Here is a 252,698-nt window from a genome sequence, read left to right as displayed (position 1 = left end):
TTAAAATTAAGTTTTTTATTTGATTGGCCTTGGTTCATATATAGATTGAAATAAGAAAGAAGTATTGTATGGGCTCACCATGAAAACAAACAGATTATGATAAAAGAAAATCTTGGTACTGGGGTTATAAATAGCCCAAGTTAATTTACATATTTTTAATATATTTGACTTCTATAATTACAGAACATGTATATTTCTAAAGTTGCTAAATTTTCTCTTTTAAACTAATTGTGACTACATCACGCTTGCAAGGACATACAATGCCTTATCTTGAGAATTATGGAAAATATATCTTTCTTTTTTGTAACATAATAAAACAACGACAGCATGTATGAAACAAAAAATTAAAAAGACGTATTAAAAATTTAAGACGCATGAATAAACCTGTTGAGATCATAATATTATAAATGTTGAGCAATTTAATTAACAGTATATTTAACCTATATTCTGCATTTAGTCCAAGTTATAAATTTCACAACACATTTTGTTTATACTAATAAATATGCATTCCCAGAATCTGAACATATGACTGTCTCCACAGTGGCCATATTGTACAATGCTCTGCCTCTCTTCACTGACCTCCCCGTACACTGCGGCGCTTTGGGTCGGCTGGTGTAGTTATGCTCAGTGGTAATAAAATTGTAGTGGATGGTAAAAACGCCTCCAATCACAAAGTCCCCAGGTTCTGAGAATGAAGCAGGCCTGTGGGTCCCAAGCAGTGTGCACCCTGACCCTGACCCTCCCTTTGCCAGAGTGAGAGGTCCAACCATTAATGCCAGAACCAGCGTGGTCCATATCATCTCCATGCTTTCATGACAGGATGTGGTGCTCTCTCATGTTTAAATACCCTCCTGGAGTCCTGCCCCCTGAGCTCATGGAGAGATTCCCCTTTTGGTTTAAACACATGCAGAGGAGTGGCTATTTATTATTTACAAAATGACCAGCTGATCCCATTTTTAGGGATTATTCTTATTTATTTTTCTCCCCTAAAAGTGTTTGTGCAGCAAAAACTGTAAGACCTATGAACATGAAACTTCACAAAATGGTCCCAAATGTCCCCCACTACTCAGGCCCCAAAACCTGAGGTACTGTGCCCATAGGTGGCGCTGTAATAATCAAGTTTGCATTTTGGCTCATATCTCAAGAACAGTGTGGCCTAAAGTCAAAATTCTTTCTTCATGTCTATCTCTCAAGTCATGTGCATCTTTGCTCCACTGGTCTTCTGCTCTAAAAATGTCAGATTTTGCGACTCTCAATTTTCTCAAAAACCTATTTTCAACATCTCGTCAGAAACCGTTGGCCCAATCATCCCAAAACACAGTCAGGATCATCTACAGCCTTCTCTGATCTTAAGTTGTTAAATAAATTTTGATACGTCAATCCATTTGCTATATACTTGACTTGACTTGAAACCTTTATTGCAGGGAAGTCCCACTGAGACCAATGTCTCTTTTACAGAGGTGCCCTGATTACAATATAAACATTTACAGTGACAGTTTTCAAAACATAAATTACAGTTTAGTTACAAGGAATTCACATACACCAAGCGCAAACCATACGAACCAATCAATTTTTATCAAAATGCCTAAGTACAGTAGATGTCTTAGATGTAGATGTATCTCGTGAACGCATTGTCTAGTTTTCACGAAACTTCACACGTACGATCTTTATGACAATCTGTGGACGATCCCCAAATTTCGTAAAAACAAACCACTAGGAGGTGTATTAACTAAAAATTGCTTTTTTTGTTCAGTGACAAATTTTCTGAAAAAGTTCAAATTTGGCACAGTGGCTCATGGTAACATTTTCTAACTTTTGTCAAAATATTGCTTTGATAACAATGTGGCTGCGAGCAGCCAATCAAAATTCAGCAGCTTCGAATTTCCATTGTGAACATCCAATCAACATGAAAATTGGTACAGACGTTTATGACATCATGAAGAAGGGGTGTACAAAACCTTGGAGCCAACGGCGAAAAGGTGGCGCTACAGCAAGGACGTTTACCTTTTAGCCTGTATCTCAGGAATTACTTGACCTAAATTCAAAATTCTTTCTTCTGTTTCCTACAATGGACTTTTATCAATTTGCATCATAAATTAGACTTTTTACAAGTTAGTCTTCCTGCCTGTTCACACTGTCTGAAATACCTACTTTTATCATCTCATCCGAGACCGTTTGTCAGATTCTTCTGAAATTCAGTGTGAAACATCTACAGACCATGCTTACCAAAAGTTATCAAAGAAAGTTGGATACGTCAAACCGTTTGATTTATTTTCTCAGATTAAATTTTGTCATGAGGCAATGAATTTTAAGTAGGCTAAATAAACCACTCTAAATGTGTAATCAACATGTTATTTAATATACAGGTGTATGACATCATAATTGTTAGATGTTTGTTAATAGTTATCATCCATTACCTTTATTATTCATATTTTTCTTAAGAAATGTTTACGTTACTTGGAGCCTCGACAATTCAACAGTTTGAGTGCGTGAATTCGGTAGGTCTGATCAAGGATGCTCCGTGGTGCTGGGGGTTAACCCCACATCATGACATGCCGGAGGTCCCCAGTTCGAATCCCGACAGTGGCTTGGCCTTCTGAACGACTGGTGAAAAGTAAACCATGCTGCTGCATCAGTGAGCTCACCGTAGCCAATTCTATTTATTTTATTTTTTTTAAAGCATGTGATTTTTTCAAATCTCGTCAATTACCAATGTGGTTGCTCCTTTTCCCATTTGACTCCAAGGACTGGAATGACCAGGGACTTTCAAATCTAAATCATCAATTTCCAGTGCCAAATCTCCAATCTCTAATTTGCATCAAATCGCACAAGAAGTACACCATGTAACCCAAATAACAAACAAGCATCCAAATGCTCCCAATCTGCTTGGACCCCGATCATTGCCGCTTGCAGCTATATTTTAAAATTGTTTCTCTCTTATCCTGATTGGAAGCCTCTTCTCACCACACAGGCACAGTAAAGCATCCACAGTAGTAAAACTGAGCTGAGGAATGTGCTGTAATCTCACTGACGCATGAACTAAAAACCTCTATGATACCCTGATCCAGCGATAACTAGAAGGTGGACTTTAGTGTCGTAGCTTCAGCAGTTGTTAGAGAGCAAGTTAGAAAGCTATAGCATCAGTGAGTTAGAGAGCAGTAACATCTTAAAACCTTTCCAGTCTAATCTTATGACCATTATTGTAAGGGTTAATTTAGTTGGCAAGCTTTAGCATGGGTAAGTTAAACTAAACTGCACTAAACGCCTGGCACTCTGTTTGGACTCTGCAGAAAGATTTTAATTTTATGCTCAGAAATCAAAATAAGCCCAGAACACCCCTCATGATGGAGAATGGCTGGTGGATAAGCAATAAAGTGCATGTGATCATGCTGTGTTTCTTTGAATCTCAGGGAGAGATCTGCTGGACATCTTTGGGAGCCCCTTTCTAAAGTCATATTCATATGGCTTTTCAATTAAATGACTGCTGAAAGAAAGAACCAAAAACAGTTATCAATCAATCAAATGTTATTTGTATAGCGTATTTTACAGGAGGACGGAGTGTGGCACAGTAGGTAAGGAACTGCGCTTGTAACCGAAAGGTCGCAGGTTCGAATCCCGGGTAAGGACACTGCTGTTGTACCCTTGAGCAAGGTACTTAACCTGCATTGCTTCGGTATATATCCAGCTGTATAAATGGATACAATGTAAAGTGCTAAGTAAAAAAGTTGTGTAAGTCGCTCTGGATAAGAGCGTCTGCTAAATGCCTGTAATGTAATGTAATGTAATGTACAGCAGTTGTCACAATACGCTTTACAGACAACCCTGGCCTAAACCCCCACAGGAACAAGCCTAAGGCAACAGTGGCAAGTGCCTGTGGCAGATGGGAAAAAACCTTGGAAGGAACCAGGCTCAAGGGGGAAACCCATCCTCCTCTGGTCGGCTCAGGGTGCCGACTAGTGACCAACATGTCAGTCAGTTTTATAAGATTTATGATGTGGCTCAGATGATGGGTGGGGCCGGGTGGCGGTGATGGGGAACAGCAGGTGGCGACAGATGTGGGCAGGGTGGAGGCAATGACAAAAGAGGGGCTGGACCACAAAGGTGGGGGAGACCAGACTCTCAAAGCACTCTCGAGGGTTGGGGCAAGAGCACCGCCAGCAGCGTGGGGAAGAGGGTAGAAACGGCAATTAGGGAATTTGCAATATAGCAGACAGTGGGTAAAGTGGCAGTAGTATGTATTGGGGGGACCCCGCCAGGAGCAGTATATGGCTGCATAGCTACTAGGACAGGGATGGAGAGCCCATGCAGTCATGAGGGGTAGACAACCATACCCGCCTATCAAGAGGCAACCCATGTAATGTTGGGTCACAGCTGATTGACAAGTGACAGTAAGGAAAGGATTGCCACCTACAATGCTCTATGACTACAGGCTTCTCGCACCCTGTCTCCAGACTACAAGTGATTATAAGCCTGAGCCTGAGCGTTTTTAATCTAGATTGACCTTGTGGGCTTATAAGGTAGGAGCAGGTTAGATATGTACACAGGTGCACATCCATGCAGAGCTTTAAAAGTCAGGAGCAAAACCTTGAAATCTATCCTATGCTTAATGGGTAGCCAGTGAAGCGACGCTAGTACTGGTGTAATGTGCTCATATTTCTTAGTTCTGGTCAAGATACGAGCAGCTGCATTCTGCACAAGCTGGAGACTCTTTAACAAGTTATTAGGGCAGCCAGAAAGCAGGGCGTTACAGTAATCTAACCTAGACATAACAAACGCATGGATCAATTTTTCAGCATCCCCAACTGACAGAAAATGTCTAATTTTAGCTATGTTGCATAGCTGAAAGAAGGCAATTCTGAATATGTTTTTTATATAGGTGTCAAAAGATAGATCAGGATCAATGGTGACACCAAAGTCTTCAACCCTCTGGGGTCTAAGGGTAAAATGAGGCACACTGGTGATTGTGCCATGCTCTGACATTTGTGTAAATTTCATCAACTTTATATGCAGTGATTCCAAAGTGTTTCATATCTCTGTTTTCAGCACAAACTCAGCTACAATAATATGGCAGCAGTAAGTAGGTCATAATCATATGTGGATTGCAAATTGCTCTAAAAACACACAAACTGTAAACAGTAGTTTTGAACATGCACAGGAATGTTGTACTAAAACACACTAAACAATTGTGACTAAGATTTTTGGTCACTGAAATGTGTTCATCAAGGTCTTGGGTATCAAAAGATGACAAAATATTTTAGCAAATCCAATGAGAAATATAAAATAAATTGCTAAAGGTTAGTGTTGTGTCTCCTATTTTTTAACACCAGGTGAGAATGGGACGACCTGCCAGCTAAGTAGGCTATTCACACCTGGCCGCATGCCTCCCCACCACTAAGACAAAGACTCAGTGAGCCATTTAGAAGACAGAAACAAAGACATCTTTTGATTTTCAGAACATTTATTGAAGCAAACTATACGCATGGAAGATGAGATGAGACTGGTGTACTCTTGCAACGCTTGCGTGGCCTCTTAGCTAGTGGTGAACTAGGCCATGTTTCCTGATCAGCATCTCTGTAAATATGATTTTTAAAAAATTGTTAGGAAATGTGACATCAAATCAAACTTTATTTATATAGCACATTTCCTTCAACAGGTGAAAATGAAATGTGCTTTACAAAAAAGGGACAAACCACTAACTAATGAAAACAAAACTTAGGAAATGTGACATGGTTACATCATATACAAACAAAGAACCAAACAAACACAACCAGACGCAGTGAGGTAGCCTATAATTTTGAAAAGCAATGGTTAGAACCGTTCGTAGTGTGGGAATTTACAAGCCTGCATATTAGTGAATATTCCTACAAACACACAGAGAATGTAATACAGCACACATTTACAAATAATGCAAGCTATCAACGAAACAACATTAGCTAAACTAAATAAACATTGATATTCCAGCTCAACTACACGCAACTCATCAATAACAATGCCTCAATCTGAAGTAGGCTAGGTCTGTTTAGCTAAGTGGTTATTATATTGCTATTTCCCGAATTTACTTACAGTATGCTAATATTGATTGTGCGAAGACATCAGTTTTAGAATCCTAGCCACGCCACGGGCTATTTATTACCAATATGATCTAAAAAAATACAGTCTACCTGCTACTTCTAACACACAACCAGACGCAGAGAGCCTAGCCTATAATTCTGAGATGCAATAGTTTGAATCGTTCGTAGTGTGGGAATTTACAAACGCGCATATTGCTGGATATTCGTACAAACACAGAGATTGCAATCCAGTACACATATTTACCAATATGATCATAAGAAATATACTTACTCGTGAAGTTGATCCTCAGCTGGATCAGTTCGCTGTTCGAAATGACACCGCTCTTCATCAATGCCATTTTCCAAAATTAAACGAAATGTTTACCTCAAAAGAAGTGAATTAGACTACACTTTGACATTCTATCCTGCTTTCGCAGGCTTGGCATTTCTCACATGGATCTCGCATCACCCCTCCACCTACTCTCCTTCTATGGAGAGTAGTTATAATGTCGTTAACATGTGAATGCGATTTGGGCGGACTTCCTGATGAGCGAAATTCACATAGTAATGAGTAAGGATTAACGAAGCATACATGGTTTAATTAATCAAATTTAGAACTTTTAAAACTATTCATATCATTTGTCAATGAGCGCATTGGAAAGTCGCGATTCTAAGGCTTCTGTCAATGTTTTTGTTGCGTCTGTATGATAACAACTCGTGAAGTTAATCATCCAAATAGAAACGAAAGTTCATTTAATCTTGCCGAGCTCCGCCGGCGGAGCTCTCGACCCCAGAGGGTTAACGGCCATATCAGAATCAGAATCAGAATCAGAATCAGAATCGTATTTTTCAGAATCAGAATCGTATTTTATTGCCAAGTACATTTACACATACGAGGAATTTGTTTTGGTCAACACACCGAGGCAGCCATCTGCGGCGCCAACTTATTAGATGAGAAATGAGAGAACAGGAGGAAGGAGGAGGAAAAAAAACAGTCCTTTCAATGAAACGAGAGGGCACTCGTTTCATTGAAACGAAGAAAAACCTCAGCACATAGCAACATCATAAAAACATTACAAACATTACAACAAAACTCGAAGACTTGCACATGTGGTAGGGGGTAGGGTGTCGGGGAGGGGAAGTGTCGCAGCACAGACACTGGGGGGAGCGCGCAGCCGCTCAGGCGCATCGCATCAACCCTCAGCAGACTGCACTGTAACGGGGGAGGGAGGGGGGGTGGGAGCCAAGAAGGCGTTGAGTAGGAGGTGGTGTGCGTGTTATCTTCATGTGCGTGTGTGTGTAAGTCCATGGACTTCATCTCCACCACAGTCTCAACATTGTCTCTGCCGTCTGATACTGATGACGAGGACACGGCCGTTGCCGTGGAGACGACCTCGAAGAGTCCTGATCCAGAGACAAAGTTCCATAGGAGCAGGGAGGTGGGGGTAGGGCCGAGCATCTGTCTGCATAACAATCCAGGAGAGTGGAGAGATATCAGCCTTCCAAGGTCGATGTGGGGGAGCCAATGAGGATAAGGATTGTTTTGGGTTCAGGCAGACTTCTGCATTTTTCGTCTACCTTTAGTCCTGTGGTTCTCTCAGCGTTGTTCCAATCATCCGAATTAGTGGCCCATTTCAGTGAGCCGAACCGACAACTTCTCCAAGTTGGTATCCGTCATGCGAATTTGCGATCCAATCGCATCCAGTTTGCGACTGAGCTCACAAATCGCTTGAGTCTGAGTGTTGACAGCCCTGCCCGTTCCCTCAATGGCGGGCAGCTTCCCAATTAGTGCTGCCAACGCCTTTGGCATTTTGCGATAAATCAGGATGCTGCCAGCTCCAAACAGCAGAAAGCCTGTTATCATAATTCCAATCAAGTAAACGTCTTCAACATCCTCAACGGAAAGGATCGACAGGCGCACGACCTTCCACTCGTTCCAGGAGTCCATCGTGTATCCGGCTGCAAACGTTCCGTCAGGGCAAGAGGGCTCTACCTGACCCGTTCTTCTCGTCGAGAAAATACTATCAATTGCGTTAAGAGACCAGTTGATCAGATCCATGCTTTTAGCTTTCGGAGAGAAATGCAGAGAGAGGCTCCGGATAGTTCAGACAGACACAGCACAAGACAAGAGAGCAGCAAGCAGGGGCAGATAAGGGCAGGGAGGGAGCAGAGGAAAAAGCGTCCGCCTTCGTTGAGAGCAGGAAGAGGATATTAGGTTCAGCCAAACAACCATCACAGTTTAAGGTGAGAGTAGACAATTTTTCCCTTAATATTTTGGGACCTAAAACCAACATTTCAGTCTTATCTGAATTTAGGAGCAGAAAATTTGAAAGCATCCAAACCTTGATATCTACAATAGAGGCCTCTAACTATGAAAGCGGCAGTGCTTCGCCAGGTTTCATTGAAATATAAATCTGAGTATCGTCCGCATAACAGTGGAACTCTACGCCATGTGCCCGGATAATATTGCCAAATGGTAGCATATATAGCGAGAAGAGTACTGGTCCTAGTACTGATCCTTGTGGAATACCGTATTTCATTATTGAGGAGCTGGACTCTTCTTTTTTAAATTTGACAAACTGTTTCCTGTCACATAGGTATGATCCAAACCATGCGAGTGCCTGTCCATGAAGTCCAACACAGGCCTGGAGTCTGTCCAGTAGAATTCCATGATCAATTCTGTCAAAAGCTGCACTCAGGTCGAGGAGTACAAGAACCGACACAGAGTTATGGTCGGCTGACAGTAGTAAATCATTTGTAACCTTGATAAGTGCGGTTTCTGTGCTGTGGTGGGGTCTAAACCCTGATTGGAATACTTAAAGGATACCATTAGAGCTAAGGTATGCACTTAGTTGCTTAGCAACAGTTTTCTCCAATAATTTTGATAGAAATGGAAGGTTTGTAATAGGTGTATAATTTTCCAATTTATCAGGTTCTAGGTTTGGTTTCTTCAATAATGGCTTAATAACTGCCACTTTTAGTGATTCAGGTACGTACCCTGTGACTAGGGATATGTTAATGATTTTTAGTATATACTGGCCTAGTACCGGAAATAGTTCTTTAATCCAATTTGAAGGAATAGGATCGAGTAGACAGGTCATCGGTTTTGAGGACATAACTAATTCGGACAACTCAACCATGCTAATGGGCGTAAAACAGTTTAGTACCGCTGTCTGTAAATCTTCCTGTTGTAACCAGGTGCGGGGCTGTTTATTAACATGAACAGGAATAGTGCATGATGGAGACAGTTTGGAAATCTGGTCTCTAATAGCCTCATTTTTCTGTTCGAAAAAGTTCATGAAGTCAATGCTGTTAAGATTGGAGGGATAAGTTGAAAACTCTGATGATTGTTTTTTAGTTAATTTATCCACAGTACTAAATAGACATTTTGGGTTATGTCTGTTTTGTTCAATTAGAGAAAAAGGCAGATCTAGCAGAAGCAAGAGCTTGCTTACACTGAAGAAAGTTGTTTTTCCATGCAAGATGAAATACTTCTAGCTTTGTTGACCGCCATTTTCACTCTAATTTTCTAGTAGACTGCTTCAGGGCCCGGGTTGTATCATTGTACCATGGAGTGTGGTTTTTCCGACTAGGGTTTCTTCTTTTAAGGGGGGCAACAACACCAAGAGTGTTCCTGAGGGTAAGGGTTAGCTGGTTAGTCAATTGGTCCAGTGCAGCTTCATCAGCATTTTCATCAGCCTTTTCTTCTGTGGAGAGGAATGACTCCGGAAGCATATTTATAAACTTTGGAATAACCTCAGGGTTTACTGATCGGCTGTAGTAATGTCTAGGCTCTGATACAGGAGGATTGGATGCCTTAATATTCAACGTAATGAGGAAATGATCTGATAGTATAGGGTTATGAGGTGCAACGGTAAGATTTACCACACTAATACCATGGGACAGAACTAAGTCTAAGGTATGGCTACGGTAGTGAGTAGGCTCACAAACATTCTGTACAAAACCAATGGAATCAATAATAGAGGCAAAAGCTGTTCCTAGGGGGTGACCATTTTTATCCACATGTATGTTGAAATCACCAACAATTATGACCTTATCTGCTGAAATTGCAAGGTGTGATAAAAACTCTTTTATTAGCTAGATCGGGCTGTACACAGTTAGTAATAAGAACTTCAAAAGAGGAGAACATATATCCATGCTTAGGTGCTAGACTCAATAAGGACTGATAAATAGCTGCAACGCCTCCCCCTCTGCCTGATGGACGTGACACCTGAGTACCTATGAAACCCATAGGAGACGCTTTATTAATCGCAACATATTCATCAGGTCTTAGCCAAGTTTCAGTCAGACATAATACATTGAGATTATGGTCTATGATCAATTCGTTGACAAGATCTGCTTTTGGAGCGAGTGATCTAACATTTAATAGTCCAATTTTTAAGGATGGCTCACTATGATTAGTAGCAACGTGCCGTGTTTTTATGACAATTATGTTATCCACATCAATACCAGGGGAGACATAGCTCAGGAGGTAAGACCGATTGTCTGGCAGTCGGAGGGTTGCCGATTCAAACCCCGCCCTGGGCATGTCGAAGTGTCCTTGAGCAAGACACCTAACCCCTAACCCCCAACTGCTCTGGCGAATGAGAGGCATCAATTGTAAAGCGCTTTGGATAAAAGCGCTATATAAATGCAGTCCATTTACCATTTACCATGGTTAGCTTTACGTTTGGCATAGATGCGTGGAACAGACACAGTCTCAATATAACAGATATTAGATTCTAGTTTAAAAGTATTAGTTAAAGGGGCTTTTGAAATACTATTTCTGTTAGCTAGCTCTGAAACGCACCTTGCAGACAGAGGCGTAGGGCCATGTGTCTGGGACACAGGTATAAAGAAACGAGCAGGCAAACACGTAGGGTTAGAAGCCTGCGGCCTGGCCGGCGCCCGGATGGAGTGTCAGGATCTGGCCTTACTAAGACTAGCAGCTATGTTGTTCGATAGGACACGAGAACCTCTCCAGCTCGGGTGGAGTCCATCTCTCTTCAGTAGGCCAGGCCTTCCCCAGAAATCAGGCCAATTATTAATAAAGCCTATGTCACTAGATGAGCACCACTCCGACAGCCAGAGATTTAGCGAAGATAGCCTACTGTAGACCTCATCGCTCCTACGAGCTGGAAGCGGGCCAGAGCAAATTACTTCCTGACACATCTTTTTAGTCACTGCACACACAGATATGAAATTATTTTTGGTGACCTCCGATTGCCTCAATCAGATGTCGTTTGTGCCAACGTGGATAACAATCCTAGAGTATTTACGTTTACTTTAAGCCAGCACTTTTAAATTTGTCTCAATGTCGGTGGCTCTGGCACCAGGAATACACTGTACTATGGTCCCTGGTGTCTCTAATCTCACATTTCTCAAAATACTATCCTCTATGATCAGGGCTTTCTCAGTAGGTGTGTTACTGAGTGGGGAATATCGGTTGGAAACGCGAGTTGGGTGGTGCTCGGCGGCCCTGGGCCGGCAACTATGTTTCTTTGGTACCGTGAGAAAATCGTCCTGCAGCGAGGACACTGGCGGCGGAGAAACACTCGCATCTAAACTAGCATCCGGCTCGGGTAAAAGGGAGTCTAAGAAAGTCTTACTCTCCTGAATCTGATATAATGTCCGGATGCGCGTCTCTAACTCTAGCTATTTTCTGTGCCAATTCTAAATTAAGCTGACACTTAGCACAAGTACCATTAATCGTAAAATTGGCAGCAGAGTGTTACGACCCCATGGGTTTAGGGGTGCATGGGGTATGTAACTTGATGTTAATGGCCGGGAGATGTTAATGCTGTAGATATGGTAACAACAAAAAAAAACACAGACAAAGCAGCAACTCAGTGCACGGGTGTTTACTGTGATAACAAACAAAAACGGTGCAACAAACTACCAGACATACAACATCCCAGACACACACTACCAGGGTCAACGGATGCTGGGTGTTGCCAAAAGAACAAAAACAAGCTAGCTAAACCAGAGAGTAAACTAATCTAGTGTATCAAGTACACAAACAAAAGGCCTATCTACTCTAACTAGCAGACTGAAAACACAATTGGTTGGCAATCACCCCTAAGGACTAGTGAATCTATACATAACATAGCCTACGGGCATATGTACAGGAGCCCCCAGTCTTACCTGTCCCAAGCCTTGGAAGTGTACATAAAACAAGACAAGTTCAAATGAGTGGTTAACATAGTCACATAAACAACACAGAGCAAACAGTCAGACATCCATTGTTACAAACAGGTGGGGTTTTTATAGTAGATGTGGCGAGTTCTGATTGGCTGTCCAGAATTGACACGGAGGGTGGGGCTTGGTGAAGGTGGGACTTGGTGAATGGTGACTCACGGGTGAAGGCAGGGAAGTCCACACAAAAGAAAAACATGGCACGTAACACAGAGCTAAGACTAAACATGCGACTAACTGTGCAGGGAATGGAAGCCATGATACCCTCTTACCGTATTTTCTTTTGTTGTTCGCTTCATTCGATTTACAATTAAGTTATGCCCTCCCAGGCCTGAAAATCAAGCATGATGATGATGTATATTGTTAGGCTGGCAGAGAATTTCAGCCATACCTCCCGCTCCAATCCGCAGCACCCAAAGGAGTAAGACTGAGTCTGCCTGCCTCCAGCACATGCCCTCTGCAGGCAGACTGAACAATTGAGCAATTTACAAAAAACACAGAAAACGCAAGCACTCTGATTCATCAATATTTTATTGGTGGTGTGAAATCCCCTGTGCTTCAGCTAAGCTAATATTAGGGGAAAAATTATGGTCCTCAGAGATATTTACATGTATACATGTTTTTCACTTTAAGAAATATACAGTAGCAGAATAACATGACAAATATTCCAAATACAATCATCCATCAATACTACTGAATCTTTGTGTGCTTCAGAGAGATTTTTATGGCATTTTCCCCATCATGTGCTTTTTGGTATTTTGCTCCGGCCGAAACAATATAATGAAACATTTAGGGACAAAAATGCAAACGATCAAGCTAAAGCTGGAAGCTAAAATTGCAAAGATCTCCACAGCTACAGTGAACTTTCCAGGTGAGCTGACATAAGCTGGTATAAAGGTGATCCAGACTGCACAGAATATGAGCATGCTGAATGTGATGAATTTGGCTTCATTGAAGTTGTCAGGGAGCTTACGTGCCAGAAAAGCAAGACCAAAGCACAATATAGAGAGGAGTCCAATATAACCCAGCACAGCCCAGAACCCCACAGCTGATCCTACATCACATTCTAGAATGATCTTTTCTTTGTAGTGCTTCATGTTCTTGTAGGGGAATGGAGGGGATATTGTTAGCCAAAGCACACAAATAAGGACCTGTATGAGAGTGAAAGCAAGAACACTCAGTCTCTGCTGCAGAGGTCCAAACCACTTCATCACATTACTGCCTGGAAGTGTAGCCCTGAAGGCCATTAACACCACTATTGTTTTTCCCAGAACACAGGAGATGCAGAGGACAAAGGTGATCCCAAACGCAGTGTGGCGCAGCATACAGGACCACTCAGAGGGCCGGCAGATGAAGGTAAGAGAGCAAAGGAAACACAGTTTCAATGAAAAGAGCAGCAGGAAACTCAGCTCTGAGTTGTTGGCTTTCACAATGGGAGTGTCCCTGTGTCTGTAAAACACAGCAGCCACCATGATGGCCAAACAGGCCCCAGTCACAGAACAAGCTGCAAGGATGATCCCCAGAACCTCGTGGAAGGACAAGAATTCAACAGGTTTGGGTACACATTCATCCTTCTCAGCATTCGACCAGGACTCAGCTGGACAAGTGATGCAGTTCAGGGAATCTGCACAAAAGAGAGAGAAAACCCTGCTCAGAAGTGAGCAGAAGAAAAACTGAGCCTGGGGGCTGTGGGATGAAACATGGGTTTGACTCAAGTTTTCTGCTTCAAGTCTTTACACCTAAATTAAACTCATCAGCATTGTCTGGCATGAACACATAGTGTTTCCCCCAATTTGTGAGAGCTTGCAACATCATTGATTAACATAAACATATTCAGAATTTACTTCAGCTAAATGCAGTATAATTAATGTGCTACACAGAGATAATAATCCCCGCTTCTCTGTACCTGTAGCATTGCTGATTTCTCCCTCAGCACAAGGCACACAGTCGTAGCAGCAGACAGGCCTTCCTCTCTGCACAGCCTTCCGAGTGCCTGGGGGACAGCTCTCACTGCACACTGACACAGGCACCTTCACACAAATATGACAGCAATAGAAATGGAGCCAGCTCTGACATGCCACCATATCTGTCTAATGAAATTACATTTGAATGTGAAATTACCTGTGGTTGGCTGCCTGCCCAGGTAATGTTCTTCTTAATGATGAAAACCTGTCCATCTGGGGCAGATGCATCATAGTGGCCCACAGTCACAAACTCCATGCTCCCATCCCTCATCACCTGCCAATTCACCAACTCATAGGCGGCCACTGGATCCCCATTGGCATCAAAGGAGACTTTGTACCCGTTCCTGGTGAAGTTTACATTTCTCAGGTGCTCCGTGACCTGATGGGAGGAAACCAGCGGACTGATAGTACACCTGCTGGTGACCAGCTCAACTTTCACTCAACCTTCACGTTATCCATCTACTCAGTATTCCCCAATAACTGCATCCTCACAGTCTAGGCAGTGTATATTTCTTTCCCATATTTTTATGGCCAGCATGAAAACGAGCAGGTCTTTCACATTCCAGTCAGGATTTAAGTCACTGAATGCTATATTTTGGTGTGGCCTTTTAGGTAGTAGGTTGTGTGTTCTGTCTTAAACTGTGCTAACTCAGTTATTATTTGTAATTTGCACTGTAAAATTGAATGCTCTCTAAATGACATAGGATTAGTTAGGGCATCAGCTTAATAATAATAATAATAATAATAATAATAATAGTAATAATAATAATGTGTAATGGACCGTTTACCTGCCATGGCTCAACTTGGATACTTGTGTTGCAGTGTGGTGGAGCGTTAGGTTTGTCTGTGCAGATGATGCTGTGTATGGCATGGGCTATTGCATACACAGCCTTGTATACCATGTTGGAGATGCGCAGCTGGGATGTATCTGTGTAGGGGTTCTGCAGATCTTGCAGATTCTGGTTTCCATCGCATGTTTTCTGGGCCGCTGAGGTCTGACTTCCCCCCAGGCTGCAGCCGAAAGCGCTCTCCCAGAACTCTGTGAGGAGTGGTGAGTGGGAAACCTGTGCCGGCCCCAGGTCCAACAGGAAGTCCCGCAGCCCTGGAATGACTGAGCGAGGGATGCCAAAACCGATGGCACCGGCAAACAGACGGAACTGCAACATCTTACGGTCAGTGACCCAGTCCTCACTCCCAATCCACTGGAGTGGGGCCAGCACCTTGCCTTCCAGCTCTGAAAGCAAGACCAGCATGTCACCCGAGGTAATGAACCCCACAACGACACGGGCCGTGGACCTGCTGATGACCTCTGCTACGTGTTGCACTTTTGCACGGGGGTTGGTCTTGTGGAGCGCCTCAGAGTACTCCACACAGATGCCCTCTGCCTGTGCAGCCTGCAGGAAGGCAGCCATCCCACTGTTCCCATAGTCTGAGTCACTCCTCACCGCCCCGATCCACGTCCAGCCAAAATGCTTGACTAGTCTAGCCAGGGCAGCTGCCTGGAAATAGTCACTTGGGATGGTCCTAGAGAAGGTGGGGAACTGCAGCTTGTCACTAAGACAGGCACAGGTGGAATAGTGGCTCACCTATAGCTCCGTGAAAGGAAAGATGCACATTTTAAACAGTGAATGTGACTTAATTCTAACCAAGAATATTAGTGAATCCATATATCCGTCTACATGCCTAGCTACTTATGTCTGTATATTCAGCACTAATACACTAGCACTGTGCAAGAATTCATGTTGCCATTCAGCAAATTCAAAGTCTCTTGTAATATAAATTTAGAGAGCAAGAAATATATTGGCTATAGGTGTCTATTCACAGAAACAAAAATCAGCAGATATATTATTTAAAAATAACACTATATTCTTTATATTAATGGCTCATCTCTATATTTATTTCAAATACATTTTTGAATGCAAGGATGATTATATCATAAGAATTTCAAGTAATTTATCGGAACATGCAATGGGGGACTGGGGATGTGGAGCTCACCTGGGGAATGCCGAAGGGTCCAAAAATTCTGGACATGACGATGGAACGAGTGGAGCTAGACTCACCCACAACAGCATGCACAGTGGCAGACTTTGAGCAGGTCTGGTTGGGAAAGAAGGCTGGCTCAATGCCATTGGCCAGCTGGAATGCCACCTTCACTACCATTGGCACAGAGGCACAGGAGTCATGGATCTGGTATCCCAGAATTACACCTGGCAGGAGCTCGGAACTGTTGTTGATTTCCTTGATGGCAAAAACCATGGTTCTAGCAAAGCGCATTTGTCGGAAATCCAACCTGTTGTGAACAATAATATGGAGAGTCACAAATATTGACATAAACATAAGAGAACATGCAACAAAGGAGTGAATTGAAAGAATTTAAAATGTGCTTTTTTTTTATTGGCCTTGGTTCATATATAAATTGAAATAAGAAAGAAATATTATATGGCCTCACCATGAAAACAAACAGATTATGGTAAAAGGAAATCTGGGGTTAAAGTAAAAGGTGCTGGGGTTATAAATAGTCCAAGCTCATTTATATATATATATTTTTTTATTTGACTTATAAAATTACAGAACATGTATATTTCTAAAGTTGCTAAATTTTCTCTTTTAACCTAATTGTGACTACATCACTCTGGCAAGGACATACAATGCCTTATCTTGAGAATTATGGAAAAGATATCTTTCTTTGTTGTAACAACAAAACAACGACAGCATGTATGAAACAAAAAATTTAACAGGCTTGTTTTTAAGACGTAGGAGTAAACATGTTGAGATCATAATATTATAAATGTTGAGCAATTTAAATAACAGTATATTTAACCTACATTCTGCAATTGGTTTAAGTAATAAATTTCACAACATATATATTTTTTATACTAATAAATATGCATTTCCAGAATCTGACTGTCTCCACAGTGGTCACATTGTACAGTGCTCTTCCTCCCTTCACTGACCTCCCCGTACATTGCAGCGCTTTGGGTTGGCTAGTATAGTTGTGCTCAGTGCTGATAAAATTGTAGTAGATGGTAAAAACGCCTCCGATCACAAAGTCCCCAGGTTGCAATAAGGAAGCAGGCCTGGGAGTCCCAAGCAGTGTGCACCCTGACCTTGACCCTCCATTTGCCAGAGTGAGAGGTCTAGCCATCAATGCCAAAACCAGCGTGGTCCATATCATTTCCATGCTTTCATGACAGGATGTGGTGCTCTCTCATGTATAAATACCCTCCTGGAGTCCTGCCCCCTGAGCTCATGGAGAGATTCCCTTTTTGGTTTAAACACATGCAGAGGAGTGGCTAGTGTGCTGTAATCTCACTGACACATGAACCAAAAACCGCCCTGACACCCTGATGTAGCAATAACTAGAACGTAAACTTTAGTTTTGTTGCTTCAGCAGTTGTTAGAGAGCAAGTTAAAAAGTTATAGCATCAGCAAGTTAGAGAGCTGTAGCATCTTAAAATCGTTCCAGTGTAACCTTATGACCATTATTGTAAGGGTTAATTTAGTTTGCAAGCATGGATAAGTACGACAAATCAGGCAACGGTTTATTATTATTAGGGGTCCAAGCAGCGAAGCTGCTGGAACCCTATTGTATCTGTTAGGATTATTCTTATTCTTATTTTTCTCCCCTAAAAGTGTCTGAGGCTCAGCAACCATTTTTGGTAGGTGGGTTCCTATGGTCCCCCACTACTCAGGCACTACAATTCACCTATGTCGGCCAGATGGTGGCGCTATAACAAAGGGTCATGCTTAAAAGGCCATAACTCCCACACCATAAGTCAGATCAACACAAAGTGTCATCGACCAATGCTACAATGTGCTACAACTTTGCTATTGGGACCACCTATGTCCGCCATATTGTTTGCCTGCCATTTTGACTTTTTAGTTGCGGCGCAGAAGTGCTGCAGCTCTACATATGCGCCGGGCCATCTAAGTGTTACGACATGCCATCTAAGTGTTACGACATAGTAAAGGCCTTTACGGCAAGCGGCTAGTAGACTTCCATGGTGACACAACTAAGTAATCCGACACCGTCGGGTCTAGTTTGCAAAAGACTTGTTTCTACAGGGCTTTTTCAATTTTGGCCCAATCAGCACTGAATGGGTTACAGAGCCTCAGGAGAACACCCTACATAAACGCAATATAAATTGGCCCAATCGGATAAACGGTATGGCCGCTGTCAACCGACAAACTTCTTGAACTTCGCCAAAGCGCATCTCTTAGCACAAAATTGGCCATAAGTCATCAATATTTTATACAATCATCATGACATTCAGTAGATATGTTGGGCGAAGGTATTTGATCATGAGGACAAAACCATTTTAAAATAGCTCCATAGGTGGTGCAATAGTCCCAATGCTTGGACCCCTCCCAATTCCGCTTGCGGCTTTAATTATTATTATTACTATTATTATTACTATTATTATTATTCGTAGGAATAGTAGTATTTATTATATTATTGGTTTGCTGTTATTATTACATCATTACTGATACATTATTGTTCATCATACTTTTCTGTAATAATAATAATAAGCACTCACTTTGTGGTATATACGTTGGCTATAAAATGTAGCCAAGACAGCGCATTCCCAAATGATAGACTGCTATGGATTGAAAGGTATTGTAGTGAGGTATGGGGTGGCGGGATTGGACTAAACTGCACCCACAGCGTCACTGCCAACACGAAAAAGGATTTTCCAAAAAGAAGCTATCAGTTTTGCGTGGCGCTCTGTTTGGACTCTGCAGAAAGATGTTAATTTTATGATCAGAAATCAAAATAAGCCCAGAACACCCCTCCTGTTGGATGGGAATGGCTGGTGGATAAGCAATTAACAGCACATGATCATGCTGTGTTTCTTTGAATCTCAGGGAAAGATCTGCTGGACATCATTGGGAGTCCCTTGCTAAAGTCATATTCACACGGCTTTTCAATTAAATGTTTGCTGAAAGAAAAAACCAAAAACAGCTATGCCCTCCCAGCCCTGAAAAACAAGCATGATGATGATGTATATTGTTAGGCTGGCAGAGATCTTCAGCCATACCTCTCGCTCCACTCTGCAGCACCCAAAGGAGTAGGACTGACTCTGCCTGCCTCCAGCACATGCCCTCTGCAGGCAGACTGAACAATTGAGTAATTTACAAAAAACACAGAAAACACATGCACTCTGATTCATCAATCTTTTATTAGTGGTATGAAATCCCCAATGGTCTGTGGCTCCAGCTAAGTTAATATTAGAGGTAAAAATCTGTTATATATATGCTATATGTTATTCACTACAAGAAATACAGCATAAAGTAGCAGAATAACATAACAAATATTCTAAATACAATCATCCATCAATATTACTGAATTGTTGTGTGCTTCAGAGAGATTTTGATGGCATTTTCCCCATCATGTGCTTTTTGGTATTTTGCTCCGGCCGAAACAATATAATGAAACATTTAGGGACAAAAATGCAAACGATCAAGCTAAAGCTGGAAGCTAAAATTGCAAAGATCTCCACAGCTACAGTGAACTTTCCTGGTGAGCTGACATAAGCTGGTATAAAGGTGATCCAGACTGCACAGAATATGAGCATGCTGAATGTGATGAATTTAGCTTCATTGAAGTTGTCAGGCAGCTTACGTGCCAGAAAAGCAAAACCAAAGCACAGTATAGAGAGGAGCCCAATATAACCCAGTACAGCCCAGAACCCCACAGCTGATCCTACATCACATTCTAGAATGATCTTCTCTTTGTAGTGCATCATGTTCTTGTTGGGGAATGGAGGGGATATTGTTAACCAAAGTACACAAATAAGGACCTGTATGAGAGTGAAAGCAAGAACACTCAGTCTCTGCTGCAGAGGTCCAAACCACTTCATCACATTACTGCCTGGAAGTGTAGCCCTAAAGGCCATTAACACCACTATTGTTTTTCCCAGAACACAGGAGATGCAGAGGACAAAGGTGATCCCAAAAGCAGTGTGGCGCAGCATACAGGACCACACAGAGGGCCGGCCGATGAAGGTAAGAGAGCAAAGGAAACACAGTTTCAATGAAAATAGCAGCAGGAAACTCAACTCAGAGTTGTTGGCTTTCACAATGGGAGTGTCCCTGTGTCTGTAAAACACGGCAGCCACCATGATGGCCAAGCAGGCCCCAGTCACCGAACAAGCTGCAAGGATGATCCCCAGAACCTCGTGGAAGGACAAGAATTCAACAGGTTTGGGTGAACATTTATCCTTCTCGGCATTCGACCAGTAATCAGCTGGACAGGTGATGCAGTTTAAGGAATCTGCACAAAAGAGAGAAAACCCTGTTCAGGAGTGAGCAGAATCAAAACAGCCTGGGGGCTGTGGGATGAAACATGGGTTCCACACAAGTTTTCTGCTTCAAGTCTTTATACCTAAATTAAACTCATTTAGCATTGTCTGGCACAAAGACATGGTGTTACCCCGATTTGTGACAGCCTTCAAAGTCCATTGATTTTCATAAACATATTCAGAATTTACTTCAGCTAAATGCAGTATAGTTAATGTGCTACATAGAGATAGAGTCTTGCCTAAGCTCATTAAGTTGCAGGTGTGTCCCCCAACATGTTGTCATGAACATGCCTTCAAAGTACAATATACATATACAGAATTTTTTTAAGCTAAATGTAATATAGTTAATGTGCTACATAGAGTTAATTATTCCTGCTTCTCTGTACCTGTAGCATTGCTGATTTCACCCTCAGCACAGGGCACACAGTTGTAGCAGCAGACAGGCCTTCCTCTCTGCACAGCCTTCCGAGTGCCTGGGGGACAGCTCTCACTGCACACTGATACAGGCACCTTCAAACAGATATCACAGCAATAGACATGGCATATTAAAATCCAACTCTGACATGCCACCATATATGTCTAATGACATTACATTTTAATGTGAAATTACCTGTGGTTGGCTGCCTGCCCAGGTAATGTTCTTCTTAATGATGAAAACCTGTCCATCTGGGGCAGATGCATCATAGTGGCCCACAGTCAGAAACTCCATGTGCCCATCCCTCGTCACTTGCCAGTTCACCAACTCATAAGTGGCCACTGGATCCCCATTAGCATCAAAGGAGACTTTGTACCCGTTCCTGGAGAAGTTCACTTTTCTCAGGTGCTCCATAACCTGATAGGAGGGAGTCAGAGGGCTGATAGTACACCTGCTAGTAACCATTTCAACTTTCACTCAACCTCCATTTTAAGCATCTACTCAGTTTTCCATAATAAGCAGATCCTCATTGTCTCAGCAGTGGTATGTTCCTTACCCAGATTCTCATGACCAGTAGAGAAATGGGTAGGTCTTTCAGATTCTACCTCATTGTATTCACCAAGAAAATGCTATATTTTGTTGTGGCCTTTTAAGTGATAGGTTGTATGTTGTAGGTTTCACTATGCTTGATTTATTTATAATCTGCACTATATTACCAAATGCTCTGTAAATCACACCAAATTAGGGCATCAGCCAAACAACAACAACATCAACAATAAAAATAAAATAATAATAATAATAATAATAATATTGTCGATACCCTTATTAATTATAGTTGATAGACTGCATAATGGACTGTTTACCTTCCAGGGCTCAACTTGGATGCTTGTGTTGCAGTGCGGTGGAGCGTTAGGTTTTTCTGTGCAGATTATGCTGTGTATGGCATGGGCTATTGCATACACAGCCTTGTATACCATGTTGGAGATGCGCAGCTGGGATGTGTCTGTGTAGGGGTTCTGCAGATCTCGCAGATTCTGGTTTCCATCGCATGTTTTCTGGCCCACTGCAGTCTGACTTCCCCCCAGGCTGCAGCCGAAAGCACTCTCCCAGAACTCTGTGAGGAGCGGTGAGTGGGAAACCTGTGCCGGCCCCAGGTCCAACAGGAAGTCCCGCAGCCCTGGAATGACTGAGCGGCGGATTCCAAAGCCGATGGCACCGGCGAACAGATGGAACTGCAACATCTTGCGGTCAGTGACCCAGGCCTCACTCCCAATCCACTGTAGCGGGGCCATCAGCCTGCCTTCCAGCTCTGAAAGCAAGACCAGCATGTCGCCCGAGGAAATGAACGCCACAACGACGCGGGCCGTGGACCTGCTGATGACCTCTGCCACACGTCGCACTTTTGTACGGGGGTTGGTTTTGTAGAGCGCCTCTGAGTACTCCACGCAGATGCCCTCTGCCTGTGCTGCCTGCAGGAAGGCGGCCATCCCGTTGTTCCCATAGTCTGAGTCGCTCCTCACCGCCCCAATCCATGTCCAGCCGAAATGCTTGACTAGTCTAGCCAGGGCAGCTGCCTGGTAGTAGTCACTTGGGATGGTCCTGGAGAAGGTGGGGAACTGCAGCTTGTTGCTAAGACAGGCACAGGTAGCAAAATGGCTCACCTATAGCTCCGTGAAAGGAAAGATGCACATTTTAAAACAATTAATGTAACTTTATTTTAATCAGGAATATAAGTGAATCACAATATATCTGTCTACATACCTACCAACTTATGTCTGTCTATTCAGCACTAATACACTAGGACTGTGCACAAATTTTTGAAACCATTCAGTAAATTCAAAGTCTCTGTCTATTCACTGAAACAAAAGCCAGACCAAATTGCTGTGAAAGCATCAGGCTTATGATTGTGTTCTATGGATATGGATGTCTGTTGGATTCATAAAGACAGAATATGAACACAATATCCTATATATTAATGGCTCATCTCTATATTTATTTCAAATACATTTTTGAACGCAAGGATGATTATATCATAATTATTTCAGGTCATTTATCGGAACATGCAATGGGGACTGGGCCAGGTGGAGCTCACCAGGGGGATGCCGAAGGGGCCAAAAATTCTGGACATGGCGATGGAAGGAGTGGAGCTAGAGTCGCCCACAACAGCATGCACAGTGGCAGACTTTGAGCAAGACTGGTTGGGAAAAAAGGCTGGTTCAATGCCATTGGCCAGCTGGAACGCCACCTTCACAGCAACCGGCACGGAGGAGCAGGAGTCATGATCCGGTAGCCCAGAGTTACACCTGGCAGGAGCTCTGAACTGTTGTTGATCTCCTTGATGGCAAACACCATGGTTCTAGCAAAGCGCACTTCTCGGAAATCCAAACTATTGAGAACAACAATATGGAGAGTCACAAATATTTACATAAACATAAGAGAACATGCAACAAATGAGTGAAATGAAAGAATTTAAAAATATGCTTTTTTATTTGATTGGCCATGATTCATATTTAGATTGAAATAAGAGAGACGCATTATATGGGCTCACTATGAAAACAAACAGATTATGGTAAAAGGAAATCTTGGTACTGGGGTTATAAATAGCCCAAGCTCATTTATATATTTTATATTTATTTGACTTCTAAAATTACAGAACATGTATATTTCTAAAGTTGCTAAATCTTCTCTTTTAACCCAATTGTGACTACATCACTGCTGCCAGGACATACAATTCCTTATCTTGAGAATTATGGAACAGATATCTTTTTTTATAAAATAATAGAACGACAACAGCATGTATTACAAAAAACTTATCTGGCTTGTTTTTTAAGACGTAGGAGTAAACCTGTGGAGATCATCATAAATGTTCTGCAACTTAAATAACAGTATATTTTACCTACATGCTGCAATTGGTCTAAGTAATACATTTCACAACATATTTTGTTTATACTAATAAATATGCATTCCAAAAATCTGAACATATGACTGTCTCCACAGTGGCCATATTGTACAATGCTCTGCCTCTCTTCACTGACCTCCCCGTACACTGCGGCGCTTTGGGTCGGCTGGTGTAGTTGTGCTCAGTGCTGATCAAATTGTAGTGGATGGTAAATACGCCTCCGATCACAAAGTCCCCAGGTTCGGAGAATGAAGCAGGCCTGGGGGTCCCCTGCAGTATGCACCCCGACCCTGACCCTCCCTTTGCCAGGGTGAGATCTTCAGCTACCAGTGCCAGAACCAGTGTGCTCCACATCACCTCCATGCCCTCAGGACAGTATGTGGTGCTCTCTCATGTTTAAATACCCCCCTGAAGCACAGCCCCCTGAGTGCATTTCCTTTCTTGGGGAAAATCATGCAGAGGAGTGGCTATGTATTATTTACAAGATGACCAACTGTCATGATTCCTTTTTTTCTTATCTTGTTTCTGATCCTCAGATGAATTCTCTTCTCACCACGCACGCACAGTAAACCACACACAACAGCAAAACTGAGGAGTGTGCTGTAAACTCGATTTAAAAAGCTCCCTGAACCAGATGCAGAAATAATTACTGTCAGTGCCAATGCTGTCCTGTTTTAGAATGGCCATATTACATAATTAGACCCCAAATATAATGTCAAATATTATATTAAACATATTTGCAGTCCTACAACTAGTGTTTGTGCAGGGCCTACAGTAACCAAGCGAACTAGTTAAATATAAGAAGTAGGGCTGCAGGTCCTTACGGGTGGCCATGTTGTCCATAAGTTACAGCTTTTGACATCAGCCTCTTTCCATATCTAATGGGATATTACAAATATAAGATGCTGTGGTGTCACCTTGGTTCGAGGTTTGCTGGCGTCATTCATTGATGAAAGAGATAGCCGTTACAGCAATCTTCCCAAAAAAGCAGTTGTCTTGATGCTACACAACACAATCCTGAATCCTGTATACATGCTGTCATTGGTTGGAGTAATGTGAGCATAAGAAAAAGATTGTCTTAAAATCTGATTGGCTGGACTAGACAAAAAAAACTATTAGTGGACATTTTTCCTGATTGTAAGGATTGCAAGGATTGTCCAAAAAATCTACAAATAAATGCAAGTGACAGGCGATGCAGAAATGCAAACCAGCTACAATTATTTGTGTATCAGTAACATTTATTTGTGGATCAGCTACATTTATTTCTTGAATCAGCTACCTTTATTTGTGGATCAGTTAAATTTACTTGTGGATCAGCTGCATTTAGCTGTGCATCAGCTACATTTATTTTTGGATCAACTGCATTTATTTGTGGATCTGTGTGTGTTACATGTATTTATTCATTTTTGAGATTATAATACTATTATTTATGCCATCAGTTAAACCAAACACTGTAACAAGCCTAGCTAAAGAAGCTGTGGAAAGGGCTGTATAGATTATTTCAGTGAATCAAGGTGGCGGTTGGGTAACCAACAGTGGATTTCAGGGTCTGCAGTACTCACTTTATTACTGGTAAAAATTTAAATTATGCAGTTAATCAATGCTCACAAATTAACTAGGTATAAAAATATAAAGGACATGGAGGCTGCAGCCGTGTGTGTTCTTTAAATGATATGAACGTATGTTAGCTAACTAGCTAGCTTACGTTGATGTTTAGTTATTGACAGTTTGCTATCAAACAGCTAACATTACTCATAGTCGTGTAAGTAAAGCACATTAGAAAGTACCCTCTTTATTAACCTAGTCATAAGTAGCTAAATAACTGTATTGGGGAAGCTAATATAGCCAAATAAGCTACTAGTTACTCTTCATAAAAGCAACTTTACACTAAAAGCTACATAAGCCAGTAGTACAAAGCTTTAGCTGCGATGAAGCTACTTCGGAACTGTTTTAATTATAAAAGGTCCCGTTTAATCACTAACTTGTCAAATTTAAAGAACCCCTTTATAAACCCACAAAAAGGAGCCATATCGATAGTGAACAGCTGATAACTAAACATCCACAGAAGCCAGCTATTTAGATAAAGTAATAATGTGGAATGTGTACAACGTTAATTGGACTGTTGTACTGAAGAGTGTTTCATGCTGACACAAGTGGTGAATGCTGTGTTTCTAATAAGGGTCAGACGTGGAGATATTTATTTGAACTGCATAGCTCAACCAGTCTCGTGAACCTTTGCTGGCTGAGGACATGAGAGTAGAAATGGTTTGATTTGATTTACACTGTTTCACATAATTCCAAAATCAATCATATGTGGCAGGGGTTACTTTTATGCTCAGAAATAAATAATAAGCCCTGTACACCCCTTCTGTTATATGAGGAATGGCTGGTGGTTAAACAATAAACAGCATCTGATCATGCTGTGTTTTTTAGAATCCCAGGGAGAAATGTGCTGGATATTTTAGGGAGTCGCTTTATAAAGTCATATTCACACAGGCCATTTCAATCAAATGATTACCAGACAAAATCAAGGCTCCCCTCCTGATAGAATGAGCCAAAAACAGCTATGCCCTCCCAGCATGATGATGATGTATATCGTTAGGCAGGCAGCACATTTCAACCATAACTCCAGAGCAGGGTTCGAATTACGGGGGGATTGGGGGGGTCTGACCCCCCTAATTAAGACTTGGGCCACCCCAAAAAGAAGTAAAAACAACAGTACGGGGGTGTCAAAATATTTATATATCCTTCTTACCCGTAATCATAAATATTACAATATATTTCCCATCAGTGGCATCACTAGGGTTGGTGTCTAGTGACGCCACTGATGGGAAATATATTGTAATATATTATTCGAACCCCGCTCCAGAGCCCCTCTGCAGCTCCCAAAGAAGTAAGACTGACTCTGCCTGCCCTCCAGTAACAGCATGCAGGCTTTGCTTCTTCTAAATCAAGTTCTAATCTTGTTACATTGGTGAATTTTCAGTGAGGACTGAACAATTGCACAATGTACACGAAATGCAGAAAACCCAAACATTCTGATTCCTTTATTGGTGGTGTGAAATTCCAATAACATTTAACATACATTCTACATAAAATAATCCATCAATATTACTGATATTTCTTCATGTGCTTCAGAGAGATTTTGATGGCATTTTCCCCATCATGTGCTTTTTTGTATTTTGCTCAGGCCGAAACAATATTATGAAGCATTTAGGGACAAAAATGCAAACGATCAAACCAAAGCTGGAAGCCAAAATTGCAAAGATCTCCACAGCTACAGTGAACTTTCCTGGTGAGCTGACATATGCTGGTATAAAGGTGATCCAGACTGCACAGAATATGAGCATGCTGAATGTGATGAAATTGGCTTCATTGAAATTATCAGGCAGCTTGCGAGCCAAAAAAGCTAAACCAAAACACAATATAGAGAGGAGCCCAATATAGCCCAATACAGCCCAGAACCCCACTGCTGATCCTACATCACATTCTAGAATGATCTTTTCTTTGTAGTGTTTCATGTTCTTGTTGGGAAAAGGAGGGGATATTGTTAACCAAAGCAGACAAATAAGGACCTGTATGAGAGTGAAAGCAAGAACACTCAGTCTCTGCTGGGGAGGCCCAAACCACTTCATAATATTCCTACCTGGAAGTGTAGCCCTGAAGGCCATTAACACTACTACTGTTTTTCCCAAAACACAGGAGATGCAGAGGACAAAGGTGATCCCAAATGCAGTGTGGCGCAGCATACAGGACCACTCAGAGGGTCGGCCGATGAAGGTAAGAGAGCAAAGGAAACACAGTTTCAATGAAAAGAGCAGCAGGAAACTCAACTCAGAGTTGTTGGCTTTCACAATGGGAGTGTCCCTGTGTCGGTAAAACACAGCAGCCACTGTGATGGCCATGCAGGCCCCAGTCACAGAACAAGCTGCCAGGATGATCCCCAGAACCTCATGGAAGGACAAGAACTCAACAGGCTTGGGTACACATTTATCCTTCTCAGCATTCGTCCAGTAGTCGGTTGGACAGGTGATACAATCCAAGGAATCTGCACAATAGAGAAAACCTCATTGTTCAGGAGTGTGCAGAAGAGATCAGGGCATGAAAAATAGGTCCTGAAGGCTGTGGGAATTAAACATGTGACTGTAGTTTTTTTGCATTGTCTTGCCTAAGCTCATTAAGTTGCAGGTGTGTCCCCCAACATGTTGTCATGAACATGCCTTCAAAGTACAATATACATATTCAGAATTTTTTAAGCTAAATGTAATATAGTTAATGTGCTACATAGAGTTAATTATTCCTGCTTCTCTGTACCTGTAGTATTGCTGATTTCTCCCTCAGCACAAGGCACACAGTCGTAGCAGCAGACAGGCCTTCCTCTCTGCACAGCCTTCCGAGTGCCTGGGGGACAGCTCTCACTGCACACTGACACAGGCACCTTCACACAAATATGAGAGCAATAGACATGGAGCCAACACTGACATACCACCATATCTGTCTAAAATCTGTCTAATGAAATCACATTTGAATGTGAAATTACCTGTAGCTGGTCACCTGCCCAGGTAATGTTCTTGTTCATGATCAACACCTGTCCATCTGGAGCAGATGCATCATAGTGACCCACAGTAACAAACTCCATGTGCCCATCCCTCATCACCTGCCAGTTCACCAACTCATAAGTGGCCACTGGATCCCCATTGGCATCGAAGGAGACTTTGTACCCATTCCTGGAGAAGTTCACTTTTCTCAGGTGCTCCATGACCTGATGAGAGGTAGTCACAGGGTTGATAGTACACCTGTCAGTAACCAGCTCAACTTCCACTCAACCTCCATGTTAACCATCCACAAAGTTCTCCCCAATAACCACATCCTCACAGTCTCAGCAGTGATATGTCCCTTCTTTAGGTTCTAATGGCTTGCATAAAAATGAGCAGGTCTTTCAGAGTCCACCTCAGTGTATTCACCATGTAAATATAACCAATTCTGCTGATTGATAGCGATTTAAGAAGTGACTGAAAGCTATATTATTATTGAAAGATTGTGTAATGGACTGTTTACCTGGTGTGGCCCAACTCTGAGATTTGTGTTGCAATACAGTGGAGTGTTAGGTTCGTCTGTGCAGATGATTCTGTGTATGGCATGGGCTATTGCATAAACAGCCTTGTATACCATGTTGGAGATGCGTAGCTCAGATGTGTCTGTGTAGGTATTCTCCAGATCTCGCAGATTCTGGTTTCCATCGCATGTTTTCTTGGCCGCTGAGGTCTGACTTCCCCCCAGGCTGCAGCCGAAAACGCTCTCCCAGAACTCTGTGAGGAGTGGTGAGTGGGAAACCTGTGCTGGCCCCAGGTCCAACAGGAAGTCTCGCAGCCCTGGAATGACTGAGCGAGGGATGCCGAAGCCAATAGCACCGGCAAACAGACGGAACTGCAGCATCTTGCGGTCAGTGACCCAGGCCTCACTCCCAATCCACTGTAGCGGGACCATCAGCCTGCCTTCCAGCTCCGAAAGTAAGACCAGCATATCGCCCGAGGTAATGAACGCCACAATGATGCGGGCCGTGGACCTGCTGATGACCTCTGCCACACGTCGCACTTTTTCACGGGAGTTGGTCTTGTAGAGCGCCTCTGAGTACTCCACACAGATGCCCTCTGCCTGTGCGGCCTGCAGGAAGGCGGCCATCCCGTTGTTCCCATAGTCTGTGTTGCTTCGCACCGCCCCGATCCAAGTCCAGCCAAAATGCTTGACTAGTCTAGCCAGGGCAGCTGCCTGGAAATAGTCACTGGGGATGGTCCTGGAGAAGGTGGGGTACTGCAGCTTGTCACTAAGACAGGCACAGGTAGCAAAATGGCTCACCTACAGCTCCGTGAAAGGAAAGATGCACATTTTAAACAGTAAATGCAACTTTATTCTAACTAAGAATATTAGTCAATCAATATATCTGTCTACATACCTACTTACATATCTGTCTTGTCCGCACTAATACACTAGCACTGTGCACAAATTCATGTAGCCATTCAGCAAATTCAAAGTCTCTTGTAGGAGAAATCTTGAATGCAAGAAATATTATGACTAAATTCTGTAAAGATGTCTATTTACAGAAACAGAAGTAAGACTGAATTGCCATGAAAGCAGCCAACTTATTATCCAGAAATATTTTCCATGTCTCTGTTGGATACTTAAAGATGTAATATAAACACAATAACCTCTATATTAATAGTTTATCTATATATTTATTCAAAATACATTTTTGAATGCAGGATTATTATATCATAATAATATCATGTAATTTGTCTGCAAAAAAATACAATGGGGGACTGGACAGGAGGAGCTTACCAGTGGGATGCCAAAGATTCCGAGAATTCTGGACATAGCGATGGAAACAGTGGAGCTAGAGTCGCCCACAACAGCTTGCACAGTGGCAGACTTTGAGCAGGACTGGTTGGGAAAGAAGATGGGTTCAATGCCATTAGCCAGCTGTAACGCTACCTTCACAGCCACTGGCACAGAAGCACAGGAGTCATGGATCTGGTAGCCCAGAGTTACACCTGGCAGGAGCTCTGAACTGTTGTTGATTTCCGTAATGGCAAAAATCATGGTTCTAGCAAAGCGCAGTTCCCGGAAATCCAAACTGTTGTGAACAACAATATGAAGAGTCACAAAGATTGACATAAACATAACAGAATATGCAACATGGTGTGAAATGAATGACATGAATTTAAATGATAGATTGTTGTTTTATTTAATGAGACGTTTCAATTTTTGATTAAAATAATAGAGGAGAATTATGTGAGCTCATCATGAAGATCAACAGATAATTGTAGAAATTAATCTTGGTATTGGGGTTATGATAAATATTCCAAGCTCATTTATATATTTTATTATTTATTTCACCTCTAGAATTTGTAGAATGTATTTCTAAAGTAGCATAATTATCTCTTTGTCAGTATATGGCAGCTATAAGACCATACAATACCTTAACTTGATGGTGAAAATGATGGAAAATATATATTTTGATAAAAATGAAACAACCAAAATTAAATGAAATGTGAAGTGTATCTTGTAAATTATTTTTCACATTATAAAACAATGAACATGCATTAAACAAAAAAAAAACAGGCCTGCCTTTTAGGATGTAAGAGTAATCATGATATAATAAATATTTAGCCATTTAAATTACATTACATTACTCTATATTTAAAAATTGATCTAAATAATAAACTTCACAACATATTTAGCTTATATTCATTTTTATGCATCTCCAGAATCTGAACATGACTATTGTGGCCTCCACATTGTACAATGCTCTTCCTCTCTTCACTGACCTCCCCGTACACTGCGGCGCTTTGGGTCGGCTGGTGTAGTTGTTCTCATTGGTGATGAATTTGTAGTGGATGATAAAAACGCCTCCGATCACAAAGTCCCCAGGTTCGGAGAATGAAGCAGGCCTGGGGGTCCCCTGCAATATGCACCCTGACTTTCCCTTTGCCAGGATGAGATCTCCAGCCATCAGTGCCAGAACCAGCATGGTCCACGTCACCTCCATGCTTTCATGACAGGATGTTGTGCACTCTCTCATGTTTAAATACCCTCATGAAGCACAACCCCCTGAGCTCATGGAGAGGAAGAGGCATTCCCTTCTTGGGGAAAAACATGTAGAGGTGTGGCTATGTATTATTTACAAGATGACCAACTGTCATGATTTAATTTTTAAAATCTTGTCTCCGATCCTCTGATGAATTCTCTTCTCACCACATAGGCACAGTATACCATGTACTATAGCAAAACTGTGTGTTGTAAACTCACAGACACATTTAAAAAGCTCCCTGAAATGCAGCAATAATTACAGTCAGAGTCAACTTTGTCTTGTTTCACAAGCATTAAGGTGCCAGGTTCCGCCTCAGATGGTGGTTGCCTCAGCAGGAGTTCATTTGTAAATAAATGATAAAAATCAAACTATTGTAGTGACCTTTTATTTTTGGGGGTTTCAATTATGCAATGTTTAGTTTATACTCCAAAACCAAATGTTTAAATTTAGAATACAAACTAAGCACTTAGGTAACACTTTTTAAACACATGGACACATGGTTGAAGAAGAGAACTAGGGAGGTGCAGAGCGGGTGACACCAACAGAGGGGGGTGACACCAAAATGACTGGTAATAATTTTTTTGTACAGTGTTTTGTGCAGCGCCGGGTTGATACAGCTATGCAGTTTGCAGTTTACTGCCAGTTGAGTTAATTAGCGGTATTAATGTGATGAGAAGCAATTTGTCATTTGAATGTATAACACGCAATTCCTTGTGCCCACTCTCACCAGCATTTTTTTTTTTTTTTGCTTCAGATTTGACATCTACCCATTTTTTTTACTTCATCAGTTGTGCAACCTTCTCCGGATACAGCGTTCACTGAACGAGCATCCCATGCATCTTTTTTGTGTTATTTTATATCCACTACTGACACTACTAAATATGACGGGTCGTTTGCTGTTCACATCCTGCAGCAGTACCTCCACTTCAGAACTACTGAAGTTATTCTTATGTTTGGAGTCTGGTGCTCCACTGTCTTTAGATTTTCGTTTGGGCAATATTGGCTTCTCTCTCAACTTTTCTTTTCAATTTCTGTGTGATTTCTGTGTGCGCACATGGCCCTGCAGTCTCATGTCCTTTTATGGGGATTGGTGAGGCGTTTACCTATGCTAATTAGGAGCAACTGGCACGCGCTTTCAGATTTTTATAAGAACACGGTTGTGAACAATTCTGCGGCTTAGAACACGTCATGAATCTGACGTAGACTTTTCTCAGGACCTTTCTCAAAAACAAATTTAAGAAAAAACTTAGGAAGATATTGGTGAATGAGGCCCAATGTTCTTGTTAGCTAAGGGACGATATAACCTAAATGCTGGGTTACAGAGAACAATGGGCATTCCATTAACCCAGATATTACCCACTAAATCTGATCTGAATGGGGCTTTAATTACATATATTAATAAACATTTAATGACACTGCATTGTCTCCTGTAGGCTACTCACAATTTGTGTCTCTATATCGTCCTTTAGCTAACAAGAACATTGTCGTTAGAAGGCATAGGAAGTGTATGGGTTTTGTATTCAAAGTGACCGATCATACCAGTGAAAACATTAGCATAAATCTCCACCTCATCCCCGCCCCCACACTGACAAAAATCAACGCTACTCTGCGTGAGGAGAAAGTGGCTCTTCGTGAGCGAGGATAAATACTTTGCGAGCGTGTAGAACCAGCTTACGCGCGGCTCATTGTTTTACTCTCGGTGTTGAAATTTGCGTGCGTGAAAATGGTTTTGTGCTCGCGCAGTGAATATCTGCGCACGCGCGGCTGCTTGTTTTACTCTCGGTGTGGGAATTTTCACGCGTGAAAGGGGTTCTGATTATTGGCATTAAATTGACGCCATACCTCTGGGTATCCTAACCTGCAGCGAGCTGCTGAACGCATGTGGATATTGTGAGGGGGTGGCACCTCACACGCATTGGCTCTTTGAGTTAATTGTCCCTGATGAGGGTCAGGTGTGGGAGTCCTATATCTAGCCCCTCAGCTAGATATAGGACTCCAGGGTTCAGCGCAGACTCATTGTTTGTCATGCTCTAGGTGTGTAGGGGTGTAAGAATCCACAGAAGTTACCGCATCAGTCCTATCTGTGAGATTTGACCACCATTTAGTTTCTTCTATGAGCTGATTCACTTTTAGTGCTTTGGAGGACATTTTGCCCTCGTCTCTTTCATTTACCTTTTCCGACCTGCCGGGCTGCGAGTGTCATTTTCATTAGTAGGTTACTCCACTCTGTTTTCCTAGTAGGTTTTTCCTATTTGCCGTGAATAATCTCCCCACGGCAGCACCTTCCTATCAGTGGAATTATCATGGAGTAATAGCAAATACAACCTCCCTGCGTTTTTAGATTCAGGTGCGGCTGATTGTTTTACCCTGCGTTTTTAGATTCAGGTGCGGCTGATTGCTTTATTGATTCGACCCTGGCCCGAAATCTGAACATGCCTATATCTCCCCTCCAATATCCACTTGACATCACGGCATTGGATGGTTGACCTTTGGGTTCAGGGAGGTTGAAAAAATCACTGGCCACATTAAAACTCGCACTGACAACCACTTTGAGAAGATGCAGTTTTTCCTTATTGATTCACCTGAGTTACCACTGGGACACCCATGGCTTTCGAAGCACAATCCTCGTATGAATTGGAGTTTGGGGTCGGTGTTGAATTGGGGTCCTAAGTGTGCTTCTCATTGTGTTGACCCCGACTCGGTTCAACTCAGTCCTTTGTCCCTCAAGTTCCCTGTCGCTATGAGCTCTTCATCTCTCGAGTTCCCCAGTCCCATTATGGATACCCCTCTTGTCTCTCCTGCTCCTGGAGTCTCCTTCCCTTCCGAACCCCGCAGGCTCTCGACTCCTGTGTCTCTTGAGTCCCCTGCCCCTTCTGATACTACCTCTCTCGAGTCTATGGGTTCTCCCGCTCTCATCAGGGTCCCTGTTGAGTACGCTGAACTTAGCAAAGTATTTAGTACACAGAAAGCCTCCGTCCTACCTCCCCATAGACCCTACGATTGTGCTATCGACCTCCTCCCGGGCACTACACCATATAGGGGCCGTTTGTTTTCTTTGTCGGGACCTGAAACTACCGCTATGAAAGTTATATTGACGAGGCTCTAGCCGCTGGTTTCATTCGGCCCTCTACATCTCTGGCGGGGGCTGGATTTTTATTTGCGGGGAAGAAAGACGGGGGACTTAGACGCAGCATCGGGCCTCAATAAAATCACGGTGCAGAACCGCTACCCCCTCCCCCTCATGTCCACAGCTTTTGAGTGCCTGCGGGGGGCGTCCATCTTCACCAAGCTGGATCTCAGAAACGCCTACAACTTGGTGAGCATACGTGAGGGGGATGCGTGGAAGACTGCATTCAACACCCCTAGGGGGCACTATGAATATCTTGTCATGCCCTTCGGTCTTTCGAACTCTCCTTCAGTCTTCCAGGCGCTAGTAAACGGCATGCTCAGGGACATGCTCAAACTATTTGTTTATGTGTACCTGGATGACATCCTGATTTTTTCCAAAACCTATCAGGAGCATGTGTCTCACGTCAAACTAGTACTGCAGAGGTTGTTAGAACACAATCTCTATGTCAAGGCAGAGAAATGCGCGTTCCATGCCTCCACGGTCAGCTTTTTGGGGTACATTGTGTCACAGGGCAGTGTGCAGATGGACCCCAGCAAGGTCAAGGCAGTACTGGAGTGGCCTCCGCCTGACTCCGTCAAACAGGTTCAGCGGTTTCTGGGCTTCGCAAATTTTTACCAGCGCTTCATTAGGGGGTTCAGCTCTGTTGGTGCCTCCCCTCGGTTCAGTTGGTCCCCGCAGGCTGAAAAGGCCTTCACAGAGCTGAAAGGGAGGTTTACCACCACGCCCATCCTCATTCACCCGGACCCTTCTCTGCCCTTCATCGTCGAGGTCGATGCCTCTGACGTAGGGGTTGGGTTGAGGTCACCGTTTTGCAGTTTTGTCAATCACATGGATTCCCACAGATTGCGTCAAATCTGCAAAAGGGAAACCAGAACATGAAAAGAGACAAATCCAAATAATTTTTTTATGGTTATAAGACTTGTAATGGTTGTAACATCTGCGTATAGAATGTAAATATGATTATATGACATACATATAGAAGGGTATAGAAGATGTGAAACCTGGTTTCCACCTCACATATGATTAGTAACGGGCCAACAAATTAAGTTAAGCCTACAGAAAATCAAGATTGGCTGAAAAAGGTTTCTTTACTCTTCTCAATTGACATAACTAATAAACAAAATGACTTAATATTTAAAACATGATGAAACCACGACTCATCCAATCTAACTAATGCAAATTATTTCTACTTTTTTTTTTTGAAAAGGCTTTAATCATGCATGCATTGCATGGGAAAGCCCCAAAATTAGCAATATGCTAGGCTACGATTTACACCGTAAACCTGGTCAGAGCAGGCGGGTGGCCAGGGTGCAAATTTCACACCAGACAGACCATAAAATAGCTATGAGCTGCACCAAAATTGCAGTCTGCTTCTCGATCTTGACTTGCACACCCCCAGCAGCAACTCTTCCCACTTCAGCTCACAGAGAGTCAGGAAATCACCAAACGGTTCAGTTGCCTCAAAATCCATGACGAAAATACTATTTCGCCAGTGCAACATCAACATGCTACACGCACAAAAATAGAGCCCTGAATGCAAACTTGCAGCTTGTATCTTAGCTATGTTTTAATACCTTGTGTGTCTTTGTGTTATTTCCATTCTGTGGGTTTTACTGCCCTTACTACTCGAAAGCAAATTGATGGTTGCATACAAATTGATTACGACACTCACCTGCATTACAATAACCAGTTGTATGCTATCAAACATAACACAAAGCCACATCAATAATAACCACAAGCTGAAAGAAGACACAGCTAAGCACAAAGTGATATATAAAAGGCAAGAAGGCATTTATTATACATCAAAGCAAAGAGTAAGATCCATTTGTCCTAAAAATGTTCTAAGCATATATACAGGTTCAGCGCCGGTTGAAGGATCTCACTGGGCAGGTAGATGTAAACCATGTCAGAGTTGAAGATGGTCCTCTCTCTTACAATGTGTGCTCTTCTCTAAAATAACTTTCTAAAACTAAAAAGTAACACAAAGTCTACTATTAGTGGCTACTATTAACTCATCATAGAAAAGTTTGTTAGCCAAGATTGTGCTGTCAAGTTGTGCAGATTGCAGACAACAGACAACGTGTACTGTAGAAAGTAAGCACATCTGAGCTGTAGACCAAGACCAACAAAAAAAAATGCACATAATCAATATATAGTCTGGCACCTTTCTAATAACACTGAAGTAATTGAGGGATACAAAGTATATTGAAAGCAGGTGTTTTTGCACTCGTGTGATTTCTCAGCTAAGATCCCATTATGCTCATAATTGTATACAAAAATGCTAGACAGGACAAGTTTCCTGATATTCTGGCTACCATCACTTAAAGAAGAGCTTTGAATTAAGGGCAGCTGTTAGGGTATGTTTAGTGGGATCTTTTAAGCAATTTAGATTGCTGAACTTGCAGGTGTTTCACGAGGAACAGTGGCTTACGTGATGTTGGCTTTAAAAGTTTTAGAGACAGACATCATCGTATAGGTGCAACTGTGTTTAAAAGTGCATACTGCTTGACACTGATGTCTGTTCATTAGTTCAAGATGAGCAAATAAATTGAATACAGATATCAATTTGTCATGAGCAGGCAATTTAATTTTGAACAGTATTTTTGGCAGTGCCTCTCACTTCTATTATGGCTGCTGAATACATACCACAGCCCACCAAAAAAGGGAATATGTACCTAACAACCAATTGAAGAACCACATCCTCTACTTGTTACCACTTACATTCCACGTGATCACTTTAACTGGACTGTTGTACTGAGGAGTGTTTCATGCTGACATAAGTGATTAATGCTGTGTTTCTAGTAAGTGTCAAATTTGTGTGTCAACTGCATAGCACAGCAGAGAATCTGACTACCTTCAAATGCAGACTAAAGACTCATCTCTTCAGGCTGCACCTCTTCCCACCCCTCCCTAGCCTATAGTTTAGCTCAATGTACCTAGTTAGGCTTATACGATCACGTTAGTTTTTATCTGGCAGGATTGTTTTTGTCTGATTCTGATTAGGCAAATGTGATTTCAGTGCTAGTTTGTACTTGGCAGGATTGTTTGTTTGTTTGTTTGCTGAACAGGTTACTCTACAGGGTTGGAGTCCTGATCTATGTGGTCACTTCTGGCACTACGATCTTTACTTAACTCTAGTATGTTTCTTCTGCACCTCTGCACCTTGAACTAATGCACTTGTTGTACGTCGCTCTGGATAAGAGCGTCTGCTAAATGCCTGTAATGTAATGTAATGCATAGGTCAATCAGCCTCATGGATCTCAATGAGTTTCTGCCTGGTGTAAAGGTGACTATAGAAACCGGTTTTATTTAACTTGCACTGTTTCACATAATTCATAAATAAATCATGTGGCAAGTGCTAATTTTATGCTCAGAAAATAAGCCTTGTACACCCCTTCTGTTAGATGGAGAAGGGCTGGTGGATAAACAATAAACAGCATCTGATCATGCTGTGTTTCTTTGAATCCCAGGGAGAAATCTGCTAGCTATCTGTGGGAGTCCCTTTCTGAAGTCAAATTCACACAGGGCTTTTCAATCAAATGAATACAAAACAAAAACAAGTCTCCCCTCCCAACAGAACAAGCCAAAAACAGCTATTCCCTCCCAGCCCTGAAAAACAAACACCCCCAGCATGATGATGATGTGTATCATTAGGCAGGCAGTAAACTTCAGCCATACCTCCTGCGCCCCTCTGCAGCTCCCAAAGGAGTAAGACTGACTCTGCCGCCCCTAGAGCAACAGCACTCTGCAGACAGGCTTTGCATCTTCTAAGTGTTCTAAAACTTCTAAATTAAGTTCCAGTTACTTTGGTGCATTTTCAGTGAGGACTGAACAACTGCATTATTTACACAAAAGCCAGAAAACACAAGCTCTCTGATTCATCAATACGTTGGTGGTATTTCATCAATTGGTAGTATTTCAAATATTGGTGGTATGAAATCACCCAATGGTCTGTGGCTTCAGTTAAGTTAATATTAGAGGTAAAAATGTGGACCTCAGAGATATTTACAGACTTATGCTTTTTACTTTAAGAAATAAACAGCGGCAGAATAACATAACAGACATTCTAAATACAATCATCCATCAATATTACTGAAATTTCTTTCTGTTCTTCAGAGATTTTTATGCCATTTTCCCCATCTCATGCTTTTTGGTATTTTTCTCAGGCTGAAGCAATATTATGAAACATTTAGGAACAAATAATCAGACCAAAGCTGGAAGCTAAAATGACAAAGATCTTCACAGCTACAGTGAAGGCCATTAACACCACTATTGTTTTTCCCAGAACACTAGATATTGAGAGGACAAAGTTGATGTCAAATCCAGTGTGATGCAGCATACAGTCACCACTCAGAGGGCTGGTCAAGGAAGATAGGAGAGCTAAGGAAACAGTTTCAGTAAAAAGAGCAGCAGGAAACTCAGCTCTGAGTTGTTGGCTTTCACAATGGGTGTGTCCCTGTGACTGGATGGCCATGAAGGCCTGTGAACAAGCTGCCAGGATAATCCCCAGAACCTTGTGAAAGGACAAGAACTCAACAGGCTTGCATACACATTCGTCCTTCTCAGCATTCATCCAGTAGTCGGCTGGGCAGGTGACACAGACCAAGTAATCACAAAATTAGATGCACAAAAGAGAGAGAACCTCATTGTTTAGGAGTGTGCAGAAGAGGTCAGGGCATGGAAAAGAGAGCCTGAGGGCGGTTGGATGAAACATGGGTCTGATGCAAGTTTTCTGCTTCAAGTCTTTACACCTAAATTAAACTCATCAGCATTGTCTGGAATTAACACATGGAGTGTCCCCCAATTTGTGAGAGCCTGCAAAGTCCATTGAAATATATTCAGAATTTACTTATGCTAAATGCAATATAGTTAGTAGAGTAAATTATTCCTGCTTCTCTGTACCTGTGACATTGCTGATTTCTCCCTCACCACAAGGCACACAGTCATAGCAGCAGACAGGCCTTCCCCTCTGCACGGCCCTCAGAGTGAATGGGGGACAGCTCTCACTGCACTCTGACACTGGCACCAAATATCACAGTGATTGACAATGGAAATAACATATTGTGCTGACTGAAAGGGATTTAAGTGACTGACTGCTTTGAATATTTTGTTGTTGCATTTTAGATTGCAGGTTAAACTGTTTGAATTATTATTTGAAATTTACACTGCAGTATTCAATGCTCTGTAAATTAGGGCATTAGCCAAATATTATTATTATTATTATGCAGCTTGAATGCTTCAGTGTAGGGATTCTGCAGATCTTGCAGATTCAGGTGTCCATCGTATGTTTTCTGGCTCACTGTGGTCCTAATGGCTCACAATTTTGAATGAAAGAATTTATTGTTTAATTATTTTTGATAATTTATCGGAACATGCACTGCAGGACTGGGCAGGAGGAGCTCACCTGGGTGGATGCTGAACAGTCCAAAAATTCAGGACATGACAATGGAGAGTGTGTAACCAGTTTTTGTCACTTAATTCCCAAATGAATTATGTGCGGCAGGTGTTAATTTTATGCTCATAAATCAAAGGCCCTGTACACCCACCTGTTAGATGGAGAAGGGCTGGTGGATAAACAATAAACAGCATCTGATCATGCTGTGTTTCTTTGAATCCCAGGGAGAAATCTGCTGGATATTTGTGAGGGTTCCTTTCTAAACTTACATTCACACAGGGCTTTTCTCCTCCGCAGCTCCCAAAGGAGTAAGACTGCCACTGTCTGCCCTCCAGCAACAGCAGTCTGCAGGCAGGCTTTGATCTCCACGGCATCTGTCTGTAACCAATTACCATGTGCCAGTCAGTGTGCCCAGCTTTGCCATGAGGAATAATCACAGTGTCAGTCCCATCATTATAGTACACTGTTCAAAAACTGTTTTTATTTCATCACCCTTGTGTTCCCCAGGAGCATGTTCATACATGTATTTAATTAGAAACCTGGATGAAAACCAAAACCAATTATCTCACGTGTAAACAAGTGCACTCACAGTTTTAACAATCAAGATACTGTGGGTCTTTTTCAATTTTTTTACATTAAGGCTAAATAAATGTAAAATGTAGGACTAAAGAACTCTCATACATGAACTTCGGTGATTTGTTTCTATACATCTTGCATTTTTATTAGACCGGAAATGATCACTTGTATATCTCATAGGAATCCAACAGTTGGATGAAGGGTGGAAGTTTTAAGTACAGCTGATTTTTTAAGTACAACTGCTTTTATTTCAAATTAAGCAAGATTGGGGCTGCTTATTACACTGTGTATTACTGGTTAGAATACAATAAAAAAATCTCATAATTGGAAGGACCATAAGATTTGTGTTTGTGTTGTTTATTGTTTGAACACCATGCAATACTAAAATAAAAATGAAAAATGTGTACATTCTTGTATATTCCACGTTATATTATTTAATCTCAAGCATACCTTGCAGACATGGTTTTTATTGACAATAAAAAACTACATTTTTAATTATTTTAAATTGGTGACTATCTATCCTTTCCCATCAGATGCTGTTTGGTATTTTTTTGTGGTTTCAGTAAAATTATGTAACATTTTGGAGTAAATAAGCACAGCAGTAGGCCAAAACTAGATGCTAGAATTGCAAATATCTCCACAGCTACAGTGAACTTTCCTGGTGAGCTGACATAAGCTGGTACAAAGGCGAGCCACACTGCACAGAAGATCAGCATGCTGAAGGTGATGTATTTGGCCTCATTAAAATTGCCTGGCAGTTTTCTGGCCAGAAAGGCCAGAATAAAACACAGAGCAGCCAGGAGACCAATGTATCCCAGAACACACCAGAAGGCCTGTTCAGAACCCACACTACACTCCAGGATTATTCTGGACCGGTGGTACTGACTGTTTTTGTTTGGGAAAGGGGGAGCAGTGATTAGCCACACTGCACAGATTATCACTTGTATAAAGGTGCAGGCAGAGATGATGAGTCTCTGTTGTTTGGGTCCCAGCCATTTCATGAGGTTGTTTCCAGGCCTGGTGGCTGTAAAGGCAGCCAGCACCACCAGAGTCTTCCCCAGGATACAGGAGATGCAGAGTGAGAAAGTGATGCTGAAGGCAGTATGGCGCAGCATGCAGGACCATGATGTAGGCTCTCCAATGAACACCAGCGCACACAGGAAACACAGAGTCAGAGAGAGCAGGATGAAGAAGCTCAGCTCTGAGTTGTTGACTTTCACAATCGGAGTGTTCCTGTGGTAGAGGAATACTGCCAAAACAGCAACGGTGAGGCAGGCTCCCACTACAGCTATTACAGTCAGGGTCAGTCCCATTGCATCATGGGAGAGGTACTCCATCGCTTTGGGTATGCATTCAGTTCTAGCTGCATTGGACCAGTAATCTTCAGGACAAGATGTGCAATCTATTGAATCTGAAGACAAAAAGGCAGAGTAACATTTATTATTTAAAAAAGGAGAAAGATTTAGTGTGAAGAGTGGCCTTCTCACCTGTCGTATTACTAATCTTCCCGCTGTCACATGGTACACAGTCAAAGCAGCACAGAGGCTCCCCACGACGGACAGCCTTCCTGCTTCCTGGAGCACAGCTCTCACTGCACACAGACACCAACACCTGCATGAGGGATAACACAACCAGATGTAGCTGGAGGTACATACATTTTTTTTTAGAATAATTAGAATAAAAGCAGATGCTTCATGGTTAGAAGGAAACTACTGGACACTGTCAAAGCAATTTCATTATTTTACCTATAAACATATTTCTGATGTACATTGCTTCAATTTTTTATATATAAGACACAGAATATAAGCTATTTAATTAGTAACATTGTAGCTTTCAAAGATATTGATTACCTGTTGATCAATGTAGAGTTGATGCTTTCACTTCAGATTTACACTTACCTCCACTTTACCCTACAGAACTTCAACAGATGGCATCGCATGAACTGAAATACACACTGTGTGCAGCTTGCCTCTCTCTGGTGGCCTGTCCACACAATCGCCTCCTCCTGGATGAATAGCTCCTTCCCAGGCTCCATTGCACCATCAAACCTTCCCACATTGACAAACTCAATATTTCCAGCTGAACCTCTTTGCCAGTTGATCACATCATATGATGGAATTGCATCCCCATTTGCATCAAAATTCACCTCCTCTCCAGAAATAGTAAAGGAGACCTCCTGAAGATAGTGCTGGAGCTTTGAAATGAGAATGGGAAAACTCATTTTAAAAGTGTGTAAATGTGGATTGGTGCACAAATAAAAGTTTGTCCTATGAGCTTTTGTGTGGCTCATTCAGTTAAAGCACCACACTAGACTGTCTCTGCCAACTTTGGAAGCTCCTTAGGGTGATGCACAATTTCAGATTGCGTTACACATGTTATAGCAGGGCTCAGTTTAATAGGGATCCAGGATTCATCACTTTTTAGTGACCCCCGCTGGTCAAACGGGTGCCTGTGGACTGCATGTCAAAGGTGCATAAGAAAGGTCTTCCTCCAATTCCACTCTATGCAAGTTTAGTCGCAGTCTCCAAAGTTAAAAGAAGCAGCTGGCAATACCACATGTACCGGAGATCTCAACAGTCTTGTTAGTGCATGACATTCTAAATTAGGGTGGGAATTGGACATGGTCAGCACCGCACTGAGCACCAAAAAATTCACATTAAAAGTTAATTTCCTATTGCATAAACACTGCCAATTATATTTTAATGTCATAATTGTTTGTCTCAAGGATATTTTTGCTCGCATTGTAAAATTCATAAATGTATCATGTTACCTATAATATCAATCATGGCTATATTTGTCCAATAAACACAGTGAAATAAGCAGAGATACTGCCTTAAAGTGAACAATCTAATAACATGCTTGTGGTCATTTATATATAGTTACCTGCCATGGGTGAATGTTTGTAGCATCAGCACATGAGGAGTTGTGGAAGGGCCCTTTCCCAGGCTTACAGCTGATGAGGTTGTGCAAGGAGTGAGCGATGGCGTACACGGCTTTGTACACATTGTAGGAAATACGAGGGCTGGAGGTGTTCAGGTAGGCAGAGTGCTGCTCCTGCAGGGGCTCCAGCCCTGAACAGGGGGGCAGCTGGGAGGAGGCCTGGGTCCTGCTACTGGAGGGGTAGAGAGAGCAACCGTACAAAGCACCCCACAGCTCGTGCACCAAGGGGTTACTGGGGTACTTCCATGGGTTTACATTCATCAGGTAGTCTCTGAGACCTGGAATCTGCCCCTGCCGGATGGCAAACCCAATGGTACCTCCTAAAAATGGGTAGAACTCATTGCCTGTGAAAACTGATGCAGTTACCCAGGCTTCACTGGCAATCCACTGGATCCCTGTGATGTTTTGTTCCATGTAGTCTTTCAAAAAGGGGGTCATTTCTCCCTCAGCGGAAAAAACAACAACTACCCTTGCCGTGGAGTACTTCATTACATTGATGATTTCAAGTGCTTTGTTCCTATTGTAGAGTAAGGGGATCATTTGGTGGTAGGCTAAGCATACACTCGTATTTTTGATCTCCCTCAGGAGACCCTGCAGAGCAAATCTACCATATTCATGGTCACCGTTGATCACGCCAATCCATGTCCAGCCAAAACGCTGCAGAAGTTGAGCAATGGCTTTCACTTGGTAGTCATCATTAGGGATCACTCGGAAGAAAGTTGGGTACTCTCTCCTATTGCTCAGACAGGCACAGGATGAAAAATAGCTGATCTGGAAAAACAAAACCATTAGCTGAACATGATCATGATCATGATCATATTTTTCATTATTAATGGCAACAGACAAATATGATGAAGTGTGAAGGTGATAGCAAAACAGCTGTATTTACTCAGTTTGTACAGATATAGAAATATATGTGTATCTGCTTGTATTTTTCATCTTTTTATTTAAAAAAAATGTATTTCTCATGTCAACTGTACTATCATCAAGAGTAAGAAAAGCAGAATAAATAAAATGGTTATATGTAATTGTGTAATGTGGGGTTCTATCATGATTTTAAATTTACTACACCTAGAACTCAAAACATCAAGCTTCCTTTTAATATGAAATAATTTGTATATATTGTGAAACATGTTCATTTTAAGTCAAAGCTGCTTAACTAATAGAGTGAACAGCTATACAACCACTATATACCAATACACACACATCACAGTGAAGTGAAACAAACAAAGGCTCACAGATGACACACACCATTGGAATTCTGAAAGGCTGCAGAGTTCTGGAGACAACAATAGACTGTGCAGAACCAGATTCCCCAACCAGAGCCAACAGAGGAGATGCGCTGGAACAAACAGCAGCATGAACTTCACCTGGTCCATTGAGAACAGCTAGAGCTGCCCTTTGTCCTGTTAAAGGGTAGGCACAAGAGTCGTAGATCTTGTATCCCAGAGTGAAGTTAGGCAACAGGTCCTGACTCTGGTTGATCTCCTCAACAGCCAACCTCATGGTCTGTGCCCAACGGAAAGATCTAGGGTCAAATCTAGACAAACAACAATAGTCCTTTAAAATAAAAGTACAGTACAATGTCTATATATTTGTATTTGAAATTACTATTGAGCATGCATATATAGTGAGGGAAAATACAAGATAAGGGACAAATTATAAACTTACCCATTACATTGTACTGCACCAGGTTTGTAAGTCAAGTTCCTATCTGGCATCTCCATGTTGTATTGTAGGGGGAAAATCCCTCCAATTATGAAGTCTCCATCAGCCTGAAATCCTGGCTCATAGTAGCCCAACAGGGAACAGACTGGAGCAGCGACCAGGCTGGCAGGAATGACAGCAGAAAGGCAGACTAAGAGGGCCAATATCACGAGAGGAGTCATCTTCTGACAGACTGGCTCTTCACTCACAATGAGGAATGGCTTTTTATTTACATATTTATTTATGTTCTGCATCACATCAGCATCATCAGGAGAGCATGTGACATCAGTTTTCACTCCCAGTTGACAAAGGGCAGAGCACACAAAATACAGCAATGAAGTGAGTTTTCCATAATTTGTGAGTGTTTTGCTTGATTTATTTTAAAACCACATAAGGTAACCTTGGGGTTCCATTCGTAATTTTTTTTTAAACCCAAATCTCCTAGATTTGCATATTATCAAAATAAATATACTGTCTTTCTTTCATTCAATTTTTTATGCCTTAGCTGATTTATGAAGTGTTATATAAATCTTAATTCCTAAATAATGATTTCATAAGAAATGTAATATTTGAATTAAATATAAATGTTTTTAACAAAATAATATATTGTGTCAAAAATAAAATTGATCAAATATGTAATTTCTGATGTAATAATTTAGAGCAAATGAACACTAGAAAGGCCACAGCCAATGCCACTGGGCGTTTGAACTTTAAAATGACAATTACTCCTACACCGCAAATGCAATACCCTCCTTCTTCCACGACTTTTCCTAAATAGCTGGGCTTAAAATAACTGTGTTGTTCGAATAAAAAAGAATTGACTCAAAGAAATGCAGGCATTTTCAGAAAATACCCCTTCCAGACAATAGGTAATGTGCTGATATCCAGGTGTGAATGGGTTGCTCTATCCTCCCACAAACAATTCAGCAACAGAATGACTGATGCTTTGATAAAAATTGCAGGGTCAAGCACTACCAACACTAATTTCGCACATATAATCATATATGTGCAAAAGCAATTATTCTCAATCATCATTGCCATAAATTGCTTTCCCCAGGTTAGTTTAAATGTCCAGGACAGAGAAATCTGAATTATTTGCTGTTGTGTTGTTTTAATACTTATTCTCATTCGCAAACTGCTAAGAAATATTAGAAAATGATTCTTGGGGGGGAAAACCCTGCATAAAAGCTTCTGCCAAAATTGGCTTGCTTTCCACCTTGACTAAATGGGAGGTTTTCAGTGGGCAGGCTTAACTGCATGTTAGTTATGTAACAAAAATGCTAAGCCCAGTGAAATCCTTCCTACATGTAATATGTAAATGATGCTCTTGCCATTGGTTTGTGCAAGCAAGGCAGCTAAGCTGAAAATGCCTAAGCACTGCCCGTTCTCTGGATGCAGAGAAAGCTTTTCTTAAAAATGAAGAGACAAGAAATGAGTGTAATTTCTGGAGGCCACAGGCACTACAATATTGCAACAACCCATGCTGTTAGTATTTGCATTTCCCATTTTCGCCTGGAACAGAACAGACTCGCAGTGGATCGGTAAGTAGCTAGAGATAATTACATTGCTTTCAAGCTTAGACATGGAATCAAAGGCTTTCTTTATACACAGGCCTGGCAGGGATGTGAAGGCTTGTAGTTTCTGTGATATGGTTTTGGTGCTTTGGCCTCTTGCAAAACCTTCTTACCTTACTTATAATATGGGTTTTAAAAACTCAAACTAATAGCAAATACATACTTGAAGGCAAAATACAATCCTGTGGCAAACTCCACCAGACTCCCCCCCCCTCTATCTCCACCACAAACAGGAAGTGTGCTTCAGACACAAGCAATTGAGCAAGAGCAGAAGAGCCACCAGAACATCTCAGACAAAGGCCAAAACAACTGGATAGACTTCCAGTAATTAATTTAATTGTAATTAATGCCAAAGGAGGCTATTCATAGGAAATTCATGTCTGGGATTATTTTTAAGTAAAACTAATTATTTTGTGTTATTTTAGGATAACATTGAAAAAAAAATGTTTGTACTTTGGTTTACTATTCAACAAATGTGAATATATTAACGGGATTCATCTCACTCGACCTAAAGTTTTAAAAAAATTAAAATAAAATACAAACAGCCTAATACTTTTAGCCTGTACTGTAGCTAACAACTATAACCTATGAATATTGTTTATATTGCTAATAATGCACGTTTTAAACGTGTGTAAGAAATTAATTGGTACACAAATAAAAGTTTGCCCTTTGGGCTGCTGCGTGGGTCATTCAGTTAAGGCCCACATTTTTAGCATGAATGCAGATTGCGCTGGTGCCGACTGCAGTTGGTAGCTCCATAGGGCGATGAGCAATTGCTGATTGCATCACGCAGCATATGGGGGGGGGGCTCAGTTGGTTAGGAGACTGCATTTCATCGCTTTCTAGCGACCCCCACTGGTCAATTGGGTGCCCATGGACTTCATGCTGCATATGAAAGGTCTTCCTCCGACTCTACTCTATGCAAGCTTAGCTGCAGTCAGCAGTGTGAAAAGAAGCAGGCTGGTGATGCCATGTGTTTTGGAGGAGAACCACGATTGCCTAACCTATCCCAAATAGGTAATGAGGTTTGTGCATGGGGGTGCGATGGCTGCAGTTGCAGGTAACTGGACATTTCAAATTAGGGTGGGATTTAGACATGGTCAGGCCAGTGTTGATATGGAACCCCAAGAGTGCAATAATCATTTGATAAATTAATGAATGAATGCATACATAAATAAATAAACAAATAAATAAATAATTTAAAAACAAATACATAATCTGGAATTTAATGTAAAAATTAATAAATAAAATGCAATATATATAAATCAATAAATGAAACTGGAAATTCATATAGAAATTCATATTTATTTCTATTGTATATATCTATATATTTATTTTCATAAATTTTCCTTCATATTTATTTATTTACAGTACATGCCACCTGTACCAGGCCACCTGTAGATCTAAAAAAAAATAACTTTAGGTGAAAAAGAATATAGCAAGAATATAGTAAGTTGCAAGGAAAAGTTTGCAAACTCTTTGAAATTATCAATGTTAGAAGTGAATTTCTGCATTAATTACTCACTACTGAAACTGTAATCTAATCTTCATATAAGTCACAATAATAGACTAATAGACTAATAATTGTACTTGTTCCTGTCATGTAATCTTTCATGAAGGGGGTCATTTTTCCCTCAGCAGAAAAGAGAACTACCACCCTTGCAGTGGAGTACTTCATTACATTGAGGATTTCAAATACTTTCTTACGATTGTAAAGTGCGGGTATCATTTGGCAGTAGGCTAAGCATACACTGGTGTTTTTAATCTCCCTCAGGAGACCCTGCACAGCAGATCTCCCATAATCATTGTCACCGGTGACCACGCCGATCCATGTCCACCGAAAATACTGCAGAAGTTGAGCAATAGCTTTCACTTGGTAGTTATCACTAGGCATCACTCGGGAAAAAGTTGGGTACTCTCTTCTATTGCTGTTATATTAAAACGTCATTCATAAGCCTTTACAAGTGAGACAATTGATTCGCTTGGCATCGATTGATAAACCTTTCAGCACCACAGTGAAGGCCAGCTCCAACTTACGACGTACTTTTGGAAGTATCCCTTAAGGGAACTGTTAAGGTATAGTCTGGGAAACACTCGTAAAAAAGCAGTTTCCCTTTTAAAGGTATACATTAGAAACCTTTGTAAAACGTTAAGGTACATCGAAACTCGGAAACGCAGCCCAAATCTTTATCCTTGGCAATGTAACTATAATATAAAAACAGATTTATAAAAACAGATTTTCAGTTGCAAATCGTCATGCCATTGTATAAAAAAAACTGCATTTTGCGACCGCTGTACTCTGTCCTATATAAATGCTACATCAATACTTCCAAACTTAATTAATACCGCACCCTAACCACAAAAATGTTTTGCTATAAGTAACGTGTTCCAACTAAAATATTCACATATATAAAAAATATAATATATAAAAAAGCTTTTTAGCAACATATTTAAATTTTTAAAGCTATTTCATTGTGCAGGCCTCTAGTGCATGTTCTCTTGGCTCCCTCTTGGGGTAGTATATTTTTAAATTACAGTTAATGTGAGGCAAAATGCCTTCTAAAAAATAATTCAGCTATTTAATACTCATAATTTTCAGCAAATTACCTTATTACAGTTACATGCATGGTGAAACACAACTGGACTACCTAGACATGTAGCAGCCATTAAACAAATACATCTTCCAGTCTATATCTATATGTTTGTGAATGTGCTGTCTAGGCTAGTTATATCTAGTCTATATATCACAAAGTGAGTTATTATTATTATTATTATTATTATTACTACAGAAGAGTATGATGAAAAAGAATACTTAAATAATGATGTAATTATAACAACACATCCATAATACAATGAATACTACTACTACTACTACTACAACTAAATAATAATAATATTAAACCTTTGCCTGATTTGTTCTACTTTCCCGTGCTGGCTCATAGTAGCTCTGCAGGGAACAGAACGGAGCAGTGGCCAGGCTGGCAGGAATGGCAGCAGAAAGGCAGGCCCGATATCATGAGAGGATGTAAATATGTTATTTACATATTTATTCATGTTCTACATCCCATCAGCATCATCAGGAGAGCATGTGACATCCGATTACACTCCCAGTTGATAAGACTAAGGCACAGGGAACACATATGTACAGCATGAAATTTACCATAATTTGAGTTATGTTTGCTTTACTTTTAAAGAGGAGTCAAAAATATAATATGGAGGTTCCATTTGTAAAGTTTAAAAGGATTAAGGCTAAGGAGTGAAAAAGCAACATTAAAATGATCAGAATTTGGGGACCATTACCCAATACAGTAGGTATCTCCCCCAAGTGTCTTCTCAAGATGTTTGGGAATAATTATTCTCAATACTAATGTTCCAGCATTTTTTACAAAGATAAGAAAAGACAAAATTAAGGGAAAAAAATACACTTCTTTCTATAAATGCAGATATTAATTTAACATTTGTGTTGTTTGTTGATCATAATATTTACACAGCCATTGGTAGCATTACAAAGAGAAAGTGCTTAATTTGAATGAAAAGTGGAAAACGACATGTGCACGCTCTCTAGCTAGCTTTTTTTAAAAAAATAATGCATTTGATTTGTTTTCTGTGCGTTTCGTCATTGTCCTGTGGCAAATTAAACTATGGAACATAAAAAAAGTTACTGTGCGTGGTAAAAAAAATAATATTACATTTTATTTATATAGCATTTTTCCCAAACCAAAGACACATACACAAAATTAAAACCAGATAACACAACAGAACAGAAAGTACAAATACAGAAATTAGATATACAACAGTAGAATATGATGAAGTAAAAGACAGAAATGCAAGATGGCAGGAAGAGAAAAATGTGTGGGTGTGTGAGAGTGTGAGGAGGGGGTGGCCAGGGAGATATGGGGGATTTTAATGATATACCGTTTTTTAATAGATGGGGTTTGAAATGAGAGGTGAAAAGGGGGAGGGAGTTTTGGACAGATGGGGAAGTAAGTTCCACAGTCTGGGACGCAATATGAAAGAATGCTCTATCACCACAGCTACGATTAGATGATGGGGCAGTGAGGAGATTTGCAGTAGATGGGCTTTGGAAGCAGAGAGGTAGGTAGGAATGGAGAAGTTCAGAAAGGTAGGATGGAGCGAGATTATGTAGAGCTGCGAAGGTTAGCAAGGGGATTTTATAGTTGATACGTTGTTTAATTTTGAGCAAGTGGAGGTCACAGAGAACGGGGGGTGATGTGATTCCAGGACTAGGTGTTGGTGAGGAGATGGGCAGCAGAGTTTTGGACCATTTGCAGTTTGTGGAGGGATTTGGAGCTGATGCCAGACAGGAGTGCATTGAAGTAGTCGAGGCTGTGGATAAATGAATGAATGGATGAAGGTTACGTTGGCGAAGAAATGATGTCTTGAAAATATTACTGATGATAAGGTCAAATGAGAGGGTAGGATCCAAAGTGACTCCAAGGTTTTGGATGAGAGGTGAGAGGGAGACCACTGTATCACTGACCACTTATGATAGGTCCCTTTGCAAGATTTTTTTTTTCATCTTGCCCTCATATACACGCAAACGTGTGCACATACTGCACCATTAGGCCAGGATATTATATAGTAGACAACGTGTTAGATTGTACAACATTGGCTATTGGGAAAATAGATATGTTATGTTCATGCTAGCAAAGAAACGTATGAGAAAGTGTAAGTTTGCTTTGATAATAGTGTATTTGTTAAATAACTGTCAGTTAGTGATTCTCAGCGCCCATTAAATCAATTTTATTTGGCTAACAAAGCTAACGGCAAACAAAGATATGAGAGCTTGAGCCCCCAATTTCTCACATAATTTTTGGTGAGTAGCTCAGTGAACCTGGGTCTAAAAATGTGAACTATCCCTTTAAGAAACGCATGTGGATTACGGTTATCCGTATCAAAAATTGTATGATCCAGGTTTACTTTTTAGCACTGCCACTTTATTATATAAAAAAGCAGTTCCTCAGACATACGGCGGCGACCCAATTCAAGCTACAGCTAACAGGCTTGCAACATCAGGACTAAAGCATACACAGACATATTTCCCAGCAATCTTTGCATTTCAGAAAATAACACTTAAGACACTAGTACCAAAGACATGACCACAAATTATTCAATTGAATATGTTAAAGAATACATTTTCTGTAGAATGGGAATATAGGCTTTTCATGTTCACATACTATTGTAAAAAGAAAGTGTATTTACCATGATCAAGATGAGTCTGCATATTGAACATTATGTAAAATGGAAATAATCATGTTTTCTCCGATGTATAACAAATATCTCAAATGCAAAGGACAATGCATGAACATAGTTTTTTCATGTAGGGCTAACTAGTTATCTGCGGAAGTTTGGGGGGGAGAGGAAAAATTTGAGGGAGCAATGCCCCCTCCCCCCCAGATTCAGCCCTGGGTCCTCCACTGCTGAGGATAATCTGGACGTCTTCTTTCTAAAATTTTCTGCCCCTCTGATTTCTGAGTACATTGCACAAATTATTTACCCATCAGTTGTTTCTGGCATTGTCCCTTAAATATGGAAACATGCTTGTGTGTTGGCCTTGTATAATGGTGTGCATGAATCATTTAAATAATTATCAGCCAATTTCCAAATTTCCATGCTTGGCTAAAATTGTGGAGTCCATGGTTAATGTCCAGCTCACATAGTTTCTTTGGGGCCATTCTTTGCTTAGCCCCTATCAGTCTGTGTTCAGAGCTCAAGTATAGCATCACCACTGTCACATCCTTAGTTTTAAATGGTATTGTGTCCGTTTTAGACAGGAAGATTCATTGGGCTGCCCTTTTTGTTGACCTTTCTAAGGCCTTCAATACAGTGGACAGATAGTCACTTACTGGTTTAGACGCTGCTGCTTGCAATTAGTTCCATAAATACCACTTGTACAGATCTCAGTGTGGGAAAGAAGATGATGTACAGCCAGATTTTTTACAGTTGTCAAAGGGTGTTCTTCAACAGTCCATACTAGTTCCAGTGCTGTTCACCTTTTACATCAATGTCACCCCACTCACACCTCCTTCGTCCTCAACCCCACCCACAAATCCATTGAGGACACACCTTGAGCGCTACAAGCAAAATGTCAAGCTTGTATCACTCAGGGTGTATCCACCCGTCCAGGCAGGTTAGAATAACAAATACAGGTAAAAGAAGCATGAATTTGGCTAAAGTGCGTAAGCCAGTGTATCATAGATATGCCTAAACAGTTATTTAATAATATTTTCAAAGAAAAAATCCTGCATAGTATGCCTTTAAGCAGAGTACAAGCTCTAGTGGAGCTACACTGAGGGGTTGCACCTGATTTGACTACAAGGGTTCACTCTGTGCTGCCCTGTTCAAAGAGTCATGTTATACAATGTAAGACAAAATGATGCTAGCTAATGTCTTTTTTTGCATACAGTACATGCTTCTTCAGAACACAAAGATATTAAAAAAAATATTGACTGAGTAATTAGCCCTGTTGTGTAAACAAAGCCTTAGTCTGCCTGCTCCCACAACTTTTGCCTAATCCCATTGCTAATCTATTGCTAATTAGTGAACAGAACAGGAGGGTTAAAGATAATGGGCCCTATTTTACTAGTCAGTGTGCAGTTGTCAAAGGCTAGTAGTAACTCAGAGTGCTGGCAAATTATAGTGTGTCCAATCACAGCCTTTGTCAGCCTGCTCCCAGAACTTCTGCTGATCCCACAGCCTTCTCAGTTGTGTTTCTACCAGAATAAGTCCACAAGCTATTCTAAATTCATACAATAATTGAAAACATGCATTGTTCTATTTTGTAACAACTCTTCCCATTAGATGCTGCTTAGTATTTTTCTCAGGTTTCAGTAAAATTATGTAACATTTTGGAGCAAATAAGCACAGCAGCAGCCCAAAACTTGAGGCTAGAATAGCAAAGATCTCTACAGCTACAGTGAACTTTCCAGGTGAGCTGACATAAGCTGGTATAAAAGCAAGCCACACTGCACAGAAGATCAGCATGCTGAAGGTGATGTATTTGGCTTCATTAAAATTGCCTGGCAGCTTCCTGGCCAGAAAGGCAAGAATAAAACACAGAGCAGCCAGGAGACCAATGTATCCCAGAACACACCAGAAGGCCTGTTCAGAACCCACACTACACTCCAGGATTATTCTGGACCGGTGGTACTGACTGTTTTTATTTGGGAAAGGAGGAGCAGTGATTAGCCATACTGCACAGATTATCACTTGTATAAAGGTGCAGGCAGAGATGATGAATCTCTGCTGTTTGGGTCCCAGCCATTTCATGAGGTTGTTTCCAGGCCTGGTGGCTGTAAAGGCAGCCAGCACCACCAGAGTCTTCCCCAGGATACAGGAGATGCAGAGTGAGAAAGTGATGCTGAAGGCAGTATGGCGCAGCATGCAGGACCATGATGTAGGCTCTCCAATGAACACCAGCGCACACAGGAAACACAGAGTCAGAGAGAGCAAGATGAAGAAGCTCAGCTCTGAGTTGTTGACTTTGACAATCGGAGTGTTCCTGTAGTAGAGGAATACTGCCAGAACAGCAACGGTGAGGCAGGCTCCGACTACAGCTATCACAGTCAGGGTCAGTCCCATTGCATCATGGGAGAGGTACTCAATCGCTTTGGGTATGCATTCAGTTCTGGCTGCATTAGACCAGTAATCTTCAGTACAAGATGTGCAGTCTATTGAATCTAAAGAGAAAAGGGCACAATAACATACATACACATGGACTCAAATAAACAAAAAAACTTTAAAGAAAGATTTAGGCTTCCTTTACTTAATCCTTCTGAACACGTCACAGGGAAACATGAAAGTGAAGAAAAGGATATGAGGAAATGAGAACAGAGGGAATGTGAACGTCCTCCTTCACTCCAGTGTGTGTTTGTGGCAGCATCATTCAAGAGTAATGCTGAAACCCCCATGCACACATTACATGTAATCCTGTTACATTTTTGCCTGACCTAAATCATGAATAGCAATTAAATTATGTGTATATTTTTAAACGTGACATTCCAAATAAGATCTTAATGACATTTATCTTTTATGTCGCTACTTACTGCTTTTGGTAATATCTTTCTGTCACTACAAGCTATTTGTTCATACTATTACACATCTCTTTGTGACCTTACAGTGTGCTTTACATGTATTAAAAAATGTATCCTTCCCATATCTTCTCTACTTAGTTTTACTTTTGTATCAGGTTTTCCTTGCTTGTTTGAAGAAAGTTTTGAAACATGCTGTCACAAATAACCTAAATTGCTTCCATGAAGGAGGCAAACAAGGATGGATCATATTTCCTTCCTTAGTTTTTGAGCAATTTGTTCCCTATCATGGTGGCCAGTTGGCCGCTTCTAGGTCGCAAAGAAATACAAGGACAAGGCAAAAAGGAAGGATGCATTTTTAAGGTAGATGAACATAGCTTCAGTGCGAAGAATGGAGTTTTTACCTGTCTTATTACTAATCTTGCCGTTGTCACATGGTACACAGTCAAAGCAGCACAGAGGCTCCCCACGACGGAAAGCCTTCCTGCTTCCTGGAGCACAGCTCTCACTGCACACAGACACCAACACCTGCATGGGAAAGAACACAGCCAGGTGTAGTTGCTAGCTAATTTAGCCTTCCTGTATAAAGTAAACCTGTACTTTTCCTTGATACTGAAACTGCACCTCTATCTGTCCATTTCCATGAAGCCAGGTGTCACTGCAAACACCTTTGCCTGCCAATGAGAACAATTCTGTACTTTTACCTGCTTGGGGATGATACAGTAAATTGTCACTACACACCTGTCCAATACAGTAAATGAAAGCAGGTTTATGGTATTAAGACTTTATCCCTCCTCAATTTGCCCATGCATGTTGTAACACATCACATGCAAAATAACCTTTTAAAAAATTCTACAAAGTACAATAAACTTGGCTTATGCCATTATATATTTTTACTACATTGTAATATTAGTGTTCAAGTTGAGGTTATATATCCAGTACTCATAGAGGAGGCCTGTTTACGGCCTGCTGATCAATGTAGTTGATGCCTTCCTTTCAGAGTTGCACTTACCTCCAATTTACCCTATAGAACTTCAACAGATGACATCGCATGAACTGAAATACACACTGTGTGCAGCTTGCCTCTCTCTGGTGGCCTGTCCACACGATTGCCTCCTCCTGGATGAATAGCTCCTTCCCAGCCTCCTTTGCACCATCAAACCTTCCCACATTGACAAACTCAATATTTCCAGCTGCACCTCTTTGCCAGTTGATCACATCATATGATGGAATTGCATCACCTTGTGCATTAAAATTGACCTCCTCTCCTGATATGGTGAACCTGACTTCCTGAAGATAGTGCTGAAGCTTTGAAATGAAAAATATAATGTTGTGCAGAAAGAAGAAATCTTAACCAAATGTGTTTATTAAAATAATGAAATAAGGAACAAAACACTATTTATGAAAGGAGAAAATATTAAAGATGCTGGATCCCTGTTATTTTGTATTCTTTTCTTTTTATTTTTTCAACCACTTTTAATAAATATGTGTGCACCATAATGGTTGGGACAAAGACATTTTTTCTTCAATCGGCTCTGTACTCCAATTTTAGATTTCTAATCAAACAATTCCCAGGTGGGTAAAGTGCACATTATCAGCTTTTATTAAAGGATATTTCAATATATATTGGTTTCACTATGTAGAAATTTCAGCACTTTTTATACATAGCCTGCCTCCCATTTCAAGGCACCATAATGTTTGTGACAAATGACTTCACAGGCGTTTCTGATCAGTCAGGTGTGTTCAGTTGCTCCCTTAGTGCACGCATATGAGTGCTTTCAGTATCTAATCTTGATTCTCGGATTTTGGTTGCCTTTGAAGATTGTTATTGCCATTTTCAACATGAAGACCAGAGTTGTGCCAATGAAAGTCATTTGAGACTGAGAAATAAAAATAAAAAAACAGCCTGAAACATAGGCTAAAGCTTAGGCTTACCAAAATCAACTGCTTGGAACATCATTAAGAAGACAGTGCTAGTGATCTTAGTAGGCCAAGGAAGTCCTCTACAGTTGATGACCAAAGAATTCTTCCCATAATGAAGAAAACCAAACATCTGTCTGACAGATGAGAAACCATCCGGAGGCACATGTGGATGTGTCAGTGACTGCTCCCCGCAAAACACTTCACAAACAGAACTGCAGAGGCTACACTACAAACCATTGTTAGCCGCAAAAACTGAATGGTCAGGTTACAGTTTGCTAAGAAGTACCGAAAAGACCTTTCTGAAAAAAAAGGACAGATGAGAACAAGATTCACTTGTATCAGAGTGATGGCAAGAGCAAAGTTTGGAGGCAAAAAGGAACTGCCCAAGATCCAAAGCACTCTGTGAAACATGGTGGTGGGGGTGTTGTGGTTTGGACATGTGTGAATGCCACAGGTACTGGCTCGTTTGTCTTCACATATAATGTAACTGCTGATTGCAGCAGCAGAATTTATTCTGAAGTGTACAGAAGCAACTTATCTGCCCAAGTTCAAGCAAATGCCTTTCTGGACAGAACTTCATCCTACAGCATGACAATGACTAAGACATCCCCAGGTGCAGCGTATTGTCTCTGGTGATGCTCTGCCAGGCCTGTACTGCAGCCATCTTCAGCTCCTGCTTTTTTGGGGGTTAATTGCCTTGAGTTTTCTCTTCAGCATATGAAATGCATGTTCGGTTGGATTCAGATCGGGTGAATTATTCAGCCAGTCAAGAACTCATTTTTGGTTTTAGTAGTATGTTTGGGGTTATTGTCTTGCTGTAGGATGAGGTGCCGTCCAATGAGTTTGGAGACATTTGAACTTGAGCAATCAGCAGTTATGTCATCAATGAAGACAAGCAATGCCCGAATCATAACACCCCACCACTATGTTTTACAGATGCAGGGGAGTGCTTTGGATCTTGGGCAGTTCCTTTCGGACTTCACGTTATGCTCTTGCCGTCACTCTGTTAAAAGTGGATCTTAGTCTCAATAGCCCACAAGACATTTGAACTCTCAGGCTCTTTTAGATATTTCTCAGCAGGCTGTAACATGGCCATCCTGTTTTTGTGTTTAACTTGTGGTTTGCATCTTGCAGTGTAGCCTCAATAGTTCTGTTCGAGAAGTCTTCTGCTGACAGTAGTCACTGACACATCCCCGCCTGCCACCTGAAGAGCGTTTCTGATCTGTTTTTGGGGGTTTTTCATTTTCATTATAGTGAGAAATCTTTAGTCATCAACTGTAGAGGTCTTCCTTAGCCTAGCTGACCCTTTGTGATTTATGAGCTCACCAGTGCTCTCTTTTTTCTAAATGATGTCCCAAGCATTTGGTTTGGATAAACGTATGGTTTGGCCTACAAATGAGGCCAAAAGTTTACATACACCTAGGCTAAAGATATTCAAACTCAGTTTTTCACAACTCAACACATGTTACCATAAATTTATTTTGGCAAGTCAATTAGGGCATCTGCCATTGCAGGTCATTTTAAAATGATAGAGACGGATTTATTTCAACTATAATTCACTATATCAAAATTCCAGTGGGTCGAAAGTTTACATACACCAAGTTGACTTTCTCTTTAAACTGTCTGGAAGATTCCAGAAATTTATGTAATGACTTTTTAGAAGCTTCTGATTAGCTAATTGTCATAATTAGGAGTTAATTGGGAATTAATTGGCACCTGTGGCTGTATTTAAGGGCCTACCTTTAGAGCCACTGTCTTGATACCATGGGAAAATCCAAGCAACTCCGCCAAGACCTTAGGAAAAAAATTATGAACCTCCATAAGTCCGGTTCCTCCTTAGGAGCAATTTACAAACAACTGAACTTACCACAAGCATCTGTACAAACAATTGTATGCAATTATAAAAATCTTGGGATCACACAGACACTTCATTGTTCAGGAAGGAGGCACAAATTAACTCCCAGGGCTGAATGAATTTTGGCCGAGAAGTTCAACTGAACCCCAAGACAACAACAAAGGAACTGGTGAAGGAGTTGGAGGCATCAGGTACCAAAGTATCTACATCCACCATTAAGAGAATCCTACATCGCCATAGCCTGAAAGGCTGTCACGCAAGGAAGAATCCCCTACTCCAAGACCGCCATAAAAAAGCCAGAATGAAATATGCAGGTGATCACCAGGACGACGACCTAGCCTTTTGGAGGAGTGTTCTCTGGTCAGATGAAATTGAATGGTTTGGCCATAATTAACGCTATGTATGGAGGATAAAGGGTTAGGCTTTTAATCCAAAGAACACCATCCAAACTGTGAAGCATGGGGCTGGCAGTATCATGTTGTGGGGGTGTTTTGCTGGAAAATGGATTGGTGCACTTCAGAAAATATGCATCATAAGGAAGGAAGATTATCTCAAAATACTGAAGTAAAACCTCAAGACATCAGCTAGAAAGTTAAAACTTTCGCAACTGGGTCTTCCAGCAGGACAATGATCCTAAGTATTCCTCCAAAGTTGTTACAAAATGGCTTAAAGACAACAAAGTGAAAGTATTGGAGTGGCCATCACAAAGCCCTGACCTGAATCCCATGGAAAATGTGTGGACTGAACTGAAAAAGTGTGTCTGAGCAAGGAGGCCCACAAACCTGACTGAGTTACACCAGTTCTGTCAGGAGGAAAATTCCGGCAAAGTATTGTAAGAAGCTTGTGTAAGGCTACCCCAAGCATTTGAATCAAGTTAAGCAATTTAAAGGCAATGCCACCAAATACTAACAAAGCGTATGTAAACTTTTGACCTAATGAAAATCTGATACAGTACATAAAAGCTGAAATAAGTTGTCTCTTAGCTATGATTTTGAAATTACTTTGACATAACACATGAAATGCATGGTTACATGAAATGTGTGGAGTTGTGAAAAATTGAGTTTGAATGCCTTTAGCCTAGGTGTATGTAAAGATTTGGCCTCAACTGTATGTCTCTGACTGTTTGCTTCTCATTTCTCAACCTCATAACGGGTTCCTTGACTTTCATTGGCACAACTCTGGTCTTCATGATGACAAACCAAATAACAGACTCCAAAGGCAAACAGAAGCCTAAAATCAAGACGAGACACTGAAAGCGCTCTAATACCTGCAATTGAACACACCTGACTAATCAGAACAACGTGTGAAGCCATTTGTCCCAAACATTGTGATGACCTGAAATGGGGGAACTATGTATAAAAAGTGCAGAAATTCCTACATTGTGAATCAAAAGTGTATAAAAATATCCTTTCATAAAAGCTGAGAATCTGCACTTTAACCACCATATATATATACACACACACACACACATAAATATATATATATATACACAAAATTTTTTTACTAAATATATTTATACATTTTTACAAAAAATAAAAACCTACCTGCCAAGGTTGAATGTTTGTGGCATCAGCACATGAGGAGTTGTGGAAGGGCCCTTTCCCAGGCTCACAGCTGATGAGGTTGTGCAGGGAGTGAGCAATAGCGTACACGGCTTTGTACACATTGTAGGAAATACGAGGGCTGGAAGTGTTCAGGTAGGCAGAGTGCTGCTTCAGCAGGGGCTCCAGCCCTGAACAGGGGGGCAGCTGGGAAGAGGCCTGGGTCCTACTACTGGAGGGGTAGAGAGAGCAACCATACAAGGCACCCCACAGCTCGTGTACCAGGGGGTTAGTGGGGTACCTCAATGGGTTTACACTCAGTAGATAGTCTCTAAGACCTGCAACCTTTCCCTGCCGAATGGCAAACCCAATGGTGCCACCTAGAAATGGGTAGAACTCACTGCCTGTGAATACTGATGCTGTTACCCAGGCTTCACTGGCAATCCACTGGATGCCAGTGATGTTCTGATCCATGTACTCTTTAAGGAAGGGGTTCAGCTCCCCTTCACCTGAGAAGGCCACCACAACCCTTGCAGAGGAGTGTTTCATTATGTTAAGGATCTCTTGTACTCTCTGTCGATTGTACACTTTTGGGATCATTTCATGGTATGCTAAACACATGCCAGTATTTTTTATTTCCCTCATCAATCCCTGCAGAGCAAATCGACCGTAGTCATGGTCCTCAAGGATGACACCAACCCACATCCAGCCAAATCTCTGCAGGAGACGAGCAATGGCTTTCACCTGGTAGTCATCATTTGGAACCACTCTGAAAAATGTTGGGAATTCTTTCCTATTGCTTAAGCAGGAACATGTTGAAAAATAACTGATCTGAAACAGAAAATCCAGAAATGTTTTTGTGAAGTACATAAACACAGCAATCCAAATACACTAGGTAACAGCCATTGTTTGGCACCATCTGATCCTGTTATGAACGTTCAGTGAACATCATTTAAAGGTTGTAAAGGTTGTGGTGTTGACTTAAGTTGAAAATGCAGAGCGAAAACTTAACAACAGCTTGTCAGGATGCCATAAATGTGTAATTAAATGGTAATTTGTATTCACAAATGGTATTTAAATATATGAGTAGCTTCTTCAACTGATTTTCCTTGTAGCTTAGTAGTGTACTTATAGAAAATAAAAAGTGTCTTTCAAGATTTAGGCTACATTTGTCTACAAGACTTCAAAGATATATAGATTTTATCATTTCAAGAAGTATAAAATATTACATAGTAATTTGTATGCAATGATCAATGTTATCACTGTCAATCTAAAATACAACATACAGTAATTATTTGAAACACACAAACAAGTCCACTTTTATAATACAGAGCCATAATATTTGCAGATAAACAACTTTTCCATGTAGAAGTGATACATTCTGAAAATCAAAAATGACTGAAATTACTGAAAACATGCAATAGTGTATACAAGTGTTATATTGGGAAATGCATAGTATTTATAGTTTAATAGTTCATAAAATAGAAAGAAGTAAATTACTTTTAATGAAAGGCATTCTAATGAAACAAAACAGAAAAATACATCAGATGAATTTGCTAACAGGAACATGGGAAGTCTGAATCATATTGAAAGATGGATTCATTTAAACATGTAATTCAATAATCCAGTACGTATATTAATGCAAATTATAATAGCTATTACAGGACATACATACCATTGGAATTTGGAATGGCTGCAGAGTTCTGGAGACAACAATAGACTGTGCAGATCCAGATTCTCCAACCACAGCCAGAAGTTTAGATGCTCCAGAACACACTTCACTTTGGGTTTCATCTGGTCCATTCAGAACTGCCAGAGCTGCCTGCTGTGCTGTTATGGGGGTAGCGCAAGAATCATAGATCTTGCATCCCAGAGTGAAGTTAGGCAACAGCTGTTGGCTATGGTTGATCTCCTCAACAGCCAGCCTCATAGTCTGGGCCCAGCGGAAAGATCTGGGGTCAAATCTGTGCAAAGACCATTAGCAGAATGTGACATGATTCTTTGTTGGAAAACAGAACAGTTATCCACCATCACAAAAATTCCCAGAACCCACCCCTGACATTCTGCAGGAGCTGGTTTGAGATTGCTGTTCTCACTTGCTGGCTCAACCCTGTAATGCATGGGGAAAATCCCTCCGATGATAAAGTCTCCATCAGCCTGGAAATGTGGATCAAATTTGCCCTGTAGGGAACAGACTGTAGCAGGGTTCAGGCTGGTAGGAGAAATAGCTGAGAAGGGGTAAAATAGAGACCACATCACCACCAACAGAGGAGTCATCTTCAACCAGACTGATTCGACACACTGGAGTACAGAATGAGGAGCGCCGTTTTATTCACTAACCTCCCCGCTGTGCCACATGATGTGACCACATGACATCACTATTTTTTGTTCCCCATAGACAAGATTGAGGCACACAGCTCTGGTGAAATCACACATGCAAATACATTTCCCATAATGCCCAATTATTATTGTAAGTGCAATCATGTGATAGAGCCCTGTGAGTTTTTTTGCTGGTAAGATGTAGATCACACAAGTGGACACACCTACCATAGAGAAAGCAGTTCCTTTCTACCCTGATTATCTGTGAATGTTATAATACCACACTGGGGACCCTATTTATGGAGTCAAGGTGCAAGCTACATCTACGCTACTACTGACTGTACTGGACGCGAACACGTCAGACCGGTCTTTCGTTCATTTTGTTCAATTTGTTAATCTACAGACAGTTCAAAAGGAACAACGTGTACAAAATGTACTCATTGTACTGAAAAACTCAGTTAATAAAATGTACTGATTGTTCTGAATTTAGTGAAAGACTCAATGAAAGAAATGTACTGAAAGATTCAATTGGTACAAAAAGTGCTAAAAAAGGAACGGCTCGCTGAGTGTAAGTAATGCCTGCTGCAAACAGCAGCGATACAAACAGAAACAGGAAATGGTGTGTTCACTAAAAGAAGTGTTTAAGGTTTTTGAAAAATAATGTCACAGGGATATTTAGAATGATGTTAATTATCTTCAGTGTTGTTATTTGAACTTATTAAAGTGATATGAGGGTATATTCCCCTCTTTTGATAAGAAATAAATCATCATTGGACTATATCTGTATACAAATCACAAACGAGGCAGCATAGCAGGCTATTATTTTGCTTGTCCATAGAAACGGCATTATCCTTAATTATATTATACGAACAGAATATAGCAATTACATTTTGACTTATTTGCAAAATGAATGAACTTGATATCAAATAGGTTTCATTCTCGCTTGTTTTTTTATTTATTTTGGAGGGACATCACTGCATAAATAAAAGTAAGAGTATTGGTTTTTATTAGTCACTGCCATGAATTGTTTGAGGAAGCTTGATTGCAGCAGCAGTGTAGCAAAGTGTCATTGTTCATATTGATCAGAACAGGCCAGTCAGCGCTATTGCCATTTTCCTTTCTGTTAACCGTGCAACTCGGGGTGATTGCTGCAGCAGCACAGTTAAAATGTTGCTGTTTGCATTGATCTGAACAGGCTAGCCAGCCTTTTTTCTGTTAAACATGACATTAATAACTAGTCTGTCACTTGCACCTCTGCAACAAACAGTACATGAACACAAACTTATTTGCAAATACCATAGCCTATATATTATGGTTATTACTAGCCTATACACACTGTTGTTGCCATGTCCTCCATCGCAGAACTATTGAATGGGGAACAAAAATTCTAAAATAGATACAATTTACATATCGAAGATCTAATCTGATTGGTTATCACAATGCAAAGTTGTGCTGCCTCGAGCTTTAAGATAAAGCTCTGGCTAGTGCTGTGCTACCTGCAATCATGGAAAAACCAACATGCCTTTGTGGATGCAACCCACCGCCTCTCATTGGAAATTAATTGAGGCGGTGTCACTGACTGATGACGTTGCTCTCAGTGTCTCCACCGAAAATGAACATGGGTAATGTTGGCGCCTCAGGAAAGCAAGGTTATTTTAATATCGGTGCTGTCAGAGTGCAGTGAACTAAAGAGGGCAAAAAAAAGGTGTGCGAACAAAAGAAAGGATGTAAATCTGTAAGGAGCAGATAATCATCTTTACATGCCTACAACAATTTCTATACAGAAAACAAACCTGTTGGGAGATAAAAATGGACAACAGGCCTATACACACAGCCAGCTACACATACACTTTGCTCACACCTGCTAATGATGCTACCAATCTACTGTTGGGCTGCAGTGCATTTGGCTCCTTGAAACAATGGTTGTGAAATTTTAAAGGTGAGACAAACGGTGTTGTAGCATGATGCAATTTGGAAATGTGGAGATGTTATATTAGGATATATGAAAATCAATGTTATCACTTGAACTATGATACCAAGAATCCCGAAAGTTTTCAGGCAAACACAGGGGCTTGGCAGTGACCCACTGCAAGAGTACGACCACCATTTGGCCATATGAGGTGCTATATGAAGCTAATGGTTATAACTCTGGAACCATTGCACATATAGCAATCTCATTAAAAGGGGAAACAATGAATACCAAATACGAGTGACAAAATGCATGTATATGAAATTACATAACGTTGACAGTCAAAATTGAAAGCCAATCATATTGTTAAACATGTAGCATGCAGATGCACATAAATTCAACACTGTTGGCCTGGCTGATTTGTACCCATATTTAACATAGTCAAATATTATTAATTCATATTGAAGTGATATTACTTAGTATGCTATTACTCGATCATACAATATCTAAATCAACACATTTTCTAAAAACATCAAAGAACAACCCCCAAATATAAAAAATAATAATAATTCTTAAGTTTCATGAAGGTAAGCTTGCCTCACATTGAACACTATTGGCTTCTGGTTTAAATACAAATACCCCAACATTCTCATTCTCTGAATTAATCAATTTATTATTTCACTTTCCAAGACGGGACTTTCCACGTCCGTTGGATGTGTATCCATGTCCAACTGATCTGACTAGAGTCACACTATTGAATCATATAGATGAGACATTCAAAATGTGTTATGGGAGTGTTTGTCCAACTCAGAATGTTGCATGGGATCAGGGCTATGCAGACTTTCAGATGGGAAGAGCCTCAAGCTGAAAAAGGGCACCCCACTGCACATTGAAGTCTCTTCAAATAGCATTTCACCATAGACCGCCTGCACGTGCACACTTTAATTCACAAAGACGCCTTAGTCTTCAATATATTTTACCATTATTCATGGAATGTATATTAAATATACATCAAACATGTAAAATATAGCATAAGTAAAAGTGATAATATCTCTGACGTCAACTTCCTCTTAAACTGATTATTGGTCTTGTCCTGTTTTCAGTCATTTTCCTCAACTGTCAATACAGCGATTAATTCACAAAATACGAAGTACTACCAGATACAGCCAGTTCTCCACAATTAGGCTATTAGGCATGTCTGTTTACCTGCCAATTAATTATTCAGATTGTTGGCACACGTGCTTATCAAGATAAATTAATCAAGTTAAGCCCAATGATCAGTTCAGAGGGAAGATTTCTGCTTTTTCAGTTTTCTCGGTTTTAGATGACGAAATGATGCAAAAGTGAGTTTAATAAATCAAAACAGTTGATTTGTAGTGAGATATATGCTTATGGTGTGATTTACAGCAATTCACAATTTAGATATTTTGGATAGATATGGAGACACTAAGGGACACCAGGATACACTGCTTACTTTTTGCTACATAGATCTTTAGTAGTTCCGCATTATCACCCTGATTCATTTAATAATTGTTTTTTCAGTTTGAACACTGAACATTGGGAAATATTAACTCAGATATTATGAAGCAATAGATTCCTTCTGCTAATCTATGGAAACGTTTCTGATGCAATGAAATAATAGAATGTAGGCTCACTAGGCTGCCACAGTATAACTACAGTATATGAGGTAAATTAGTGCTCTATATGTTCAGACATCGGGAAAATCTAAATTCTGGAATTTCATGAAATTGTTATACTTGATAACTTTGATCTAGTGTTGCTGATTGCATGTTAACTAGAGTCTCGACATGAACCACAATGCCAGGTTCATGTTTGTACAGGCTACTGTTCATGCAACTACTTGTACTTGAAACTTACAAGCTATTTTGCATCTTTAAACCCTTCACACAGATGCCAAATCGGGACAATCCTCATCCATTTAGGGGGTGTTAGGGTTAGGGTTATTGAAGGCTTTTTAACTCCAGATGTGAGCATCACAGAGACTTAGAAAAGGGTTTAAATGAAGCAAGATACCTGAACAATTTTGATATTAAGATTAGATTATACTCATGATTTCACAGGCTAGAGCAAAGCACTGCCTGGACAGTCAACTCTTCTAGCATTATTTCAGGCTGATTATGACCAGTTCAACCAGCTGCTTGCAGAGTGGGACCCCTCATTGCAAGGGTGGACACAACATACCAGGAAGCCATCCCACAAGCCGAATGGTTTGCCATTTGTCTCTGGCGAGTATACATGTTTTTCTTTCAATAAGGCTAAATGGAACCTTGAGTTAACTTGTATGTGCAACCAGTAATGTTTAACACCAGATAAACACATGTACAAGTAAAATTGAGGACTGATAGGATAGTTTATTGGGATCCCCATCAGCTATTGCAAGCACTCTTCTTTCTGGGGTTCACAAAAAGTATCTGTGTGCCTTTATTGCCTTGAGCTGAAATAAAGCCAGGTGGAAAAATTATTCACCAAGTGGCATCATATCAGTAAGAAAACAAGGAAGCACTGAACTAGTTGTTGGCAGACAATACCCATGAAAAGTTCAGCCACCAACTTTTCCCTGGCAACGGAATAGTTCACCATGGCAGCATCAGCCCAGTTCCTAGGGTCACTCAGCTTCATAGAAAATGAATGGACTTTCGGCAACTGGTCCGAGTTGCTCATTGTGTGAACCCTCTATATATTCTCTGCCTTCATTGTATGGTTCCTCAGAGCATTGTGAAGGTTTATCGTTCAATCAAAGTTATTTTACTTCACTGTCATTTTCTAAAATGACTTAAAATGTAAACACACATGCAACAACCAGGGATCAAAGTGCTGTAATTCCCTAGAGGGGGTGAGTATAAGTCCCAGAGGGACAGCATGTGCAAGAACTCCATACTGTACAGACAGTTTGTGGGCTATCCTACTGAAGATTAAGCTGTTATATGAGGTACATATAAACTACACATTTGCATGTTAATATCACAGAAACCCACTTCCTATTTATGTCACTGTTATTAAAATGTTTTGACTCTTCTCGCATGAGTTTGAATTTAGGTAATATATTTGAGGTTTTATTTCCTACTTTTGCAATATTTGCTTTGATAAAATGAAAAATTCATACAAGAAATCGAAAACATGCATTGTTTTATTTGGTAACAACTCTTCCCATCAAATGTTGTTTTGTGTTTTTCTCAGGGTTCAGTAAAATTATGTAACATTTTGGAGCAAATAAGCAAAGTAGTAGGCCAAAACTAGATGCTAGAATTGCAAATATCTCCACAGCTACAGTGAACTTTCCAGGTGAGCTGACATAAGCTGGCACAAAGGCGAGCCACACTGCACAGAAGATCAGCATGCTGAAGGTGATGTATTTGGCCTCATTAAAATTGCCTGGCAACTTCCTGGCCAGAAAGGCCAGAATAAAACACAGAGCAGCCAGGAGACCAATGTATCCCAGAACACACCAGAAGGCCTGTTCAGAACCCACACTGCACTCCAGGATTATTCTGGACCGGTGGTACTGGGTGTTTTTATTTGGGAAAGGAGGAGCAGTGATCAGCCACACTGCACAGATTATCACTTGTATAAAGGTGCAGGCAGAGATGATGAATCTCTGCTGTTTGGGTCCCAGCCATTTCATGATGTTGTTTCCAGGCCTGGTGGCTGTAAAAGCAGCCAGCACCACCAGAGTCTTCCCCAGGATACAGGAGATGCAGAGTGAGAAAGTGATGCTGAAGGCAGTATGGCGCAGCATACAGGACCATGATGTAGGCTCTCCAATGAAGACCAGCGCACACAGGAAACACAGAGTCAGAGAGAGGAGGATGAAGAAGCTCAGCTCTGAGTTGTTGACTTTGACAATCGGGGTGTTCCTGTGATAGAGGAATACTGCCAGAACAGCAATGGTGAGGCAGGCTCCGACTACAGCTATGACAGTCAGGGTCAGTCCCATTGCATCATGGGAGAGGTACTCAATCACTTTGGGTATGCATTCAGTTCTGGCTGTATTAGACCAGTAATCCTCAGGACAAGATATGCAATCTATTGAATCTAAAGAGGAAGACAGTAATACACATTGCAGTTGTTATAAAAAGACTGCAGAGATATTTTGGGGTACATTACAGCTACGTTCACACCACTTGAAAAAAGTGAAACAATTCCCATTTTTTTCTCACATGTGGCAGGGATCAGATATGTATTATGAATGTGTAAACAGGAAAAAAGCACATGGAATTGGTTATTTTCAGATCAGTTTTGGGCCACATTCATATGTGAAAATAAATCCGATAGGAATCGGACATATGCTAATGGACCTGTTACTTAAATGCACAGATGTCATCCCGATTCACTTGTCATTTAAGACCCGATATTCTCATACTATTTTGAATTTTAATGATGTGTAACATAAATATTAAAAGGAATAGATGGGAGACAAAGACTACGAACAGAGTATGAATACCAAGGTTAAGTGCCTTTTAAACCTGTGGGGCAAAGACCCGGTATAGTCCAAAATAGAAGGTATGTTCGTTGTGGACCTAAGATGCATCAAAAAGCAATAGCTTGAACTATTATTTGTGTCAAGATTTGTATCCATTCCAGATGGTGATATGGCTGTGGCGGCACGATTGTTTACTTTCATATCGGTAATCAAACCTTTGTGTGCGCATGTGGGTTGTATTAGATATAGAGACTTTTAAAAGTAAACATAAACAGGCAGTCAAAAAACAAGGATATAGGCAAAAAATCGGAACTGCACATCAAGACAGCCAAAGTCTCACTCTAATGGGCTAAATGTCATATCAAAACTGATTTCTTTGGAGAGATTTTTCTTGGTTTATACATTGACTGATTTTGGTCAGACTTCAAAAGTTCTTGTTGTAATGACACACTAAAACACAATCAGTTCAGTGTTTAAAAATATATACAGCAGTGCAGCAGGTTAAATATTTGTAGTGAGAAAGCTCACGTATTTTCAGTTAAATGTCTCCGAGCAAGATAAAGCCAACTTCCAATGCGCTTGTTAAATATTATTACTGTAGCCACTAGCAGTCTGTTTGTTCAGTTATGTGAAGAGCACTCACCTGTCTTATTACTAATCTTCCCGCTGTCACATGGTACACAGTCAAAGCAGCACAGAGGCTCCCCACGACGGACAGCCTTCCTGCTTCCTGGAGCACAGCTCTCACTGCACACAGACACCAACACCTGCATGAGAATGAACACAGCCAGGTGTAGATACATGAATATGTACCTGAAAATGAGAATTGTAGAACACTGTATCTCATGGCACCACACTTCTGTCTGTCTATTTCTATGGTGCAAGAGGCCAGGTGTTGCTGCAAAGACATTTACCTGTCAAAAAAGTAATTAACTTACAGGATAAAATACAGACATAATCTGTGTACATAAAATGAGCATGCATAGAAAATGCTTTCTATATTTCATACAATAAATGGCAATGCATAATAACATATATTTTTATTTCATTGTATATTTGAATACATTTCAATGACACACTGCAGGTTTGAGGTCCAGCTTTCAAAGATCATTGTTGACTACCCGCTGATCAATGTTGAGTTGATGCTTTCACTTCAGATTTACACTTACCTCCACTTTACCCTACAGAACTTCAACAGATGGCATCGCATGAACTGAAATACACACTGTGTGCAGCTTGCCTCTCTCTGGTGGCCTGTCCACACGATCGCCTCCTCCTGGATGACGAGATCCAGCCCAGCTTCCTTTGCACCATCAAACCTTCCCACATTGACAAACTCAATATTTCTGGCTGCACCTCTTTGCCAGTTGATCACATCATATGATGGAACTATATCCCCATTTGCATCAAAATTCACCTCCTCTCCAGAAATAGTGAAGGAGACCTCCTTAAGATAATGCTGGAGCTTCAAAATGAGAATGAGAGAGAATATTTGTTTTACATTTCTTTCTTTCATTGATAAATAAAAATAGAATGAATGCAAGATCATGCTGAAATAATGTAAATGTAAGTATGATTATTGATTTTAGTTTGTGTAACTGACTTTAAATATAACAAATAAAAATGTATTGGAAAAGGATAAATAGGGATTTTTATGTATATGCATACTACATATTAAGGAAAAAAGTCAATTAAACAGTAAGAAATTAAAATATTTGTGCATATTTGAAAATTATTTTTAAATGATTCCACAGCATTAAGGGCTTACACTGTAATGGTATATTTACCTAATTTCATAAATAATGTAATATAGTGCATTTCTGTGTGGGTGGATTGCCATGTTTTTGATAAATTAGTATGTTTTTGAATTCTGAATAACACTTGCAAATAATATTTGCAAAGAATTTGATGTTTTTTTTGAAGTTCTGACATGGCAAATTCAAGCTGTAATTTGCAATTACATTTCTGTTCATACAAACTGAAGGTTTTTTCTAAACTGTCTTTAATGTCAACAACTCTTCCTAATCCTGTGCTGTTATAATACAGCAATCCAATTTACACATTCGGTTTCACTGGTTCTAATTACATGTACATTGAAAAAAAAGAAAATCCAAGGTGTAGCCTTTATGACAATAAAATCTATCTTTAACTGCAGTTTTAGCTAAACAAAGTGATGTTACCCATAGCTTTTATGAATCGATTATGCAGACATGTTATGCAAATAGAGAATGTAACCTTTTTCAAGTAATTCAAATTAATTTGACATAAACCAAGACATAGGAGGCACACTGCAAAATTTTGTCAGTCTTGCATACAGCTTTATTTTTTATTATTTATTTATACTTTTGATGTAATCACCTGCCATGGTTGAATGTTTGTGGCATCAGCACATGAGGAGTTGTGGAAGGGCCCTTTCCCAGGCTTACAGCTGATGAGGTTGTGCAGGGAGTGAGCGATGGCATACACGGCTTTGTACACATTGTAGGAAACACGAGGGCTGGAGGTATTCAGGTAGGCAGAGTGCTGCTCCTGCAAGGGCTCCAGCCCTGAACAGGGGGGCAGCTGGGAGGATGCCTGGGTCCTGCTACTGGAGGGGTAGAGAGAGCAACTGTACAAGGCACCCCACAGCTCGTGCACCAGGGGGTTACTGGGGTACTTCAATGGGTTTACACTCATCAAGTAGTCTCTGAGACCTGGAATCTGCCCCTGCCGGATGGCAAACCCAATGGTACCTCCTAGAAATGGGTAGAACTCACTGCCTGTGAATACTGATGCTGTTACCCAGGCTTCACTGGCAATCCACTGGATCCCTGTGATGTTCTGATCCATGTACTCTTTCAATAAGGGGTAGAGCTCCCCCTCAACAGCAAAGACCACAACAACCCTTGCTGTGGAGTGTTTAATAATGTTAAGGACTTCCTGTATTCTTTCCCGATTGTACACTTTGGGGATCATTTCATGGTATGCCAAACACACACCAGTGTTTTTTATTTCTCTCATCAATCCCTGTAGAGCAAATCTTCCATAGTCATGGTCCTCAAGGACAACGCCAACCCACGTCCAACTAAATCTCTGCAGGAGGCGAGCAATGGCTTTCACCTGGTAGTCATCATTTGGAACAACTCTGAAAAATGTTGGGAATTCGTTCTTGTTGCTGAGACAGGAACATGTTGAAAAATAACTTATCTAAAAAAACAGAAAGTCCACATTATTTCTTATTATGAAGTAAACACAACAGTCCATTTATTTCATAAATAATTGTCCGGTGTAGCATGTTGCTATGATGCAAAGTCTTTGTTTGGCACCATCTGAACAATAAAGTAATGTCACTCAATGATTTTGTCATTGCAAATAAATGTTATTCTGAATAAGTATGTCTGAAAAATGAATCTGTCATGGCATAAATATTAAAGTGATACTTGATCTGATACTTGATCTGAATTTTAATGAAATTAATCAATACTGGTTTATCACGTGGAAGTATATGCTACAAAAATACTATACTATTTAATATAAATATTAAATTGACACATTTGGATCATTTTAATGGAATTAATTAATACAGGTTTCATGAGATAGTATATGCTTCAAAAATACTATCAACAAGAATTTTTGCACCAGTGAATTTAACTTTTGCTATCAAATGTGGTCGAAACCCACCACACCAAATCCATTTATGGGAAAAATTCTCTTCAACAACTGGGAAAAAAGTGATATTATATTGTACAGCTGCAATGTAAATAATAGCCATCAGCAAAACTTTTGGCTTATACTAATGCTTCCCACAACACATATTAGTTATTTAAAACAGCAGGACAATGTACATGACTGTGTACAAATGACGATGTGAATAGACTATTTTCACTTTCACACTTTCCTGCACTGTAAATGCAAGCAGAAACACATCCATTAATAATTAAAAAATGAAGAAACATAGTTTCACGAACAAATTTTCTGAAGACTGAAGATGAAGCCAGACAAGATCAAAACATTTAATATTTTATAACCATGGATTTAATTCAGCAGTATATTAATACATTTTAGTCTAGCAGGAAATACATACCATTGGAATTCTAAAGGGCTGCAGAGTTCTGGAGAGAACAATAGACTGTGCAGACCCAGATTCTCCAACCACAGCCAAAATATGAGATGTGGCAGAACACACGGCGCTGGAGGATTTCCTCGGTCCATTCAGAGCCGCCAGAACTGCTGCCTGAGCTGTCACAGGGGTTGTGCAGGAGTCATGGATCTTGTATCCCAGAGTGAAATTAGGCAACAGGTTCTGACTCTGGTTGATCTCCTCAACAGCCAGCCTCATGGTCTGGGCCCAGCGGAAAGATCTGGGGTCAAATCTGTGCAGAGACAAACAGCAGAATGTGACATGACTTTTGTTGGAAAAGACAACAGCTTTCCATGCTTATCAGAATAACCGTGACCTCACCCCCAACATTGTGGAGCAGCTGGTTTGTAAGTGAAATTCTTTTCAGGCGGCTGAACCCTGTAGTGCATCGGGAAAATCCCGCCGATGATGAAGTCTCCATCAACCTGAAAATCTGGTTCAAAGTTGCCCTGCAAAGAACAGACTGGAGCAGGGGTTGGGCTGACAGGAGTGATAGCTGAGAAGGGGTAAACTAGGGACCACATCATCACCTGCAAAGGAGTCATCTTCAAACGGGCTGATCCCACACACTGTGGTGATCAGTGAGATGCAGTATTTTATTTACCAACCTCTCCTCTATGCATCTCATTATTATCCTGTATCTCATTGGACTCCACCATTAGCAGGAAAGCATGTGACATCATAACATTGCATTCCCAAAAGACAAGGTTGAGACACAAAGCTCTAGTGAAATTATACACACTAGTGAATTTTCATTTGGTAACGTCTCCATGATTTTTCCTCCAACGATGTGCTTCAAATTTAGGCAAACATAGCTTTTTACCACTTGCAAGAGGTACAGGGTGGTTTTACTGACATGAAGTTCTGCCTAACTATAGCTGCTTTTGATAAATCTATAATGGTGTAATCTTCCATCATAGCCAGTTAATCATGCACTATATGGTCAAAAGTAGGTGGACACCTGTCATACAATATATCATCCAAAATGATCAATATAGCATTGGCCCACCCTTTGCTGCTATAACAACCTCTGCTCTTCTGGGAAGGCTTTATACTAGATGTTGGAGCATTGCTGCAGGGATTTGCTTCCATTCAGCCAGAAGAACATTAGTGAGGTTAAGCAATCATTGGGCAATTAGGCCTGGCTCACAGCTGGCTTTCCAGTTGATCCCAAAGGTGTTGGATGGGGTTGAGGTCATGGCTCTGTGCAGGCTAGTCAATTTATTCCACACCGTTCTACACAAAACCATTTCTATATGGACCTCGCTGTGTGCCCGGGGGTATTTTCATGCAAACAGTGAAGGTAGGGGGAACAAACTCAATGACTAAGTCATAGATTTGGCTGTGCCCTTCAGAGACTTGAATCAGCTCGATCACATTTTTAAACTATTTACTTTATCCAGATTTGTTTCCTTTTTCTCCCAAATTGCTAACCCCATATGTATTTGAAAGCTGGTAATCTCCTCTGCCAATTAGGCGTTCCTATGGTTCCAAAGCACTGCTTATATTCGTGTCACAGTTCCACCAGTAGCTTGCACAGTCATTGCATTGGAGGAGTACACTTCATGTGCAGCACGTGTGAGTGTTTGGCTGCAGACCTCAGTCAAGAGGCTTAGCCTTACAATTAAAATTGTCTATTTGGTTTGGCAGTGTTACGTATTTCTCTTTGAGAAAAGGCATATTAACTTTGAGCTGTTCAAGATAATTAAAAGCTTGCCAGCTAGTCAGATTATCGCCCTTATTGCTAGCTACTTGAAAATATAAATATAAAATGTAAGGTAATATGCCTTTTTGTTTTCTTTAACCATATAAATATTGTGCTTGTGTAGCTGTGAAATAACCACACAGAACAGTACCTGCACATGGAGCTGTGAAGCAAGCAAGCAGTGGAGCATCCGTGCATTTATGTTTTTCACTCATATCGCTAACAATACAGGAGTTAGCCAACATTTGGTAGTAATGAAACACTGACTTGCATTAGCTAACAGTAACATCTAACTAATGTGCCGCCAAGCTAGCTAATGCTAGCTAGTCTTATTATTTTAAATAGCAATGCAGGCAGTTGACAGCACAATAAAACTATACTCCCTCCTTGTGAGCCTTGAGCTGAAGGGAATTGACACATTGCCAGCGTAACTTGCTTTCATTGCCCTCTGTACTCTACTGACTGTAAGTGCAGTAAGCCCACAATATTGTGGCAGTAAGTGATGCTGCTACAAGAAGCAGTTTTGAAGCCATCTACCTTCACCTTTTGTAGAAAAAGTGTTCATGTTTTCTCACTTATAAATCAACTTGAAGTAGTGGTACATCTATTATGGGAATAATATGTCGACAGCAGTGTACATATGGCATATTATAAAGCAGGGCACATCGCAAAGACCTGGAGCTCAGTCAAGAACAAAATGTCAATTTTTTAAATCGTTAAGTTCACATCCATGTTAAAATTCAGTTATATAACATAGCATTCTAGATGTTATCATCTATTATGACATAAATGACTTGGTTACTTTTTGATTTGCATTAATGTTTTTCCATCAAGCTTTCTCATTTTCCATTTTATGTATACTTTCCTTGTCCAGAATTCACTTGTGGACAGTCATTTTTCCTGTTTGGATGGTCCATACCTCGGCTTGCATAAATATAAAACTCACAAAATGCCAGTGCTACAACTATTATAAATATTTAATCATCATCATTAAAATTATTATTTTAATCATCCTCATCAAGCTGCCTCTGGCTAGACGTTTTGTCGCAAGAACAGGGTTTACTTCAGTTAACGTTAGCTAGCTAAGTTAACTCTGTTTCCGGCACAAACCTCGGTGGGCCACATTGTCATAAAATTTCTTCTTACTGTGAAGATTACCTGACTTGTTTACATTCTGAATAGATGTGACAGTGTGGTAAATCTATCGCTATTTCTGCCGCAGCACTTTCAACACAACCAATATCGGAAGCACTGTTCTTCCGCGAAGAGTGCCTGACCTACCAGCATAGAAATGTGTTACCATGGCACAATTATATCAAGAAAAACCATCTTTGGAAAAAAGGCTATAAGGTTATCTCTTGTTATGTTAAAGTTACCATTTTCATTTTCCAATGTCTCATCCAAATTTTTTAGGGGGGGGCGGGGCACAGTAGTTAGCTACGTGTGACACCATCTTGTCATCTTGATGAGCATTAGTTCATGCACAAGGAAGCTAGGTGATTCTAGGTGTTTCATTTGCATTTGGAGTCTGTCGCTGATGTCTCTCAACATGAGGACCAAAGAAGTGTCAATGCCAGTAAAGCAGACCATCGTGGGGTGGAAAAATAAAAATAAATTGGTCAGAGACATAGCTTAAACACTGGAGGCTCTATCTTACACCTGGCGCAAAGGGGCGCCAAGCGCAACGCAAGTGTCTTTGCAAGTTTCAGACCAACGCAGTTGTCATTTTACTGTCCAGCGCCCACGTTGTTTAAATAGCAAATGTACTTGCACTCATCTGACCGCCCATGCGCGTGTTGGTCTTAAAATGAGGTGTGGTCAGGTGCATTTCTATCTTGAGGTAGCGGAAAGCAATTGCGTGATTGACCAACAAAAACCTGGTCTTAAGTCAATGGCGCAGTATTTTACAGTAATTTTAAGGGCGCATTATTAAGATAGTAATATGCGTCTACATAGGCGGGTGCACAACGGGCAATATATATTTTTTTTTAATGTCATAATGGTTAGTCATTTATCAGAATTAGCTATAGAATAGAAGCGTTCTTTCCTACTACTTGGCAAATCCGCCTTTATAATAGCAATCCGCCAAGGTGCAAGCGCACCTGGCTTTTAAAGGGAATGGGAGATGACACTCTGATTGGTTTATTTCATGTTACGCCCAAAACACACTTATGATTAATTAAGTACAACCCCTTTGAACCATGCACCTTACTTTGCGCTCAGATTATCCGCCGTTAAACTAGCAAAAGCGGATTTGGACATGCCCTAAATGCACCGTGCGCTTAGATCCTTAAAATATAGCCCTGGGTGTGTCAAAACTAACTGTTTGGTGCATTTTATTTTGGTTTCCTAAGTGAATGTAATAAAAATGATTACAAAAATATGAAACTTCAATATTTTATTTATTAGTTAACCTTCCCATCAAATGTTGCTTTGTGTTTTTCTCAGGTTTCAGTAAAATGATATAACATTTTGGAGCGAACAAGCATAGCAGTAGTCCAAAACTAGATGCTAGAATTGCAAAGATCTCCACAGCTACAGTGAACTTTCCTGGTGAGCTGACATAAGCGGGTACAAAGGCGAGCCACACTGCACAGAAGATCAGCATGCTGAAGGTGATGTATTTGGCCTCATTAAAATTGCCTGGCAGCTTCCTGGCCAGAAAGGCTAGAATAAAACACAGAGCAGCCAGGAGACCAATGTATCCCAGAACACACCAGAAGGCCTGTTCAGAACCCACACTACACTCCAGGATTATTCTGGACCGGTGGTACTGACTGTTTTTATTTGGGAAAGGAGGAGCAGTGATTAGCCACACTGCACAGATTATCACTTGTATAAAGGTGCAGGCAGAGATGATGAATCTCTGCTGTTTGGGTCCCAGCCATTTCATGAGGTTGTTTCCAGGCCTGGTGGCTGTAAAGGCAGCCAGCACCACCAGAGTCTTCCCCAGGATACAGGAGATGCAGAGTGAGAAAGTGATGCTGAAGGCAGTATGGCGCAGCATGCAGGACCATGATGTAGGCTCTCCAATGAACACCAGCGCACACAGGAAACACAGAGTCAGAGAGAGCAGGATGAAGAAGCTCAGCTCTGAGTTGTTGACTTTGACAATCGGAGTGTTCCTGTGGTAGAGGAATACTGCCAAAACAGCAACGGTGAGGCAGGCTCCCACTACAGCTATCGCAGTCAGGGTCAGTCCCATTGCATCATGGGAAAGGTACTCAATTGCTTTGGGTATGCATTCAGTTCTGGCTGAATTAGACCAGTAATCTTCAGGACAAGATGTGCAGTCTATTGAATCTAAAGAGAAACAGGCATACAAACAAACATAATTTAGACAAAAAATACTAATAATGAATTGAAAAGTGAAGAGTGGATTTTTCACCTGTCTTATTACTAATCTTCCCGCTGTCACATGGTGAACAATCAAAGCAGCACAGAGGCTCCCCACGCCGGACAGCCTTCCTGCTTCCTGGAGCACAGCTCTCACTGCACACAGACACCAACACCTGCATGAGAACGAACACAGCCAGGTGGAGGTGCTGGCACAGATATTTTAATTGGATAATTACAGTAATAAAAGTAGATACCTAATAATTAAAAGGAAATTTCTGGGCACTGTCAAAAACATACCTCTAAACATAATACAGATGTACATGTTGCAGACATTACTTCAATTTTAGAAAATGTATAAAGTCAGAATTGGTCCTTGCTGACTACTTGCTGACCAATGTTGAGATTCTTTCACTTCAGATTTACACTTACCTCCACTTTACTCTACAGAACTTCAAAAGATGGCATCGCATGAACTGAAATACACACTGTGTGCAGCTTGCCTCTCTCTGGTGGCCTGTCCACACGATCGCCTCCTCTTGGATGAATAGCTCCTTCCCAGCCTCCTTTGCACCATCAAACCTTCCCACATTGACAAACTCAGTATTTCCAGATGCACCTCTTTGCCAGTTGATCACATCATATGATGGAACTACATCTCCATTTGCATCAAAATTCACCTCCTCTCCAGAAATACTAAAAGAGACCTCCTGAAGATAGTGGTGGAGCTTTACAATGGAAATAAAGAAATAGGCAAAACAAATTTTATGTCATTCAGGGGTCATACATGAAATAGAACTTACGACAATTGAAAAGATGAAACTATTCTTTATGGCCTCACAGGTAAGAAGGAAATTGAAATGTTATATGTTTATTTACTATTTATTAAATTATTTTAATGGTAAATACCCTAAGAATTAAATGGTTCTTTATCATCATCAAATAATGATGCACTTAAAGATTGAGACTCACAGACTTAATTGTGTATATCCAACATAAACAGAATGGAAGCGATCAACTATAGATTGAATAAAATTATTACAAAAACATTTAAGCACATATTATGATAGACAAATGTTACTCATATTACATTACATATCAAGATATACTAAAATAAGAGCAGAATACAAACAAACCGCAAATAAAAACAGATACACACAAAATCTAATGTTTATGATCATATGTGAACTCTAACCTGCCATGGTTGAATGTTTGTGGCATCAGCACATGAGGAGTTGTGGAAGGGCCCTTTCCCAGGCCTACAGCTGATGAGGTTGTGCAGGGAGTAAGCGATGGCGTACACAGCTTTGTACACATTGTAGGAAACACGAGGACTGGAGGTGTTCATGTAGGCAGATTGGTGCTCCTGCAGGGGCTCCAGCCCTGAACAGGGGGGCAGCTGGGAGGAGACCTGGGTCCTGCTGCTGGAGGGGTAGAGAGAGCAACCATACAAGGCACCCCACAGCTCTTTTACCAGGGGGTTACTGGGGTACTTCAATGGGTTTACATTCATCAGGTAGTCTCTGAGACCTGGAATCTGCCCCTGCCGGATGGCAAACCCAATGGTACCTCCTAGAAATGGGTAGAACTCACTGCCTGCGAATAATGAGGCTGTTACCCAGGCTTCACTGGCAATCCACTGGATGCCTGTGATGTTCTGATCCATGTACTCTTTCAATAAGGGATAGAGCTCCCCTTCACCAGTAAAAACCACAACAACTCTTGCTGTGGAGCGTTTCATAATGTTAAGGATTTCCTGTATTCTTTCCCGATTGTACACTTTGGGGATCATTTCATGGTATGCTAAACACACACCAGTGTTTTTTATTTCCCTCATCAATCCCTGCAGAGCAAATCGGCCGTAGTCATGGTCCTCAAGGATGACACCAATCCACATCCAGCCAAATCTCTGCAGGAGGCGAGCAATGGCTTTCACCTGGTAGTCATCATTTGGAAGAACTCTGAAAAATGTTGGAAATTCTTTCCTGTTGCTCAAGCATGAACATGTTGAAAAATAACTGATCTGAAAAACAAGAAAAAAATGTACAGTATACTGTGTAAAAGAAAAGAACAGTGTACTGTATAATGCATCCCATCTCATGGACCGCACATCAGTAAAGCAATACTGCTTTTAGGTATTATACAAGACAATGTTGCTTTGGGTAATTATTTTGAACCTTATAGCCTAATCTCTGTACTGCAAATCTGAAATGCTTAGGCATGGAGTGACTATCTAAACTGCACTTCCTTTTTAAAAGATCAGTTAAACCATATAAACCATGAAACATCTTTGCAGGAACATTATGGGAAAGGATAACTACAGCTTACTGACATTAACTCTGTAATATCTGTTTTTGTATGCTTACTGTATCATACTGTATTATGTCTGTCTACCAGGGTAGTGATGAGGTATTTACTCATCCTCAATTTGAAGACAAAAGATATATTCTCGCAACTGTCCAGCTACTCTAAATGTTTCATGTCTGACCATACATGTAAATGTGAACGAACAAGAGATACAAATAATCCTTTCACTAAACCTACTTACATCATTAACTACCAAAGATTGGAAAGACAGAACTGCATTTGTGAACACTGCTGTGCACAGGTGCTTCAGTGAGTAAAGAGACACCTCAGAATGACGTTTGTGCATGTCAATTACTCCAAAAATATGCGTATCATAATTTATTTTAACTGCATTTGGCTTACATTTTACATAGACATTGCTAGTCATGCACATGTTATATCTAAACCTATGTCCCCTAATCAGTTTGCTTTCTAATAATTTTACAAATCGTGGCATCGATCTTTATATTGTATATTGATTACGACTATTGGTTGTGACCCGTACTTAGTAGCAGAATTGTCCATTGACTGTGCACTCATGTAAGTCGCTCTGGGTAAGAGTGTCTGCTAAATGCCTAAATGAAAATGGTTTAATTTAAACAGTCCTTTAAACAATTAGATTTAAATTTCAGTGAATGGTACAAAGTCTTGACAAGAAATTAGTTTACAGTAAGCTACTCTCATTCATATAAACTGTTCACTTGCTAGTTTGCTGTGAACTAGATATTAAGAAATGTTCCATGCATTAAAAATGTCCATGCATTTAAAAAGTCCTTTGACTTGAAGAAATTAGCTGATTTCTCTAACTCAATACATAATGTAGATACCAAACATATTCTGTTGTGTTACAATGTAGATACCTAAAACATTTAAAGAAATTGTTATTCCTAATAAATTAAGACATAATTGGGTAGAATATTGAATATAAATGAATGAAAAAACTTGTATTCATTCTAGAAGTTAAAACACTTCAACTTCTATATTTATTTAAAAAAAATCTGAATATGTGACACCTATAACCTGTGCTGTGAACACAATGATTCCTGGAATTACAATTTGTTTTTTTAATGTTCACTGGGTAAACAAATGAACTTGTAATAACAAGATAATATTGCAAGCTATATATTTACTGTATCTTTTGTGCAAAGTACATTCGCAGCTATGCTTAAATAATGTGTATTCCCATTTAGCGGCATGCTTCAAGCTTCATATTAATTATTTTCCTAAGAATGTATATTAGAAAAATGTAGCGCATCTACAATTGATGACTCTATCAACAAGTAGGTGGAAAACTAACACTTGAGTATTAATGCAAGCTTAAACTGTAAGATATTTGTCCTGACTCATCTTAACACTCATGTTTGTAATTCAGCAATCCTTCTAATCTGTCAATGAAAGATACAGCAGGTGTTACAGGAAATACATACCATTGGAATTCTGAAGGGCTGCAGTGTTCTGGAGAGCACAATAGACTGTGCAGAACCAGATTCTCCAACCACGGCCAAAGGAGGAGAGGTTCCAGAACAGTCTTTGCTGTGGGTTTCAACTGGTCCATTCAGAACTGTCAGAACTGCTGCCTGTGCTGTCACAGGGGTTGTGCAGGAGTCATGGATCTTGTATCCCAGAGTGAAGTTAGGCAACAGGTTCTGACTCTGGTTGATCTCCTCAACAGCCAGCCTCATGGTCTGGGCCCAGCGGAAAGATCTGGGGTCAAATCTGTACAGAGACCAACATCAAAATGTGACAAGACTCTTTGCTAGAGAAGAGAACTGTTTTCATTACACATCAGAATAACCATGAACTCACCCCCAACATTGTGGAGCAGATGGTTTGTTAGTGAAGTCCTGGTCTGGCGGCTGAACTCTGTAGTGCATGGGGAAAATCCCTCCGATGATGAAGTCTCCATCAGCCTGGAAATCCGGATCAATGCTGTTCATCAGAGAACAGGCTCCAGTAGAATTTAGCCTGGAAGGATAGACAGCAGAGAAGGGGTAAAATAGAGACCATATCATGGCCAACAGTGGAGTCATCTTCAACCAGGTTGATCCTACACACTGGGGTGCAGAGTGAGGAGAGTATTTTATTCATCGACCTCCTCTCTGCGTATCCAATTATTTTCTGTCTCTCAGTAGACTTTTATGTCAGCAGAATGCCCCCCCCCCCCCCCCCGCAATCCCAGTAGACACGCCCATGGCTCAGAGGTCACATGAAACAACTTTCCATAATCTGAGTTTTATTCCATATAGTTAGTATGAACTATGCAGTAAGGGTGTCTCTGAACATGACAAAATAGAGAAAAATTATAACTCCACCTTCTGAAGATATATTGTACTTATGCACAGTCACAAATTACAATATGAATCCTCAGGGAACTTGGAAATCATCAACACATGGATACTGCCAATGGCACACAACATTTTTCTTTTCCCCTATTTATCCATTTTTATTGGATGGTATTGTATGTGAAATTATTATCATTGCCATTGAGGAGAGGCAGTAACAATGCTGAGTTAAGTTTAATATAATAAAAAATTAAACAAAATATAGAAACAAGCTGCAGTGAGCAGGTTTCAAACATTAAAGCAAGAGGATTACTTTATGGATTTCAAGGCAGAAGAGGTGTTGATGATAAAGGATGTTTTGATGGTAAATACGCAAACAGACAATTAAAAACGTCTGGCAGTGAATAAAAATCCAAATACCAAACATTATCAACACACTAAATTAATGCGTTCCAGCTCCTCCTCCTCAAAATTAAACATGGTGTGGAACCATTTGTGACAATTGTCAAAATTTCTCCATGACACTGTCTACCCAACAGCAGGGATGAACTGAACTTCTTTTTTTACAAATGGGAGAAATATACCAAATGCTAAAACAACTCATTTGTTTTGCTACATAATTAGAGAATTAATTAGTATTATTTTTGCATTATATTGGATTCTATCAAGAAAAATTTAGTTGGAATTTTCTTATTTGATGCAAATAACAGAATTTGCTCTCTTAACTTCTTCTGTTTGTTCACATCCTCCTTAGTCAGATTGGCCCACCAGCAAGTTATAATACACTACTTATAAGTCACAACACTGTTGTAGAACATTTGAAGCACAGAAATACAAAAATCAAAACATTTTTGCTTCTCTGCGAAATACAGAAACTGAACTTTCTTGAAATTATAGCTAGAATTTCCTTCCATTCAAATTTGTGGCAAATTATGATACCTAGATCTTTCATGTTACTCCTTCAATCAAAACCCATTTAATCACTGCTGGCCTAATAACCCCTGCTTTTCCTTTTTCTTAAAGTGAGTAAGTAAAAAAGTTCCAACTCAAAATTCAGAGCACAAAGGAGTCAATGGAACTGATTTGCCGATTCATTTTCCACTACATGCAGCAACTTAGAAGTTATTCAGCCACCATTCAGCCAATCTTTGATGAATTTGTATGATATATGTATATGATACATACATCGATTTGAATATAATTATATATCTCTATTGGGGGGACCCCCTTTAACATAGACACCAGATTCCATTATAATAGGACAACCCATTACACAGTTGGAACCAATTTTGTTGTAGGCCCCACTATATTTCATTGGTTAAGGTGGCCATGTTGTTGGGCTGACTGAGCTGGTTTAGAGTCCATTGGTCTATTTTGGCCAAAAAAATAAGCACAGCAGTTTGGGTGCAGATTGGCCCACGAACAAAAAAAAAAAAAAACATAACTGTTTTTAAAAAGAATTCTAAATGGCAGAAAATGTATCCAGACAAACTTTCATTCATGAAATTATGCTTCTGTGAATATTGGACATACAGTTACAAGGTTTTTATTGCTATTTAAATGTAAAAAAAAATTGGTTCTTTAATTATAGTACCATCTAGAGACCAATTTGGGTTTATATCACATGGGCATGTACCTTCCACCTGATGAGATTGCCAAAGCTAATGTTTCTGTCATTTACCATCGCACAGGAAACTTTTTAAATGTGGGATAGTAATAATAATAATAATAATAATAATAATTAATAAAAGGACTAGGCAATCCTAACTGAGCTGGAACATGGGTACTACAGTGGGGAGCAATCCATGCCAGAAACTGAAGCGTATAATTTTCTGGCCTTAAATGGTATTGTAGTCTTGCTTTCCTGCAGGTTCCAGAAGACACTTCCTCCCCATTGAGAGTCAGTGAGACCTTCAGCGAAATTGCGTGATCGATTCTGTCAGTTATGGCCCAAAAGTCTATCATGCCATATGTGCCTGTGCTTGCTGAGTTAGTTTTGCTGAGATTTGACGAGTTTTCTAAATATCTACTACAGCTCAGCCTGATTCACCCCTCAGCCACTGTACATTTCTTGCAATCCCTGAAAGACTCTATAAATGCAGTTCATTTAATGCAAACGTATCTAGATGCTGTTTTGTAGTGTTTATGTAGACAATTAGGCCACAAATACTTAATCCATTGCCACAAAGAAGACAATGAAAATATTACAACACAAATTTTAAAAAGCTATAGAATTAAAAAAATATTACACAAAATATGGAATGTAATTGTTTTATTTGTTAGTTAACCTTCCCATCAGATGTTGCTTGGTATTTTTCTGTGGTTTCAGCAAAATTATGTAACATTTCGGAGCAAACAGACACAGCAGTAGCCCAAAACTAGATGCTAGAATTGCAAATATCTCCACGGCTACAGTGAATTTCCCTGGTGAGCTGACATAAGCTGGTACAAAGGTGAGCCACACTGCACAGAAGATCAGCATGCTGAAGGTGATGTATTTCGCCTCATTAAAATTGCCTGGCAACTTCCTGGCCAGAAAGGCCAGAATAAAACACAGTGAAGCCAGGAGACCAATGTATCCCAGAACACACCAGAAGGCCTGTTCAGAACCCACACTACACTCCAGGATTATTCTGGACCGGTGGTACTGGGTGTTTTTGTTTGGGAAAGGGGGAGCAGTGATCAGCCATACTGCACAGATTATCACTTGTATAAAGGTGCAGGCAGAGATGATAAATCTCTGCTGTTTGGGTCCCAGCCATTTCATGAGGTTGTTTCCAGGCCTGGTGGCTGTAAAGGCAGCCAGCACTACCAGAGTCTTCCCCAGGATACAGGAGATGCAGAGTGAGAAAGTGATGCTGAAGGCAGTATGGCGCAGCATGCAGGACCATGATGTAGGCTCTCCAATGAACACCAGCGCACACAGGAAACACAGAGTCAGAGAGAGCAGGATGAAGAAGCTCAGCTCTGAGTTGTTGACTTTGACAATCGGAGTGTTCCTGTGGTAGAGGAATACTGCCAGAACAGCGATGGTGAGGCAGGCTCCAACTACAGCTATCACAGTCAGGGTCAGTCCCATTGAATCATAGGAGAGGTACTCAATCGCTTTGGGTATGCATTCAGTTCTGGCTGCATTGGACCAGTAATCTTCAGGACACGATGTGCAATCTATTGAATCTGAAGAGAAAGAGGCAAAAACAAATATAATTTTGATGAAAAAATATAGTTTTGCAATATTTTGAGTAAGAGAAGAGTATCAGCTACAAAAAATGTTGTGGAGATGAAAACTGCAAATAGTTGTACAGATCAAAACTACAGAGGGAGATTTAGTATGATCACTGCAACTCTCACCTGTCTTATTACTGATCTTGCCATCGTCACATGGTACACAGTCAAAGCAGCACAGAGGCTCCCCACGACGGACAGCCTTCCGGCTTCCTGGAGTACAGCTCTCACTGCACACAGACACCAACACCTGCATGAGATAAAACACAGCCAGATATCACTGAAAATACATTAATCTTTCATGTGAATGTCCCTGCAGACCTGTACCTGTCTATTAGCTGATATATCCAGGTGTATCATACCATATTCTGACAAGGAAATGGACAGAGCAAGATTTACCAATAAAAAGAATGTTAGAAGAAAGCCACAATGTCTATTTGTTTAGTATACAAGAATGGCTCATTAAAGTCACTGCTTATATATGTGTCTGCCTGTGTGTGTGTGTGTGTGTGTGTGTGTGTGTGTGCCCTGCGAAAATATGGTAATTCTAGAGTGAATTGTGTTATTTTTACACATTTTTGTATGAACCAGATTTAAAACATCAAATAGCCTACACCAGTCAAATGGAAGAATTTGTCACATTAAAAACATGTTATTGAAATAAAGGCAAGAAATAAATCATATTTTGTGACAAAGGAGGAAGTGAGATACTGTCACACCTGAACATAATGACATCAAAAATGTGTCCAAGAAATACCTGTCCTCATAGTAACAGTAGGCAAAGAAACAGACACCACCCTTGTCACTTCTTTTGTCATAGAACATTTGTCAGCTGATCCATTTATTGCATTTAAGGGCTATGCAACCACATTTTATACTTCATTACTTTGATTTATTTTAAATTTAATTTGTTAACTTAGTTGTGCACAACTGAAAAAGGGGGGACTCATAAACAGCCATTTTGTAAAATGGTGAAACCACATGTAAAGTGATCTCAAATCCAGATGCTTTAAGTCAATATCAAAAATAACAAATTTCACACTACCATTGCGATACCTTTGGAGGGCACTGTGTATTGCTGCGACCTGGTCTAGGGTCAGACCGTAACAGGATGAATGATGAGGGAAATGAGTGGGGAAAGGGTAAAGGAAACATACTGCAAACCGACCAGTAACTCCGTTCCATATTTGCCAGTACAAATCTAACTAAAATTTGGCTAGTCTTCAAAGGGTCCTGGGCACGGGTCAGCTTTTAATGCTGATATTCTGACAATTAGTCTGTATTCTGAAACCAAAAGTCCAAATAGCATACACCAAACTGAGTGTAAAATCTCCACCCAGAGTACTTAAAAAAATAAAGCAAAATAACAAAGTTGTGTCCTGATGGAGGGATTTGTAGTCCAGCTGGAAACACACAAACTAAGCAAGGCACTACACGGTGAGCAGAGGCAGCACGAGAGCTGAGGTTGAGAACGAATCAGTGGTCGTACACAAGATCTAATCAGCAAACAAACCAGAAGGGCTAGACAGGCATGGGAATCAAACAAAAATAGTCAAATACATGAAGTCAAACAAAGTAATCACTATACACAAAACACCAAGCACAAGTTTGAAGAGCTTGTCTCCCCTGTTGTGTTTTTTTTTTTTTTTCAAACCGAGCAACCAGAGACGGACACAGCCAATCCGATGACAAACTTGAAACATGAAACACTTACGCAACAGAGACAAATGTCCACAAACTATAAGCAAGCTACACACATATAATGTTTGGGACTTGACAAGAAATATTTTTTCTTTATTTGTCTCTGTACTTTACAATTTCCTCAGCATACCAGGTCCTTTGCGATTACTGAGCTCACCAGTGCGATCTTTACTCTTAATGATGTTCCAAACAGTTGATTTTGGTAAGCCTTGGTAAGGTTTGGCCCATGCCTTTGTCTGGCTTTTTTCATATTTATCAGCCTCATAATGGCCTCCTTTACCTTCATTGGCACAATCCTGGTCCTTATGCTGACAAACACCAATAACAAACTCTCTCGTCATCAATCTGATAAAAGGAAATATTGGTCTTAATTATCCACAAGACTTTTTTTCCAGGACTCTGCAGACTCTTTTAGGTGCTTCTTAGAAAGCTGTAACCTTGCAATCCTATTTATGCAGTTCATACTGTTCTTGCAATGTAGTTGTCATATTTCTGTTTGTGAAGTCTTCTGCGGACAGTAGTCACTGACAGATCCATGCCTTCCTTCTGAAGAGTGTTTCTAATGTGTTGGACAGCTGTTTGGGTTTTCTCTTCATCATGGTGAGAAATATTCAGTCATCATCTGTAGAGCTCTTCCTTGGCTTACCGGGCTCTTTGTGACTTCTGCTCACCAGTGCTCTTTTTCCTCTTAATGATGTTCCAGTTGATATTGGTTAGCCTAAGGTTTAGCCTATGTCTCTTTTTCTAATTTTCTAGTGTCATAATAACTTCCTTGACTATCATTGGCACAACTCTGCTCCCCATGTTGACAGACACCAATAACAGACTCTAAATGCAGTCAAATGCCTAGAATCAAGACTAAATACTGAAAGCTCTCTTGTACTTGCATAATTTACCTGAATTACAGAAGCAATTGAACACACCTGACTAATCAGAAACACCTATGTAGCCATGTGTCCCTGAAATGGGGAGACTATGAATGAAAGATGCTGTAATTTCTACAAGGTAAAGCGAAGATGTATAAAATACCCTTCAATAAGAATCTGCACTTTAAGCACATGTGAATTGTTTAATTACAAATCTAAAACTGTCAAGTACAGACCCAAATAAAATTAATAAATAAAATTATGTGTGAGAGTGAAATATGTGTAGTTTTTTCATAGTTGTGATATACTGTACACACTGTTTGTGGCTTGCCTCGGTCTGATGGCCTGTCCATACGATTGCATCCTGGATGAAGAGCTCCTTCCCAGCATTCTGTGCTCCATCATACAGTCCAATGGTCTTAAATTCAATCTTCCCAGCTGTGCCTCTTTGCCAATTGATCAGATCATATGATGGAATTGAATCCCCCTTAACATCAAAAGCAACTTCTTCTCCAGAAATGGTGAAAGAAACCTCTTGAAGATACTGCTGGAGCTTTTACATGATGAAACAGTGATTAAAAATACATTTAATGGATAAAAGTAATAGTGTAATGCTCACTGTCATGTAGGAAGAGAGCCTCATCACCTTAGTGTACATATTAGGGGTGCACTGATCCTTCGGCCATAGATCGGAACACGCGATCGGTGACTAGCAGCTTTATTTTTATTGTGGCCAATCTGTATTCCGGTTTTATGATGTAAGAAATGAGACACATTCCATGTGCAAGCTGCATTGGAATGCTGCTGCTATGTCTTTTCCAAAATGTCAGCTGCCTGGAAACAATACAGTGTGTGAAGCAGACATTAAAAGCCTGTTTTTTCCAACCTGGGACATATTTTCGTAAATTTTTCAGCAATCCTGACGGTTCCGATAACATTTTACATAAGCGCTTCATTGTCAAATTTTGGCTTTTTAGACATTTTTTTCTCTATGCCAGTAGCTTCACCATGCTGTGTATGGGGCAAATCAAGATAGGCTACATGTACTTTCAAGCAAGTTCATTAAGCAAGTTCAGTTCATCTAAACCTGTTATTGGGAAGTGAAAATAAATGTGAATGTTGAAATTTATTTGTTGATATTAAAAATAATTCCATCTGGACAGAATTGACTGTAAGCTACACTAGGCGATGACCACAAAATAAAATCTTGCTCTGTGTATTCCGTTTCTAATGAATAGTGTCGGCCATCAAAGTGAAAAGGCTCAACAACATCCTTGTTATGGTTTGATGAATAATTAGCTAGTGCAACACGTTCAGGATTTGGATTTCAGCATTATCTTATAAAGGTAATCCAAGTTAAAGCTAAAACACAGTCACTCTGCTTGCACTTATTGACGAGCTTACTAGAGAATTTGATTCTTCCGCAGCAATTGTGGCAGATGTCATTCCATCCATCGTTGCACTGAAATGTCTCCTAAGATCGTAGTATGAGGCTATGAAAATGCACTCTTCTGGAAGCAGTTGAGAAAAGATTCAGCCACGTTGAATCAGATCTACTCCACTGTGTGGCTATGACAATATAACAATAATGCTGTTAATAATACTAATAATAATAATAATAATAATAATAAAAGTATCTGAATGTATTGGCAACCTATAGAGCAAATAAACAAGCTTGTGTTTTCTTTATTACCTGTTGCTTTGAAAAAATAATAATAATTCATGATCGGTGCACCCCTAGTACATATATCTCACCTCTGAAGCCAGCTTTCAGGCAGTTATACACAAGGAGGCTGGATGATGGATAAACACAAGATTGCACTTACTCTCACAGAAAAAGAAACTAAGGATTTACAACTGGAAATTAAACAGGCACATATCAGGAGTGACATATCTATCACAACACAATGAACCCAACAAAGCTTTTAAGAGGCTTTACAGATGTACTCTATTATTTAAATTTAGACAGCATTAAAGATTGCATGCTCAACCATTGAGGACGCCAGATGGAAGGCAACCCTGAACAATGATCTCTGGTCGAGGTTTTGCAACAATAATACATGTCATTTTTTGCAGTGAAGGGCATAAAATGATATTGTATTATTCTCTATAATTTATATGGTCAATAAAGGTCCGGCAAGCAAGGGAACAGTCACAGCCTTGTGGTGTGTTGAGTATGATAAAGTACAACACATCTGGAAGAAATGTCCCCTTATAATTACACAAAAACTTAGTGTGGTTGCCTTAGGCAATCATTAGTGTGGTTGCCTTAGGCAATCACACTACTATCCACATATATTCTTTTCACCTTTTGACTCCCCCGTTTCAACCATCCTCTAGTCAAGCGGCTTCCTTGGGAATCTTGTGCTATCACTTTGTGGAAAGTTTCGCTGCACGGTTTTTGAGAAATATGACTTTTTATGGCCAATTTTTTCCCATAGAGAATGAATGGGGAATGTGACGTCATACATATGTGAGAGATGAAGTTACAGAATTGGTCGGCTTTGCACACGCGATGCAGTAGGTGTTGACCTGCTTTATCTACTGGGAATTCAGAATCCAGATGCGAATCCCGTTTCGTCGTAATTACAGAAAACACACACTCGTAAACTTCAAATGTTTCATACCACAATGCAGATAAAACCTTGACGAAACGTGTACATGCCACGGGATTGTGTATGTTCAAATGAGGTTTCACCTGGCAGACATTAGACACCAGAATGGATATAGCTCTGATAGTGCGGAAGTGAAAACCGCACAAAACGTTGTGCAAGACAGCTTCTGTAGCCCTGCAGGTCATGTGATCTTCCTAGAGGAAAAAAACGTCAGATTGTAATACCACACATGTTGCTTTGGGTGTTCTCGAACTTTGTAGTACAAACTGGCTTGATCTACACTTCATCGATCCAACAGGTGATAGAATAAGCTTTCTAACTATGTATAATATGTCAAATTTTACTTTTGTAACACCGTTTAATATCCCAGCGTATTGGAAACTTTGGTCTCATTAGAGCTGCATTACGCATTCAGTCCACTTGCATGTTGTTGATGCACCCCTTGCTGCAACAGAAGCTAGTAGTACTGGCTAGCAGCCGATACTTATTCACAGAAGCTGTATTTAAAATGAGTTAAATTGCAACTATTTTAATACATATTTCTCGCCTCATTTTCGTTCTTGGAAATTTGGCTCGGCTAACACGTAATAGGCTACTCTGTCTATGAGTTGGTCTCAGAGATAACAGATTAGACTCTGAATTAAAGCTCAATTAAATGTTTTTAGTTGTGTGGTTAAAATGAGCTGAAATTCGTGCAAAATCATGCATCAATCAAATTAATCTCCCTTGCCCTGTCTTGCTTTTTTAAAATGGTGCGATCGCGCAGTGTAAACGTAGGGTTTTTCCAAGACCGTCTGAACATGCCAGCTAGCTGTATGATTCGCCGTCACTCGTCACCGCATACCGCAAGTAAAACACTGAGATCTCAAGCTTTGATGAAAGGATAATTTAGCGCTGAATATATGTGTCGCAAATAAACTCATTGCCGTGATGTTATATCATGTACACAATACTCTGTCTCTGCTTATACTACAGAAACTGTTCCCTCTGTTCAGCACAAAGTCGACTTTGCGTTGGCGGCAACCACACTTCACAATTTCTGCAGGAATTGTCTAGTTTATAATTAATATATATAATTAATTTTTTTTTAATTAATATAATTTTTTTTTTTTTAACTAAGCAGTGCTTTGAATTCTGTATCCAGCAGCACTGTAACCGATGATTATAGTAGATAAATGTAACTGTAAATGTCTTGAAAATCACGTCAAAGAAAAATTCATGCACAACTTCTCATGCAAATTAGTATAGGTAAATACATGGAGCATTAACAGTGTTGAAGGGCTACAGTACCTACAGTACCTAAATTTCTACAGAGAGTGGTCTCTCTCAAATAAAAATAAAATGCACAAGACGCTCAAAAAAACATATGACTGATTATATGAAGCAGAATTTGCATTCTTTTTAATGTGAACTCTTACCTGCCATGGGTGAATGTTTGTGGCATCAGCACATGAGGAGTTATGGAAGAGCCCTTTCCCAGGCTTACAGCTGATGAGGTTGTGCAGGGAGTGAGCAATGGCGTACACAGCTTTGTACACATTGTAGGAAACACGAGGGCTGGAGGTGTTCAGGTAGGCAGATTGGTGCTCCTTCATGGGCTCCAGCCCTGAACAGGGGGGCAGCTGGGAGGAGGCCTGGGTCCTGCTGCTGGCAGAGTAGAGAGAGCAACCGTACAAGGCACCCCACAGCTCGTGTACCAGGGGGTTACTGGGGTATCTCAATGGGTCCACACTCATCAGGTAGTCTCTGAGACCTGCAACCTTTCCCTGCCGAATGGCAAACCCAATGGTGCCACCTAGAAATGGGTAGAACTCACTGCCTGTGAATAGTGAGGCTGTTACCCAGGCTTCACTGGCAATCCACTGGATCCCTGTGATATTCTGATCCATGTATTCTTGAAAGAAGGGATAGAGCTCCGCTTCACCAGCAAAGCTGATAACCACTCTTGCAGTGGAGCGATTCATTACATCAAGGATTTCAAGTACTCTTTTTTGATTGTACACTTTAGGTATTATTTCATGGTAGGCTAAGCACACACCTGTGTTTTTAAATTCTTTCAATAGTCCCTGCAAAGCAAATCTTGCATAGTCATCATCTTCAGTGACTAACCCAACCCACATCCAGCCAAATTTTTGCAGAAGATGAGCAATGGCTTTCACCTGATAGTCATCACTAGGAACAACTCTAAAAAATGTTGGGAATTCTCTTCGGTTACTGAAACAGGAACAGGTTGAAAAATAACTTATCTGAAAAATGAAGTAGAGCAAATTCACCATTTAACATACAAATATGACTTTCCGGAAAATAAAGCAATCAAACAAGTGTATTCATATCACCTAATTATAGTGAATGAATTCATAACCTCATCAGATAAACAGTAAGACTCCATTCCCCCTCCAGTTTTTTATAATATCTATTAACAAACATGGTTTAAATATGAGTGGCATGGCCCGGTCAGTTAACTATTTCATAGTAATATTTGATTCAGCAATCCATTTATTTTAATGATGAAATCTAATTTCTTATTGCAAACATGATACGCACCATTGGGATACTGAAAGGCTGTAGAGTTCTCGAGACAACGATGGACTGAGATGACCCAGAATCTCCAACCACAGCCAGGAGAGGAGATGCACCAAAACAAAGAGCAGCATGAAATTTACTTGGTCCATTTAGAACAGCCAGCACTGCCCGCTGTGCTGCCACGTGGGTTGCACATGAGTCGTATATCTTGTATCCCAGAGTGACATTAGGCAGCAGGTCCTGACTCTGGTTGATCTCCTCAACAGCCAGCCTCATGGTCTGTGCCCAGCGGAAAGATCTGGGGTCAAATCTGTGCGAAGACCAACAGCACAGTGTAACTTGGCTCTGTTGGAAAAGCAACAGTTATGTACTATTGTAAAAAACACTAAACTCACCCCTGACATCGTGGAGCAGCTGGTTTGTAAGTGAAGTTCTGGTCTGGTGGCTCAACTCTGTAATGCATGGGGAAAAGTCCTCCAATGATGAAGTCTCCATCAGCGTGGAAATTGGGCTCAAAGTTGCCCAGCAGGGAACAGGCTGGGTCAGGGCTCGAGTTAACAGGAGTGGCAACAGATAAGGGGTAACAAAGAAGCCACATCACCAGAGGAGTCATCTTTGGCCAGGCTAGCCTCACACACTGTGCTGCTGAATGAGGAGCAGCTTTTTATTCTCTCATCACATTATGTTCCGTACCTCCTCAGGATCATCAGGAGACTAGATGACATCATCTTTCTGCTCATCCCATTAAAACAAGGCTGAGGCGCAGAGCTCAAATGAAACACCTTGCACACTAATTTCCCGTAATTTCAGTAATACAGCTCTGGGAAAAATTAAGAGACCACACCATATTTTCAGAATCACAGGTACTCCACAACATTGATTGCTGAACCCTTCCTAAGTAAAGACATTTTTTTATTATTTATTAATGGTATAGACTTGTTTACTTTATATTATTCAATGTATAAGAACAATACAATACAACATAATGACAATATTGTTTGGAATTAAAATCAAATGCAGTTAAAATTTCATGAAAGAAAACCAACAGTTTCATTTTACACAGACACAAAATCGTAAGCTGTGAACCTCTTAAATTGAAGTGATCGCTTAATTTTTCCAGAGCTGAACTGCAGAGGGTGCAATTTGCATCTTTCTGAAATGTTTGTTGAAAACCTTGTTTATATTTTTGCAAAGTAATTGGCTGCACACCACAGGTGTGCTGTGGGGATACACTGCATGCTGCAATGGGCGAGGGAGACATGCACAATGTGCAATAATAATAATGATATTAATAATAATTGCATGTTCTTTCTCCCCATATCCATGTGGGTTTCCTCCAGATAGTTTTCTCCTACAGTCCAAAGACATGCAAGGCGAATTGGAGACTTCAAATTGCCCATAGGTATGAGTGCATGAGTGAATGGGGCGTGTGTCCTGTGAGAGATTGGTGACCTTTTTTTTGTTTTTGTTTTTCTTGCATTTTTAAATTATTATTCAGTAGATAAATTTACAAATAATAAGGCACTCATTACAATTCTATTTTTTTTCCTTCTACAATGAACAGACATCTCATGAGACAAAAACATACACAGACCAATTCAAAATGATATGTAAAAATAAAAAATAATAATAAATACTTGTTAGAACTCTTTTTATCAAGAAAATGAATTCCATTTATCAAAGGTGTGGGGGAGAGATTGGTGACCTGTCCATGGTGTATGTCTGCCTCTCGCCCACTGCATGCTGGGATAGGCTCCAGCACCGAAGCCCCTCACATGGCTATGACCAGGAATAAGTGGGTACAGATAGTAGATGGATGGAAAAATATAATAATAATAATAAAAATAATAATAATAATAATAATGCATACAATGCTGATTGAAACTATCCTCTGTTCTCATTTAAAGTTAAATAATTTTAAAGAGTTCTTTACAGTTCCCTCCTCAACCACCGCAAGAACGTCAGTAGTTTCCTTAGTAGATACTTTTGATGGAGTGGTTTGGCAATAATCTACCTCATTGCATAATGCTCTTTGGAACCAAAGCAAAGTTGATGGGGTAAAATAATATATTAGACACAACTGGCCAAGCTCTGTCTAAGTTACGTGCTTCTTTTATGGCATTGTAAATTCTAACTTAATGACTCTTCAGAGATCTGCACTCAATGCAGATATTTTACAAGGCGGATTTTAAGTTGACCTGGCTATGCAGCCTGAAATGTACAATAACATGAAATGGTCCAATGGTTATGACATTTCCCAAATGATATTTGTTGACTATTAAGAGACAGCAAGATACCTAATGCCATGCAATGACAGCATCTAATGCTCAGACATGTGTATAGCCGAGATAACTTTCTTCCAATCTTTCTATAGAAGGTCAAACATGTTTTGGCGATTTTCATAAACTTTTTGACAAATCAATTTGCACATATCTAGTGCTACAGTATAATCAAAAACAACACACAATAACTATTTGCTTGAAAATAGTCAGTTGCTTTATATGATGTCAGCCGCTTCCTCACATCGTCAGTGCACTTTTAGGTGGGTTATCTTTTCTTCAACAACATGAACCAATATTTAGTGTATTCATACAGTAAGACAATAACTATATTAATTTGCTTGCATATATTGTAATAAGATGCATTTTAATCAAATATGTTTTCTCAAAATGCTATATGTGCCAAATGTCTAGGTTTAAAATCTAGTGGCCCCTGGCTTCAAATCCAAAATGCAAAATCCCTTCTGGGTATTTGATAGCAGGTTGGTTTTCTGGTACCATTTTCCTTCTGAAATAGCTCTAAATTTAAAGTGTCCAGGATGTAAGCTGTCATTTGCTTTTTTTGTTTGTTTTGTGTTCAAAGCCACATACACACACAGGCCCCATCACAGGCGCATATGTCCTGTTGTGTGATAAGGACCTTTTCACAATCTTTGTATCATATTGATTTAGTTTGTCTTTTGAAGGGTAGACATTATAATATCAGTTACCTCTGCTTTGCCTAACAAAATACAAAAATAAAAACATTTGTGAATGTTCAGGTGCAATTTGGCTGCTGTTGCATGGTTGCAATATTGGTGTTAACTGAGGTTCTACGACCCCCGCCCCACCCCCCATCCCCGACCCTTAAGTACAGCTTTTGAGCTCCTTCAACAGCACTGTAAATGCTGACAGGAATCATCAAGGAACCTTGTTTATGTGTTCAAAATTATAGTGCTCAGTAGGAAACAATTCCACAGCAATATCTCAATGTGTGTCACTAAATCCAAATATGGAATACAGGTTTATTTATTACATAAAACATCATTGTTCTATTTGGTAACAACTTTCCTCATCAGATGTTGTTTGGTATTTTTCTGTGGCTTCAGTAAAATGATGTAGCATTTTGGAGCAAATAAGCAAAGCAGTAGGCCAAAACTAGATGCTAGAATTGCAAATATCTCCACAGCTACAGTGAACTTTCCAGGTGAGGTGACATAAGCTGGTACAAAGGCGAGCCACACTGCACAGAAGATCAGCATGCTGAAGGTGATGTATTTGGCCTCATTAAAATTGCCTGGCAACTTCCTGGCCAGAAAGGCCAGAATAAAACACAGTGAAGCCAGGAGACCAATGTATCCCAGAACACACCAGAAGGCCTGTTCAGAACCCACACTACACTCCAAGATTATTCTGGACCGGTGGTACTGACTGTTTTTGTTTGGGAAAGGGGGAGCAGTGATCAGCCATACTGCACAGATTATCACTTGTATAAAGGTGCAGGCAGAGATGATGAATCTCTGCTGTTTGGGTCCCAGCCATTTCATGAGGTTGTTTCCAGGCCTGGTGGCTGTAAAGGCAGCCAGCACCACCAGAGTCTTCCCCAGGATACAGGAGATGCAGAGTGAGAAAGTGATGCTGAAGGCAGTATGGCGCAGCATGCAGGACCATGATGTAGGCTCTCCAATGAACACCAGCGCACACAGGAAACACAGAGTCAGAGAGAGCAGGATGAAGAAGCTCAGCTCTGAGTTGTTGACTTTGACAATTGGAGTGTTCCTGTGGTAGAGGAATACTGCCAAAACAGCAACGGTGAGGCAGGCTCCCACTACAGCTATCACAGTCAGGGTCAGTCCCATTGCATCATGGGAAAGGTACTCAATCGCTTTGGGTATGCATTCAGTTCTGGCTGCATTAGACCAGTAATCTTCAGGACAAGATGTGCAATCTATTGAATCTGAAGAGAAAGAGGCAAAAACAAATATAATTTTGATGAAAAAATATAGTTTTGCAATATTTTTAATCTAAAGTAAGAGAAGAGTATGAGCTACAAAAAATGTTGTGGAGATGAAAACTGCAAATAGTTGTACAGATCAAAACTACAGAGGGAGATTTAGTATGATCAGTGCAACTCTCACCTGTCTTATTACTGATCTTGCCATCGTCACATGGTACACAGTCAAAGCAGCACAGAGGCTCCCCACGACGGACAGCCTTCCGGCTTCCTGGAGTACAGCTCTCACTGCACACAGACACCAACACCTGCATGAGACAAAACACAGCCAGATATCACTGAAAATACATTAATTTTTCATGTGAATGTCCCTCCAGACCTGTACCTGTCTATTAGCTGATATACCCAGGTGTATCATACCATATTCTGACAAGGAAATGGACAGAGTAAGATTTACCAATAAAAAGAATGTTAGAAGAAAGCCACAATGTCTATTTGTTTAGTATACAAGAATGGCTCAGTAAAGTCACTGCTTATATATGTGTCTGTCTGTGTGTGTGTGTGCCCTGTGGAAATATGGTAATTCTAGAGTGAATTGGGTTATTTTTACACATTTTTATAAGTGTATGAACCAGATTTAAAACATCAAATAACCTACACCAGTCAAATGGAAGAATTTGTCACATTAATTGGTTAGCCTAAGGTTTGGCCTATGTCTCTGACTATTTTTTTCCTAATTTCCTAGTGTCATAATAACTTCCTTGACTATCATTGGCACAACTCTGCTCCCCATGTTGGCAGACATCAATAACAGACTCTAAATTCAGTCAAATGCCTAGAATCAAGACTAAATACTGAAAGCTCTCTTGTACTTGCATAATCTACCTGAATTACAGAAGCAATTGAACACACCTGACTAATCAGAAACACCTATGTAGCCATGTGTCCCAAACATTATAGTGCCCTGAAATGGGGGGACTATGAATGAAAGATGCTGTAATTTCTACAAGGTAAAGCGAAGATGTATAAAATACCCTTCAATAAAAACAGAGAATCTGCACTTTAAGCACATGTGAATTGTTTAATTACAAATCTAAAACTGTCAAGTACAGACCCAAATAAAATTTAAAAATGTTTTTCTTCCCAAACATTATGCAGCGCACTATATGCGTGAGAGTGAAATATGTGTAGTTTTTTCATAGTTGTGATATACTGTACACACTGTTTGTGGCTTGCCTCGGTCTGATGGCCTGTCCATACGATTGCATCCTGGATGAAGAGCTCCTTCCCAGCATTCTGTGCTCCATCATACCGACCAATGGTCTTAAACTCAATCTTCCCAGCTGTGCCTCTTTGCCAATTGATCAGATCATATGATGGAATTGAATCCCCCTTAACATCAAAGGCAACTTCTTCTCCAGAAATGGTGAAAGAAACCTCTTGAAGATATTGCTGGAGCTTTTACATGATGAAACAGTGATTAAAAATACATTTAATGGATAAAAGTAATAGTGTAATGCTCACTGTCATGTAGGAAGAGAGCCTCATCACCTTAGTGTACATATTAGGGGTGCACTGATCCTTCGGCCATGGATCGGAACACGCGATCGGTGACTAGCAGCTTTATTTTTATTGTGGCCAATCTGTATTCCGGTTTTATGATGTAAGAAATGAGACACATTCCATGTGCAAGCTGCATTGGAATGCTGCTGCTATGTCTTTTCCAAAATGTCAGCTGCCTGGAAACAATACAGTGTGTGAAGCAGACATTAAAAGCCTGTTTTTTCCAACCTGGGACATATTTTCGTAAATTTTTCAGCAATCCTGACGGTTCCGATAACATTTTACATAAGCGCTTCATTATCAAATTTTGACTTTTTAGACATTTTTTTCTCTATGCCAGTAGCTTCACCATGCTGTGTATGGGGCAAATCAAGATAGGCTACATGTACTTTCAAGCAAGTTCATTAAGCAAGTTCAGTTCATCTAAACCTGTTATTGGGAAGTGAAAATAAATGTGAATGTTGAAATTTATTTGTTGATATTAAAAATAATTCCATCTGGACAGAATTGACTGTAAGCTACACTAGGCTATGAGCACAAAATGAAATTTTGCTCTGTGTATACCGTTTCTAATGAATCGTGTCGGCCATTAAAGTGAAAAGGCTCAACAACATCCTTGTTATGGTTTGATGAATAATTAATGACCTATAAAACGATATCCCAAAACCAAAATTAGACCTGTTATACATGGTTAGAAAGCTTATGCTCTCACCTACTGAATAAACAAATTCTCAAACAAGCCAGACTGTACTAAAAAGGGCAACAACGCCGTCAACAAAACATCTGCAGCAGCTTCTGGTCCGGTCTTACTCCAGAAAAAGACGTCAGCTTGTAATACCACACATGTTGCTTTGGGTGTTCTCGAACTTTGTAGTACAAACTGGCTTGATCTACACTTCATCGATCCAACAGGTGATAGAATAAGCTTTCTAACTATGTATAATATGTCAAATTTTACTTTTGTAACACCGTTTAATATCCCAGCGTATAGGAAACTTTGTTCTCATTAGAGCTGCATTACGCATTCAGTCTTGTAGCAGGGAAAACAAAGCTTTCTCACCCCAACGCGTTTGCTAAAGTACACAACTCCACTTGCATGTTGTTGATGCACCCCTTGCTGCAACAGAAGCTAGTAGTACTGGCTACCAGCTGATACTTATTCACAGAAGCTGTATTTAAAATGAATTAAAATGCAACTATTTTAAGACATATTTCTCGCCTCATTTTCGTTCTTGGAAATTTGGCTCGGCTAACACGTAATAGGCTACTCTGTCTATGAGTTGGTCTCAGAGATAACAGATTAGACTCTGAATTACAGCCCAATTAAATGTTTTTAGTTGTGTGGTTAAAATGAGCTCAAATTTGCGCTAAATCATACGTCAATCAAATTAATCTCCCTTGCCCTGTCTTGCTTTTTTTAAATGGTGCGATCACGCAGTGTAGACGTAGGGTTTTTCCAAGACCGTCTGAATATGTCAGCTAGCTGTATGATTCGTCGTCACTCGTCACCGCATACCGCAAGTAAAACACTGAGATCTCAAGTTTTGATGAAAGGATAATTTAGCTCTGAATATATGTGTCACAAATAAACTTGTTGCCGTGATGTTATAGCATGTACACAATACTCTGTCTCTGCTTATACTACAGAAACTGTTCGCTCTGTTCAGCACAAAGTCGACTTTGCGTTGGCGGCAACCACACTTCACAATTTCTGCAGGAATTGTCTAGTTTATAATTAATATATATAATTAATTAAAAAAAAAAATTAATATAATTTTTTTTTTTTTTAACTAAACAGTGCTTTGAATTCTGTATCCAGCAGCACTGTAACCGATGATTATAGTAGAAAAATGTAACTGTAAATGTCTTGAAAATCACGACAAAGAAAAATTCATGCACGACTTCTCATGCAAATTAGTATAGGTAAATACATGGAGCATTAACAGTATTGACGGGCTACAGTACCTACAGTACCTACATTTCTACAGAGAGTGGTCTCTCTCAAATAAAAATAAAATGCACAAGACGCTCAAAAAAACATATAACTGATTATCTGAAGCAGAATTTGCATTCTTTTTAATGTGAACTCTTACGTGCCATGGGTGAATGTTTGTGGCATCAGCACATGAGGAGTTATGGAAGGGCCCTTTCCCAGGCTTACAGCTGATGAGGTTGTGCAGGGAGTGAGCAATGGCGTACACAGCTTTGTACACATTGTAGGAAACACGAGGGCTGGAGGTGTTCAGGTAGGCAGATTGGTGCTCCTTCAGGGGCTCCAGCCCTGAACAGGGGGGCAGCTGGGAGGAGGCCTGGGTCCTGCTGCTGGAGGGGTAGAGAGAGCAACCATACAAGGCACCCCACAGCTCGTGTACCAGGGGGTTACTGGGGTATCTCAATGGGTCCACACTCATCAGGTAGTCTCTGAGACCTGCAACCTTTCCCTGCCGAATGGCAAACCCAATGGTGCCACCTAGAAATGGGTAGAACTCACTGCCTGTGAATAGTGAGGCTGTTACCCAGGCTTCACTGGCAATCCACTGGATCCCTGTGATATTCTGATCCATGTATTCTTGAAAGAAGGGATAGAGCTCCCCTTCACCAGCAAAGCTGATAACCACTCTTGCAGTGGAGCGATTCATTACATCAAGGATTTCAAGTACTCTTTTTTGATTGTACACTTTAGGTATTATTTCATGGTATGCTAAGCACACACCTGTGTTTTTAAATTCCTTCAATAGTCCCTGCACAGCAAATCTTGCATAGTCATCATCTTCAGTGACCAACCCAACCCACATCCAGCCAAATTTTTGCAGAAGATGAGCAATGGCTTTAACCTGATAGTCATCACTAGGAACAACTCTAAAAAATGTTGGGAATTCTCTTCGGTTACTGAAACAGGAACAGGTTGAAAAATAACTTATCTGAAAAATGAAGTAGAGCAAATTCACCATTTAACATACAAATATGACTTTCCGGAAAATAAAGCAATCAAACAAGTGTATTCATATCACCTAATTATAGTGAATGAATTCATAACCTCATCAGATAAACAGTAAGACTCCATTCCCCCTCCAGTTTTTTATAATATCTATTAACAAACATGGTTTAAATATGAGTGGCATGGCCCGGTCAGTTAACTATTTCATAGTATTATTTGATTCAGCAATCCATTTATTTTAATGATGAAATCTAATTTCTTATTGCAAACATGATACGCACCATTGGGATACTGAAAGGCTGTAGAGTTCTCGAGACAACGATGGACTGAGATGACCCAGAATCTCCAACCACAGCCAGGAGAGGAGATGCACCAAAACAAAGAGCAGCATGAAATTCACTTGGTCCATTTAGAACAGCCAGCACTGCCCGCTGTGCTGCCACGTGGGTTGCACATGAGTCGTATATCTTGTATCCCAGAGTGACATTAGGCAGCAGGTCCTGACTCTGGTTGATCTCCTCAACAGCCAGCCTCATGGTCTGTGCCCAGCGGAAAGATCTGGGGTCAAATCTGTGCGAAGACCAACAGCACAGTGTAACTTGGCTCTGTTGGAAAAGCAACAGTTATGTACTATTGTAAAAAACACTGAACTCACCCCTGACATCGTGGAGCAGCTGGTTTGTAAGTGAAGTTCTGGTCTGGTGGCTCAACTCTGTAATGCATGGGGAAAAGTCCTCCAATGATGAAGTCTCCATCAGCGTGGAAATTGGGCTCAAAGTTGCCCAGCAGGGAACAGGCTGGGTCAGGGCTCAAGTTAACAGGAGTGGCAACAAATAAGGGGTAACATAGAAGCCACATCACCAGAGGAGTCATCTTCGGCCAGGCTAGTCTCACACACTGCAGTGCTGAATGAGGAGCAGCTTTTTATTCTCCCATTACATTATGTTCCGTATCTCCTCAGGATCATCAGGAGACTAGATGACATCATCTTTCTGCTCATCCCATTAAAACAAGGCTGAGGTGCAGAGCTCAAATGAAACACCTTGCACAAAAATGTCCCGTAATTTCAGTAATACAGCTCTGGGAAAAATTAAGAGACCACACCATATTTTCAGAATCACGGGTACTCCACAACATTGATTGCTGAACCCTTCCTAAGTAAAGACATTATTTTTATTATTTATTAATGGTATAGACTTGTTTACTTTATATTATTCAATGTATAAGAACAATACAATACAACATAATGACAATATTGTTTGGAATTAAAATCAAATGCAGTTAAAATTTCATGAAAGAAAACCAACAGTTTCATTTTACACAGAGACAAAATCGTAAGTTGTGAACCTCTTAAATTGAAGTGATCGCTTAATTTTTCCAGAGCTGAACTGCAGAGGGTGCAATTTGCATCTTTCTGAAATGTTTGTTGAAAACCTTGTTTATATTTTTGCAAAGTAATTGGCTGCACACCACAGGTGTGCTGTGGGGATACACTGCATGCTGCAATGGGCGAGGGAGACATGCACAATGTGCAATAATAATAATGATATTAATAATAATTGCATGTTCTTTCTCCCCATATCCATGTGGGTTTCCTCCAGATAGTTTTCTCCTACAGTCCAAAGACACGCAAGGCTAATTGGAGACTTCAAATTGCCCATAGGTATGAGTGCATGAGTGAATGGGGCGTGTGTCCTGTGAGAGATCGGTGACCTTTTTTTTTTTTTTTTTTTTTGCATTTTTAAAATTATTATTCAGTAGATAAATTTACAAACAATAAGGCACTCATTACAATTATAATTTTTTTCCTTCTACAATGAACAGATGTCTCATGAGACAAAAACATACACAGACCAATTCATGATGATACATAAAAATAAAAAATAATAATAATTAAATAGAATAAAACATAAAATAATATAAATGTAATAATACAAAAAACCATAACATAAATAAATCATGAATAAAAAGGATTGATTAAGTGATCAGATCATTTTCTAGTGATACATAGAGGTCTTTAGCACATTTGGATAATCATTAAATTCAGGGACTTAACATAGAGTTGAGTTTCATTATAGTAGCACGTGAAGATGGGTGGGGTCTTTATAAATCTAGCCTTATGAATAAAGAATTTAGCTAAAATTAGCAAAACATTGACCATTAGGTCCAATTTTCTACCTTCTAATAAGACACCAAAAATAATACTATTATGACCTATAACAGGCATTGCTGTGGTTTTGCTACTTAACCATTCCATTAATTGTTTCCAGAACAACTGAGTATGAGAACATGAAACAAAGACATGCTCTGTTGTTTCAATATCACCTTTACAGAAAACACATTTGTTGGTCTCAAAGCCAAAGCTTAAACTTAAAGATTGACTGGAAGGGTAAAAATCATTCGTCAATTTGTAGTGAATTTATTTTGCTTTGGGTGGAACTGGGTATTTGAAGAACTTTCTCAATTACGTATTGGGTACTGTTCGTTGGTCAAAGATATTCAAAATATTATTTCTACAAGACTGAGCAGGGTATAAATTGTTTGTTAGAATAGACCTTGCGAACTTGTTAGAACTCTTTTAATCAAGAAAATGAATTCCATTTATCAAAGGTGTGGGGGAGAGATTGGTGACCTGTCCATGGTGTATGTCTGCCTCTCGCCCAATGCATGCTGGGATAGGCTCCAGCACCGAAGCCCCTCACATGGCCATGACCAGGAATAAGCGGGTACAGATAGTGGATGGATGGAAAAATATAATAATAATAATAATAATAATAATGCATACAATGCTGATTGAAACTATCCTCTGATCTCATTTAAAGTTAAATAATTTTAAAGAGTTCTTTACAGTTCCCTCCTCAACCACCGCAAGAACGTCAGTAGTTTCCTTAGTAGATACTTTTGATGGGGTGGTTTGGCAATAATCTACCTCATTGCATAATGCTCTTTGGAACCAAAGCAAAGTTGATGGGGTAAAATAATATATTAGACACAACTGGCCAATCTCTGTCTAAGTTACGTGCTTCTTTTATGGCATTGTAAATTCTAACTTAATGACTCTTCAGAGATCTGCACTCAATGCAGATATTTTACAAGGCGGATTTTAAGTTGACCTGGCTATGCAGCCTGAAATGTACAATAACATGAAAATGGTCCAAATGGTTATGACATTTCTCCAAATGATTATTTGTTGGACTATTTTAAAGAGACAAGCAAAGATAACCTTAATGCCAATGCAATGACAGCATCTAATGCTCGAGACATGTGTATAGCCAGAGATAACTTTCTTCCCCAATCCTTTCTATAGGAAGGTCAAACATGTTTTGGCGATTTTTCAGTAAACATATTTTGACAAATCACATTTCATGCACAATATCATAGATGCTACAGTATAATCAAATAACAACACACAAATAACTAATTTGCTTGAAAATAAGTCAGTTGCTTTATTATGATGTCAAAAATTTGCCGCTTCCCTCACATCGTCAGTGCAACTTTTAGGGTGGGGTTATCTTTTTTCTTCAACAACATGAACCAATATTTAGTTGTATTCATACAGTAAGACAAATATACTATATTAATTTGCTTGCATATATTGTAATAAGATGCAATATTTAATCAAATGTTTTCTCAAAATGCTATATGTGCCAAAATGTCTAGGTTTAAAATCTAGTGGCCCTGTGGCTTCAAAATTCCAAAATGCAAAATCCCTTCTGGGGTTATTTTGATAGCAAGTGTTTTTCTGGTACCATTTTCCTTCTGAAATAGCTCTAGAATTTAAAGTGTCACAGGATGTAAGCTGTCATTTGCTTCTTTTTTTTTGTTTGTTTTGTTGTTCACACAGCCACATACACACACAGGCACGCACATACACAGGCGCATATGTCCTGTTGTATGATAAGGACCTTTTCACAATCTTTGTATCATATTGATTTAGTTTGTCTTTTGAAGGGTAAGCATTATAATATCAGTTACCTCTGCTTTGCCTAACAAAATACAAAAATAAAAACATTTGTGAATGTTCAGGTGCAATTTGGCTGCTGTTGCATGGTTGCAATATTGGTGTTAACTGAGGTTCTACGACCCCCGCCCCACCCCCCATCCCCGACCCTTAAGTACAGCTTTTGAGCTCCTTCAACAGCACTGTAAATGCTGACAGGAATCATCAAGGAACCTTGTTGCTGTGTTCAAAATTATAGTGCTCAGTAGGAAACAATTCCACAGCAATATCTCAATATGTGTCACTAAATCCAAATATGGAATACAGGTTTATTTATTACATAAAACATCATTGTTCTATTTGGTAACAACTTTCCCCATCAGATGTTGTTTGGTATTTTTCTGTGGCTTCAGTAAAATTATGTAGCATTTTGGAGCAAATAAGCAAAGCAGTAGGCCAAAACTAGATGCTAAAATTGCAAATATCTCCACAGCTACAGTGAACTTTCCAGGTGAGCTCACATAAGCTGGTACAAAGGCAAGCCACACTGCACAGAAGATCAGCATGCTGAAGGTGATGTATTTGGCTTCATTAAAATTGCCTGGCAACTTCCTGGCCAGAAAGGCCAGAATAAAACACAGAGCAGCCAGGAGACCAATGTATCCCAGAACACCCCAGAAGGCCTGTTCAGAGCCCACGCTGCACTCCAGGATTATTCTGGACCGGTGGTACTGATTGTTTTTATTTGGGAAAGGAGGAGCAGTGATCAGCCACACTGCACAGATTATCACTTGTATAAAGGTGCAGGCAGAGATGATAAATCTCTGCTGTTTGGGTCCCAGCCATTTCATGAGGTTGTTTCCAGGCCTGGTGGCTGTAAAGGCAGCCAGCACCACCAGAGTCTTCCCCAGGATACAGGAGATGCAGAGTGAGAAAGTGATGCTGAAGGCAGTATGGCGCAGCATGCAGGACCATGATGTAGGCTCTCCAATGAACACCAGCGCACACAGGAAACACAGAGTCAGAGAGAGCAGGATGAAGAAGCTCAGCTCTGAGTTGTTGACTTTTACAATCGGAGTGTTCCTGTGGTAGAGGAATACTGCCAAAACAGCAACGGTGAGGCAGGCTCCCACTACAGCTATCACAGTCAGGGTCAGTCCCATTGCATCATGGGAGAGGTACTCAATCGCTTTGGGTATGCATTCAGTTCTGGCTGCATTGGACCAGTAATCTTCAGGACAAGATGCGCAGTCTATTGAATCTAAAGTGGAAGAGTAATAGACACCGAGGTTGTTACTTAACTTATGTTAAGTGTCACACATTAAACTATCCTAATCCCTAAAATAAAAATGCATGAATGAATACTAAATCACTGCACTAAGAAAAACTTGAAATTCAATTCAAGAAAACTGGACATGCTTATACAGGAGGTAGTACAGAGTTTAATCACAGACAAAATAATATACGAGACAAGCAAATGACGATGCAATCGCAAGACAGAAAGAAAATGATCCCCTGCTGGTTTCCATTAAAATACAACTCCCTATAAAACAGTGCCTACCCCTCACACATTGTAATGGCTTTGCTCCATCAAACAGTGGTTTCCATGCCACTGATGCCTCAGGTTTTATCGCGCAGAGATGGATGACAACTTTATCTTCATGTGACATAATCAGCTAACATTAAATAACAACCTCAACATAAGCATGGTTTTCAGTTAAAGTCAGCATTTTCAAGTCACTGAAAACTTGTACCACAATGACTAACATTAAAAATAAAAAATACAAAATAAAAGCTTGCAATATGATACAATTCATTTATATACGTTGAGTTATCGATGTGGATAATGAATGGATTATGTCCACCAGAAAGAACAGGAAGCAACAAATACACACTCAATAAATTCATATGCATATAAACAATTGCACATGTGGTAAAAGCAAACTATGTCACTATTAGCAGATGATGGTTGATAGTTGTGATGTTCATCGCAAGTGCTTTAGAAATCTCATGTTATTCTTTTTTATATATTTGCACTCAATTTACTGTCACCAAAGATGTGCAATCTTTCAGTGTATATAGCACTTAGTAAAACGAGTGGAGCCCTCACCCCTCTCCTTGCTAATCTTGCCGTCGTCACATGGTACACAATCAAAGCAGCACAGAGGCTCCCCACGACGGACAGCCTTCCTGCTTCCTGGAGCACAGCTATCACTGCACACAGACACCAACAACTGCATGAGGGAAAACACAACCAGGTGTATCTGCATAATCATTTACTTTTTCACAACAAGCTGCTCTGATATTATTGGAAATTACTGCTGATTGTTGTAAAACTAATATGTCTGTGATGTTGTCCTTAAAGTCATAGTCATGGTAGCTCACGCACATGCATTTACCTCAAGCTTTCGTTTTGGTTATTTGCAAACGTGTATTTTTCTGGAATTTTCAGGAAAATACAAATTTAAAAAACTAATAAAAAAAAAAAAAAACACCCACATTGAACAAACCAGTTGCTTGAAACTTCTGAAATACACTATACCTTCTAAAAAATCTGAAATGCGTGCATAATATATTTGAAGTATTGTTGTATATTATAGAATAAATGTGTTGATAGTAATATGGGTAAACTATGCACAGTTCACGGCTTGCCTCAGTTTGATGGCCAGTCCACATGATCCCCTCCTCCTGGATAAATAGCTCCTTCCCAATGTCCTTTGCACCATCATACAGACCCACATTGACAAACTCAATATTTCCAGCTGCTCCTCTTTGCCAATTGATCAGATCATATGACGGAATTGAATCTCCATTTGCATCAAAATCCACATCTTCTCCAGAAATAGTGAAGACAACATCTTGAAGATACTGCTGAACCTTTTACAGAAAACAGTAATAGTACACATTTAGTGAAGCAAAACATTCCTTACAAAAAAGAAATAATTATCTACTTAAGTGAAACAAATTTGAAGTGAATTACATGTCGTGTTTAATACTTTAATATATAGTATTTCCCAGCATATACCATGTTGTGTCTAATTTGATTACCAATGTACATAGCATGCAATATTACTATAGTGCCATTCATAAAGCTAAAATACAGCAAAAATCTTTTACAGTGGCTTCACACCTTTACCCAGTACCATGGGTTCTACAGGGGGTCGGTCACATATAAAATCTGAACAATATACAGAAACTCAGTCAGAATATATTTAGAAATTCTATTAGGAATTTTTTGAAAAAGTAAACAAATTTACAATGGATATTTCAATGTGAAGTCTTACCTGCCATGGTTGAATGTATGTGGCATCAGCACATGAGGAGTTATGGAAGGGCCCTTTCCCAGGCTTACAGCTGATGAGGTTGTGCAGGGAGTGAGCGATGGCGTACACGGCTTTGTACACATTGTAGGAAATACGAGGGCTGGAGGTGTTCAGGTAAGCAGAGTGCTGCTCCTGCAGGGGCTCCAGCCCTGAACAGGGGGGCAGCTGGGAGGAGGCCTGGGTCCTGCTGCTGGAGGGGTAGAGGGAGCAACCGTACAAGGCACTCCACAGCTTGTGTACCAGGGGGTTACTGGGGTACTTCAATGGGTTTACGTTCATCAGGTAGTCTCGAAGACCAGGAATCTGCCCCTGCCTGACGGCGAAACCAATGGTGCCACCTAGAAATGGGTAGAACTCACTGCCTGCGAATATTGATGCTGTTACCCAGGCTTCACTGGCAATCCACTGGATGCCAGTGATGTTCTGATCCATGTACTCTTTAAATAAGGGGTAGAGCTCACCCTCAACAGCAATGCTGATAACGACTCTTGCAGTGGAGTGCTTCATCACATCCAGGATTTCAAGGATTCCTTCACGACTGTACACTTTGGGAATCAGTTTCTGATAGGCCAAACACACACCAGTGTTCTTTACTTCCCTCAAAAGGCCCAGTAATGCAAATCTCCCATAATCATCATCTTGAGCGACAACACCAACCCAAGTCCATCTAAATCGGAGCAGGAGGCTTGCAATTGCTTTTATCTGGTAGTCGTCATTAGGAATGACTCTAAAAAATGTTGGGAATTCTTTCCTGTTGCTAAGACAGGAGCATGTTGAGAAATAACTTATCTGAAAAAGTTTTAAAAAGTATGTTATAATAAAAAAGCAATTTCAGTTATTTTTGTAACAATTTATTATTTTTCAGTTAATTTATTCCATTAGTACAAATGTAAAATGAAAATAAGAACAATTTTCTAACAGGTACTGTTCTCTTTAGTGAATCCTCTTCCTCCAGTACCACTGACTAAGCTATGTTCAAAGCAAAAAGCTCATTCTGTATATGTGGTTCTAAAATCTAAAAAGGCTACATTTCAGACAAAAAAATTCCAACAGAACCAGGAGGTGCTGGGATTTTTAGTCGATCTTCATAGAGGCAATGCATGTAACTAAACAATTTACGCAACCTATATCAGAATGAAAATTATATGAGATCTCATAGAATATATGTACCATTGGAATTCTGAAGGGCTGCAATGTTCTGGAGACAATAGTCCCAGAACTTCCAACAACAGCCAAAACAGGAGCAGTGCCAGAACACATGGCACTCTGGGCTAAACCAGGTCCATTCAGAACTGCCAGAGTTGCCCTTTGTGCTGCTACCTCTATTGAACAGGAGTCAAAGATCTTGTATCCCAGAGTGAAGTTAGGCAGCAGGTTCTGACTCTGGTTGATGTCCTCAACAGCCAGCCTCATAGTCTGTGCCCAGCGGAAAGATCTGGGGTGAAATCTGTGTGAAGACCAACAGCATAATGTGACTTGACTCTGTTGGAAAAGCAAATAGTTATTTACTATTGTCAAAAACACTGGGAACTCACCCCTGACATTGTGGAGCAGCCGGTTTGTAAGTGAAGTTCTGGTCTGGTTGCTCAACTTTGTAATGCATGGGAAAAATTCCTCCAATGATGAAGTCTCCATCAGCGTGGAAATTGGGCTCAAAATTGCCCAGCAGGGAACAGGCTGGGTCAGGGCTCGAGTTAACAGGAGTGGCAACAGATAAGGGGTAACATAGAAGCCACATCACCAGAGGAGTCATCTTTGGCCAGGCTAGTCTCACACACTGCAGTGCTGAATGAGGAGCAGCTTTTTATTCTCTCATCACATTATGTTCCGTACCTTCTCAGGATCATCAGGAGACTAGATGACATCATCTCTCTGCTCATCCCATTAAAACAAGGCTGAGGCGCAGAGCTCAAATGAAACACCTTGCACACAAATTTCCCGTAATTTCAGTAATACAGCTCTGGAAAAGAATATAGAGACCACACCATATTTTCAGAATCACAGGTACTCCACAACATTGATTGCTGAACCCTTCCTAAGTAAAGACATTATTTTTATTATTTATTTATGGTATAGACTTGTTTACTTTATATTATTCTATGTGTGAAAACAATACAATACAATATAATGACAATAATTTTGTTTGGAATTAAAATAAAGTGCAGTTAAAATTTCATGAAAGAAAACCAACAGTTTCATTTTACACAGACACATAATCGTAAGCTGTGAATCTCTTAAGTTGACCTCTTAATTGTTCCTGAGCTGAACTGCAGGGAGTGCAATTTGCACCTTTCTGAAATGTTTGCAAAAATATAAACAAGGTTTTTAACAAAGTAATTGGCTGCACACCACAGGTGTGCTGTGGGGATACACTGCATGCTGCAATGGGCGAGGGAGACATGCACAGTGTGCAATAGTAATAATAATAATAATAATTGTACGTTCTTTCTCCCCATATCCATGTGGGTTTCCTTCAGGTAGTTTTCTCCTGCAATCCAAAGAGGCTAATTGGAGACTTTAAATTGCCCATAGCTATGAGTGCATGAGTGAATGGGGCATGTGTCCTGTGACAGATTGGCCAACTGTTCATGGTGTATTTCTGCCTCTCACCCAATGCATGCTGGGATGGGCTCCAGCACCCAACCCGCTCACATGACCCTGACCAGGAATAAGCCGGTACAGATAGTGGATGGATGGAACAATAATAATAATAACAATAATAACAATGCATACAATCAAAGGTGTTACTAGGATGTCATCTTTAGGTGGGCATTTGGATTATTTGGGTGGGCAACAACGAAAATGTTGCTTTCCCTAAATAGGGTATGTAAACAAGGGCTCAGTTTAATTTTTGAGAAGTGGGGGAGGGGGGAGTACAAAAGGAATACAATGACAGCATCCAATTTTTGTAGGGGTGTCCTGGGCCATTACCCGTGAAAAAGGAAAAAAAATTAAACTTTGTAACACTAAACAAATGTTTCATTTGGTACAGTCACGCCGATTTTGATCCGAGCTGCAAAAACGATGCAATGATATTCTAAAACAGCTGTTGTGACGCGCTTGAAGTTTCGTTGCGGCGTCCGTTGCTATGCTGACGCTGCCAGCCTTGCTGCATTAATCTGCGGTGATAAAGATTCTAGACAACTGCAATTTCTCTGTTTTAACAGGTTATTTTCCAGCCTGTCTGAAACGGTGCCATGGTATTAGTAAACGGCTACACGTGTCATCTAACTTGCGAGTAGTTGGCTATCTCGCTGAATATGAATTCAATGTTTTTAACAGAAAATAACAATTAATAATGCGATTTTATCCACGGAAACGGCTATACAAAAATGTTGGCTAACTAGCTGGCTAATCACTAAACCAGTGGCCACCAAGTGAGCTGGTAACTTAAAAAAACATGCAGCTTGCAAAACGTGCAAACTCAACTGTGAAGCTATACAAGACTAATAATATAACTTATAAGAACCCGAGAAAATAATGAACAAGAATCAAAGGTATTAACAGTTTTAATTGGATTGCTGAGAGCAGCTAGCTACAAATAGGTTTTGTAGTTCACTTAACCAGTGTCTGCACCGCATGTGAAGAAGTGTCGTGGTTTGGCAATAATGTAATGGAGCAGCACTGACTAAGCACACCCACACCTTCAAAATGGCCAATAGGAAAGCAGTGCATTTTTTGATGACCAATAACAAAATTACAGAAAACTATGAACGCTCAAAAAAATAACTATAACGGTGATTTTTTCAGAGTTTTTATTGGATGGTCAGATGATTCCTCTGGGTGGGAAAGGCTTATCTCTGGGTGGGCAATGCCCACCCCAGCCCACCCGTAGACATGCCCTTGCATACAATGCTGATTGAAACTATCCTCTGATCTCATTTAAAGTTAAATATTTTAAAGAGTTCTTTACAGTTCCCTCCTCAACCACCGCAAGAATGTCAGTAGTTTCCTTAGTAGATACTTTTGATGGACTGGTTTGGCTATAATCTACCTCATTGCATAATGCTCTTTGGAACCAAAGCAAACTTGAAGAGGTAGCCTAAAATAATATATTAGACACAACTGGCCAATCTCTGTCTACGTTATGTGCTTCTTTTCTGGCATTGTAAATTCCAACTTAATGACTCTTCAGAGATCTGCACTCAATGCAGATATTTTACAAGGCGGATTTTAAGTTGACCTGGCTATGCAGCCTGAAATGTACAATAACATGAATATGGTCCAAATGGTTATGACATTTCTCCAAATGATTATTTGTTGGACTATTTTAAAGAGACAAGCAAAGATAATCTTAATGCCAATGCAATGACAGCATCTAATGCTCGAGGCTTGTGTATAGCCAGAGATAATTTTTTACCCCAATCCCTTCTGTAGGAAGGTCAAACATGTTTTAGGGATTTTTCAGTAAACATATTTTGACAGTTCACATTTCATGCACAATATCATAAATGCAGTGTTGGGGAGTAGTGAACTACATGTAATTAAACTAGTAGTTTAAAGTAATAATCTCGAAGATTTTCATTAAAATAAATGTCTGTTAAGTCACTATCTATCGCTGAATTAGGTAACACAATGGTGATTGAGCATATTATTATATTAATTTATATTATTATTATTAGTATTATAATGTATGATTAAAGAACTGGGTGTCTGTGGCAACATTCCCGGGAAAAAATCACAAGAGGCGCATAGATAGTGACGTGTTTTCCATCACCCATCAGTGGTTGGTCCGCCAGAGAGGGTAGGCGGAGCTAACACAACAGGCTTGCTCTTCAACTCACTTGTGTGTGAGCGGCGTACTGTCTGCTAGCGTTAAAGGTGGCTGGGTTATGGAACCCTAATACGTTTTTGTGTAACATGAGAGGTCATATTATTTGTTGATATAGATTTCGTATTACATTTGATGACAATATAACGTTACTAAATTACATAGCTAGCGTTAGCTGTGCAAATAGCTACCGGACCATGTCAATAAAGGCAACATTAGGTTAGACAACATTGCGCACAGTATCCATCTCTCATATCAGGTAACGTTGCGTTAGCTAGCTAGCTAATTTAATCAACACAATCTAATGTCAGCTAACAATTATAAAAAATGCTAGCTAATGCTACTGACCGGTACCAACCTCGCAAACCGTCTATCGAATGCAATGCTACCTTGTTGCAGCATTGCAATGTAGCTAACTAAAGGCCAGTTCAGATCAATGATTCACAAGACTGAATGCAACTGGCAAAATTCCAAGACGTCTAATTGTAAACGTTGTAAAACTGCACTTGGCGATTTGACAAGGTGGGTCTTTTGAGACCCTAGGCAACGGCTTCAGAGGCTCTGCAACTAACCAGTTCACACCGCTGCAATTTTCTCTGCAACATTCTAAAACCGTTTAGTCTCGTTGCGAATCATTGATCTTAACTGGCCTTAACGTTACCGTTATTTACATTGCCATCAAGTTCATCAATATATAAGCCAGGGTATAGGTGGAGCAGAGTCTGATTTCTGTGTAAAGATGTCAAGCCGGAGAAAGCTAAATAAAAGAATACGGCAGTATGGATTAGCGTTGTTATTATTTTATTACGCTTCCTCATATGTTCCTTCAGCCTTGATGCCATTTTTTTGATGAAATCTTCTTTGTTTTTGTTTTATTCTTCTTATTCTGATTGCTAATTTAACACCCAGCTCAGCTTTATTCTCAAACAGTTTAGCTAGCAAAACCAGAAACAAGGCAGTTGTTTCAAAAATATCACATAACAATCATTCACGATGATGATGCACGAGATACACAATTGTACGAGCCACAGCGAATCCCGCGAATTCTTCTCTGCAGTGTAAAGATGTTCATACCGAGCAAAAGGTGGATAAAGAACGTTTGTGGAAATTGATCATCACTAATTCTACCCCAGGTCTGCTACAGCATTTTAACCCGGCTCGGCAGTGTAAAGACAACTTAAGTTAGCCTAATGTTAGACAATGAATGAGTATGTACATAACGTTACTTGTATAACAGCCATTTTTTATTCAGTAAATAATAAGTGTAATAGTTGGCGTGGCCCAGGTGCCAACTGACTGACGTCACACAGGCGACACTGGTTGGATCCGGTTGGATCTATGGGAAGTGAGGTCCAAAAACACACCTGCAATTACCGCTTCTCGCCATTGGTACCGCCAAAGAGAGCGAAACTGAAATCTTCGAGTTTGTAACTTTAACTACATTTTGTAGTAGCTAGCTGGTAATTCAACTACATTCATACTTGCATACTGATTCAAGTAGTTAAATTACTTTTTTGCCATTTTTTGTGTAGTTAACTACTGAAACTACAAACAATTTTGGGCCATAAAAGAAAGGAATGATTTTTTATTTTTATTTTACCATTGCTTCTCTACTGTAATGGAACCCCCTTTGACCAGCCCCGTCCCCTTTTTCTTTCATCCTGACCGCTGTGAAGGCATGCCCAGGCAATGCATTCGTCAGGCAGCCACCACCACACACTTGACCTTTGTGTAGTGCATGTGCAAAAGTGCGGGAGTTGCTCAGTGCTCACACAGCGACAGGGTCATCATGGATAAACCTCCCAAATCTCAGCCTGAGGAAGAATCACCATGGCCATACTTAAACAAACACATGACACTGACTAGCTCCATCAACAAAACCTCCGTTTTTACTTGTGAGCTATGCAAGCCGAGAGTAATACACTCTCTGCTGCAAAAACATCAAACACAAATCTAAGAACACATATAAAGGTGAGTGTATTAACATTGACTTTGCTAGCCAATTTAGCAAAGTTTAGATAAGTTAGCCACATTGTAATGTTACATACAGGCAAGTGATTTAATTCAGTGAACGTTAACGTTAGTCTAATTAAATAAAGTCTGTAGCGTTAATTCATCTGACAGCAATTATGTTTTATCAAAAATGAACATGTCGCTAACCAGCTGATGTCAGGTTTACTGACATAAAGCAAACATTAGCTAACGTTAGCTGACCAAGTCATACTACTCTCATAATGTGTTTCTCCGCCCATACAATATGTCGCAATGCACGGGACTGGTCTTTCATGATAATCACCTACTATTTGATTACAATCACCTGTGTTTGCTGAACAAGGTGTCTGCAATCAATCCAATACTATGAATAGCTTAGCCAGAATCATTCAAATGAAGGTCTGGCTAGGCTGAAGTTGGCTTGCTGTTCTTTTGCCACCTAAGGTCAATATTGTAACAGAATACAATTTTATTTAAAGTGATCTAGTGATATAGAGGGTAATTCTATGGACCATCTATGGACCAAATGTCATGCTATTCTATATTAGAAGTTACCTGGCTAACTGAGTAATCCTGATTGGTGCAATGCCCCCCACCTGGACTCTAGTTTCTGGAAGGCAGGTGTCTGACTGATGGACATTGTATACAAAACCAAAGCTGACATTCCTTGCACTTTCCCATGAATAGTGGGGTATTTTATTTTTTTGGTTTATGTATGACCTATGAACAAGAGGGCACGTTTTGCAATGAACTCAATTGAGTAGCATTTTTTGCTGGCATGTGACTTTTTTGTATTATATTTTGTTATAATTTCGTATCACATGTACATTGTCAATTTGATCTTTTTTTTTCCGAAGTAGTTCGAACTACTTTTTCTGAGAAGCTTTAATTAACCAAACTAGATTACTCCCTAGGGTTGTTTTGCTGTAGTTCAACTTCTTCCAGTGTGAAGTAGTTGGTAGCTTGCAAAGCTATGCTTTCAAAGTAGCTTCCCCAACACTGCATAAATGCAACAGTATAATCAAATAACAACACATAACTCAATTTACTAATTAACTGACTAATTTGCCTGAAAATAAGTCAGTTGCTTTATTATGATGTCAAAAATTAGCCTCTTCCCTCACATCGTCAGTGCAACTTTTAGGGTGGGGTTATCTTTTTTCTTCAACAACATGAACCAATATTTAGTCGTATTCATACAGTAAGACAAATATACTATATTAATTTGCTTGTATATATTGTAATAGGATGTAACATTTAATCAAATATGTTCTCTCAAAATGCTGTGTGCCAAAATGTCTCAGTTTCAAATCCAGTGGCCTCGTGGCTTTAAAATTCCAAACTACAAAATCCCTTCTAGGGTTAATTTTGAATATGATAGCAAGTGTTGGTTTTTATGGTGCCATTTTGCTTCTGAAACGGCTCTAGAATGTAAAGTCCTACAGGATGTAAGCTGTCATTATGCTTTTTTTTCACACAGCCACATACACACAGAGGCACGCACATACACAGGCGCACATGTTCTCTTGTGCGATAAGGACCTTTTCACAATCTTTGTATCATATTGATTTGGTTTGCCTTTTGAAGGGTAAGCATTATAATATCAGTTACCCCTGCTTTGCCTAACAAAATACATAAATGAAAACATCTGTGACTGTTCAGGTGCAATTTGGCTGCTGCTGCATGTTTGGAACATTGGTGTAATCTGAGGTTCTGCCCCCAGCCCCCTGTCCCAAACCTTACATACAGGTTTTGAGCTCCTTCAAAGGCACTGTAAATGCAGTTAAAAATCATCAAGGAACCTTGTTGCTCTGTTTGTATTTACAGTGCTTAGTAGGAAACAATACCACAGCAATATCTGAATCTGAATATCTGAATCCAAATATGGAATACAGCTCAATTTCTTACAGAAAACATCATTGTTTTATTTGGTAACAACTCTTCCCATCAGATGTTGTTTTGTATTTTTCTGTGGCTTCAGTAAAATGATGTAGCATTTTGGAGCAAATAAGCAAAGCAGTAGGCCAAAACTAGAAGCTAGAATTGCAAATATCTCCACAGCTACAGTGAACTTTCCAGGTGAGCTGATATATGCAGGGACAAAGGCGAGCCACACTGCACAGAAGATCAGCATGCTGAAGGTGATGTATTTGGCTTCATTAAAATTGCCTGGCAGCTTCCTGGCCAGAAAGGCTAGAATAAAACACAGAGCAGCCAGGAGACCAATGTATCCCAGAACACACCAGAAGGCCTGTTCAGAACCCACACTACACTCCAGGATTATTCTGGACCAGTGGTACTGGGTGTTTTTGTTTGGGAAAGGAGGAGCAGTGATCAGCCATACTGCACAGATTATCACTTGTATGAAGGTGCAGGCAGAGATGATAAATCTCTGCTGTTTGGGTCCCAGCCATTTCATGAGGTTGTTTCCAGGCCTGGTGGCTGTAAAGGCAGCCAGCACCACCAGAGTCTTCCCCAGGATACAGGAGATGCAGAGTGAGAAAGTGATGCTGAAGGCAGTGTGGCGCAGCATGCAGGACCATGATGTAGGCTCTCCAATGAACACCAGCGCACACAGGAAACACAGAGTCAGAGAGAGCAGGATGAAGAAGCTCAGCTCTGAGTTGTTGACTTTGACAATCGGAGTGTTCCTGTGGTAGAGGAATACTGCCAGAACAGCGATGGTGAGGCAGGCTCCGACTACGGCTACCACAGTCAGGGTCAGTCCCATTGCATCATGGGAGAGGTACTCAATCGCTTTGGGTATGCATTCAGTTCGGGCTGCATTGGACCAGTAATCTTCAGGACAAGATGTGCAATCTATTGAATCTAAAGAGGAAGAGTAATAGACACCGAGGTTGTTACATAAATTATGTTAAGTGTCAAACATTAGACTATCCTAATACCTAAAATAAAGATACATGAATGAATACTAAATCACTGCACTATGAGAAACTTGAAATTCAATTTCAAGAAAACTGTATTGCTTATACAGGAGTAGTACCAAGGTATATATCTACATGGGGAAAGGAATCAAGTAAAGAATTTAATCACAGACAAAATTAATACATTTGAGGTAATAAAATAACATACGAGACAAGAAAAATATTATGCATTCGCAAGACAGAAAGAAAATTATCCCCTACTGGTTTCCATGAAAATACAACTCCCTATAAAACAGTGCCTCCCCCTCACACATTGTAATGGCTTTGCTCCATCAAACAGTGGTTTCCTTTGCACTGATGCCTTAGATTTTGTCTGGCAGAGATGGATGGCAATCTATTCATTATGCAAATCAATTACTTGATGTATATAAAATAATTGTATCTTATAGCAAGCTTTTATTTTTGTATTTTTAATTCGTAAATCATTGTGGCTCAAAGTTTTCAACCACTTTAAAATGCTAACTTTAACTGAAAACCATCATGCTGTATGTTGTGGTTGTGATTTAATGTCAGCTGATTATGTCACACAAAGATAAAGTTAAGTCCACCAGGAAGGGGAGGAAATGAATTCATATGCATATAAACAATTGCACATGTGGCAAATGCAAACTGCCACTATTAGCAGATGATGGTTGATAGTTATGACATTCATTGCAAGTGCTTTAGAAATCTCATGTTATTGTTCATTTTTTTGTATATTTGGACTCAATTTACTGTCACCAAAGAAGTGCAGTTTTTCAGTGAAAATAACACTTAGTAAAAAGAGTGGAGCCCCCACCCCTCTCCTTGCTAATCTTGCCGTCGTCACATGGTACACAATCAAAGCAGCACAGAGGCTCCCCACGTCGGACAGCCTTCCTGCTTCCTGGAGCACAGCTCTCACTGCACACAGACACAAACACCTGCAAGAGGGAAAACACAACCTGTTGTAGCTGCATATTCATTTAGTTTTTCACAAGAAGGTGCTCTGATATAATTGGAAATTACTGCTTATTGTTGGAAAATTTATATGTCTGCTATGTTGGGCTTAAAGTCATAGACATGGTAGCTCACCCACATGCATTTACCTCAAGATTTTGTTTTCGTGATTTGAAAATATGTGTATTGTTCTGGTATTTTCTAGAAAATATACATTAAGAAAAAAAACTCACAGTTAACCCATTTTAATTTGTTTATATTATTTTAATATAGCTTTTCCTGATGAACACTATATAATCTGCACACACCTGCAACAAAGCAAAAACCTTTTTCAGGAAAGAAGTCTCACAAAACAGTTGCATGAAACTTCTGAAATACATTATACCATCTAAACAAATCTGAACTGCCTGCATTGCATGTTTGATGTGTTGTTGTATATTACAGAATAAATGTGTTTATAGTAATTTTGATAAACTATGCTCTGCTCACGGCTTGCCTCAGTTTGATGGCCAGTCCACATGATCAACTCCTCCTGGATAAATAGCTCTTTCCCAATGTCCTTTGCACCATCATACAGACCCACATTGACAAACTCAATATTTCCAGCTGCTCCTCTTTGCCAATTGATCAGGTCATATGAACGAGTTGAATCTCCATTTGCATCAAAATCAATATCTTCTCCAGAAACAGTGAAGACAACATCTTGAAGATACTGCTGAACCTTTTACAGAAAACAGTAATACTATACATTTAGTGAAGGAAAACATTCCTCACAAAAAAGAAATAATTATCTACTTTAATATATAGTATTTCCCAGCATATACCATGTTGTGTATAATTTTATTACCAATGTGAATAGCATGCAATGTTACTTTAGTGCCATTCATAAAGTGAAAATGTTAATTTGCAATCATCTGTACAGCAAAAAACAGTTACAGTGGCTTCACAGCTTTAGACCAGTACCATGGGTTCTACAGGGGGTCGGTCACATATAAAATCTGAACAATACCCAGACACTTAGTCAGAACATATTTAGAAATTCTATTAAATTTTTTTTGAAAAAGTAACCAATATTTACAATGGATATTTCATTGTGAAGTCTTACCTGCCATGGTTGAATATTTGTGGCATCAGCACATGAGGAGTTGTGGAAGGGCCCTTTCCCAGGCTTACAGCTGATGAGGTTGTGCAGGGAGTGAGCGAAGGCGTACACAGCTTTGTACACATTGTAGGAAATTCGAAGACGGGAGGTGTTCAGGTAAGCAGAGTGCTGCTCCTGCAGGGGCTCCAGCCCTGAACAGGGGGGCAGCTGGGAGGAGGCCTGGGTCCTGTTGCTGGAGGGGTAGAGAGAGCAACCGTACAAGGCACCCCACAGCTCATGCACCAGGGGGTTACTGGGGTACTTCAATGGGTTTACATTCATCAGGTAGTCTCTAAGACCAGGAATCTTCCCCTGCCTGACGGCGAAACCAATGGTGCCACCTAGAAATGGGTAGAACTCACTGCCTGTGAATAATGGTGATGTTACCCAGGCTTCAGTGGCAATCCACTGGATCCCTGTGATGTTCTGATCCATGTACTCTTTAAATAAGGGGTAGACCTCCCCCTCAACAGCAATGGTGATAACGACTCTTGCAGTGGAGTGCTTAATCACATCTAGGATTTCAAGGATTCCTTCACGACTGTACACTTTGGAAATGATTTTCTGGTAGGCCAAACACACACCAGTGTTCTTTATTTCCTTCAAAAGGCCCTGAAATGCAAATCTCCCATAATCATCATCTTGAATGAGAACACCAACCCAAGTCCATCCAAATTGGAGCAGGAGGCTTGCAATGGCTTTTACCTGGTAGTCGTCATTAGGAATGACTCTAAAAAATGTTGGGAATTCTTTCCTGTTTTTAAGACAGGAGCATGTTGTGAAATAACTTATCTGAAAAAGATTTTTAAAGTATGTTACAATAAAATAGTTATTTCAGTTATTTTTGTAACAATTTATTATTTTTCAGTTCATTTATTCCATTAGTACAAATGTAAAATGAAAATAAGAACAATTTTCTAAAATGTACTGTTCTCTTTAGTGAATCCTCTTCCTCCAGAACCACTGACTGAGCTATGTTCAAAACGAAAAGCTCATTCTGTATATGTGGTTCTAAAATCTAAAAAGGCTACATTTCAGAAAGAGAACACAAAACAAATTTCCAACAGAACCAGGAGGTGCTGGGATTTTTAGTCAATCTTTATAGAGGCAATGCATGTAACTGAACAACCCAGGCAACTTATATCAGAATGAAAATTATATTAGATCTCATAGAATATACGCACCATTGGAATTCTGAAGGGCTGCAATGTTCTGGAGACAATAGTCCCAGAACTTCCAATAACAGCCAAAACAGGAGCAGTGCCAGAACACATGGCACTCTGGGCTAAACCAGGTCCATTCAGAACTGCCAGAGCTGCCCTTTGTGCTTGTACATATGTAGAACAGGAGTCATGGATCTTGTATCCCAGAGTGAAGTTAGGCAGTAGGTTTTGACTCTGGTTGATCTCCTCAACAGCGTACCTCATGGTCTGTGCCCAGCGGAAAGTTCTGGGGTTAAATCTGTGTGAAGACCAACAACAATGTGACTTGACTCTGTTGGAAAAGCAAACAGTTATGTACTATTGTCAAAAACACAGTGAACTCACCCCTGAAATTGTGGAGCAGCTGGTTTGTAAGTGAAGTTCCGGTCTAGTTGCTCAACTCTGTAATGCATGGGAAAAATTCCTCCAATGATGAAGTCTCCATCAGCGTAGAAATTGGGCTCAAAGTTGCCCAGCAGGGAACAGGCTGGGTCAGGGCTCGAGTTAACAGGAGTGGCAACAGATAAGGGGTAACAAAGAAGCCACATCACCAGAGGAGTCATCTTTGGCCAGGCTAGTCTCACACACTGCGGTGCTGAATGAGGAGCAGCTTTTTATTCTCTCATCACATTATGTTCCGTATCTCCTTAGGATCATCAGGTGACTACATGACATCATCATTCTGCTCATCCCATTAAAACAAGGCTGAGGCACAGAGCTCAAATGAAATAGCTTGCACGCAAATTTCCTGTAATTTCAGTAATACAGCTCTGGAAAAGAATATAGAGACCACACAATACTTTTTGAATCACGGGTACTCCACAATATTGATTGCTGAACCCTTCCTAAGTAAAGACATTATGTTATTCACTGGATAACAGCAATACAACACAACATAAAGACAATATTTCTGTTTGGAATTAAAATCAAATGTAGTTAAAATTTCATGAAATTAGATTTACACAGACACATAACCATAAGCTGTGAATCTCTAAAGTTGATGTGATCTTTTAATTTTTCCAGAGCTTTTATAATAATAATGATAATAATCGTTACGTCCCCTGCCTCTGCTTGTCTGGGTAGTGCAGGTGAGGCTAATTGCTTCATTGCCTGATTGCCTCCACCTACCTGTGGCCAACATAAGCCCTGCAGTAACAGGCTGGGGAGGATCTTCTGTGGGGCTGTCATGTTGGAATTTTTTGTGTGTGGTTTATGGTTTTTGTGTAGATCTTTTCTTGTTTTGTGAACTTTGTGGGTTTTTGTTTGTTTTGGTTTGTGTTTTAGTTTGTAACTTATATTAATAAATGTTTTTTTGATACACTTTGACTCAGTTGTTGCGGCTTTTCGAGCCGGCTGTAACAAAATGGGGGCTCATCTGGGATACGTGTCGGGGATCTACAGATTTCCCTGCGGGGTGCGTGCGCAGACTTCCCTGCGCCGTGTGTGTGCAGACTTCCCTGCAGCGTGTGTGTGCAGACGTCCCTGCAGCGTGCGTGCGCAGACTTCCCTGCAGCGTGCGTGCGCAGACTTCCCTGCAGCGTGCACGCGCAGACTTCCCTGCGGCGTGCGTGCGTGTGCAGACTTCTCTGCGGCGTGTGTGCGCAGACTTCCCTGTGGTGTGCGTGCGTGTGCAGACTTCCCTGCAGCGTGCGTGCGCAGACTTCTCTGCGGCGTGCGTGCATGTGCAGACTTCCCTGCAGCGTGCGTGCGTGTGCAGACTTCCCTGCGGCGTGTGTGCGTGTGCAGACTTCCCTGCAGCGTGCGTGTGCAGACTTCCCTGCAGCGTGCGTGCGCAGACTTCCCTGCGGCGTGCGTGCGTGTGCAGACTTCCCTGCGGTATGCGTGCGTGTGCAGACTTCTCTGCGGCGTGCATGCGCAGACTTCCCTGCGGTGTGCGTGCGTGCGTGTGCAGACTTCTCTGCGGCGTGCGTGTGCAGACTTCCCTGCGGCGTGCGTGCGTGTGCAGACTTCCCTGCAGCGTGCGTGTGCAGACTTCCCTGCAGCGTGCGTGTGCAGACTTCCCTGCAGCGTGCGTGTGCAGACTTCCCTGCGGCGTGTGTGCGTGTGCAGGCTTCCCTGCAGCGTGCGTGTGCAGACTTCCCTGCAGCGTGCGTGTGCAGACTTCCCTGCGGCGTGTGTGCGTGTGCAGGCTTCCCTGCGGTGTGCGCAGACTTCCCTGCGGCGTGCGTGCGCAGACTTCCCTGCGGCGTGCGTGCGCAGACTTCCCTGCGGCGTGTGTGCGTGTGCAGACTTCCCTGCGGCGTGTGTGCGTGTGCAGGCTTCCCTGCAGCGTGCGCAGACTTCCCTGCAGCGTGTGTGCGTGCGCAGCCTTCCCTGCGGCGTGCGTGCGTGAGACTTCTCTGCGGCGTGTGTGCGTGTGCAGACTTCCCTGCAGTGTGCGTGTGCAGACTTCTCTGCGGCATGCGTGTGCAGACTTCCCTGCGCCGACACACGCAGACTTTCCTACGACGTCAAATTCATGGACATTGTTCGTCTGGTCATGCCGCCAGTCAATTTATTTATTTATTTTTTTGCGGTTTTGTGTGGTGGTTTTGGTCTTGTCGGTTTGTGTGGATAGAAAAAACAAAAGAAGACCAATGTACCTTATAGTTTTTTTGTCTTATGGGTGGGGTTGTTACGTCCCCTGCCTCAGCTTGTCTGGGTAGCGCAGAGGCGCTATAATAATAATATAGCTGCTATAGAGAGTGGAATTTGCATCTTTCTGAAATGTCTGAAAAAATATAAAAAAGGTTTTCAACAAAGTAATTGGCTGCACACCACAGGTGTGCTGTAGGGATACACTCCATGCTGCAATGGGAGAGGGAGACATGCACAGTGTGCAATAATAATAATAATAATAATAATAATAATGATATTAATAATAATTGCATGTTCTTTCTCGCCATATCGTGTGGGTTTCCTCTGGGTACTCCAGTTTTCTCCCACAGTCCAAAGACATGCAAGGCTAATTGGAGACTCTAAATTGCCCATAGGCATGAGTGCATCAGTGAATGGTGCGTGTGCCCAGCAATAGATTGGTGACCCGTCCATGGTGTATTCATGCCTCTTGCCCAATGCCTGCTGGGATAGGCTCCAAAAACCCACACACCTGACCCTGACCAGGAATAAGCGGATATAGATAATGGATGGATGGAATAACAATAATAATAATAATAATAATAATCATACATACATACATCTAATTGGTTATTGAAACATTCCTCTCCTCTCATTATTTTAAAGCTATTTACAGTTCAACCACCGCTAAAAAAAGTCAGTAGTTTCCTTAGTAGATACTTTTGATAGGGTTGTTTAGCCATAATCTACCTCATTGAATAATGCTCTTTGGAACCAAAAGAAAATGGATGGGGTAAAATAAGATATTAGACACAACTGCCAAATCTTTGTCTAAGTTATGTGCTTCTTTTCTGGAATTGTACATTTTGACTTAATGACTCTTCAGAGATCTGCACTCAATGCAGATATTTTACAAGGCTGATTTTAAGTTGAGCTGGCTATGCAGCCTGAAATGTACAATAGCATGCACATGACTATGGTCCAAATGGTTATGACATTTCTCTGAATGATTATTTATTGGACTATTTGAAAAAGAGACGCAAAGATTAACATAACATAACATAACATAAGACAAGAACAGGCCATTCAGCCCAACACTGCTCGTCTATTCCTACCACCACGGTACTCAATGCTTAGTTTACCTAAGAGCTAGGTATCTAACACTGTATCAAGGCCTTGAATAGCCTTGAATACTTGAATACAGAGTTTCTGCCTCCACTACATGCCCAGGCAAGCTATTCCACACATCAACCACTCTCTGTGTGAAAAAATATTTCCTAATGCCTGTGTGAAATTTACCCTTTGCCATTTTTGCTCCCTCGTTCTGCTAACCAAACTCAACTTGAATAATTTCCTCTAGTTCACTTTGAGGCTTTTAAATTTATTAAAGGGATTAACAATCAAATCTCCCCTAAGTCTCCTTTAACTAAGCTTGCAAAGGCCAAGCATCTCAAGCCTTTCCTCATAACACTTATCTTTTATACCCGGAATCAATCTGGTTGCCCGTCTTTGGACCTTTTCCAGCGCCTATTTATCTTTCTTGTAGTACGGTCCCCAGAACTGCGCACAATACTCTTAAGTGTGGTCTGACAAGGGTATTGCATAGGGTGAGTATGATCTCCTTAGATTTATACTCAATACTCCTGGTTATGTGTCCCAGCATCCTGTTGGCTTTTTTTTTTTGACCAGACCCTGATAGGCTTTGATCAACTATAACTCCCAAGTCTTTTTCTACATGTGCGCATTCTAATTTTATACCACCCATAAAGTAATCCTGCCCTATGTTTTTATGTAGAACTTCACATTTAGTAATATTGAATTTCATTTGCCAGGTTTCTGCCCACTTCTGGATTGTGTTTAAATCTTCTTGGATGACTTTAGTAGATTCCAAACTGTTGGCTAAACCCCCCAGTTTTGTATCACCTGCAAATTTAACTAGTGTACTTTCAATGTTTGTGTCAAGGTCATTTATGTAAATGAGGAAGAGCAGTGGACCCAGCACCGATCCCTCTGGAACTCCACTTCCTACAATACCCTGCTCAGATAAGATCTCTCCTACTGCTACCCTGTGTTCTATCCCGTAACCAGTTCTGAACCCACTCTGAAATGCCTCCTGTAGGTTCCTACTGTCCTCATTTTGATAATGAGTTTGTCATGTGGTACCTAATCAAATGCTTTTTGGAAATCTAAGTATATAATATCATAGGCCCTGCTCCCATTCAGCCACTTGGTAGCTTCCTCAAAGAATGTCAAAAGGTTTGTCAGGCATGACCTTCCCTTGCAAAAACCATGTTGGCTATCCCTTAGGATGTTATTAATTTCAAGAAATAATTCTAGTTTACCTTAATGCCAATGCAATGACAGCATCTGATTCTCGAGACATATAACCAGGGATAATTTTAAACCCCAATCCCTTCTTAGGTCAAACCTATTTTGGCAATTTTTCAGAAAACATATTTTGACTGTTCACTTTTCATACGCAATGTCATAAATGCTATAGTGTAATCAAATAAGATATAAATCACTAATTTTCCAGAAAATAAGTTATTTGCTTTATTATGATGTCAGAAATTAGCCGCTTCCCTCACATCGTCTGTGCAACATTTAGGGTGGGGTTATCTTTTTTCTTCAACAACATGAACCAATATATAGTCGTATTCATACAATAAAATTTATATACTGTATGCATATACTCATATATTGTTATGGGATACTACATTTAATTAAATATGTTCTCTCAAAATGTCTCAGTTTCAAACCTCCCCATGGCTTCAAAATTCCACTGCATCACACCTGGGCAAATTGGAATTGAACAATAAGAATTTCAATACAGGGGTTGGCTACAATTTCAATAAAATTACATTTCACCAATATAAAATCCATTCTGGGGTTATTTCGAATAAGATAGCGAGCGTTGGTTTTTCTGGTGCCATTTTCCTTCTGAAATGGCTTTAGAATTGAAAGTATCTCAGGATGTAAGTTGTAATTATGTTGTTTTTTTTTTTGACAGCGTGAAGTATGGTGTGTACTTAAGAAATATTAATTCCTATATAAAAATGTCATTATTTCAAGCTCTGAGGCAACAAAATGTGAAATATATATACATTTTATTGTCAAATTATATATATATATATATATATATATATATATATTCCTGCATTCCATCTCCTGTTTTATTGCACGCTGTGGGGCAACTTGAAGTCTCCATCTCCCGATCCTGTCACAATATATACATAGATTTTTTCACACTCCCACATACACACACAGAGACACACATACACAAGGAGAAATGTCTTCTTGTGTGGAAAAAAATGACCTTTTCACAATCTTTGGTTTATATTGATTTAGTTTGTCTTTTGAAGGATAAGCATTATAATATCAGTTGTCTTTCCTTTGCCTAACAAAATAAATAAATCAACATCTGTGGCGTATCCGGTGCAATTTTGCTGCTGCTGCATGGTTGCAAAATGGGTGTTAACTGTGGTTCTACAACCCCCGCCCCACCCCCCATCCCCGACCCGTACATACAGCATTTGAGCTCCTTCAACGACAATGCGGTTAGGAACCATCAAGGAACCTCACTGCTGTGTTCACATTTATAGTGCTCAGTAGGAAACAATATCTGAATGTGTGTCGCTAAATCCCAATATGAAATACAACTCAATGTATTACAAAAAACATCATTGTTTTATTTGGTAACAACTTTCACCATCAGATGTTGTTTGGTATTTTTCTGTGGCTTCAGTAAAATTATGTAGCATTTTGGAGCAAATAAGCAAAGCAGTAGGCCAAAACTAGATGCTAGAATTGCAAATATCTCCACAGCTACAGTGAACTTGCCTGGTGAACTGACATAAGCTGGTACAAAGGCGAGCCACACTGCACAGAAGATCAACATGCTGAAGGTGATGTATTTGGCTTCATTAAAATTGCCTGGCAGTTTCCTAGCCAGAAAGGCCAGAATAAAACACACTGAAGCCAGGAGACCAATGTATCCCAGAACACACCAAAAGGCCTGTTCAGAACCTACACTGCACTCCAGGATTATTCTGGACCGGTGGTACTGATTGTTTTTGTTTGGGAAAGGAGGAGCAGTGATCAGCCACACCGCACAGATTATCACTTGTATAAAGGTGCAGGCAGAGATGATGAATCTCTGCTGTTTGGGTCCCAGCCATTTCATGAGGTTGTTTCCAGGCCTGGTGGCTGTAAAGGCAGCCAGCACCACCAGAGTCTTCCCCAGGATACAGGAGATGCAGAGTGAGAAAGTGATGCTGAAGGCAGTGTGGCGCACCATGCAGGACCATGATGTAGGCTCTCCAATGAACACCAGCGCACACAGGAAACACAGAGTCAGAGAGAGCAGGATGAAGAAGCTCAGCTCTGAGTTGTTGACTTTGACAATCGGAGTGTTCCTGTGGTAGAGGAATACTGCCAGAACAGCGATGGTGAGGCAGGCTCCGACTACAGCTATCACAGTCAGGATCAGTCCCATTGCATCATGGGAGAGGTACTCAATCGCTTTGGGTATGCATTCAGTTCTGGCTGCATTGGACCAGTAATCTTCAGGACAAGATGCGCAATCTATTGAATCTAAAGAGGAAGAGTAATAGACACCGAGGTTGTTACATAAATTATGTTAAGTGTCAAACATTAGACTATCCTAAGCCCTAAAATAAAGATACATGAAAGAATACTACATCATTGCAAGAGAAACTTAAAATTCAATTCCAGAAAACTGGATTGCTTATACAGGAGTAGTACCAAGGTATCTATCTACCTAGGGAAAGGAATCAAGTAAAGAGTTTATTCACAGACAAAATTTATACTTTTGAGGTAATAAAATTATGTACGAGACAAGAAAAAGATGCAATCGCAAGACAGAAATAGAATTATGCTGGTTTCCATTAAAATACAATTCCCTATAAAACAGCGCCTACCCCTCACACCTTGAAGCACTGATGCCTCAGATTTTATCTGGCAGAGATGGATGACAGTCTATTCATTATCCACATCATTGACTTGATGTATATAAAAGAATTGTATCTTATAGCAAGCTTTTATTTTTCTATTTTTAATTTGTAAGTCATTGTGGCTTTCAGCAACTTAAAAATACTAAGTTTTTTTAAGTTGCTGAAAACCATCATGCTTTATGTTGTGGTTGTGATTTAATGTTAGCGGATTGTGTCACACAAAGATAAAGTTAAGTCCACCAGGAAGGGGAGGAAATAAATTCATATGCATATAAAAAATTGCACACGTGGCAAAAGCAAACTGTCACTATTAGCAGATGATGGTTGATAGTTATGACATTCATTGCAAGTGCTTTAGAAATCTCATGTTATTATTCATTTTTTGGATATTTGCAATCAATTTACTGTCACCAAAGAAGTGCAGTTTTTCAGTGAAAATAACACTTAGTAAAATGAGTGGAGCCCTCACCCCTCTCCTTGCTAATCTTGCCGTCGTCACATGGTACACAATCAAAGCAGCACAGAGGCTGCCCACGACGGACAGCCTTCCTGCTTCCTGGAGCACAGCTCTCACTGCACACAGACACAAACACCTGCAAGAGGGATAACACAACCAGATGTAACTGCATAATCATTTACTTGTTCACAAGAAGGTGCTCTGATATCATTGGAAATTATTGCTAATTGTTGGAAAATTAATATGTCTATGTTGGGCTTAAAGTCATAGACATGGTAGCTCACCCACATGCATTTACCTCAAGATTTTGTTTTGGTTATTTGCAAATATATGTTTTGTTCTGGTATTTTCTGGAAAATACACATTTGACATATTGTTGTATATCATAGAATAAATGTGTGGATAGTTATATTGGTAAACTATGCACTGTTTATGGCTTGCCTCAGTTTCATGGCCAGTCCACATGATCACCTCCTCCTGGATAAATAACTCCTTCCCAATATCCTTTGCACCGTCATAGAGACCCACATTGACAAACTCAATATTTCCAGCTGCTCCTCTTTGCCAATTGATCAGATCATATGAAGGAATTGAATCTCCATATGCATCAAAATCCACATCTTCTCCAGAAATAGTGAAGACAACATCTTGGAGATACTGCTGAAGCTTTTACAGAAAACAGTAATAGTACACATTTAGTGAAGCAAGAAATTCCTCACAAAAAAGAAATAATTATCTACTTAAGTGGTACAAATTTGAAGTGAATTACATTTCATATTGAATATAAAGTATTTCTCAGTATATACCATGTTATGTCTAATTTGATTACCGATGTAAATAGCATGCAATAAATAAAAATTTACAATCGATATTTCAATGTGAAGTCTTACGTGCCATGGTTGAATGTTTGTGGCATCAGCACATGAGGAGTTGTGGAAGGGCCCTTTCCCAGGCTTACAGCTGATGAGGTTGTGCAGGGAGTGAGCGATGGCGTACACGGCTTTGTACACATTGTAGGAAAAACGAAGGCGGGAGGTGTTCAGGTAGGCAGAGTGCTGCTCCTGCAGGGGCTCCAGCCCTGAACAGGGGGGCAGCTGGGAGGAGGCCAAGGCCCTGCTGCTGGAGGGGTAGAGGGAGCAACCGTACAAGGCACCCCACAGCTTGTGTACCAGGGGGTTACTGGGGTACTTCAATGGGTTTACGTTCATCAGATAGTCTCTAAGACCAGGGATCTGCCCCTGCCTGACGGCGAAACCAATGGTGCCACCTAGAATTGGGTAGAACTCACTGCCTGCGAATACTGATGCTGTTACCCAGGCTTCACTGGCAATCCACTGGATGCCAGTGATGTTCTGATCCATGTACTCTTTAAATAAGGGGTAGAGCCCCCCTTCAGCAGCAAAGCTGATAACGACTCTTGCAGTGGAGTGTTTCATCACATCAAGGATTTCAAGGATTCCTTCATGACTGTACACTTTGGGAATCATTGTCTGGTAGGCCAAACACACACTAGTGTTTTTGAATTCCTTCAAAAGGCCCTGTAATGCAAATCTCCCATAATCATCATCTTCAGTGACAACACCAACCCAAGTCCAACCAAATCGGAGCAGGAGGCTTGCAATGGCTTTCACCTGGTAGTCGTCGTTAGGAATTACTCTAAAAAATGTTGGGAATTCGTTCCTGTTGCTAAGACAGGAACACGTTGAACAATAACTAATCTGAAAAAGTTTTAAAAAATGGGTTATAATAAAAAAAGTTATTTCAATTATTTTTATTACTATTCATTCATTTTCAGTTATTTTCATTGAACATTTGTACTCAAAGAATAAATTAAAAATATTTTTTTAAAAGGTACTGTTTCTTTAGTGAGTCTTCTTCCTCCAGAACCACATATTTTGAAGTCTGACTGAGCTATGCTCAAAACTATATGCTTTTTTCTGTATGTGTGGTTCTAAAATCTAAAAAGGCTGAATATCAGAAAGAATACACAATAAAACTATTTTCAACAGAACCAGGCGGAGCTGAGGTTATTAGTCAATCTTTATAGAGGCAATGCATGTAACTGAGTAATCCACGTAACCTATATCAGAATGAAAATTATATAAGATCTCATAGAATATACGCACCATTGGAATTCTGAAGGGCTGTAAAGTTCTGGAGACAATAGTCCCAGAATCTCCAACAACAGCCAAAACAGGAGCAGTGCCAGAACACATGGCACTCTGGGCTAAACCAGGTCCATTCAGAACTGCCAGAGCTGCCCTTTGTCCACCTGCAGCACAGGAGTCAAAGATCTTGTATCCCAGAGTGAAATTAGGCAACAGGTTCTGACTCTGGTTGATCTCCTCAACAGCCAGCCTCATTGTTTGGGCCCAGCGGAAAGATCTGGGATCAAATCTGAGCAGAGACAAACAGCAGAATGTGACATGACTCTGTTGGAAAAGCAAACAGTTATGTACTATTGTCAAAAACACTGTGAACTCACCCCTGACATTGTGGAGCAGCTGGTTTGTAAGTGAAGTTCTGGTCTGGTGGCTCAACACTGTAATGCATGGGGAAAAGTCCTCCAATGATGAAGTCTCCATCAGCCTGGAAATTGGGCTCAAATTTGCCCAGCAGGGAACAGGCTGGGTCAGGGCTCGAGTTAACAGGAGAAACAGATAAGGGATAACAAAGAAGCCACATCACCAAAGGAGTCATCTTTGGCCAGGCTAGCCTCACACACTGCGCTGCTGAATGAGGAGCAGCTTTTTATTCTCCCATCACATTATGTTCTACATCTCCTCAGGATCATCAGGAGACTAGATGACATCATCTCTCTGCTCATCCCATTAAAACAAGGCTGAGGCACAGAGCTCAAATGAAACAGCTTGCACACAAATTTCCCGTAATTTCAGTAATACAGCTCTGGAAAAGAATATAGAGACCACACCATATTTTCAGAATCACGGGTACTCCACAACATTGATTGCTGAACCCTTCCTAAGTAAAGACATTATTTTTATTATTTATTTATGGTATAGACTTGTTAACTTTATATTATTCTATGTGTAAAAACAATACAATACAATAAAATGACAATAATTTTGTTTGGAATTAAAATAAAGTGCAGTTAAAATTTCATGAAAGAAAACCAACAGTTTCATTTGAAAAAGACACATAATCGTGAGCTGTGAATCTCTTAAGTTGAAGTGATCTCTTAATTGTTCAAGAGCTGAACTGCAGAGAGTGCAATTTGCATATTTCCGAAATGTTTGCAATAATATAAACAAGGTTTTCAATAAAGTAATTGGCTGCACACCACAGGTGTGCTGTGGGGATACACTGCATGCTGCAATGGGTGAGGGAGACATGCACAGTGTGCAATAGTAATAATAATAATAATAATAATAACAACAATAATAATAATAACTAGACAATTCCTGCAGAAATTGTGAAGTGTGGTTGCCGCCAACGCAAAGTCGACTTTGTGCTGAACAGAGGGAACAGTTTCTGTAGTATAAGCAGAGACAGAGTATTGTGTACATGCTATAACATCACGGCAGCGAGTTTATTTGCGACACATATATTCAGAGCTAAATTATCCTTTCATCAAGACTTGAGATCTCAGTGTTTTACTTGTGGTATGCGGTGACGAGTGACGGCGAATCATACAGCTAGCTGGCATGTTCAGACGGTCTTGGAAAAACCCTACGTCTACACTGCGTGATCGCACTGTTTAAAAAAAGCAAGACAGGGCAAGGGAGATTAATTTGATTGACATATGATTTTGCGCAAATCAACAACATGCAAGTGGAGTTGTGTACTTTAGCAAACGCGTTGGGGTGAGAAAGCGTTGCTTTCCCTGCTACAAGACTGAATGCGTAATGTAGCTCTAATGAGACCAAAGTTTCCAATACGCTGGGATATTAAACGGTGTTACAAAAGTAAAATTTGACATATTATACATAGTTAGAAAGCTTATTCTATCACCTGTTGGATCGATGAAGTGTAGATCAAGCCAGTTTGTACTACAAAGTTCGAGAACAGCCAAAGCAACATGTGTGGTATTACAAGCTGACGTTTTTTTCTGGAGTAAGACCGGACCAGAAGCTGCTGCACACGTTTTGTTGACGGCGTTGTCTGGCTTGTTTGAGAATTTGTTTATTCAGTAGGTGAGAGCATAAGCTTTCTAACCATGTATAGCACGTCTAATTTTGGTTTTGGGAAATCGTTTTATAGGTCAACCGAAAGTTTTTTCATCGTCGCATTCAATGCATGCACTCTTTGTTAGCACTAGCAAAGACGCTGCACCTGACGAAACGTTGTCAACGAATTTGCGTAATATCTTGTGACATACTATTATTATTGAGGACCTCTGGGTATGCCTAAGCCATGTGTTTGCTGATATACCTAGCTGACAGGGTTTTCATTTGTAATTTTTCATTTGGAATACCGTTTTATCACGTTCACTTCCGCATTCAGCTATATCCATTCTGGTGGCTAAGTCGCCAGGAAACCTCATTTGAACAACACAATCCGTGCATGTACGTCTTCGTCATGGTCTTATCTAAATTGTGGTGTAAAGCATTTGAGGTTCATGAATGTGTGTTTTCTGTAATTACGACAAAAGAGAGATATGCACCGTATCTGGGTTCTGAATACCCAGTAGATAAACCAGGTAAAAACGTAGAGCGGACTGCATCACGTGTGCAAAGCCGACCAATGCTTTAACTTAGCTCCATAACTCACATACGTATGACGTCACATTACCCATTCATTTTCAATGGGAAAAATTAACCAAAATTTATATTTCTCAAAAACCGTGCAGCGAAACTTTCCACAAAGTAATAGCACACGATTCCCAAAGAAGCTGGTCAATTTGACATATGGTACGTGTATGTGGTGCGAAAACTCTGGGAGGAGTAGCGGTCCAAAAAATGGGTGGAATAATAATAAATAATTAATATGTGCGATAATAGTGTGTTTGCCTAAGGCAACCACACTAATAATGCAATTTTATCCACGGAAACGGCTATACAAAAATGCTGGCTAACTAGCTGGCTAATCACTAAACCAGTGGCCACCAAGTGAGCTGGTAACTTAAAGAAACACGCAGCTTGCAAAACGTGCAAACTCAACTGTGAAACTATACAAGACTACTAATATAACTTATAAGAACCAGAGAAAATAATGAACAAGAATCAAAGGTACTAACAGTTTTAATGGGATTGCTGAGAGCAGCTAGCTACAAATAGGTTTTGTATTTCAATTAACCATGTCTGCTCGGCATGTGAAGAAGTGTCGTGGTTTGGCAATAATGTAAAGGAGCAGCACTGACTAAGCACACCCACACCTTCAAAATGGCCAATAGGAAAGCAATGCATTTTTTGATGACCAATGACAAAATTACAGAAAACTATGAATGCTCAAAAAAATAACTATAACAGTGATAGAACAGTGAGTTTTTATTGGATGGTCAGATGATTCCTCTGGGTGGGAAAGGCTTATCTCTGGGTGAGCAATGCCCACTCCAGCCCACCCGTAGATGCCCCTGCATACAATGCTGATTGAAACTATCCTCTGATCTCATTTAAAGTTAAAGTATTTTAAAGAGTTCTTTACAGTTCCCTCCTCAACCACCGCAAGAACGTCAGTAGTTTCCTTAGTAGATACTTTTGATGGGGTGGTTTGGCTATAATCTACTTCATTGCATAATGCTCTTTGGAACCAAAGCAAAGTTGATGGGGTAAAATAATATATTAGACACAACTGGCCTGTCTAAGTTACTCTGTCTAAGTTGCGTGCTTCTTTTCTGGCATTGTAAATTCTAACTTAATGTCTCTTCAGAGACTGATTTTAGGCTGATTTTAAGTTGACCTGGCTATGCAGCCTGAAATGTACAATAGCATGAAAATGGTCCAAATGGTTATGACATTTCTCCAAATGATTATTTGTTGGACTATTTTAAAGAGACAAGCAAAGATAACCTTAATGCCAATGCAATGACAACATCTAATGCTCGAGACGTGTATAGCCAGAGATAACTTCTACCCCAATCCCTTCTGTAGGAAGGTCAAACATATTTTGACAGTTCACATTTCATGCACAATATCATAAATGCAGTGTTGGGGAGTAGTGAACTACATGTAATTAAACTAGTAGTTTAACTACATTTTGCAATAGCTTGCTGGTAATTCAACTGCATTCATACTTGCATACTGATTCAAGTAGTTAAATTACTTTTTTTGCCATTTTTTGTGTAGTTAACTACTGTGACTACAAACAATTTTGGGCCATAATTTATTTTACCATTGCTTCTCTACTGTAATTGAACCCCCTTTGACCAGTCCCACCCACTTTTTCTTTTATCCTGACCGCTGTGAAGGCATGCCCAGGCAATGCATAGAAAGAGAATGCAAAGGCAGAGTGCAGTAACTACATTTTTGGGGTCAAAGGTCAAATCAGCCATCATGGTTTTTGGGCATAAACATTACCTCATGAATACATGTACAATTAGTGCAATATCACTGATATACCTATAACCCATTTGGCTGGCCAGTTAAAACATTTTAAGCCATTTCTCAGTTTTACCCTTTTCCGTAGTTACTGCAGTTAGGCTTTGTAGGGCAGTAATGTCAGGTTTACTGACATAAATCAAACATTAGGTAATGTTAGCTGACCTAGTCATACTATTCTCATAATGTGTTTTGCCGCCCATACAATATGTCGCAATGCATGGGACCGGTCTTTCATGATAATCACCTACTATTTAGTTACAATCATGTCACGGGTCAAAGTGAGGTGGACCCAAATGCAGACTCGAACAATAGTGTGGCGAAACTCCCATAGGAGATATTTAATGCGGAAGTACACAATACAGCAGGCAGTCTCGTAGTCAGTTCGTGCAAAGATCAAAACCAGAAAAAACCACCAGGGCAAAAGTACAAAATCAGAAGGCAAAATCAAAGTCGGCAGGCAAGATCTAAACACGAGTCAAACAAACTAGAGCGTAAACGCCGGAAAGGCATTGTAAACAGGAGGCACAATCTGGCAAAGAAGACCAGGGAGACAGAGAATATATACCAAGGAAACCAGGTGCGTGAAATGAGAGATAATGAACAGAGCATGAACATGCAAACAGGGAACAGGTGAATGAAATGACTGATTAACCAGTGTGTGAGAATGCGGCCAGAACAGGTGAGAGTGATCAGCTGAGGGGAGAGAGAGTTAGAGGAAAAACCACGCCCACACAAAAACCAAAACAAAGATTGTGCAGGAGAAAAGCAGATAGTTAACTAAGAGGTGACAAAAAAACAGAAACATAGCAAATCACCTGTGTTTGCTGACCAAGGTGTCTGCAATCAATCCAATACTATGAATAGCTTAGCCAGAATCATTCAAATGAAGGTCTGGCTAGGTTGAGGTTGGCTTGCTGTTCTTTTGCCACCTAAGGTCAATATCGTAACAGAATACAATTTTATTTAAAGTTGATCTAGTGATATAGAGGGTAATTCTATGGATCATCTTCTATGGACCAAATGCCATACTATTCTATATTAGAAGTTACCTGGCTGAGTAATCATGCTTGGTGCAATACCCCCACCTGGACTCTAGTTTCTGGAAGGCAGGTGTCTGACTGATGGACATTGTATACAAAACCAAAACTGACATTCCTTGCACATTCCCATGAATAGTGGGGTATTTTATTTTTTTGGTTTATGTATGACCTATGAACAAGTGGGCACTTTTTGCCATAAACTCCATTGAGTGGCATTTTTTGCTGGTATGTGACTTTTTTGTATTATATTTTGTTCTAATTTCGTATCACATATATATATATATTTTTACAAAGTACTTTGAACTAAATTTGCTGAGTAGCTTTACTTAACCAAACTAGATTTCTCCCTAGGGTAGCTTTGCTGTAGTTCAACTTCTTCCAGTGTGAAGCAGTTGGTAGCTTGCAAAGTAGCTCCCCCAACACTGCATAAATGCTACAGTATAATCAAATAACAACACATAAATCACTAATTTGCCTGAAAATAAGTTAGTTGCTTTATTATGATGTCAAAAATTAGCCGCTTCCCTCACATCGTCAGTGCAACATTTAGGGTGGGGTTATCTTTTTTCTTCAACAACATGAACCAATATTTAGTCATATTCATACAGTAAGACAAATATATTCATTTGCTTGTATATATTGCAATAAGATGCAACATTTCATCAAATATGTTCTCTCAAAATGCTGTGTGCCAAAATGTCTCAGTTTCAAATCCAGTGGCCTCGTGGCTTCAAAATTCCAAAATACAAAATCCCTTCTAGGGTTAAATTTGAATATGATAGCAAGTGTTGGTTTTTCTGCTGCCATTTTGCTTCTGAAATGGCTCTAGAATTTAAAGTCCCACAGGATGTAAGCTGTCGGTATGCTTTTTTTGGCAGTGTGGTATGGTATGGTGTTTTTTTTGTGGTTTTTTTCACAGCCACATACACACAGAGGCACACACATACACAGGGGCACAGGTCCTCTTGAGGACCATTTCACAATCTTTGAATCATATTGATTTAGTTTGTCTTTTGAAGGGTAAGTATTGTAATATCAGTTACCTGTTTTGCCTAACAAAATACATAAATAAAAACATCTGTGACTGTTCAGGTGCAAGTTGGCTGCTGCTGCATGATTGGAACATTGGTGTAATCTGAGGTTCTGCCCCCACCCCCCTGTCCCAAACCTCACATACAGGTTTTGAGCTCCTTCAAAGGCACTGTAAATGCAGTTAAAAACCATCAAGGAACCTTGTTGCTGTGTTCATATTTATAGTGCTTAGTAGGAAACAATACCACAGCAATATCTGAATGTGTATCACTGAATCCAAGTATGGAATACAGCTCGATTTATTACAGAAAACATCATTGTTTTATTTGGTAACAACTTTTCCCATCAGATGGTGTTTTGTGTTTTTCTGTGGCTTCAATAAAATGATGTAGCATTTTGGAGCAAATAAGCAAAGCAGTAAGCCAAAACTAGATGCTAGAATTGCAAATATCTCCACAGCAACGGTGAACTTTCCAGGTGAGCTGACATAAGCTGGTACAAAGGCGAGCCACACTGCACAGAAGATCAGCATGCTGAAGGTGATGTATTTGGCCTCATTAAAATTGCCTGGCAGTTTTCTGGCCAGAAAAGCCAGAATAAAACACAGAGCAGCCAGGAGACCAACGTATCCCAGAACAAACCAGAAGGCCTGTTCCGAACCCACGCTACACTCCAGGATTATTCTGGCCCGGTGGTACTGATTGTTTTTATTTGGGAAAGGAGGAGCAGTGATCAACCACACTGCACAGATTATCACTTGTATAAAGGTGCAGGCAGAGATGATGAATCTCTGCTGTTTGGGTCCCAGCCATTTCATGAGGTTGTTTCCAGGCCTGGTGGCTGTAAAGGCAGCCAGCACCACCAGAGTCTTCCCCAGGATACAGGAGATGCAGAGTGAGAAAGTGATGCTGAAGGCAGTATGGCGCAGCATGCAGGACCATGATGTAGGCTCTCCAATGAACACCAGTGCACACAGGAAACACAGAGTCAGAGAGAGCAGGATGAAGAAGCTCACCTCTGAGTTGTTGACTTTGACAATCGGAGTGTTCCTGTGGTAGAGGAATACTGCCAGAACAGCGATGGTGAGGCAGGCTCCGACTACGGCTACCACAGTCAGGGTCAGTCCCATTGCATCATGGGAGAGGTACTCAATCGCTTTGGGTATGCATTCAATTCTGGCTGCATTGGACCAGTAATCTTCAGGACAAGATGTGCAATCTACTGAATCTAAAGAGGAAGAGTAAGAGACACAGAGGTTGTTACGTGACTTAAGTTAAGTGTCACATATTCCACTATCATAATCCCTATAATAAAGATACATGAATGAATACTAAATACTTGCACTAAGAGAAACTTGAAATTCAATTAAAAAAAACTGGATGTGTTTATATAGGAGGCACAGTAGTACCAAGGTATTTATCTACCTGGAGAAAGGAATCGAGTAAATAGTTCAATCACAGACAAAATTAATACTTTGGAAGTAATAAAATTATGTATGAGACAAGAAAAAGAAGATGCAATCACAAGACAGAAAGAAAATTATCCCCTGCTGGTTTCCATTAAAATACAACTCCCTATAAAAGAGTGCCTCCCCCTCAGACATTGCAATGGCTTTGCTCCATCAAACAGTGGTTTCCTTTACACTGATGCCTCAGATTTTATCTGGCAGAGATGGATGACAATCTATTTATTATCCACATCAAGGACTCAACATATTTAAAATAATTGTATCTTATAGCAAGCTTTTATTTTTGTATTTAAAATTTGTAAGTCGTTGTGGCTCAAAGTTTTCAGTGACTTGAAAATGCTGACTTTAACAGAAAATCATCATGCTTTATGTTGTGGTTGTGATTTAATGTTAGCTGATTATGTCACACAAAGATAAATAATAAATTAAATAAATAATAATAAAGAAATAAATTCATATGCATATAAACAATTGCACACGTGGCAAAAGCAAACAATGTCATTATTAACAGATGATGGTTGATAGTTGTGATGGTTGATAGTTGTGACATTCATGGCATGTGCTTTAGAAATCTCATTATTCATTTTTTGGATATTTGCACTCAATTTACTGTCACCAAAGATGTGCAATCTTTCAGTGAATATAGCATTTAGTAAAAAAGAGTGGAGCCCTCACCCCTCTCAATGCTAATCTTGCCGTCGTCACATGGTACACAATCAAAGCAGCACAGAGGCTCCCCACGACGGACAGCCTTCCTGCTTCCTGGAGCACAGCTCTCACTGCACACAGACACCAACACCTGCATGAGGGAAAACACAACCAGGTGTATCTGCATAATCATTTACTTGTTCACTAGAAGCTGATCTGATATTATTGGAAATTACTGCTTATTGTTGGAAAATTAATATGTCTGCTATGTTGGGCTTAAAGTCATGGATATGGTACCTCAAACATATGCATTTACCTCAAGCTTTCGTTATGGTTATTTGCATATATCTGTAATTTTCTGGTATTCTCTGGAAAATACACATTAAAAAAAAAAACTCACACTGAACCCAATTTAATTTGTTCATATTATTTCAACATAGCTTTTCCTTATGAACACCAGATAATCTGCACCCACCTGCAACAAAGCAAAAACATTCTTCAGGAAAGAAGACTTATAAAACAGTTGCTTGAAAATTATGAAATACAGTATACCTTTTTTTTTTTTTTTTTATCTGAATTGCAGCCATTATACATTTGAAGTAGTATTGTATATTATAGAATACATGTGGCGATAGTAATACTGATAAACTATGCACTGTTTACTGCTTGCCTCAGTTTTATGGCCAGTCCACATGATCACCTCCTCGTGGATAAATAGCTCCCTCCCAATGTCCTTGGCACCATCATACAGACCAACATTGACAAACTCAATATTTCCAGCTGCTCCTCTTTGCCAATTGATCAGATCATATGAAGGGATTGAATCTCCATTTGCATCAAAATCCACATCTTCTCCAGAAATAGCGAACACAACATCTTGGAGATACTGCTGAACCTTTTACAGGAAACAGTCCACATTTAGTGAAGTGAAATTCCTCACAAAAATGAAATAATTAACCACTTAAGTGAAACAAATTTGAAGTGAATTACATTTCATATTTAATACGTCAATATGCAGTATTACTCTGTAAATACGTTAGGTCTAATTTGATTACCAATGTAAATAACATGCAATAAGTGCTTCAGCTTACTTTAGTGCCATTCATTAAGAGAAAATGTTAATTTGCAATTATCTGAATTTTTACACAGTGTGAAAAAAAGGGCTACATTGGCTTCACAGCTTTACCCAGTACCATGGTATCTGCAGGGTGTCATCGCATATAAAATCTGAACAACAGACAGACACTCCGTCAGCAAATATTTAGAAATTCTATAAAAACTTTGGAAAACATAAACAAAATTTACAATGGATATTTCAATGTGAAGTCTTACGTGCCATGGTTGAATGTTTGTGGCATCAGCACATGAGGAGTTGTGGAAGGGCCCTTTCCCAGGCTTACAGCTGATGAGGTTGTGCAGGGAGTGAGCGATGGCGTACACGGCTTTGTACACATTGTAGGAAAAACGAGGGCTGGAGGTGTTCAGGTAGGCAGAGTGCTGCTCGCAGGGGCTCCAGCCCTGAACAGGGGGGCAGCTGGGAGGAGGCCTCGGTCCTGCTGCTGGAGGGGTAGAGGGAGCAACCGTACAAGGCACCCCACAGCTCGTGCACCAGGGGGTTACTGGGGTACTTCAATGGGTTTACGTTCATCAGGTAGTCTCTAAAACCAGGGATCTGCCCCTGCCTGACGGTGAAACCAATGGTGCCACCTAGAAATGGGTAGAACTCACTGCCTGCAAATACTGATGCTGTTGCCCAGCCTTCACTGGCAATCCACTGGATGCCAGTGATGTTCTGATCCATGTACTCTTTAAATAAAGGGTAGAGCTCCCCTTCAGCGGCAAAGCTGATAACGACTTTTGCAGTGGAGTGCTTAATCACATCAAGGATTTCAAGGATTCCTTCACGACTGTACACTTTGGGAATCATTTTCTGGTAGGCCACACACACACCACTGTTTTTTACTTCCTTCAACAGGCCCTGTAAGGCAAATCTCCCATAATCACCATCTTCTGTGACAACACCAACCCAAGTCCAACCAAATCGGAGCAGGAGGCTTGCAATGGCTTTTACCTGGTAGTCGTCATTAGGAATTACTCTAAAAAATGTTGGGAATTCTTTCCTGTTGCTAAGACAGGAACACGTTGAAGAATAACTTATCTGAAAAAGATTTTTAGAAAGTTATAATAAAAAGTTATTTCAGTTATTTTTATCACGTTTTATTCATTTTTAGTAATTTAGTACAAATATAAAATGAAAAATCAGGGCTTTTTTCTAGAAGATACTCTTCTCTTTAGTGAATCTTCTTCACGCAGAACCACATATTTTGAAGGCTGACTGAGCTATGTTCAAAACCAAAAGCTTATTCTGTATGTGTGGTTTAATGAAACTGAACAATCCACTTAACCGATATCAGAATGACAATTATATAAGATCTCATAGAATATACACACCATTGGAATTTTGAAGGGCTGCAAAGTTCTGGAGACAAGAGTTCCAGCATTTCCAACAACAGCCAAAACAGGAGCAGTGCCAGAACACACAGCACTCTGGGCTACACCAGGTCCATTCAGAACTGCCAGAGCTGCCCTTTGTCTTGATGCTTGTGTAGCACAGGAGTCAAAGATCTTGTATCCCAGAGTGAAGTTAGGCAGAATGTTCTGACTCTGGTTGATCTCCTCAACAGCCAGCCTCATGGTCTGTGCCCAGCGGAAAGATCTGGGGTCTAATCTGTGCGAAGATCAATAGCAGAATGTGACTTGACTTGGTTGGAAAAGCGAATAGTTATGTACTGTTGTCAAAAAAATTGTGAACTCACCCCTGACATTGTGGATCAGCTGGTTTGTAAGTGAAGTTCTGGTCTGGTGGCTCAACTCTGTAATGCATGGGGAAAATTCCTCCAATGATGAAGTCTCCATCAGCGTGGAAATCGGGCTCAAAGTTGCCCAGCAGGGAACAGGCTGGGTCAGGGCTTGAGGTAACAGGAGTGGCAACAGATAAGGGGTAACATAAAAGCCACATCACCAGAGGAGTCATCCTTGGCCAGGCTAGTCTCACACACTGCAGTGCTGAATGAGGAGCAGCTTTTTATTCTCCCATCACATTATGTTCCGTATCTCCTTAGGATCATCAGGAGACTACATGACATCATCATTCTGCTCAACCTATTAAAAAAAGGTTGAGACGCAGAGCTCAAATGAAACAGCTTGCACGCAAATTTTCCATAATTTCAGTAATACACCCCTCGAAAAGAATATAGAGACCACACCATATTTTTTGAATCGCAGGTACTCTACAATATTGATTGCTGAACCCTTCCTAAGTAATGCCATTATTTTTATTATTTCTTAATGGGCATAGACTTATTTACTTCATATTATTTAATGTGTAAGAACAATACAATACAACATAATGACAATATTATTATTTGGAATTAAAATTAAATGCAGTTAAAATTTCATGAAAGAAAACCAACAGACACATAACCGTAAGCTGTGAATCTCTAAAGTTGAAGTGATCTTAATTTTTCAAGAGCTTTATTATTATTATTATTATTATTATCAGTATAATAATTCTAATAATAATAATATAGCTGCAAGTCGCGATGTGGGGGGCCAGTCACCAAGGGTGAACTGCAGAGAGTGCAATTCGCATCTTTCTGAAATGTCTGCAGAAATATAAAAAACGTTTTCAACAAACTAATTAGCTGCACACCACAGCTTTGCTGTGGGGATACGCTGCATGTTGCAATGGGAGTGGGAGACATGCACAGTGTGCAATAATAATAATAATGATAATAATGATATTAATAATAAGTGCATGTTTTTTTCTCCCCATATCCATGTGGGTTTCCTCTGGGTACTCCAATTTTCTCCCACAATCCAAAGACATGCAAGGCTAATTGGAGACTCTAAATTGCCTATATGTATGAGTGCGTGAGTGAATGGTGCGTGTGCCCTGCAACAGATTGGTGACCCGTCCATGGTGTATTCCTGCCTCTCGGCCAATGCATGCTAGGATAGGCTCCAGCACCTTCCCGCTCGCCCCACGCCCAACACACCTTCCCACCCACACCTGACCCTGACCAAGAATAAGCAGATGTAGATAACGGATGGATGGAATAATAATAATAATAATAATAATAATTAAAGCTACAAGTGGCATTGGGAGGGGTCCAAACATTGGCACTATTGCGCCCCCTATGGAGCTATTTTAAAATGGTTTTGTCCTCATGATCATATACCTTCACCAAACATATCTACTGAATATCATGATGATTGTATAAACTATTGATGACTTATGGTCAATTCTGTGCTAAGAGACTCACTTTGTCAAAGTTCGAGAAGTTCGTCGGTTGACAGCGGCCATACCGTTTATCCGATTGGGCCCATTTATATTGTGTTTATGTAGGGTGTTCTGCTGAGGCTCTGTATCCGATTTGGTGCTGATTGTGCCAAAATTGAGAAATCCCTGTAGAAAAACCTGTTTTTCAAAAAAGTCGAAATGGCGGGCAAACAATATGGCAGTCATGCGTGGTCCCAATAACAAAGGTGTAGAGTACATTCAAATGCATAGGTTGATGACTTTTTGTGTTGATCTGACTTATGGTGTGGGAGTTATGGCCTTTTAACATGACCCTTTGTTATAGCGCCACCATATGGGTGAAGAAATACAGGAATAAATATATACTGAAATAAATAGGGAAATTAATAAATAGGGAAATTAATAAAAACAGAAAAGAATAAATTGGGAAATAATTAAATATGAAAATAAATGAATACAAAAATAAGTAATTTGTCAAATAAATAAATACATTTTTTAATTTATTTTCATATTCACCTGCACATTTATTTGATCATTGAGCCATTTATTTATACATTTCTTTCTTTATTATTAGATTTATTTATTTATTGAGTCATTTATTGAGTTATTTATTTATTTATTTATTTATTTATTTATTATAATGGAAGCTTTAGTCCTCCACACTATACGTGCCAAAATGTCCAGAATTTGAATAACATTGCATTTCACCAATACAAAATCCCTTCTGGGGTTATATTTTGAAGAAGATAGTGAGCCTTGGTTTTTCTGGTGCCATTTTGCTTCTGAAACGGATTTACAATTTAAAGTCCCTCAGGATGTAATTTGTCATTATGCTTTGTTTTGCTTTGACAGTGTGAAGTATGGTTTGTAGTTAAGAAATAGTATTTCCTATATAAAAATGTCATTGTTTCTAGCTTGAGAAACAATAATAATATATATAACACACACACACACAGAAAAACACAGCACAAATGTCGTCTTGTGAAAAAAAGGACCTTTTCACAATCTTTGGTTTATATTGATTTTGTTTGTCTTTTCAATGGTAAGCATTATAATATCAGTTACCTCTGCTTTGCCTAACAAAATACATAATTAAAAACTGTTGACTGTTCAGGTGCAATTTGGCTGCTGCGGCATGGTTGCAACATTGGTGTTAACTGAGGTTCTAAACCCACCCACCCCCCATAACCGTACAGCTTCTGAGCTCCTTCAAAGGCACTGTAAATGCAGTTAGGAACCATCAAGGAACCTCATTGTTGTGTTCATATGTATAGTGCTTAGTAGGAAACAATGCCACAGCAATATCTGTGTGTCGCTAAATCCAAATATGAAATACAGCTCAATGTATTACAAAAAACATCATTGTTTTATTTGGTAACAACTTTCCCCATCAGATGTTGTTTGGTATTTTTCTGTGGCTTCAGTAAAATAATGTAGCATTTTGGAGCAAATAAGCAAAGCAGTAGGCCAAAACTAGATGCTAGAATTGCAAATATCTCCACAGCTACAGTGAACTTTCCAGGTGAGCTGACATAAGCTGGTACAAAGGCAAGCCACACTGCACAGAAGATCAGCATGCTGAAGGTGATGTATTTGGCTTCATTAAAATTGCCTGGCAGTTTCCTGGCCAGAAAGGCCAGAATAAAACACAGAGCAGCCAGGAGACCAATGTATCCCAGAACACACCAGAAGGCCTGTTCAGAACCCACTCTGCACTCCAGGATTATTCTGGACCGGTGGTACTGACTGTTTTTATTTGGGAAAGGGGGAGCAGTGATTAGCCATACTGCACAGATTATCACTTGTATAAAGGTGCAGGCAGTGATGATGAATCTCTGCTGTTTGGGTCTCAGCCATTTCATGAGGTTGTTTCCAGGCCTGGTGGCTGTAAAGGCAGCCAGCACCACCAGAGTCTTCCCCAGGATACAGGAGATGCAGAGTGAGAAAGTGATGCTGAAGGCAGTATGGCGCAGCATGCAGGACCATGATGTAGGCTCTCCAATGAACACCAGTGCACACAGGAAACACAGAGTCAGAGAGAGCAGGATGAAGAAGCTCACCTCTGAGTTGTTGACTTTGACAATCGGAGTGTTCCTGTGGTAGAGGAATACTGCCAGAACAGCGATGGTGAGGCAGGCTCCGACTACGGCTACCACAGTCAGGGTCAGTCCCATTGCATCATGGGAGAGGTACTCAATCGCTTTGGGTATGCATTCAGTTCTGGCTGCATTGGACCAGTAATCTTCAGGACAAGATGCGCAATCTATTGAATCTAAAGAGGAAGAGTAATAGACACTGAGGTTGTTACATAAGTTATGTTAAGTGTCACACATTAGACTATCCTAAGCCCTAAAATAAAGATACATGAACGAATACTATATCATTGCAAGAGAAACTTAAAATTCAATTCCAGAAAACTTGATTGCTTATACAGGAGTAGTACCAAGGTACTATCTACCTAGGGAAAGGAATCAAGTAAAGAGTTTATTCACAGACAAAATTAGTACTTTTGAGGTAATAAAATAATGTAGGAGACAAGAAAAAGATGCAAGACAGAAATAAAATTATCCCCTGCTGGTTTCCATTAAAATAAAACTCCCGATAAAACAGGGCCTTCCCCTCACACCTTGAGGCATTGATGCCTCAGATTTTATCTGGCAGAGATGGATGACAATCTATTCATTATCCACATCATTGACTTGATGTATATGAAATAATTGTATCTTATAATAAGCTTTTATTTTTCTATTTTTAATTTGTAAGTCATTGTGGCTTTCAGCAACTTAAAAATACTAACTTTAACAGAAAACCATCATGCTTTATGTTGTGGTTGTGATTTAATGTTAGCGGATTGTGTCACACAAAGATAAAGTTAAGTCCACCAGAAAGGGGAGGAAATAAATTCACATGCATATAAAAAATTGCACACGTGGCAAAAGCAAACTATGTCACTATTAGCAGATGATGGTTGATAGTTATGACATTCATTGCAAGTGCTTTAGAAATCTCATGTTATTATTCATTTGTTGGATATTTGCACTCAATTTACTGTCACCAAAGAAGTGCAGTTTTTCAGTGAAAATAACACTTAGTAAAATGAGCGGAGCCCCCACCCCTCTCCTTGCTAATCTTGCCGTCGTCACATGGTACACAATCAAAGCAGCACAGAGGCTCCCCACGACGGACAGCCTTCCTGCTTCCTGGAGCACAGCTCTCACTGCACACAGACACAAACACCTGCAAGAGGGATAACACAACCAGGTGTAACTGCATAATCATTTACTTGTTCACAAGGTGCTCTGATATCATTGGAAATTACTGCTAATTGTTGAAAAATTAATATGTCTGCTATGTTGGGCTTACAGTCATAGACATGGTAGCTCACCCACATGCATTTACCTTAAGATTTTGTTTTGGTTATTTGCAAATACATGTTTTTTTATGATATTTTCTGGAAAATACACATTTGACGTATTGTTGTATATTATAGAATAAATGTGTGGATAGTTATATTGGTAAACTATGCACTGTTTATGGCTTGCCTCAGTTTGATGGCCAGTCCACATGATCACCTCCTCCTGGATAAACAACTCCTTCCCAATATCCTTTGCACCGTCATAGAGACCCACATTGACAAACTCAATATTTCCAGCTGCTCCTCTTTGCCAATTGATCAGATCATATGAAGGAATTGAATCTCCATTTGCATCAAAATCAACATCTTCTCCAGAAATAGTGAAGACAACATCTTGAAGATACTGCTGAACCTTTTACAGAAAATAGTATTAGTACACATTTAGTGAAGCAAAACATTCCCCACAAAAAAGAAATAATTATCTACTTAAGTGGAACAAATTTGAAGTGAATTACACGTCATATTGAATATAAAGTATTTCTCAGTATATACCATGTTATGTCTAATTTGATTATTGATGTAAATAGCATGCAATAAATAAAATTTTACAATAGATGTTTCAGTGTGTGAAGTCTTACGTGCCATGGTTGAATGTTTGTGGCATCAGCACATGAGGAGTTGTGGAAGGGCCCTTTCCCAGGCTTACAGCTGATGAGATTGTGCAGGGAGTGAGCGATGGCGTACACGGCTTTGTACACATTGTAGGAAAAACGAGGGCTGGAGGTGTTCAGGTAGGCAGAGTGCTGCTCCTGCAGGGGCTCCAGTCCTGAACAGGGGGACAGCGGGGAAGAGGCCTGGGTCCTGCTACTGGAGGGGTAGAGGGAGCAACCGTACAAGGCACCCCAAAGCTCGTGTACCAGGGGGTTACTAGGGTACTTCAATGGGTTTACATTTATCAGGTAGTCTCTAAAACCAGGAATCTGCCCCTGCCTGACGGCGAAACCAATGGTGCCACCCAGAAATGGGTAGAATTCACTGCCTGCGAATACCGATGCTGTTGCCCAGGCTTCACTGGCAATCCACTGGATGCCAGTGATGTTCTGATCCATGTACTCTTTAAATAAGGGGTAGAGCCCCCCTTCAGCAGCAAAGCTGATAACGACTCTTGCAGTGGAGTGCTTCATCACATCAAGGATTTCAAGGATTCCTTCATGACTGTACACTTTGGGAATCATTGTCTGGTAGGCCAAACACACACTAGTGTTTTTGAATTCCTTCAAAAGGCCCTGTAAAGCAAATCTCCCATAATCATCATCATCAGTGACAACACCAACCCAAGTCCAACCAAATCGGAGCAGGAGGCTTGCAATGGCTTTTACCTGGTAGTCGTCGTTAGGAATTACTCTAAAAAATGTTGGGAATTCGTTCCTGTTGCTAAGACAGGAACACGTTGAACAATAACTTATCTGAAAAAGTTTTAAAAAATGAGTTATAATAAAAAAGTTATTTCAGTTATTTTTTATTACTATTCATTCATTTTCAGTTATTTTCATTTAACATTTGTACTCATAGAATAAATTAAAAATATTTTTCTAAAATGTAATGTTTCTTTAGTGAGTCTTCTTCCTCCAGAACCACATATTTTGAAGTCTGACTGAGCTATGCTCAAAACTATATGCTTTTTCTGTATGTGTGGTTCTAAAATCTAAAAAGGCTGAATATCAGAAAGAATACACAATAAAACTATTTCCTACAGAACCAGGCGGAGCTGAGGTTATTAGTCAATCTTTATAGAGGCAATGCACGTAACTGAGCAATTCACGTAACCTATATCAGAATGAAAATTATATAAGATCTCATAGAATATACGCACCATTGGAATTCTGAAGGGCTGTAAAGTTCTGGAGACAAGAGTCCCAGAATCTCCAACAACAGCCAAAACAGGAGCAGTGCCAGAACAAACGGCACTCTGGGCTAAACCAGGTCCATTCAGAACTGCCAGAGCTGCCCTTTGTCCATCTGCAGCACAGGAGTCAAAGATCTTGTATCCCAGAGTGAAATTAGGCAACAGGTTCTGACTCTGATTGATCTCCTCAACAGCCAGCCTCATTGTTTGGGCCCAGCGGAATGATCTGGGATCAAATCTGTGCAGAGACAAACAGCAGAATGTGACATGACTTTTTTGGAAAAACAAACAGTTATGTACTATTGTCAAAAACACTGTGAACTTACCCCTGACATTGTGGAGCAGCTGGTTTGTAAGTGAAGTTCTGGTCTGGTGGCTCAACACTGTAATGCATGGGGAAAAGTCCTCCAATGATGAAGTCTCCATCAGCCTGGAAATTGGGCTCAAAGTTGCCCAGCAGGGAAGAGGCTGGATCAGGGCTCGAGTTAACAGGAGTGGCAACAGATAAGGGGTAACATAGAAGCCACATCACCAGAGGAGTCATCTTTGGCCAGGCTTGTCTCACACACTGCAGTGCTGAATAAGGAGCAGCTTTTTATTCTCCCATCACATTATGTTCCATATCTCCTCAGGATCATCAGGAGACTAGATGACATCATCTTTCTGCTCATCCCATTAAAACACGGCTGAGGCACAGAGCTCAGAATCATGGGTACTCCACAACATTGATTGCTGAACCCTTCCTAAGTAAAGACATTATTTTTATTATTTATTAATGGTATAGACTTGTTTACTTTATATTATTCTATGTGTAAAAACAATACAATACAATATAATGACAATAATTTTGTTTGGAATGAAAATAAAGTGCAGTTAAAATTTCATGAAAGAAAACCAACAGTTTCATTTGACACAGACACATCATAAGCTGTGAATCTCTTACGTTGACCTCTTAATTGTTCTTGAGCTGAACTGCAGGGAGTGCAATTTGCACCTTTCTGAAATGTTTGCAAAAATATAAACAAGGTTTTCAACAAAGTAATTGGCTGCACACCACAGGTGTGCTGTGGGGATACACTCCATGCTGCAATGGGCGAGGGAGACATGCACAGTGTGCAATAGTAATAGTAATTATAATAATAATAATGCATACAATCAAAGATGTTACTAGGATGTCATTTTTGGGTGGGAATATGGATTATTTTGGTGGGCAACAACAAAAATGTTGGTTTTCCTAAATAGGGTATGTAAAATGGAGCATCGCGTAGTTCTGGCAGGCCACGAGAGTCAAGCTCTCCGGCTGAATCAGCTGATGGCTCAGCTGAGTGATGTTCGCCTATCACAGTACATTCACTAACAGGGCGGTCTACTTAAACAGACTCCCTCTGCTCATTCGGCTGCTCCTCCTGCATGCGAGCGCTGCACGTTGCTTCGTAAATCGGCGCTTCTTCCTGCAATCCAGCTACGGCATGCTGCCAGTCTAAACCATGTCAGCTTGCTACATGTTAGCTGCTAGTCTAAGCTCACAGCCTAGGCACTATGAGGAAGTCTTGCTATTTATTTGCATAGTTGCTCCTTACCTCTAAGCTCTTGCTGCAGCAGGCAGGCGATCCATTTCGGGGCCAGCCACGCAAAGCGTTGTTTAAGCGGCATATTCCAGATATTGAGGATATCGGTGCATTGTCTTCACTGCTAACTGGCCAGGGAGCTTCATTCAAGGAGCGCTGCTTTGCGGCGGCCACCGCCCCTCCATGGAGGACGCCATGTTCAAGGCTGGAAGCTGCTGCCACGTCCATATCTGCTAGCTGCAGATTCTTGCCGGGTAATGTCATCAACTTTATTTAAATTCTGCTGAGCTCTGAGTCTAGCGGTAAACGCACAATATACAGTGTTGCCAACTATTTCTACGGAAAGTAGCTATGGCCTCCTCTAAAAGTCGCTAAATTGACAACACTGAATATACACATTCGATTGCGGGGACGTCTCACAGAGGGGCTGGTTTCACGAATATCGCAAGTCTTTCGCTAAAAGCGGAAACGTTCCAACATATGCGGGCACAAGTTAAGAGTCAATGCTAGATGCTGTCACTGCTAAAGAATCCCTGGCGTGAATGCTTTCGGCTACCTTCCGGAACGCAGTAGAATTGGGTCGTACGCTACATCCCCTACGTGATCATCCCCTACGGGGTCTTCCAATCAATCGTTTTTACGCGAATTTGGGATTCGTTCACGTAAATCTAAGCGGAAATGTCTGAATTGGGAAACGCCAAAGTTCTCAGCTTGGCTGAGATGGAAAAGTAGGCGTAAAAGAGTCTTTGTTCATTGTGAACGGCTAATGGAATAAGGGCAGTCGCTACCACGCAGCTACTAGATAGCCCCCATGTCTCACACGGGCTATAGTTTGTGTTTTTGTAGGCTAATGGCCTACTTCCTGGTGTAAACAGTTATTCCGGAAGGATTGGGCTGCGAGATGGCAGTTAAACTCTGGCTGTTATAGGTTGGCAGATTGAACATGGGCGGCAGGGCGTGTTGCAAAGAGCAGAGATGCAGAGTCGTCTAAATTGTTCAAAGCTGCATTCTACCCTTCGCTGAATCGCTACACTACAAGGAGTGTTAGACTGTTACCGGCAAGTAGGCTACAGCCAAGGTTGTAAAATGCAAACCAGCTTCGGCTTTCAACTTCAGAAACAGAAAGTTTTCTCCACTGACTCACGATTTGCGCTTAAAAAGCCGGTTCCCTATCGGGACCCAATCATCGCGACAGAAAAATGAAAACATTAAAATCATATTGGTGTTAAATCTGCGAGGATACAATTTGGTTGGCTATCTAATTTAGCTGTCAGATCACGATGCTGAATGTTTAGGGATTGCTAATGTCCATTTTAATGAGACAAATTAGGCTTAATGTTGTCTCGTCCAACTGGTTCTCTCAATATCGTGCTGTTGCAAGACGCGAATGCGTACATTTCGCATTCATAAGTGTATCGTTGTATTCCATGACACTTAAACGGGCGTTTAGGCTTATCACAGCAGAGAAGGGATTTGATGTAGCCTTCTCCACGTCACTGCTCTGACCTCTTCACCGTGCATGTGATCAGGCATGTGACCACACGACTGAGCACATATGTTGAGGAAAAAAAAATTATACCTCCTGCTACGGACATGCTCCGCATAGCCTAGGTATTGGCCTCGCCGTCTCTACAATTGCATTCTCACGTGAATGGCGTTGCGCGTCATCCATTGCATCTGCTCCCGGTTATGGCTGGTTCCAGGCAGATTTGTAGCATGTGCTTTCGCAACTTTGTCAGTTTCCTTGTGAACGGAGTTATGAGGCTGAAGAGTCTATGCATAGATGCATAGACTCTTCAGCCTCATAACTCCGTTCACAACTGGTCTCTCTTTTAAGGCAAGAGTTACAATCCCAAAGTACCCACTGTTGGAAACTGCATTTCCTGATGCTTCGTGGTTCTTTGTGATCTCACCATGGCAAATATGCTTAAATTAGCTATATTTTGTATACACCTCAAGCTTTTAATCTGAGAAAATGAAGGAACTCGTGTCATTATTGCTTACTAGCACTGTTTTCCATCCTCTCCTCCATGACCTGGTACCTGTGGTGGTGCCCCCATGCGAGCCCTGAGGAGCCTTCATTGGGAAATGCCATGACGAATTCTGGTTGCCGTCCGCCTCCGTCTCATTGGTAATGTGGTCCCCATTCCGGAATTCTACACCACCACTCCTGCTCCAGTGCAACAACGGCAGCAGTGATGGTTCCCGGCATCCTCAGTGAAGCTACGGGGCTTTGGACATGTACTTCTTCCTCCATTGGCATTGACATAATTTCCGTTCAAAATCTATGAGCTTTGCAGTATAGGAGCACGGCTGCTACTGTCTACTGGCAAGTACCGTTGTCGCAGCCGCCAATGTTTCCTTTATAATCAGTTCCTGCTACTGCTAGTGCTGCTGCTACTGCTACTGCTGCTGCAGCTAGTGCTGCTGCTGGTACTGTTTCTGCTGCTGCTGTTACTGCTGCTGGGTGCTACTGCTGCTGCTGCATTACTGCTGCCACTACTGCTGATGATACTGCTACTGTGTTGCTGCTGCTGATGCTACTGCTCCTACTGCTCCTGCTGTTTATTGCTGCTGCTGCTGCTGCTACTACTACCGAACGAGGATTCAGTACACTAATATGAGTAGTATATTTCCCTCTAATTGGTTTAAATCTCTGTGCTGGGGGGAAATACCAACAATCCGTTGGTACACATAGCCTAATAATATTTGGTGATTAGTTTGAATGGCCTTGGGCTTACGAGGTAGCTAAGCCACTGACTGACATGTTTGTCACAATCAACAACTTGAGCTGGCCAGAGGAGGATGGGTTTCCCCCTTGAGCCTGGTTCCTTCCGAGGTTTCTTCCTATCTGCCACAGGGCGTTTTCCTTGCCACTGTTGCCTTAGGCTTGCTCCTGTGGGGGTTCAGGCCAGGGTTGTCCGTAAAGCACATTGTGACAACTGCCGTAAAATACACTATACAAATAAATTTGATTGATAGAAGCCAAGGCCATACACGTAAGCATAGCCTTCAACATTACAAATAGTATTTTCCCCTGGTTTAATTTTACTCTTGCTTCAGGGGAAAGGTCAAAAAAAAAAAAAAAAAAAAAAAAAAACTTGGTACACATAGCCACTGACCCACAATGTTAGAACGGCCTCGAGCTGACCGGATGAAGGGCCCTTCCGTTAGCCGAATGGCGTTTCACATAGTCATCACTTTAGCCGGAGACTAAGTACTAACATGTCGGCGTATGGTTGTTTTGGGGGGTTTTTGCTGCTGCCCCCTCCCGTTCTTGTCCATGCATGCTTGTATGGATGGCAATGAGTGAGGATTCATTTACACTGATGCAGGTAGTAGTATATTTCCCCTGGTTTAGTTTAAATCTTGGCGCTCGAGGGGAAATACCGACAAGCTGTCGGTACACATAGCCTAATATTACATCTCACATAGTATGTTCCCCTGGTTTATTAATTAATAATTAATCTAACTATTGGCCTCAGGGGAACGTCCAACATGCTGTTGGTACACATAACCACTGATCCACGTAAAAAAATAGACGGCCTCAAGCAGAAGGGCTTGACTGGACGAAGGGCTTCCTCCAGGTGGTCGTACACATAGTCATCACATCATCGACGAACATGTGCTTCGCTGCTCATACTGCTGCTGCTAAGGCTCCTACGCTGCTGCGTTACTGCCACCGCGTTCCTGCTGCTGCTACTAACGGCTCCTCCGGTAGGCCTATGCAACGAGTGAGGATTCATTTACACTGACGTAGTCGATAGTATATTTCCCCCGGTTAGTTCAAATCTCGGCGCTCGAGGGGAAATACCGACAAGCTGTCGGTACACAGCATAATATCATACCACACATAGTATGTTCCTCTGGTTTATTAATTAATAATACATCTAAGTATTGGCCTCAGGGGAACGTCCAACATGCTGTTGGTACACATAACCACTGATCCACGTAAAAAATAGACGGCCTCAAGCCGAAAGGCTCGACTGGACGAAGGGCTTCCTCCAGGTGGTCGTACACATTGTCATCACATCAGCCGGAGACACTTATTAATAGCATGTCGGCATATGTGGAACGGAGTGTAGCACAGTGGGTAAGGAACTGGGCTTGTAACCGGAAGGTCGCAGGTTCGATTCCCGGGTAGGACACTGCCGTTGTACCCTTGAGCAAGGTACTTAACCGAAATTGCTTCAGTATATATCCAGCTGTATAAATGGATACAATGTAAAATGCTATGTAAAAGTTGTGTAAGTCGCTCTGGATAAGAGCGTCTGCTAAATGCCTGTAATGTAATATATATGGTTGTTTTGAGGTTTGGCTGCTGGCCTCCCGGCCTTATCCACGCGGGCTGCGTGGTTGGCGGGAGAGCTCCAGAACAGAGCCATACCGCCAAACATAACTGTATTGCCTTTATTGTCAATAAAGTTCTACTTTGATGACAGTGGTCCTGACAGAAATGGAGCATCGCGTAGTTCTGGCAGGCCACGAGAGTCAAGCGCTCCGGCTGAATCAGCTGATGGCTCAGCTGAGTGATGTTCGCCTATCACAGTACATTCACTAACAAGGTAGTCTACTTAAACAGCCTCCCTCTACTCATTCAGCTGCTCCTCCTGCATGCAAGCGCTGCACGTTGCTTCGTAAATCCCCTCCACCACCCCAGCTCCATCCCCATGCGTCAAGAATTTGCATTCTCCATTGCTATGTGTTAAGAATTTGTATTGCTCCATCCCCATGTGTTAAGAACTTGCTTTGCTGCTGGATCTGTTCTGTGTGTACCCCTCTAGGGGGGTTTGGCTGCTGGCCTCCCGGCCTTATCCACGCGGGCTGCGTGGTTGGCAGGAGAGCTCCAGAACAGAGCCATACCGCCAAACATAACTGTATTGCCTTTATTGTCAATAAAGTTCTACTTTGTCTTTCATGATGATCACCTTCTATTTGATTACAATCACCTGTGTTTTCTGACCAAGGTGTCTGAAATCAATCCAATACTATGAATATCTTAGCCAGAATAATTCAAATGAAGGTCTGGCTAGGCTGAGGTTGGTTTGCTGTTTTTTTGCCACCTAAGGTCAATATTGTAACAGAATAAAATTTTATTTAAAGTTGATCTAGTGATATAGAGGATAATTCTATGGACCATCTATGGACCGTCTTCTATGGACCAAATGTCATGCTATTCTATATTAGAAATTACCTGGGTGAGTAATCCTGCTTGGTGCAATACCCCCACCTGGACTCTAGCTTCTGGAAGGCAGGTGTCTGACTGATGGACATTGTATACAAAACCAAAGCTGACATTCCTTGCACATTCCCATGAATAGTGGGGTATTTTATTTTTTTGGTTTATGTATGACCTATGAACAAGTGGGCACTTTTTGCAATAAACTCAACTGAGTGGCATTTTTTGCTGGCATGTGACTTTTTTGTATTATATTTTGTTATAATTTCTTATCACATGTACATTGTCAATTAGATTTTTTTTTTTTACGAAGTAGTTTGAACTACTTTTTCTGAGTAGCTTTAGTTAACCAAACTAGATTTGCTGTAGTTCAACTTCTTCCAGTGTGAAGTAGTTGGTAGCTCGCAAAGCTATTGTTTCAAAGTAGCTCTCCCAACACTGCATAAATGCTACAGTATAATCAAATAACAACACATAAATCACTAATTTGCCTGAAAATAAGTCAGTTGCTTTATTATGATGTCAAAAATTAGCCGCTTCCCTCACATCGTCAGTGCAACTTTTAGGGTGAGCTTATCTTTTTTCTTCAACAACATGAACCAATATTTAGTCGTATTCATACAGTAAGACAAATATACTATATTCATTTGCTTGTATATATTGCAATAAGATGCAACATTTCATCAAATATGTTCTCTCAAAATGCTGTGTGCCAAAATGTCTCAGTTTCAAATCCAGTGGCCTCGTGGCTTTAAAATTCCAAACTACAAAATCCCTTCTAGGGTTAAATTTGAATATCATAGCAAGTGTTGGTTTTTCTGGTGCCATTTTGCTTCTGAAATGGCTCTAGAATTTAATGTCCCACAGGATGTAAGCTGTCGTTATGCTTTTTTGGCAGTGTGAAGTATGGTGGTTTTTTTTGTTTTTTTTTCACAGCCACATACACACAGGCACGCACATACACAGGCGCACATGTCCTCTTGAGCGATAAGGACCTTTTCACAATCTTTGTATCATATTGCTTTAGTTTGTCTTTTGAAGGATAAGCATTATAATATCAGTTACCTCTTTTTTGCCTAACAAAATACATAAATAAAAACATTTGTGACTGTTCAGGTGCAATTTGGCTGCTGCTGCATGATTGGAACATTAGTGTAATCTGAGGTTCTGCCCCCACCCCCCTGTCCCAAACCTTACATACAGGTTTTGATCTCCTTCAAAGGCACTGTGAATGCAGTTAAAAACCATCAAGGAACCTTGTTGCTGTGTTCATATTTATAGTGCTTAGTAGGAAACAATACCACAGCAATATCTGGATGTATATCACTGAATCCAAATATGGAATACAGCTTAATTTATTACAGAAAACATCATAGTTTTATTTGGTAACAACTTTTCCCATCAGATGTTGTTTTGTATTTTTCTGTGGCTTCAGTAAAATGATGTAGCATTTTGGAGCAAATAAGCAAAGCAGTAGGCCAAAACTAGAAGCTAGAATTGCAAATATCTCCACAGCTACAGTGAACTTTCCAGGTGAGCTGATATATGCTGGCACAAAGGCGAGCCACACTGCACAGAAGATCAGCATGCTGAAGGTGATGTATTTGGCTTCATTAAAATTGCCTGGCAGTTTCCTGGCCAGAAAGGCTAGAATAAAACATAGAGCAGCCAGGAGACCAATGTATCCCAGAACACACCAGAAGGCCTGTTCAGAACCAACACTACACTCCAAGATTATTCTAGACCGGTGGTACTGACTGTTTTTATTTGGGAAAGGAGGAGCAGTGATCAGCCATACTGCACAGATTATCACTTGTATAAAGGTGCAGGCAGATATGATGAATCTCTGCTGTTTGGGTCCCAGCAATTTCATGAGGTTGTTTCCAGGCCTGGTGGCTGTAAAGGCAGCCAGCACCACCAGAGTCTTCCCCAGGATACAGGAGATGCAGAGTGAGAAAGTGATGCTGAAGGCAGTATGGCGCAGCATGCAGGACCATGATGTAGGTTCTCCAATGAACACCAGCGCACACAGGAAACACAGAGTCAGAGAGAGCAGGATGAAGAAGCTCAGCTCTGAGTTGTTGACTTTGACAATCGGAGTGTTCCTGTGGTAGAGGAATACTGCCAGAACAGCGACGGTGAGGCAGGCTCCTACTACAGCTATCACAGTCAGGGTCAGTCCCATTGCATCATGGGAGAGGTACTCAATCGCTTTGGGTATGCATTCAGTTCGGGCTGCATTGGACCAGTAATCTTCAGGACAAGATGTGCAACCTATTGAATCTAAAGAGGAAGAGTAATAGACACAGAGGTTGTTATGTCACTTAAGTGTCACACAATACACTATCCTAATCCCTAAAATAAATATACATGAATGAATACTAAATCATTGCACTAAATCAAGAGAAACTTGAAATTCAATTCAAGAAAACTGGACGTGTTTATACAGGAGACACAGTAGTACCAAGGAATCTATCTACCTGGGGAAAGGAATCAAGTAAAGAGTTTAATCGCAGACAAAATTAATACTTTTGAGGTAATAAAATAATGTACGAGACAAGAAAAAGACGATGGTTTTTCTGGTTTCCGTGAAAATACTACTCCCTATAAAACAGTGCCTCCCCCTCACGCATTGTAATGGCTTTGCTCCATCAAACAGTGGTTTCCTTTGCACTGATGCCTCAGATTTTATCTGGCAGAGATGGATGATAATCTATTCATTATCCAAATCAATGACTTGATGTATATAGAAGTATTGTATCTTACAGCAAGCTTTTATTTTTGTATTGTTAATTTGTAAGTCTTTGTGGCTCAAAGTTTTCAGCGACTTGAAAATGCTAAATTTAGCTGAAAACCATCATGCTTTATGTTGTGGTTGTGATTTAATGTTAGCTGATTATGTCACACAAAGATAAAGCTAAGTCTACCAGGAAGGGGAGGAAATAAAATCATATGCATATAAACAATTGCACATGTGGCAAATGCAAACTATGTCACTATTAGCAGATGCTGGTTGATAGTTATGACATTCATTGCAAGTGCTTTAGAAATCTCATGTTATTATTCATTTGTTGGATATTTGCACTCAATTTACTGTCACCAAAGAAGTGCAATTTTTCAGTGAAAATAACACTTAAGAGTGGAGCCCCCACCCCTCTCCTCGCTAATCTTGCCGTCGTCACATGGTACACAATCAAAGCAGCACAGAGGCTCCCCACTACGGACAGCCTTCCTGCTTCCTGGAGCACAGCTCTCACTGCACACAGACAACACCTGCATGAGGGAAAACACAACCTGTTGTAGCTGTATAATCATTTACTTGTTCACAAGAAGGTGCTCTGATATCATTTGAAATTACTGCTGATTGTTGGAAAATTAATATGTCTGCTATGTCGGGCTTAAAGTCATAGACATGGTAGCTCACCCACATGCATTTACCTCAAGATTTTGTTTTGGATATTTGCAAATATGTGTATTGTTCTGGTGTTTTCTGGAAAATATACATTTAAAAAAACTTGCAGTGAACCCAATTTAATTTGTTTATATTATTTTAATATAGCTTTTCCTGATGAACACTATATAATCTGCACGCAACTGCAACAAATCAAAAACCATTTTCAGGAAAGAAGTCTCACAAAACAGTTGCTTGAAACTTCTGAAATACATTATACCATCTAAAAAAAATTCTGAACTGCAAGCATTGCACATTTGAAGTATTGTTGTATATTATAGAATGAATGTGTGGATAGTTATACTGGTAAACTATGCACTGTTTATGGCTTGCCTCTGATTGATGGCCAGTCCACATGATCTCCTCCTCCTGGATAAACAACTCCTTCCCAATATTCTTTGCACCGTCATACAGACCCACATTGACAAACTCAATATTTCCAGCTGCTCCTCTTTGCCAATTGATCAGATCATATGAAGGAATTGAATCTCCATTTGCATCAAAATCCACATCTTCTCCAGAAATAGTGAAGACAACATCTTGAAGATACTGCTGAACCTTTTACAGAAAACAGCAATAGTACACATTTAGTGAAGCAAGGAATTCCTCACAAAAAAGAAATAGTTATCCACTTAAGTGAAACAATTTTGAAGTGAATTACATTTAATATTGAATATAAAGTATTTCTCAGTCAATACCATGTTACGTCTACTTTGATTAACAATGTAAATAGCATGCAATAAACAAAATTTACAATAGATATTTCAATGTGAAGTCTTACGTGCCATGGTTGAATGTTTGTGGCATCAGCACATGAGGAGTTGTGGAAGGGCCCTTTCCCAGGCTTACAGCTGATGAGGTTGTGTAGGGAGTGAGCGATGGCGTACATGGCTTTGTACACATTGTAGGAAATACGAGGGCTGGAGGTGTTCAGGTAGGCAGAGTGCTGCTCCTGCAGGGGCTCTAGCCCTGAACAGGTGGGCAGCTGGGAGGAGGCCTGGGTCCTGCTACTGGAGGGGTAGAGGGAGCAACCGTACAAGGCACCCCACAGCTCGTGCACCAGGGTGTTACTGGGGTACTTCAATGGGTTTACGTTAATCAGGTAGTCTCTAAGACCAGGGATCTGCCCCTGCCTGACGGCGAAACCAATGGTGCCACCTAGAAATGGGTAGAACTCCCTGCCTGTGAATACTGATGCTGTTACCCAGGCTTCACTGGCAATCCACTGGATGCCAGTGATGTTCTGATCCATGTACTCTTTAAATAAGGGGTAGAGTCCCCCTTCAGCAGCGAAGCTGATAACTACTCTTGCAGTGGAGTGCTTCATCACATCAAGGATTTCAAGGATTCCTTCACGACTGTACACTTTGGGAATCATTGTCTGGTAGGCCAAACACACACTAGTGTTTTTGAATTCCTTCAAAAGGCCCTGTAAAGCAAATCTCCCATAATCATCATCTTCAGTGACAACACCAACCCAAGTCCAACCAAATCGGAGCAGGAGGCTTGCAATGGCTTTTACCTGGTAGTCGTCATTAGGAATTACTCTAAAAAATGTTGGGAATTCGTTCCTGTTGCTAAGACAGGAACACGTTGAAAAATAACTTATCTGAAAAAGTTTTAGAAAATGAGTTATAATAAAAATTATTTCAGTTATTTGTATTACTATTAATTCGTTTTCAGTTATTTTCATTTAACATTTGTACTCATAGAATAAATTAAGAACATATTTCTAAAAGGTACTGTTTTCTTTAGTGAATATTCTTCCTCCAGAACCACATATTTTGAAGTCTGACTGAGCTATGTTCAAAACTAAAAGCTTATTCTGTATGTGTGGTTCTAAAATCTAAAAAGGATGCATGTCAGAAAGAGTACACAATAAAACTATTTCCAACAGAACCAGGAGGAGCTATGATTATTAGTCAATATTTATAGAGGCAATGCATGTAACTGAACAATCCACGTAACCTATATCACAATGAAAATTACATAGGATCTCATGGAATTTACACACCATTGGAATTCTGAAGGGCTGCAAAGTTCTGGAGACAAGAGTCCCAGAATTTCCAACAACAGCCAACACAGGAGCAGTGCCAGAACACACGGCACTCTGGGCTAAACCAGGTCCATTCAGAACTGCCAGAGCTGCCCTTTGTCCATCTGAAGCACAGGAGTCAAAGATCTTGTATCCCAGAGTGAAGTTAGGCAGCAGGTATTGACTCTGGTTGATCTCCTCAACAGCCAGCCTCATGGTCTGGGCCCAGCGGAAAGATCTGGGGTCAAATCTGTGCAGAGACAAACAGCAGAATGTGACGTGGCTCTTTTTGGAAAAGTTAACAGTTATGTACTATTGTCAAAAACACTGTGAACTCACCCCTGACATTGTGGAGCAGCTGGTTTGTAAGTGAAGTCCTGGCCTAGTGGCTCAACACTGTAATGCATGGGGAAAAGTCCTCCAATGATGAAGTCTCCATCAGCCTGGAAATTGGGCTCAAAGTTGCCCAGCAGGGAAGAGCCTGGGTCAGGGCTCGAGTTAACAGGAGTGGCAACAGATAAGGGGTAACATAGAAGCCATATCACCAGAGGAGTCATCTTTGGCCAGGCTAGTCTCACACACTGCGGTGCTGAATGAGGAGCAGCTTTTTATTCTCTCATCACATTATGTTCCGTATCTCCTCAGGATCATCAGGAGACTACATGACATCATCATTCTGCTCATCCCATTAAAACAAGGCTGAGGCGCAGAGCTAAAATGGAACACCTTGCATACACATGTCCCGTAATTTCAGTAATACAGCTCTGGAAAAGAATATAGAGACCACACCATATTTTCAGAATCGCGGGTACTCCACAACATTGATTGCTGAACCCTTCCTAAGTAAAGACATCATTTTCTTCATTTATTAATGGTATAGACTTGTTTACTTTATATTATTCTACGTGTAAAAACAATACAATACAATATAATGACAATAATTTTGTTTGTAAGTAAAATAAAGTGCAGTTAAAATTTCATGAAAGAAAACCAACAGTTTCATTTGACACAGACACATAATTGTAAGCTGTGAATCTCTTAAATTGACCTCTTAATTGTTCCTGAGCTTAACTGCAGGGAGTGCAATTTGCACCTTTCTGAAATGTTTGCAAAAATATAAACAAGGTATTCAACAAAGTAATTGGCTGCACACCACAGGTGTGCTGTGGGGATACACTGCATGCTGCAATGGGCAAGGGAGACATGCACAGTGTGCAATAATAATAATAATAATAATGTATACAATCAAAGATGTTACTAAGATGTCATTTTTGGGTGGGAATTTGGATTATTTTGGTAAAAACGACGAAAATGTTGCTTTTCCTAAATAGGGTATGTAAACAAGGACGTAGTTCAATTTTGAGAAGGGGGGGGGGGGGGGGGAGTACAAAAGGAATACAATTGCAGCATACGATTTTTGTAGGGGGGTCCGGGGCCATTACCCCGTGAAAAAAATAAAAAAAATGATTCAACTTTGTAACAGTAAACAAATGTCTCATTCCTCTGGGTGGGAAAGGCTTATCTCTGGGTGGGCTTATCCCACCCGTAGACACGCCCCTGCATACAATGCTGATTGAAACTATCCTCTGATCTCATTTAAAGTTAAAGTATTTTTAAGTAAGTTTTTTACAGTTCCCTCCTCAACCACCACAAGAATGTCAGTAGTTTCCTTAGTATATACCTTTGATGGGGTGGTTTGGCTATAATCTACCTCATTTCATAGCCTAATGCTCTTTGGAACCAAAGCAAAGTTGAAGGGGTAAAATAATATATTAGACACAACTGGCCAATCTCTGTTTAAGTTACGTGCTTCTTTTCTGGCATTGTAAATTCTAACTTAATGACTCTTCAGAGATCTGCACTCAATGCAGATATTTTACAAAGCAGATTTTAAGTTGACCTGGCTATGCAGCCTGAAATGTACAATAACATGAATATGGTCCAAATGGTTATGACATTTCTCCAAATGATTATTTGTTGGACTATTTTAAAGAGACAAGCAAAGATAACCTTAATGCTAATGCAATGACAGCATCTAATGCTCGAGATATGTGTATAGCCAGAGATAACTTTCTACCCCAATCCTTTCTATAGGAAGGTCAAACATGTTTTGGCGATTTTTCAGTGAACATATTTTGACAGTTCACATTTCATGCACAATATCATAAATGCAGTGTTGGGGAGTAGTGAACTACATGTAATTAAACTAGTAGTTTAACTACATTTTGCAATAGCTTGCTGGTAATTCAACTACATTCATACCTGCATACTGATTCAAGTAGTTAAATTACTTTTTTGCAATTTTTTGTGTAGTTAACTACTGAAACTACAAACAATTTTGGGCCATAAAAGGAAAGGAATGTTTTTTTTATTTTTATTTTACCATTGCTTCTCTACTGTAATGGAACCCCCTTTGACCAGCCCCGCCTCTTTTTTCTTTCATCTTGACCGCTGTGAAGGCATGCCCAGGCAATGCATTCGTCAGGCAGCCACCACCACAAACTTGACCTTTGTGTAGTGCATGTGCAAAAGTGCGGGAGTTGCTCAGTGCTCACACAGCGACAGCGTCATCATGGATAAACCTCCCAAATCTCAGCCTGAGGAAGAATCACCATGGCCATACTTAAGCAAATACATGACACTGACTAGCTCCACAGACAAAACCTCCGTTTTTACTTGTGAGCTATGCAAGCCGAGAGTAATACACTCTCTACTTCAAAGACGTCATACACAAATCTAAGAACACATATAAAGGTGAGTGTATTAACATTGACTTTGCTAGCCAATTTTTGCAAAGTTTAGATATTAGCCACATTGTAATGTTACATACAGGCAAATTATTTAATTCAGTGAACGTTAGCGTTAGTTTAATTAAATAAAGTCTGTAGCGTTAATTTGTCTGACAACAATTATGTTTTATCAAAAACGAACATGTCGCTAACCAGCTAATGTCAGGTTTACTGACATAAATCAAACATTAGATAACGTTAGCTGACCTAGTCATACTATTCTCATAATGTGTTTTGCTGCCCATACAATATGTCGCAATGCATGGGACCGGTCTTTCATGATGATCACCTACTATTTGATTACAATCACCTGTGTTTGCTGACCAAGGTGTCTGCAATCAATCCAATACTATGAATACCTTAGCCAGAATCATTCAAATGAAGGTCTGGCTAGGCTGAGGTTGGCTTGCTGTTCTTTTGCCACCTAAGGTCAATATTGTAACAGAATAAAATTTTATTTGAAGTTGATCTAGTGATATAGAGGGTAATTCTATGGACCATCTATGGACTGTCTTCTATGGACCAAATGTCATGCTATTCTATATTAGAAATTACCTGGCTGAGTAATCCTGCTTGGTGCAATACCCCCACCTGGACTCTAGTTTCTGGAAGGCAGGTGTCTGACTGATGGACATTGTATACAAAACCAAAGCTGACATTCCTTGCGCATTCCCATGAATACTGGGGTATTTTATTTTTTTGGTTTATGTATGACCTATGAACAAGTGAGCACTTTTTGCAATGAACTCAATTAAGTGGCATTTTTTGCTGGCATGTGACTTTTTTGTATTATATTTTGTTATAATTTCGTATCACATGTACATTGTCAATTTGATAATTGTTTTTGTTTGTTTACGAAGTAGTTTGAACTACTTTCCCTGAGTAGCTTTAGTTAACCAAACTAGATTTGCTGCAGTTCAACTTCTTCCAGTGTGAAGTAGTTGGTAGCTTGCAAAGCTATTGTTTCAAAGTAGCTTTCCCAACACTGCATAAATGCTACAGTATAATCAAATAACAACACATAAATCACTAATTTGCCTGAAAATAAGTTAGTTGCTTTATTATGATGTCAAAAATTAGCTGCTTCCCTCACATCGTCAGTGCAACTTTTAGGGTGGGGTTATCTTTTTTCTTCAACAACATGAACCAATATTTAGTCGTATTCATACAGTAAGACAAATATACTATATTCATTTGCTTGCATATATTGTAATAAGATGCAACATTTCATCAAATATGTTCTCTCAAAATGCTGTGTGCCAAAATGTCTCAGTTTCAAATCCAGTGGCCTCGTGGCTTTAAAATTCCAAACTACAAAATCCCTTCTAGGGTTAATTTTGAATATCATAGCAAGTGTTGATTTTTCTGGTGACATTTTGCTTCTGAAATGGCTCTAGAATTTAAAGGCCCACAGGATGTAAGCTGTCGTTATGCTTTTTTTGGCAGTATGAACTATGGTGTTTTTTTTTCACAGCCACATACACACAGGCACGCACATGTCCTCTTGAGCGATAAGGACCTTTTCACAATCTTTGTATCATATTGCTTTAGTTTGTCTTTTGAAGGGTAAGTATTATAATATCAGTTACCTCTGTTTTGCCCAACAAAATACATAAATAAAAACATCTGTGACTGTTCAGGTGCAATTTGGCTGCTGCTGCATGATTGGAACATGGGTGTAATCTGAGGTTCTGCCCCCACCCCCCTGTCCCAAACCTTACATACAGGTTTTGAGCTCCTTCAAAGGCACTGTAAATGCAGTTAAAAACCATCAAGGAATCTTGTTGCTGTGTTCATATTTATAGTGCTTAGTAGGAAACAATACCACAGCAATATCTGAATGTGTGTCACTGAATCCAGATATCGAATACAGCTCGATTTATTACAGAAAACATCATTGTTTTATTTGGTAACAACTTTTCCCATCAGATGTTGTTTTGTATTTTTCTGTGGCTTCAGTAAAATGATGTAGCATTTTGGAGCAAATAAGCAAAGCAGTAGGCCAAAACTAGATGCTAGAATTGCAAATATCTCCACAGCTACAGTGAACTTTCCAGGTGAGCTGATATAAGCTGGTACAAAGGCGAACCACACCGCACAGAAGATCAGCATGCTGAAGGTGATGTATTTGGCTTCATTAAAATTGCCTGGCAGTTTCCTGGCCAGAAAGGCCAGAATAAAACATAGAGCAGCCAGGAGACCAATGTATCCCAGAACACACCAGAAGGCCTGTTCAGAACCCACACTACACTCCAGGATTATTCTGGACCGGTGGTATTGATTGTTTTTGTTTGGGAAAGGAGGAGCAGTGATTAGCCACACTGCACAGATTATCACTTGTATAAAGGTGCAGGCAGAGATGATGAATCTCTGCTGTTTGGGTCCCAGCCATTTCATGAGGTTGTTTCCAGGCCTGGTGGCTGTAAAGGCAGCCAGCACCACCAGAGTCTTCCCCAGGATACAGGAGATGCAGAGTGAGAAAGTGATGCTGAAGGCAGTATGGCGCAGCATGCAGGACCATGATGTAGGCTCTCCAATGAACACCAGCGCACACAGGAAACACAGAGTCAGAGAGAGCAGGATGAGGAAGCTCAGCTCTGAGTTGTTGACTTTGACAATCGGAGTGTTCCTGTGGTAGAGGAATACTGCCAGAACAGCGATGGTGAGGCAGGCTCCGACTACAGCTATCACAGTCAGGGTCAGTCCCATTGCATCATGGGAGAGGTACTCAATCACTTTGGGTATGCATTCAGTTCTGGCTGCATTGGACCAGTAATCTTCAGGACAAGATGTGCAATCTATTGAATCTAAAGAGGAAGAGTAATAGACACCGAGGTTGTTTCATAACTTATGTTAAGTGTCACACATCAGACTATCCTAAGCCCTAAAATAAAGATACATGAATGAATACTATATCATTGCAAGAGAAACTTAAAATTCAATTCCAGAAAACTTGATTGCTTATTTAGCAATAGTGCCAAGGTATCTATCTCTCTAGGGAAAGGAATCAAGTAAAGAGTTTATTCAGACAAAAATAATACTTTTGAGGTAATAAAATAATGTACGAGACAAGAAAAAGATGCAATCGCAAGACAGAAATAAAATTATCCCCTGCTGGTTTCCATTAAAATAAAACTCCCTATAAAACAGCCCTACCCCTCACACCTTGAGGCACTGATGCCTCAGATTTTATCTGGCAGAGATGGGTGACAATCTATTCATTATCCACATCATTGACTTGATGTATATAAAAGAACTGTATCTTATAGCAAGCTTTTATTTTTCTATTTTTAATTTGTAAGTCATTGTGGCTCAAAGTTTTCAGCAACTTAAAAATTCTAACTTTAACAGAAAACCATCATGCTTTATGTTGTGGTTGTGATTTAATGTTAGCGGATTGTGTCACACAAAGATAAAGTTAAGTCCACCAGGAAGGGGAGGAAATAAATTCATATGCATATAAAAAATTGCACACGTGGCAAAAGCAAACTATGTCACTATTAGCAGATGATGGTTGATAGTTATGACATTTATTGCAAGTGCTTTAGAAATCTCATGTTATTATTCATTTTTTTTGATATTTGCACTCAATTAATTTACTGTCACCAAAGAAGTGCAGTTTTTCAGTGAAAATAACACTTAGTAAAATGATTGGAGCCCCCACCCCTCTCCGTGCTAATCTTGCCGTCATCACATGGTACACAATCAAAGCAGCACAGAGGCTCCCCACGACGGACAGCCTTCCTGCTTCCTGGAGCACAGCTCTCACTGCACACAGACACAAACACCTGCAAGAGGGATAACACAACCAGGTGTAACTGCATAATCATTTACTTCTCCACAAGAAGGTGCTCTGATATCATTGGAAATTACTGATAATTGTTGGAAAATTAATATGCCTGCTATGTTGGGCTTAAAGTCATAGACATGGTAGCTCACCCACATGCATTTACCTCAAGATTTTGTTTTGGTTATTTGCAAATATATGTTTTTTTCTGGTATTTTCTGGAAAATACACATTTCACGTATTGTTGTATATTATAGAGTAAATGTGTGGATAGTTATATTGGTAAACTATGCACTGTTTATGGCTTGCCTCAGTTTGATGGCCAGTCCACATGATCACCTCCTCCTGGATAAACAACTCCTTCCCAACATCCTTTGCACCGTCATAGAAACCCACATTGACAAACTCAATATTTCCAGCTGCTCCTCTTTGCCAATTGATCAGATCATATGAAGGAATTGAATCTCCATTTGCATCAAAATCCACATCTTCTCCAGAAATAGTGAAGACAACATCTTGAAGATACTGCTGAACCTTTTACAGAAAATAGTAATAGTACACATTTAGTGAAGCAAGAAATTCCTCACAAAAAAGAAATAATTATCTACTTAAGTGGAACAAATTTGAAGTTAATTACATTTCATATTGATTATAAAGTGTTTCTCAGTATATACAATGTTATGTCTAATTTGATTACCGATGTAAATAGCATCCAATAAATAAAAATGTACAATGGATATTTCAATGTGAAGTCTTACGTGCCATGGTTGAATGTTTGTGGCATCAGCACATGAGGAGTTGTGGAAGGGCCCTTTCCCAGGCTTACAGCTGATGAGGTTGTGCAGGGAGTGAGCGATGGCGTACACGGCTTTGTACACATTGTAGGAAAAACGAGGGCTGGAGGTGTTCAGGTAGGCAGAGTGCTGCTTCAGCAGGGGCTCTAGCCCTGAACAGGGGGGCAGCTGGGAGGAGGCCTCGGTCCTGCTGCTGGAGGGGTAGAGGGAGCAACCGTACAAGGCACCCCACAGCTCGTGCACCAGGGGGTTACTGGGGTACTTCAATGGGTTTACGTTCATCAGGTAGTCTCTAAAACCAGGGATCTGCCCCTGCCTGACGGCGAAACCAATGGTGCCACCTAGAAATGGGTAGAACTCACTGCCTGCAAATACTGATGCTGTTGCCCAGCCTTCACTGGCAATCCACTGGATGCCAGTGATGTTCTGATCCATGTACTCTTTAAATAAGGGGTAGAGTCCCCCTTCAGCAGCGAAGCTGATAACTACTCTTGCAGTGGAGTGCTTCATCACATCAAGGATTTCAAGGATTCCTTCACGACTGTACACTTTGGGAATCACTGTCTGGTAGGCCAAACACACACTAGTGTTTTTGAATTCCTTCAAAAGGCCCCGTAAAGCAAATCTCCCATAATCATCATCATCAGTGACAACACCAACCCAAGTCCAACCAAATCGGAGCAGGAGGCTTGCAATTTACTGGTTCGTCGTTAGAATTACTCTAAATGTAATTCGTCTGTTGCTAAGACGAACCTTGTACTATCTGAAAGTTTAAAGATTAAATAAAATTTATTCGTTATTTTATACTATCATCATTCAGTATTTCATTAATTTGTACAATAGATAATAAATATTTTCTAAGGTACGTTTCATAGTGTTTCATCCCCAACAATTTTGAAGTCTGCCTGTTGCTAAACTATACTTTCTGTTGTTGGTTCTTAATCTAAAAGGCTGTATATCAAAAGAATATAAATAAAACTATTTCCAGAATACCATTCGGAGCTTTGAGTTATTTCAATCTTAACATGGTAAATGGACGATTTAAATAGCATTTTATCAAAGCGCTTTCATTGAGCCTCTCATTCCCAGAGCAGTATTGGGTTGGTGTCTTGCTCAAGGACACTTTCGACATCCAGGCGGGTTTGAACCGAACCCTCCGACGCCAGGCAGACGTCTTACCTCTGAGCTATGTCGCCCCATAGAGGCAATGCACGTAACTGAGCAATCCACGTAATCTATATCAGAATGAAAATGATATAAGATCTCATAGAATATACGCACCATTGGAATTCTGAAGGGCTGTAAAGTTCTGGAGACAAGAGTCCCAGAATTTCCAACAACAGCCAAAACAGGAGCAGTGCCAGAACACACGGCACTCTGGGCTAAACCAGGTCCATTCAGAACTGCCAGAGCTGCCCTTTGTCCATCTGTAGCACAGGAGTCAAAGATCTTGTATCCCAGAGTGAAATTAGGCAACAGGTTCTGACTCTGATTGATCTCCTCAACAGCCAGCCTCATTGTCTGGGCCCAGCGGAAAGATCTGGGATCAAATCTGTGCAGAGACAAACAGCAGAATGTGACATGACTCTGGAAAAGCAAACAGTTATGTACTATTGTCAAAAACACTGTGAACTCACCCCTGACATTGTGGAGCAGCTGGTTTGTAAGTGAAGTTCTGGTCTGGTGGCTCAACACTGTAATGCATGGGGAAAAGTCCTCCAATGATGAAGTCTCCATCAGCCTGGAAATTGGGCTCAAAGTTGCCCAGCAGGGAAGAGGCTGGATCAGGGCTCGAGTTAACAGGAGTGGCAACAGATAAGGGGTAACATAGAAGCCACATCACCAGAGGAGTCATGTTTGGCCAGGCTAGTCTCACACACTGCAGTGCTGAATGAGGAGCAGCTTTTTATTCTCCCATCACATTATATTCCATATCTCCTCAGGATCATCAGGAGACTAGATGACATCATCTTTCTGCTCATCCCATTAAAACACGGCTGAGGCACAGAGCTCAAATGGAACACCTTGCACACAAATTTCTCGTAATTTCTGTAATACAGCTCTGGAAAAGAATATAGAGACCACACCATATTTTCAGAATCATGGGTACTCCACAACATTGATTGCTGAACCCTTCCTAAGTAAAGACATTATTTTTATTATTTATTAATGGTATAGACTTGTTACTTTATATTATTCTATGTGTAAAAACAATACAATATAATGACAATAATTTTGTTTGTAAGTAAAATAAAGTGCAGTTAAAATTTCATGAAAGAAAACCAACAATTTCATTTGACACAGGCACATAATCGTAAATCTCTTAAGTGATCTCTTAATTGTTCCAGAGCTGAACTGCAGAGAGTGCAATTTGCATCTTTCTGAAATGTTTGCAAAAATATAAACAAGGTTTTCAACAAAGTAATTGGCTGCACACCACAGGTGTGCTGTGGGGATACACTCCATGCTGCAATGGGCGAGGGAGACATGCACAGTGTGCAATAGTAATAATAATAATAATAATAATAATAATGCATACAATCAAAGATGTTACTAGGACATCATTTTTGGGTGGGAATTCAGATTATTTTGGTGGGAAACAACGAAAATGTTGCTTTTCATAAATAGGGTATGTAATACTTTTGTAGATACTTTTGATGGGGTGGTTTGACTATAATCTACCTCATTGCATAGCCTAATGCTCTTTGGAACCAAAGCAAAGTTGATGGGGTAAAATAATATATTAGACACAACTGGCCTGTCTAAATTACTCTGTCTAAGTTACGTGCTTCTTTTCTGGCATTGTAAATTCTAACTGACTCTTCCGAGATCTGCACTCAATGCAGATATTTTACAAGGCATATTTTAAGTTGACCTGTAGTGAACTACATGTAATTAAACTAGTAGTTTAACTACATTTTGCAATAGCTTGCTGGTAATTCAACTACATTCATACTTGCATACTGATTCAAGTAGTTAAATAACTTTTTTGCAATTTTTTTTTTTTTTTTTGTATAGTTAACTACTGAAACGACAAACAATTTTGGGTCATAAAAGGAAAGGAATGTTTTTTTTATTTTTATTTTACCATTGCTCTACTGTAATTGAACCCCCTTTGACCAGCCCCACCCTCTTTGTCTTTCATCTTGACCACCGTGAAGGCATGCCCAGGCAATGCATTCGTCAGGCAGCCACCACCACACACCTGACCTTTGTGTAGTGCATGTGCAAAAGTGCGGGCGTTGCTCAGTGCTCACACAGCGACAGCGTCATCATGGATAAACCTCCCAAATCTCAGCCTGAGGAAGAATCACCATGGCCATACTTAAGCAAACACATGACACTGACTAGCTCCATCAACAAAACCTACGTTTTTACTTGTGAGCTATGCAAGCCGAGAGTAATACACTCTCTACTTCAAAGACGTCATACACAAATCTAAGAACACATATAAAGGTGAGTGTATTAACATTGACTTTGCTAGCCAATTTAGCAAAGTTTAGATAAGTTAGCCACATTATAGTGTTACATACAGGCAAGTGATTTAATTCAGTGAACGTTAGCGTTAGTTTAATTAAATAAAGTCGGTAGCATTAATTTGTGTGACAACAATTATGTTTTATCAAAAACGAACATGTCGCTAACCAGCTAATGTCAGGTTTACTGACATAAATCAAAAATTAGGTAACGTTAGCTGACCTAGTCATACTATTCTCATAATGTGTTTTGCCGTCCATACAATATGTCGCAATGCATGGGACCGGTCATTCATGATAATCACCTACTATTTGATTACAATCACCTGTGTTTGCTGACCAAGGTGTCTGCAATCAATCCAATACTATGAATAGCTTAGCCAGAATCATTCAAATGAAGGTCTGGCTAGGCTGAGGTTGGCTTGCTGTTCTTTTGCCACCTAAGTTCAATATTGTAACAGAATAAAATTTTATTTAAAGTTGATCTAGTGATATAGAGGGTATTTTATTTTTTTGGTTTATGTATGACCTATGAACAAGTGGGCACTTTTTGTAATGAACTCAATTGAGTGGCATTTTTTGCTGGCATGTGACTTTTTTGTATTATATTTTGTTATAATTTCGTATCACATGTACATTGTCAATTTGATAATTTTTGTTTATGAAGTAGTTTGAACTACTTGTTCTGAGTAGCTTTAGTTAACCAAACTAGATTTGCTGTAGTTCAACTTCTTCCAGTGTGAAGTAGTTGGTAGCTTGCAAAGCTATTGTTTCAAAGTAGCTTCCCCAACACTGCATAAATGCTACAGTATAATCAAATAACAACACATAAATCACTAATTTGCCTGAAAATAAGTCCGTTGATTTATTATGATGTCAAAAATTAGCCGCTTCCCTCACATCGTCAGTGCAACTTTTAGGGTGAGCTTATCTTTTTTCTTCAACAACATGAACCAATATTTAGTCGTATTCATACAGTAAGACAAATATACTATATTCATTTGCTTGTATATATTGTAATAAGATGCAACATTTAATCAAATATGTTCTCTCAAAATGCTGTGTGCCAAAATGTCTCAGTTTCAAATCCAGTGGCCTCGTGGCTTTAAAATTCCAAACTACAAAATCCCTTCTAGGGTTAAATTTGAATATGATAACAAGTGTTGGTTTTTCTGGTGCCATTTTGCTTCTGAAATGGCTCTAGAATTTAAAGTCCCACAGGATGTAAGCTGTCGTTATGCTTTTTTCGGCAGTGTGAAGTATGGTGTTTTTTTTTTGTTTTTTTTTCACAGCCACATACACACAGGCACGCACATACACAGGCGCACATGTCCTCTTGAGCGATAAGGACCTTTTCACAATCTTTGTATCATATTGCTTTAGTTTGTCTTTTGAAGGGTAAGTATTATAATATCAGTTACCTCTGTTTTGCCCAACAAAATACATAAATAAAAACATCTGTGACTGTTCAGGTGCAATTTGGCTGCTGCTGCATGATTGGAACATGGGTGTAATCTGAGGTTCTGCCCCCACCCCCCTGTCCCAAACCTTACATACAGGTTTTGAGCTCCTTCAAAGGCACTGTAAATGCAGTTAAAAACCATCAAGGAACCTTGTTGCTGTGTTCATATTTATAGTGCTTAGTAGGAAACAATAACACAGCAATATGTGAATGTGTATCACTGAATCCAAATATGGAATACAGCTCAATTTCTTACAGAAAACATCATTGTTTTATTTGGTAACAACTTTTCCCATCAGATGTTGTTTTGTATTTTTCTGTGGCTTCAGTAAAATGATGTAACATTTTGGAGCAAATAAGCAAAGCAGTAGGCCAAAACTAGAAGCTAGAATTGCAAATATCTCCACAGCTACAGTGAACTTTCCAGGTGAGCTGACATAAGCTGGTACAAAGGCGAGCCACACTGCACAGAAGATCAGCATGCTGAAGGTGATGTATTTGGCTTCATTAAAATTGCCTGGCAGTTTCCTGGCCAGAAAGGCCAGAATAAAACACAGAGCAGCCAGGAGACCAATGTATCCCAGAACACACCAGAAGGCCTGTTCAGAACCAACACTACACTCAAGGATTATTCTGGACCGGTGGTATTGATTGTTTTTGTTTGGGAAAGGAGGAGCAGTGATTAGCCACACTGCACAGATTATCACTTGTATAAAGGTGCAGGCAGAGATGATGAATCTCTGCTGTTTAGGTCCCAGCCATTTCATGAGGTTGTTTCCAGGCCTGGTGGCTGTAAAGGCAGCCAGCACCACCAGAGTCTTCCCCAGGATACAGGATATGCAGAGTGAGAAAGTGATGCTGAAGGCAGTATGGCGCAGCATGCAGGACCATGATGTAGGCTCTCCAATGAACACCAGCGCACACAGGAAACACAGAGTCAGAGAGAGCAGGATGAAGAAGCTCAGCTCTGAGTTGTTGACTTTGACAATCGGAGTGTTCCTGTGGTAGAGGAATACTGCCAGAACAGCGATGGTGAGGCAGGCTCCGACTACAGCTAGCACAGTCAGGGTCAGTCCCATTGCATCATAGGAGAGGTACTCAATCGCTTTTGGTATGCATTCAGTTCTGGCTGCATTGGACCAGTAATCTTCAGGACAAGATGTGCAATCTATTGAATCTAAAGTGGAAGAGTAATAGACACCGAGGTTGTTACGCCACTTAAGTTAAGTGTCACACATTCCACCATCACAATCCCTAAAATAAAGATACATGAATGAATACTAAGTCACTGCACTATGGGAAACTTGAAATTCAATTCAAGAAAATTGGGCATGCTTATACAGGAGGTAGCACCAAGATATCCATCTACCTGGGGGAAAGGAATCAAGTAAAGAGTTAATCACAGACAAAATTAATTCTTTGGAAGTAATAAAATAATGTATGAGACAAGAAAAAGATGATGCAATCGCAAGGCAGAAAGAAAATTATCCTCTGCTGGTTTCTGTTAAAATACAACTCCCTATAGACGCTTTCAACGGTAACAACATAAACAAACGTTACTGCGCATGTGCGTTGTTCTGGCCCTAACTTAACTTCCGGCAGAGTTCCGCAAACAATCAATAACAACAGAGTCCCTCTAGATTATTTATGATAACAAGCAAAATAAATAACAAGTAAATTACGTTAGCTAGCTAGTTAAATCTATGTCTAGCCAGTATTATTTGAGGTTACCGGTCGAAGAAAAGAACCGTTACTTGGCCAAAATCAAATGCGATAACGTTACACAACCAGAAAAACAAGTGACAGAAACAGGTACTGTTGACAGTATTGCACCTTGCTGAGCCTCATATATTCCTTGCATAATCCATAACTGTTCTGGGTTACATGCACATTCCTGTGTCAAAAGTGCACTCTTTCTATGATATTGCTTAAAAATGGTGATTAGAGACACAAACTGGAGCTAGTAGTGGGCAGCATGTGTAGCCAATGCAATTACTGTAGGTTATTTATTTGTATAGGATGCATTTCTGGAAAAAAAACATCATGGCTCTTAATAGTTTGGGTCATCTTGCTAGGTTACCACAACAAAAAATGATCAGGCAATGTAACACACTGAAGTCATTGGAAACAGGTATCATAATGTTAGTTCAAAACGTAGCTAAAGCGTATCAACTACTAGCATTGATCTAACATTACTGTGCATAATTTATACAATGTTAGCTACGTTTAGCTAGCTAGCTAGCTACAATCAATTTAGTTAGCTAATTCATAACTATTGCAGGCTTATTACTGGTCAGCTAGCTATCGCTTATCACGAGTTTGTTACCTGAAACGAAGTCAGTGCTAGAGTGAGAGCACCTATTCGACCACCTTTGTTCGACAGACAGGAAAGCGTAAACTGATTTACAACTATATATGAAATAGGCAAAATATCGGTAACAACCTGTTCCTAGTTATGTAGACAAAATGTCCTCGTTATCCTCCTGTGGTTATTTTTTCAGTACTTTCACGATTTTTTTTCTGTGCCAGCAAATAAGTCAGAGATGGTCCAGCGCTAGCTTTTGGTTGCTAAGGGGACATCGACCACCCCATATAAATGAATGGAACTTGCCATAAATTTTCTCGTATACTGTCGTCCGTATTTGAGGTTAATATGAGAAAGGGTGGTCTCTATCAGCACGTCTAGGAATTCGTACATATTCACTGTTGTAACCCAAGTCGCAGGACGCAAAATAGCCCTTTGGAAAGCAGTTTCAAATTATGAAGCAAAGTCTGCCCCACTGGCTTTAATGGGTCGCGATGAGATAATTACGAGCATGTTGCTTGTCTTATGTTGATATAGTAAATAAGGCTGTATTAGTATTACTAAATGTGTGAAGGCGATTTTTTAAATACAGATTATTATGTGTATTTTTACTGAACTTACATTTTAATAAGTAATGATGTCCAGTTATTTCTCAAAAATATGAAGTAACAACGGGCAAGCACCAGCTATAATAATCGCAGGGATTCAAGCAATTAGTTTCACAATTCCCTAGTGGGGTTACAAAGTTAAATTATATATTTTTACAAATTTTCGAAATGTAGTTTGTTCCTGAGTTCAGGTTGCACCCCACAGCACAACAACCTGAGCCCAACATCAGTCTGCTCATCGGTTTAACTTTCACTCCATTTGTAATCGGTGTCATATTAAACACAAACCCCAATAATAAACAAACACGGAAGTTAACTTAGGGCCAAGCGCATAACCTTGGCAACGCGCGTGCGTCCAATGAAAGCGTCTATAAAACAGTGCCTCTCCCACACACATTGTAATGGCTTTGCTCCATCAAACGGTGGTTTTCGAAGCACTGATGCCTCAGATTTTACCTTTCAGAGATGGATGACAACTTTATCTTTGTGTGACATAATCAGCTAACATTAAATCACAACCACAACATGAGGCATGATGGTTTTCAGTTGAAGTCAGCATTTTCAAGTCGCTGAAAACTTTGTACCAAAATGTACCACAATAACATTACAAATACAAAATACAAAAATAAAATCTTGCTATATGATACAGTCCTTTTATATACATTGAGTCATTGATGTGGATAATTAATATATTAAGTCCACCAGGATGAGCAGGAAACAACAAATAAACACCCAATAAATTCATATGCATATAAACAATTGCACGTGGCAAAAGCAAACTATGTCACTATTAGCAGATGATGGTTGGTAGTTATGACATTCATTGCATGTGCTTTAGAAATCTCATGTTATTCTTTTTTTTTATTTATATTTGCACTCAATTTACTGTCACCAAAGAAGTTCAATCTTTCAGTGAATATAGCACTTAGTAAAAAGAGTGCAGCCCTCACCCCTCTCATTGCTAATCTTGCCGTCGTCACATGGTACACAATCAAAGCAGCACAGAGGCTCCCCACGACGGACAGCCTTCCTGCTTCCTGGAGCACAGCTCTCACTGCACACAGACACCAACACCTGCATGAGGGAAAACACAACCTGTTGTAGCTGCATAATAATTTACTTGCTCACTAACAGCTGCTCTGATATTATTGGAAATTACTGCTTATTGTTGGAAAATAAATATGTCTGTGACGTTGTCCTTAAAGTCATAGATATGGTACCTCAAACACATGCATTTACCTCAAGCTTTCGTTTTGGTTAATTACAAATATCTGTATTTTACTGGAATTTTCTGGAAAAAAAAAAACTCACACTGAACCAAATTTAATTTGTTTATATTATTTTAATATAGCTTTTCCTGATGAACACTAGATAATCTGCACCCACCTGCAACAAAGGAAAAACCATTTTCAGGAAAGAAGTCTTATAAAACAGTTGCTTGAAACTCTGGAATACATTATACCATCTTAAAAAATCTGAACTGCATGCATTATACATTTTAAGTATTGTTTATATTATATAATACATTTGTTCAGTTATATTGATAAATTGTGCTTTATGGCTTGCCTCAGTTTGATGGCCAGTCCACATGATCACCTCCTCCTGGATAAACAGCTCCTTCCCAATATCCTTTGCACCATCATACAGACCCACGTTGACAAACTCAATATTTCCAGTTGCTCCTTTTTGCCAATTTATCAGATCATATGAAGGAATTGAATCTCCATTTGCATCAAAATCAACATCCTCTCCAGAAATAGTAAAGACAACATCTTGAAGATATTGCTGAACCTTTTACAGAAAACAGTAATAGTACACATTTAGTGAAGCAATAGGTGCTTCAGCTTACTTTAGTGCCATTCCTAAAGGGAAAAATATTTGTGCAATTATCTGAATGTTCTCACAGTGTGAAAATTGTAAAAAATAAAAAGCAAAAAAACAACTGGTGGCTTCACAGCTATACCCAGTAACATGGTTTCTACAGGGGGTCGGTCACATATAAAATCTGAACAATACACAGACAGTCAGAATATATTTAGAAATTCTATAAACATTTCAGAAAACTTAAACAAAATTTACAATAGATATTTCAATGTGAAGTCTTACGTGCCATGGTTGAATGTTTGTGGCATCAGCACATGAGGAGTTGTGGAAGGGCCCTTTCTCAGGCTTACAGCTGATGAGGTTGTGGAGGGAGTGAGCGATGGCGTACACAGCTTTGTACACGTTGTAGGAAATACGAGGGTGGGAGGTGTTCAGGTAGGCAGAGTGCTGCTCCTGCATGGGCTCCAGCCCTGAACAGGGGGGCAGCTGGGAGGAGGCCTGGGTCCTGCTGCTGGAGGGGTAGAGAGAGCAACCGTACAAGGCACCCCACAGCTCGTGCACCAGGGGGTTACTGGGGTAGCTCAATGGGTTTACGTTCATCAGGTAGTCTCTGAGACCTGGAATCTGCCCTTGTCTGACAGCAAAACCAATGGTACCTCCTAGAAATGGGTAGAACTCGCTGTCTGCAAATAATGAGGCTGTTACCCAGGCTTCACTGGCAATCCACTGGATACCAGTGATGTTTTGATCCATGTACTCTTTAAATAAGGGGTAGAGATCCCCCTCAATAGCAAAGCTGATAACGACTCTTGCAGTGGAGTGCTTGATCACATCAAGGATTTCAAGGATTCCTTCACGACTGTACACTTTTGGAATCATTTTTTGGTAGGCCAAACACACACCAGTGTTTTTGGTTTCCTTCAAAAGGCCCTGTAAAGCAAATCTCCCATAATCATCATCTTTAATGACCACACCAATCCAAGTCCAACCAAATCGGAGCAGGAGGCTTGCAATGGCTTTTACCTGGTAGTCGTCATTAGGAATTACTCTAAAAAATGTTGGGAATTCTTTCCTGTTGCTAAGACAGGAACACGTTGAAAAATAACTTATCTGAAAAAGTTTTTAAAAATACATTATAATAAAAAAGTAATTACAGTTATTTTTATTAAAATTTCTTAATTTTCAGTTAATGTATTCCATTAGTACAAATGTTAAATGAAAATCAGAACATTTTTCTGGATGATACTGTTTTCTTTAGTGAATCATCATCCTCCAGAACCACATATTTTGAAGTCTGACTGACCTATGTTCAAAATGAAAAGCTTATTCTGTATACGTGGTTCTAAAATCTCAAAAGGCTACATATCAGAAAGAGAACACAAAAAAAACTATTTCCAACAGAACCAGGAGGAGTTGCAATTATTAGCCAATCTGAGGCAATGTATGTAACTGAACAATCGACTTAATCTATATCATTAGCTATATCAATTAAATTATATAAAATCCCATAGAATATACATACCATTGGAATTCTGAAGGGCTGCAAAGTTCTTGAGACAATAGTCCCAGAACTTCCAACAACAGCCAAAACAGGAGCAGTGCCAGAACACATGGCACTCTGGGCTAAACCAGGTCCATTCAGAACTGCAAGAGCTGCCCTTTGTGCTGCTACATTTGTAGAACAGGAGTCAAAGATATTATATCCCAGAGTGAAGTTAGGCATCAGGTTCTGACTCTGGTTGATCTCCTCAACAGCCAGCCTCATGGTCTGTGCCCAGCGGAAAGATCTGGGGTCAAATCTGTGTGAAGACCAACAGCAGAATGTGACTTGACTCTGTTGGAAAAGCAAACAGTTATGTACTATTGTCAAAAAAAACTGTAAACTCACCCCTGACATTGTGGAGTAGCTGGTTTGTAAGTGAAGTTCTGGTCTGGTGGCTCAATATTGTAATGCATGGGGAAAATTCCTCCAATGATGAAGTCTCCATCAGCCTGGAAATTGGGCTCAAAGTTGCCCAGCAGGGAACAGGCTGGGTCAGGGCTTGACTTAACAGGAGTGACAACAGATAAGGGATAACATAGAAGCCACATCACCAGAGGAGTCATCTTTGGCCAGGCTAGTTTCACGCACTGCAGTGCTGAATGAGGATCAGCTTTTTATTCTCCCATCACATGTTTCGTACCTCCTCAGGATCATCAGGAGATTAGATGACATCATCTTTCTGCTCATCCCATTAAAACAAGGCTGAGGTGCAGAGCTAAAATGAAACAGCTTGCACACAAATTTCCCATAATTTCAGTAATACAGCTCTGGAAAAGAATTAAAAAGTATACCATATTTTTAGAATCATAGGTACTCCACAATATTGATTGCTGAACCCTTCCTAAGTAAAGACATTATTTTTTATTATTTATTAATGGTACAGACTTGTTTACTTTATATCATTCAACGTTTAACAACAATACAATGAAACATAATGAAAATATGTTTGTTTGGAATTAAAATCAAATGCAGTTAAAATTTCATGAAAGAAAACTAAGTTTCGTTTTACACAGACACATAACCATAAGCTGTGAATCTCTAAAGTTGAAGTGGTCTCTTAATTTTTCCAGAGCTTTACTATTATTATTATTATTATTATTAGGGGTCCAAGCAGCGAAGCTGGTGGAACCCTATTGTATCTGTTAGGATTATTAGGGGTCCAAGCAGCGAAGCTGGTGGAACCATATTGTTTTTGTTAGGATTATTCTTATTATTTTTCTCCGCTAAAAGTGTCTGAGGCTCAGCAACCATAAGTCCTAGAGCAACCAAATTTGGCAGGTAGGTTCCTATGGCCCCCCACTACTCAGTCACTACAAATCACCTACGTCGGCCCGATGGTGGCGCTATAACAAAGGGTCATGCGTAAAAGGCCATAACTCCCACACCATAAGTTAGATCAACACAAAACTTCATCGACCTATGCATCTGAACATGCTCTACAACTTTACCATTGGCACCACCTATGTCCGCCATATTGTTTGCCCGCCATTTAGACTTTTTAGTTGGGGCGTGGAAGTTTTCTCCGCTAAAATGTCTGAGGCTCAGCAACCATAAGTTGCAGACCAACCAAATTTGGTAGGTGGGTTCCTATGGCCCCCCACTACTCAGTCACTACAAATCACCTATGTCAGCCAGATGGTGGCGCTATAACAAAGGCTCATACTTTAAAAGGCCATAACCCCTACACCATAAGTTAGATCAACACAAAACTTCATTGACCGATGCATCTGAATGTGCTCTACAACTTTGCTTTTGGGAGCACCTATGTCCGCCATATTGTTTGCCCACCATTTGGACTTTTTTATTAGTTGGGGTGCGGAAGAGCTGGAGCTCCAAATCTAAGTGTTACGACATCTAGTAAACTTCTTTATGGCAAGCCACATCCATGGCGACGCAAGTAATCCGACACCGTAGGGTCTAGTTATTATCAGTTAGGGGAGGGTCTGAACGTCGAGGAAGCAATGGAAGACAGTGCCACCCAGAGTGCATGCTAGGCTACCAAAAGTTTGTTAGTAAAAGCTTTTTGAGAGGATGAATAATTACTTTTCTTTGGCATGGATCCATTTGAAGACAGTATCGGGTGAGTTTGTTTAGTCTTTGAATCTGTCATTATGCTGAGAAATAGCTAAACCATTTTATTGATAGGTTCTGAGTTTCTGTGCAAACGCGTGAAAACACGCTGGTATAATGAAACAATGACGGTAGCCTAATACATATATAGTCCGCTTCGTTCCGTTGCTACCATAACATAACGACCTACAGCTGCAGTTTCTCGCTGCAATTACTAATATTGAATATAAACAAAAGACGCAATGTATGCTGTAGTCTGCCAATGTCTAAATAAATAATACGGTCCATTTGAAGACAATATCGGGTGAGTTCGTTTAGTCTTTGAATCCGTCATTATGCTGAGAGTAATCGTATTCTCAATTTAATCTCTAAATTGACTATAAGCTTAGTGTTGTAACTAGGTAGCTGTTTCGTTGGTGACTTGCACTCGTCTTAACTATTGCTTGCATTTTTGCATAGGCTGCGTTGTTGCTGTTATTGTTTGTGTTAGCGTTAACCAGTTTAACCTACTGGGTCCAAGTTGAACTATGCGGTTGTTCCCTGCACTTGGAACGGTATTTCTCTCTGGGGTTTTCGACACACTTATTCCTGGTTATGGTTATACACTTTGTTGTACGTCGCTCTGGATAAAAGCATCTGCCAAATGCCTGTAATGTAATGTAATACTCCGTAGCAACAAGATAAACCCGACGTTAGCCCTAAAATATGCTAATACAGCAGTGAAAACGCTGCTCACTGAAAAACGAAATAAACAAGACAAAATTTTTTTTAAATTATGCCATGTCATTCTACATTCAATATCTGGGACTAAACATTGAATAAATATACAGTCTTACCACTGGTTTTACGCGTAGAGATGTCCCTTTTGCGAATGAGTGGTCATATATTGTCTTGGACAATCCGTTTGTGAAATATAGGCTACGCGCATTTGTGACGCCTGGGCTATCTTCAAAAATAGCTGTGTATCATTTCAGTATTGAGTATCGTGATACTAAACCTGGTATCAGTATCAAAGTCAAAATTTTGGTATCGTGACAACACTAGTGTGATGGCTTTTTTAGTTGTGGCACAGAAACACTGCGGCTGTGCATACATACATCTAAGTGTTACGACATGCCATCTAAGTGTTACGACATAGTAAAGGCCTTTACGGGAAGCGGCCAGGACACATCCATGGCAACGCAACTAAGTCATCCGACAGCGTCTCTTAGCACAAAATTGGCCATAAGTCATCAATATTTTATACGATCATCATGATATTCAGTAGATATGTTGGGTGAAGGCATATGATCATGAGGACAAAGCCATTTTAAAATCGCTCCATAGGGGGCGCGACGGTGCCAATGCTTGGACCCCTCCCAACGCCGCTTGCGGCTTTAATTATTATTATTATTATTAATAATAATAATAATAATAATAATAACAATAATAATATTTTTTAATAATGATACTAATAATGATAATAATAATAATAATAATATAGCTGCAAGTTGCAATGTGGGGGGCCAGTCAACAGAAAGAACTGCAGAGAGTGCAATTTTCATATTTCTGAAATGTCTGCAAAAATATGAACACAATTTTCAACAAAGTAATTGTGGGGATACACTGCATGCTGCAATGGGATAGGGAGACATGCACAGTGTGCAGTAATAATAATAATAATAATTGCATGTTCTTTCTCCCATATCCGTGTAGGTTTCCTCTGGATACTCCAGATTTCTTCCACAGTCCAATGATATTCAAGGCTAATTGGAGACTCTAAATTGCCCATAGGTATGAGTGCGTGAGTGAATGGTGCATGTGCCATGTCCCCCCCCCCCCCCACACATGACCCTGACCAGCAATAAGCAGATATATATAATGGATGTATGGAATAATAATAATAATAATTATAATGTAGCATTCAGTCCGCTGGAGAGGCGGATTGGTCTCGGTTGCGCCGGCTGGTGGAGAGAGCATACGCACGCCATCGTGACACCCCTGGGAGGGAGATGCGGCAGTGCCAGGGAACACTGTTGGTTGCCGCATGGAGAGAGAGAGAGCGCACCCACACAAACATGAAATCAAATAAATGACCCTCTTCACCCATCCCCCTCACGGGTTCCAGGCAAAAACAATAAACTAAAACAACAAGCTAAAATATCAATGAAAAAAGAAAGTAAAACGACGCGACCACTTTTCCGTGTGTGCCCATAACTGACCCACCTTCCTGGCCAGGTCCAGCTCCTCCAGTATCCCAGCTGAGGATTTATTTCTTTTTCTTTTGTGCTCAAACAAATCTACAGAAATAAAGGAAACTAAAATCATAACAGCGCTCTCGGTGTTAGCTCCCGGTCTCGGCCCCGAACTGTGAAGAGCGCCACACCTTTAAGCACCTGGGCTGATTAGCCAACGCAGCCCAGGTGCGTGTGCTCTCTCCACCAGCCGGCACAGCCAGGACCAATCCGCCTCTCCGGCGGACCAAATGCTACAAATAAAAAAAATATATTATTATTATTATTATTATTATTAATAATAATAATAATAATAATAATAATAATAATGCTTTTTGAAACATTCCTCTGATTTCAATATTTTAATTTTATTAACGGTTCAACCACTGCTAAAAAAAAGTCAGGAGTTTCCTTAGTAGATACTTTGATGTGGTGGTTTGGCCATGAGCTACCTCATTGCATAATGCTCTTTGAAACCAAACCAAAATGGATTGGTTAAAATAGTATATTAGACACAACTCTGCACTCAATGCAGATATATTACAAGGATGATTTTTAGTTGAGCTGGCTATACATCCTGAAATGTACAATAATACAAACAGGAATATGGTCCAAACGGTTATGACATTTCTCCAAATGATTATTTATTAGACTATTTGAGAGACACGCAAAGATAACCTTAATGACAATGCAAGCACCTGATGCTCCAGATATATGTGTATAGCCAGAGAAAATTTTCAAACCCAATCCCTTCTGAGGTTAAACCTATTTTGGCAATTTTTCTGAAAACATATTTTGACAGTTCACTTTTCATACACAATATCATAAATGCTACAGTATAATCAAATAACAACATAAAAGAAAATAAGTTATTTGCTTTATTATGATGTCAAAAATTTGACACTTTGGCGAATTGGAATTGAATAATAGGAATTATTTAAAGACAGGGGTTGGCCACAATTTGAATAACATTGCATTTTACCAACACAAAATCTCTTCTGGGGTTATTTTGAATGAGATAGCATGCGTTGGTTTTTCTGGTGCCATTTTGCTTCTGAAAATGGCCTTAGAATTTGAAGTCCCTCAGGATGAAAGCTGTAATTATGGTTCTTTTTTTTTGCTTTGACAGTGTAAATTATAGTCTGTAGTTAACAAATATTTATTCCGTTATACATACATTTTTCACGCACCCAGACACACATACACAGGCACAATCTTTGGTTTATATTGATTTAGTTTGTCTTTTGAAGTGTACACTATAATATCAGTTACCTCTCCTTTTCCTTACAAAATAAATAAATCAAAAGTTCTGTGACAGTTCCGGTGCAATTTGGCTGCTGTTGCATGGTTGCAATATTGGTGTTAACTGAGGTTCTACGACCCCCGCCGCACCCCCTATCCCCGACCCTTAAGTACAGCTTTTGAACTCCTTCAACAGCACTGTAAATGCTGACAGGAATCATCAAGGAACCTTGTTGCTGTGTTCAAAATTATAGTGTTCAGTAGGAAACAGTTTCACAGCAATATCTCAATGTGTGTCACTAAATCCAAATATGGAATACAGGTTTATTTATTACATAAAACATGATTGTTCTATTTGGTAACAACTTTCCCCATCAGATGTTGTTTGGTATTTTTCTGTGGCTTCAGTAAAATGATGTAGCATTTTGGAGCAAATAAGCAAAGCAGTAGGCCAAAACTAGATGCTAGAATTGCAAATATCTCCACAGCTACAGTGAACTTTCCAGGTGAGCTGACATAAGCTGGTACAAAGGCGAGCCACACTGCACAGAAGATCAGCATGCTGAAGGTGATGTATTTGGCTTCATTAAAATTGCCTGGCAGTTTCCTGGCCAGAAAGGCCAGAATAAAACACAGAGCAGCCAGGAGACCAATGTATCCCAGAACACACCAGAAGGCCTGTTCAGAACCCACACTGCACTCCAGGATTATTCTGGACCGATGGTACTGATTGTTTTTATTTGGGAAAGGAGGAGCAGTGATTAGCCACACTGCACAGATTATCACTTGTATAAAGGTGCAGGCAGAAATTATGAATCTCTGCTGTTTAGGTCCCAGCCATTTCATGATGTTGTTTCCAGGCCTGGTGGCTGTAAAGGCAGCCAGCACCACCAGAGTCTTCCCCAGGATACAGGAGATGCAGAGTGAGAAAGTGATGCTGAAGGCAGTATGGCGCAGCATGCAGGACCATGATGTAGGCTCTCCAATGAACACCAGCGCACACAGGAAACACAGAGTCAGAGAGAGCAGGATGAAGAAGCTCAGCTCTGAGTTGTTGACTTTGACAATCGGTGTGTTCCTGTGGTAGAGGAATACTACCAGAACAGTGATGGTGAGGCAGGCTCCAACTACAGCTATCACAGTCAGGGTCAGTCCCATTGCATCATGGGAGAGGTACTCAATCACTTTGGGTATGCATTCAGTTCTGGCTGCATTGGACCAGTAATCTTCAGGACAAGATGCGCAATCTATTGAATCTAAAGTGGAAGAGTAAAAAACCCAGTGGTTGTTACGTCACTTAAGTTAAGTGTCACACATTACACTATCATAATCCCTAAAATAAAGATACATGAATGAATAATAAATCACAAGAAAAACTAAAATTTCAAGAAAACTGGACGTGTTTATACAGGAGGTAGCACCAAGATATCCATCTACATGGGGAAAGGAATCAAGTAAAGAGTTAATCACAGACAAAATAAATACTTTAGAAGTAATAAAATAATGTACAAGACAAGAAAAAGGCGATGCAATCACAAGACAGAAAGAAAATTATCCCCTGCTAGTTTCCATTAAAATACAACTCCCTATACAACAGTGCATCGCCCTCACACATTGTAATGGCTTTGCTCCATCAAACAATGATTTTCTAAGCACTGTTGCCTCAGTTTTTACCTGCAGAGATGGATGACAACTTCATCTTTACGTGACATAATCAGCTAACATTAAATAACAACCACAACATAAAGCATGATGGTTTTCAGTTAAAGTCAGCATTTTCAAGTTGATGTGGATAATGAATAGATTAAGTCCACCAGAAAGGGCAAGAAACAGCAAATAAACACCCAAAAATATTAATATGCATGTAAACAGTTGCACATGAAGCAAAAGCAAACTATGTCACTATTAGCAGATGATGGTTGATAGTTGTGACATTCATTGCATGTGCTTTAGAAATCTCATGTTATTATTCATTTTTGATATCTGCGCTCAATTAACTGTCACCAAAGATGTGCAATCTTTCAGTGAATATAGCACTTAGTAAAAAGAGTGGAGCCCTCACCCCTCTCATTGCTAATCTTGCCGTCGTCACACGGTACACAATCAAAGCAGCACAGAGGCTCCCCACGACGGACAGCCTTCCTGCTTCCTGGAGCACAGCTCTCACTGCACACAGACACCAACACCTGCATGGGAAAGAACACAGCCAGGTGTATCTGCATAATCATTTACTTGTTCACTAGAAGCTGATCTGATATTATTGGAAATTACTGCTTATTGTTGTAAAATTAATATGTCTGCTATGTTGGGCTTAAAGTCATAGATATGGTACCTCACCCACATGCATTTACCTCAAGCTTTCGTTATGGTTATTTGCAAATATTTGTATTGTCCTGGTATTTTCTGGAAAATACACATTTTTTAAAAAACCTCACGCTGAACCCAATTTAATTTGTTTTCATTATTTTAATATAGTATTTCCTGATGAACACTAGATAATCTGCACCCACCTGCAACAAAGTAAAAAACATTTTCATGAAAGGAGTCTTACAAAACAGATGCTTGAAACTTCTGAAATACAGTATAGCTTCTAAAAAAATCTGAACTGCATGCATTATACATTTTAAGTATTGTTTATATTATATAATACATTTGTTCAGTTATATTGATAAATTGTGCACTGTTTATGGCTTGCCTCAGTTTTATGGCCAGTCCACATGATCACCTCCTCCTGGATAAACAGCTCATTCCCAATATCCTTTGCACCATCATACAGACCCACGTTGACAAACTCAATATTTCCAGCTGCTCCTCTTTGCCAATTGATCAGATCATATGAAGGAATTGAATCTCCATTTGCATCAAAATCAACATCTTCTCCAGAAATAGTGAAGACAACATCTTGAAGATACTGCTGAACCTTTTACAGAAAACCGTAATAGTACACATTTAGTGAAGCAAGAAATTCCTCACAAAAATGAGTGAAAGTGAAACAAATTTGAAATGAATTACATTTTGTATTGAATATACAGTATTTCTCAGTATATACCATGTTATGTCTAATTTGATTACCATTGTAAATAACATATAACAATAAGTGCTGCAGCTTACTTTATTGCCATTCATGAAGAGAAAATGTTCATTTGCAATAGTCTGGATGTTCCATAGTGTGTAAATTGTTAAAATAAATAAATAAATAAAACGGCAAAAACAGTTACAGTGACTTCATAACTTTACCCAGTACCACGTCGGTCATATATAAAATACACAGACACCCAGTCAGAATATATTCATTGACACCTTCAGTAATATTACTTATTTTCTCAAGAACCCCAATCAAAATTTTTGAAAAAGTAAACAAAATTTACAATAGATAATTAAATGTGAAGTCTTACCTGCCATGGTTGAATGTTTGTGGCATCAGCACATGAGGAATTGTGGAAGGGCCCTTTCCCAGGCTTACAGCTGATGAGGTTGTGCAGGGAGTGAGCGATGGCGTACACGGCTTTGTACACATTGTAGGAAATACGAGGGCGGGAGGTGTTCAGGTAGGCAGAGTGCTGCTCCTGCAGGGGCTCCAGCCCTGAACAGGGGGGCAGCTGGGAGGAGGCCTGGGTCCTGCTGCTGGAGGGGTAGAGAGAGCAACCGTACAAGGCACCCCACAGCTCGTGCACCAGGGGGTTACTGGGGTAGCTCAATGGGTTTACATTCATCAGGTAGTCTCTAAGACCAGGAATCTGCCCCCGCCTGACAGCGAAACCAATGGTGCCACCTAGAAATGGGTAGAACTCACTGCCTGTGAATACTGATGCTGTTACCCAGGCTTCACTGGCAATCCACTGGATGCCAGTGATGTTTTGATCCATGTACTCTTTAAATAAGGGGTAGAGCTCCCCTTCAGCGGCAAAACTGATAACGACTCTTGCAGTGGAGTGCTTCATCACATGCAGGATTTCAAGGATTCCTTCACGACTGTACACTTTGGGAATCATTTTCTGGTAGGCCAAACACACACCAGTGTTTTTGACTTCCTTCAACAGGCCCTGTACAGCAAATCTCCCATAATCATCATCTTCAGTGACAACACCAATCCAAGTCCAACCAAATCGGAGTAGGAGGCTTGCAATGGCTTTTACCTGGTAGTCGTCATTAGGAATTACTCTAAAAAATGTTGGGAATTCTTTCCTGTTGCTAAGACAGGAACATGTTGAAAAATAACTTATCTGAAAGAGATTTATAATAATATAAGAGAGTTATAATAACAAAGTTATTATTATTATTTTTTTTTTACAATTTATTTATTTTCAGATAATTTATTCCTTTAGTAAAAATGCTAAATGAAAATCAGAACATTTTTCTGGAAGATACTGTTTTCTTTAGGGAATCTTCTTCCTCCAGAACCACATATTTTGAAGTCTGCCTGAGCTATGTTCAAAACTATACACTTATCCTGTGTGTGTGGTTCTAAAATTTAAAAAGGCTACATATCAGAAAGAGAACACAAAAAAACTATTTCCAACAGAACCAGGAGGAGCTGATATGATTAGTCAATCTTTATAGAGACAACGCATATAAATGAACAATCCACCTAATCTATATCAGAATGAAAATTATAAGATCTCATAGAATATACGCACCATTGGAATTCTGAAGGGCTGCAAAGTTCTGGAGACAACAATGGATTGAGAAGTCCCAGAATCTCCAACAACAGCCAAAACAGGAGCAGTGCCAGAACACACGGCACTTTGGGCTAATCCAGGCCCATTCAGAACTGCCAGAGCTGCTCTTTGTCCTGCTACATGTGTAGCACAGGAGTCAAATATCTTGTATCCCAGAGTGAAGTTTGGCAACAGGTTCTGACTCTGGTTAATCTCCTCAACAGCCAGCCTCATGGTCTGGGCCCAGCGGAAAGATCTGGGGTCAAATCTGTGCGGAGACCAACAGCAGAATGTGACTTGGCTCTGTCGGAAAAAATAACAGTTTTCCATGCACATCAGAAACACCATGACCTCACCCCCAACATTGTGAAGCAGCTGGTTTGTAAGTGAAGTTCTGGTCTGGTGGCTCAACCCTGTAATGCATAGGGAAAAGCCCTGCAATGATGAAGTGCCCATCAGCCTGGAAATCTGGCTCAAAGTTGCCCTGCAAAAAACAGACTGCAGCAGTGGTCGAGCTGGCAGGAGTGACAGCAGAGATGGGGTAACATAGGAACCACATCACCACCAACAGAGGACTCATCTTCAGGCAGGCCGATCCCATGCACTGGACTGTCGTACAAGCAAGGGTGTTTTATTCACCAACATCACACACCTCATTATGTTCTGTGTCTCGTTGGATTTCAGCGTCATTGGGAGACCATGTGACCACACACCTCTGAACTCCCAACAGAAAAGTGCTTATGTGAAATTCCCTGAGCATGGTCATAATACACTCTTGTCTTTTTAACCAGTTAATAGTTTTGTTCAGTCTTAAGTCTACATTTATTTATTTATATTAAAAGTCTCTGAATTATTGTCTTCATACAGTGATTGGCTATCCATTGCGTAACACAGCCAGCATCACCAATAATATTCTTTCAAGCTTACACATATAAATTATGTGGCATATACAGTAGTATATTTTTATGGCTAAACTTTCATATTTGAATCTACACATGTGTAAGTGTTTAAGGGACTCATGGCCAAGGGAGGTGGGAAAAAACACTAAAATACAATGGTTTGGTGCTGATTGTGCCGTTCATATCCAGGCACAGGTGAAGGCAGAAAAAATGAGGTGGCACAGTACTTACAGTAATAAACAAAAAGAAATGAAGCAAAAATAACCACTAAATTCTAACTACTAAAAAAACAAACAAAAAGTGTATTTACACACCAAGAAATAACATTTAGCTGCTGGGAAATGATTTACTGCCTGTTTAAAAAAGTTGATCCTCTTTACGTTGAAGCGTTTCAGGAAATCCCATAGCCGAAGGAATACAGACATTTTCACATGCGTAATTCATAGAACATCTTATGCATGGCAAATCCCTTCATGTTTACTAAGGTTAAACTGCATCGAAAGTAAAAGCAAGTCAACTTATAGTTTTTGCAATGATCTGTTCACTTACTGCACATTATGCATGTTTTCCATGCAAAGTCAATTGAAAGTTAAATCAGACTACCGTTAGCTGCTGGGAATTCATTTAATGTCTTAGTAATGCCATTCTTTTTACATTTAACCCCTTAGCGCACATGCCAAATCTGGCCAATCCATGCCCATTTAGGGAGTACCCTATTTAAAGCTTTATAACTCCAGATGTGAACACCACAGAGACTTGAAAAATGGCTTAAATGAAGCAAGACATTTGTACCATTTAAAATACTAACTACTTAGATTAGTTTACATTCATAATTTTGGAAAAAAATAAAGTGCCACAACTGCAATTGTCTAGGCAAAAAATCATAAATGAATTTGCTCTTTTTTAGTTTGCGAGAGATTGCATATATACAGCAGGTTAAACTATACATGTCCTGGATCAAAAACTTCTTGACCACAGGACAATCTAAGGGTGGATATGTAGAACTACTATAGATATATGAAGCAAAAACTAAGCAGTGTACCCAGCATCTCCAAATCTATCCAAAATGTCTAAATTATGCATTGCTGTAAATCACAACATATTCACGTATTTCACTACAAATCAACTGTTTTAACTCAAGAAACTCACTGTTGCATCATTTTCAAGTGGGAATTACAAGCTTTCCATCAGTACAGAGGTTTAAAATATATAGGGTTCCAGAAACATATCCAAAAATGAATAAAATGCTTTTTGTCCATTATAAAGCATATAAATGAGCCCCTTATGAAGGTTTAAGATGAAACATTGATATCAGATTAAAGAATAATGCAAAAATATTATCACACAATGCGGTACAGTACCTAAATGTGTAATAATTAACTCTTGTATGTATTTCTATACTCTGTACTCTCGTATGTTTTCCTGTATGGAGATGGGACGACGTGAAAACTATTTTCAACTGTCCACCACGTTTTGGAAATGTTCTAACTCTCACATCATCACTGTTGCATGCATCACAAAAACTACTAAACCACCAACAAACGCTTGCATTACAGTGTGAAATAACCTCATTATAAAATACCACTAACCTATTTAAAGACATTCAATTTCAAACATAACGTATATAACCAAAATATTTTGAGCAGTAAAACTTACATAGCAATGATGAAATCTTATCTGTGTTCAGTAGATAGAGACAGAGACAGTAAAACAATGTTACAGTTCTATTTGCTTCTGTCTTACTCCAGAAAACGGTGTCAGCTAGGCCTATCAGCAAACATATGGCTTAGCTATGCTCAGAAGTCCTCAATAATAATAGTATTTTCCAAGAAATTACGTAAATGCGATCAGTGTTGGCAAAAAAATCTCACCAGAAGTCGCTATAGGCTCTCTGAAATGTCGCTAAAAGTCGCTAGATTGCGTGATGAGGTGCAGTGGGGTCACTAGGATTGGTGTCACCCAGTGCGGCGGGTGCTACAGTAGCACGGTAGCAAAATCCCACCCACCCCCCCCATATCCCGCCCCCCCCCGCTAACGCGGTGACGTCAGACATGCCGTCATTCACAAACTTTTGCTCGACAAATAGAACGGAGTTTGCCAAAGTTGCGAGAAATCGCCAAATTTGTCGCTAGTTGCTAGATAAGGTTTTTAGTCGCTAGGAAGATAGCTAAATCTGCAACACTGAATGCGAAGATGAGAAAACTTTTGGTTACGCTGAGATATAAAGCGCTATTCCAAAAGCAAAATTAGACATTATTAGAAAGCTTGTACTCTCACCTACTGAATAAATGAATTGTCAATCAAGCCAGACTGTACTAAAAAGGGCGACAAGGCCGTAAACAACACGTGTGGTATGACGCAAAGCTATTTTGGAAGGAACCCAGGTGTCACGAATGCGCATATATTTCACAAACGGATTGTCCAAGACAATATATGACCACTCAGTCTCAAAAGGGACATCTCTACTTGTAAAACCAACGGTAAGGTTGTATATCTATTCAATATTTAGAAACATTTTGAAAACTTTGTTTTGTTTATTTCGCTATTCAGTGGGCAGCGTTTTCACTGCTGTTTTGGCATATTTTAGAACTATTGTCGGGTTTATTTTGTTGCTATGACTACGATTTTTGAGTGGTGAAAGAATATTTTTATGAATGCCCAGATAGACAATATTGTCCATTATGTCATAGGTGGGGGGTGTAGTTGCAGATGAGACTGCAGGGAGGGGGTGCTTGTTAAATGAACGACCAGAGCGACAAGGGTGGCGCTGCAAAACTCCGTATTCAGCATAGTTGTCGTGTATCGTCTACTAATGAAACTAAAACAAAGATTTTCTATTTTTAGAAAACTTTGCTTTGCTTTGCTTACTTTACTTGCAGTAGCACTGAACGTCTGAGTTCAGCAATCTCGGCATGCTGGCGTGGCGACCACTAGGTGCTTTGCGCTAAGAGGTTAAGAGTTTTTTGTTTTTTTTTGTCACAACTTAATGAATATAGAAATGTTATTATTTTTCTGGGTTGGGGATGTTTTGCCATAAAAATGCCCATTTTGTTCTTTATGAGAGACTCAGAGGGGCTTTTTAGGTCCTGCTATCAGCTACCCTCAGAGTGTGAATTTGGAGGAGGGGATGGTATGGAGCTATTTTTGTAGCAAAAGTCATGAATCTGTAGAATGGATTCATACATCTGTAAATGTGTTTCACAAATCTGTAGAATGGATTCACAAATCTGTAAATTAATGTGAGAATACACACAATAGCAGTTTCAAACTTGTACAAAGACAACTCAGTAATTACAACCTCTCAAATCAACTACAGCAAAGACAACTGAGAAATGACAACCTCTTGAATCAACCGCTTACAACTGCTGAACAATTGCATCAAATTTTGCAGCGTGCCAATTTGCAAACTTATAAAATCGGATTCATAGTTTTGCTAATGCTAATGTTCTGGTCAGGAGGGTCAATGCATGCTCTTCCAACCTATCAGACAAGCAGATTGGGAATGATGCTGTACTACCATTACTTTACTTTTAAGATGTGAAACTGTCTGAACTCCACCGTGGATAATTCCTAAACTGGTTTAAATGGTATACCTTGTCCTAGATTCCATTGCGCACTCTGATGTAGTTAGCGGCGAACCAATTCAAAGCTACCATAACTCGACAAAGGGGTATGTGATTTGTAAATGTCTTTGGGTATTTTATGCAAGTCAATGGATCTCATAGAGTATAAAAATTATTTTAAAAAGACTTGTCATGCTATCATGCGGAGGAATTCAACTTTCATTCCAAATAAATGAATTATCACAAGGAACCGTTTTATATTTGCCTGATTGTACATTTTATATTATTATTTTTTGTTTAATATTTTGTTTTTTATGTATCTGATATTGGCTATGCTATGCACGAAAGTGAGATCCATCTGGAAGAACCATCCAAGAGTAGCAGTGATCTTTTATCTGTCTACATGTTTCAATATAATTATTTGGGTGAGATTTTATTTAAGATTGAACCTTTAATATAAAAATCACTTTACATTTTGGGTTTAGATATAGAGCATTAAAACTAAATGAATAGATTAGCTGGTTGGTGGATTTATTGAATAATACTGGTTGGACAGAGCAAAAGTTGGACTTTATCACAGGCCCTGGATTGCACACTGTACCAGCACAACTAGCAAAACATAATCATGTGATCATCTATCATCCATCCATTTTATAACCGCTTGATCCAGATCAGGGTTACAGTGGCAACAGGGCAAGCAGAGCAGCCCAGACATCCAGACACCAGCCAGAATTAAATGGCCCAAGGGGAAAATGAAGTCGTCACAACCTGACTCTGCCTCCTCATTCCTGTGGGTGTCTATATAATAGACATCTCAGTGCTCTCCAAGCCTCAAGTTGTGATGGCGTTCAGCACTACTGAGGTCCTCTGCATGTTGCTGTTCCTTCTGGCAGCTGCGAGCAGCAGAGTCACAGCTCAAACCAGGTGTATATTTCAGGGGGAAGAAGACTCTGATGGTTTCTATGAAGAAGGAGATGTTGTTTTGGGAGGTCTATTCCCACTGCATGCTAATCAAATATCGGCTTCACAATCCTATAAGAAGAGACCTCAGCCACCGAGTTACAAGTTGTAAGTAATACATTTCCGGTGTGTGTGTGCGTGTATATGTATGTGTATATATATTATTCTAATCATTTAATTATCTATCTTGTGTGGAACTGTGTGTTACCCTTAAAAGCATATCAGATAATTTCACTTTAAATGCTGGTACTACTCTACTACTTTAATGTTCTTAGTTCATGAATTTGCCTCAGTTTTAGTGCAAGAGCCCTACAGTGGATGCAAACAATGTCTTTTGCTGTCTGGGAAATAAACCAACGCCAGGACCTACTTCCTTTTCTAAAACTGGGATACCATATTCGAGATAGTTGTGATGACATTCCAGCGTCATTGCGAAGTTCACTCATTCTTGTGAATGGGCAGCCTGAACATCACACAAACTACAGCTGTGCAGGGCTGCGTAGACCTGTGTCACCTGTTTTAATTGGAGATGCAGCTTCAGGAGTGACAATGTCCCTTCTCAGAACTTTAGGGTCTTTTCAAATTCCCATGGTGAGTTTTCTTCACACTGTTTACATGCTATCATTTACTCTAAGGGCCATTTTTGTTAAACTGTTGAATTTAAATTATTTTTCTTTCAGGTTAGCTACTTTGCCTCTTGCAATTGTCTTAGCAATCGAAAAGAGTTCCCTACATTCATGAGGACAATGCCAAGCGACTCTTTCCAGATAAAGGCTATTGCTAAGCTTATCAGGCACTTCAACTGGACGTGGGTGGGGGTGATAGGGGCAGATTCTGACTATGCTCGTTTTGCTGTACAACTTTTCCTAGAGGAATCTGCCAGGATTGGTGTGTGTGCAGCTTATGTTCACTTATATCCCCAATCCATGCCAAAGCAATCTGTCATAAAGCTGATACACACTATCAAAAGATCTTCAGCCAAAGTGATCCTGAGTTTTTCTGGGGAGCCAGAGTTGCACACAATTTTAAGCGAGTGGAAAAATCAAAATGTCTCAAGGGTGCAGTGGATTGCCAGTGAAGCTTGGTCAACAGGCAATTCTCTGTGGAATGATTTCCATGATCTGTTGATCGGAACGTTAGGGTTTGGGATACGCAGGGCTGAAATCCTGGGCCTGAAGTCTTTTCTGACCAGACTGAAATCCTCTGATGCCCTTGGGTCTGCACTCCTCGCAGAGTTCTGGGAGGAAACATTTGACTGTAAACTAAATGGGTCCCTAAACACACATGTACACAGCAATAAAAATACCACCCTCAGCAGAAAACCGTGCACTGGGCTGGAGAACCTGGAAGAGGTGCACTCAGTATATACTGATGTTTCCCAGCTCAGAGTGTCCTACAATGTGTACAAGGCTGTTTACCTTATTGCACATGCACTGCACAACATGAAAACCTGTGTGAAAGGAAACGGCCCCTTTGCCAATGGGGAATGCGCTGACCCTGAGCACTTCCTCCCGTGGCAGGTGCGTCTATGTGTTTCTTGTACTGCATGGGAGTACTCCTTTCCCATATAAAGACTGAAAAAATAGAACTTGGAACAAAACTACCAGTTTCAGACATAATAAACAAATATTGCTTTTTGTTATTTGCACAAAAAATAATTTGTTGTCATTATGATGATTGTCAGTAATTCTCACAAGACGTGCCAGTAACCTCTCTCCCCTTTGCTCAGTGTGTTCTCCTTGCTGTGTGCAGCTTTTTCACTACATGAAACAGACCCGGTTCACCATATTGGGAGAGGAGGTCAGCTTCAATGAAAACGGGGATCCTATTGCATCATATGATCTTGTCAACTGGCACCAGGGCCGTGATGGCTCACTACAGTTGGTGAAGGTGGGGTTCTATGATGCCTCTCTGGGCAGAGATGAGGACCTGCTCATAAATGAATCGGCTATTCAGTTTCAAGGACAGAAGGTTTGTCCCTTTCCCCTGCTGATGAGGTGCTCTGTCTTCTATCTGTTCCTCATCTGGCCCCTAATTCCTTGGATCACTGTATTTAGACATATTAATTTGGTCAACGTTTGCATACAGCAGGCTGTGCATTTTGCAGACATAAGAATGGCTATTTAGCATGCGCACATGCATGCAGACACACACACTCCTTAATTTCAGATGTGTAATGTTAGTTACATTTTTCTTTTAAAAAAACAGTGAATTTATTATTATTTTCACTACTTACAGATCCAACAGAAATCACGCCGAATAGTTGTTTTTCATCCCCTTGGCGAACTGCAGCTCAGTGCTCAAAGTACTTTCTGTGTATTAACTATTTTACATTGTGTATTTACAGTGTATATACAATCTCAGGACTGTATATTTTTTGTATATTAGTCACATTTCTGGTGTGTTTAACCAGTGTATATCTGCATTTTGTTGGTCTGTGTGTAAGCTTTCATGGGGGCCTTTAACACAGTGGTTGGTGCACTGGCTGCCCTATGCTTTTTCTGTTGCCTGCATGCTATAACCGTATATGTGTGGATGGCACTTCCCCTCAGGCAACCCTATCAATTTGCAGTGAAAGCTGCCAACCAGGTTCCAGGAAGGCCACTCGCAAGGGGCAGCCTGTTTGTTGCTATGACTGTATACCCTGTGCTGAAGGAGAGATCAGCAATGAAATAGGTAATTACATAACTGTCAACTGTGCAATTGCATCTTCTAAAATAATATCAATGTTTGCTTCTGATAAATGTGTTCAGAAAGGACTAAAATGAAAGCAGATTTAATTTTTTTTTAAATCCAAGGATACATTACCCCTGGATTCTTTTGCCATAAGGTGATGCACCTTATCTGACAAAACTCTACAAAGTGTCAATGTCTGTATATAATACAATGGTTAAGCACAAGCCTGACCACAATACTGAAAACCAGACTGCCAAGATCACTTTTGGGCATGCACTGGGGTTAGAGGTGGAATTCTGGCATGTGTTTGGTTACATACATTAAGATGCTTATGCTTTGCCATGGCATTTCTGTACAGAAAATTGCCTGACAATTTCAACAAAGCAAAGCTCACGTTTTTTTTCTGTTTGGATCACCTTTATCCCAGCATATGCCAGCACATCAGGAAAGTACATTGTAGCTGTCCAGACCTTTGACATCCACACCTCTGCTTTTGGTATCTTGATCTGTATATTTGCTTCAAAGTGCTATATTGTCCTGTTGAAACCTGAGGAAAACACTAGAAAACAGATGATAATGAAAAAGTACAATTACAATTACTCAATAATGTACCAATACCTACATATTAATAGCACTTACAATGAAATACATTTTAAATACAAAACAACATTATAATCCTGTAAAAATCCATCAGTAAGGTGCATCTTATAGGACAAAAAATATTAGTAAATATTGGAAAACTGTACGATTTGCTTTTATCATTTTTTTTTTCTCCTGTCGACAGACTCTATAGAGTGCAGGAGATGCCCTGTGGAGACTTGGCCAAACCAAGGCAGAAATGAGTGCATTCCCAAAGTCATAGAGTTTCTGTCCTATCATGAATCAATGGGATTTGTTCTCTGTGTTGTCTCCGCTGTTGGAGCCTGTGCCACTACAGTGGTCTCTGGGGTGCTTGTTGCCCACAGAACAACTCCAGTAGTCCGTGGCAACAACATGGAACTGAGCTTTCTGTTGCTGTTTTTCTTGGGTATTTGCTTTTTGATTGGGCTGACCTTTATTGGGGAGCCCACAGACTGGTTCTGTATGATCCGATATACTGCCTTTGGAATCAGCTTTGCCCTCTGCATCTCCTGCATTCTTGCCAAGACTGTGGTGGTCTTGATGGCTTTCAGGGCCACACTGCCTGGCAGCAATGCCATGAGGTTGTTTGGGCCAACGCAGCAAAGGGCCAGTGTTCTCCTGTGCACTTCTGTGCAGGTTGTTATCTGCCTGGTCTGGCTAACCACCAAACCACCCTATGCTGCCCACAATACCAAATACCAGACTGCCAAGATCATTTTGGAGTGTGCTGTGGGGTCAGAGGTGGGATTCTGGTGTGTTCTTGGTTACATTGGGCTCTTAGCATGCTTATGTTTTGTTATGGCGTTTCTGGCCAGAAAGCTGCCTGACAATTTCAATGAAGCCAAGTTCATCACTTTCAGCATGCTCATATTTTTTGCTGTTTGGATCACCTTCATCCCTGTATATGCCAGCACATCAGGAAAGTACACTGTAGCTGTCCACATTTTTGCCATCCTTGCCTCTGCTTTTGGTCTCTTGATCTGTATATTTGCTCCAAAGTGCTATATTGTCCTGTTGAAGCCTGAGAAAAACACCAGAAGACAGATGATGATGATGAAAAAGTAAAATAATGTTTTAAGAAATATACTAAATAGAAAATGTGTTTGGTAATCATTTTTAAAGTATATTTATTAGTATCGTAGGTATTTCATGGCTGAAAATGTTGTATAAAGCACTAGAGGAGTTATGAAACTCAGCAAATCCTGGTTTTCATTGCAAGCATAATTGTCATTCCTGAAGTGAATTAACAAGTGGTTAATTATTCTTTATGGACACTTCAAATGTATAATGAGTGAATGAGTATTGGACCATATTATTTCATAAAAGACCAATCCTGGAATTGAAACAAATATTTGAAACCACTCGATTTATTTGTGAGTATTGCTGGTACTCGTGAATAAAATTATGTGACTGGTTGGATCTTGAAGGGCATAATTAAATAAATTGTCTGCAAGCAATGCAATGCTGTCTCTGTCTCTTGGTAAAAGAAGGGGTATGTGATATGTGAAAGGTATTGGGTACTTTATGATTTTCAAAGGATCTCACATTAAAGAGTCCTGCGCTATCCTGAGGGGGGGCTGGGGTTGGGTGGTGCGCTGTGGTTTGGGATTTGATTTCTGCTACACTGGCAGCTCCAGGAGAGGAAGCCCAGATACATTAAAGCAAAAAGAGAAGCTCACAGGACACATTCAAGAACTAGAGTTAACCCTGGAATTGCTTTTCCTTGGTGGTGTCAGCTGAAGTTCATCAAGGGGATGAAAAGCAACGCTGAGTTGACATGCTTTCTCTTGGACCTGTTAGTAATGTTACCTCTAGCTATCCAACTAGTGGCGACAGGTTAAAGCATAATGGGAAAAAAAGGACCATTAAAAAAATAAAAAAAAAAGTAATATTGAAAATGTCATTTTTTAATATTTTTTGTTTCAAGGCCAAAAATGAAAAACAGTTGTTCATTCAATTTTTTGTTTTCATATATAAAACGAAAAAAAAACGAAATAACGACCAAGTTGCCATGAAGCATTTATTCCATTAGGAACCAATTATGGAATTAGAGGATAGTACCCTGACCCACTAAACTTACAACTTTTGTATGGTGCAAATCTTGTCTACTTGTATGAAGGGCAGCACGGTGGTGCAGTGGGTAGCACAGTCACCTCACAGCAAGAAGGTCCTGGGTTCAAATCATGGCCTGGGCCTTTCTTCTTGCATCTTCTCCCTATGTCCACGTGGGTTTCCTCCAGGTACTCCGGTTTCCTCCCGCAGTCCAAGGAAATGCCAGTAGGCTAATTGGACCTGTGACCCCGATCAAGAAAAAGTGAGTATCGATACCGGATGGATGGATGAACTATGGATCACCTAGATATTCAGTTTCAGTTCAGTTCAAAGCTGAATTTAAAATTTGCAAGCTCTATTCAACATTTGAACTCTCAAAAATTAATGATTTCAAATTTGACTCTCCAAAAATCGGATCTCGAAAGCTTTCAGTTTGTGAACATCCAAACACTTATGAAATGCAGAGGTCCTAGCGGTTTGCTGCTCAGTGTCAAACTCCACAACTCTGTAAGCTGTGTGATCCGCTTATGTAGTGTGCGATGTGAGATTGAACTGCAGTACCCATTGATAAACTTTTTGGACTGGGAAGGCGTCCGTAAGTGTAGAGAGAGGGGGTGGTGCAAAGTGTGAAGAGGAAGAAAAACAAAGGAAAAAAGGTGCAGGGACAGAGATGGAAGTTGGACAGATATTTTGAGCCGGATGGAAGATAGCTAGCTGTCAAAACAGTTTTTAAAAGTGATAGATAACCAATGCTGTACTGCAAATAGGAGTAAAAGCGTATCTTCCCAAGGAATAAACAAGTAAAAGGCTGAATCTTTGTGTTGGCCCACTTACCCACGGCTTTGCAGTAGTTTAACGTAATGAAACAAATCATTGCCATACTCATATGGGGTATTATTGTCTCAAAAATAAATGAATAAATGCCACTGATCCACAAATAAATGTAGCTCATGCAGAAATAAATGCAGCTGATCCACAAATAAATGTAGTCGATTAACAAATAAATGCAAAAATAAATGCAGCTGATCTACAAATAAATGTAGTCGATTGACAAATAAATGCAGTTGGTTCACATTTATGCATGGGCTGTCGCTTTCATTTATTTGTGCGTTTATTTCACTGCAAGATTTGCAAAGAAATCCACAAATAGGTTTAAATTTTTTTTATAGTGTCTAGTATAGTATAGAGTCTAGTATAGCCAATCAGATTTCACTGTGCCCACAATACTCCGACCAATCACAGAACTTATACACTTCAGGACTGTGTTGTGTAGTACTAAAACAACCACTTGTTTGGGAAAACTGCTATAATGTATGTCTCTGATCAAGGAATGAAGCCTTCAAACCTTGAACCAAAGTAAAACCACATCATCTTATATTTGCACTTTACCATTTGATTTGGAGAGGGGGTGGCAAAGAAAGCTGTAATGTATGGTCAACATGGCCATCCATAAAGACTTGTAACACAGCTTTTATAATCTAGACAGTAGACTAGCTCGCTTACTGTAGGCCCTGCACAAACATTCATTTTAAAACATAACTATAGATGGTGCTAGTGTCATTATAGTACTGAAGGCACATTAGTGAACCACAGTTTGACAAACCTTGGGAAGATGAGATTGAATTGACTCCCCATCTGCACTGACGCACCAGTGCATGTTCATGTGCGGTAGTACTTCATTTACAATACCCTATCCATCATGTTTTTACTGTAAAACTTCCCCAATTAATTTTTAAAACCCCTACCCACATATGTACGCTAGGGGAAACTCCCCCACTCTGGCAACCCTGCTCTGCCTTAAAATGCAATGTCTCTGTTGGGAAATAACATACTGATGGCCTCTTTCATTCACGGTTACTGAACAAAATATAAACGCAACGCTTTTATTTTTGCAACCATTTTTAATGTGTTTAAATAATACCTCCAAGATTTGTTCTATTTGCACAAATTTCTTATTTCTCTCAAATTTTGCAGACAAAATCACTGTTGGCTAGCATTTCTCCTTTGTCAAGATAATCCATCTCCTACACAGGTGTGGTATATCAAGATGCTGATTAAAAGCCGCGATCACTACACAGGTGTTCCTTATGATAGGGTCAATTGAAGGCCACTCTAAAATGTTTTTTTTTAAATGCGTTTTTTGTTGTTCAGCACCATGTCACAGATGCCTCAAGAGTTAAGAGATCAAATGGTAAATGGTAAATGGACTGCATTTATATAGCTCTTTTATCAAAAGTGCTTTACAATTGATGCCTCTCATTCGCCAGAGCAGTTAGGGATGAGGTGTCTTGCTCAAGGACACGTCGACACGCCCAGGGCAGGGTTTGAACCGGCAACCCTCTGACTGCCAGACAATCGGTCTTACCTCCTGAGCTATGTCGCTCCAGATCATGCAATTAGCATGCTGACTGCAATGTCCTGTAGAGCTGTTGCCAGAGTAATGGGTGTTCATTTTTCCACCATAAGCCACCTCCAGCGTCATTTCAGAAATTTTGGAAGTCCATCCAACAGGCATCACAACCGCAGACCACGTGTAACCACGCCAGCCCAGGATGGCCACATCCGACTTCTTCACCTGCGGGATCGTCTGAGGCCAGCCACATGGACTGCTGATGAAACAGTTGGTTTACACAACTGTAGAATTTCTGCTCAAACTATCAGAAATCGCCTCAGGGAAGCTCATCTGCGTGCTCGACATCCTCACCGGGGTCTTGATTTATCTGTAGTTCGGCATCACAATCAACGTGAGTGGGCAAGAGCTCATCTTTGATGGCCACTGGCATGCTGGCCCATGGTGGTGGGGTGTTGGTATGGGCAGGCATATCCTATGGGCAGTGAACTCAAGTGCATTTTATCCATGGCAATTTGAATGCACAGAGATATTGTGATGAGATCCTGAGGCCCATTGCTGTGCCGTTCATCCACCACCATCACCTCATATTTCAGAATGACAATGCACGGCCCCATGTTGCAAGGATCTGTACACAATTCCTCGAAGCTGAAAATGTCCCCACCTTCCACATACTCACCAGACATGTCACCCATTGAGCATGCTCTGGACTGGCGCATACGACAGCGTGTTTCAGTTCCCACCAATATCCAACAAATTCGTACAGCTATTGAAGAAGAGTGGGACAATATTCCACAGGCTACAATCAACAATTTGATCAATTCAATGCAAAGGAGATGTGTTGCGTTGCATGAGGCAAATGGTGGTCACACAAGATACTGATCGGTATTCTGTTCATTTCATGCTATCTTCTTTTTTGGGGAATCTGTGACTAACAAATGCATATCTGTATCCCCAATCACATGAAATCAATAGATATGTGCTTAATGAATCTATTTCAGTTGACTGATTTACGTTTATTACCTTTGAACTCAATAAAATCTTCAAAATTGATAAGTGTTTATATTTTTGTTCAGTGTACATCACACAAATAAGAGAGTAGACAACTCGTAGCCTATAGCGTTTCTCTGATGTAACTGGACTAATTAGCTAGTGTAAGCCAATTGCTTTTAATTCTATAGGTCTACTCATTACTCAGGCAAGTTCATCATTGCAATACAAAGACATTAGGGGAGAAAGCCACGTAGAGCTGTGGTGACTATTCTTAAACTCGTTCCGGTTCCGGACCTGGTCCGATGAATCGGAGTGTGTTTCTCAATACTAAGAATGTTAAGTCCATACTTGCATTCTTGTGGGGAAACTGCACTTCCAAGAACAAAAGGACAGAGAACGCTCGTACAGTTACACTACCACTACAACTGGCAGCAACATAAGCAGCCTTTCCTGACAAGACTGAAGGCAAAAAGCCCCCGAAGCAGACACAGAAATGAAGATGGTTGCAGTACCTAACAAAACATCTCCAGGGATACCCCAGTATCTGGTCATGTCTATGGATTGCAGACGTCAGGCAGTCATCCAGTCATCGGGTTTGCAACCGAGTACTAAATATGACAACTTCATTTAAGATTATATTAATATATCTTACTTTTGGTCCCCGAAAATGAGGGACTGTCACATTACATTACATTCATTTGGCAGACACTTTTATCCAAAGTGACGTACAAAAGAAGTGCATTTCATGGTCGTAGACAACTGCTGAACACGGGTTCAGTAAGGTACAATACTTATTTTGTACAGCTGTTTCTAGCCGAGAACAGTGAACACTATTCTGGCCTAACATCTGCAAAGCCAACTAGGCAGAAGAATAAGCTACAGTATTAGCTTGTGTATAAACAGACTGTGTATAAAAGTGCAGTAATTCCTACACAGTCTTCTTATTAACACAGTCTTATTATTCATTTCAAATCCAAAGAAGAGTACAGAGCTGAAACAAATACTGTGTCACTGTGAAAATATTTATGGACTGCACTGTATAAATGATTGACGCTAAGTTAATGCTTCCTGTAGCTGTACCTATTGAATAGGACTGGCTGGACAGAGAAACAGTGTACATATTGGCCCTTCGGACTCCATACTGTACCAACATAGCTCACAAAAATAAACATATGATCTGACAGAATTAAATGACCCAAAGGGATAATGAACTCATCACAACCTGACTCTGCCTCCTCATCCCTGTGGGTGTCTATATAATAGACATCTCAGTGCTCTCCAAGCCTCAAGTTGTGATGGCGTTCAGCACTACTGAGGTCCTCTGCATGTTGCTGTTCATTCTGGCAGCTGCAAGCAGCAGATTCACAGCTCAAACCAGGTGTATATTTCAGGGGGAAGAAGACTCTGATGGTTTCTATGAAGAAGGAGATGTTGTTTTGGGAGGTCTGTTCCCACTGCATGCTAATCAAATATCGGCTTCACAATCCTATAAGAAGAGACCTCAGCCACCGAGTTACAAGTTGTAAGTAATACATTTCCGGTGTGTGTGTGTGTGTGTGTGTGCATGCGCGTGTATGTGTGTACTGAAATGTATATTATTTAATTGTTTTACATATCTACTATATTGTCCTGTCTCCTGTGCATTGCCCTTCAAAGCATATTATATTCAAAGCTTCGTTTTATTTTATCAATACATTTTTGAACAAATCGCTTTAAATAAAATATATTATTTGTTGTAGTTTCATGGTGTGCTGTCATTGGTACTAATGTCCTAGCTTGTGTTCTTAAAAGATCATGAATTTGCCTCAGTTTTAGTGTTACAGCCCTACAGTGGATACAAACAATGTCTTTTGCTGTCTGGGAAATAAACCAACGCCAGGACCTACTGCCTTTTCTAAAACTGGGATACCATATTCGAGACAGTTCCGATGACATTCCAGCATTGCGAAGTTCTCTCATTCTTGTGAATGGGCAGCCTGAACAGAACACAAACTACAGCTGTGCAGGGCTGCATAGACCTGTGTCACCTGTTTTAATTGGAGATTCAGGTTCAGGAGTGACAATGTCCCTTCTCAGAACTTTAGGGCCCTTTCAAATTCCAATGGTGAGTTTTCTTCACACTACCGACATGCTATCATTTCCTCTGAAGGCCATTTTTGTTAAGATTTATTGAACTAAAATTAATTTCCTTTCAGGTGAGCTACTTTGCCTCTTGCAGTTGTCTTAGCAATCGAAAAGAGTTCCCTACATTCATGAGGACAATGCCAAGCGACTCTTTCCAGATAAAGGCTATTGCTAAGCTTATCAGACATTTCAACTGGACGTGGGTGGGGGTGATAGGGGCAGATTCTGACTATGCTCGTTTTGCTGTACAACTTTTCCTAGAGGAATCTGCCAGGATTGGTGTGTGTGCAGCTTATGTTCACTTCTATCCTCAATCCGTGTCAAAGGACTCTGTCATAAAGCTGATAAACACGATCAAAAGTTCTTCAGCCAAGGTGATCCTGAGTTTTTCTGCGGAGCTAGATTTGCATACAATTTTAAGAGAGTGGAAACATCAAAATGTCTCAAGGATGCAGTGGATTGCCAGTGAGGCGTGGTCAACAGGCAGTTCTCTGTGGAACGATTTCCATGATCTGTTGATCGGAACGTTGGGGTTTGGGATACGCAGGGCTGAAATCCCGGGCCTGAAGTCTTTCCTGACCAGGTTGAAATCCTCTGATGCCCTTGGGTCTGCACTCCTCGCAGAGTTCTGGGAGGAAACATTTGACTGTAAACTAAATGGGTCCCTAAACACACATGTACACAGCAATAAAAATACCACCCTCAGCAGAAAACCGTGCACTGGGCTGGAGAACCTGGAAGAGGTGCACTCAGTATATACTGATGTTTCCCAGCTCAGAGTGTCCTACAATGTGTACAAGGCTGTTTACCTTATTGCACATGCACTGCACAACATGAAAACCTGTGTGAAAGGAAACGGCCCCTTTGCCAATGGGGAATGCGCTGACCCTGAGCACTTCCTCCCGTGGCAGGTGCGTCTATGTGTTTCTTGTACTGCATGGGAGTACTCCTTTCCCATATAAAGACTGAAAAAATAGAACTTGGAACAAAACTACCAGTTTCAGACATAATAAACAAATATTGCGTTTTGTTATTTGCACAAAAAATAATTTGTCATTATGATGATTGTCAGTAATTCTCACAAGACGTGCCAGTAACCTCTCTCCCCTTTGCTCAGTGTGTTCTCCTTGCTGTGTGCAGCTTTTTCACTACATGAAACAGACCCGGTTCACCATATTGGGAGAGGAGGTCAGCTTCAATGAAAACGGGGATCCTATTGCATCATATGATCTTGTCAACTGGCAACAGGGCCGTGATGGCTCACTACAGTTGGTGAAGGTGGGGTTCTATGATGCCTCTCTGGGCAGAGATGAGGACCTGCTCATAAATGAATCTGCTATTCAGTTTCAAGGACAGAAGGTTTGTCCCTTTCCCCTGCTGATGAGGTGCTCTGTCTTCTATCTGTTCCTCATCTGGCCCCTAATTCCTTGGATCACTGTATTTGGACATATTAATTTGGTCAATGTTTGCATACAGCAGGCTGTGCATTTTGCAGACATGAGAATGGCTATTTAGCATGCGCACATGCATGCAGACACACATACACACACTCCTTAATTTCAGATGTGTAATGTTAGTTACATTTTTCTTTTCAAAAAACAGTGAATTTATTATTATTTTTACTACTTACAGATCCAACAGCAATCAAGCCGAATAGTTGTTTTTCATCCCCTTGGCGAACTGCAGCTCAGTGCTCAATGTACTTTCTGTGTATTAACTATTTTACATTGTGTATTTTCAGTGTATATACAATCCCAGGACTGTATATTTTTTGTATATTAGTCACATTTCTGGTGTGTTTAACCAGTGTATATCTGCATTTTGTTGGTCTGTGTGTAAGCTTTCATGGGGGCCTTTAGCACAGTGGTTGGTGCACTGGCTGCCCTATGCTTTTTCTGTTGCCTGCATGCTATAACCGTATATGTGTGGATGGCACTTCCCCTCAGGCAACCCTATCAATTTGCAGTGAAAGCTGCCAACCAGGTTCCAGGAAGGCCACTCGCAAGGGGCAGCCTGTTTGTTGCTATGACTGTATACCCTGTGCTGAAGGAGAGATCAGCAATGAAATAGGTAATTACATAACTGTCAACTGTGCAATTGCAGCTTCTAAAATAATATTAATGTTTGCTTCTGATAAATGTGTTCAGAAAGGACTAAAATGAAAGCAGATTAAATTTTTTTTTAAATCCAAGGATACATTACCCCTGATTCTTTTTCCATAAGGTGATGCACCTTATCTGACAAAACTCTACAAAGTGTCAATGTCTGTATATAATACAATGGTTAAGCACACGCCTGACCACAATACTGAAAACCAGACTGCCAAGATCACTTTTGGGCATGCACTGGGGTTAGAGGTGGAATTCTGGCATGTGTTTGGTTACATACATTAAGATGCTTATGCTTTGCCATGGCATTTCTGTAGGAAATTGCCCGACGATTTCAACAAAGCAAAGCTCACGTTTTTTTTCTGTTTGAATCACCTTTATCCCAGCATATGCCAGCACATCAGGAAAGTACATTGTAGCTGTCCAGACCTTTGCCATCCACACCTCTGCTTTTGGTCTCTTGATCTGTATATTTGCTTCAAAGTGCTATATTGTCCTGTTGAAACCTGAGGAAAACACTAGAAAACAGATGATAATGAAAAAGTACAATTACAATTACTCAATAATGTACCAATACCTACATATTAATAGCACTTACAATGAAATACATTTTAAATACAAAACAACATTATAATCCTGTAAAAATCCATCAGTAAGGTGCATCTTATAGGACAAAAAATATAAGTAAATATTGGAAAACCGTAAGATTTGCTTTTATCATTTTTTTTTTCTCCTGTCGACAGACTCTATAGAGTGCAGGAGATGCCCTGTGGAGACTTGGCCAAACCAAGGCAGAAATGAGTGCATTCCCAAAGTCATAGAGTTTCTGTCCTATCATGAATCAATGGGATTTGTTCTCTGTGTTGTCTCCGCTGTTGGAGCCTGTGCCACTACAGTGGTCTCTGGGGTGCTTGTTGCCCACAGAACAACTCCAGTAGTCCGTGGCAACAACATGGAACTGAGCTTTCTGTTGCTGTTTTTCTTGGGTATTTGCTTTTTGATTGGGCTGACCTTTATTGGGGAGCCCACAGACTGGTTCTGTATGATCCGATACGCTGCCTTTGGAATCAGCTTTGCCCTCTGCATCTCCTGCATTCTTGCCAAGACTGTAGTGGTCTTGATGGCTTTCAGGGCCACACTGCCTGGCAGCAATGTCATGAGGTTGTTTGGGCTAACCCAGCAAAGGGCCAGTGTTCTCCTGTGCACTTCTGTGCAGGTTGTTATCTGCCTGGTCTGGCTAACCACCAAACCACCCTATGCTGCCCACAATACCAAATACCAGACTGCCAAGATCATTTTGGAGTGTGCTGTGGGGTCAGAGGTGGGATTCTGGTGTGTTCTTGGTTACATTGGGCTCTTAGCATGCTTATGTTTTGTTATGGCGTTTCTGGCCAGAAAGCTGCCTGACAATTTCAATGAAGCCAAGTTCATCACTTTCAGCATGCTCATATTTTTTGCTGTTTGGATCACCTTCATCCCTGTATATGTGAGCACGTCAGGAAAGTACACTGTAGCTGTCCACATTTTTGCCATCCTTGCCTCTGCTTTTGGTCTCTTGATCTGTATATTTGCTCCAAAGTGCTATATTGTCCTGTTGAAGCCTGAGAAAAACACCAGAAGACAGATGATGATGATGAAAAAGTAAAATAATGTCTTAAGAAATATACTAAATAGAAAATGTGTTTGGTAATCATTTTTAAAGTATATTTATTAGTATCGTAGGTATTTCATGGCTGAAAATGTTGTATAAAGCACTAGAGGAGTTATTAAACTCCTGGTTTTCATTGCAAGCATAATTGTCATTCCTGAAGTGAATTAACAAGTGGTTAATTATTCTTTATGGACACTTCAAATGTATAATGAGTGAATGAGTATTGGACCATATTATTTCATAAAAGACCAATCCTGGAATTGAAACAAATATTTGAAACCACTCAATTTATTTGTGAGTATTGCTGGTACTCGTAAATAAAATTATGTGACTGGTTGGATCTTGAAGGGAATAATTAAATAAATTGTCTGCAAGCAATGCAATGCTGTCTCGGTCTCTTGGTAAAAGAAGGGGTATGTGATATGTGAAAGGTATTGGGTACTTTATGATTTTCAAAGGATCTCACATTAAAGAGTCCTGCGCTATCCTGAGGGGGGGCTGGGGTTGGGTGGTGTGCTGTGGTTTGGGATTTGATTTCTGCTACACTGGCAGCTCCAGGAGAGGAAGCCCAGATACATTAAAGCAAAAAGAGAAGCTCACAGAGTAATATTGAAAATGTAATTTATTAATATTTTTGTTTCAAGGCCAAAAATGAAAAACCGTTGTTCATTCAACTTTTTGTTTTCATATATAAAACGAAAAAACAAAATAACGACCAAGTTGCCATGAAGCATTTATTCCATTAGGAACCAATTACGGAATTAGAGGATAGTACCCTGACCCACTAAACTTACAACTTTTGTATGGTGTAAATCTTGTCTACTTGTATGAAGGGCAGCACGGTGGTGCAGTGGGTAGCACAGTCACTGCACAGCAAGAAGGTCCTGGGTTCAAATCATGGCCTGGGCCTTTCTTCTTACATCTTCTCCCCATGTCCACGTGGGTTTCCTCCAGGTACTCCGGTTTCCTCCTGCAGTCCAAGGAAATGCCAGTAGGCTAATTGGACCTGTGACCCCGATCAAGAAAAAGTGGGTATCGATACCGGATGGATGGATGAACTATGGATCACCTAGATATTGAGTTTCAGTTCAGTTAAAAGCTGAATTTAAAATTTGCAAGCTCTATTCAACCTTTGAACTCTCAAAAATTCATGATTTCAAATTTGACTCTCCAAAAATCGGATCTCGAAAGCTTTCAGTTTGTGAACATCCAAACACTTATGAAATGCAGAGGTCCTAGCGGTTTGCTGCTCAGAGTGTCAAACTCCACAACTCTGTAAGCTGTGTGATCCGCTTGTGAGATGTGAGACTGAACTGCAGGACCCATTGATAAACTTTTTGGACTGGGAAGGCGTCCGTAAGTGTAGAGAGAGGGGGTGGTGCAAAGTGTGAAGAGAAAGAAAAACAAAGGAAAAAAGGTGCAGGGACAGAGATGGAAGTTGGACAGATATTTTGAGCCGGATGGAAGATAGCTAGCTGTCAAAACAGTTTTTAAAAGCAATAGATAGCCAATGCTGTACTGCAAATAGGAGTAAAAGCGTATCTTCCCAAGGAATAAACAAGTAAAAGGCTGAATCTTTGTGTTGGCCCACTTGCAGTAGTTTAACGTAATGAAACAAATCATTGCCATACTCATATGGGGTATTATTGTCTCAAAAATAAATAAATAAATGTCACTGATCCACAAATAAATGTAGCTTATGCAGAAATAAATGCAGCTGATCCACAAATAAATGTAGTCGATTAACAAATAAATGCAAAAATAAATGCAACTGATCAACAAATAAATGTAGTCGATTGACAAATAAATGCAGTTGGTTCACATTTGTGCATGGGCTGTCGCTTTCATTTATTTGTGCGTTTATTTCACTGCAAGATTTGCAAAGAAATCCACAAATAGGTTTAAATTTTTTTTATAGTGTCTAGTATAGTATAGAGTCTAGTATAGCCAATCAGATTTCACTGTGCCCACAATACTCCGACCAATCACAGAATTTATACACTTCAGGACTGTGTTGTGTAGTACTAAAACAACCACTTGTTTGGGAAAACTGCTATAATGTATCTCTCTGATCAAGGAATTAAGCCTTCAAATCTTGAACCAAAGTAAAACCACATCATCTTATATTTGCACTTTACCATTCGATTTGGAGAGGGGGTGGCAAAGAAAGCTGTAATGTATGGTCAACATGGCCATCCATAAAGACTTGTAACACAGCTTTTATAATCTAGACAGTAGACTAGCTTGCTTACTGTAGGCCCTGCACAAACATTCATTTTAAAACATAACTATAGGTGGTGCTAGTGTCATTATAGTACTGAAGGCACATTAGTGAACCACAGTTTGACAAACCATGGAAAGATGAGGTTGAATTAACTCCCCATCTGCACTGATGCACCAGTGCATGTTCATGTGCGGTAGTACTTCATTTACAATACCCTATCCATCATGGACATGTGTTTTTACTGTAAAACTTCCCCAATTAATTTTTAAAACCCCTACCCAATATGTATGCTAGGGGAAACTCCCCCACTCTGGCAACCCTGCTCTGCCTTAAAATGCAATGTCTCTGTTGGGAAATAACATACTGATGGCCTCTTTCATTCACGGTTACTGAACAAAATATAAACGCAACGCTTTTATTTTTGCAGCCATTTTTAATGTGTTTAAATAATACCTCCAAGATTTGTTCTATTTGCACAAATTTCTTATTTCTCTCAAATTTTGCCGACAAAATCACTGTTGGCTAGCATTTCTCCTTTGTTGAGATAATCCATCTCCTACACAGGTGTGGTATATCAAGATGCTCATTAAAAGCCAGGATCACTACACAGGTGTTCCTTATGATAGGGTCAATTGAAGGCCACCCTAAAATGTTTTTTTTTAATTAGTTTTTTGTTGTTCAACACCATGTCACAGATGCCTCAAGAGTTAAGAGATCACGCAATTAGCATGCTGACTGCAATGTCCTGTAGAGGAGCTGTTGCCAGAGTAATGGGTGTTCATTTTTCCACCATAAGCCACCTCCAGTGTCATTTCATAAATTTTGGAAGTCCATCCAACAGGCATCACAACCGCAGACCACGTGTAACCACGCCAGCCCAGGATGGCCACGTCCAACTTCTTCACCTGCGGGATCGTCTGAGGCCAGCCACACGGACTGCTGATGAAACAGTTGGTTTACACAACTGTAGAATTTCTCAAATTGTTCAAACTATCAGAAATCGCCTCAGGGAAGCTCATCTGCGTGCTCGACATCCTCACCGGGGTCTTGATTTATCTGCAGTTCGGCATCACAATCAACGTGAGTGGGCAAGAGCTCATCTTTGATGGCCACTGGCATGCTGGCCCATGGTGGTGGGGTGTTGGTATGGGCAGGCATATCCTATGGGCAGTGAACTCAAGTGCATTTTATCCATGGCAATTTGAATGCACAGAGATATTGTGATGAGATCCTGAGGCCCATTGCTGTGCCATTCATCCACCACCATCACCTCATATTTCAGAATGACAATGCACGGCCCCATGTTGCAAGGATCTGTACACAATTCCTCAAAGCTGAAAATGTCCCCACCTTCCACATACTCACCAGACATGTCACCCATTGAGCATGCTCTGGACTGGCGCATACGACAGCGTGTTTCAGTTCCCACCAATATCGAACAAATTCGTACAGCTATTGAAGAAGAGTGGGACAATATTCCACAGGCTACAATCAACAATTTGATCAATTCAATGCAAAGGAGATGTGTTGCGTTGCATGAGGCAAATGGTGGTCACACAAGATACTGATCGGTATTCTGTTCATTTCATGCTATCTTCTTTTTTGGGGAATCTGTGACTAACAAATGCATATCTGTATCCCCAATCACATGAAATCAATAGATATGTGCTTAATGAATCTATTTCAGTTGACTGATTTACGTTTATTACCTTTGAACTCAATAAAATCTTCAAAATTGATAAGTGTTTATATTTTTGTTCAGTGTACATCACGCAAATAAGAGAGTAGACAACTCGTAGCCTATAGCGTTTCTCTGATGTAATTGGACTAATTAGCTAGTGTAAGCCAATTGCTTTTAATTCTATAGGTCTACTCATTACTCAGGCAAGTTCATCATTGCAATACAAAGACATTAGGGGAGAAAGCCACGTAGAGCTGTGGTGACTATTCTTAAACTCGTTCCGGTTCCGGACCTGGTCCGATGAATCGGAGTGTGTTTCTCAATACTAAGAATGTTAAGTCCATACTTGCATTCTTGTGGGGAAACTGCACTTCCAAGAACAAAAGGACAGAGAACGCTCGTACAGTTACACTACCACTACAACTGGCAGCAACATAAGCAGCCTTTCCTGACAAGACTGAAGGCAAAAAGCCCCCGAAGCAGACACAGAAATGAAGATGGTTGCAGTACCTAACAAAACATCTCCAGGGATACCCCAGTATCTGGTCATGTCTATGGATTGCAGACGTCAGGCAGTCATCCAGTCATCGGGTTTGCAACCGAGTACTAAATATGACAACTTCATTTAAGATTATATTAATATATCTTACTTTTGGTCCCCGAAAATGAGGGACTGTTACATTACATTACATTCATTTGGCAGACGCTTTTATCCAAAGCGACGTACAAAAGAAGTGCATTTCATGGTCGTATACAACTGCTGAACACGGGTTCAGTAAGGTACAATACTTATTTTGTACAGCTGTTTCTAGCCGAGAACAGTGAACACTATTCTGGCCTAACATCTGCAAAGCCAACTAGGCAGAAGAATAAGCTACAGTATTAGCTTGTGTATAAACAGACTGTGTATAAAAAGTGCAGTAATTCCTACACAGTCTTCTTATTAACCATTCATTGTTTCATTTCAAATCCAATGAAGAGTACAGAGCTGAAATAAATACTGTGTCACTGTGAAAATATTTATGGACTGCACTGTATAAATGATTGACGCTAAGTTAATGCTTCCTGTAGCTGTACCTATTGAATAGGACTGGCTGGACAGAGAAACAGTGTACATATTGGCCCTTTGGACTCCATACTGTACCAACACAGCTCGCAAAAATAAACATATGATCTGACAGAATTAAATGACCCAAGGGGATAATGAACTCATCACAACCTGACTCTGCCTCCTCATCCCTGTGGGTGTCTATATAATAGACATCTCAGTTCTCTCCAAGCCTCAAGTTGTGATGGCGTTCAGCAATACTGAGGTCCTCTGCATGTTGCTGTTCCTTCTGGCAGCTGCAAGCAGCAGATTCACAGCTCAAACCAGGTGTATATTTCAGGGGGAAGAAGACTCTGATGGTTTCTATGAAGAAGGAGATGTTGTTTTGGGAGGTCTGTTCCCACTGCATGCTAATCAAATATCGGCTTCACAATCCTATAAGAAGAGACCTCAAGCACCTAGTTACAAATTGTAAGTAAATATATGTATTTGTGTGTGTGTGTGTGTGTGTGTGTGTGTGCATGCACGTGTATGTGTGTACTGAAATGTATATTATTTAATTGTTTTACATATCTACTATAATATCCTGTCTCCTGTGCATTGCCCTTCAAAGCATATTATATTCAAAGCTTTGTTTTATTTTATCAATGCATTTTTGAACAAATCGCTTTAAATAAAATACATTATTTGTTGTAGTTTCATGGTGTGCTGTCATTGGTACTAATGTCCTAGCTTGTGTTCTTAAAAGATCATGAATTTGCCTCAGTTTTAGTGTTACAGCCCTACAGTGGATGCAAACAATGTCTTTTGCTGTCTGGGAAATAAACCAACGCCAGGACCTACTTCCTTTTCTAAAACTGGGATACCATATTCGAGACAGTTGTGATGACATTCCAGCATCATTGCGAAGTTCTCTCATTCTTGTGAATGGGCAGCCTGAACAGAACACAAATTACAGCTGTGCAGGGCTGCGTAGACATGTGTCACCTGTTTTAATTGGAGATGCAGGTTCAGGAGTGACAATGTCCCTTCTCAGAACTTTAGGGTCCTTTCAAATTCCAATGGTGAGTATTCTTCATACTACCGACATGCTATCATTTCCTCTGAAGGCCATTTTTGTTAAGATTTATTGAACTAAAATTAATTTCCTTTCAGGTGAGCTACTTTGCCTCTTGCAATTGTCTTAGCAATCGAAAAGAGTTCCCTACATTCATGAGGACAATTCCAAACGACTCCTTCCTGATAAAGGCTATTGCTAAGCTTATGAGAAATTTCAACTGGACGTGGGTGGGGGTGATAGGGGCAGATTCTGACTATGCTCGTTTTGCTGTACAAATTTTCCTAGAGGAATCTGCCAGGATTGGTGTGTGTGCAGCTTATGTTCACTTCTATCCTCAATCCGTGTCAAAGGACTCTGTCATAAAGCTGATAAACACAATCAAAAGATCTTCAGCCAAGGTGATCCTGAGTTTTTCTGGGGAGCCAGATTTGCATACAATTTTAAGAGAGTGGAAACATCAAAATGTCTCAAGGGTGCAGTGGATTGCCAGTGAAGCTTGGTCAACAGGCAGTTCTCTGTGGAACGATTTCCATGATCTGTTGATCGGAACGTTGGGGTTTGGGATACGCAGGGCTGAAATCCCGGGCCTGAAGTCTTTTCTGACCAGACTGAAATCCTCTGATGCCCTTGGGTCTGCTCTCCTCGCAGAGTTCTGGGAGGAAACATTTGACTGTAAACTAAATGGGTCCCTAAACACACATGTACACAGCAATAAAAATACCACCCTGAGCAGAAAACCGTGCACTGGGCTGGAGAACCTGGAAGAGGTGCACTCAGTATATACTGATGTTTCCCAGCTCAGAGTGTCCTACAATGTATACAAGGCTGTTTACCTTATTGCACATGCACTGCACAACATGAAAACCTGTGTGAAAGGAAACGGCCCCTTTGCCAATGGGGAATGCGCTGACCCTGAGCACTTCCTCCCGTGGCAGGTGCGTCTATGTGTTTCTTGTACTGCATGGTCGTACTCCTTTCCCACATAAAGACTGAAAAAATAGAACTTGGAACTGAATTATAGAAATAAAATTTTTAAAGTGTCATTAAACCTAAGTATATATTCTTTCATCATTATACTGTTTTCATGTGATTCTTTTTTACACAAAATCTGTCTTTAAAATTGGTATAGTTTTAGATTTTCAAAAGCACTTAATCGGCTGATCTTTATTGCATGGGAAACCCTTATCTTGCTTTCCCTAAATCACTCTCAAGTAGCCATCATCTTCTATCCAAATGAACAGATTAGTATTAAAGGGAGCTGTGTATATCACATGTGTATATGGGATTTTAATGGTGTTTAAGCTAGGGTTCTCAGTTTGAGCTCTGAGAAACAAATACTGCATAACTGTTGGTTTTTTGCACAATTTGCAATCTGCTTTTGTAATTATGATTGAAATTTTAGTGGGTGGGTCATGCCAGTAACCTCTCTCCCCTTTGCTCAGTGTGTTCTCCTTGCTGTGTGCAGCTTTATCACTACATGAAACAGACCCGGTTCACCATATTGGGAGAGGAGGTCAGCTTCAATGAAAACGGGGATCCAGTTGCATCATATGATCTTGTCAACTGGCAACAGGGCCGTGATGGCTCACTACAGTTGGTGAAGGTGGGGTTCTATGATGCCTCTCTGGGCAGAGATGAGGACCTGTTCATAAATGAATCGGCTATTCAGTTTCAAGGAGGCCAGCAGGTTTGTCCCTTTTCCCTGCTGATGAGGTGCTCTGTATTCTATCTCTTCCTTATCTGGTCCCTCATCCCTTGGATAACTGTATTTGGCAATATGAATTTGGTCAATGTTGCCATACAGCAGGCTGTCCATTTGGCAGACATAAGAACAACAATTTAGCGCGCATCCACACACATACACAAACACACACCTTTCTAATTTCAGATGTTTAGACTATGTAACAATGTTTAATTTCTTGCACAAAACACTGAATCTATTATGGACCACATACATTAACAGGCTGTCATTTGTGATTTTTATCTGTGAAATAGTGACTTTTTTCAGGCTGTGTTAATTTAATTTATAGACATGCTGTTTAAGGCCAGTGTATTATCTTGCAGTGTTCAGTGTTCAGTGTTCAGTGTACTTGCTGTGTATTGCCTATTTTAGGTTGTGTATTTGTTATGTATAAACACTCACTGGGCTTTGTGTTAACTGTATATCTGTAAGTGTATAGTCACTTCTCTGTGGTGTGTATGTAATGTATATCTGCATTTTGTTGGTCTGCGTGTGAACCAACATGGGGACCTTTAACACAGTGGTTGGTGCACTGGCTGCCCTATGCTTTTTCTGTTGCCTGCATGCTATAACCGTATATGTGTGTGGATGGCACTTCCCCTCAGGCAACCCTATCAACGTGCAGTAAAAGCTGCCAACCAGGTTCCAGGAAGGCCACTCGCAAGGGGCAGCCTGTTTGTTGTTATGACTGTATTCCCTGTGCTGAAGGAGAGATCAGCAATGAAATAGGTAATTATGTAACTGACAACTGTGCAATTGCATCTTCAAAAATAATATAAATGTTTGGTTTCTGTTCACAAAGTACTTCTTTCTCCCTTCAACAGACTCTATAGACTGTAGCAGATGCTCTGTAGAGACATGGCCTAACCAAGGCAGAAATGAGTGCATTCCCAAAATCATAGAGTTTCTGTCCTATCATGAATCAATGGGATTTGTTCTCTGTGTTGTCTCTGCTGTTGGAGCCTGCGCCACTACAGTGGTCTCAGGGGTGCTTGTTGCCCACAGAAAAACTCCAGTAGTCCGTGGCAACAACATGGAACTGAGCTTTCTATTGCTGCTATTCTTGGGTATTTGCTTCTTGATTGGATTGACCTTTATCGGGGAGCCCACAGACTGGTTCTGTATGATCCGATACACTGCCTTTGGAATCAGCTTTGCCCTCTGCATCTCCTGCATTCTTGCCAAGACTGTGGTGGTCTTGATGGCTTTCAGGGCCACACTGCCCGGCAGGAATGTCATGAGATTGTTTGGGCCAACCCAGCAAAGGGCCAGTGTTCTCCTGTGCACTTCTGTGCAGGTTGTTATCTGCCTGGTCTGGCTAACCACCAAACCACCCTATGCTGCCCACAATACCAAATACCAGACTGCCAAGATCATTTTGGAGTGTGCTGTGGGGTCAGAGGTGGGATTCTGGTCTGTGCTCGGTTACATTGGGCTCTTAGCATGCTTATGTTTTATTATGGCGCTTCTGGCCAGGAAATTGCCTGACAATTTCAATGAAGCCAAGTTCATCACTTTCAGCATGCTCATATTTTTTGCTGTTTGGATTACCTTCATCCCTGTATATGCCAGCACATCAGGAAAGTACACTGTAGCTGTCCACATTTTTGCCATCCTTGCCTCTGCTTTTGGTCTCTTGATCTGTATATTTGCTCCAAAGTGCTATATTGTCCTGTTGAAGCCTGAGAAAAACACCAGAAGACAGATGATGATGATGAAAAAGTAAAATAATGTTTTAAGAAATATACTAAATTGAAAATGTGTTTGGTAATCATTTTATACTGCATTTATTACATTACATTATACTTCATTATTTCATGGCTGAAATAAAGCATAAAGCATTACACAAGCTATCAAACCCAGCAAATGCAAGTTTTCATTTAAACTATAATTTCCATTCCTGAAGTGGATTAACAAGCTGTTAATTATTCTTTATGGAAAATTTTTATGTTTAATGAGTGAAATATTATTTACTGTCTTCTTCATATTATTTTAGAAATTGGTATGCATGCTACATAGAATGTATAGAATTTGACATATGCGTTAATTTTCTGCCATGTTATTTTGGAAATGATTCCTCTTGAAAGAGGTTCAGTCTTTCAAATAAATATTTTTTTTTCAATTCTGAAAATCTGGACCTGCAGATTGTCCATGAAAAATGAAATCATTCTAGATTAGGACCCCTTCCTCATTAGTATGATCCCACACTACTGAATTGGTTGATTTTCTGTATTTTTCTACCTGACCTCACAATAAAAATACTCAATCCTTAATTTCAAAGTAAAATTCAACAAATGATTGCATATTCATAAAAAATGCAATTTAATCATTTACAGTTTATTGTAATGCAAAAAAATATATATCTATATTTTTGGTAGCAGACATGCCATCTGCCAAGTTATACCATGTTGCATAGAATACCTTCTGAGCATACACAGAGAGTTTGGCACATTTCAGGGTTTACTACAGAAATGACACTCCTTACAGAAATGAAGTTCTCCACCCTCTGACGTCATGTAAAGATATGGAACGCAGATACAACTTCACGGAAACACATAACAATGCCCCAAACATAGTTTTTTTTTTTTTTGTATTTCTTCCTTTTATTGTCATTAATTGTCCAGCTACCAGTGCAACAATTATTAATTCTTCCCACTGGTCCCTTCTGGTCAACATAAACTTCAACCAAAAACAACACACTTTAACCAATTACAAAATCTGTTCAATATCCACAGTTGCCAAATGAAGAATACATAGGTTACCTCACCAATATTACTATTGTTAGGATATACAGGCATATTTGTAGGCACACATTTCTACCTTTACTTTCCTATCCTTCCCTATTTCTCCTGTTTGAAGTCATGGGAAAAGGCCATTTTGTGAGCAGCCAGGTGACTAGGGAGAGAGTAAGAAGGCCCATTTTTCAGTGCCAAGCCCTCAAAAAAATCACCCAGTGACCCAGTTACCAATGTACCAACAAATAACCTTTCAATGAAATGAAGACTCAATGGCAACTTCAGGAATGTGGCAGACAGACTTTCTTCAGACTCAAATTCACTCAAAGTCTACCAAACCATTTTATCATTGTATCTGATCACTTTAAAATATTTTTTTAATTACTAGCCACTTAATTATTGCAGTACACTGCAATTCCACTGACTAGCACTTTTATCATTTACACTGCTGCTTTCACTACACATTAATCAATGCCACTTTCAACACCACTTTTATCAGGTCAAAGGCAGTTTGAGTTTCACCATTTGTCAATCAAATATTTTCTATGCACTTTATTATCAATGTGGTTTGGACAGTCCAGCAGGTTCTTGCACTCATCTGCTTTGTACATGGTGTTGGTTATTGTCCATTATAGAAAAAAAAAATCTTATTTTAGTAGAACCATATCTTCCCTTTCATAATATCTGTGTATTAATGCTAAAATCAGAATACAAATAGTTTTGAAGCTTTTAAACGTAAGATGACAAGCTAGCACTGGAGTTTAGCGTCATTTGGAAGCTAGCCAACTTGTCACCTGTCACACAATTACATCAGCTGCTTTCGTGGCTCCAGGCTATTTGGTTTAATTTGACTTTACTCAAGAAATGCCTCGGCTTTCATAATCTGTACATTATATTTCATATATATAATATAATCTGTAATTATATTTGATTTTTCAGTAGTCACACAACTACATCAGCTGCTTTCATGGCTACAAGCTTGTATTCGGATTCATTTTGATTTTACTCAAAACATGGCTTTGCCACATTTGTGACCTGCTTTATCATAATCGGTCACATTGACCCCAAAACACATTTTGAGTTTTATATGCTACTAAATAGAGTAGAATGTAAACTTCCTAACAATTCCACAATTATCTCTACTCCAAATATCAAGTGAGTTATGTCCCATTTCATTGTGAGTGCCACCAAACCATGTTTTTGAGAAAAAACATTTTCAAAGTTTAGTTGCGAGATTGCAGTCTATAGAATTTGTGTGAGCGAGACTAAAAAGATGGGTCTTGAGTTGATGTTTAAAAATCTATCGTTTGCCTGGTTTTAGACCTGGATTTAGGAATTAAAAGTAATAATTCGGTCAGTGAACTGCACTGACTACTCAAACTCTAGCCAGCCCCTTTCTTCCCTGTTTTGACATGCATACTGTACATTAAATACATGAACACTCTGGTAAAATGTTTTTAGAACTTTTCTATCTGCATTTGAAGATAACAATACTGTACTGATGTTGAGAAGAGAGAAATGCAGCAGCACGCATAATAAACAAAAAATAAAATACTTGGGGACATTATATTTCAGGTTGTACCCATAGGAAATGGAAATATGAAAAAGAATCTCTAATAATGAAGCGATATAACATTCTTCTGACCTTCAGTTGCCAAAGGTCACAACAACAAATGAATGAAGGAAAGATCAAACCCTAACATGGGCATGTTAAATCCTCCTTTTTCTCATAATGTAAAGAAATTTCTTACATATTATTGGAAAGTAGTGCACAGGCTATTTTAAATAATTTGGATGCTTGTATGAGGATGGAACTTCTCTGGCATAGGCACTCTGTGTGTGTGTGTGTGTGTGTGTGTATGTGTGCGTGTGCGTGTGCGTGTGTGCATATGTTTGGTTGAGGTAGCATATTCCTGGGGGGCTTAGTAGCTCCTAAGGTAAGAGAAGACAGGTGATGTGCATTGTGTTATTGAGAGCTCAGGGGCCTCTCCCTAAATTGTTTTGACAGAGAAGATGATTCAAGCAATGTCAGCTCACTGGCAGGTTAGTGGAAAGGAGTAACTTCCTCTTGCACATTCATTGACATCTCATTGTCTGTCTCATTGTCACCTCACTCATCATGGTTGTGATGGCTTTCTTCATTTAAAGTCCCTGTGCAGCCTTTTCTTACATTTAAATTGTTCCTTTAGTTACTAAATTACAATATATATGTATTTTTTCTACTTAGACTTTGAAAAGATAAAAACCTGCTTTGATGTAAAAACCTGAATTTCTTAATATAGCAGACTCAAGACTGGCTGGGCATGTCAGTTCTGTCCTAATTATTTATGCATTCACTTTTGATTGACAGCCTGGGCCGCTCACTCCCACTGACCTGGATCTGTGCTTACTCCACGTAATGTCAGTTGTCAGCTAACGTTAGCTAGTTATCATACGACCGTAATAATAGATAACGAGTACAGCAATAACAGCATTAGAAATACTGAGCCGTATATATGAGCCCATCGCTTACAATATAGGACCCTAATGTTATAGGATAACCTATGTTAGCACATAACATTATTGATTGGTTATTGCAGCAGTAACGTTATAACAGTCTGGAGAATATAGTAACGTTACACTCGCGTTAACGTTAGCTATATTTACACAAGATAAGTACAGCTCATTGCTACATTAGCAAAATTATCGATAGCCAGACAGCAAGTAAATAGCCAGACAGCAAGTAAATTCGGGAGGTGAGGTTAACGGTAACGGTAGTTTGTAGGCTTGATTCGATTAATAGCAGAACGTCATTTAGCCCGAACGGATGCTTACTGGAACCGTTCCGTTCAACCAGCTTTGAACTTGGGAATGCACACTACATAAATATTCATACTGGGTGAGTGTTTTGGCCACCGCACATTCGTCAATGCAAATTAGAAACATTCGCGACCTCACGAATTTGGTCTCAAAACCACCAATACCAAAACTCCGCCAGGCGGCAATGTCGAGCATTGTATAGTTTTTAGGAAAGAAATATCTAATTCATTACATATATGTATGGAATACTTTTAAAATCAGTGTGTAAGTAACCTTATAGTCTTTGTTTATAATATAAACATTTTAAAATCATGATTGACTGCACAGGGTCTTTAAATTTTACATTTTGTTATTTCGTGTAACAGAGCTTGTGTGTTCATTCATCTCCTACGTTCTCAGTGTTCTAGTGTGACTTTCACTACATTAACTGAAGCTCTGTGGGAGAAAGATGGAAATAAATGCACAGACATACTCAGTCAAGCATAAGGCAAATGAAAAGTATTTAATTCTTTCTGGGAATATCACATACATGAGAATGTCTGGATGAAACGTAAAAACAGAAATTCATGACCGTTTTTTCACTAATTTCCCCATAACATTATTCCTTGTATTCTTTTCTGGTTTTATTAAAATGATATAGCATTTGGGAGCAAATATGCAAAACATTAAACCAAATGTTGAAGACAGAATAGCAAATATTTCAACTGCAACAGTGTACTTTCCTGGTGAACTAACATATGCTGGTATGAATGTCAGCCATACAGCACAGAAAATGAGCATGCTGAAAGTAATTAACTTTGCCTCATTGAAATTGTCAGGCAATTTCCTGGCTAAAAAGGCCAACACTAAGCACACTGCTGAGAGAAGACCTATGTATCCAAGGACTGCATAAAATGCTGTTTCTGAGCCCGTGTTGCATTCTAGGATGATCGTTTTGTCATCCTGCTTAAATATTCTATCTGGGAAAGGAGGGTTAAGTGTGAGCCAGAGCACACAGATGCAGATTTGCACAGTGGTGCACAAGAAAACTATGATCCGCTGCTGCACTGGGCCAAACTTCCTGGCCATGTTATTGTTGGGAAGTGTTGCTCTGAAGGCAGTGACCACCACTATCGTTTTTCCCAGTACACAGGAGATGCAGAGTGCAAACGTGATACCGAAGGCTGTGTGGCGCAGCATACAGGACCAGATTGTGGGCTCCCCGATGAAGGTGAGTGGGCACAGGAAGCAAAGCAGCAGAGAGAAGAGCAACAGGAAGCTCAGCTCAGAGTTGTTAGCCTTCACAATGGGTGTGGTTTTAAAGTTAAAGAAGACCACTATAGTTGCAAATGCCAAACAAACCCCAGACAGGGATACCACTGTAAGTGCAATTCCCATGCTGTCATTGTAAGACAGAAACTCTATGTCTTTAGGTATACACTGGTCCTTTGCTTTGTTTGACCAGTACTCCAGTGGACATGGAACGCAGTCAGTTGCACCTGCACAAACAACAGGCAAGGTTTACTGTAACTTTACACCAGATCAGGGAAACCATAATCACAAGCCTTTTTCAAATACATTCTCATTTTGTTACTCCCATTAACCATTACCCAGATTTAAATAATTTAATATTCCAAATTATTACTAAGGATTCTTACTGTACCTGTTGTGTTGGCTATTGTTCCATCTGCACACGGAATGCAGTCGAAGCAGCAGGTGGGCTTGCCTTTCATTTGAGCTTTCCTGGAGCCTGTGGGGCAGATTTCTGTGCATACTGCTTTAGGAATCTGTCATAAGGAAATTAAACAGTTATTTTATTTAGGTACAATATTGTAGTAAATTCATGAATCATCATAATTACTACCATTATGAGCCTCCTTGAATTTTTTTTAACTGATAGTTTGCCAAAAGTTCAGTGCTTTTTTGATGGCATGACAAATATCGGCTTGTGTTGTGTTGCCAAAGCAGATGTTATGTAATTAAAACTATGCAATATGGATGATAGATTTTGGATTAGTTAAAAAAAGTCGAAAATGACAGTCGGTGATGTTAGCTGTTTGTGTGTTGTGTGTGTGCATGTATGTGTGCGCACGTGTGTACGACAGGGTCATTCATTGTCCCTTGGACTGTGGCAAGTGTACACAAATTGTGCTGCTAGTATGCAGCAATCTTTGTTTTCCCCTAATAAGAAGGGTACGTTATCTGCATCAGGCGTGCTGTTGAATTGGGGATCTGGGTTTTTTTTTTTGGGGGGGTCACAATTTTAGTTTTATTCAGTTTTATTGTCCGGGCTCAGGTCTGGCCTGTACTGGTCAAGGAGATTTAGGCTTTGCTGTAACCCCTGTTCAGTGAGAGACAGCAGAACTAGCTCATATGCCTAGAAGAGGCATTTCATTTCTGAATTTCTGAGTTTCAAAATTTGGATGCGAAGGGTGTAAATATGATTGGTTGTATGGTGATTTGATAAAAACCCAATCTGACTTCTACTCAAGACATTGTGTTTAGTAAATTTATACTACAAACAGCTTTCCTCAGATTAATGTTCACACAGATGCCTCAGTAATTGTTTGGGTCAAATTTATCTCAATTTTTGAATATTGCTTTTATAAATCAATGGTTTCAGATGTTGGGGAAGTAACCAACATTCAGAACCAATTTAAATAATTTTAAGATGGTGTCAGGTCCAAGTGCTTTTTTAGATTTCAGTGTTTTGATTTTACCTTTTAGCTCCTGCTCAGTAATTGAGAAGTCCAATATCCTTAATAGCCTATTCAAGTTGCTATAATTTTTAAATTTATATTTCTTATCTCAGGACTTGCACCTCATTCCACTTTTTAAAAGTGTTTTTAAACGGCATGTTCAGATATCCCCATCTTACTTTGCTAATTCTTCATGTTGTAATCTCCCTCTCTCCTCTCTTTCTTTTTATTTTATTTTTTGTGACACTACGTGTTGTACTGATATTCAATGTAATGTTGTCCTGTATGTATGTGTTCAATTTCAGTTAAGTGAAATTAGAATGTAGATATCCATACCACTTTCCCTGTACTCCAGATGATGTTTTCCTCTTCAATAACCAGCTCATATCCATGTGCTGATGTTATGAAATGTCCCACTGTCACATGCTGTACCTCCCCATCTCTCAACTGCCAGTTGATGATTTCATATGAAGGAGGAGGGTCTCCATTTTCATCAAAGAACACAGCCTCCCCAAAGCTGTTTACAAAATTCACTCTCTTTAGGTGATCACTGACCTGGACAGTGTGAAAATGTACACAAACATCCATTAATTTGCCAGGTCTCCTGTGAAAAGACTGTGTGGCTACTTTACTTGGATAAATAAATAAAGAAATAAAGACTTAGCTAAAGTGAAATTTTGAAAAACATTGTGTAGACTTACATGCCTGGGCTCAATTTGTGAAGTATTGATGCACACTTTCCTCTGATATTTTTCACTCTCATTCATACAAAATATCAAATTATGAAGAGCATGTGCAATGGCATACACTGCCTTGTTTACATTATATGACACTCGTAGTTGTGTTATATTGAAGAAAGCATGTGCTGGATCCAATTTCTCATCTTCTGTGCATGGTTTGCTTCTGGGCAGTGTATGAGTAGATGTAGAGGACTCTCTTGTCAAACCTGAGTCACAGCCCACAATGGTTTTCCAGAAATCCCTCACAAAAGGATCCTGTTGAACAGCTAAGGGATTTATGTTCACAAGAAAGTCTTTTAGTTTAGGCATTGCCATTTTGCGGGTTGCAAATCCAATCGCACCACCAAACGAGTGGAAAATCTCAATGGTAGATGGTTTTGCTGCCGTTATCCAGGCTTCACTTGCTATCCACTGGATACCTGTGATGTTTTGCATTACAAGTTCTTGCATCAGAGGATACAGGTCACCTTCTGGAGTGAATGCAAGAATCACTCTCACTGTTGACTGTTTAATTGTCTGAACGACTTCTAGTATTTTACTCCTTGGATATGTTCTTAAAACTGTTCCGATAAATGCGATGCAAACTCCAAACTTTTTTACTTCCTCTGTGAATGACAGGATCCCATTTCGTCCATAATCATTGTCAGCTTGAATAGCTCCTATCCATGACCATCCAAAGCGTTTGACAAGAGATGCTAAAGCTTTGGCTTGATGGTAATCACTTGGAATTGTGCGGAAAAATGTAGGATACTTAAGTTTGTCGCTCAGACAAGCACATGTTGAGAAGTAACTGACCTAATAGAATATATAAACATCAATAAAATGATGTTTTAAATGTGACACATTTATTAATGTCTGATTTTTCAGTTTATCAAAGGCATAATTATATTGCCAAAATGATTGCCAGCAGAAATTGAATTTACTTGCATTGCTTGAATTTGTGTTGTAATAATTGGATACCATGAAGGCCAAATTCAAGTTATTGCAATTCAAATTCAATTTCTGCTGACACAAATTTCTGCCCACACACAAATAAAACTGAAGACCTATTATAGAACTGCTTTCAGCTTTGACCTTTTTTCTTATCTAGGTTCTGTGATCACTGCACAATTAATTATAATTAATTTGTCATTGAAACTATATAACTGGCAATGTCAGATGCTCCTGTTGACCATTGTCAGCATCACCATTCCTCCCAGCTGTCATGCTCCTAATTTACTTATTCATTTTCGGGACCTCACCAAAATGTATAGTTTTAAAACACAAACTATGAAGCAGGGCTGGATCTAGTGGGGCATTAATTAAGCTAGATACAAAAGCATGCAATGGATAACTTAGAAAAAATCTTTAGACTCTAACTTTTTATTGTGAATGCTGCTTAATTTCCTGCTGAAAACTGTCCTTAGGTCCAGTGTTGTAGCTTTCAATGACTGACAGCAAGGTATATCCAGTCCCACTGTGCCACTTGCATACACTCAGCCATGCTTTGGAGACTTTAAACAAATGGATAAATACTTGTAAATATTGAATTTTGCTTCTAGACATAGTCCCTTTTCCCATTTCAGGGGACCAAAAGTATCTGGACAATTGGCTGCTCAACTGTTTTTTGGCCAACTGTGTGTTGTTGCATCATTATCGCACTGCATATAATACACACCGTAGCATACAACAAAAAAAAGACTGTATGGCGCAGACTGTGACCTGAATTAAAAAGTTTCCCCTCAAAATCTGTAACTGCTCCTAATCAGAGTAGTCTAAAACCAGGACTGGTCGGATTAGTAGAGGAAGATATTAGATCAATGCAGTATTCTTTTCTTAATTAAAGGTATCTGTTTTTTTGAGCTGATAAACCATGTTCAGGTTCAGGTTAGCTATAAATAGAGGAAATATTTTCTGACTGGCTGCTGTGCAGAAATACAGGAAGCCGTAGTTAGATTCATTTTAATGCACGCACCCATCTGAATTTGTTATCGCGTGCAAGGATGCATCACATAGTTAGAATAAAACATTTTTGCAGGATCTTTTTAAGGCAATTAAACTTTGAAAAAATATCAGATATAAAAACAAACAGATATGTTTTGACCTTAGTGCTTCTTTTATGGATCTATTATCCTGTAGTTAGTTTATTCTTTAAAACTATTCATTTTGGCAAGATCCTGAAAATGAATTAGTGAACTGGGAGCCTGACAACCGGGAGGAACGGCAATGCTGACAGTGGTCTACAGGTGCATCTGATGCTGCTAGTATTCAGGCTATGCAAATACAATGGGGTCAGTTCCACAAAATTACTTATGTTTTAAAAGGGTGAAATATCACTTTATGGATCAAGACCATTGCCGTTAAATTCAATCTGGCTCTTACATGCAGCAGCAAGACTTTACCATTGGTACACTGAATGGTCCAAGGGTTCCGGCAGCCGCTACAGATCGAGATGATCCTGCTTCTCCAATAACTGCAGATATGGGAGGACGGCATTCAGCTGCTGATTTTGTCTCCTCTCGTCCGCTTACCAGAGAGAGAGCAGCTCGTAATGTGTTTGTTGGAGAGCCACAGGAGTCAAAAATTGCATATCCCAAGGTGATGTTTGGGAGCAAGCTCTGGTCCTCGTTGATTTCTTTTATCGTAAACATCATCACTTGTGCCCAACGATAGGCTCGCAAATCGAAACTGTTGAAAATGCACAGGACTTCATGAGAGATTTTACATGATCAAAGGGTTAAGAGAAAGCAGTTAAAGAAAAGGTGCTGATTCCTTTTGAGTTTAAATCTGGCTTACTGTTAATCAGGCTCTTACCTAGCACAGTTCCCTCCATGAGGTTCTTTTTGAAATGAGTTATTGCGATCCTCTTCTTTATTGAACACTGGAAAAATCCCTCCGAGCATGATATCACCCTGTTTGAATATGCTTTGCATTTCAAAATTCCCCCACCGCTTGCAGGTAAAATCACCCTCTACTTCTATCTTGAGGAACAAAAACATGCACAGTAAGCTTCCATGTAGCCTTGCCATTGTACTCTTGTACTTTTTGTAGAACTAAGGGTTTTGTCTCATTTTATAAGGCAGCTCAGTCCTCAGGATGCTTCTGTGGAATTATGGGTGAAGGTGTAGCTTCTGGAAAACAAGCTTGTAAAAAAAAATTGTATTTCCCTGAGGGGCTTAGCAGTGCTGTTGTGGCATAATCCAACAAAGTAAATAACAGATTCACTGGAGAGCATATAATAAAATTCATATACTGAACCCTGTTTAATGCCTCAATAACTAAAGAAAAATATACATAGGGTATATTATATATGCAAACTGATATATAATTTGTATTGTATCCTTTTTTTGTTTAAAACACAGTTTTAACCTCGCTAGAGTGGCTATTTTGAGAACTGTAGCAACCTCCTTAATTTTGTTTAAATAAATAATTTACCAGTTAGTGAATAGTTTATAATGGATATTTGGTAATAATTTGTCAATTTGTTTTCTTACCTTTGGTTTGAAAACTATGTATGCTGTATGTCATGCGAATCAACGGTTTTATGATTCTGTATCATTTTTATATTAATTTAGACAAAGTTTTTATCTCTGCCAGATTCCAGAGTAGTCAGTTATAATATAGAAAAATACTTGCAAAATATAGAAACGGAATTCATTATGGGAAATGGGCAGTTTATGAGCTCACTGCTGTAGTGAGAAGTAGTACCAAACTGTTTGGTAGATAACTAATAATACTTCTCTGCAAGCACTATCACAATCACTACCATAAATTCTGACTAAAGTTTATTATTTTTATTTCTGCATACAAATGTGGTAATGCAAAGAACAGTGTCAATTGTAAATTAATCCAGTTGTTACAGTACAAGAGAGAAAATATATGCTTGGATTTTTTTTTTGCACCAATTTAGGCAGTGTCGGTATTGAGCTCCTTCTCATCACCAAATTCAACTTTTCATTAAAGTTTAATCTTGAAAATGGCAATAATAGCAAGCTTGCGACAACATCCTCATTCTCCTCATTAGTTGCTGCATCCACTGTCATGGTGCAATTAGCTAGTACAGCTTTACTGTGGGAGCCAGGGAGTCAGCAAGTGTGATAAAGAGACGGTTACCAGTTGCAGAACACCTGATTGGATCAGAATTATGTAAATGTAGGTTGTTCATAATACAGTGTAATCATGTTTTGTATTGTTGGAAAGCCGATGTCATTAGGAACAAGTTTGTGTCTCAGCTACAATGGTTAACCCATTATGATATGCTTACAGAGATGCCGCAAGCAGGATCATTTTTGTACTGTTTTGTCATGATTGTGTCTTTATTTGTGTCTTTATCTCCTTATATAGAAGGGGTTTTCCTTGTATATAAGGAGAGATGTGGTTTGGTTTGCGGACGTGAAACACGGTCTCCTGCGCATCACATGCACATAGCCATTTCCCCACTCACATTTTGCACAATTGTATATTGTCATTATTACTGCAAAAACTGAATGATAAACTGCATTCATTTTAACCTGACATTCCTTGTTGAAAATCAACATCGCACACCTAGCAGTTTAAGGTCCTAACATACACATAGAATTCAGGATTTCTGCATCCCGTAGTCACACATCTATACACTAGTGTTGTAGCAAGATACACAGTTGTATTTATGTATGCTACACAAGCCAAAGACGCATCGGCATCTAATAACTAAAATAGATAGTGATCCCTATTGATCCACAGTACTGGCTCTTTCTATGAATAACTGTTGTTATTTGCGGAGGGGTTTCTTACAGTTGGTGACCACAACGTGACAAGACATAGTAGTGTTATTATAACAATAATTATCACCACTCATATCAAGGGCATCTTCAACCGTGAGAAGGTTAGTGTGATGTAACAGTCAAATTCTAGAACAGTTTGTGCACACGCAGAAAAAAATACACAATGGGGTTTTGGTATATCTCCTCTTTAGTAGGGGAGGTGTACCCTGCGCTCTGTTTGATAGGTTTGTGCATACTGGTGCGTACACAAGAAGTACATGAGTTGTCCTGACCGAATTGTGTTTATGGTTGTCTAAGCTTTGGTTAAAGTGTTAATCCTTAAATGTGTGATGTCTTGTGGTCATAACAGTTAATTTTCATACTCCAAATCCCAGAATTCAATTGGAAATGAAGCTACACCCCCAAATAAAGGGGCATGCTTTGCTTAGGGTTGCATGCTAGGTGCGCACCGAGTGATTCATTTTCTTAGACGATAAACCAGTGGTAGCATATTTTGGAGAAAAAAGACTGCCTTAAGATCATCAACAATGTTGTCCGACATTAATACTGAACAACATATCAAATCAAAACACATTTTAAAGACAAAGTGTCTATGGAAGTGGTTGAATTTGACACATTTTGTCATACATCAGTCGATACGGGAGCTAACATTAGAAAACAATGTAAGACTGTAAGACTTCAGTAAAAATTAAATACTAGGGGCCATTATATTCCAGATTGTTCATACAGGGAAGAAAATATGAAAAATTCTCCAGTACTGAAGCAATATACTATTCTTGTGACCTTCAGCTGCCAAATGTCACAACAATGAATGAAGGAGAATAAACCCAACTTTTTATCACTATGTTAAATAATTTGGAGATTTGAATGAGGATGGAACTTCTCTGGTAAAGAATTAGACAGGTGTGATCATGCTTGTGTGTATGCACTTGTGTGTGCGTGCTTGTGTGTATTTTTGGTTGAGGTAGCACATTCCTGGGATCTTAGCTCCTGTGGCAGAAGGGAAGAGGTTATGTGAAGATTTGTGAGAACAGATGATTCCAGCAGTGGCAGCTCACTGGCATGTCAGTGGAAAGGAGTTACTTCCTCTTGCACAGTCATTGACATCTCATTGTCTGTCATATTGTCACTTCACACATCATGTACCTGATGCTTTTTTCTTATTTGCATTACGTTATTTCTTGTAAAAGTTTGTGTCCATTGAATTGTCTCCTAGCTTCACAGTGTTCTAGTGTGACTGTTATTATTTGGTTACATTAACTGAGGCTCAGTGGGAGAAAGATCGCACATACATACTAAGTCAGGGTCAATATTTTAATTCTTTCTGGGACAATCATGTACATGAGAATGTTTGGGCAAATTACAAAAACGATGTTCATAATCGTTTTGTCCTTAATTTCCCCATAACATTATTCCTTGTATTCTTTTCTGGTTTTATTAAAATTATATAGCATTTGGGAGCAAATATGCAAAACAGTAAACCAAATGTTGAGGACAGAATAGCAAATATTTCAACTGCAACAGTGTACTTTCCTGGTGAGCTAACATATGCTGGTATGAATGTTAGCCATACAGTACAGAAAATGAGCATGCTGAAAGTAATGAACTTTGCCTCATTGAAATTGTCAGGCAATTTCCTGGCTAAAAAGGCCAACACTAAGCACACTGCTGAGAGAAGACCTATGTATCCAAGGACTGCATAAAATGCTGTTTCTGAGCCCGTGTTGCATTCTAGGATGATCTTTTTGTCATCCTGTTTGAATGTTCTATCTGGGAAAGGGGGGTTGAGTGTGAGCCAGAGCACACAGATGCAGATTTGCACAGTGGTGCACGAGAAAACTATGATCCGCTGCTGCACTGGGCCAAACTTCCTGGCCATGTTATTGTTGGGAAGTGTTGCTCTGAAGGCAGTGACCACCACTATCGTTTTTCCCAATACACAGGAGATGCAGAGTGCAAACGTGATACCGAAGGCTGTGTGGCGCAGCATACAGGACCAGATTGTGGGCTCCCCGATGAAGGTGAGTGGGCACAGGAAGCAAAGCAGCAGAGAGAAGAGCAACAGGAAGCTCAGCTCAGAGTTGTTAGCCTTCACAATGGGTGTGGTTTTAAAGTTAAAGAAGACCACTATAGTTGCAAATGCCAAACAAACCCCAGACAGGGATACCACTGTAAGTGCAATTCCCATGCCGTCATTGTAAGACAAAAACTCTATGTTTTTAGGTATACACTGGTCCTTTGCTTTGTTTGACCAGTACTCCAGTGGACATGGAATGCAGTCAGTTGCACCTACGCAAACAACAGGCAAGGTTTACTGTAACTTTACACCAGATTAGGGAAACCATAATCACAAGCCTTTTTCAAATACATTCTAATTTTGTTACTCCCATAAAATAATCAGACCTATAATTTGATTTGATTTTTTTTTAGCAATGTTGATGTCATTTCTCAAGTTCCCACCCACTTCTGCATTCTCTTTAAACCTCGTTTCATTACTTTAGTATACTCCAAATGGACAGCTAAACCCCCTAGCTGTGTATCACCTGCAAATTTAAGTAATATCCTACTAATAAAGCACTAACAATGTAAGTTAATGCAACCAGAGGAAACAAGAGATCCTTGTGAGACAACACTTTCCATAATGTATGGGACATACTGTGAATATCTTGGTCAGACAACATTTTTACTTAAAGTTTAAAAATATATAGTTTTTTACATGGCTGGTGTCACATTGTTTTCCCTACTGGCATTCGTTACTTTGAAGAAGAAAAATATCAACAGCATGCTGTAATATTTGGATTATTCTAAATTATTACTAAGGATTCTTACTGTACCTGTTGTGTTGGCTATTGTTCCATCTGCACACGGAATGCAGTCGAAGCAGCAGGTGGGCTTGCCTTTCATTTGAGCTTTCCTGGAGCCTGTGGGGCAGATTTCTGTGCATACTGCTTTAGGAATCTGTCATAAGGAAATTAAACACTTATTTCATTTAGATACAGTATTGCAGTAAATTCATGAATGTCATCATAAATCCCACCAATATGAAAGCCTCCTCTCATTATTTTAAGTGATAGTTTGCCCAAAGTTAAGGTATCAGTTTTTCCCCTTTCAGTACAATATAATATGCATACAAAGAGGAGTTATTTTGTGAATTTGCTGTCTACACCAACAGCAAATCAACTAGTGGCCTCTCTCTCTCTCTCTTTCTCTCTTTCTCTCTTTCTCTCTCTCTCTCTATTATTATTATTATTATTATTATTATATTATTATTATATATATATATATATATATATATACATATATATATATATATTTTTTTTTTTTTTTTGTGATGCCATATGTTGTATTGATAAGCAATGTGCTGTGTTGGCTTGTGACTGTCTTCAAAGTTTTTTGCTGCTGTCTTGGCCAGGTCACACTTGCTAATAAGATCATGAATCTCAATGTATTTTTGCATTTAAATTAAAGTGTTAGCATTTAAACATCTGACATGTGGTAGTATGCTGAGGATTACTTTCTTCTAACCAAGTAAATCAGCCATCTGATTCATTTGGAAGTTTGCAATGATGATTTGATGTGATAATACTATTTTTCATGGTAGTTTCATAAACCGCATAAAATAAATTAAAGAAATCCACTTTTCTGCCTACTATTAAAATAGCATCAACATTATGTATGTGTTCAATTTCAGATGAGTGAAATTGGAATGTAGGTGTCTGTACCACTTTCCCTGTACTCCAGATGATGTTTTCCTCTTCAATAACCAGCTCATATCCATGTGCTGATGTTATGAAATGTCCCACTGTCACATGCTGTACCTCCCCATCTCTCAACTGCCAGTTGATGATTTCATATGAAGGAGGAGGGTCTCCATTTTCATCAAAGAACACAGCCTCCCCAAAGCTGTTTACAAAATTCACTGTCTTTAGGTGATCACTGACCTGAACAATTTGAAAATGTACACAAACATCCATTAATTAATTGGGTCTCCTGTGAAAAAGACAATTTTGTCTGTGTAGTTTCACTTGGATGGATAAATAAGTGAAACATACAAATAAATAAACACACACTTAGCTACTGATATTTTGAAAAACATTGTGTAGACTTACCTGCCTGGGCTTAATTTGTGAAGTATTGATGCACACTTTTCTCTGATTTTTTTCACTCTCATTCAAACAAAATATAAAATTATGAAGGGCATGTGCAATGGCATACACTGCTTTGTATACATTATATGACACTCGTAGTTGTGTTACATTGAAGAAAACATGTGCTGGATCCAGTTTCTCATCTCCTGTGCATAATTTGCTTTTGGCCAATATATGAGTCGATGTAGAGGACTCTCTTGTCAAACCTAAGTCACAGCCCACAATGGTTTTCCAGAAATCCCTCACAAAAGGATCCTGTGGAACAGCTAAGGGATTTATGTTCACAAGGAAGTCTTTTAGTTTAGGCATTGCCATTTTGCGGGTTGCAAATCCAATCGCACCACCAAACGAGTGGAAAATCTCAATGGTAGATGGTCTTGCTGCAGTTATCCAGGCTTCACTTGCTATCCACTGGATACCTGTGATGTTTTGCATTACAAGTTCTTGCATCAGAGGATACAGGTCACCTTCTGGGACGAATGCAAGAATCACTCTCACTGTCGACTGTTTAATTGTCTCCACCACTTCCAGTATTTTACTCCTTGGATATGTTCTTAAAACTGTTCCGATAAATGCGATGCAAACTCCAAACTTTTTTACTTCCTCTGTGAATGATAGGATCCCATTTCGTCCATAATCATTGTCAGCTTGAATAGCTCCTATCCATGACCATCCAAAGCGTTTGACAAGAGATGCTAAAGCTTTGGCTTGATGGTAATCACTTGGAATTGTACGGAAAAATGTAGGATACTTAAGTTTGTCACTCAGACATGCACACGTTGAGAAGTAACTGACCTAATAGAATATATAAACATCAATAAAATGAAGTTTTAAATGTGAAACATTTATTAATGTCAGTTTATCAAAGGCACTATTACATTACCAGAAATTAGTGGCAGCAGAAATGGTAATATTTAAACTAATCTAATGTTATGTAATTGCTTAACTTGTATTTAGAATTTTATTTTGTTTTTGTTGTTTTTTATATTAATTTTATTCAATTTCTTGAATTGCTACTTCACTATTAGACATTGAATGTAATTGTAATTTAATTTGGTCTTCAATATTTAAAATTTTCACTTAATTTCAAGTTCAGCACACTTCTAAATTCGGTTCTTGCAATTCAGTTTCAATTTTGTTTAACACACATCTGGGCAAAGTTTTTGTCAAACTGCCAACAGTAGTTAGAACCTTAAGTATCCCCAATATTTTTTCGATCCTCTTTTGGTATTACACTGGTATATGGAGGAAAATTGATGGCAGCAATTTTTAAGCATGGGTGACCACAGACCGAACGCACTGGTAGGCTACGTAAAGCTCAGTGAATCTAGCCACAATTAGACCTCTGGTTTTTGGCTGCTTGTTTGAATTTGCACATATTTTCTACCAATATGTGCTTAGCACTTGTTAATCAAAGCTGCTGCAGTCAATGAAAATGCCCTAGTTATTACAATTGTTTAAGAAAGATTTTTGGAACTTCATGAATATAATGAATTCATATATTATTTATATTTCTTTTTATAATGAACTATTATAAAATATTCAGAATGTACATTGTTTTAATGACAGGAACAAACCGGTACGGCCTGTGGTTATAATTCTTACAACAAATATATGTTTAATGGAGCTACAGTAGAATATCAGGTAATCACTAATAGTAAATTGTTAAATGATACCCTTAAAACAAATATCGCTAAACTAAGTTAAAGAAAAATCTGCAATTATCTGGGTCAGACTTCAAATGGGTATGCTCAATATTCTAAATTTCTTAAACTATATTTTGGTAGATAAAGCTTTCAAATACAAACCAGAAGCTGAAAACCAGTAGTCTTATTGTGGCTAGCTTCGTGGAGCTTACCTGTGAGTGAGTTCTGTGGTCATCCATGGTTAAAGACTGTTGGTATCAAGATCCATTACATGCACTGTGTGCCATCACAATACTTAGAGAACAGAATAAATATTGTTGAGGTTTAAGGTACTCACCGCTGTTTGCAGTTTGATTAAATTTGTGCCTGTTTGTTTTCTTACCAGTAAATTTAAATTGAATTGTAAGAACTGAATTTGAAAATGTGTTTGAAGTTTGAATTTTTAACTTGAAATTTAAAGCAAAAATTGAATGCAATGAAGATCAAAATAAAATTAGTGTAATTCATATTTAAGTCCTGTTATACACCAAAACACTTAACACATTACAGAACAGATTTAAGCTTGTACATTTTTCCTTATCAAGGTTCTGTGGTCACTACACTTTCAAATAATTGTATATGAAATTGCAATGGTATCAGACTTGTTTAAATGTGTTATTTAATCTGAAGGATAAGAAACTATTACAGTAGAATTCAATCTGGTTCTCTCATGCAACACACGCGGCAGTAAGACTTTACCATTGGTACACCGAATGGTCCAAGTGTTCCAGCAGCTGCTGCGGATTGAGACGATCCTGATTCTGCAATAACTGCACATATGGGAGGACGGCATTCAGCTGCTGATTTAGTCCCCTCTTGTCCGCTTACCAGAGTAAGAGCAGCTCGTAATGTGTTTGTTGGGGAGGCACATGAGTCAAAAATTGCATATCCCAAGGTGATGTTTGGGAGCAAGCTCTGGTCCTCATTGATTTCTTTTATCGTAAACATCATCACTTGTGCCCAGCGATAGGCTCGCAAGTCAAATCTGTAGAAAATATACAGAACTTTATGGGAGATTTAACATGAACAAAGGGTTAAGCAGTGTTAAGCAGGCTCTTACCCAACACAGTTCCCTCCATGTGGTTCTTTTTGAAATACGACATTGAGACTCTCTTCTTTGTTGAACAGTGGAAAAATTGCTCCGAGCATGATATCACCCTGTTTGAATATGCTTGGCATTCCAAAATTGCCCAACAGCTTGCAAGCAAAATCACCCTCTGCTACTATCTTGAGGAATAAAATCATGCATAATAAGCTTTCATGTAACTTTGCCATTGTGCCCATCAGCTTTTTTGGAGAACTGAGTGGTTTTTCTCTCATTTATATGGCAGCTCAATCCTCAGGATGCTTGTGTGTAATTTTAGGTGAAGGTGTAGCTTCTGGAAAACAAGCTTAATGTATTTCCCTGATGGGCTTAGCAGTGCTGTTGCGGCATAATCTAACAAAGTAAACAACAGATTCGCTGGAGAGCATGTATTAAACAAAATTCATATCCTGAACCCGGTTTAATACCAACAATAACTGTAAAGAAGAAAATTATTTTGTATTATGCAAACTGATACGTAATTTGTTTTGTCTTCTTTTGTTTGTTTAGAAACACCTGTTTTAACCTTACTAGACTTGACTAGTTTGAGAATTGTAGCACCGTAATTATTTCATTTAAATTAGTAATTTCCCTGTTAGTGGTTAGTTTTGAAAGGGTATTTTGTATTGTTTTACCTGTTTGTTTTATCCAACTCGCTGTGGGTTTTCAGTGCCACCTGTAGTGTTGTTGTTCACGCTCAAAATTAAATTACGGTATGTTATGAGAAGGGTACAGTTTTCAGATTTTTAGGATCATTTTCTGATTCATTTAGACCTTTAAGTCTAGATATCACTATTTGATTCTGAGTAGCTAGTCATAATTTTTTAAAAATCTTGCAAAACATGGAAAGGGATCATAATCAGGATGGGATATTGGCAGCTTGTGAGTTGGCTAATAGTCAAAAATTTATTTGTTTCACATAGTAATGTCTAAAATGTATGCTCCATCAATTGTTGTGTTGATTATATTTGTTTAAGTGTATTTAAGTGTATATTTAAGTCCAGTGATGGCTTGATGTGTTAATGTATTGATATTATACGCAAACATTTTGACTAAACAGACATTCAATCATGCATTTGGACAAATTCATGTGCGAAAAACCAAATGTTTTCTTTATTCATAAACACCTTTGATTGCTACAATACAATACAATTGATTGAACTGCAGAATATTGATAATCATAAACAGGATTGTACAAAGCACAGCCTAGCCTACTGTTTCATTTTGCAACCTACATTAAGTCTACATCTTTTTTTTTGTGATGAAACAAGCTTCACTTTCCATTCATAGCTTACAAATACTTCAGAGCAAGCTAATAAATTATTCTCATTTTAACACTTGTTTTCAGCTAGATCTGAGAGTAAATATTTTGAAATAAGCCTCTGATTGGGATGGCAGATATGCCATCCGCCGAATTATGTCCTGGCAGGGCAGGCCCCATACCTATACAGCACCGAGAGTTTGGGACATTTCACGGCTTCCTACAGAAATAAGCACAATGACCACAGACTCCCAGCCCTTAAGAACATCAACTTCTGTACCCTCTGATCTCGTGTAAACACACAGAACACTTGTCCACACAATAAAGCCCCAAACCTGGGTTAATTGGCTTTTTTCCTACTTTTCCCTGCTGATTTTGCCATCACAAATGAATTAGTGCCACGGTGAATAATTTTCCGCAAGAGACATTCAGCTACGTCTGCCAATCAACATCTGATCAAAGTAGTCTGATGAAATTAGCCAACTGCAGATTACTCTGATATGCATATAAATGGACATATACAGAAGTGCACAAATGATGCTATTTCAGCAATAGAACATGTTTTTAAAAGTTTATTTTATTTTATTTTAAAAGCTTCATCTTTGTTTTGTGTGTAAGCTAGCTTGCTTAGAAACTAATGTGTCAAATAGTGCAAATAGTACTTACAAAGTACTGCAAGTTTGAATGGGTGAAACTGAACACAAACCTGCCATGCTTCAACATTTGACATGAATGCCATTCTACACAATACGAGTTTTACCATGTTTTAGCAATGTTGATGTTAACTAAAATTATTTCAATCCAAAGTATCCAAAACCAAAATATTTTTCTTTTTTTTCTTCTGTAGCCTTCAGCAAACCGTTTGAGAAATATATTTTCTTTGTTTGGATTACTTTGCAAAAGTAATCCTTTTTTTATTATTTGCAAAACATTTTGAGCAGTGTATGCTTATTATGGAAAAATAAGAATATTGAAAAACATTGAAATATTTAAACTTTTGCTTTCATTGCTTTCAAAATTAGCTAAATGTGCAATATATAGGAGTTACAGGAACATATTTGACTTGCAGTCAGATTAACAGAGCTGCACCTGGCCAATTACGCTACATGGTTGACTTACAAGACATCAGAGAAAATGGGAGACAAAGGATTGGGGGGTAAAGGTGTTATAGGGTTTCAGGTCATTTAAAAGGAATTGTTTCCTGTCCTGGCAAGGAAAACTCAAGGTTTAAATAAGAATGTTCATTTACAAAAGAGGTGCATTACTCTGTAATAATTATGTGCTTTTTGTTGGCAGACGTTGCACCTGGCTGTGTGGACCAGATTGTTGATGCCACAAAAAGAACTCACTTCTGATCCAAATAGTAAGCAGTTTATATATTTTTTCTGGTTATGAAACATGTGAGGTTGGGAACTGTTGATCACAGCAACTACCAGTGCGTAGTCTCTAGTACCCAGTTCTCTCTTCTACTCTTTAGGCTAAAACTCCAAGTTCAATTGTGACTAAAGGAATCTTTCAATAATCGATAATTATGAATCTTACAAAATTACGATTTGCTCAATGCAATAACAAAACAAGTACTTTCAATATCTTCTCAACAAGAGAATATATGATAGACAAATCATAGAAGACATCAGAGGAAATGGCAAACAAAAGATTTGGGGGGGGGGGGGGTTAGAGGTGTTATAGAGTTTCAGGTAATTGTAAAGGAACAGTACGGCACCTCATTTCCTGTTTTGTCAAAGAAAACTCAAGACAAAGGTTTAAATAATAATGTTCATAATATTATTATGTACTTTGTGTTAGTGGAAGGTACACCTGGCTGTGTGGATCAGATTGTTCACATTTCAAAAAAGAAGTCTCTTCCAGTTCAAATAATGAACATTTTGTTTATTTTTCTGGTCATGAAACATATGAGGTTGGGTACTGTTGATCACAGCAGCTAAGGGTGTGTTGTCTCTAGTTCCCTGTTATCTTATACACTCTTTAAGGTAAAAGTCCAAGTGCTATAGCTATTTGGAGTTATAAAATGCAGATAAGTCCAATTCAATAACAAAACAAACTACAAGTGCTTTGAACATCCTCTCACCAGGAGAAATATAATCACAAACAAATCATACATTGCTGTAGCATAAATTTTAAAATGCTAAAAATACCATAAAATGTTCTCTTACTGAGACAAACTAAATGATGATCGAAAACAAGGATTTCAGAGTACAAAACTGCTGTTATAGCTATTTGAATTTGAATTAAAATAGTGGACAATTTTATGGGCAAACATTTTGGCTCTGAAGCCTTATGACTCTTTTCAAAGGTAAAGCTTGAACTACACAACAATTTTACAAAATATGAATGGTGGATTCACACTGGAAATTAAATGAATAAAACATCACAAGCACAAAGTATAATTTTTGTAATGATTGTGTATATAACAATCATCTTTTGTAAGCTTTCAAAATATCCCAAATCTGTATTATGAGTAGAAATACATCATTTCTGATTTCATAGCCGTCCGTCACATGTAGTACCGGGATAAATATATGTAGAATACCTACGTAGTTGACATGTTGACAGTACTTTAAAGGTGTACTATGCAGGATTTTTACCTTCAAAATATTATAAAATAACCATGCTAATGCATATCTATGATGCACTGGCAATATCTTTACACACTTTTGTCAAATTCATTCACCTTTACCAGTATTTGTTATTCTAAAATGTGTTTGGGATGTTTCTGGCTGTGGCACTCTCCTGTGTGGGGAGGGGTGGGTGTGGCTGCAGAGCCTGTGGTTTGGGATCAGATCTCAGTGGAGTGTTTGTTGATAGCTAGCAAGCCAATGCAATGGCCTAGATACAGTGAAGCAAAAGGACAAGCCGACTGGGCTCGTTCAAGAACTAGAGTTAACCTTGGAATTGCTTTTCCTCAGTGGCATCACCTGAAGTTTGCCAAGAGGATGAAAAGTGATTCAGAGTTGGCTTGTTTTCTGTTGGACCTGTAGATAATGTTGCCTCTAGCTATCCAGCTAGGGTCATCAGACAAGCCAGAACATCCGTTTTCAAATTATTGGCACATATCCAGTTTGTGGTTTTACTGGTAGTTTCTAATGAATTTGTGTGTCATTGACTTGGTCAGGTAGCCAACTTGAGGTGGGTGGGTGGGGTTGGAGATGGAGGAGGAGACTTTGTTTGATTGTAAACAAGACCTCAGCAAAGCTTTTTTTTTAAAAATCCTGCATAGTGTGCCTTTAATGAGGCACAACAGATGTGGTTCCATGTAGCATAGCACAGTTGGTTTAGTGGATAGTACTGTCACCTCATATCTCCCTGTGTCCAAATGTTCTGTCCATCCCCAGTCCGATAACAGAATTTATAGAACATGCAACTGAAGACCTACTTGTATACTAAAAAAGGCTTGCGCTCATTTGAAGCTAGAGAGCTTTAGAAGGCATCTTACCCATCAAATGCTTCCTTGAATTAAATTCAGGCTTGAATATAATAATATAACACTTGGGCACAAAAATACAAAACAGCAAGCCAAAGCTGGATGCTAAAATTGCAAATATTTCCACAGCTACAGTGAACTTTCCAGGGGAGCTGACATAAGCTGGTATAAAGGTGATCCAGACTGCACAGAATATGAGCATGCTGAATGTGATGAATTTGGCTTCATTGAAGTTATCAGGCAGCTTACGAGCCAGAAAAGCTAAAACAAAGCACAATATAGAGAGGAGCCCAATATAACCCAGCACAGCCCAGAACCCCACTGCTGATCCTACATCACATTCTAGAATGATCTTCTCTTTGTAGTGCTTCATGTTCTTGTTGGGGAACGGAGGGGATATTGTTAACCAAAGCACACAAATAAGAACCTGTATGAGAGTGAAAGCAAGAACACTCAGTCTCTGCTGCAGAGGCCCAAACCACTTCATCACATTACTGCCTGGAAGTGTAGCCCTGAAGGCCATTAACACCACTATTGTTTTCCCCAGAACACAGGAGATGCAGAGAACAAAGGTGATCCCAAACGCAGTGTGGCGCAGCATACAGGACCACTCAGAGGGCCGGCCGATGAAGGTAAGAGAGCAAAGGAAACACAGTTTCAATGAAAAGAGCAGCAGGAAACTCAGCTCTGAGTTGTTGGCTTTCACAATCGGCGTGTCTTTGAAAAGGAGAAACACAGTTGATGCAACAAATGCTAAAACAGCACCAAGACAAGCAAACCCAACAAGGAATATTCCCATGATTTCTTCATATGACAGGTACTCAATGGCTTTTAAAACACATTGGCTTCTGTTTTCATTGGACCAGTATTCTGGTGGACATTTCATGCAGTCAATGGAGTCTGGAAAGAGGAAAGTGACACATTAAAAAATTGTAAAGGCATACTGGAGTCTGCTGTTTGCCCTAGGCCCTGCTTCAGGTAAGTGGGAAATGTTAGAGAAGTTTTTTCGATTATTTATGGACATTTTAACATTCAATTTTATTGTGGACAATTGTGACAAATGAAAACAAGTAATCACTAAATACACAAAAAAAAATTGCGAAAGAACACACTCCTTAAACATTGCAATACGTTAATTTCAGTTTTCAGCCTATCAGCTCACCTGTTTGGTTACTTATTTCTCCATCAGCACATTCTATGCAATCAAAGCAGCACACAGGTTTTCTTTTGTTTATGGCTTTTCGGCTTCCAGGTGGGCAGCTCTCTGTGCAGACTGACTGCGGTACCTTTCAGAGATACAACACTGATAGTGGTTATCCATAGACTGAAGCTATGTCAGAGCTATAGAATGGTTTAAAGTTGTCATTTCTCACTTCTCCATGGATTAATATCAATATAGAAAATTTAATGAAATGGTATGCTGTAATCGTTTGTTTATTGTCATTCTGAGTAACATGTAACATGGTGTTGATTACTGTTAAAACAAGCACCTTAATTGTAAATCACTGGTAGTCTGTGTGTTTTTAATATGCAGCCTTTCATCTTAGTGTGGCCCTTAAGTTAAATTTTCCTTCAGTTTAATCATTATTTCTGATAATTATACAAATGTAAATGAATGCTGTCAGTATGACACTATATCATTTTCATCTGGATTTTCTTTGGTCTTAGAGCAGGTAAGAGTTGGCTAAGCCAACTGAAACACAGAACAGTATATTGTTATTGTTTTTCCAGAGTGACTTTTATTACACCTATATATTTTTAATCAGAAAAATAATTCTAAGCTATATTGTATTACCTTGTCTTGCTGTCCAGTCCAAACAATGCCGACATTTTCTTTCATTTTAAACATCTGCCCATCTGACAATGATGCATCATATTTACCCACGTTAACAATGTTTAGGGACCCCTCAACACCTATCTGCCAATTCACTAAGTCATACATTGCCACTGAGTCACCATTTTCATTAAAATAAACCTTGTCTCCTGACTGGGTGGTAAAATTAACTGTCTTCAGTTGCTGGAGAACCTACGGAAGGACAGTATTGTTACATTTATCAGTGAAGCAACGTTTTGAGTATGATGCAAGTTAAGAAAATATTTCCTGATCCACAAAATCCATTAACTTATAAATTTCTGTGGTGTACATGCATTGCTTTGTAATTTTACTTTGAAAATACTTTGTATCTGACAGTATGCTTGTCTCACCTGCCAAGGCTGAACGTCACTCTTACTGAGACAGTTCTTTCCAGTGCTGGGATTTGTTCCATTGTGGCACTGTAGCAGATTGTGAATGGCATGTGCCACAGCATATACGGCCTTGTAAACGTTATTTACCGTTCTGGACTCTGACATGTCAGTGTAATCATTAGTGATGGTCCTTAAATCTTCAGAGCCACTGCACAACTTAAATTTGTCAGACCCGTCAGAGACAGAAAGGCTGCAGTCAAACACCGTCTCCCAGAAGGTTCTGAGGAATATGCTGTCAGGGGCGTCAGAGGGCCGCAGACTCAGTAAGAACTCTGTCAGGCCGGGGATGTGAGACTCAGTGATGGCAAATCCCATGGCTCCCTGCAGGAGCTCTGCTCTCTCCTCAGTTAATAGATCTCCACTTGTAATCCAGGCCTCGCTGCCGATCCACTGGATATTTGTGAGATTCATCCCCTCCATGCTCTCTAAGAAATGGCGAAAGTATGACTTAGACATGAAGGCTAAAACCACTGTGGAAGTGGAGCTTTTTATTGTCTGTGCAATTTCACAAATTTGATTCTTTGAGTAAGTTCTGCTGAATTGCTGAAGGTACTCCACACAGATGCCCTCCTTTTTTGCCTCCCTGATAAATGCAGCTGATCCCTCTTCAGAATATGTCCCCACACTGAAAACCACTCCCACCCAGGTCCATCCAAAGTGTTTCATGAGCTGCACCAGTGCAATGATCTGAAAGTAGTCACTGGGCACTGTTCTGAAAAAGGTGGAGTATACATTCTTGTTGCTCAGACATTCGCAGGTTGCAAGGTGGCTGATCTGTGCAAAAAAGGAAAAGTGAAAATAGCATGAAGGCCAGTGTTTATTTTCAAATAAAAAAAAAACTAACAGTTGCTATACAGAACTTGATTGAACTGAGTGTGACTTTAACCCTTTAACTGACACACCAAGAAAACTACAATATAAAAAAATAGTTCCTTCTTTTTATTTACTTATTTTTTATTATTATTGACCAGTCAATACATGGCATTTGAACTATGACCTACAACCAGTCAGTTGAGTTGCCCTTTGATGGTCATGAGAAGAGACATGACATTTTCAACAACATATGTGGGTCAAAATGGTGTGGTCTACTGCTTGGTTGAGTTTGTCCTACTAAAGAGTTTCTGCAGTTACTGTGTTCCACTTTGGAAATATATAAACATTCTCAGCATATTAACCACAGGGAATGAAAAAGAGGCAGAAAGAGACCAGAAGTAGAGTTACTGTACAGTGGTGCATAATTGGCGGTGTAGTTTTTCAGTGAATATTCAGTATGGTAGGTTGTGTATGAATCAGAACTAAACGTATACAGGAGTGAAATAGTTCCTCACCAGTGGTATGTTAAAGGGGTTGATGATCTTGCTGATTTCACCACTGGGCCCAGATGAGGAGTGTCCAATGAGGGCTTGCACTCTAGGAAAGGTGCAGCTCTTTTCTAGCTGATTTTCCTGCAGCCCTGTGAGAGCTGCCAGTGTTGCTCTTAGCAGGTTTAGGGTTCCACAGCCGTTATAGATCCTGTATCCCAGTGTGATTCCTGGGAGCAGCTCAGGGTTTCTGTTGATCTCCTCAATGGTGAAAATCACTGTCCGTGCAAACTTTAACTCTCTGTAATTACGTCTAGAAAAAAAAAAATCAGGTCTTATATATTAGACATAATGTTTTACACATGAATAAATAACATGATTTAAATTGTTTATATATTTATTTGTGCATAAAATATTGAAATTATTTGACTGTATATTGAAAATGAGTACCATACGAAAAGCAGAGCCCTGTAAAACAAACAATATTACTGTATGAACACAAATGCATGCATGGTTGTTTTATATCATTTTTACTTTATCTTACATATGTATTTTGTAAATGTAATAAGAGAACTTACATTTCATTTGTATATGCCAAAGACTTACCGTTTGCATCCTCCCTTTGTTGGTTTTATGGTAAAATCATCTGTTTCAATTATGTTTGAACTATCAAGTGAGAAAATGCCTCCTATTATGACATCTCCATGTTTTGATAGTTCTGGGTTTTGAATAGGACCCAACAACCTACAAAAGGGCTTTTGTGCCCTTGTCAAAAGAGCGAACAAAACAAGTCTGAGCAGTTTCATCTCCTTATCACAGAAGTCCTGGCAAATACTGACTGCTTTTATAGCTTCTTAATGAATATGTAAATATATCAGGATCCAGTGCATACCACTGACTAATTCTCAAAGGTATATTAACTGTTTCCACATGATCTGTGCGCGATGTCTGCACCTGCTCTGATTTAATTATCACAAGAAAATTATGTTGTATATTTTTTTTTAACCAATTCACAAAGGAAAACCTGTTGTTCTTACAAGACCTATAGGAAGCCAATGGCTGCACATAAGGGAAAAACTTTGCTGTCGGGGGCCAAAACACTTCATTAGATACTGTAAATGTGGGTGACTAGACATCATTGTTTGAATCTAAGTTGGAGAACAGACTAGGTGAAACCTTGGACTGTTAGCATTTTCAGTGGGAAAAAATGGAACACTGAAGACATGCTACCTAATTTGTCATTTGGATATTCCAATAGCTGTGTCTGAAATCGCTCGCTTGTTTATTCATTTCCTGTTACCCTTACTGAACACACTCATTGAGCTGTATTTCGTAAAATCTACTATATCAAAAAAGACCACTGCAATTTTCTGCATGCACTGAAACCTGAGAATTACATAGCTGTGTCTGCCATTTGTACAGTTCTGAGATAGAAGTCTCCACCTTCTCTTCCCTCCTCATTCCTCCTCCACCCCCACCTCCCTCTTCCCTTTCCGCAGATGACTTTCTGGCCGCCTTTGAAGGAAAGGTGGCTACAATCCGGAACTCCTTCACCCATCCAGTGAGCCCCCCAACCCCCCAGGACAACCCCACAGCCACACTGACCTCCTTTGAAATGCTGGAGGACTCCGATGTATTACAACTGATCACCTCTCATCGCGCAACCACCTGTCCACTTGACCCCATCCCATCTAAAGTTCTCCAATCTATCTCCAGCGAGCTCCTTCCCTATCTGTCTTCCATTGTTAATTCCTCTCTCTCCTCTGGTCATGTTCCCTCTGTTTTTAAGACGGCTCGTGTTACCCCACTACTCAAAAAACCCACCTTAGACCCCTCCGATGTAACAAATTATCGACCCGTATCCCTTCTACCCTTTCTGTCCAAAACCCTCGAACGAGCAGTTCTTAAACAATTAACCTCTTTTCTCCATCAGAACAACCTGCTAGACCCTCACCAGTCTGGCTTCCGATCCGGGCACTCAACAGAGACTGCACTACTAGCTGTGACGGAGGCACTTGCCACTGCAAGAGCCTCACGCCTCTCCTCTGTCCTGATCCTTCTTGACCTGTCTGCAGCTTTTGACACGGTCAACCATAAAATACTCCTCTCCACCTTGGCTGGGATGGGAATTACCGGGACTGCCCTGTCTTGGTTCTCTTCCTATCTTGCAGATAGGACCTACCAGGTCACCTGGAAGGGGTCTGCCTCTGCCTCTCATCCACTTGTCACGGGAGTGCCGCAGGGATCTGTACTGGGTCCTCTGCTGTTCTCCTTATACACCAGATCTCTTGGTTCAGTCATTAATTCACATGGTTTTTCCTATCATTGTTATGCAGATGACACACAACTCTACTTTTCTTTCCCCCCTCGGCCACACAGATCAATGATAAGATCTCTTCCTGCCTGGCTGACATCTCCACTTGGATGGCCAGCCACCATCTGAAGCTCAACCTCAACAAAACTGAGCTGCTCTTCTTCCCGTACAAGACCTCCTTGCTTCGTGAACTCTCAATCACGGTTGATGGCACCACAGTGACTGCCTCTCACTCTGCAAAGAGCCTGGGGGTGGTCCTGGATGACCAGCTGGACCTCAAGGAGCACATCAAGGCAACATCACGGTCCTGCAGATTCCTCCTATACAACATCAGGAGGATTCGACCATACCTGACGACGCACTCCACCCAGCTGCTCGTCCAGGCTACGGTGACCTCTCGCCTTGATTATTGCAACTCTCTCCTTGCAAACCTGCCAGCTTGTGCCATACAGCCACTACAGATGATTCAGAATGCCGCTGCCCGACTCATCTACAACCTCCCCAAATTCTCCCACGTCACTCCCCTGCTGCGATCACTTCACTGGCTACCGGTCGCTGCCAGGATCCGATTCAAAGCCCTGACCCTTGCCTACACTGCCGCCAACAGGACAGCCCCTATCTACTTGCAGGACATGACTCAATTCTATGTGCCTGCTCGACCACTCCGCTCTGCGGCAGCAGGGCGTCTTGCAACCCCTCCCACCCGCCCAAAGGGATCACAGAGCTTCTCCACCCTAGCTCCCCAGTGGTGGAACGAACTCCCCGTCCCTCTCCGAACCTCCCCCTCACTATCCATCTTCCGCCGTGGCCTGAAGACTCATCTCTTCAGACTATACCTAGAATAACCACCACCACGCTGTGTATATATATATATATATATATATATATATATTTAAAAAAAAAAAAAAAAAAAAAAAAAAACCCTTTTTCCTGTCACTTGTTACATGTTGCCCCATCCCTGCACTTCTTGGTAAATTGTATTTGTCCTAATACTCTAGCTTATTCTTCTGCCTAGTTTGGCTTTGCAGATGTTAGACCAGGATAGTGTTCTTTGTTCTCGGCTAGAAATAGCTTTACAAAATAAGTAATTGTACCTTACTGAACCCGTGTTCAGCAGTTGTCTACGATCATGAAAATGCACTTTTGTACGTCGCTTTGGATAAAAGCGTCTGCTAAATGAATGTAATGTAATATAAAGCTTTGAAGTTCTTGTCAGTTCCTTGGTTTTATCACTTAGGACTACATAAAAATGTCAGTTAGAACTCTATAATTCCCACATTACAACACAGTAATTTCTCTGGCATCTCACTGAGCTGCCTTTGCCCGAACTCTACTATATCAAAAGCAGCCCCTGTGATTTCACTCACACACTGCATATCACTCGCCCTCTCTCTCTGTCACACACAAACATGTGTACACATAAACACAGAAGCATGCACAAACACCCACACACACACAGTGGCCACTTTATTAGGTACACTTTTCCTGTACTGGGTAGGACCCCTTTCTGCCTCCAGAACAGCCTGAATTATTTGCAGCATGGACTCAGCACAGAGCTGGAAATTAGGGAATTGAGTGACGTGACAGCATCACAGTTTCTTCTGATTTGTCAGCCACACATTCATGCTACGAACATCCCATTCAACCTCATCCCAATGGTGCTGTATAGGATTGAGACCTGGGAACGTGGAGACCATTGGAGTAAACTGAATTCTCTGTCATGTTTATGGAACCAGCTTGAGATGATGAGTGCTTTGTGACATGGCACATTGTCATTCTGGATGTATCCATTTGAAAACGGACTGTAGCTATAAAGGGAAGCACATGGTCAGCAATAATGCTTTGGTATGCTGTGCCATTCAAATGGTATTAAGGCACTTAATGTGTGCTCAGAAAACATTCCCCACACCATTACACCACCACCTGCATCTTGCACCATTAACAGGAAGCAAGTTGGATTCATGGATTCATGCTGTTTATGCCAAATTCACCCCACGATCTGCATGTCGCAGCTGAAATCAATATTCATCAGACCAGGCTACTTGTTTCCAA

General features: G+C 40.0%; 21 protein-coding genes, 1 long non-coding RNA gene and 1 pseudogene across 22 annotated transcripts; 4 read left to right on the top strand and 19 right to left on the bottom strand.

Annotated features, from left to right (window-relative positions):
* Positions 1 to 12,844: 12,844 nt before the first annotated feature.
* Positions 12,845 to 17,363, bottom strand: LOC135236362 (extracellular calcium-sensing receptor-like). The gene is made up of 6 exons (XM_064302673.1): positions 17,164 to 17,363; positions 16,205 to 16,499; positions 14,998 to 15,795; positions 14,367 to 14,588; positions 14,152 to 14,275; positions 12,845 to 13,869 (listed from the first exon to the last, which is right to left on the bottom strand). Exons 1-6 carry the CDS (start codon positions 17,352 to 17,354, stop codon positions 12,968 to 12,970), a joined length of 2,532 nt encoding a protein of 843 aa, XP_064158743.1. The 5' UTR covers positions 17,355 to 17,363; the 3' UTR covers positions 12,845 to 12,967.
* Positions 17,364 to 19,387: 2,024 nt separating this feature from the next.
* On the bottom strand, positions 19,388 to 23,305 carry LOC135236557 (extracellular calcium-sensing receptor-like; annotated as a pseudogene).
* A 3,574-nt stretch (positions 23,306 to 26,879) lies between these two features.
* On the bottom strand, positions 26,880 to 31,352 carry LOC135236441 (extracellular calcium-sensing receptor-like). The gene is made up of 6 exons (XM_064302829.1): positions 31,151 to 31,352; positions 30,162 to 30,456; positions 28,884 to 29,681; positions 28,366 to 28,587; positions 28,140 to 28,263; positions 26,880 to 27,873 (listed from the first exon to the last, which is right to left on the bottom strand). Exons 1-6 carry the CDS (start codon positions 31,333 to 31,335, stop codon positions 26,960 to 26,962), a joined length of 2,538 nt encoding a protein of 845 aa, XP_064158899.1. The 5' UTR covers positions 31,336 to 31,352; the 3' UTR covers positions 26,880 to 26,959.
* An 8,892-nt stretch (positions 31,353 to 40,244) lies between these two features.
* Positions 40,245 to 45,343, bottom strand: LOC135236745 (extracellular calcium-sensing receptor-like). The gene is made up of 6 exons (XM_064303259.1): positions 45,126 to 45,343; positions 44,706 to 44,994; positions 43,398 to 44,225; positions 42,484 to 42,708; positions 42,002 to 42,125; positions 40,245 to 41,925 (listed from the first exon to the last, which is right to left on the bottom strand). Exons 1-6 carry the CDS (start codon positions 45,341 to 45,343, stop codon positions 41,027 to 41,029), a joined length of 2,583 nt encoding a protein of 860 aa, XP_064159329.1. The 3' UTR covers positions 40,245 to 41,026.
* Positions 45,344 to 53,183: 7,840 nt separating this feature from the next.
* Positions 53,184 to 62,393, bottom strand: LOC135236083 (extracellular calcium-sensing receptor-like). Its single transcript, XM_064302264.1, has 6 exons — positions 62,159 to 62,393; positions 61,781 to 62,069; positions 60,109 to 60,936; positions 55,870 to 56,094; positions 55,191 to 55,314; positions 53,184 to 54,435 (listed from the first exon to the last, which is right to left on the bottom strand). Exons 1-6 carry the CDS (start codon positions 62,380 to 62,382, stop codon positions 53,531 to 53,533), a joined length of 2,595 nt encoding a protein of 864 aa, XP_064158334.1. The 5' UTR covers positions 62,383 to 62,393; the 3' UTR covers positions 53,184 to 53,530.
* Positions 62,394 to 67,481: 5,088 nt separating this feature from the next.
* LOC135236114 (extracellular calcium-sensing receptor-like) lies at positions 67,482 to 73,119 on the bottom strand. Its single transcript, XM_064302304.1, has 5 exons — positions 72,838 to 73,119; positions 71,133 to 71,960; positions 70,015 to 70,239; positions 69,418 to 69,541; positions 67,482 to 68,386 (listed from the first exon to the last, which is right to left on the bottom strand). Exons 1-5 carry the CDS (start codon positions 73,090 to 73,092, stop codon positions 67,482 to 67,484), a joined length of 2,337 nt encoding a protein of 778 aa, XP_064158374.1. The 5' UTR covers positions 73,093 to 73,119.
* Positions 73,120 to 76,997: 3,878 nt separating this feature from the next.
* Positions 76,998 to 82,359, bottom strand: LOC135236069 (extracellular calcium-sensing receptor-like). The gene is made up of 6 exons (XM_064302238.1): positions 82,088 to 82,359; positions 81,709 to 81,997; positions 79,131 to 79,958; positions 78,439 to 78,663; positions 77,988 to 78,111; positions 76,998 to 77,902 (listed from the first exon to the last, which is right to left on the bottom strand). Exons 1-6 carry the CDS (start codon positions 82,309 to 82,311, stop codon positions 76,998 to 77,000), a joined length of 2,595 nt encoding a protein of 864 aa, XP_064158308.1. The 5' UTR covers positions 82,312 to 82,359.
* A 2,430-nt stretch (positions 82,360 to 84,789) lies between these two features.
* LOC135236822 (extracellular calcium-sensing receptor-like) lies at positions 84,790 to 94,111 on the bottom strand. Its single transcript, XM_064303358.1, has 6 exons — positions 93,889 to 94,111; positions 93,515 to 93,803; positions 92,389 to 93,216; positions 88,687 to 88,908; positions 85,915 to 86,038; positions 84,790 to 85,740 (listed from the first exon to the last, which is right to left on the bottom strand). The coding sequence occupies exons 1-6, from the start codon at positions 94,104 to 94,106 to the stop codon at positions 84,836 to 84,838; spliced, it is 2,586 nt and encodes an 861-aa protein (XP_064159428.1). The 5' UTR covers positions 94,107 to 94,111; the 3' UTR covers positions 84,790 to 84,835.
* Positions 94,112 to 96,623: 2,512 nt separating this feature from the next.
* On the bottom strand, positions 96,624 to 103,079 carry LOC135236787 (extracellular calcium-sensing receptor-like). The gene is made up of 6 exons (XM_064303318.1): positions 102,862 to 103,079; positions 102,488 to 102,776; positions 101,356 to 102,189; positions 98,942 to 99,157; positions 97,890 to 98,013; positions 96,624 to 97,708 (listed from the first exon to the last, which is right to left on the bottom strand). Exons 1-6 carry the CDS (start codon positions 103,077 to 103,079, stop codon positions 96,804 to 96,806), a joined length of 2,586 nt encoding a protein of 861 aa, XP_064159388.1. The 3' UTR covers positions 96,624 to 96,803.
* A 3,423-nt stretch (positions 103,080 to 106,502) lies between these two features.
* LOC135236786 (extracellular calcium-sensing receptor-like) lies at positions 106,503 to 111,222 on the bottom strand. The gene is made up of 6 exons (XM_064303316.1): positions 111,005 to 111,222; positions 110,790 to 110,916; positions 109,431 to 110,258; positions 108,799 to 109,023; positions 108,278 to 108,380; positions 106,503 to 107,407 (listed from the first exon to the last, which is right to left on the bottom strand). The coding sequence occupies exons 1-6, from the start codon at positions 111,220 to 111,222 to the stop codon at positions 106,503 to 106,505; spliced, it is 2,406 nt and encodes an 801-aa protein (XP_064159386.1).
* Positions 111,223 to 117,307: 6,085 nt separating this feature from the next.
* LOC135236641 (extracellular calcium-sensing receptor-like) lies at positions 117,308 to 123,010 on the bottom strand. The gene is made up of 6 exons (XM_064303119.1): positions 122,784 to 123,010; positions 122,421 to 122,697; positions 121,201 to 122,028; positions 120,592 to 120,816; positions 119,956 to 120,079; positions 117,308 to 119,061 (listed from the first exon to the last, which is right to left on the bottom strand). Exons 1-6 carry the CDS (start codon positions 122,999 to 123,001, stop codon positions 118,157 to 118,159), a joined length of 2,577 nt encoding a protein of 858 aa, XP_064159189.1. The 5' UTR covers positions 123,002 to 123,010; the 3' UTR covers positions 117,308 to 118,156.
* Positions 123,011 to 123,926: 916 nt separating this feature from the next.
* On the top strand, positions 123,927 to 124,674 carry LOC135236642 (uncharacterized). Its single transcript, XR_010324639.1, has 4 exons — positions 123,927 to 124,012; positions 124,098 to 124,120; positions 124,376 to 124,398; positions 124,588 to 124,674. It is a non-coding gene; the product is annotated as an uncharacterized LOC135236642 (long non-coding RNA).
* A 3,411-nt stretch (positions 124,675 to 128,085) lies between these two features.
* LOC135236244 (extracellular calcium-sensing receptor-like) lies at positions 128,086 to 133,145 on the bottom strand. Its single transcript, XM_064302503.1, has 6 exons — positions 132,931 to 133,145; positions 132,572 to 132,842; positions 131,336 to 132,163; positions 130,887 to 131,111; positions 130,458 to 130,581; positions 128,086 to 129,608 (listed from the first exon to the last, which is right to left on the bottom strand). Exons 1-6 carry the CDS (start codon positions 133,143 to 133,145, stop codon positions 128,704 to 128,706), a joined length of 2,568 nt encoding a protein of 855 aa, XP_064158573.1. The 3' UTR covers positions 128,086 to 128,703.
* A 6,148-nt stretch (positions 133,146 to 139,293) lies between these two features.
* LOC135236785 (uncharacterized) lies at positions 139,294 to 151,283 on the bottom strand. The gene is given in 13 exon segments (XM_064303315.1): positions 139,294 to 140,244; positions 141,161 to 141,284; positions 141,783 to 142,028; positions 142,466 to 142,631; positions 142,633 to 143,291; positions 143,585 to 143,861; positions 143,950 to 144,199; positions 146,824 to 147,726; positions 148,568 to 148,691; positions 148,976 to 149,221; positions 149,448 to 150,275; positions 150,683 to 150,953; positions 151,042 to 151,283. Coding segments are annotated over 13 exon segments (5,217 nt in total). The 5' UTR covers positions 151,260 to 151,283; the 3' UTR covers positions 139,294 to 139,339.
* Positions 151,284 to 158,679: 7,396 nt separating this feature from the next.
* On the bottom strand, positions 158,680 to 163,520 carry LOC135236268 (extracellular calcium-sensing receptor-like). Its single transcript, XM_064302536.1, has 6 exons — positions 163,288 to 163,520; positions 162,928 to 163,198; positions 161,695 to 162,522; positions 161,226 to 161,471; positions 160,615 to 160,735; positions 158,680 to 159,745 (listed from the first exon to the last, which is right to left on the bottom strand). The coding sequence occupies exons 1-6, from the start codon at positions 163,503 to 163,505 to the stop codon at positions 158,841 to 158,843; spliced, it is 2,589 nt and encodes an 862-aa protein (XP_064158606.1). The 5' UTR covers positions 163,506 to 163,520; the 3' UTR covers positions 158,680 to 158,840.
* An 11,873-nt stretch (positions 163,521 to 175,393) lies between these two features.
* Positions 175,394 to 182,099, bottom strand: LOC135236644 (extracellular calcium-sensing receptor-like). Its single transcript, XM_064303120.1, has 6 exons — positions 181,882 to 182,099; positions 181,516 to 181,792; positions 180,276 to 181,103; positions 179,736 to 179,960; positions 179,120 to 179,243; positions 175,394 to 176,433 (listed from the first exon to the last, which is right to left on the bottom strand). Exons 1-6 carry the CDS (start codon positions 182,097 to 182,099, stop codon positions 175,529 to 175,531), a joined length of 2,577 nt encoding a protein of 858 aa, XP_064159190.1. The 3' UTR covers positions 175,394 to 175,528.
* Positions 182,100 to 186,529: 4,430 nt separating this feature from the next.
* LOC135236588 (extracellular calcium-sensing receptor-like) lies at positions 186,530 to 192,299 on the bottom strand. The gene is made up of 6 exons (XM_064303047.1): positions 192,076 to 192,299; positions 191,699 to 191,987; positions 190,457 to 191,284; positions 189,757 to 189,981; positions 189,124 to 189,247; positions 186,530 to 188,317 (listed from the first exon to the last, which is right to left on the bottom strand). Exons 1-6 carry the CDS (start codon positions 192,297 to 192,299, stop codon positions 187,413 to 187,415), a joined length of 2,595 nt encoding a protein of 864 aa, XP_064159117.1. The 3' UTR covers positions 186,530 to 187,412.
* Positions 192,300 to 197,022: 4,723 nt separating this feature from the next.
* Positions 197,023 to 201,886, top strand: LOC135236784 (extracellular calcium-sensing receptor-like). The gene is made up of 6 exons (XM_064303314.1): positions 197,023 to 197,249; positions 197,435 to 197,732; positions 197,822 to 198,661; positions 198,894 to 199,112; positions 199,694 to 199,817; positions 200,602 to 201,886. Exons 1-6 carry the CDS (start codon positions 197,023 to 197,025, stop codon positions 201,501 to 201,503), a joined length of 2,610 nt encoding a protein of 869 aa, XP_064159384.1. The 3' UTR covers positions 201,504 to 201,886.
* Positions 201,887 to 207,128: 5,242 nt separating this feature from the next.
* Positions 207,129 to 211,710, top strand: LOC135236781 (extracellular calcium-sensing receptor-like). The gene is made up of 6 exons (XM_064303312.1): positions 207,129 to 207,355; positions 207,643 to 207,937; positions 208,029 to 208,868; positions 209,098 to 209,316; positions 209,904 to 210,027; positions 210,809 to 211,710. The coding sequence occupies exons 1-6, from the start codon at positions 207,129 to 207,131 to the stop codon at positions 211,708 to 211,710; spliced, it is 2,607 nt and encodes an 868-aa protein (XP_064159382.1).
* A 5,203-nt stretch (positions 211,711 to 216,913) lies between these two features.
* On the top strand, positions 216,914 to 221,196 carry LOC135236780 (extracellular calcium-sensing receptor-like). Its single transcript, XM_064303311.1, has 6 exons — positions 216,914 to 217,140; positions 217,436 to 217,733; positions 217,825 to 218,664; positions 219,195 to 219,416; positions 220,076 to 220,199; positions 220,295 to 221,196. Exons 1-6 carry the CDS (start codon positions 216,914 to 216,916, stop codon positions 221,194 to 221,196), a joined length of 2,613 nt encoding a protein of 870 aa, XP_064159381.1.
* Positions 221,197 to 225,496: 4,300 nt separating this feature from the next.
* On the bottom strand, positions 225,497 to 231,304 carry LOC135236430 (extracellular calcium-sensing receptor-like). Its single transcript, XM_064302809.1, has 6 exons — positions 231,216 to 231,304; positions 230,804 to 231,089; positions 228,645 to 229,217; positions 228,115 to 228,237; positions 226,647 to 226,770; positions 225,497 to 226,482 (listed from the first exon to the last, which is right to left on the bottom strand). The coding sequence occupies exons 1-6, from the start codon at positions 231,302 to 231,304 to the stop codon at positions 225,569 to 225,571; spliced, it is 2,109 nt and encodes a 702-aa protein (XP_064158879.1). The 3' UTR covers positions 225,497 to 225,568.
* A 3,202-nt stretch (positions 231,305 to 234,506) lies between these two features.
* Positions 234,507 to 240,253, bottom strand: LOC135236379 (extracellular calcium-sensing receptor-like). Its single transcript, XM_064302692.1, has 6 exons — positions 240,058 to 240,253; positions 239,697 to 239,982; positions 237,274 to 238,107; positions 236,887 to 237,105; positions 235,999 to 236,122; positions 234,507 to 235,453 (listed from the first exon to the last, which is right to left on the bottom strand). Exons 1-6 carry the CDS (start codon positions 240,240 to 240,242, stop codon positions 234,540 to 234,542), a joined length of 2,562 nt encoding a protein of 853 aa, XP_064158762.1. The 5' UTR covers positions 240,243 to 240,253; the 3' UTR covers positions 234,507 to 234,539.
* Positions 240,254 to 243,261: 3,008 nt separating this feature from the next.
* On the bottom strand, positions 243,262 to 249,138 carry LOC135236151 (extracellular calcium-sensing receptor-like). The gene is made up of 6 exons (XM_064302362.1): positions 248,939 to 249,138; positions 248,360 to 248,645; positions 246,990 to 247,805; positions 246,580 to 246,810; positions 245,947 to 246,070; positions 243,262 to 245,684 (listed from the first exon to the last, which is right to left on the bottom strand). The coding sequence occupies exons 1-6, from the start codon at positions 249,136 to 249,138 to the stop codon at positions 244,771 to 244,773; spliced, it is 2,571 nt and encodes an 856-aa protein (XP_064158432.1). The 3' UTR covers positions 243,262 to 244,770.
* Positions 249,139 to 252,698: the final 3,560 nt, after the last annotated feature.

Source organism: Anguilla rostrata, chromosome 12 (genome assembly GCF_018555375.3).
Source record: "Anguilla rostrata isolate EN2019 chromosome 12, ASM1855537v3, whole genome shotgun sequence".
NCBI classification, from domain to species: domain Eukaryota; kingdom Metazoa; phylum Chordata; class Actinopteri; order Anguilliformes; family Anguillidae; genus Anguilla; species Anguilla rostrata.
Note: the sequence above shows the minus strand (reverse complement) of the source record. Positions and strands in the feature narration are given on the sequence as shown.

What these genes read in the sequence shown, in the direction of transcription:
- LOC135236379 (XM_064302692.1), bottom strand. Translation starts at nt 240,242, where the DNA reads ATGATTTTATTCCTCAAGATAGTAGCAGAGGGTGATTTTGCTTGCAAG. An exon ending in TCTGGAGTACAGGGAAAGTG is followed by an intron (nt 236,123 to 236,886) that starts GTACAGACACCT and finishes TCCTTATGACAG; the next exon opens with ATTCCTAAAGCAGTATGCAC. An exon ending in AACAATAGCCAACACAACAG is followed by an intron (nt 235,454 to 235,998) that starts GTACAGTAAGAA and finishes TTGTTTGCGTAG; the next exon opens with GTGCAACTGACTGCATTCCA.
- LOC135236151 (XM_064302362.1), bottom strand. Translation starts at nt 249,138, where the DNA reads ATGAAACTGCTCAGACTTGTTTTGTTCGCTCTTTTGACAAGGGCACAA. An exon ending in GTGACGTTCAGCCTTGGCAG is followed by an intron (nt 246,811 to 246,989) that starts GTGAGACAAGCA and finishes GTCCTTCCGTAG; the next exon opens with GTTCTCCAGCAACTGAAGAC. An exon ending in GGACTGGACAGCAAGACAAG is followed by an intron (nt 246,071 to 246,579) that starts GTAATACAATAT and finishes TATCTCTGAAAG; the next exon opens with GTACCGCAGTCAGTCTGCAC.
- LOC135236822 (XM_064303358.1), bottom strand. Translation starts at nt 94,106, where the DNA reads ATGACTCCTCTGGTGATGTGGCTTCTTTGTTACCCCTTATCTGTTGCC. An exon ending in CAAACATTCACCCATGGCAG is followed by an intron (nt 88,909 to 92,388) that starts GTAAGAGTTCAC and finishes ATCATGTAAAAG; the next exon opens with CTCCAGCAGTATCTTCAAGA. An exon ending in GGACAGGCCATCAGACCGAG is followed by an intron (nt 86,039 to 88,686) that starts GCAAGCCACAAA and finishes TATCTCATGCAG; the next exon opens with GTGTTGGTGTCTGTGTGCAG.
- LOC135236441 (XM_064302829.1), bottom strand. Translation starts at nt 31,335, where the DNA reads ATGGCTGGAGATCTCATCCTGGCAAAGGGAAAGTCAGGGTGCATATTG. An exon ending in GCGCCGCAGTGTACGGGGAG is followed by an intron (nt 30,457 to 31,150) that starts GTCAGTGAAGAG and finishes TGTTCACAACAG; the next exon opens with TTTGGATTTCCGGGAACTGC. An exon ending in GAATCTTTGGCATCCCACTG is followed by an intron (nt 29,682 to 30,161) that starts GTAAGCTCCTCC and finishes ACGGAGCTGTAG; the next exon opens with GTGAGCCATTTTGCTACCTG.
- LOC135236268 (XM_064302536.1), bottom strand. Translation starts at nt 163,505, where the DNA reads ATGACTCCTCTGGTGATATGGCTTCTATGTTACCCCTTATCTGTTGCC. An exon ending in AGCCCTTCAGAATTCCAATG is followed by an intron (nt 162,523 to 162,927) that starts GTGTGTAAATTC and finishes AAACTTTTTCAG; the next exon opens with ATAAGTTATTTTTCAACGTG. An exon ending in CAAGATTAGCGAGGAGAGGG is followed by an intron (nt 159,746 to 160,614) that starts GTGGGGGCTCCA and finishes CTTCCTCTTTAG; the next exon opens with ATTCAATAGGTTGCACATCT.
- LOC135236745 (XM_064303259.1), bottom strand. Translation starts at nt 45,343, where the DNA reads ATGACTCCTCTCGTGATATTGGCCCTCTTAGTCTGCCTTTCTGCTGTC. An exon ending in AGCCTTTCAGAATTCCAATG is followed by an intron (nt 44,226 to 44,705) that starts GTGTGTGTCATC and finishes TTGTTTTTCCAG; the next exon opens with ATCAGCTATTTTTCATCCTG. An exon ending in CAAACATTCACCCATGGCAG is followed by an intron (nt 42,709 to 43,397) that starts GTAACTATATAT and finishes CTCATTTCAAAG; the next exon opens with CTCCAGCACTATCTTCAGGA.
- LOC135236069 (XM_064302238.1), bottom strand. Translation starts at nt 82,311, where the DNA reads ATGACTCCACTGTTGGCCATGATATGGTCTCTATTTTACCCCTTCTCT. An exon ending in TCTGCTCCACAATGTTGGGG is followed by an intron (nt 81,998 to 82,087) that starts GTGAGTTCATGG and finishes GTCTCTGTACAG; the next exon opens with ATTTGACCCCAGATCTTTCC. An exon ending in AGCCCTTCAGAATTCCAATG is followed by an intron (nt 79,959 to 81,708) that starts GTATGTATTTCC and finishes CTTGTTTTTCAG; the next exon opens with ATCAGTTATTTTTCAACATG.
- LOC135236244 (XM_064302503.1), bottom strand. Translation starts at nt 133,145, where the DNA reads ATGACTCCTTTGGTGATGTGGCTTCTTTGTTATCCCTTATCTGTTTCT. An exon ending in GCTGCTCCACAATGTCAGGG is followed by an intron (nt 132,843 to 132,930) that starts GTGAGTTCACAG and finishes GTCTCTGCTCAG; the next exon opens with ATTTGATCCCAGATCTTTCC. An exon ending in CAAGATTAGCAAGGAGAGGG is followed by an intron (nt 129,609 to 130,457) that starts GTGAGGGCTCCA and finishes CTTCCTCTTTAG; the next exon opens with ATTCAATAGATTGCGCATCT.
- LOC135236781 (XM_064303312.1), top strand. Translation starts at nt 207,129, where the DNA reads ATGGCGTTCAGCACTACTGAGGTCCTCTGCATGTTGCTGTTCATTCTG. An exon ending in GGCCCTTTCAAATTCCAATG is followed by an intron (nt 207,938 to 208,028) that starts GTGAGTTTTCTT and finishes ATTTCCTTTCAG; the next exon opens with GTGAGCTACTTTGCCTCTTG. An exon ending in AGCACTTCCTCCCGTGGCAG is followed by an intron (nt 208,869 to 209,097) that starts GTGCGTCTATGT and finishes TGCTGTGTGCAG; the next exon opens with CTTTTTCACTACATGAAACA.
- LOC135236114 (XM_064302304.1), bottom strand. Translation starts at nt 73,092, where the DNA reads ATGAGGCTGGCTGTTGAGGAGATCAACCAGAGTCAGAACCTGTTGCCT. An exon ending in AGCCCTTTAGAATTCCAATG is followed by an intron (nt 71,961 to 72,837) that starts GTATGTATTTCC and finishes CTGTTTTTTTAG; the next exon opens with ATAAGTTATTTTTCAACATG. An exon ending in CAAACATTCAACCATGGCAG is followed by an intron (nt 70,240 to 71,132) that starts GTGATTACATCA and finishes CTCATTTTGAAG; the next exon opens with CTCCAGCATTATCTTAAGGA.
- LOC135236083 (XM_064302264.1), bottom strand. Translation starts at nt 62,382, where the DNA reads ATGACTCCTCTGTTGGTGGTGATGTGGTCTCTATTTTACCCCTTCTCA. An exon ending in AGCCATTCCAAATTCCAATG is followed by an intron (nt 60,937 to 61,780) that starts GTATGTATGTCC and finishes TTTCTGTTTCAG; the next exon opens with ATCAGTTATTTTTCAACATG. An exon ending in GGACAGGCCACCAGAGAGAG is followed by an intron (nt 55,315 to 55,869) that starts GCAAGCTGCACA and finishes TTTCCCATGCAG; the next exon opens with GTGTTGGTGTCTGTGTGCAG.
- LOC135236641 (XM_064303119.1), bottom strand. Translation starts at nt 123,001, where the DNA reads ATGACTCCTCTGGTGATGTGGCTTCTTTGTTACCCCTTATCTGTTGCC. An exon ending in GCTGCTCCACAATTTCAGGG is followed by an intron (nt 122,698 to 122,783) that starts GTGAGTTCACTG and finishes GTCTTCACACAG; the next exon opens with ATTTAACCCCAGAACTTTCC. An exon ending in CAAATATTCAACCATGGCAG is followed by an intron (nt 120,817 to 121,200) that starts GTAAGACTTCAC and finishes TTTCTGTAAAAG; the next exon opens with GTTCAGCAGTATCTTCAAGA.
- LOC135236780 (XM_064303311.1), top strand. Translation starts at nt 216,914, where the DNA reads ATGGCGTTCAGCAATACTGAGGTCCTCTGCATGTTGCTGTTCCTTCTG. An exon ending in CAAGCACCTAGTTACAAATT is followed by an intron (nt 217,141 to 217,435) that starts GTAAGTAAATAT and finishes AATTTGCCTCAG; the next exon opens with TTTTAGTGTTACAGCCCTAC. An exon ending in AGAGATCAGCAATGAAATAG is followed by an intron (nt 220,200 to 220,294) that starts GTAATTATGTAA and finishes TCCCTTCAACAG; the next exon opens with ACTCTATAGACTGTAGCAGA.
- LOC135236786 (XM_064303316.1), bottom strand. Translation starts at nt 111,222, where the DNA reads ATGACTCCTCTGGTGATGTGGCTTCTATGTTACCCCTTATCTGTTGCC. An exon ending in TTGACTCCTGTTCAATAGAG is followed by an intron (nt 110,259 to 110,789) that starts GTAGCAGCACAA and finishes AAACTTTTTCAG; the next exon opens with ATAAGTTATTTCTCAACATG. An exon ending in GGACTGGCCATCAAACTGAG is followed by an intron (nt 108,381 to 108,798) that starts GCAAGCCGTGAA and finishes TCCCTCATGCAG; the next exon opens with TTGTTGGTGTCTGTGTGCAG.
- LOC135236430 (XM_064302809.1), bottom strand. Translation starts at nt 231,304, where the DNA reads ATGCTCGGAGGGATTTTTCCAGTGTTCAATAAAGAAGAGGATCGCAAT. An exon ending in CATGGAGGGAACTGTGCTAG is followed by an intron (nt 231,090 to 231,215) that starts GTAAGAGCCTGA and finishes CATTTTCAACAG; the next exon opens with TTTCGATTTGCGAGCCTATC. An exon ending in AACAATAGCCAACACAACAG is followed by an intron (nt 226,483 to 226,646) that starts GTACAGTAAGAA and finishes TTGTTTGTGCAG; the next exon opens with GTGCAACTGACTGCGTTCCA.
- LOC135236787 (XM_064303318.1), bottom strand. Translation starts at nt 103,079, where the DNA reads ATGACTCCTCTGGTGATGTGGCTTCTATGTTACCCCTTATTTGTTGCC. An exon ending in AGCCTTTCAGTATCCCAATG is followed by an intron (nt 102,190 to 102,487) that starts GTGCGTATCATG and finishes TTCATTTTTCAG; the next exon opens with ATAAGTTATTTTTCAACCTG. An exon ending in TTCACCCATGGCACGTAAGA is followed by an intron (nt 99,158 to 101,355) that starts GTTCACATTAAA and finishes TAAAAGCTCCAG; the next exon opens with CAATATCTTCAAGAGGTTTC.
- LOC135236644 (XM_064303120.1), bottom strand. Translation starts at nt 182,099, where the DNA reads ATGACTCCTCTGGTGATGTGGCTTCTATGTTATCCCTTATCTGTTGTC. An exon ending in GCTACTCCACAATGTCAGGG is followed by an intron (nt 181,793 to 181,881) that starts GTGAGTTTACAG and finishes GTCTTCACACAG; the next exon opens with ATTTGACCCCAGATCTTTCC. An exon ending in GGACTGGCCATCAAACTGAG is followed by an intron (nt 179,244 to 179,735) that starts GCAAGCCATAAA and finishes TCCCTCATGCAG; the next exon opens with GTGTTGGTGTCTGTGTGCAG.
- LOC135236784 (XM_064303314.1), top strand. Translation starts at nt 197,023, where the DNA reads ATGGCGTTCAGCACTACTGAGGTCCTCTGCATGTTGCTGTTCCTTCTG. An exon ending in GGTCTTTTCAAATTCCCATG is followed by an intron (nt 197,733 to 197,821) that starts GTGAGTTTTCTT and finishes TTTTTCTTTCAG; the next exon opens with GTTAGCTACTTTGCCTCTTG. An exon ending in AGCACTTCCTCCCGTGGCAG is followed by an intron (nt 198,662 to 198,893) that starts GTGCGTCTATGT and finishes TGCTGTGTGCAG; the next exon opens with CTTTTTCACTACATGAAACA.
- LOC135236362 (XM_064302673.1), bottom strand. Translation starts at nt 17,354, where the DNA reads ATGGCTAGACCTCTCACTCTGGCAAATGGAGGGTCAAGGTCAGGGTGC. An exon ending in GACCCTTCGGCATTCCCCAG is followed by an intron (nt 15,796 to 16,204) that starts GTGAGCTCCACA and finishes ACGGAGCTATAG; the next exon opens with GTGAGCCACTATTCCACCTG. An exon ending in AGAAATCAGCAATGCTACAG is followed by an intron (nt 13,870 to 14,151) that starts GTACAGAGAAGC and finishes TCTTTTGTGCAG; the next exon opens with ATTCCCTGAACTGCATCACT.
- LOC135236588 (XM_064303047.1), bottom strand. Translation starts at nt 192,299, where the DNA reads ATGAGTCCTCTGTTGGTGGTGATGTGGTTCCTATGTTACCCCATCTCT. An exon ending in AGCCCTTCAGAATTCCAATG is followed by an intron (nt 191,285 to 191,698) that starts GTGCGTATATTC and finishes AATCTCTTTCAG; the next exon opens with ATAAGTTATTTTTCAACATG. An exon ending in CAAACATTCAACCATGGCAG is followed by an intron (nt 189,982 to 190,456) that starts GTAAGACTTCAC and finishes TTTCTGTAAAAG; the next exon opens with GTTCAGCAGTATCTTCAAGA.